Source organism: Monodon monoceros, unplaced genomic scaffold, assembly GCF_005190385.1.
Source record: "Monodon monoceros isolate NGI ecotype Baffin Bay Population unplaced genomic scaffold, NGI_Narwhal_1 Super_Scaffold_16, whole genome shotgun sequence".
Classification (NCBI taxonomy): Eukaryota; Metazoa; Chordata; class Mammalia; order Artiodactyla; family Monodontidae; genus Monodon; species Monodon monoceros.
In genome coordinates, this window is record NW_021703772.1 from 70165233 (window position 1) to 70453590 (window position 288358).

General features: G+C 38.1%; 1 protein-coding gene and 1 long non-coding RNA gene across 13 annotated transcripts; one reads left to right on the top strand and one right to left on the bottom strand.

Moving 5' to 3' along the window:
• The first annotated feature begins 35922 nt into the window (after nucleotides 1-35922).
• On the top strand, nucleotides 35923-63258 carry LOC114896450. The gene is made up of 3 exons (XR_003793810.1): nucleotides 35923-36149; nucleotides 38540-38601; nucleotides 62304-63258. It is a non-coding gene; the product is annotated as an uncharacterized LOC114896450 (long non-coding RNA).
• Nucleotides 50554-139328, bottom strand: TANK (TRAF family member associated NFKB activator). 12 transcript variants are annotated; one of them, XR_003793809.1, is made up of 9 exons: nucleotides 123717-124062; nucleotides 105830-105977; nucleotides 84657-84768; nucleotides 83426-83544; nucleotides 61784-61860; nucleotides 61023-61138; nucleotides 54922-55502; nucleotides 53539-53648; nucleotides 51250-51441 (listed from the first exon to the last, which is right to left on the bottom strand). XR_003793809.1 is itself a non-coding variant. In XM_029224439.1 (8 exons), the coding sequence occupies exons 2-8, from the start codon at nucleotides 105926-105928 to the stop codon at nucleotides 51265-51267; spliced, it is 1278 nt and encodes a 425-aa protein (XP_029080272.1). In that variant the 5' UTR covers nucleotides 105929-105977; nucleotides 139215-139322; the 3' UTR covers nucleotides 50554-51264. The 12 variants fall into 12 exon arrangements, 11 of the variants coding, with proteins under 11 accessions (XP_029080272.1, XP_029080273.1, XP_029080265.1 ...); XM_029224439.1 differs by lacking the exons at nucleotides 53539-53648; nucleotides 123717-124062 and adding an exon at nucleotides 139215-139322 and having other exon boundaries at nucleotides 50554-51441; nucleotides 84657-84765; XM_029224440.1 differs by lacking the exons at nucleotides 53539-53648; nucleotides 123717-124062 and adding an exon at nucleotides 124073-124195 and having other exon boundaries at nucleotides 50554-51441; nucleotides 84657-84765.
• Between the last annotated feature and the right edge of the window lie 149030 nt (nucleotides 139329-288358).

Sequence of the window (288358 nt, forward strand, 5' to 3'; positions counted from 1 at the left end):
AATCCAAATGTTTCCCAACTGATAAATGGGTACAGTGTGGTATGTCCTTACAATGAACTAACGCTCAGCAATAAATAGGAAATTACTTATATATGCAACAACATGGATGACTTTCAAAAACATCATGCTGGGGCTTCCCTGGTGGCACAGTGGTTGAGGGTCCGCCTGCCGATGCAGGGGACGCGGGTTCGTGCCCCGGTCCGGGAGGATCCCACGTGCCGCGGAGTGGCTGGGCCCGTGGGCCATGGCCGCTGAGCCTGCGCGTCCGGAGCCTGTGCTCCGCAACGGGAAAGCAGGTCAGTGATTATCTTGGGGGTTCAAAGTGGAGTTATGTGGGAGGATTGACTGCATGGGGTGGGAAAGAACTTTTTGGATTGTCAGAAATGTTCTATTTCTTTATTGTGATTTATCAAAATTCATCAAACTGTACACTTAAAACAGGTACATTTTATTGTATATAATTTATACTACCATGTAGTTGATTTAAAAGAAGAAAAAAATCCTCACATTTGTTAGTTTATTACTTTCCTTAGTCATATCAAAGTATGACTCCTGTCTGAAATGTACTTCCTTCCGTCTCCCATCCACACACCGTACCCCAGTGTTTTGGAGTGTTAATACTAGTCATGTTGCTTACCCTACAATCCTACTCTATCATCCCTGTTTTACTTGTCTGCCTTTGCATCTAAATGTTAAGCTTCTTGACAGCAGTGGATATGGCCTAGCCATAGTAGGTACTAAAAATTGTTGTTGAATATTGGAGTAATATTTGTTCAAGTACTTTGCTTACTAAGAATACTCAAAAGGATCAGAAACATTTAAAATGCAGATACAGTCCCTCTTGAAATAATCACTTCTTTAAAGTTAAACAAGCAACAAAATTTATAGAATTCAGGCCACATATCTGATATGAATATTACATCTAATATCTAAAACATTCATTGTTTGGGTTAGTCCCAATATGGCTTTGGAGAACACTATATGCACAGAATTGTGAATTGTTTGATATGTTTCCTAAAATCATAAGTCGCCAAAAAGTTCACCTTATTACATACATAATATACATGTGTCAGAGAGAAACTTTCCTGCTCATTTGGTATCTTCTGAACCTGACAGGTTCGTCAAATGAACGAATAACTCTGGCGATTAGCATTAATACACACCTGTTCAAAACGCATCAACCTTATTATAAAAATCCCTTCCTTTTTGTAAAGAGCAATCCATGCATATACATATAACTCCTTTCATACAATGTCTAACTATGTGTCTAACAAGAAATTATAACAGTAGGTTTTCAGATAGCCTAACTTTATAATTATGAATATTAGAAAACAGCTATTGCCATTTGAATTTTAAAGAAATGTTTGGAAAAAATTTAAGAAACACATTGTTTTCTGTTCAAAATCAGTTTTAATTGTTATACCTACTTATAGTTTTTGAATTATGCAGTTTTTGAATATTATAAATATAGATCTAGTACAAGAAAAAAGAAAAATAGGAAAATATTTACTTTTTAAAGTACAGTGATTTAATTTAATGTATAAAGCCAATAGAATAATCATTACTTCTGCCAGATGGTATTTTACATTTTGATAAAAAGATATATTCTTAATCATATATGTCAAGAAAAAGGGACCATATGTTGTTAAACACTTCCAATTTGTCATTTAATTTAAAAGGCACTACTGATATTGCCATAAATTTTTTTTGGTGATGTGGCCTAAGTATCCTTGGTGTCAATAAAATTTAATTTTCTCAAGTAATTTCCTTATTGCTCTTTGTTTGAGCAAATAATTCAACAAAGAATTTTTTTAGCATCTATAAAGAAAAGATGCCATAAAGAGGATAAATCAGGGACTTCCCTGGTTGTGGAGTGGTTAAGAATCTGCCTGCCAATGCAGGGGACACGGGTTCAATCCCTGGTCCAGGAAGATAAGCCCAGGCACCACAACTACTGAGCCCATGCATCACAACTACTGAAGCCTGCGCACCTAGAGCCCGTGCTCCACAAACAGAGTAGGCACCACAATGAGAAGCCTGCCCTCTGCAACAAAGAGCAGCCCCTACTCACTGCAACTAGAGAAAGCCTGTGCACAGCAATGAAGACCAAACGCAGCCAAAAAAAAAAAAAAAAAGAAATGGGAATGTTACCACATTATTAAAAAAAAAAAAAAAAAAAAAGAGAATACGGCTTCCCTGGTGGCGCAGTGGTTGAGAGTCCGCCTGCCGATGCAGGGGACGCGGGTTCGTGCCCCGGTTCGGGAAGATCCCACATGCCGCAGAGCGGCTGGGCCCGTGAGCCATGGCCGCTGAGCCTGCGCGTCCGGAGCCTGTGTTCCGCGGCGGGAGAGGCCACAACAGTGAGAGGCCCGCGTACCGCAAAAAAAAAAAAAAAAGAGGATAAATCAGAATCCAGAGTCTATATTCAAGTTACTCCTGGGTAAAAAAGCATAACCTCTGTTTCCAAGAGGCCTCTAAAATTTAATTTACTGTATTCTAGCAAAGTAAGTAAAATATACAGAGTAACTCAAATGATTCCAAACTGATGTGCCTTAAGTTCAGAAACCCAGTATATTCTAAAGATTTAAAAAAAGAGAGAGAGAATTCCCCGGCGGTCCAATGGTTAGAACTCCATGCTTCCACTGCAGGGGCCCCGGGTTCAATCCCTGGTGGGGAAACTAAGATTCCACAAGCTGTGCTGCTGGGCCAAAAAAAAAAAAAAAAAAAAATATATATATATATATATATATATGTTTTTTAAATGGGTAATTATTTATATTACAAAATAATTTTGCACAATAAAAAAAGTTTCTAATGAAAGAAACTATATGGAAGACACAGAAAATAGCATTCAATCTATAATGGGAAAAGGAAATTGGTATTAGATGAGAATTAAAACAAAGGTTTTATATGCCTTTGTTTCCTCTGCCTTTTGAAAAGAGAATTTGTTGATCCCTTTTCCTCTACCATTCTCCACCCATTTCTCTTTTCATTCTATAGGGCTTTATATATGATTTTATTCAGGCTGAAAATTTTAATTACCATGTACATTCTGAAGACTTGCAAATTTCTGTTGTCTGAACATATCTCTTCTCCAGGTTTTTCATTGTTGTATGACTATATCACTATTTATCCATTCTCCAGTTGATGGACATTTGGGTCGTTTCCAGTTTTTTGTTTTCAGTTTTTTGCTATTATGAACAACACTGCTACAAACACTCTATGTATTCCCTGGTCTATCTGACCAAGAGATTCTCAAGAGTATCTACCTAGAAGTAAAATTGATGGGTTCTAAGGCATGCATGTTGTCAATTTTACTTGATAATACCAAATTGTAATCCAATATAATGTTCAAACTTTCTTGTTGCTCTAAATCATCACTCTCATTTAATTTTGTTGCACTTCTTAATTTTTGTCAATCTAATGAGAATAAAATGATATATCACTTTGCTTTAATTTGCATGTTACTGATTACTAATAAGGTTGAACATCTTTCAAATGTTTGTTGTCCATTTATATTTACTCTTTTCTGAAGTGCCAATTCATGACTGTCACATTCTTTACTATGAAGTTCTTCTTCTTCTTATTGTTTTGCATACTTTCAAACTCTTCATTTTGCACTTCAGTAAAATGAAACCCAAAGAGGATACCCTGCATGGGAAAGGTCATGGAGCTAGTAAGTAGCAGAGTCAAATTCATAGTAACCAGTGATTTTTTTTTTTTTTTTTGGTGGAAAAGCAACTGATGTGCAACTAATGTGATTTCCTTCTATGTTATCATTTTATTTTTCTAAAGTAGAAACAAATATAAGATAAGATTTCTATGACACTTTAGACTGTATGTGACTACCTCCTTTCTAAGCCAGGCAGATATATGGGCTTAGCAGTCCGCTGAGATTGGAATGCTGCTCCAAGGAGGCTACACCCAACAGTGAAACTTGAAAAGTTATAGGTCTGTTCATTATAATTGCAAGTAACATAGGAAAGTGGTTAACAACTATCCTGGAAACTCAAATTTTGGGGATAGAATGAGGGAAGTGTGTAGTGTAATAAAGACCCTCAGATGAGGCTGATCTTTCTACTCATTGTGATCTACCTACTCATTGTTTAAAGTGACTGAGAGGTAGGGCTTCCCTGGTGGCGCAGTGGTTGAGAATCTGCCTGCTAATGCAGGGGACACGGGTTCAAGCCCTGGTCTGGGAAGATCCCTACATGCCGCGGAGCAACTAAGCCCGTGCGCCACAGCTACTGAGCCTGCGCATCTGGAGCCTGTGCTCTGCAACAAGGGAAGGCCGCGACTGTGAGAGGCCCGTGCACCGTGATGAAGAGTGGCCCCTGCTCGCCGCAACTAGAGAAAGCCCTCGCACAGAAATGAAGACCCAACACAGCCAAAAATAAATAAATTTATTTTAAAAAAAAAGTGACTGAGAGGTAAAATCAAAATACAGTGTATTTCTCATCGTTTATCATGAATACCACAGATGGTACCCAAGATGGTTTTGGACAGTCTGTGGACATTTTTTACATTAATACGTATGTACTTATTTTAATGTATACTAGAAAAATATATAAAGAGCATATCAGACCTTTAATTTAATGGCTATTATTGCTTAAGATAACACTCAGTTTCTTTTAAAAGCACCTCTTTAAGGAAAATATTAAGTAAACAATAACGCAAATAGTAAGTGGATGGGAAAAATTATGAAAAAGGCACATAAATGACCAAAATTTGGGAAACACTGGACAATGATTATGATCATAGACAAATCTGGGTTTATAAATTGACTCCATTACTTCCTATGAGTATGAACGTGGCAAGTTATTTACTTTCCTTGGCTGTATTGGTTAATATATTAGTTGCTTTAGCAAAGGCCAAAATAGTAATGGCTTAAACAGGTTATAACATTTCTTTCTATCTCACATGAAGATCAAGATGGTGAGGGGGGCAGAGTCGCACTGCTCCATGAGATTCTGAGAAGCCTGGGGTCCTTCTACCCAGCTGTGCCGCCATCCTCTCATATTACAGCACGTGGGAAGGGGAAAGAGGAATTAGGGGGGCAAGCAGCTTTTGGTTAAGAGCTTGAATGAGAACTTACACATATCACTTTTGTTTACACTTGGCTAAAGAGACTATCATCTCTAGTGGGAAGGAAGGAGACAATGGAACTTAAGACAATGGACATCAAGCAACAAAAGACAATGAACCCTGAGAGATGGAAAACAAGTGAAGGGAGCCCTCTAGTTCCCCCAGTTGTTCCAGCTTACTGTCCGGAGAAATTTTCCAAACCTCAGCACAGGAAGGGAGAACGTAGGCAGAACCTAGAGGCCCACCTGGGTTGAACAGACAGATGTGGGAGTCTGGAGAAACCAGGCTGTTAGAGTTCACAGGGCAGAGAACCAGAAAGGAGAGAGATGCACAGGGAGAACGCCAGAGATCTACAGAGAGACTGTCCTGAATATTCAGTTGATTGGAGATCAGTGCATGCGTGTGGCTGGGGAAAGAACCATGTGAAAGGATTAGAAGGAAGGGTGACCAGTTCGTAAGGGCCAATAATAATGCCTGTTCCCAAGACCTAGACTTGGAAAAAACCTCATAATTAAAGCAGCATCAGTAAGAGCAACAAGAATGGTATGCTTCAGTAATGGGGAATAATTAACCATACACTAAAAGTAGGTCCAAAGGATCAAAGTACTTTTAAGTAACTGACCAGATTTAATGCTGGGATATCAATTCTCCCCAAGCTGATTCTAAAATTCATATGGAGGTGCTTCCCTGGTGGCACAGTGGCTGAGAATCCGCCTGCCAATGCAGGGGACACGGGTTCGATCCTTGGACCGGGAGGATCCCACAAGAGGTGGAGCAACTAAGCCCGTGCACCACAACTACTGAACCTGCGCTCTAGAGCCCGTGAGCCACAACTACTGAGCCCGCGTGCTGCAACTACTGAAGCCCATGCACCTAGAGCCCGTGCTCCGCAGCAAGAGAAGCCACCGCAATGAGAAGCCCGCGCACCGCAACGAAGAGTAGCCCCCGCTTGCCGCAACTAGAGAAAGCCCACGCACAGCGACGAAGACCCAACACAGCCAAAAATAAATAAATAAAATAAATAAATTTATTAAAAAATTAAAATAAAAAAATAAAATTCATATGGAAATGCAAAGGACTTAAAATAACCAGAACAACTTTGAAAAAAAAAAAAAAAGGTAAAGGACTTAAACTACCTGACTCTAAGACTTAATATACAACTCCAATAATCCAGCCTGTGGTATTCGACAGTTCTAGAATCAAATCCTAGTTCCACCTCTTACTTACCTTGGGCAAGTCACCTAATCTCTGTAAGTTTCAGATCTCTTATCTGTAAAATCAAAATAGTAACAATCTGGTAGGATTATGTGACTAAATGAAATAGTGTATATGATGCACTTAGCACAGTACTGGGCCTGTATAAAGAATGTCAGCTTTTATTATCCACTCAGCCCCAAGCTCTATAAGACAGGGACTATATCCATTTTGATTATCACTGTATACTTAGGGCCTTAGAATGAAATTGAGCTTCAACTATCTCAAGCAAAGAGTTAACAAGTAAATAGTTAACCATGTAATTAAAAGAACTTTAGATATTATCAAAAGTTCAACACCATCACTTTTCAAATGATGAGCATGAAATTTAGAGAACCCAAGTTTCAAGCCCAGGTCATTCTTATCTAGTGATTCACACCTTCTCTCTTATTCTCAAATACTTTGGCTTTAGGATACCTTAACATTGGGACTTCCCTGGTGGTCCAGGGGTTAAGACTCTGTGCTCCCAATGCAGGGGGCCCGAGTTCGATCCCTAGTCAGGGAACTAGATCCTGCATGCCGCAACTAAAAGGTCCTGCGTGCCGCAACTAAAACGTCCTGCGTGCCGCAACTAAAAGGTCCCATGTGCTGCAACTAAGACCCAGCACAGCCAAATAAATAAATAATTAAAAAAATAATTTACTTCTAATAATCCCAAATTCACGTGATAGATAGTATTAATTATAAGAAAAAGCTCTAGTTTCAGAATAGCATATTTAGAATAGCCATGGTGGTCTATAAGCTGAATACACAAGTGTAAGCAAATGATCTATTTTAAAATTTAGCATGACATTGAGTTATTTTGCATAGAATTTAGTCTATAAGAATTTCAAATTTAAATATCTAGTGACCATTATTTCACAATATCTCTAGAGTCTACACCTTTCACTTTGTAGCAAGAAAAAATAAATAAATAAATTGAATCCTGCTTATCATACTTCAAATGCCCAACACAAATGCCCCCAAGAAAATCCTTAAAACCATTACCCAAACTACCTGACCCCCTTTTAATGGTTTTACATAGTCCTGGGTCAATTTTTTAAAATCTCTTCATCGTTTTTTACTTCAAAGTTTTCATGTCCTATCTTGTTTTGTGTTATTAACTTTGTATAAATATTCCCAAATTTTGACTTTTTTCAATGATGTTGAAACTGGCATGTAATGTAATTCTGCCAGTATACTCAGGAAAAATGACTATGGTAGTCCACAGTTAAAAGCTGATTCATAATGTATAATGGCTGATAAATAATAAATTTAATTTTAATCTTAAAAAATTTAATTTCCATTTTGGTGGATTAATCTTCATCATGTTTTCTCTCAGCTGCCCCTTTCCACACAATGTTCTACTTCTGGCCATTTTCATGGGCACATTCAGTGCTTAGGATGTATTTCTCGCTCCTTACATCTACCTACAGTTATGAAGCTCACCAAAATCTCCATCTTTTTCATTTATATACTTCTTAACCTCCCCTCCCCATTCTTGTTCAAATAAGCACATGCACAGAAGTAATTTCTTCCTATTTTTGGCATTGACTAGGCCCCTTTTAGAATCCTATATCTAGCTTTTATCACATTTTAAGAAAAAGAACAAACAACAATAATAATTGTTTTAATAATAGAAAAATGAGTGAATAAAGATGAGAGTAATTTGGGGTTTTTAGCCTAGAAAGTAAAACTAACGGATGAATTCAATTGAATGTTATTTTTAGAAAAATACTGAATGTTCTCTATTCCATATAAGACATAGAATGACAATTTTGAACAGCTTTATTAGCCATAATCAAAGAAGGCTTTATCATCTGTAAGGATAGCATCAAATATTTCAAGTTCTTGAGAGCTTTAAAATAAGATGCACAGGGAGGTACCCAATGTTTTGACTGATAATGTCCTATCTTCCATTTACTACTTGGGGAGCTTGTAAATGAAAGAAACTAAAGTTCCTCTCCTAAAATTGTTAGGGTACAGAGTGCCCAAAATAAAGTAGAAGAGTGAAGACCTTAATGGCTTAGTATCTCTAGATTATGACCTTTTTTTGACACTATATATGTGTATTCTCGCTTAAGGCAATTGGCTATATCAGATCACTACTAAAGACTCAACCGCTTTTCTATCCCAGGATTCAAGAAGCATAGTATTGTCATTTGTTATTTGTTTCAATGTGCAGAATATTGTTTGCATAAAATTCATTCTCTTCTTAAGAATTAGAAAAAAAATTTTTTCTTAATTTTATAAAATCCCGAAACTGACACTTAGCTCCCATTTTAAGAGTAAAAATATTAGTGAATTGTTGGTTAGGACTTACATAAAGCTCTGAACTTTTTATAAAATAAACTTGATCCACTTATAAATAGGATAATTAAATTAAAAATGTGTTAAATATCAGAAAATATTGCTCCATTTACACTTCAAAAGCTTTCTTAGCCTCTAATGAGGTAGCCTATACAAGATAATCTTTGTTGGATGATATTAATTGGTTCTATAAAGAGTCCTTTTATTAGAGTGTAACTATTTTCATAATGAACTTATTTGACTTGCAGATTAGTTCACTATAAATCCTATTAATCTTTATATTAGTTTTCTTAGCATTTTGTGATAGCTTTCTATAATTATTGTGTATTTAATAAATTAAGCAATAACCTTAATGCTTTAAAATGTTAGTGTAATAGATGAATTTCAAACAATTCGGGTGAAAATGAGCTCATTCATGAAAAGGATTTAATATTCATTCACAAATGACAAGAATTCTCTATAGATAGATGGTAACATTCTAAATAAACCTCAGCCATTGAGTGCAAGTTTCAAAAGTGGTAATTTTGAGAGTGCAAATAATTTGATTAAGAATTAAATAAAGGCAGATTATTTTTCCTTACTGAGAGATAACTTTTAATTTTATGCTTCAAAACATGATTGGACTACTAATACTTACAAGTGAACTATTAATCATTCTGACCAAAAAAATTTTGAAAATAATATTCACATGCAACACAACATCAAATCATATATATATACACATATATCAATATAAATTCTATTTTATATGTATTTATATGAAGTAACTTTATGAGACTAGCATGTAAAAAAAGCTTGCTGAAAAAAAAAAAAAAAGCTTGCTGGAGTTGTAATACTAACCATGGTATCTGTGCTGTGGGATTGCCTTGAAGGTGACACCTTTTTATAATAAGATACTTTGGACATTTGGCATTATGCCGATTTCATTAGGTTGTAAGTGTTTCTAATGAATTTTTTTGTAATGAAGTGCATTTGTTAGGAAGATAAACTCCAAATAATCACAGGTAGTTCTCTCGCGCACTTGACAACTGCACAGGAAAAAGATAACCTTAACAGAGTCCACAGGATTTTGCTTACACCATAAAAAGGGTTTTAAGGCAGTTCTAATGAATTTTTCATTGTTTGGAACAAGCACTTTATATATTTCTTTGAAAAGTCTATTCAATTTTTTCTAATCTGCATAATTTTTAGATTATTTAGTTACTTATTAGACAGTGCTAATAAGTAATTAAATAATCAATAATGGGACACATGCGAAAGATTCAAAACTAGTCAAAACTACTACGAACTAAACAAACTGAAAAAGTCAATAGGGGCTTCCCTGGTGGCACAGGGAATCCTCCTGCCAATGCAGGGGATACGTGTTCAAGCCCTGGTCCAGGAAGATCCCACATGCTGCGGAGCAACTAAGCCCATGAGCCACAACTACTGAAGCCTGCGCGCCTAGAGTCTGTGCTCCGCAACAAGAGAAGCCACCGCAATGAGAAGCTGGCACCGCAACAAAAAGTAGCCCCTGCTCCCCGCAACTAGAGAAAGGTTGCGTGCAGCAACGAAGACCCAACGCAGCCAAAAATAAATAAATAAATAAATTTATTTTTAAAGAAAGGAAAAAGTCAATAGGCTATTTAATTACTGCAAAAGAGAATTTATTTCCATGGCTATATAGTGTTTCGTTAATCTTAACAAAAGGATAGCAAAAAGAAGAAAACAAAACAAATAACAAAACAGCCCAAGTCTAGACCAGATTATGCTGCTAACTTTGTGACTTTAACTGCTCTGGGCCTCAGTGTGCACAACTAGAGACTGGTTTTCAGCTTCTTCCTCTTCCTCTTCTTTTTCTTATTCTAGCAATAGAACATTTTGTCAGATGGAACCTTACATGGAGCACCAATATATAAAACAGATAAATGCAGAACTGCTCTGTTGAGGTGGTGGGTGGGAAAACCTGGAGCCCTCTGCAGATTTACATTTTTCACTGTATAAAACTTTCAAGGAAAGTTTGCTGACTTTGCTTTTGCTTCTGGGCTGTGTATACTCAGAAAAGGATTTCACAGCATAAAAAATTTTAAACAATCATATCTTCCTTCTTCAGAGACTTTTACATTTAAATTGTTCATCTATCTGGATTTCATTTTTGTGTATGGAGTAAAGTAGGTCTCTAAATTCTCATTTCTCAGGATTACTACCTAATTGTTCCTCTGTTTATTAAGTAACTTGTCTTTATCCTACTGATTTGAAGTGCCACCTTCTCCTGTGATAAGTTCTCACATATCATCATATCTATTTCTATTATCCAGTACTTTAGTTTTAGGGATGCTTCTAGCTCTCTCCATCCTCCACCGATTGCCAAGAACAATTGGTTGCCTTTTTTTTTTTTAAACTATGAAGACTTACAGTTTCATATACCAATTGTTAGCATTTTGTATATCTTTTCATGTCACATTTACTATTCTTTATTGTCACCTGTGTAAAATATGTTGACATCTATTGCAATTGTAATCAAATAAAGACATATATAAAACATTAGCATTAGTGGTTGAGAGCATGAATTCTAGAGCCAGAATGGGGACAATTATGCTACTTGTTAAATAGGCTTGTTGTGAGGATTAAATGACTTAATATTTGTAACGCACTTGGTAAACGTGACGTGTTTGTTAATTATTATTATTATAGTTATTGCATATGACCTATAAATCAATTGACCTAGTTTGTACATGACATTTTATCTTTTTTTAGTTGCTACCCTTAATTTTAACATGACTATTTAACTTAATGTCTACATTTAGTCTTTTCCAACACAACTTCTCCAACTCTCTGATTCTCTGACACCATCTGGGTGTCCTATAATTCAATCCTATTCTGATACTAACTACCCAGAGTTAGTGTCAGACTTCACAGGTTTAAGGGCTCAGTCTCATAAGACTGCCCTCACTCAAACATCAGGCCCAATACCAGGTTCTCAGGTTACCTGTACTTCTGTCTAACTTGGCTACAAATTCCAGGGTTCCTATAACCTCTTCTTCCTCCAAAGTTTGATAATTTGCTAGAATGACTCACAGAACTCAAGAAAATGATATGCTTATTATTCCAGTTTATTATGAAGGATACAAAAGAACAGGCAGATGAAGTACATAGGGTAGGGAGGGCCCAGAGCTTCCATGCCCTCTCCAGGTATGCCACCCTCCCAGCACCTTAATCTGTTCATTGATCTGGAAGCTCCCTGAACCTCATTGTTCAGGAGTTTTAAAGAGCTCAATATCCAGCCCCTCTTCCCTCCCTGGGGGTCAGTGCCTGGGGGTGAAAGTTCCTACCCTCTAATCACTTGGCCTTTCTGGTGACCAGTCCCATCCTGAGGCTATCTAGGGACCTACTCTAAGTTATCTCATTGGCATAAACTCAAGTGTGACCAAAAGGGGCTTATGATGAATGACAAAGATCACTCCTAGCACTCAGAAAATTACATGGGTTTTAGGAATCTTGTGCCAGGAACCATGGACAAAGGCCAAATATATTGCTTATTATACCACAGTGGCAGGTATTCTATGTCCTTTTTCCTTCCTGAGCTCGCAGAAGACCATAGTTCCCAGCCCTGTAGGAGTTGGCCAGGACAATCTGATACTTCCGGTCAATAGACTAAGAGAAGAAGTGATGTGTTTTGCTTCTGGGCTGAGGCAGTAAAAAGCCACCATGCAATTTTCCAGTTCCCTTTTCTCCTGCAGCAGCAAATGTGGATGTCTTGTGGTAAGAAGTTGGAGCCAGAAAATCAAAGAAGATGAGATTGCTACGTGACACACGAATGACAGCTGCCCTGAAGAACTGTGTCAATGAGAGTGATCTATGAGTGACAGAGAAGTAATATTTTATGTGTGAAACCACTAAGGTTTTAGTTCTTGTTCGTTACCACAACATAAACCTAGCCTCTTCTGCCTAGTCTCTTCTGCTTAGTGTATATTCCTTTTTTATAATCTTCTTGCTGGGACTCTGACTAGAAGCCTTATACCAGTCAGAATCCCAGCAGGAAACAGAGACACATTCAAAAGATATCATTAAACGACAGTTTAATTAGAGACGTGGGCCAGTTTAAAGGGACTCGATTGAAGCACCTGCCAACATGAAGCCATTACTCTCCCTAAACTTGAGGGGAAGGGAGGGAGGTGGTAGTAACCAGAGCTGAGCTGAGAGCTTTAGCTGTGGGGAGGAGCCACCAGACAGGAGCTATGGCCTTAGGGGAATCCAGGCATTCTCAGACTAAGACGGGCTTCCAGATGATTCAGTCCTCAGGAGCCTGTCTCCCAGGGCAGAGAGCAGGGTGAAGAGGATGAAGAGCAGAAAATATCCAGCACAAGCCTCATCAAGTCATTGCATATCTTGCTGTAGGATACTGAATTAACAATGACATCTGGGGCTTCCCTGGTGGCGCAGTGGTTGAGAGTCCGCCTGCCGATGCAGGGGACACGGGTTCGTGCCCCGGTCCGGGAAGATCCCACGTGCCGCGGAGCGGCTGGGCCCGTGAGCCATGGCTGCTGAGCCTGCGCGTCCGGAGCCTGTGCTCCGCAAAGGGAGAGGCCACAACAGTGAGAGGCCCACGTACCGCAAAAAAAAACAAAAACAAAAAACAATGACATCTAAGGAGTACGCTCATGGTCAAACTGCATCTTGACAACCACCTTGAAAGTTATAAGGATCAGGAAAAATGCGCTGACGTTAGGGACCACCCTGGGATATTCAACCGAAAGAACTACACACACTTTCCCTGTGATTAGTGCATGAGAATCTAAAAATTAACACGAGAAATAAAAACATCAAATGGATATGTTTATGAATAAACTGAATAAAATTCAAAATAATTTTGGATACCCAGCAAACGTTTACTTTATTATGTGCTCTTTCAGTACAGAGACCTAATCTTATCAGTATTTATAACCCTAATATCCAGCACAGTTTCCCCTACTGCCTATCATATAAAGTAAGTCTTTAAGACAGAATTCCTTACATGACCCTAATGACATTCTTGTTTTATTTCTTTTTACTTTCTCCATTGACCTCTACATCTACATGCACCTCTACATCAATACATCATATTAACTTTCAGTTTTATGCTCCTAGTTTATATGCCTTTTTGCTCCCTCTTTGTCATTTTTTACCTATCACTCTGTTCTAGATCTTACTCAAAACTTCTTAAATCTTTCCTTGTCTAATCATACCCCATCTAAAACATTTCCTTTCAGTACTTGTTCAGTTTTTACTATCAACTAGCCTTGCCTATCTGTATTAAAGTGTCAAAGAATTAAAGGAACTGTATATCTACCATAGCCAGGAAATATTATATATGGTTTCACTTAATTGGCATTATTAATTCTTTATAGAAGAGAATATAGTATTTATGTTTGAACATACCAGTAGAAGAAATTATAGAAATATATGTCAGACCAAGTAATGAACACACACAATAAACTTTTAATAGAGATGTTCTCTCTTGGGCTGGCACAAAGCACCAGAATAAGCAGGTATGCCTTTTCTTGAACTTTGATTGTACAGTGGTTATACGTTTTAAATGCCTTTTAAAAATTAATTTCCCTACTAAATATTTGCTGTTGTAATTAATCTCTTGTCATTTCAGCTGTATTTTGTTAGATTATAAACAGAGACTATATATTTTTTCAATCTCATTAATTCCCCAGATCGTGTTTAGTTATGTAGAATACCTATTTAATAAATATTTGTTGGTTAATTATAATTAATCAGAAAATCCAGTTTTCCTCACAATGGGCTAATTTTGGAATGTATAATGATGCTGCTTGTAACCACTTTCATCAGAGAAAAGAGAATTCCACTCCATATTAATAATTTTTAAAAAGAGCTCAGAATGTAAGAAGACCATTCTTCATAAAATGTATATATATAATAAATAATATATCTATAATCAATATTCAATAAAGTTTTTTCTTAAACTCTATTTGTGATTTTCCATTTTATATTCCTGTATCTTTACTGTTTATGTTGACACGACTTTCATCATCTTCAACCTCTTCCTGACTCTGTGATTTCACTAGTCTGAATTCTTTTGAAATTAAAGAAATAATTTTCAGTTTAATCTCCACAATTTAAGACATTTTTTAAACCTTTAACAAAACCTCTATATGTAGCCAGTTCCATATTGTCCTAATCCAATGACAAAACAATTACCCTGAAACTACCGTCTTTTGCCACTAGATGGCGCCTATGTCTAAGTAACAATCGCTATTCTTTAAGTTTAACTATTTGGAAAAAACCTTGTCTTCCTTTGAGGTAAATCCCACTAGTGAATTTTCATGTTAGGTGAAATTTATCTAAGATTTAAAGAATTGTTAATTTTAAACAACCCAGATTAAAATCTTTCTAAAATGGGCTATACATTTCTCTCCTTTCTTAAACTAGAACATATAAAGCTGTTTCCTGATGATTGACAGTGATCATCATCAACATCAGTTACAGTACTACACAAGCATATACAGATTATTCTCGTTTTAACCCTATATTAAATGGTCTCAGATAACTATACTTTTTGAGATCATTTTTCACAGTATTTTTGTATAGTCTGGTATTTGGGGGGCTTAATTTTTAATAAGCCTTTTAGTCTTCTTTATTCCAGATACTACTTCTTAAAAGTAATTGCTAGCAGCAAATGTCTCCTTTCCTCAAACTTTGTTTTGAAATATAGCTAATGTTTTATGATCAAATAAACCAGATAGATAAAATTATTAGAATTGGGTCAAATATAAATGCTATTGATGAATTACATAGACCTTAGTATGTTTTACGGCATCTATTTTGAATAGTCTATGACATCTGTTTTGAGTACTGAGATGTTTTGATAGTTGAAGCAGCTTAATAAGTGATATATCTTAATATATTGATTATATTTATAACTAATAGTTGAGTTGTAGAGCATTCAAAAATTTGAATGCTATTTACTATAATAACACTTCCCTTGACTTTTCTCCTTTTAATTTTAGCACTAATAATATTATTGATCCCATTAAGGTGACTCCAGGTCTGAGAACTTATTTCATAAAAGTAATTTCAGGTCTATTTTTTACTATTTGGAAAAGTATTTTCATATGCCTATTGAAAAAATAATCTTGTTTATGAAAAGGAAATATTTGATGATAATAAATATTTACTAACAATGAAGTCATTCTTAAACTTTAGTATGCATCAGAATCAACTAGAGATTTTGCTACGATTGTACACATATTCCAAGTCCCCACTTCCAGAGATTGTATTTCAGTTGGTATGAGGTGGAGACCAGGACTCTGTATTTTAAATAAACATCCCAACTGATTCTTTTACCGCTCTGTGTTTTTCAGAGTTCTCAGCTGGCACTAAAGAAGAAATTCTCATTTGAATGGATGTAATCTTGAGTGTTTTATTTTGCATTCAAAATTAACGTGTGTTATACAATTGTAACTTACAGGAAGGAAATTAGTTTTCACATCAAAGCCTCTTCCAAAATAGGGCAATACTGGAATTTCCATTTAATACTTATTTTCTCAATAAATAGTGTTTGAAGACATGTCCAAGTCATAGTCCAAGTCACATTTGAAGATCTAAACTAAATCTAAGCTAAAATCTAAACTAAGATCTAAACTAAAATCACTTCAGATTATTATTAGTAAGACTTTCTAATATGCAGTTATGAAAAATTAATTAATATTAACGTAATGATCTCAGGGTATTTTAAACACTGATCTTTACTTTTTTAAAAAATGCTCTTTCTAAAAATCAACTTTTTCCCTTCTTACCTTGTAGTAACACTTTTCCATGTCTCTTAAGTGACCCTGTTTTGAGCAGTGTTAACACTTCAGAAAAATCTCCAGATATGTGTCATGTATCTTTTGGTCCTACTTTAATAACAAAACAAAGTGTCCTTGTTATCCTCACTTGCTCAACCAATGTACATTCTTGCCCCTGTGTTTATATAATACATTCATTAGTGGTTTTTACTCGTCTAGTGTTTTGGGCCATAAAACTAGAGTTTATTATCCTCCAGGTGATGAATCTTCTTATTTACAAATTAATTGCAGATCATGTGTGGGCAGCATGATTGCTGATCCTGCCTAACGAATACATTTAGTGTTAAATTTTTTTTTCTGTTGCTATTTTCTAATTTGAAGTGGGTAGACCAAAACCAATTAATTCTATTCCAGTTTTTCAGTACTTTGTTGCATGCTTCTTCTGTCACTACAGATGCTTATGACTCTTACTGTATGGCTTTAAATAACATCGATATTAGAGATGTGCTGATATTAAACTACATGCTCCTGATAACTGCATCTTTCAGGTAAACCAGAGCTGCTAATTACTTAAGAAATTTTAGGTTACATATTCATAATTTAAATTAATTTATCGTTAACAAACTGCTTATACTTAGATTGCTTTAATAATAATAATCATAATCATAGAACTAGAAAATTTTAGGAACATTTAAAAACATAGCAGGGGGGTGACGCAGTGGTTAGGAATCCACCTGCCAATGCAGGGGACACGGGTTCGAGCCCTGGTCCGGGAAGATCCCACATACCGCAGAGCAACTGAGCCCATGCGCCACAACTACTGAGCCTGCGCTCTAGAGCCTGCGTGCGAGCCATAACTACTGAGGCCCGCACGCCTGGAGCCTGTGCTCGGCAACATAAGAAGCCACCGCAATGAGAAGCCCGCGCACTGCAACGAAGAGTAGCCCCCGCTCACCACCACTAGAGAAAGCCCGCGCGCAGCAATGAAGACCCAACACAGCCAAAAAGTAAATAAATAAAATAAATAAAATTTTTTAAAAATAATAAAAACATAGCTCTAAGACGATAATAGGTAGTTGAATGCAATTTTACCAGAGGGCAGTTTTGTGGGTTTTTAAAGTATCTGAAAATAAAATTAAGAAACAGACATCTGAGATATTTTAGATGTAGAAGTTAGTAGGTTTTTGTACTCCTCAATATCTAGTCAGTCAAGACGTGAATGAAGCAAAAAAAACAACCTTGTATTTGTGAAGACAAGCATTATTGAGGCTATTATAAAATTTCTGGTGAACTTTAAATCTCATGATGAAATTTTAGCATTAGTGAGTGAGTGGTAAGGTAAATTAAGTGAACAGGTAAATATTTATATAAATATAACATGACACAGCCATTACCCTAACACAACAAGAATCTAGTGTATAGTAGAAGTATCTTTATTTTTCTCATGTTAAAAAAATTGTGACCTGGTTCTATATCATAATATTATTCTAATGACACTTCAGTGACCCTAACATAATAACAGACAACCAGGTACCACCCCCCCCAAATTATGTGACATTACCAAGCACTAGACACTTGAAACATAAAGAGTAGTGAGTGTGATATAAATAAATTTAAATATAACTATTTTTTAGTATGTATTATATTTCTAGCACTGTGCTAGGCCTGATCATATAGGTTATTTCATTTAATCCTCAATTGTATATATCTTCTACAGATGAAGAAATTGTAATTTATTCCTGACTTCTTAGTTTTCCTGCTCTCAATTATATATGCTCCAGTGGAAGTAAGCATTACCATCACTAGAATTGTTAATGCTAAGGCTGTGTAAGTACTTGAAGCGATTAAGGCATCAAATGGGTGCTTGAACTGGATGAATTTAAAATTCATCCAACCCTAAGATTCTATAAATTTATGTAACACTGCTCTGTTTTAGCCTTAAAAACCATACAGCAGGGCAAAAAAACAGCAGGATAGTACAAATATGAAGAATCAACCATGTTCTGATGTTCATAGATAGGCCATATTCATGGCAATCTGTCCAGGACAGTTTGGAGTTGATTATGCATGCAAAATTAATCGTTTGTCCTTAATCGTCCACATCATAGTAAAACAATCACCTAATACATAAAACATGAGAAAGAATTGGTTAGAAAGGACTCCCCCCACCCCAATTTTCTAAGCAGTCAGCTTTATACTCTCACCTACAGAATGAGCAGAGGTTAGAACATTCTAATTCTATTTCTCTGTAGGACACCAAAAATAGAAGCAGTTTGCATTGAAATAGTACTGTGACTAAGCCTAGCCTCACTGTTGCATGTTTCTAATTGCATGCACTTCAAGGTTTGAATTTTTTTAGAAATCTATTAAAAGTTAGGAAAGTAGGCCCTACAGTATGACTTATAGTTTACTTTTAAATATTTCAACTACTTAAAATTCATTAGTATTTAAGGCAGTGTTATTTTTCACTTCTTTTAACTTCATTCCTTTTCATTTTTATAAATAGTCATGCAGATAAGTTATATGCTTATGTGCATGGGCTTTAAAAAAATAACCTGGAGGGCTTCCCTGGTGGTGCAGCGGTTGAGAGTCCGCCTGCCGATGCAGGGGACACGGGTTCGTGCCCCGGTCCGGGAAGATCCCACATGCCGCAGAGCGGCTGGGCCCGTGAGCCATGGCCGCTGAGCCTGCGCGTCCGGAGCCTGTGCTCTGCAACGGGAGAGGCCACAACAGTGAGAGGCCCGTGTACCGCACACACAAAAAAAATAAATAAAATAAAATAACCTGGGAAAAAAAGACGGCCAGTTGTAAAAAATACAGAATAGGGACTAAAGAATATTTGATAAACTTTGTCTTACTTTAATATCAACTTTTGGCTATTTTACATGATAATTTGTGTTTGAATAAACTCCAATGGCAAAGAATTCTTAAGTGTTTGCTACAATGAATGGGAACGAAAAGTTTGGTTTCCTGCTTTCATATATCTTTTCTGCAGTAAAATTGCTTTTTTATTGGGCAAGTAGGTTCTTAGAGTCAGTCCCTAATTTCTCATTAGAGTCAATTTTAACCTCTACTTTTTTATTGTGGTAAAATACACAATATAAAATTCACCATTTTAGCCATTTTTAAGTGTAGAGTTCAGTAGCATTAAGTACATTCACGTTGTTGAACAGTCATGACCACCATCCATCTTCAACCGTCCATCCTGGTTTTTTTTTTAACCCTTATTGCTACAGATGCAGAATTGAACCATTGCTGCAGCTTTTCTGACCCCCATTTTCCCTTCCTTAGCTGGCTTCCACAAGACAAATTTGCCAAAGGCCTTCTAACCTAAAGGCTGCGTTTGTTTGTATTTACTATCAACAGATACTAGTAGCATGAGGTAGCTAAGGAAAGTGATCGCATTAGCAAGTAGATGGGCCAACACAAATTATGAGGAGTAATAAGAATGTTTACAGGCTCAAAGATGTTTTGAACTTTCTGTAAAATTACAATTGTATATTTGAAAAAAAGAATTAAAAAAAAACTATAAAACTAAAAGCTCAAGTTTAAAGCTATGAAATCCTGTAGCACAGACTTTTCCCTCCAGAATATGAAATACAGCTCACAAGATATGAAATTATATGATATTGGGGATAAAATCTGTGAAAATGTCAATGCTTTGTACATTAATTATTTGTATATCTGAACATATTACCATAGATATTGAACCTCCAAAATAGCTTCATACAGCTGTTCTCAAAACATATGTGTAAGATAAGGCCAAACTCACTCTTCCAGTATATCTATTCATTCCATAATTTAGTTTTCAGTTGAGCCTGAACATATATCAGGTGAAAATAAGATGATCCAGATTTGTCAGTATTGGTGTATATGTAGATGGTTCATTTGTTATAATTTGTGGAATGCTTGCAAGCGCTCTTGGTGAGCATTCTCACATGGAGAGAGATAAGAAAGATACAAGATGGCAAAGGTCAGTCAAGTTGTGCAGTTTCGTGAAGTGATCAAATACAATAAGTTTTAAACAAACAAGACAAATCGTTGGCTTATTCAAAGGCAAGGTGCTATAGTACAGTATTTGAGTGCAAATTATTTGATATCTTAAAAGCTATTTCTTATTATTTCTTTTCAGTCTAAAGTGACTGACAACACTTCTGAAATCACTTGCTTCCATTTGAGTGGCATTTCATTAAAAATCCCAAGCTAGGATCCCTCTTATTCCTTTATTAAGTATTGCAGTCTACATCAGAACTGTCTGCAACCATGAGTTGTTTGTGTTTATGTCTTTGCATTAACTGCCTTTCGATTATATTGAGAAAATCACTTTTGTTTTTCAATTACTTATTAGATTCCAAAAGAAACAGTTGTCAGAAATAAGTTTACAGTGGCGAATGGCTGCCTCAGTAGGTGTAAAATCAGATTTTGTAATGCTTATTTAAGAAAAGGGACCTGCCATACTATCCACTGTTCCTTTGCTTAGCGATTTTGGGTAGTGACGGTATACCTAATTCCAAAGAGAAAATTTTGTTTTTTAAAAAACAAGATAGTGTACTTTACCAAGCATAGCATGAGCTACCTTGACATTCTTCAGGAAATGAGTTTTTTTCAGCCTTCCTTCTTTATATGTCTTAATTTTCTCTCTGAAATGATACGATCATCTCTTCATCCCACAAGTAAATCTATTTCAGAATCAAAGTGCACAGCGGAGAGCCAATGATTGAACATATTTAGTGTAAAAATGGAGAAATGACAAAGACTGCAGAGAAAACTAAAGGTCCACCAATGCAAGTAGATGTTATGCTAAAATAAAGTTTATAATTTTGGGTTTTTTTTACCCTTTACATTTCTCTTAAGGTCAACTTCTGCACTTCAAAATCAATGACTAAAGTAGCATAAGCAAGAACAGTAGGTAGATATGTTGTCTGATAGGGTTATGTTGATGCCAATCCTCATTTGAGGTAAAAGAACCACTGCTGATTTGCACATATGAAAACAAGGCCACAGAAGACATTTAGGTTCTTGCTTAAACCCATCAAACCTTGCCATGAAATTGCCACGTGGAAGATTTTGATGCAAATAATGACTACAGAAGTATAGTGCTTGCAAATACTCAGAAGCTAATTTAAAATTACGAAAGGCAAAGAATGAACGGCCTGGCTTTGAAAACAAAACTGTTGCGTTGAAGTGTAGCCAACTAGGCAAAAACAAATGGTTGCTGGAGACCCCGTCAAGTGGATAAGTTATTTTGGGTGTACCTGAGGAGGGACAAAGATGAGAGAAGCCATTTCAGAGCAGTTCTGCTTTCTGCCTCTTTTGTTCTTGCCAGGGTGCCCATTTTTAAAGTATTCAAACAAAGAACCACAAACCGCCAGTCACACCATAATACCAGCTTGTGTTTACATTTTCAGCTCTCCGGATCGTGATCCTATTCAGTGCACACAGAGCGAGTGCTCGTGTACACGCGCCCGTCCGCCATCAGGAGGAATGAAACTGTAAACACAAGCTGGTATTTTGGTGTGATCACGCTAATATGGCGGCTTGCGAGGTCAAGGGGTGGAAGGTGAATTATGGATCCAGAATTTCCTTGCTTTTGTCAGTTTAAGTCAGGCTGCTTACGTAGTAGCTGCTTTTCCAACTTGAATAACTCGGCTCCTTTAAAGAAATGAAGACCTACCTTAAATAATTAGAGGGACTGCACTGGAGAACTGTCTTCCCAGGAAGGTAGTGGAAGTCCCATTCCTCAGAACCTATAAAATTAGACCATGAAAGGCGTATAACAGTCTAGTTCAGAACGTAACCGTGTGTTGGCCATGGCAAAAAGTGTTGGGTAAAATAATCCAATGCCTCCTAGAGAATGGCCTTGAGGACACAGGGAGGGGGAAGGGTAAGCTGGGACGAAGTGAGAGAGTAGCACTGACATACATATACTACCAAATGTAAAATAGGTAGCTAGTGGGAAGCAGCTGCATAGCGCAGGGAGATCAGCTCGGTGCTCTGTGACCACCTAGAGGGGTGGGATAGGGAGGGTGGGAGGGAGATGCAAGAGGGAGAGGATATGGGGATATATGTATACGTATAGCTGATTCACTTTGTTATACAGCAGAAAGTAACACAACATTGTGAAGCAATTATACTCCAATAAAGATGTTTAAAAAAATAATCCAATGCCTCTACAGGACTTCATATCTCAAAAGAAAACCATTTAGGTGGCTTGTTTTACTGTGAGAAGTTCACTTAACCAAGAAAATTAGGGGGAAAAAAGTTGTTTAATTGTTCAGTCAGTGTACCCTATAGAGAAATGGACCAAGTTTGAGATGTAACTCAGCATACTTTTCCCACCTTATTCTTGAACAAAAATTTACTTTTGCCATTCAGTTACAGGTAGATAATATATCCTTAACCAAAGTTATGCTAGATGGGATCTTCAAGATTATTTGGACTTTGAAGTACTACAGAAGTATCATCAGTACAAAAAATATCAGAAGGGTTTCCCAACTAACCCCAACAAGGACAAGAAAAAAGATCATTAAGACCAGATTTGTTGGAGCTCAATTCCTATAGAAACATATGCTAGCTAATAAATAAAATTATTTTTATAGTCTCATTAATTTCTTCATACAGGTACAGGGAAATATAATCCTTTCAGTCTGTTACTTTTTTTTAAAGTATAAAATTACTAAAATCATCAATGTTAGAAAGATGAATGGTGGTTTCAATACATGGGATGCATTTATCTTGCTCTTGGCTCTTTTGAGTGAAGGTTACATGAGGACTGGTTATATTTTTAGTAAAACAATTTAAAATTTCCATTCCAGCTGACAACAGACATTTCTTTCAATGTGTATTATTTAGATTTGTGTGAAAAATAGTCCTAAAGTAGAATTCAGTTATCAAACTGTGTTTGTCTGTTGTCTATGTCTGTTGTGCATGTTTGTTGTTCTGTGTACAGAAATGGAAAACAGAAAGAAAATTTTCTTCTTTATATGTGAAGTTATTTCCAGTTCATTAGAAACAAAACTTTGAAAAAAAGCTCAAAGAAGGGAGATTTTTCATCTTAAGGTGAACAGGCCAATAATAATAATTGTATATAATAATAATTTTCTATACATTCAATATATATTTTTTAGTTGTTCCATAAGGAACAATCATTCCTGTGACAACACTGCAATTTCTAGAAGTAAAAAGTTCAGGTAGTCCTTTGGTCCATTATAATCTTAGAGCTTTCCATAAGCATGAAATTATCAGCCAACCGTACGTTGAGATATGTGGAGTTCCCTTCTCTTAAAACCCATTTCTGATTAATGCATAACAATTGACCACTTCCTCCTTTCATGTGCATGTGTTCATATGTAATAGTATTTGTAATGGATGTATATAAATAGCTATATAAGAAGCAAACCTATAAAAATAACTAGAATAACTAAATAATCCATACTAGCTTATTTTAAGTAAATTCATTTTGGGCTTATCTTGTCTATCCTGTTACACCATCAACTGTTTCAAAATCTGAACTACATTTAAATGAAAGTTATAGTTCCCACAGTATCACTTATTCTGCTGGCCTTGGTCAGTAATGATTAAAAATGGAGGTGGAGGGAGGTTAGAAAATAGAATGTAAGGAGAGGCCAACGTCCTGAAGGACTGTAAAGACCTCAGTAGGATTTTCCATATTTTTAGAAATCACTAACATATCTCTTATTACCTGGTCTACAACAACGTCTTCAGTTTTCCATTGATTGTAGACAACTGGTTTTTTTTTTTTGGCCGTGCCTCACGGCAAGTGGGAACACCAGACAGAAAGTCCCGACATACAACTCTTTTAGGAGGAGAGGAGAGAGAAGTAGATTTAAAGAATAAAGAAAATAAGAGGCTTCCCTGGTGGCCAGCGGTTGAGAGTCCGTCTGCTGATGCTAGGGTACACGGGTTAGTACCCCGGTCCGGGAAGATCCCACATGCCGCGGAGTGGCTGGGCCCGTGAGCCATGGCCGCTGAGCCTGCGCGTCCGGAGCCTGCGCGTTTGGAGCCTGCGCGTCCGGAGCCTGCGCGTCCGAAGCCTGTGCTCCGCAACGGGAGAGGCCACAGCAGTGAGAGGCCCACATACCGCAAAAAAAAAAAAGAAAATAATATGAATGATGAAACACAAGCAAAAAGCCACACTATTTCTTGCTGTATTTTCCTGCTTTAAGGGTTTTACCTGCCTCTTTCTTCCTTGGAATGTTTTAATAGAAAAATGTATGAAAGTAGCTTATTTTCTACTTATTTAGTTAATTCTTATCTTCTTGATAAAGTGGGTGGCTATTTCTTAATCTGAATAGTTAGAGCAGAAGAGGGTAGCCATCATTAGATTTTGTATCATTTTACTACCTCAATGCCTTTTAATTTGAAAAACAGTGATAAGTTTTATGAAATGATTATTTGGCTAGTGGTTCTTCTACTGACTAGATCAGATTCTGTAGAAGCTAAGGGGACAGGTGATGCCTAAATTTGCTTCTTAATAATGTTAGAAGTCAGCTCAAAAGATCATTGAATGAGACAACCTCAGGCCTCAATCATGAAAAAATTTTCGTCTTTTCAAGAAAGAAATCTGTTCAGATTAAGTTAGGCTTCAGAGAAAATAATGAATGACTTGGTTTAGATATTAGAAGTTTTAAAAAGTGGAGATCAAAGCCTGTAGCTGAAATCTAAGTGAGAGTTTACATAGAGCAAGCATAAGTTTAAGCATTTATAACGTTTAAAAAGTTTACCTTCTTTCTAAGGCAATTTCTCATATGTGAGAATTTCTCTTCCTTATTCATTATTTAAAATATTTCTCATATGATAATATAGAAATAGGAAAATAATTTTATAACAAAACATTAGATTGTATACGAGTATATGTAAAAGTAGAGAATAAGAAATGACAAGAGATAAGTAATGCTTTTGTATTTGAATTACAAAGGCATGGACAAGACTTAGTCTCAGCAATAAATACCATGTGTGAGGCAAATAAATAGGAAGTAATATATCACAATGGAATATACATTAATAAATATTAATACCTAGTGGGATTAAAGCAAAGTAAGATAGACTTAAAGAAAAATATTAATCTACTCAGATATTAATCAATATAAGACAATCAGATAAAATCCTAACATGGGATGTATCTACTCATTCAAAGAACTAGTCTATCTTTAAGTCTTGGTAGAAATGACCAGCTGCATCTCCCTAGAAGTTTACCAGGAGAGACCAACACTCTAGGTTCACGGTAGTCTCAACGCCACATGTATGAATAGTATCCATTGGATTAAATAGAAATTTGTTACTTTGCCTCTAAACAAAGAGGGGAACATAATCTGTACAAGGCATTTTCTAGGCATATCTTGATTTATTTCCCTTTTTTATTTTTAAGAGATTGTTCTTTGTTTACTGTTTGTAGCCTTGTAATGGGTGGGATGTGTGAAGAGAGGAATGGCAGAAAAGACAGAGCTGTAGAGAATAATTATAAATACATCATACTTTAACCATTGTTTAAGAAGGAAAAGTTTCTTTGTATAAAAGAGTATTGTTTAAAAAAATCACAGGTTTTATTTAATTATTGAATATACAAGTGCATGCTCATTGTTAAAATTTAAAACAATATACCAATACATTAGAGTAAAAAGTGAAAGCACTTCTCAGCACCTTTAAAACTTACCATTTTATTATCACTATACCTCCCTATCCCAGAGGGAAATAAGATTAAAAGTGTGGTGTCTATCATTTCAGAACATATTCTTATGTATTTGCATCACATAAATTGTTTGGAGAGTTTTACTTGTTTGGTTTTTTAACTCTCAACAATACATCTTGTAGATTTTTCCATGTACTTATATATAGATATACCTCCTTCTTTTAAAACTGCTGCATAGTTTTCCAAAGTAAAGATGTACCCCAATTTATTTAACCCTGCCAGTGATGAACTTTCAGTTTCTTTCAAGTATTTTCTATTGAAAACAACGATTCAGTGAGTAGCCTTGTATACCTATCTTTGTGGGTATGCTTGAGTATTTTATAAGATAGATTCACAGAACTGGAAATGCTGGATCAAATGCATGTGTATTACATTTTGATAAACACTGCCAATTGTTGACCATAATGAATGAAAATGTCAGCTAAACACTTTTAAATGCTAGCTTTAAAAACAACAAAGTTGTGTAGACGTTCAAAGAACCAAAGGGCCAGTTTTGACTATTATATTACATCGTTAGTTCATCCAAGCAACAAATATGTATTGAGTGCTGCCATACCTCAGGTGCAGGCTAGTGGCGGGACAGTAAGTTACAAGGCAGAATAAACATTATCTTCACCCTTAAGATCACAGTCAGTTCTGACAGTGGAGTCCTATGACGCAATTTTCCCTTTGTCTTACAAAAAAGGAATGAATGTTTGAATAAAATAGAAAATAATATAAAACTAAATTGATTTTTAAAATTGAAGTAGGCATCCTACATTATTTCCAACTTATGCATATACATATGCATTGGCAATTCTATGACCAAGAGAGAAAGGCTATCACTTTTGAACATACTGTCCTCCAAATGGGTTGATCTGTCTATATCGAATGCAGAGAAAACTTTAAGGGATATTCAAAACTAACACAGACATCAACACACTTTGACAGCCTATTAGTTATGCAAATATGAAGTTATCAATAGTTGGAAAAATACAGTAAAAAAAACCATGAGACCCACTGAAAGGCTTTCAAGGCTGTTTAATCAGACAGAGATGAGTAAAGTGGTAAAACATGAAAGCAGGCCTTCACTTGGGCCAGAATAAAATCATGGCAAATAATATCAGTAGTTTGGAAAGAATATTTTTTAAAAATTGAGCAAGATTAACTGACCCATTTATAATATGCAAATACACTGCTTTCTTACACAAAGGTTGCACCACTGAGCTGAGACCTGGGAATAAACTAGTATGCTTTCCACGTACATATACACTTTTCTCAGAATCATTGGCATATGATTAAATGAAAACAAAACAACTTTAGGTCATTCTTGCTTTCTACCAAAACACATTTCTTATGATTGGATCTAAATTAATTGACAGGTTTGTGTTATATTTTTGAAAAATGACATTTATTCTTCCTTAAAAATTCTCAACTCATATATATATCACACACACACACAAGAAACAGTCAGTGCCTCGTAAGACTAAAAGCAAAGGATGTTTCATCTCCTCCCAATCGCCTTTTTACTGGGAATTTCTTCGGTTTTATATTACATACCCCTTTTTAAATGCTTTGAAGATGCCCCCTTTCAAACTTCAGTATTTCAGAACTAGCAAATAACATTTAAGAGGGCATTTTATTTTCAAAGCTTGGGTCTTCGGAGGACAACTTTGAATATATGGCTCTAAGCCTCAGAGTGATGCTTAAAAGTACATTTAAAACCCTGTATTTCTATGTTATAATCAAGAATGAATGGGTATAGTTTTATCAGCATTTTATTGGATGCTTGTGTATAATAGCCCAAAATGATCCACATAGCATAACTGATGTATTTCTAATATATTCATTGCTATTTATTAAGAGGAAATAAGAGTAAATTAGACAACTGTGCTATTTTGTTTTATGTTCAAAATGTACATAAATGTGTCAGTTTATTGCTATGATGAAACCATATAATAAATATTTGTGTTAATTCATTAATGAATAATACAGATTAAAGTGTTAGGCAACTTGGGACTTACCTGGTGGCCCAGTGGTTGAGACTCCGTGCTTCCAGTGCAGGGGGTACGGGTTCAATTCCTAGACAGGGAACTAAGATCCCACATGCCATGCAGTGTGGCCAAAAAAAAAAAACTGAAAACAACAACCTCTCAAATGACGTCTTGCTTTAAAAAAAAATCTTTCTCTTTAAAACAAAAAGAAGTGTTAGGCAACTTGAGATAAATTCATAGGCTCACACTGTCAGAAGAGTTCATTTGGTTTGTCACTGACCTTCAAATGACAGTTTTAACCAGACTGATAATTGCTTATTCTCTTACTTATAAAATAGAATACTTGTCTTTCCAGAAATAGAAATTTTTAAATCTTTCTTGGTATTTATCTGTCGTGTTTCCTTGACCTAATAAACAATACTTCCTTATAAAAGTCACATAAAACTGTCTGTTTTAATAAACATCTTTTTCTTATTTAGACATGAAGAACCCCTGCTCAGCATCTTTTCTCTGAAAATAAATCTTACAGTTGAATACCAAGCAAGTCACAGCTTAGCCTTTTAAGACTGACTAATGGCAATTCCTTAGCTTTCCTGAAGGACCTGAATTAGATCTTCAGCTATTTTTTTTGTTGTTATTCTTTCGACTCTCATAAATTTCCCCACATCCTTTAAAAATGTGATCGAGGGCTTCCCTGGTGGCGCAGTGGTTGAGAGTCGGCCTGCCAATGCAGGGGACACAGGTTCGTGCCCCGGTCTGGGAAGATCCCACATGCCGCGGAGCGGCTGGGTCCGTGAGCCATGGCCGCTGAGCCTGCGCGTCCGGAGCCTGTGCTCCGCAACGGGAGAGGCCACAACAGTGAGAGGCCCGCGTACCACACACACACATACAAAATGTGATCTAAAACAGGAAGTAATTTTCAAACAAAAGTATAACTAATACTTGACAATAGGAGAAACTGTCCCTTGCCTATTTAAGATTATTTAGGAAATCATAAAAATTACGTTTGCTTTATCCCACATTGTTGACTATTTGTACTTTGTCGATTAACATTAAAGTTTTTTCTTCTGTCCTTTTTGCCTAGACACTGTTGTAAATCATATACTGCACTGAACATTTATGGCCATTTGCTTCTTCTGAGCAACATTTGTTATACGATTATTATCCTAAATTCAATTTTATTTTTTCAGGATACTAACCACCACAATTAATTTAATATCATTTGAAAATTTGTGCAGTATAGTTTTGACTTTTTAGAATAAACAGAAAATATGTTGATTATTATGGGTCCCAAGAATAACCCCTCAGCCCTCTCTTGGTAAGGCCTTGAAACAACTTGCTCATCATTCTAAAAGTAGTATGATTGAGAAGATATTTTCCTCAGTTATTAATGGGATGAATATATGTGATGGAATCAAAAGTCTGTTTATTCATTTGGAAAAAAATGGTAGAGAATAGTCAAAAAAATCCTGTAAAAGAAAGAGTGATGAGATAGGAGCTATTATGCTTTTCCACATATTAAAGTATCTTGCAGAGCTATAGTAAGTATACTGTGAAGAAGCAGATATACATTTTTTGAATTAGCGATTGCCAGGTACAATGTGTTTGACATTTATCATCTATATCATTGAATCTTCACATTAACCACATTTTAACAGTGAGGAACCAGAGACTTAAAAAACGTAACTAGCCCAATCTGGTAGATAGTATCATTTGTTTACAAGTCATCAATTTCCCCCAAGTTCTTGAGCTGTGAAGGCAATATACTTTCCTTTTCTACTCACTTAGAGCTTGGCCAGGTGATTTTTCTCAGACCAATGGAGTGTGGATGGAAAAGAGAATGTGCTGAGTTGAGATTTAAGAAGTGTGGCTAAGTTTTCACCAGCCTTCTTGAACTCCTGCCACTTAATCATGAGAAGAAAATGTTCTAGCAAGCTGTTGTTACTTCAGCTCAAAAAAAGTGGCACGTGAATGTCATAAACCTGACCTGGAGCCAAGCAAAGTCCATTTGTGTCCAGCAGAACCCTGCAATGTCACAGTTGGCCCAGATACCCATGAGAGAGGAATAAATGTTTGTTGTAAGCCATAGAGATTTGGGGGCGTGTTTGTTACACAGCACTATTGCAGCAAAACCTGAACAATATTCTCAGAATCTCACTAATACAGATCATGCTAATACAGATGAATAAAACAGAAGATAAAATCTGGACCTAGATTACAATATATCCAAGAACTTAGTGGAGAAAATGTAGGTTGCTCAAAAATGGTGTGGAGGGCTTCCCTGGTGGCACAGTGGTTAAGAATCCGCCTGCCAATGCAGGGAACACAGGTTCGAGCCCTGGTCCAGGAAGATCCCACATGCCGCGGAGCAACTAAGCCTGTGCGTCACAACTACTGAGCCTGCGCTCTAGAGCCCATGAGCCACAACTACTGAAGCCTGTGTGCCACAACTACTGAAACCCGCACGCCTAGAGCCTGTGCTCTGCAACAGGAGAAGCCACCACAGTGAGAAGCCTGCGCCCCACAACAAAGAGTAGCCCCTGCTCACTGCAACTAGAGAAAGCCTGCGTGCAGCAGCAAAGACCCAATGCAGCCAAAAATTAAATAAATGAATAAATAAATAAATTTTAAAAAATGAGAGGTAAGAGAAATTATTTTAAAAATGGTGTGGAAATATTAACTAACCATTTGGGAAAAAATATGGTTAGATCTCTACTTACATCTTGGAGAAGAAAGTCTAGATAGGTTAAAGATACAAGTGCAAAATATGAAAACATAAATACAGTTAGAGTAAAACACAGGAGAATTTTTTCTTACTAATGTTGTCATAGGAAATGTCTTTGATACCAAAGACATTGAATTCAGTGACACCTTGTAAATTTGATTACTTAAAAAAACTTCGGCAAAAATGACACAAACAAGATAAAAAGACATACTGAAAGAAATACATAAAAGATTAATATTTTCAATCTTTAAGGAACTACTTACAAGTCAAAACAGTGAGATATGGGCTTCCCTGGTGGCGCAGTGGCTGAGAGTCTACCTGCCGATGCAGGGGACACGGGTTCGTGCCCCGGTCCGGGAAGATCTCACATGCGGTGGAGCGGCTGGGCCCGTGAGCCATGGCTGCTGAGCCTGAGTGTCCGTAGCCTGTGCTCCGTAACGGGAGAGGCCACAACAGTGAGGCCTGCGTACCGCAAACAAACAAACAAAAAAAAACAGTGAGATATATATACTCCAGAAGAAAAAGAGGAATCAGATAGGATAGTTAATTCACAAATATAGAAATAATAATAGGCCATAAAACATATGAAAACATGATAAAATAGACCATAAATATATGAGAAAATGATAAACCTCATTGCTAATCAAATTCTGGAAATTAAAAGAACAACGAAATACCATTCCCCAGCTATCAGATTATAAAAGATATGTTAAATAATATTAACACTCAGTATTGGGAAGGCTTGAGATAAAATCACTATGACTTTCTGGAGGAAACAGAGGCAGTATGAAATCAAAAGTCTTAAAATTATGCATGCTCGTTGATCTAGCATTTCTGTTTCTTAAGGAAATAATGTGTCAAATGTAAAAAGATGTTTTAGAATGTTCATTGTAAAATACTGAAAACTAAACGTTGCTCAATAGAGGATTGATCAAATAAATTATGGAACGTCATGAAATAAAATATACATTTCAATGGTAACCACTAAGAATTATGAAGATCTGCATTTATGGACATTAAAAGGCAGCAGTGATTATACATTAAAAGAAAAAAAGAGGCTATAATACAGTAGGTATAGTGTGGTCTCATTTATAAATATATGAAATATATATGAATAGAATTAAGTCTTGAAGAGTAGGCAAAATATATATTTTTTTAAATTAATTAATTAATTTTTGGCTGCATTGGGTCTTCGTTGATGCGTGCAGGCTTTCTGTAGTTGCGGAGAGTGGGGGCTACTCTTTGTTGGGGTGTGCGGGCTTCTTATTGCGGTGGCCTCTCTTGTTGTGGAGCACAGGCTCTAGAGCACAGCTTCAGTAGTTGTGGCACACAGGCCCAGTTGCTCCGAGGCATGTGGGATCTTCCCGGACCAGGGCTCGAACCCACGTCCCCTGCGTTGGCAGGTGGATTCTTAACCACTGCGCCACCAGGGAAGTCCCTAGGGAAAATATTGACAGTAGTTTTTTTCTGGATGATAGGGTTATGGCTGATCTTCAAAAAAAGAAAGTATTTTTTCTATGATATTTGAATGCTTTTTACAATGAGAATATTAAATATTTATAGTTAGTAATAACGAATAAAATACTGTACTTTTGAAAAGAAAAAATATGAAAAATAGCAGTATCTTCTACTACAAATATGGCAAAAAGTCTACAGGACTCAAAATATGTCATACCTATAGTTTCTTCCTTGTCTAGGTTCTCATAAATTATTCATAGAAATCCTATCTATACTCTAATAATCATTTTTGTTCATTACTTCTTTGCATTTCTTTTCAGAAAATGACAGGTATTATATTCTGCAGTCGTTTATATTTCAAGGGATTCTTCATAATTGGTATTTTCTCAAGCCATGTTTCTATGACTCAAAAAATCATATAAATGAAAACAATTATATTAAGTAAAATTAGAATATTTCTACCTAAACCAATAATTTTAGCCTGAACTTGAACTGACCAATTACTTTAGGATTATTTTTAAAGTCAAGAAAATTAAAAATCAACCATTTCTTTCATTTAAAGAAAAAACAATTAGAAAATAATCTTCCATGAGACAAATTAACTTTACAAATAATGGCAATTATGCAATATTATTTATGAAACATATCTTTATATTTCTATATATCAATCAATAGTTATAGATACATAATTTACATATAGTTATAGATATATAACTAATAAACTACAGGGCTAAACTAATAAACTACAGGGCTTGTGTAGTACCCATCTGAATAAAATTACAACTAAATAAACTACAGGGCTTGTGTAGTACCCATCTGAAGAAAATTACAAAACTTTTACTGAGGAACATAAAATTTTTTGAAAAGTGTTCTTATATGGGAAAATGACGATATTATAAGGATGTCCCACTTCATTTATAAATTTAATGTATTATAATTCTGTTTAGAATTTCAAGTAAATTTTTGAATACAAACTGCTTAACAAAGACTACTTTATAGTAAAAAACAAAAGTTCCACTTTCCCACAATGTCCATTACCATTCGTCAAAGGTAATCACTGTTAACAATTTTTTTGTCTATTCTTCCAGAAATTTTGTACATATCTATAAGGCATGTACTCACATACACATGAGCATGCAGACACACTTCTATGCTCTTTCTTACTTTTTTTTTAATTCTAGGAGGGATAATACTATATACACTGTTCTACAACTTGCTTTTTTCACTTAATATATCCTGAGCATTTTTCCATAGCAAAACATATGTTCTCAAGTGAATTTTTTAACGTAATAAAGTAATTATGAAGGATATAAAGAATAAATAGGCAAGGATGACAAAGAAAACTTTCAGGAAAAAAAAAAAAAAACTACGTAAGAGGGACCTGCAATTCCAGATGTAAAAATGTATAAAATATTATGGGAATTCCCTGGCGGTCCAGTGGTTAAGGATCTGCGCTTTCACTGTCAAAGGCGTGGGTTCCATCCCTGGTCGGGGAACTAAGATCCCACAAGCTGCGTGGCGTGGCTAAAATAAAGAAAGAAAGAAAGAAACATACTATTAAATACATCCACAGCACAATGTGGTCCCTCAGATAAAATAATCAAACAATACACACACACACACACACACACACACACAAACAGTATGGTAAATTAAAAAAAAAATAAATAAAATAAAATATTGTGATAAAAGTGGAAGATAATCAGTGGAGCAGAAATTAATCTAAGGATTGGACCCTGGAACATAAAAGTTTTCATCTTGATTCAAAAAGTCTTTTTAAATCAGTAGGAAAGAAATATTATTCAATAGATATCCAGAGACGATTGCTTAACAACTGGAAAAAATGATCAAATCCTAACTTCACATGATAAAATAAAATAAATTGCAGATTGATTAAAGTATTAAATGCATGAAATGAAAGCAAATAACAAAACATATATAAAACAAAGTAATCAAATGTATCAGAGAAAAATATAAGTGAATAATCTTTGTGAGGAATATTATTTAAAGGTAATAAGCAAGGATAGAAATTTTAATAAAAACATTTGAATGAGAATTTTAAAATAAAGTCAGTAACAAAATATGATATTAGCTTAGAAAACTACTTGTAAAATGTATGGAACAGGGTCAGTGTACCCTTATTATATGAAGAACTATCATAAATTAATTTAAAAATATAAACATCCCAAGAGAAAAAAAAAATGGGTGAGGTTTAGGAAAAAGTAAGCCGTAATGAAACAATATAAATGGCAAATAAACATATGAAATATATTAAATTTTTCAAGTAACCAAAGTAACAAAAACTAAAAGAACAAAATGTTTTTCAAACATCAAATTAAAGAAGATTAAAAACCTGGTAACATTTAGTGCTGGTGAAGGTATGGATAAGTAGACACTCTCATACATTTCCATTTTGAAGGACACTTTGAACGTAAGTATCAAAACTTGTAAAAAAAACAACAACAACAAACTTTTTGACACTGGAATTCTTCTTTAGGAAATTTATCTGTAGGAAATAATTATAGATGTATGCAAATATTGTCTACAGAGATGTTCATCATAGCATTGTTTATAATGCAGGAAAATTAGAAACCACCAAGTACAGTGTCTGAGAACTTAGATAAATTATGGTGCACTAGTTAGGCCTTCAAAATAACTCTGTTGACAAATATTTAATGACGTGGGAAAATATTTATGATATATTTTAAGTGAAAAGTGTAGCTCATGTATCCTAGTTATTTTAAACATATGTTAGTGCATAGGAAAATATGCTGTAAGGATATACTCTAAAAAGTTAACAGTGGTTCTCTCTCTAACTGGCTAAGTTATGGGTGATTTTATTTCATTATATTAATTTTCCATAATTGCCAAAATAAACACTTACTAGTTTTATAATCAGAAGTAATGTTACACAAATAAGATACATTAAACAATTATTGAATATGTAGACATTGAAATTTATGTTTTTCCTCAAGAGACTGGTGGTTTTGGGTTGCTTTGTGTTGTTTAGGCATGATCCGACGCCAGCTTCTAGGCATTTCATTGAAAAAAAAATCAAATAAATCATTATAATAAAATTATATGCTGATTTTGTAAAAAATAGGAATCTTTTTTTCAGAGGTAAAATAGATTTTCAAATTAGTATAATTAAAAGAATTCAATTAGCATTATATGGCTCTCCCTCAAATTATATTATGTAATTCAGCTTCATTTTTTAACTAGTGGGAACACAAATAAGTACAATTTTATAATTTGACAGTAGCAGATCATTTTTTAAATAAAAAATTTCTAAATATTTTTCCATTACTATTGCTAGAGAACAAGTCACACCATAAAATATGGCAAATAACTTCTAGGAAAAGTCTTCATTTGTTCTTTCTAGAAACTGCTGACAACTGATTTTGTGACAAGCATATGTACATATATTATACTGAAAATAAAATTAATGTAAACTTAATGAAATATTGAAATTATGAAGGGCAAAGCACTTGATAGGTAAAACTTCATAGTTAAAACGACCCATTCTTGCTCATATACCCTTTCATTTTCTATTTATGTTAATAAAACAAACTTTGCACAATCCTCAAATGACAAATTAATATAGACTCCCAAATAGCAAATACTGTGCATGATCTTTTAGGCTCTGATTTTTAGGTATGACTAATTTGGCTGGCAGTACGATAAGCAACAACCTGAATGACAGGTAAATAGGAGGGGGTAAATTCCAAGCACTGTCTGAATGAGAAGTGCAACTCATTTTCCATAACCCAGACGCCTTTTTAACACATCAATGCATCCTCCATCTGAAAACTGGTGTTGGTCCCAAAGGAGAAAACACTGCCCTCCAGTGGTCTTCACTGGAAAAATGGAAATAGTTTCAGGTACCATGACTGCAGCATGTATGTAAAACATTGTGAATATTTATCCAGTCTCATCTCTGGCTATATTTCTTAAGCTGAAGCCTATGTCTACAACCGAGCATAAGGACAAAACCTCCAAAGTAAATTCTAATATATAGGTAGTTACTCTAGTTAAATAGAAATATTAACTAGGATGAATGATTGTGGCATATGATCGCCAAAGCTGACCATTTATTTGACTATCACAATTGGATTATGTTAGCCGCCTATAGCTTCTCACTTCCCAGATAAGGGAGAAGAGATTTCATCTCTATGTTTCCCTTGTTGGCCAATTTTTTAGCTAAAAGACATTTAAAATTGTACAGCAGGCAGAACCCCAGGGGACCGAACAGTGTTCCAACATCCTTAAAGGCTTCCCATCACTTGAAAAACCAAATTCTTCCTCCTGTATCTTAAACTAACCAAAGTAGGCAAAAGCAATTTTAAAAAGTCTTTGTGTCTAGCATTGGAACTTTCTCGTATTTCACACCATTATATAAATGTCACTCTAACCTATATGTATCACAAATGCTACGCTAAATTAGGGCCAAATTTGCAACCTAGTTTAACTGGGTTTCCTCTTTTTGCAAATGCAGTTTTTGTGTCTGCATTTAGCAATGCATACAAAACTGTCCGTGTAGCTAACTGCTTCGAATTGCTAAATTTGAGGATGGATGTGTAGATCGCCTGAGTCTTTATGCATGTGCCAAAGCAATCCTGTTCCTAGTCATATAAAGACTTCCCAATCAGATGGACCTTGACTACACTGCTAAATTCTTGAACTACTTCATTGACTTTCTTTGATTTAGTAAAGGAAAAATGGAATTTTAAGAGGGGAGAGATGGTTTTCTACCCTCCACGCCTCTATCTTTCAGACATCAGAATGGAAGTGCCTTACATGATGAGAGTGCAGACTTGAGGGTTCCACGGCCATAGGGGCTCATCCACTACTAGCTATCTGATTTAAACTTAGCCTCATTTTCCTCATCAGTAAAATAATAATGCTTGTCTCATAAGGTGGTTATTATGATTGAATGAGGAAATGTATGTGAAGTACCTAGCACAGAGAACCAAGAAATTATTATTATCCTATCACCATAATTTCCTAGACTATTAATCCAATGGCCAAGTAGATTACCTAGAGGCATGATTTTCTAAAAATATTATTCTTTTAGCACGTTGAGTAAAGGCTCCTCGTTCAGTTTATTATATAGAGTCCTCCAGATAGATTCTTCAAAACAAATAACCTGTGCTAAGATAAAATATTTTAGCATCATAGTGTTCAAATATAGCACCTTTAAATATGAATCAAGTTTTTCTTCCTTTCACTCCCACAGAAGGTGGTGTCTATTATATATTCACCTGGATTCACAAAGTGCTTTAGAGTTAAAAAAAAAAGTCAAACATAAAACATAATTATTATGAAGGTGGTATAGGAATTAGAAATATCTGGGTGTATTGTAGTAAATTATAAAGTTTCTGGGCTTGAGAATATAGAATTCCACAACCACGCCCATTCTGGTTATTTAACTCAACTGAGAAAATATACACTTCAGAAAGAAATATTGCTTTCTTTCAGAGATTAATGCACTTTCCTTTAAGATGAAGAAAAACCTACAGACACATTTTAATAAGACTTCTCACTGGCTGTTGTAAAGAGTTTTTACTGAGCCGTGGTCCCACATCTCCATCTCCTCCCACTGTGCACACCTGAAGCATTAGAAAACAGGATTTCTATCTGGAGAAATTAATTGAGTGCTGTCTTCACTGTACATGACATCTCACCAATCATCTCATGATGCTCTGTCAACATAGAATTTTGATTAATAAATATAGCTCTTATAATGCAAATTGTTTATGATTTAAAATAGTAGGATATATTGAATGGAGAATACAGTGACTTAATAAGTATCTTATATTTATCAAACTCAGAAAATTTTGAGATGAAGTTTTGTTTAAAGATGAAGCAAAGTAAGTACAGCTAGATATTGCAATAGTGTATATGTGTTACACTGAAGCCCATATATAAGCTTGATCTGTATATCAATAAATGCAAAGAAAATAAACTTTGGTTAAAACAGTTATAGCTAATCTAAATTAATCTCAAAATTTGACAATGAAACATGAATTTGTGACAAACATCCTGAATTTTTAAAAATCCATCATATTTGTAACAGTATGAAAATAATCTAAAGTCAGAACACTTTTTCTGGGTATAATTATATAATTATTATAATTCTCTACCTTAACAGATGACAATTTTAGAAAACTCTAAGTACAGTTTCTAGTATATGTACTAAAATAAAATGTAACAGATAGACAACTCATCATAGTATAAGTAACACATTCAAATTTAGTAATTTATTTTCCAGGTGGAAACCAGGCTTCTTGGAAGACTTCAAACTATGCCAAATGGTCTGATTTTACCATAGAGGTACTCACTAAAGGACTAAATTTACTTCTGTGTAATTTTTGTTAACTACATTTTACATGCAAATGTCTATACAACCATGTTAATGAAATTATGGAGAAGGAAAGAAAGTTGGCATTCCCATTGTTCTGTTTTATTCAAAAGCAACTTGTCAATTGACTATATATCATTTTAAACTAGTTTTCATTTAGTCATAAGAAAACAGAAAAGTCTAAGAATGCATTCTAATTGGATCACAAGTCAAGAAAAATAATACTTATGAATAGAATTTAGACTTGATAATTTTTCTCCTATACCTTATAATCTTCAGAACACAGGATACTTTTATTGGAATCAGACCAAAAAAGTTCTGTTAATCATAAACATTTAGAAAAGTGCAATCTACCGACCCAGAGGAAAGGAGTTGTGTGCTTCTTATTAAGGGCTAAAAATTTTCTGTACCCGAAATGGGATTGGTTGTTTAATTGACTGTTATCCAAAAATTGTATCCAAGTAGTATAAACAAACATATTTAAATTCCACATGAGTGAAGTTCCTATTAAAAATTTGATATTCAAACTTCCAAGAGTTAATAATCCAAAACTTGCCTCAGATTATAAAAGAAGTGTTTCCAGGGTGTAAGAAAAAGAATGTTTTCAAGCTAAAGGCACACTTGATTGGCAGTAAAACTGAAAGTACTAATGCCAGAAGCATAGGTGATAGGAGACAAAGGCAGAAATGAGGGTCGCAATTCTGCATTTATGGTACATGTTACAGCTAGGACTGTATCTCCAACTGAGACATCTTGAAAATAAAGCAAAATAAAACCTACTTCACCCTTACACACTGAAGGGAATCAGGATCCTGACCCAAATTTCAAACTCCCAGAACTTGGAAATATCGGTAAAACCCCCAACACCAATATTTCTGAAACCTGCCACAACCCAGAAAGAGGCAGATCTTCAACCATGGAAATATGACTATTAAGAATTCACAGATTATCTGAAACATTTGCTAATCGCCCCACCCCCGTGCTAGAGAGAAAGGCTCAAAGCACTGGGAAAAGCCTGCTGTGAAAACGTCAGGCCCTTCTTGGGGTTTAGGTTGTCAACCTATTCCCAGCCACAGCTATTGTATGGCTGTATCAGGGGAAACAGAGTACTTGTGTGTGAGAATTGGGGTGCAGTGGGGGGACCAGAATGTTAAGAAATTTAACAAATTCATACGATTTTTTTTCTTTAAACATTTGAGAGTGTTGTGTTTATACATGCTGGGCAACATAAACCATAAATCTTGCTGGATTTCTGCAAACTGCTGCGTGAAGCCCACAAACGGCATTCCTGTCAATGGGAGGAAGAGACAGACAGAAATCAAGACACAGACAGGCAGCACCCCCAGGACGTGAAGCCTGCTCCTACTGCAAGCTGTAGTGGAAAGAGATGATGACATCCAGAACAAAATGTCTTTTCCACGAGGATGCTAAAGCTCTTGCTTTGTGTTCTCTGTGCAGAGAAAGAATGATCAGTGGAAAGGGCTTCATTTCCACCCTTTTCTGGAATCACAATATAAGGGGTTTTAGTTATTTTTAAACTTCTTCCTTTAGAGTCTATTGTTATGTTCCATAAAACAGACAAAACTCAGCAAGACAACAAAGACTTGATCTGTAGGAGAAAAAGTAATACAGAGCAAGTCCTCTCCAGAGGGTAATTAATCCTTAGTCATTCATCCTAGAAGTCCCAGTTACAGTTAAGGTTAATGTTCAGGTAGCTCCTTTCCATTTTCTTAAAAAAATTTTTTTAAACATTTTTTTTTTTTTTTGCAGAATGTTATACTATTAATTGCCAATTTGCATATGTGTGCAGCTGCTGTTTTGGCTCTGAACTCAATCCGATAAGCTTGCTGGAGGTATCGCAGAGCACTTGGCAGCTTTCCTATTTGAAAAGAAAGCCTCTCCCCACTACAGAACAGCTGATCGTCTATCAGCGATAGACCCTGATGGCGTGAATTACAATTACACTACTTTTCACACTAAATCTGGGTGATAGCTACTTGGAAAGAAGTTTCATCATTTTTTACCACAAACTGGAAAAAGAATTACATGGTCATGCTGTGCTTTTAAAGGCAGTTTGGTTCACTTTTGTCTATTTAACACCTAATTCCAAGAAGTCCATAGGCATCCAGATATCTGAATGGCGCGTAATGAATTCACTGTTTAGATGGAAGATTTAAAAAATCTACCTCAAATTACATTTATTAACAAGGCGACCAGGAAGTGTTAAAGTTGTTAGACGCTTCATTTATTAAATAATTTGTGGGTATTTTCAGTTGTCATATCTAGAGTCATGGGGTTTGCTTATTTTTTTTTAATTAGCAATCCAAAACAATGCTACTGCAATTTAACAATTCATCACATAATCTTGGGCTCTTCAGTTCTGCTGTTAATGTTAGATAATTCAGATGGTTATTTTGATCTGTTTATAAATGATTTGGGTTGCACTGTGCTGTGAGGGGGCTGCAGCAGCCCAGGCAAGTCTTTCTCATCCTCCTTGCATTGCTCAGGGTAGCTGAGGGGCCTTCTCAAAATGTGTTTGGGGAGTTTAGTGTCTAGCAGGGGGAAACCAGGGAGGGGGGCAGAGGACACTAAAATAACTGGATTTATTATCATTACTAAACTTCTTTATTAATTTACATTCCCTGTCTGCTTGGAAAACTGAGGAAAGACCTCTTTGCCAAAGTGCGTCTTATCAGATGCAAAGTGCATGTCTCTCGTTTCCTGGGAGGTTAGAAAGTCCCTTCTTCCCTCTTGCCAGAACAACCCAATCATCAGAAAATGTAAGAAGCCCCCAAACATCCCTCTTCTTCTCAGTCTCCCCTCAAATCTCTTCCCCTCCCATCTGACATTTAACTCCATTTGTTTAAAGCAAACGCCCGCCCGCCCCCCCAAAAATGGAGTTAAACCCACCTCAAGCAGCAGAAGTGGAACACATCCTGACGTAGTGAACCTAAGAGAAAAATAGATTTTGTTTTCCTTTTTTAGTCGCGAGCTTTATTAGATTTCTCACTCTCACAGATTATCCGAAGACTACCCATTGATTGATCGCCCGTAGAGCTGCATTTGGTGTAAAGAAAAAACTCACAGCTTTATTGGCTCCCAGGAGACAAAACAAACAGAACAAGATATTCATATTAATGCAAACAATGCAACAAATGAGGGGAAGAAACGCCCGGCTGAAGCGAGGCGTCGAGCGGCCGACCGGGCCGGGAAGCGCGGGGCTGGGGGGCCGAGGGTTCCGGGCGCCCCCAGCCGTCGGTGCCCGCGTCGCCCGCCGCCCACAGGGGCCACGGGGCCAGGCGCCCGGCTCCAGGCCTCGCGGGCCCGGGCAGGCCCCGGGCGGCGAGAGAAGGCCTCCAGGCCGGGCCTCCGGAAGGGCCTGCTCGGGCCCTCACCGCTTCCCGGGGCGGGCCTGGAAGAACCTAGCGCTCCTGGCTCCTCTCCCTTCCCTTCTTCCCGACGCTTCTAGGGGCCCAATCCCCGAGTCTCAGTTTCCCTTGGCACCTGGGTCAGAGGTTGAAGTGAAGAATTCCCGCTGCGCCTCCTCGCCCACCTGGGCAGCCTGGAAGGAGAGGTTAGCAAGACTCCAGAGAACCCAGGAGTTAGAGAGGAAGCCAAGCAATACGCGCCCTCTCTCCCTTTGAAAAGCTCACATTATGCTGGAGGAGACTAGATCAACACACACGTTTCGACACAACGCAAAACATTGTATAATCAAAAGCGAGGAGAGCAGTGTGTACAGCAAAGCCTGAGAGCTATTTAAGAGGCACCGAGACTCTCCTTGCGGAATGAGAAAGGAAGAAAGAAAATTCCGGGCACAATAGGGGTATTTGCTCTACCCCTAATTCCCTACCCCCCACCATGCACAGAAAAGCGAAAAAGTACGGGAAAATCTGTTAGGTAAGACTTGACTTCACATCTTTTTAGTCAACAAGATATTACAAATAGGGGTGCATAGGGCATACTTACGGTAAAAAAATTATTTGTTGTTTATCTAAAATTCAGATTTAACTGGGCATCCTGTATTTTTATTTGCTAAACCGGGCAATCTTAACTAAAAATACTTTACTGAGGAAAACTGTACGAGAAGCAAGGCTCTTTCTCCGATGTATATTAATCAGGATATTCGGGACATTTTTAATGGGACTTTGCCTTGGAGAGGAAATGAGTCATCTCCACAGCACACGTTCCCAAGCACATGGTGGGGTGGAAGAGGATGAAATGACTGAAACACTTGGAAACGTCCTTATTTTTGGAGGAAGTGGCAGAGTTTTTTTGACTCTTGTTGACTCTTATCTGGACAATGGACCAGTGTCCTTTCCCTGAGGCTGGCTCCTTTCCAGGCCAGTCCAGGGTACCAATAGCACCGCCTAGAAGTGGAGTGTCACTTACAATGTCACTCCCATATTGGGATCGTGTATTTTTTTCTAACTCTTACTAGAGAGCCACATTACTCCTTGGTATTAATTGTATTTCGAAAGAAACTAAGTTGGGACTTGACAACTTTAAAGATGGCAGGGTGGAGCAAAATCTGCTTTGAAATTTATCAAGCATTCTAACCTACAGGTAGATCTTATCCAGGCCTTGCCCCGTAGATGCTGAAGGAAAAGACTTTCAAAATGCCAGTGGTAAAACCTCAGGATACTGGAGTGAGTGTGTGTGTGTGAGAGAGAGAGAGAGAGAGAGAGAGAGAGAGAGAGAGAGAAAGTGTGTGTTTAAGTGTGTCACAAAGCTGCTTAGCAGAGGAAGCCTGCTGCTTGCATTTCTTCCTCAGTCCTGGTTGGAGAGAGCTTTTTCAAGGAAGCTGTATCACCCTTACTGATACTTCGGATTCCTAGTGAGCTTGCCTTCCTTTTAAGCCAGTTGCTTGAAGTTGTATGAATACACCCACACAAGATGCCCCTTTCTTGCTAGCAATTAGTGCTATTTAACAACTGCAAATGGAGAAACTATTTGTCTAATGAGAGCTGTTTTCAGTGTTGATTCACCAACACTCTAGGGAAGACAGTGTAAAGCTGAGACCTCCTGGTGAGTCTCGGGTCCATCAAGACAAGTGAAGGCCACCTCTTGAAGAAAATGAAGTCTCTGCTTTAGAGAATGTTTTAGTTCCAGATTAATAGTTTTAGAAAATATATAGGCTCGCTTCCAGTTCATACTGGTTTACTTTTTTTTTTCTTTCCCATACAAACTATAACCTTTGATTTAGAATTTGGATTATTAAATGGTTAGCATTGTGGTTTGGGTGTCACGGTGAGGTTTTAACCCCACGCTTTAGAGGTACAAATCCTTTTTACCTTCTCTCCTACCTCAGATTGTGTCTCACGCTGCAAAATACATTCCAACACTTGCTGTTTGTTCATTGGAGCAGGCAAGAGGTATCTCAACACTCAGTTCACTAAGATGCTTCTCCCAGCAGACACGTTCTGGGGCCCTGTGTTAGGGTGGTGATAAATTGATAATCCCCCTATAGTACACCCCATCCCATTGTCAGGGAACCTACTGTCTCTGTGGTTTAGCATAATGGGTAGTATCTTTGTGTACAAAAGATTCCAGATATAAGGTAATTTAAGCGTCCTATGAAGTCAAGCACAAAGCCAATGAAAAAGTATATCTTTTTTGAGGTAAAGGATTATTATGGGAAAAAGTGGATTGAAATGCAGGAGAGCTTGAGCTGGGTTCTAGCTTTCTGAGTGGGTTTGAAGGACTCATTCATTCTCTCTAGACACAGCTTTGTTTTGCTGTTTTCTGGGTTGGTTTTTTTTCTTTTGGTCCACACAAAAAGAAAGTTGGATTAGGCAATCTATAAGATTTTATTTCTAAAACAATTATTCCTTGAATTAATAAGCAATAACTCATCTTTTGTACACTGTTTCCAAAAGATATAAGCAAGATATTTTTAAAATTTATTCACGATATAGCCCTAAACAACAAAGAAAGCATGGGCAGACTCCAGGTTATCCGGGCATTCCAGATCCCAAGGGGATATTCAAATGAGGGAGACCAGTTCAACATCAAGGGCTTGCATAATCAGGTGCAAATACTCTGGAAAAGTGTGAGTGACTTAAAGACAAACAACCCTGTATAGACAGGACAAAGGGATAACATGTTTGAGAACTTATACTTCAGTCCTATTTGGGAACCTTGACCTCAGAAAGAAGAGAACTGCAATAAAGCAAAAGCTAAAGTTATTTAATAAATATACGCAGCATCCTCATTCCGAATATTCTAGTGCTCGCTGCTCTTTAAGTGTATGAATTCACTCTGAGACAGGAGGAAATTAGCAATCTAATTGTAACTGGTTCTAGAAATGACCTACAAGACTTGCTTCCTTATATATTATCAGTGTCATTAGGTGAAGTGTCTTTTAATTTGAGGCCCTCCTTGAACTGTAAGCTCCAACAAGCTTTCGCTAAACAGACTTCATTCACATTCTGAATCAGGTTTTTGTCTCACACATATTAACTTTTACAAAACAGAAAGAAACAATAGAGCTTATTAGGAAAAACTTGTTTTGAATAGTAAATTAAGCATAATGGAAATAGGCACATGTTTTAGCACGGTCCCCCCCCCCCCCCCCCCCCCGCTTTATACCAATTGAACATTTACATCTTTTTCAAAGTGCTGTGATTTTCCCCTTAAGTCTTAAGCTGGCACCACACACTTTCAATAAATGAAACTTAACATCACTTGTATTTACTGAGAGTAATCATTGTAATACTGTGGATTCCAAATGCACAGCCTTCCCTAAAAAGAGTTTTAAGTAGTCACCCCTAAACTGTATTAATCAAGTCATTGTGGCATTCTAAGAATACAAAGAACTACCTAATTTCAAAGACAGTGTAAAATCAACTGTCAGTTTTGACTAGATTCAAATGATGCCCTGTTCTTGAGACTGGACACCTGTACATTCAGAGGTACACCTGACTACATGGTTTGTTATTGAGAGATATGTCCCAGGTGGAAGCACTTTCAAAGCCAATATATTTTCTTTATAACTGGTGTCAAATTGATGTATATATTAAAAAATCTTGGAAAATGATCTCAAAAAGGAAGTAACAGCCCAATGAGCCATATGTTCAGGGAACCTAACAGGTTTCCATTGGGACCAAATTTCACTTCACCTTTTTGTCCTTATGTGCAAATAAAAACTTATCTGTAAATACACCATTAAAACAATCATGCAAATTTGTGAAGTCTATAGACTGAGAAGAAATTACACTAAATCCATAATAACCAAGTTGTTGGAAGGTAAAGGATTTGATTATATATTAGAAATACATAACACAACATGGAATTGAACTAAATTTATTTGAACTTTATAGGTTTACCACATCAGAGAGAGACACTTTGCTTACACAGAGTTGGTTAATGGAGAAAAGGCTGATGAATAGTTAATAAATTGCTTAATTTTGATGCTGGTGGAGCATCTGAATCTCCAAGTTTACATTAAGAAATGTAAAGTTAATTTTTTTTTCTGTTAGATAGGTTGATATTTTAACAGACTGAGATGCCAGGGAATTTTCCAAATGCCAGCTAATACTCTAGCACTAAAATGTCTGTGATGTACTAAGTGCAGAGAGGCCTACTTAGTGGTTTTCCCAAGAGTGGAAACCAAAAAGCATTAACATTTATTTACCCACAATTCTTTATACAACTCTTTTTAAGAATTTTCAGTTTTAAAACTTTTAAACATTCTGTATGATTTCAGTAGATCCTAACAATTTTGCATTCAGCTATTGTATTGGTATGCCTGGGCATATTCTAAAAGGAAAAATTATTCACTCTGTGTGTTTGTGTAGTTTTTCATAGGACTAGGTCAGGGATGAAGATAGAAAATACCAAAATTTACTCAGGTCATTTTATTTTTTGTGTTGTACTTTTGTTATGAAACATTTCAAACAGAGAAGGGTAGAGAGAGTAATATAAATGAAACCGTCATATATATATGACAGTTTTATCAGACTTTCACATTTTATATTGATTTTTTTTTTTTTTATATATTGATATTTTTAAAGAAACAACTGTGTGTGAAGTTATGCAATGGTAAAGGTCAGCAGAACAAAAATTATACTGCATGGATTACCTTTCAACTGCTTTCCTTTTCCATGTCTGGCTTGAGGGAAGGAAGTTTTATTATGTTAATTTAGGCACCTGGTTAACTAAATAGTACGGCACAAGTTAGAAGAAATTACATTCTCCTTCAGTCCAAATTCCTACCAGTTCTCTGTAGCTGTGTTTCACTTAACCTACGTAAGCCATAAGAACGTCAATGTTTCAATGATTTTTATTCTCTAAGGGTAGTTTATGTAAATCTGTAGTAGTAAAAACGTACGAACAAAAGTGTATTTTAAGCAAAAGCTCAACAATCAGCTTTTAAATTCAAAAAGTAGACAGAACCTCAGGTCCTGGGCCTGCCTCAACAGGTATAAAGAGACCTTTTCCAGCAGAGACTCAGGTTCTGGTGGATTATCTGTACAGGGGCAGTGCGGTTTTGACCAGCTTTCCCAAGGCAAGAACGCGGAGTGGAACATTCAGGCGGGGAGCTGGGCTGCCAGAGATGCCCCGGCCCGGTCCTGCCTCTGGTCACCGCGGTGGAGGGCGCGGGTGGCCGGTTTCTTAAAGGCTTTCTTTCCCCCGCAACGACTGAATGGTATGATCTCCGGGGGTCCGGAAGCCCCTTAGTCTAGTCTTAGGGTCAGGAGGTCAAGCCTTGGAAGCACAACGAACGCTCAGGCCCTGTATTTGTCTTCCTCTCGGTGCTTACTAAACCGTTTAAGTCCAGTTGGGGCCTGGCTGGCGAGGGGAGGTTGCTGGGGTCTGCGGGGCTCAACCCGGGAGACTCTGCCGGCGGTGACCTCGCCCGCGGCCGGCGACGCTGCTCGGGGCGGCGGCGGCGCTGGGGCTGAGTCGGGGGGCCTGCCGTCGGTCCGGGGGACCTTTTCCGCCTTCCTGGCTCCGACTCTCTTCCCACCCCTCGCCCTTCCTGACTTCGCCTGGCTTCCCACTCGCTGCCCACCGCGTTCAATTCACCAGCAGAAAGCGGTGGGCGCGAGAATGCAGGCTCCCCGGCCTCTCCTCCAAGACCCACTCTCAAGAGGCGCGCGGGGAGCGGGCCGGCCCTCGGAGCACCGCGCGGGGCAGCGCTCGCCAGCGGCTCGCGAGCGGCCTGAACCCCGGAGGGCGCCCGCGGGGGGCAGCGCAGGGGCTCCCGGGCCGTGGTGGACGCGGTGGCCCGGCCCAGGTTCCACTTGCCAGCGGCGGGAAGGACGCGCGGGAAAGAGAGGGAGCAGGAAGCGGGTGGCGGCGGCGGCGGCGGCGGGCCCGCTGGAAAGGAGGGAGCGCCGCAGGCGGGAGGGGGAGCGCGGAGGAGGGAGGCCGGGAGAAAGGAGGGAGCGCGGCAGGCAGGCGGAGGGAGGGCTGATTAGCATGCAGCAGCGCTCGCGCGCCCGGCTCCATTGTTTTAACACCTCCCCTCTCCTCCGCGCCAATCTGTCACCGTTCAGCAGGCGAACGCTGCTGCCTCAAATGCTGCTCTTCTCAAATGAGACGGATAATTAGTTGCCCCGCACGAATGCCGCACTCTTCTCACCCCTGATTGCTATCACCTTCTTGCTCCTGGCAGTTTTGACACCTCGTAATCAGCCTGCTGCTTTTCTCTTTTCTTCCCGACTTCTGCTTCCCTCCCCCCCTTTCCGTCCTAGTTTATTTATTTATTATTATTTTAAATGCAATCCTGGTTCCTATTTGGACGAGGCCTCTGCCGAGTTAACCTTCTGCGTATACATGTGTGCATATAGATGTATATATAAAATAGTGTGCGTGTGCGTGAGTCGGGGGCGGGCTTGCAGTTTTGCGGGAAACACTGCTTCCACGCGGAGAGAATTCTCTTCCCCTAAAGATATTTTTGGGAAGGGAGGAGTTGGGGAGAGGAGAGGGACGGGGGGGGGAGAGTTAGGGAGACCTCAATTAATGCTTTAAAGATCTCTTAGAAATTAACAAACTGGGGAGTCTCGGAATCTGCTGTCATAAGCGTGTTTCCCCCTCTCTCCTCTAACAAGCACTGACAGTCTAATTACTGTAGCTACAAGCAGCTGTCGAGGCAGCAGCCCGGGAGAGAAGGCGCCACCGGCTGAGCGCACCCGGCCTGCCCCTGCGCCCGGCGAAACCACCGAAACCCGGGCCGCCTCCGGGGAGGCTGGAGAGGAGGGCAAGGCCCCGCACCCGAGAGCCCCGCGAGCAGTAGGCGGGCCTGGGAGCCAGCGGACACGCTTATCGTTTCATATTTATAGTCTTTACTTTGAAGGTTAAAAGATGTGAAGAAAAAAGGAGGGGACGTGGGGGAGTGGGAAGAACATCTCCCGAGCTTCCATCCACCCCTTCTCTACCTCCTCGAGCTCTCCCTCCCCCCGTGTTGGTAAAATAACCACGCAACCCGGGGCTGAGGGGGCGGGGTGAGCCAGGCTGGAGAGTAAGAAAGCAGATGTCCCCGCTGGCAGCAGCCTCAGCCTCCGGGGAAAGCTGCACCGGGGGGGCCCTCCCGAGGACATTCACCTCCCACTTCTCAGGCATCCCGCTCACAACTGCCTCGCCTCGGCGGGGGTGGTTTTTTCAGACTCAGCGTTTCGCGTGTGAAGCTTTTTTACCTGGGAACTGTTCTTACCCGGCCACGCATAGCAGATGCCAAGATGCAGCCCCTACACGACTCGGAACTAAGAGCCAGAGGGGAGACCCAGCGGGTGCCCAACTCCACTTTTCAAGCTGCAGCCAGCACCACCTCTGCAGTGCGGGCCCGGAGCCTGTTCTCCAGGCTGCCTGTCCCTTGGCCCGAGAGGGCCTCTGTCCCTCGGAAGCCGGAGCTTGGGGTAGCACTGGAACCCAATAGAAAACAAGAGTTCCCCGCTTACTAAAAGTGGTGGAGGTGTCAAAAGGGTGGACTGGAGAAGAGGAGTCAGTGATCCACTTCGAGTCACTTTCTGGGCCACAATTTCCTTTGGTTGTCAGCAGGCTAGTAGATGTCAACTGTGTGAGAGGAACTCTTCCTCACCTAGAAAAGAGAAGGAAAAAGAATCCCCTTTCATGAGATAGGTACAGTGGTATATTCTGGCTGGAACACGCTGGGAAGTTTTTATGTTTAATTTTGCGTGTGTGTGGGAGGAGTGAGCGAGAGGGGAGGCTGGCTGGGCGGGAGGTAGGGGGGAAGGGAAGAGACTTGGATAATTGTCTAGGCATTTCCATTCAGCCCCAGCGGCAATGAAAGAAAGATGTACATGCCTCAGAACCCTTCACAGTGAATGCCTAATAATGGCTATGTCACCTTGGTGAGGAAGATGTCAGTGTGATGTGCTTGGCACCCTGAGAAGTCGAAGCACCACTCTCATTCTTCCACAAGTTAAGGCTCTTCACTGTGGCACAGGTGATACCTGAACAAATTGTTCCAATCCCTTACCTGAAACCCTCCAGCTTTCTACAACACTCGTTCCCAAGAAGGCTTAGATTTCTGTTTTGAGAGTTGCAAATCAGTGTTTACTTCATAAAATGGAAGCCATGCCTCGACCATTTTTAAAAATTAAGTGTGGGGTGGGGGAGGGAAGAGAAACCTAAAAGACAAGAATCATAGGGAAGAAAAATGAAAGGGAAGTCTCATTTTAAAATTCTGCAACCCTCTGAATTTGGTATCCTCTTTCTTAAATATCTTCCTCTAGTCATCAGGCAGGATGCTACCAATGAATTAACAAATTTCTCAAGAATGTGAACATTTCTAATATAAATTAATTAATATGGATAATCCTTACAGGGTTTTAGATTTGCTCCAATTAAAGACAAATGTGTTTCTTTAGTAAGTTTAGTTTGAAAAATAATTTTAAAATTCAAAGTGATCTACTAGTTATAATAAAATGTCACCAGATCTGGTATCACCCTTCTATCAGATTACTGGAAAGAAACATGAATTTTATGAATTTCCCCCAAATGTGATTTATTTATTTATTTAAGAAGAAAGAACACATTAATTATCACAATATAAGTAACTCTTTTAATATTTAATTTCATCATGTTGCTATACGTATAGTAAAAATTAAAACCATGTCTATTATTAAAAAAAAATAATAAAGTGTTTAAATAATCCTACCAGTGATCTTATCACTGAGCAACAAATGTCTTAGGTTTGGTATTTACTCAGATGTTTATCTTGTCTGCTATTCTCTATTATTGGTTTATTCAAAAAGAACACCCACAGCATAAATAATCTAAACTTTTAAATGAAAACAAGTGAAAAAAACCCTATAAACATTTGACATCACCAAATTCAATAGATCTAACTAGAAATCCAAGCAATAAGCTTAGACATTTGAAAAAAACATAAATTATTGTTATACAATTCCATAAGTCACATACATAATTTTGAATTATGGCAATAAACACTGTAAACATGAATACAATGAATTACAGTTTTGTACAGAATGATCTTTTAAAAGGTAATAAAAGAAAGTTACAATATAAGTTTAGAAAAAAATTCAAATAGCTGTGACACTGGATTTTTCAATAAATGATTTTGAGCTAAGTTTGCAATCAAGTACATAATATTACAAACCCAGAATCATCACATAGAACTTGATATGTCTGTTTTCAAATGCGTCTTAAGTCTCCCCATTAAAGTGTGAATTAAGATGCCGGAGGAAATCCCCCCTGGATGTAATGGATGGTGGGAAAACTGCTTGACAGAATTCACATACTCGAGGTATATGCAGTTCTGAGCCTGTGCCACTTAGTACCGATAAGTCACTGTCTTGATTAGGAAAGGGCTTCCAAACGGGCTGCAGGAAACAAATAAAAACATCTTCTGTTATTTGTATTTAAAATCAACTTGCACTGAATTTCAAATTCAAATTTTTTGAACGGGTTATGTGCGTATATATGAAATTCCCTAATATGAAAGCAAATTACCTTTCCTTTAGAATTGGCATGAGGACATGACTCAATTCTCTTTTTCATAAAGGGCATAATTTAACTTTAGGAATCACTTAAAATACACATTCATGCACTTTATCTTCACACATTAAAACATTTTTCAGCTTTAACACCAGCATGTTTTTTTTTTTTTTTTTTTTTTTTTTTTAGTACCAGCATGTTTTAATACCCGTTATCCCAACGGGTTTTGGAGTTTTGGAACAATAGTCAATAACTGAGACTTTAAAAAAATTAAATTCTATCTCTTCTATTTTATATTGGAACTTTAAGTTATAGGACCTTTATTAATACACAGCATACTAGAAATGATGTGTGTGTACGTGCATTTTGATCAAGAGCAATGTAATTTCGCTACTATTTATAAGCAAATACACAATGAATAAATCATATAGAAATAAGTGTTCTAATTTTTGAAAATAATTTTTTTAAAGTATGAAACAAATTCTATTGATCAGTTGTTTTTTGAAACCTCAAATATTTAATCGTTCAACAAAGTCCAACATTGGATGCATTCTTTTGACTTCTTATTTTGCTCCTGTTACAAGCACATACTTTGGCCTTCTTACCCTTTCTTGTGGCTAACTAAAGTGAAGCCTGTCAACAGTTGCCAGTTAAAGGATTATGGGAAGCATAATTCTACAGAGCTACCTCCATTACTATAAGCAACACCTACATACTCTTAACTGTACTTATTAAAAAATATCTAGAAGGGCCAGAAAAAGCATTTAGTTCAAGAGTAGGTGCTCAATATATGTTTGTTGACTGGAATATCTTATTTTCCTGAAATGTTGTAAACCAAATTATTTCTAAAATTTGCTTTCTTATCTTGACATATCTAAATTCTGGCACTTTCAGGAAAAATCACCTCGAAATGCCAACTTAAAGAGACCCCTTTGTATTCCTGTTACTAATATGCTTTTAAAATAACAACCTAGTTCAACTCCTGACATAGTGTTAGTTTACATTCCCTTAACCAATCTCTTTCATCCTAGTTAACCAATCATTACATAAACAGTATATTACTAATTGAAGCATTTGGGTTTCACTACATCACTGTCTTCTTATAAACATTTTAGTGGACAGCTGTGTACGGTTGATGTAAATATACAAAGTCTGTCTAAGCACCAAGATAACATTCAAATATCAGTACAGAGGGTGTATAATAACACTGACTCAAATACTTTTGTGAGAAGTGGCAATTTTATTACAAAAAACAGTAATATTAAAATACATATTTGAAATCTGGAGTAAAATAATTTCCTCTCTTCCATGATAAAAGAAAAGAAGTAATAATTGTGAGTATATAACAGAGTTAACTAGATTTAAATTTTAGTGTTGGCAGTTTAAACAAAAAGTACAATTGATTAATATGCACCACTCTAATGGGAAATTGATACGGATATAAATAAAAGATTGTTATGTTAAAGATACTTTAAATTAAGATCTATAAAATAGTAATAGACTCAGAAGCAATTTAGCTTCTAAATTGGATGAGCCAATCTTCTACTGCCAATTTATTTTCAAAGTCCATACTTATCCTTCTCTATTAGGAGCTATTAGTTCGGATTTGAGCTTTTCATAGAATTCAGTTGGGACCCCAATCACTGACTCAGCAAAAGTAGGAAGAAAAGAAAATCACATAGAGCAAAAATAAGCAGGTATATTTTAGACTTTATTATGATAGCTGAATGTATAAAAAAAGGTGTTAAGTAGTAATGATTGAGATAAAAGTAAAAATTTGAAATATGCAACCAAAATTTCACTTCCCTTTGTTATTATTGACAACTCAAGAATTTTGTATTTCTCATAGCTTTATTAAAATAAAACAACAAAATGTTTTAAAAAACCCATTTTAAGAAATATCCTTTGAATCCTAAACTGTAACATGGCCTTCAAAACAAACAAATTTCTTTGCCTTTCTGCCAAAATATCAATTATCTAACCTTATGCCCCACGTCTTGTGACAGCTCAACACCAATTCTCCTGCATTTTTTAAGCTGAATACTTTTCCATCAAGTTGTAATCACATACCAGCTGTTTCCCTTGCTGTAGCCTAGAAAGCAAATGCACAATGCAGGGTGCCATCTACTGAAACATGAATGCACAGACTAGTAAAAGAACAAGCAAGAGATGTAATGGAGAAAAAAATAACAAGCATTAGAACTGATGCACTTCACAGCTCCACAGGAATTCTACTTGAAATAAATAAAATTGTTTAATCTGTTTCATTATGTAGTAACTATAACTGTGACTATGATGTGAAATAAGGTACAATGTAGAACATAAGTGAGTTTACAATTAAAGCTTATTGTCAGAGATGCCTAGTTTTCTCCACTACTAAAATATACCACAGCTTGACTACTGCCTTCTTTGTATGCTGATTTAAAAGTCTATAACCTATAAAAGTACTTATAAAGCCAAAGGGTATTAATCAAGTTGTTGGTGTTTTTTGGTTTTTGGTAAATTAAGTATCTCAAGGCAAAGAGAAATCAAACAAATGTCTGCAAGTTATATTAGACACTTTTACCAATCTGCATTTTTTATGAGCTTCTGTTTATTGTAACAATTACATATTTTCATTTGCCTTTAGGCATTAAACACCTTTTTTTTTTTAAACTTAAAGAATCATTTTGTAATAGAACCTGAATAAAAGGGAGGGTAGGAGTGGATTGGGGTGGGGGGCTGTAAGTAGTCTGCAAGCTTTAGAAACATGAAAGTATTTGATTAGAATCATACATATGTAGAGACCGTTTAAAAAATGTATTAGGCTGCAGATTAGAAACCAAAACCAAAACCAAACCCTACAGATCTACGTACTGTATAACTGAGAATGTAATAGAAGTATTATTTGAAAGACAGTTCGCTTATTTTCAGAAATAGAAACATACAATGTGATTATTTACTTATAAAAAAATCATGCATTCTTGTAAAGATAAGTATGATACACACAAACTTTTTGATAAAAAAATGCCACCTGCTTCACAGAATGAAATTTAATAAAGAATCCTATTATAACAATGATACCGAGTTAAAAGCTTTGAATAAGGGACTAAGTAAGAAAATGACACACACTAGATATGGATAAGGTTTACATGTATTTTAAAATGTGCCGTAAATTTTAAGGTACTTTATAATAGAGCTTCACCATATTCATCTTTTAAATTTCATGTCATTTATTACAGGACTTGGATATTTTTATTGAAAGCTTAACTTCGGCTAGTCATTAGTTTAAAAAAGGTGTCTGATAATCTGAAAGCTGCATATCTGTGCATGCATGGCAAAATGTGTGTTCACACTTAATATATTTGTTAATGCAAAACAGTTACCTGCTGTGGTCCTCGGATAGCTTTTCCTGGGTAATCGAGTGAAGGAAAAGGTGCATCAGATGGGTCCTGAAGTGGGAATGTATTTACATATAATGCATTATGGTCTCCAGGTGGCAAACACGGAGCTCTATCCAGAGTTGTCCTGATACAAGTATTTACAAGATTTGAGGGTTTTGTTTTGTCAGTTGTTTTAAGGTTTTGTATAGCTGAAGCTATGGGGTCAATTCCCTGAATTTCAAATAAAGTTTCTTCTGTTTTGACAAAGTTTCCCGGGTTGTCTCTGGGCTCCATATTAAATTTATCCTGGCACATAGCCTCACATGAGGCAGGACCAAGGACACTGGGTCTTTCTGGACTGCTATGTAAGAAAGTAGAGTCACTGTCCGTAGGTGGAAACTTGACATTGAATTTAGAAAGTGATTCAAAAGAGGTGTCTTCCTCATCTTGGCCCAATCCTCTTGGTGCGACAGATGTGATGCATGGTGCACCTCTATTTATATCATCTTTTGCCTGAGGCTTAAATAGCACTTCTTGTTTATCTGTTTTATCCGTACACTGTATAGGCACAGAGCACTGTGTCTCTGCAGGGGAAAAAAAACAAAAGGAAAACAGTCGCATTTCAATCCTTCTTAAAAATCTGAACGTTCAATTAGCTTTGGATAGATGAGTATTATTTTTTCTACTGGCTTTTACAGCAACTGAAGACAACTGGGATTTTTTTACATTTGCTACCACCTTACACAGAAATATTAGCAGTCTCCAGTGGGTGAATTGGAATGTAGCTTATTAGTCACAGTTTAACTACTTTGTCTTTTCCTAGGTCCTTGTGCTGTAAGCCTTGCATCTTGTTCACAGTTATACTGCTCTATACTTAAAAAACATTTGCTTGTAGTATATACATCTAAACATTTTATCAGTAATGGAAGCTGCAACTGTGAGCTTGCTTAGACAAGTAAGTTATTAAAAGGAAAAACCCTTACCAGGCACATATACAGTATACAGGTTATGAATCTATATGAATTAGGTTATTTACTCCCCCTAATATCTCTGTGTGACAAAGTGTATCACCAATCAGCTTAGCCATTGTCTACTCTTAATACTATGTGAGGGCGTGGTAGTGGCGGGTGCTGGGAGAGAGAAGACTGGAGGCAAAAGAAGGATGAAATTTTAGGATGCATGTTCAGAAAGCTCTATGTGAATATATGATTTTCTCATCTTATTAGAAAAAGGCCTCTGTAGATAACAGGTAGATATCAGGTAGATACCAGGACCTCTGTAGCTCATTTGTCTAGAAGCCACTTATCCAACAAATTCAGCTCTCTAGGACATAGGCAAAAGTTAGAAAGTAAATAGTGCTTTTCAGGAGTCAGGCTAAGAGCCACAAGGCCCACAGATGAATTTTGCTCTTATTCTCATTTTAGATGTATTCTAACAAGCTTGATGATGTCTCCCTAGTTCATAGCTGGTAACAAGCAACAAACTACAAGGTATGGATATGAGTTGTTGAAAGCAGATATACATATCAGTAAGAGCTGAAAGCACGAGAGGAGACAAGAGAAACAAAAAAGCAGATATAAGAACTCAGAAAACACTACAGTCTAGTGTAGAGCGAACAAGGGCTACATTTTTCAATGCAAAAAAATCAATGATCAAAGCACTCTCCATGTTGATGATACCGAGACATTAGAAAAAGCTAGATTATATTCCACAATGTTACTTCAAGAAGACAGTGAGGGACTTCCCTGGTGTTGCAGTGGTTAAGAATCCGCCTGCCAATGCAGGGGACATGGGTTCGAGCCCTGGTCCAGGAAGATTCCACATCTGTGGAGCAACTAAGCCCGTGCACCACAACTACTAAGCCTGTGCTCTAGAGCCCTCGAGCCACATCTACTGAGCCCACGTGCCCTAGAGCCTGTGTGCTGCAACTACTGTAGCCCACGCACTCTAGGGCCCACGTGCCGCAACTACTGAGCCCGCGTGCCACAACTACTGAAGCCCACGTGCCTAGAGCCTGTGCTCTGCAACAAGAGAAGCCAATGCAATAAGAAGCCTGCGCACTGCAACAAAGGGTAGCCCCCTCTCACCGCAACTAGAGAAAGCCTGCAGGCAGCAATGAAGACCCAACACAGCCAAAAAAAAAGAAAAAAAAAAAAAGAAGACAGGTTGGAGGTTGGTAATGTGTATATTTTCATTAAATGGACAAAGGGTAAACATTTTATTTTAAACTAGCACTTTAAAAAAGTAGTCATCAGTGAAGTTATACATTAACCAACGATGCCTGTTTGAGCAGACGGGGTATACAGAGCACTGTGCACAGTGTCTGTCCAGATTCGTAGGCACTTAACAAATGTCAGTTCTTTTCCCTTCCTTTGGTCTTTGCAGACTTGTGACACTTTTCTCTCTTTTGCCACAGCACATTTCAACACAGATGTTTTCTGTTTGGACATGATTGTAGTACAATGCAAACAGCTTCTTTGGTTCACCCTGTCACATGCCTACTAACCTCTCTTTAGTATGTACCATCTTCTCTTACTGGATTACAGCAGCCTTTGAACCACTTCCTTGCCTCTAAATTTTTCTCATATCCACTCTACTGTTTACACTGCTTTCCCCAACCCTCTCTTAGTTTTTCTAAAATACAAATCTGGTCATGTTACCTTCTTAATAAAACCTTTTCATGGTCCTCCAAGACCTTCAGCCCTAAAACTCATATAAAGCTGTGCATGATTGGCCCTTTGTCACCTCTCCATGCTGTCATCTTTCACCACATCTGCTCTACTCCATACTCCAGCTATAATGAACTTTGGTACAGTTGTCCAAACAGCCATGCTCTCTTGTCTTTGGGCCTTTGCACATGCTGTGCAGACTGCCTGAACTTCCCCCTTCCATTACTCTTTGCCTGACTCTTATTTGTCCCTCATGTCTTGCTTTAGGCATTAATTTCTCTGGATGGTTCTCCCTGGTTTCCCAAGACTGGTTTAGTCATGACTCTTGGGTGCTCTGAGGACTATACACTGCATTGTATTTGCAAATATACCTCTTTTTCCCATTGAAGTAGGTTTCTTGAGGTCCTAAACCATGTTTTGTTTCCCACTTATCTCCAGTACCCTGCCCAGTGCCTGCACATAGTATGCCTTCAATAAATGCCTTCTGAATGAATCTGTGTTCTCTTTCCCACAGAGCCTAGCATAATAATGTACATTTACTAGATAATCTGTCTGTAACTAGGAGTGGTACAGTAATTGAGACCAAGCTCAATTGCTGTCATTTTTCCTGGTAGTAGACATAAGAGTGGCAGGAAATTCTAGGAAACAGTATTTTCTTTGTAGATTACAACACCTGAGAAGGAGGAAACACTTATCAAAATGTTCTTCAGTAGAACAGGAGAATAAAGAATCTGCTGCTGCTGATAATGACAACTATTAACATATACAGCACTTCTATGTGCCACACACTTATAACCATTGTTTGTGCATTAATTTAGGGGTTAATTCCAGGGCTACACAGCTAATGAATGAGTGACAGATCTGGAACTTCAACCCAGGCAGCCTAGAGCCTGTGCTCTGAACCATTATGATAAATTGAACATGCTGGTTTCTAAATTATAGAGAAGAGTCTCCAAAATGACAGAAATGTGCTTTGAATTTCTTTTCCAGTAGTAGATATCCCCTTTGTGAACAAAACATGGAAAACCCAAACAGGTGTAATAAAGCATATATTTTCTTTTAGTATAGCTAGCTGGCATACCTCAGCACATTAAAGTAATCTTTTGAATTAATCTATTCAAGCAATGAGCGTTACTATTTACATACACAAAATTTTTTTTTTAAACTTTAAGATTTCTAAGGTTACTAGAAATCCAAGCTTAGAAAACTTAAAAATCAAACAAGGTGCATGAAAGCACTTGTCATTCTGATACTATACTAAGAAACATGATCAGGTGAGCTAATTGTCTTTCTATTTAGTTTTGTTTTGTTTTGTCAAGACGTGTATTCCTGCAAGAAAAAAAAAGTAAAACGAGAAAATTTTTTAGGTTTCTAAATTTTAAGTATAGGCTGTCCATTTGGATGGCTTTTCAGTTTAATTACCTTGTATATTGACAAAAGAAAAAGATCTGAGGGTTATTTTAACCTCTAGTCCTATATCCTTGTCTCCTGATCGCCACTGAAATATGATCCTACTTCATGGACCAAACAGTACTTTTTTTTGAAGCCACAATTACTTAAACATACATTTTACCTTTGTCGTTTCTCAAGGCTACTGTCACGTGGATGAGAAGCAAAAAAATAAAAAGAAAATGTACAATTCTACTAACTCAGCAATTTATGAATTATATCTGTTTACTTAAAAGTAAAAATCAAATTTTAACAAAAAAATAACACAGGGGCCAATAATGTTAAATAAGCTCTTTCCAGCTGTATTATGCAAATCACATTTAAAATAGTTCCTTTCCATTTGTATTCAATGTAGTGTTCACTCTTAAAAAACCTGAATAGGCATCTTTTTCCAAAATATTTCTTTTTCTTTTTTTCCCCCTTTGATCTACTACTGTCAGAAGCATAATATTTGATATTGTGGTTTGTTTGGAGCCAGCAAAACTCCACTGGAGTCTGTAGCACAAAAGACCTAAAACATTTCAAGAATAATGTTGTATTTATTATTTGTGACACAGTTAATATAAAACATAAGAATAATGTTAGGAAGCAGTTTTAGTGGGAAGGAAATTGAAGTTAAACACTCAGTATTCTAGTTGACAAATACATACTCAGATTTAGACTTGTGCAATTTAAAAATGGTCAAAGTATTAAGCCATTGATAACGGGGTAGGTTCTTTGTGTAACAATGAATACGTCACCATTACAATGTTTTGATACTACGCTGATGTTCAAAAAAGAATGATTAATTGTAGGTACTACATCTCTATAGCCAGTAGATTTTAAATAAAGATAATTCTTTTATTGGTACTTCAGAAGTACCTAGTGTCTTCAGTCAGCACAAAAGATCAAATTCTCAAGAAAATGACAAAAATTAAGGTGGAAACATTAGAGTTCCTTTTGGGGAAGCAGAGGGAAGGGAGGAGAAGAAGTAAATTATGTTTGTCTACAAAGATTGTTTTGCTTCTCCAACAGCATACTGTGTACCTTTTCTGAAAATAAAACGGTAGTAGTAAGCAAAAAGTGAATTTACCCTATAAAATGATTTTTTAAATAGCCTAGCTATAAGAGCTGTAAGAAATGGAAAGTGATCTTTAATTAAAGGAGTGTTAGCACTGCTGCAACATCTTTCAGAGTAAAAACTGTAAATCACAGCTCTTGGGAATTGTAGGTAGAATATCTCAAATGACAAGGGTAAAGGAGAATTTATCATTATAAACCATCAGTTTACCTTCCTTTTGTTTACAGGGGTACATGGTAGCCAGATTCAATCCCTGGTATTTTGCTATTCATATCGAACTACTGAGGCAAATACCAGGAAGCCGGTCTGGGGTTTTAGGGAAGGGTGGAGCTTCTAAAAAACACACTGCAATATATCTGTAAAACAGATATTCCTTTTAAGTTATATTTTATACTTAATTTGTACTTTGTACGTCCAACAGAACTGGCCTCATGAAATGTGAAATGTTTATTTCTTCAATCAAATTACAAGAATCTATCCATGGTGTCCAATTAACTTTTAGGCAGAAGTTAAAAACAAACCTAATATTATAATTTCACTTAGCTCATATGTGATAGTGTAGCTTCAAGGTTGCTTACTAATGTATCAATTAATGTTTAATAAGACCCCCAGATAGCAACTGAAGACTTTGAGAGATATATTCTATATTTATTTTTCCAAGGTGGGACTTCTCATTAAGATGATTAGTAATTATGTCATTCAGTTCAATCTACATAGTGCCACATAAAATAGAGAGGGAAAAGGCCAATAATTATATAATGCAATACATTACAGAATTTAAACAGTACTTACCCATTATAAGTGGTGAGAAGCGCAAGTTATAGATCCTCAGCACTTAATAAGGATTTAGAAATATTTTCACAATCAAAAATAAATCAGTTTCAACCAATAAAATTAATATTACTGTACATTACATCAAACCTTACCAGTTACAGCGGCTGGTACATTAAGTTTGCTTAAGTGGTCTTTTTGTGCTTTGGCTAGCATGCATATTCTATGAAATTCTTCTTTCAGATCCCGGAAAGTCTTCTCTATATAACCTCTAAAAATAAATCAACATTTTAAAATGTAAGGCTATATCTTCAAATTTTAAAAATCATGATTGAATTTACATAGTACTTTTTAATGTACCACAAAATAATTACTGAAAGGTTAAAGTTAAAGAAAAATCATTTTAAATTCCTAGAAAATGTTTCCTAAAACAACTTTAATATTTGGAGAGCCAGGTACAAAGTAAGTGATAAATTAAAGTTCTAATACATAAATGTAGCAAAGACTAGCATACCTACTTATTCATATATCACACTTATGCTGGCTGTCTCATTCTTACATTAGAAATTTCAGTGTATTGACTTTTTGTCCTCTGTGAACATCTTAAATAGAAAAAATTAAATATTCCTCACTTTGATAAGGTTAACATTAAGAGCCATCCATATAAAACAATGTGGCCATATTACTTGTTCTATTGAAATAGGAGAACTTCAGAGAATTCAGTTTTTAGACCCATCTTTGCTATTAACTGTATGACTTCTTTAGGTCATTTTAACATGGAGGAGCCTTGAGTTGGTCTCTTCTAGTTTTGAAAGGCTGCTTTTTCTTACAATTGCTAAAAATTTAAAATATGTACATAAAAATATATTTCAATATTTATAATTTGTAGGATTGGCAAAAAAGGATATAGAACTACCTTTCATGGAATAAAGGAATGCCAAGACTCCTTGGTGAAGTTTCTTTTCTTGGAGAAGAAACCTCTTGTCTTCTTACCTTAAAGATATAAAATGATTACCACTTTAAATTGCTTCTAAACTCAAATGAGAATGGGTTACCAGAAAACACAATAGAAAATTTATCTTCCTCAATGAAAAATACGTTTTGTTAGCTTACAGATATATATATATATATATATATATATATATATATAGTACAATAGATTTTTTTTTTCCAACGAGAACATTCAGGGAAAAAGGAAAATGAAAGTAAAAAAATAAGATGAAGACATGAAGTATTTCTGGTAACTTCTTCAATTACTATTTCCAGTATTGCTAATTCAAGAAATTTCTTCAAATTCATATCTTGATGAAATTGCTACTCTGATCACCAAGCATCTGACATGACTAGAAACTTTAAGAAAAATATCCGTATGAGTTTACTTTTTTTTCCATTGTTGGCCTATACATTTAAATCAATGTCTCTGTATTTTGTTATAGATTCTTTGCTGAGAAATGCGGCTGTATTAGAGGAATAAAGAAAACCAAGCTACAGCTCCTTAGCATTTAACAAACATTTTAAAGATAGTGCAATTATGTATTTAAGCTCCTTTAACACAAGTTCCTGCCACCACCCTGTGGCTTCTACTGGTATTACATTCATCATGACACAAAAGTCAACATTCAGATTTTTAAAAAATCTTCAGTCATACCTAGAGAACTTTGTGTACCTTTTAAAACTACAAATTGATAAATCCAAATATTTGAAGAAGTCCTAATATTATTCAATCATTTATAATTCGTCCAAAACTGTGTAGGGTCTTATTTAAGTTCAAATTCAAACCAGTGTTTTTTATATTAGGTGACTTTTTAGATTTTATTCAGTTAAGGTCATTAAGCTCTTACTAAAATGGATGATTTTACTTCATTGTTTCTTATCATCTGAGTACATCTCCCTTATAATCTTGCTTTTTAAAAGGTTCTTTCAATTTCTTAAGAGTCTTATTTGTTCTTTAGGGAAAAAACCTGATTCTAGTTTGTTTCTCTTAAAATTAGTGTCTTCTCCAATTTCTTCAGTTTATTGCTCTACTTTTTCAGCTTTTTCTAAATACTAGTGTTTGCTTACCATTTCTAAAATAGTGTATTACTTTACAGTAATTAGTAAAATATAATCTTAGCAACCCAAACAATTATTTTTATATATTATGCCATTAGACTTAGGTAAAACAAAGATCATTTGCTGCTGCATACTTTTTGTCTGACAAATATTTAGGCCATGTCTTCTTCTGGATTAAAACAGCTTTACTGAGCTTTATAAAGCAGTCGTATCAAAAGACATTTTCACATTCACAGTTTGTTTTTAAAAGTGGTAGACAAGGCTTTTCTTTAGTGTTATGTGCAATTAGAACACTCAATGGATTTTAGTGTGGACTAGGAAAAAAGGCAACATTTTAAAGCTAACCAATCATTCAGGATGCTACAAGTATAAAAACAAACTCTTAAAAGGTTATATTATATTAAATCTATAGCAACAAAATCAGAGAAGAAGTAATATTAAGAGAACAGAAACATTTGACAATTTAAGATATTAAATAAATAATAAAACAAGTGATTAATAGAGTAATTAATCTTTTAAAATTTACTATTTGAAATTCTCAACATGAAATAAAAATATTCTATTAGGAGCTAGAAAGAACCAAAAAGAAGTGCTTCTGTAATTTTAGTCTGAAAATGAAGACAGTTACAGAAAACAGTAATGAAGACTACTCCGATTTTCAAAGTACTGATTTTGACATAAAGTAGGAATGATTGCTTCTGAAGTTAAAGAAGCCTAAAAACTAAGGGGTGGGGGTGGGGGTGGGAAAGAGGTGAAGGAAAAGGCAGGAGAAGAATGATAAATTTTAGCTGGCTCGCCAAATAACTGGTATTGACTTACTTCTGCGATGTTAAGATTTGATAACCGGTGTGGGTGAATTTATCTGGAAAAGATTTCTTGCTTGTGTTGGCAGGGGGTAAAAGGAGGACTGACTTATTGAGGAATTTCTACGAAGTATCTAAACTAAGGACTTCAAGCTTCTTTGGGGTTAGGAACAGTTCTGCTTACTATCATTTTTGTTATAATTATTGAAGAGACATATTACTGATTGTACTGAGCAATGCATTTGCACCTTCTATCATTTGCACCAAATAAGTCTATTGATATATTTCAAATGAAAGTTTTATGTCCCCACAACCTAAGAAAAAATTTCGAAAGAGACCATAACATGTTAGTTCAAGAAAAAGCAAAGCAGTTCTCTGACATTTTGAAGTAGGGTTTATCTAAAATGGGTATAGAATGTTAATATTATTTTCCACTGTAGCAATCGAACACAACTTTCTGAAAAAGATCATTTATTTTTTCAAAGGATTTAGGATTAGTATAGCTAACAGCAACTCCAACACTTTCCCCAGAAACTCAGACTTTCTTTTAAATGCTAAATGATCTTACCTAATGAAGACTACTCAGTTTGCTGAGCATCCCAGAGAGTAAGTAAACGTTAAAAGAGATAATTTGTATTTTTCTATTTTCAAATATTATCCAGGTGGACCCCGCACTGTAGGAAGTTGAAGTTATTACAACTTCAAATAAGAAAGCAAGAGAATTCTGAACATTATATTTTAGGAGATTTTAACATTAAATCATTCAACAAATGAATTTATTTTGAGGTACTAAAACTTAAAATACTTAACATTATAAACTGTTCCAAGTACTAGTTTGGAAATGGCGAACTTGTGGAATGAATACTGAAATAAGAGTTTTACACGTCGTACTTTTCATTTACACTTCCAGTATGGCACTGGATAAGTCATTCAACTAAATCATTAAGATAAACCCATTTAAAGCAGTTGGAAGACGTTGTGAAATGATTCCTTAAATTTCCTCTTATGTAAATTGGGAGAATTTGTTTTAGTGTAAATCAATTTAAGCTTCTCATAGATGTGTATTATATATAAAAAAGGTTCTGTTCAAGACTTAGTTGAATATGCAATGATATTTAAGAAGGAGAAAAAACAAAAAGTGGCTAATATTTAATTAGTCCAAAACCTTCTTATTCTTAATGCAGCAATAATGGGAAATGTTTTTGTGTTGGAATCCAAGATCTGTTAGATACCAACATTTCAAAGAAAGAAATGTATATTTTCCCCAATGCCTGCCTTTTTAATATTTGGTACTAAAAGTATTTTGTTTTTTTTATAAATCAATGTGAAAAATACAGAGATGATTCACAATAGCCAAGATATGAATTCAATCTAAGTGTCAGTTGATGATGGATGAGTAGATAAAGAAAATGTGGTATATATACAATAGAATATTGTGTGTGTATACACACACACACACACACACACACACACACACACACACACATTTTAAGGCCGAACACATCAGCTTTAAAAGAGAAGGAAATCCTGTCATTCGAGACAATATGGATGAACCTGAAGGACATTATGTTATGTAAAATAAGATAAGGCAGGCACAGAAAGACAAATATAGCATGATCTCACTTATATGTGGAACCTAAAGAAGTCAAACTCATAGAAGCAGAGTAGAACGGTGCTTGCCAGGGTTTGGGGGGTAGGGCAAGTGGGAAGATGTTAAGTACAAAGTTTCAGTCATGCAGATGGATAAATTCTGGAGATCTAGTGCATAGCATGGCAACTACAGTTAATACTACTGTATTGTATACTTGAAATTTGCTAAGAGTATAAATCTTAAATGTTTTTACCACAATAAAAAAGAAAAATAACCATGTGAAGTGATGGATATGTTAATTAGATTGACTGTGGTAATCATTTCATAATGTATACATATATCAAAACATCATGCTATACATTGTAAATATATAGTATTTTTATTTGTCAATTTATAGCTCCAAAAAGCTAGGGGAGAAGAAATGCAATAAAAATTTTTAATCAGAATCATGTTTTTTCTTAAAAATTTTAAGCAACTAAAGTCAGCAAAATTAAATTGAGTTATGGAACTTTTAAAGATAATTCGATTCAAACTCATTAATACCTCTCATATGGAAGGAATCTAAACTTTATTTATTTATTTATTTTGACATTGTACCAATTTATTTGATTGCCTGAAGCCATATACTTCAAAAGGAAATTAAAAACAGAAACGTTCTCTTCTTTATGGTATATAAGATAAAACAACCTCTTAGTTATTTTTTCCATTTTTTTTTCCCGGAATCTAAACTTTAAAAGGCTAATACTGAATAAAGGTGGTAAGTCTTCAATGATACATATTTAACCTATAGCAATGACTATCGCTTTATTCCAGGGTTCATATCAAAGATTCTCTCTAAAATTTAGTTGAGATCCTTTCAGGCAAAAGGAATATTTATTTTCAGGTGGCTCAGGCAACTGAGTGTAGCCAATATTTGATTTCATTTCTGAGATTACGCTTTTAAAACAGAAAAGAGCTACGTTCTTGCTTGGAACAATGTCAACCAGGAAGTTAGCCCAGGTGAGATGGCATGGATTAGTAAAGGGAATATAAACTGTGGAATAGTTATAAATACTAACTTAATAAAATTTACTACAGAAAAAGAAAAAATGAGTAGTGGAAAAAGAAAGTGAAAATAAGGTATCACTTAGATTTTTGAAACTAAGAATGAAATGTTAAAGGAGAAACTGAGGTTGAATTTACCAGTTTTAGATATATTGAAACAAAATGTTACAGTGAAGTCAAGCATTGAATATGGCTGAATTAGGGAGAGAGTGAAAAAAGGGCTGAGAAAGTGAAGAGCTTAAGGTAGAAAATAGGAACAGAAAAAAGTTACAAGAGATTTGATAAGAATATAAAAGCATATTAAAAAAGAAGTTTGCGGACAAAAGGTAATTTAAAAAAATACACAGAAATTGTATTTATAAGAACTTATGGCCATGTGAAATCTGTGGTTCTCTCACCCTCAATAATATTACTGAAAATCTAGAAAAGCAAGAGGAACACAAATCCTAGGAGCCTTGTCTGTTCCGCATGACACAGTGTGCTAGGCAAATCCACTGCCAGTGCGGGAACAATTCCAGGGCAAAATGGGATCCATCCCAGAGTTCTGAAGGAAGAGGCAAGAAAATAAACAATATAAAAATAAAATTAAATATCCCAATTACTTCCAAGTTCTTTACAAGGTTTTGGTTTAACGTAAATCCCCCAAAACTTCTATCAATTCAATGTTACAATAAAACATTAAAAAAAAAGTTATCTTTCTGATTTTCTTAATAGGAAGAAATATCAAATTGTGGGAATGCCTTTTCATGCAAAATAGAAAAATAACGTAAGTGACTATTTAAAAAGTAAGGTTTCCCATACTTCCTTCACCCCTTCTCTGAACACTACTTTAAAATGAAATGATTTGGGAAAATCCTTTTCATTAACTACTACTTTTTTGTCATACCACTACCATGGTGAACAGAAAACATCTTCATGAAAATAGTTGTTATTTAAGCAATTTGCACATATTAATTATTTAACTAAATCCACATAATCTTGTGAATTAAGTACTTTAATTTGATTTTAAAGTTCACTATAGTTACTAAGGGTCTGGAGAGATCAAATATTTGTCTACAGTCTAGTAGGTGGAGTAGCTGCAACTGGAACCCAAGCCTTACCGCCTCAGGCTCTTAACCTCTCAGTTTACAGGTCCCGACTGCTAGAGAAGTGAAGTAGTAGGGTTACCTAGCATGGTGAGGAAGATACAGAAGGGTAACATTTACACATTGCACCAATGCAAACTACTTTTAAGACTCTAAAACCTGTCTGTAATACAACAAATATATTTCTCAGTGAGGCATAGTTATAAGCCAAGTTTTGATGTTTAAATACTGCCTGGGGAATGGCCTTTAGTATGGCCCTTTTTGTGCTCAAGAATGTCCAAGAAGAAATTTACACCCCAAAATCACCCTAGATAGACTTACTCAAGTTCTGCCAAACCAGTTTACGTGTTAACAGAGGCAATTTGGCAATAGCTTCTTAACCAGAATTTCACAGTTTAAGTATTTCTCAGACTTGTCATTAAAAGTTAACCATTTGACAAAGCATGACAGTGGAGTACCTTACTGCTAATGCTATCCTCTCGAAACCTTAGTTCTCTTCCTGCCTTCCTAACTACCTCCTGATAGATGACTGGGCATAGTTATAGTAGCTGACTTAAAATCTTTGTCTGATAATCTCAATATCTGCATCATCTCAGGGTTGGTATCTGTTCCCTTGAAACTGGGTCATATTTTCTTGACTCGCCATATGTTGAATAATTTTGGACTGTACCCAGAACATTGTGAATATTATGTTGGGGAGATATTCGGTTATATGGTGCCAAAGAGTGTTGATGTTTTTGTTTTTGCAGGAAATTAAGTTGGTTAGACTCAGACTCCAAACTGTCACTCCTCCGAAGAGCAGCAGCTCAGATCTCAGTTCATTCCTTTATGCTTCAGCTGCAAACTGCTTTCAGTTTGCCCACACATCCTTGGTTTTAGGGAGAGCCAGAGACGGGCTGAGTTTAAACACAGAACTTCAGGTTTACATTCTCTGGCTCTCTCCTTTATGGGGCTCCTTCCTTCTCTGGTGACTGTGGTTCTTCTGGGTCCATTTTCCTTTCTGCTTCTTCCAGCCAGAATGGTGGTGGGCTTTCAATTGGAATTTTAGCCACTGGAATTGTGGCCACCCTCAGGACAAAACCACAGAAAACTCGGAATCTCCCATTAGTGACAGTACTTCACAGTAGTGAGCAGCTCCTCCTTCTTGATACCTTTTTGGCTACCAGTATAATATTTAGGTTTTCTTTTTGAGTTTTGGTGTTTTCATTGGTCCCTGTTCTTCTTAGACTAAAAATGTAGGCATTCTCTAAGGTTCACACATGGGTACACTGTTCTTCCCTCATTATACACCTTTCTCTTATTGTTCATTCTCGTGTTGTCTATTGAGTATTCATTTCCTAAAGTCTGTATCTTCAGGCCCACCCTCTCTCTTGATAGCCACTCTCAATTCTCTTTCAATCCAATATATTTTCACTTGTTCTGCTGTCTATTGTAGAGCACCACATTTTAAAATATAACATAATCAGGGGCTTCCCCGGTGGTCCAGTGGTAAAGAATCCGCCTTACAATGCAGGGGACGTGGGTTTGATCCCTGGTCAGGGAACTAAGATCCCACATGCCGTGGGGCAACTATCCTACGTACCACAACTACTAAGCTCATGCACCTCAACTAGAGGGCCTGCGTGACGAAAACTATGGAGCCCATGCGCCCTGGAGCCTGCGTGCCATAACTACAGGGCCCACGCACCCTGGAACCTGCGTACCACAACTAGACAGAAGCCCACGCGCCGCAACAAAGAGCCCGCGCCACAACAAAGACCCGATGCAGCCATAAATAAATAAATAAATAAAAATAAATATTAAAAAAAATTTTTTTTAAACCCAATCACCTTTTCCTCAAATCTGGTTCACACTTCTAATCTTCATTTTCCTTTGTTAATGCAAGGCCATTCTCCTTAAAATAAAAAAATCTTAGGGAAAGATAAAACCTTAAAGAAACTGAGATTAAGCATTCCTAGAATAGCAAAATTCAAAACAAAACTAGGGGTCTGATAAAGGGCTACCAACTTTTTACTTTGCCAAGAAAAAACTTAGTAAAAACAACTAACTATAAAGATCTATTATCTTCTTCATGTAAAAGAGAAATGGACATTTATCAAAAAAGTAGAAGGGAGAGTTTTTGGGTTTTTTTGGGTTTTTTTTTTTTGCGGTACGCGGGCCTCTCACTGCTGCGGCCTCTCCCATTGCGGAGCACAGGCTCCGGACGCGCAGGCTCAGCGGCCATGGCTCACAGGACCAGCCGCTCCGCGGCATGTGGGATATTCCCGGACTGGGGCACGAACCCGTGTCCCCTGCATCGGCAGGCGGACTCTCAACCACTGTGCCACCAGGGAAGTCCCGAAGGGAGAGTTTTAGATTCAGCTTTATTAAAAAGTTTTCACTCTGTCCTCAGGACAAGATGAGAAACAAGAGCCGGGGACAAGAACAGGGATTCTGTGGCTGCAGCATGGGGAAAGAGGAGGAAGAGAAAATGTTCAAATCAGCAGCAGCAAGAAGGAAAGCAACATTTACTGTGGCCACTGGCCATCCAGCAGGAATACATTCTAGGTGACACTTTCAGGGAATCTGGACAAGTCAGTGACCTCCTGCACATCATTATTTGGATGAAATGTAGAGGGAAACATGCTGCCTTAATGTTAAATAGTTAAGAGCAATTAGATGTAGTAATAACGGTGGGTAAACCCATCCAATAAGGAATATAAAAATCACACCACTATTGATAAGCGTAACAGGAGAGAGAAAACAAAAGATACCCATCTCGGAATTATTTGGTTTTCCAAAAGGAACTTATCAGAGAAGAAAAAAAAATCATAGTTTAATGACTTACAGAATGCCTGGAAACTACCTTACAATAGTTTTATCAGGATTCTAGGATCTATCTATTTATCTGAGAGCCGAGTATCAAGTGTATGGAAAGATGTCTAATTGGCAAAGAAAAAATATCTTTCAGGTAAAAAAGCTTTCATAACATGGCAAGAGTGCCTTAAGCAAGCAACAAAGACACTGAAAGAACACAGCATATTACGTGCAAATGATAAATTAGGTATGTCCTCCCCATCTCTCCCCCATCAAATTCTAGCAATATCTTAAAGGGGACTACAAATTCAATAAGAGTTGTTAAAATACAATATTGGGAAAAGTGCTAGCTAGAGATTCTATGGTAAAATGAAGCTAAGTAGTTGTTTTTTTTTTTTCTTTTTGGCCACGTTACGTAGCTTGTGGTATCTTAGTTCCCCAACCAGGATTGAACCTGGGCCCTCAGCAGTGAAAGTGTGGAGTCCTAACCACTGGACCACCAGGGAATTCCCGCTAAGTAGTTTTCTTACTGTTGATTTTGGATCCTATAATACATTCTTGTGCCTTTAAAAATTAACACGAAGAATACATACTATGCAACATTTCACAAGTCTAGGGTTCTGTGGAATAGCTCAAGAAATGCATCAGGCACCACACCATCTTTTAACAGCATAATGCAACCCTTTGCATGCGCAGGCATCCATTTGGGTCCACCCTGTGTCCCCCACGAGACCAATGCAAATATAATGCTCTAGCTGCTTGCTGTTCTATAAATAACAGAGACCTTTTTTACTCTGATGCAGGAGCCTCATGTCTTCTTCCAGCATCCATGAAGTTATAACTTATTAGCTTGTAGGTAGGGTAAAATCAAACCCCAGACCCTGAAACTCATGGGGTCAACAACTGTCACAATAGTATTAAATATTATTTGCCTTTTTTTTACTGTGTTGGCATTTATACTGATGATACAAAAGCAATGGTGAGTAAAACTGCTGGTGCCTGAGTATGACCAAGGCCATGTTACCAAACTGTACTCATTGTATTCTTCAATGCCGTATACTCGATCAAAAAGGAAGCCAGTTTCACCTAAGAATATCCTTGATGATGACACAGTAAAAACTATTAACTTTATTGAATTTTGATCCCAAGCTAACATTTTTTAGTATTCTGTGTGACAAAATGTGAAATATACACAAAGGACTTCTATTTCATACTGAAGTACAGGGGGAAAAACACTTGCGCAAGTGTTCGAGCTGCAAGTTGAACTAGTCACTTTTTTAATGGAATGCCATTTTCACTTGAAAGCATGATTATCATGCAAGCTATGGTTATTCAGACATATTCTCAAAAGCAAATGAAGCTAGCTTCCCACTTTAAGGAAAACAACTGAAAAGATTTGTTGTTTACGAAAAAATTTAAGTTTTCAAGTGTAAATTTTGGAAAACTTCTGTTATAATAATCTTGACAGCTGCCCAGTATAAAGACTTTTCTGATGAGATCAGTGATGATGTTAAATGTGAGTTAAAATATTATATCATGAAATAAGTCAATATTTGGAAGCTGTGCATAGCTCCCTGAACCGGTATTTTCCAAATGACCAATTCATGATGCTACAAAATCATACATAAGTAAAAGACGCATTCGAAGTACAAGACAGACCAATGGCTTTTAATGTACCAGAAGAGTTCACTGGTTTCAGCTTTCATACTGCAGCTAACAAAGAAATTACCACTTGCCAAGTTTTGGTATAGTATCAAAGGAAAATATCTACAATTTCTAAAAAGGTTATTAAAATACTCTTCCCTTTCCCAACTACGTATCTGTGTGAAGCTGGATTTTCTTCATGTAATTCAACCAAACAAACAAACAAAAAAAAAACCCCCACAACCCCCCCCTCCAAACCACCCACCACAACATATCACAACAGATCAAATGCAAAAAGCATTTATAACCAAAAAATAAATATCTTTTTTTTTTTGGCCACGCCATGCGGCATGTGGGATCTTAGTTTCCTGACCAGGGATCAAAACTTCACCCCCTGCATTGGAAGCGCAGAGTCTTAACCACTGGACCGCCAGGGAAGTATGAAGAAACAAATATCTTTAAAACAGATTTTGAGAACTTTTAGGATGACAGATCATAATATATTAATAAGAGAAACTATATTGATTTGGAGGGCTAGCCCCAACCTACTGAGGTTGAAAAAACAGCCTTTCAGGCCTTGGTCAAGATAAATCACGGAAGAACAGAATACAGTAACTCTGTTTAGTGGGCTCTGGAGAAGAGTAGAAAAAAGAAAAATGGGAAATGTGAGAAAGGGTACAGAAAGGGGAAATAAGGGGAGAAATACCATATTAGAGCTATTTAAATCTTCTTAGAAGCCAGGGAAGAGGATTTAAAAAGTGATATGCCACTTCTCATTTTCTTCTCCCCTCAAAAATTATTTCTAGTATAATAACAAAGCAAAAACTAAAATTATGTATTAAATTAAAAAACAGAGACTCACCAAGATTAACATACAGAAATCTGTTGCATTTCTTTACACTAACGATGAAGTATCAGAAATGGAAAGTAAAAGAATAATCCCTTTTAAAATCCCATCAAGGGGACTTGCCCGGTGGCGCAGTGGTTAAGAATCTGCCTGCCAATGCAGGGGACACGGGTTCGAGCCCTGGTCCAGGAAGATCCCACATGCCATGGAGCAACTAAGCCCGTGTGCCACAATTACTGAGCCTGCGCTCTAGAGCCCACGAGCCACAACTACTGAGCCCGCGTGTCACAACTACTGCAGCCCGTGTGCCTAGAGACTGTGCTCTGCAGCAAAGAGAAGCCACTGAAATAAGAAGCCCGCACACCGCAACAAAGAGTAGCCCCTGCTCGCCGCAACTAGAGAAACCCCGCGCACAGCAACGAAGACCCAACACAGCCAATAAATAAATAAATTTATTTTTAAAAAAATTGCATCCAAAAATAAATAAAATACTTAGAAATAAATGTGAGCAAGGAGGTGAAAAGACTTATAGCTGAGAACTACAAAACACCAATAAAGGACACTGTAGATGACTCAAGGAAATGGAAGGATATTCCATGCTCTTGGATTAGAAAAATTAATATTGTTAAAGTGGCCATACTACTCAAAGCAATCTACAGATTTAATGTGATCCCTATCAAATTACCCACAATATTTTTCACAGAACTAGAACAAGCAATCCTAAAATTTATATGGAAACATAAAAGACCCAAAATTGCCAACACTATCCTGAGGAAAAAGACCAAACCTGGAGGTATAACCCTCCCAGACTTCAGACAATACTACAAAGCTACAGTAATTAAAACAGCATGGTATTGGCACAAAAACAGACATATGGAAGGGAATAGAGAGCCCATAAATAAACCCACACACTACAGTCAATTAATCTTTGACAAAGGAGGCAAGAATATACAATGGAGAAAAGACAGTTTCTTCAGCAAGTGGTGCTGGGAAAGCTAGATAGAAATCAATGAAGTTAGAACACACCCTCACACCATACACAAAAATAAACTCAAAATGGCTTAAAGACTTAAATATAAGACATGACACCATAAAACTCCTAGAAGAGAACATAGGTAAAACATTCTCCAACATAAATCATACCAATGTTTTCTTAGGTCAGTCTCCCAAGGAAATAGAAATAAGAGCAAAAATAAACAAATGGGGCCTAATCAAACTTATAAGCTTTTGCAAAGCAAAGGAAAGCATAAAAAAAATGAAAAGACAACCTACAGACTGGGAGAAAATCTTTGCAAATGATGTGACCAACAAGGGCTTAATTTCCAAAATATACGAATAGCTCATACAACTCAGTAACAGAAAAAAAAAAAAAAAACCCAATCAAAATACGGGCAGAAGACCAAAATAGACATTTAACCAAAGAATAGGTAAGATGGCCACCAGGCACATGAAAAGATGCTCAACATTGCTAATTATTGGAGAAATGCAATTCAAAACTACAGTGAGGTACCACCTCAAACTGATGAGAATGGCCATCATTAAAAAGTCTACAAGTAACAAATGCTGGAGAGGGTGTGGAGAAAAGGGAACCCTTTTACACTGTTGGTGGGAATGTAAATTGCTGCAGCCACTATGGAAAACAGTATGGAGGTTACTTAAAAAGCTAAAAGAGAGAGAGATGCCATATGATCCAGCAATCCCACTCCTGGGCATATATCCAGAGAGAACCATAATTCAAAAAGATACATGCACCCCAATGTTCACTGTGGCACTATTTACAATAGCCAAGACATGGAAGCAACCTAAATGTCCATCAACAGATGAATGGATAAAGAAAATGTTGTATATATACACAATGGAATACTACTCAGCCATAAAAATGAATGAAATAATGTCATTTGCAGCAACATGGATGGACCTAGAGATTATCATACTAAGTGAAGTACGTCTGAAAGAGAAAGACAAATACCATATAACATTTCTATGTGGAATCGAAAATATGACACAAATGAACTTATTTATGAAACAGACTCACAGACATAGAAAACAAACTTATGGTTACCAAAGGGGAGAGGGGGTGGGGGAGGGATAAATTAGGTATTTGGGAATAACAGATACAAATTACTATATAAAAAATAGATAAATAACAAACTCCTACTGTATAGCACAGGGAACTATATTCAATATCCTGTAATAAACCATAATGGAAAAGAACATGAGAATGAATATGTATATATACCTGAATCACTTTGCTATGCACCAGAATCTAACACAACATTGTAAATCAACAATACTTCAATAAAAAAAACAAAAACAAAACCAGAGACTCAAAACAGGAAAGAGTATGAATTAATAATTCAGATTTGGAAACAATTTCTACAACAGAAGCTTCAATGTAAACATTAAAATGATTTGGATATCAATTTTCTTAGAGTTTGTGATATATTTATTATGACACCTTGGGGAAAACTATGAATTTTAATGAATAAACTTGTTGAATAACTTTTTTCCTTCTAATTATTATTCTACCAGAGAGTCTATAAACAAAGACTAATCTCCAGAGAAAAGTAATATAGAAGTGTTACATATAAAAAGAAGGTATATTTGATCCAATCTCTAAAAACAAAACCAGGGGGAATGGGACATTTGCTCTGACCAAGAAGGTAAGTTGCTACATACACACGTTTTCTCCAATCCTCTGTAATCCCCAGGCTAGGCTGTCATGTGCCATTGTACAATGGGCATTTCTATCTAATAAGAGATGATGAAAAGAAAGAATCGAGCCTTAAAGGAATATAGGGATACATTTTTTTTGTTGTTTTTTACAAAGGTGAGTAATACAAAGGTGAGAACATAAGCAGTCATATTTTTTTTAAAGTTCCTCTCTCAGGAAAGGTACTATGTGTTTTGGTAATGTAAACCATATTTTACTTTGCCAAGGAAATCACTTGATAGTTACATATCTTGACTAATAATATAATTTCTAACTTCTGTTCAAATAATAAAAACATATTTAAAAACAGGTGTTTTTATCATATACCTGTACACGATACTCTATTTTAAAGCATTTACAATGTATATAAAACCAGGTACCTGACAATAAACCTAACCTATAAATAAATATAGTTTAAGAGACTTGCAATAGAGAAAGTATCTAGATGTTGAAAGAAGCTATGGGGGCCTGAAACTCAGATGGAGATCCCTAAGTGGGTGGTGCTCCTGAAGTCCAGAGTATATGAGATAGGAACAGTTCAAGGATGGAGATGTCATCCAAGACCTAGATTTGTGAGGCTAGGATTTTATAAGCTACAGAAGGCCGACAGCAGAACAACTTAAAGTTCATACAGTGTCTGCCAAAACTGTCATATATAATAACTGGAGGAATACACCATGGGCAAATGCCTTTCACTGAAGAACCGTCTACAGAATAAAGAAACAAAAATAAAGAATAAGGAAACAAAAAGAAGCACTCTCTCCTCTGAAGTCATGATTATGTAATTTAAAAAAGTTATAGTAAATGAAATTGCTCTTTCAAAACCCTCAGTTTTATTCTTATTTTTTATTTTTTTGCGGTACACGGGCCTCTCACTGTTGTGGCCTCTGCTGTTGCGGAGCACAGGCTCCGGACGCGCAGGCTCAGCTGCCATGGCTCACGGGCCCAGCCGCTCCGTGGCATGTGGGATCTTCCCGGACCAGGGCACGAACCCGTGTCCCCTGCATTGGCAGGCAGACTCTCAACCACTGTGCCACCAGGGAAGCCCCCAAAACCCTCAGTTTATTTAATGTTCTCCAAAGTAGCCTGGAATAATATGGGTTCTTGCCTAGAGATTATTCTTTTTCTATTAAAATGCTGCAAAAAATTTAAGTTTACATATCTATGCACATACTACCACATAAGCAAGTTAAGAATTTGTCTTCTTTCCCCTACTTAAACTAAATGTTGAGTGCCTGATCAAGCCTACCTTCAGCTCACTGGGAATTTTTATTTTTAAATTAAGGTCCTATATGTTTTATCTGTACCATAAAATGATAATTAGGATTTCATTTTGTCATGTAATTAGGACTTCACATTGTCTTTTAATTTGCTTGCTAATTGCTTTGGGTCTCCAAATTTTGTTTCCCCAACCAGATTGTAGCTCCTTAAAGGGGAAAGATCTTACTCTTTTTTTAAATTTTTTTGTATTCCTATCAAGGACTAGCAAGACTGGGAAAATAGAAGGAGTTCAATAAATACTTCTTGCCCACTCAGCCATAAAAAGAAATGAAATTGAGTAATTTGTAATGAGGTGGATGGACCTAGAGTCTGTCATACAGAGTGAAGCCAGAAAAAGAAAAACAAATACCACATGCTAAAACATATATATGGAATCTAAAAAAACAAACAAACAAACAAAAAATGGTTCTGAAGAACCTAGGGGCAGGACAGGAAAAAAGACGCAGATGTAGAGAATGGACTTGAGGACACGGGGAGCGGGAAAGGTAAGCTGGGATGAAGTGAGAGAGTGGCATGGACTTATATATACTACCAAATGTAAAATAGATAGCTAGTGGGAAGCAGCCGCATAGCACAGGGAGATCAGTTCGGTGTTTTGTGACCACCTAGAGGGGTGGGACAGGGAGGGTGGGAGGGAGATGCAAGAGGGAGGGGATATGGGGATATATGTATATGCACAGCTGATTCACTTTGTTATAAAGCAGAAACTAACACACCATTGTAAAGCAATTATACTCCAATAAAGATGTTAAAAAAACCCCAAAAACTTGTCTAACTGACTGACAAGTGAATTTTTAGACATCAGCTTTCTTCAAACATATCAGAGCTTCTATGTTTACTTGCAATTGACAGGTACAGCACATCCTACTTCCTTAATGTTAGCACTGATGGCAGCTCCACAGCTCCATTACTGTTTTACTATTCTAAACCTATAAAATCTTTCCTGCTCCTCAAAGCTACCATGTATCTGCTGATCTAATCACAATGATAGCTACATTAGAAATTTGCCAACTGTCTAACTGGCATCTTTCAGTAACAACTGCATTCTTTGTATTTTTTTTTTTTTTTTTGCGGTACGCGGGCCTCTCACTGTTGTGGCCTCTCCCATTGCGGAGCACAGGCTCCGGATGTGCAGGCTCAGCAACCATGGCTCACGGGCTCAGCCGCTCCACGGCATGTGGGATCTTCCCGGACCGGGGCACGAACCTGTGTCCCCTGCATCGGCAGGTGGACTCTCAACCACTGTGCCACCAGGGAAGCCCCATTCTTTGTACTTTTAAACTTTTGTTTAAAGCATATAACTCAGATGAAAAAAGATGTATAAAGAATAAATTATATATAGAAAATCAGAAATAAAGCATAAAAACATCTCTATACACATGAACACATGGTCTCTAAATAATTAAAAGTTCAAATAAACTCATATAATATATACTTTGTATCTCGGATCCTAGAATCTGAAAAAACTTTATAACATTCAATAACGTCTATATTGGTTATTAAATCAGAGGGCAGTTTAGAGTTATTGAATGAATGAGTGAAGAAAATTTACCAACATCACTAAATTCTTTTATGTATTCTACATTTTTGCTCTCTATATTTTCTTGTGTCAAAACACTCTAGACTTTTGTATAACTTCCACACAAAAAAAGGGATAGAAAGATGACAAAATCTTTTGTCACACCCTACACACCTAGGGTAGCATTTAGTTTGCAACTGAAGTGGTTCCCAGAGCCGTATTATAAAAAAATCTCGTTTCCAAGATCATAAAAATGATCCAGGGGAACTCCCTGGTGGTCCAGTGGTTAGGAGTCTGCGCTTCCACTACAGGGGGGCCTGGGTTCGATCCCTTCTCAGAATTTGTATTTATATTAAAATATAAAATTTGCTAAATAATAACTGCTATCATGACATGTTACTATGTCTGACAATGGTGTCCTGCAAACAAGATAGTAGTCTTTGCCAAGAATAAGTGTATGCATTTTTGTGTTATTTGATTTATTACAATTTCTAACTTTTAAAGTAATAACATGCGACAGTTTCTTGGTGCTCTAAAGCACTGCTCAGCTAATCTCCTCTGGAAAGTCTATATTCATATTAGAATTTTTGAAATTATTCTCAAGATAATAAGCTATGATTATTTCTTTCCTCTGAGATGAATAACAATAGGATTCAGGTGAGTCAAATTCATTATTAAATTCTGCCAGGTTCCTTTAACTCTCATTAATATTTATCATATGGTAAATGATGTACTATGCTGCCCCCACGCACACCCTTGATCTTTTGGTACCCTCTTCTGTATACCACAATCAACAATCCCTGTGATGCTTTTATTTTTATTTTTAAAAATATTTATTTATTTAGGCTGTGCTGGGTCTTAGTTGTGGCATGCGGGCTCTTTTAGTTGTGGCATGTGGGATCTAGTTCCCTGATCAGGGATCAAACCCAGGCCCCCTGCATTGGGAGCACGGAGTCTTAACCACTGGACCACCAGGGAAGTCCCCCTGTGATGCTTTTAAATACAGTATGTCTACAAAATCTTTGATAATCTTTTTTTTTTCAAGAAGAACTTATTTTATCTCTGGAGCACTTAGTGACTTGTTTCTAATGAACAGAATAAAGTGGAAGCAAAGGTGTGATTTTAGAGACTAGCTTGTAGAAAGCACTGTGGCTTCCTCCTTGCTCTCTTGGATCTCTTTCTTTGTTACTCTGAGGAAGACAGCTGGCACACTGTGATGAGAGGCCCATGTGGTGAGGTATCTTGCCAACAGCCATCTTGGAGTGAGCCATCTTGGAAGTGTATCCTCTAACCACCGTTAAGCTTTCAGGTGACTGGAAGCCCTTGGCCACATTCTGACTTCAATCACATAAGATCCTGAATCAGAACTACCCAGCTAAGTCACTTCTGAATTTCTGACCCACAAAAAGTGATTAATAAATAGTTGTTGCTATATATTGGGGTAAATTTGGGGTACTTTGTTTTGTTTTTTTTGTTTTTGCGGTATGCGGGCCTCTCACTGTTGTGGCCTCTCCCGTTGCGGAGCACAGGCTCCGGACGCGCAGGCTCAGCAGCCATGGCTCACGGGCCTAGCCGCTCTGCGGTATGTGGGATCTTCCTGGACCGGGGCACGAACCCGTTTCCCCTGCATCGGCAGGCGGACTCTCAGCTACTGCACCACCAGGGAAGCCCGGTACTTTGTTATATGATAGATAATACAATGAATCCTATCTCGACAAGAAATACTGTACAAACTACAGTGGTGTACAAGAGGTGAAACTCAAGTTTTCCATTAAACTGAGTACTTCTCTAATGTCACTAAACTACAAGCAGAATACTAAGGGTCATCCAATGACACAGGTTCTGCGACCTTGACTTTTTTATGTCCTTTTAGAAATCAAAGGACTCTTGCATGCTCTTTGTGTAGGATTTCTATGAACAGACTAAACTATATGTTTCATGTTTCTCAAATACAATTTTCTAAAAGGTCCTCTTTTCCCTCAACATATTCCTTTTTCCTCCACTCTATGTGTCTCATTTTCCAAGGCAGCCATAGTTGCCATTTGCCATAATGTCTGGGGGTCTTTCCCTTTTCAAATAACGTATCCAAGTCCCAAACAAGGTAAACAGTTCTCAAACTACCCACCAAATAGGAGGAGGAAAGGACTGTGAGTGGTTAGCAGTAGCCTCCTTCTGTTGTTGGTTCAAAACGTTTCTATTAACTCACTAATTCATTACAGAGGCTAGGCCAACTGATTGGGAATGTAATTTCTAAAATCAGTTAAGTTTTTCATGACACAGAGAACTATATTCAGTATGATAAACCATAATGGAAAAGAATATATATATATGTATAACTGAGTCACTTTGCTGTACAGCAGAAATTAACATAATGTTGTAAATTAACTATATTTCAGTAAAAAAAATAAAATCAATTAGTTTTTGAGAAGGCTAATAAAATAAAAGCATATTGAAAACAGAAAATTGTGCCATTATCTTAGCCATTTCTGCATACTACCTTCTAGGTTTTGTCTTGTGTATACATGCATACTTTGACAAAATTGCAAGCAACCAATACGGAATTTTTTCATTTTGGAAAAACCTTAATGATATCCATGCCAATCAAACTCCTTCAGGAAAGGATTTCAATTGTATTACCTAAAAGTGTATTTAATTATAACTTAATTAGCTCGATCAACATATATGCCAATGGAAAAGATTTTAATTTCAATTGGCCAGTATTTTTCTAAATTAGGACTAATTTTTGTAACGCATATATAGCCAGCTCTTAAATACTCAATAAATCCAATTTATCCATTCTTTTAGAATATATTTCTTCTCTTTAATCCTTTATATGTTTAGTGCTCATTAGCACTTTGGCTCTAGATATATAAAGGAAGATTAGAAAACTGAAATATAAAACTGCTAATTTTTATTATAGTACAAAAAGATTGAGTTGATGAGCTATTCAAAGAGTTAAATACGTAGCTGTCAAATAAATCTTTCCCCTGTTAGTAAAGATAATTAAGAGAACTCACTGAATTTAGATTTATTTCCTACTTGGAGCTTTATATTTTTCCCTCTTATGGTCTGTCAACAAATAAGGTTATAATTGATGCAACATTATTAATTTTTTGGAAATAAGCTACCTTTGACATGATTTCTGTTACTTACACTTAATTTCAGCCCAGCTGTTCAGATATATATATATTTGAGACATAAAGATATCTTACAAAATTAAAACAAACATAATTTAAAAAAGAAATCTGTTTGAAGGTTCTCTTTGAACACTAATTGACAAACTCTAAAACTTTCATAATGACAAATTATCCAAATTCAAAATAAACTAAATTATTAATATATCTTAGAGCCTTTCACATTATCCCCTTTGTTCTAATCAAGACTGCTACTTTCAAAAATACTTTCTATGTACTTGAACTGCAGATATTTTATTATTTTCAGAGAAATGTTATAATTGGAATAAATATAAGAATTTTGACTAAAAATTGATGATAAATCATGACATTTAGAAGTCTCTGAAACAGGAAAATGGTCTGCAAATGTTATTTACTTAAGCACTAAATTTATGTCAGCATTTTATAGTAGTTCAATGATTTTAAAATGTACTATAATAGGCTCTATCACAAAATTGTATTCTAACACTCAGAATCACTGTTTCTGAATTTTGTCTTTTGCAAAATAAACCTGAACATGTTCCAGTGGCACAGTTTCTTGTGTTTACTAGCAGTTTTAGATAAACGGAAATTGCAGTGGGGGTGAAGAGAGCTGAATGATTCAAATAAAAATCCAATAATGATTCTAAATAAAGAAATATGAACTGGGAGATACTGTAGGGAATTTTTCATTCTAAAATTTTTATTTATAGGGAACTGTCAAACTGGATTTCTCAGATTTGATGTTAAATAAAAACAAGTTAAGATAGTCTTAGTTATGGGATAAGTAACTGAATAACCTTGACACACAAAGTTAAAATCTCCTACCTGATTTAGAAGGGAATAAATAAATAAATATAGCACTCTTGACTTAATTGTCTTGTGGTTGTTAAGTGTCCTCATTTGTTAGGAGATATTATTTCACTCAAGAGCTGTTTCATCTCACTAAAACACAACTCATCTCATTAAAAAAATTCATTTTTAAACATAAAATTCCAATGATTCAGAAAAGCATGGAGAATAATACAATATACATCTGTATTTCGACCACCCTGATTTAACGAGCATTAAGATTCTGCCATATTTTCTTCAGAACTTCTCTTTAAAAACAGAAAAGCTACAGATATACCTGAAGCCCTCTTTATTCCTTTCCCAGAATCAGTCTCTTTTCTCCCCACCTTCATTTTTCTAAAGAATACCCTTCCTGCATACGTTTTTATACTTCTACTACACGTTTATATTTTTATAAATGATGTCATAATGTTTTATATTTTTAAAAAATCTAAATAAATTATTCCCATTTTTTCATTTTGAAATTTCCATTTTTTACTCAACATTGTTTTTGAAATCTAGGTATATTAATATATAAATATTTAGTTTAATTTTTCTAAAATGTTTAATTGTAAGGATATACCATTCTGCTACTGACAGATGTTTAGGTTGTTTCTAACCAATGTACCATGAACATCTTTGTACACATCTCTCTGCAGATATGCAATATTCCTTTTTATATTGCTTCAATGAAGACTTTTGCTTAAGCTAGTTAGGCAGATTTTGTTTTTTAATTAAACACAGGCAAATGAAAAAACTAGAATGCTATTTTCTAGCCCAGAATCATCTGTGTCTTACTATCTTATTTCTTTCTATGTAAAATCTTTTATTTCATTGGTAAACACCTGTGAGATAGAAAAGAGAATACTAGGAAATAGGAAATTTAAGTCTTTATTTTACTTGGAAATAGTGCTTCAAATATATTTAGGAACATGTAAGTTACTTGTTTGTATATAGAGAACTTCTGTTTAGAATTCCAGTGGTGGATCCATTTCAGGAAAATAAAATGGGGAAGATGTGTTATGTACCACCATTTAAATTTTGATTCTTGCAACAGCAGTGTTAGGGTTGAAAAGAATCTTATCCACTTTCTCCACCGTTCCTGCCCATCCCAAATGTGACAGAATACTGACTAAATAATTCAAGAAGCCCGATTTCTCATTTATTTCCTTTAGGGAATAAACTGGCAGCGCAGTCTACCTTTGATTCTTTTTCTTTTGGTATTCGTGATTTTACGTTATCATGTGGCTGATCCAGAGTCAAATTATTCCTCCTTGCTTCACTGTCTTCAAGCAGGGGAACACAGCCATAACTGTTATCTGTAAGACAAAAACCTCTTAGACATAAGTGGGAAATCCTTGTTTTTGGTACCACCTGGAAAAGTAAAAAGAATACAAACCCAAATCCCTAATTTTAAAGAGTAGAGATTTTAAACTATGAATTTAAAAAATTCTTTAGATAATAGTTACTTTGACAATTTGCCCATTTAGATTTTGGCATATTTGATTCATATTTTTTTACTTTAATTCCCACTAAACGCACAAAACCCCTACTCTTCCAGTATCAGTAGTATATAAAATATGTAGAATTTAGAAAACTAGAAGTATGTTCTTTGTATCTTATCATCAGCAATGTAATTAAACTTTTATTTAAGTCATATTTTCAGGTATGCATTTCTTGTTTATGATAATTATTTGCATAATACTCTATGCTTATTATTAAAAAATGAGAAAATGCAGACATGCTGAAAAGAATAAAAAAATAAAAGCTACCCACAGTTTTTATTATCTGTGAATTATTCCTGTTAACATTTTGGTTTATATTTTATCAGAATTTTTCTTTTCCAATACATATAAATTCACAAAAGAATCTTTTTTTTTGCATAGATAAAATTACATTTATTTTTTATCTTGCTTTGCTCAGTTTGCCATATGTCATGAATATGTCTCATGTTTGTAACTGAACACCTATTATCACTTTTCTTGGCTACATAGCTGTTCACTACACAAATGACTGTAATTTAACTGTTGAACATTTATTTCTAGTTTTCCATTATTAGAAATTACACTGTGATGAGCATCCTTGCATATATACCTTGAGTACTTAAAGAAATATCTTCTTATGATATATTCTTAGGACTTAAATTTTTGGTTTAAAAGGCACAGACATTTTAAAAGCTTTTGCTATTTATTGACAAATTGTCTTCTAGGAAGTTTTATCAACTTAAGAGTTCCACCAGATAATATATGTGAATGTCCATTTTCCCATTTCCTGCAACTGTTCATTTCTTAAATAAACATAACTGTACCACAGTTATTAAAATATCAGAACTACTGTAAAACAATGGAGAAATAAAATAGAAAAACTTAACTTCCATCTTTCTTTTCTCCCAGAGGTTTAAGAAATAAATAAAAATTTAACATGAACATACCTTGACTGGAATTCACAAGAAGTAACTGTGATTTTAGCTTGTCAATAATAGTTTGTTGAAGTGACAGCTGTTCCTGTTGCTCACGTATTCTCTGCTCATAGTTCTCAGTCTGCTGACATAAAAACCAGTTAGCCTGATATTTACTGACAGACATGTACATACATTTACTGCCCCTTAATAATTACATATAGATATGAGTTACCCATATTGCCATTTCCCAGGTACTGGAGCATTTATTTATGAGCTAAAAATAGGATCCAATAATGCATTTATAATCATTACACATAAGTGATTTAAAACGCTTTAAACACTGTAAAATTTTAAAAATCTTCTTAAAGAAATTTCAGTTAAGAGTTCAATGTATAGTTCCTTGGATAAAAATTAAAATTTAGAATTTAATCCTTAATAATAAAAAAAAAGCATGAATGACAAAATGGATATTAAAGTTATTCTATAAAAATACCCACTAACTTTAAAAAGTGAAGATTTCATGTCTTTTAAATAAACACACTTTTGAATTTACTTTTAGAGTACAAAAACACAAAGGAAGTAGCTATAGCTAAAACACTAGGAAAATCAAAGGACATGTACAAATTATAAAATACATTGATCAGAAACTTCTAAGATTAAGTTTTAAGAAGTCAAGAGAACACATGGTTAATCTCTAGTGGATATCTTAAATACCACAATTTCCCTTATATTTTTAATCCATTCACCTTACTATTTCATTGCAGTGGCTGTGAGAATTAAACAATGAAAGAAGAACACGAGTTTGCATTAGAGGATACAAATGTTGCAAACCCGAAATTTGAAAACGTTCCATTACAATTATCAAATTAACACGAAGTCTGAAAAATGTATGACCAAAAAATAATAGAGAATTCTTTAACAATTTCTATCACTAGAAGAACATATAAATGACTAAATTGTAAATTCCTTGAAATATGAAATGGGGTTCTAATAATCTTGGACTGTCCTTCAATAATACTAAATATACTATTTTGAATTGATACTTAATCAAGGTTCAAAATTAATGAAGCTCTATTATTTTCAGAGATCTATAAACCTAAAGTTCTTTATATACACAGCTGTTCCCAGATTCCCAAAGTAAATCAGCTTAAGAAATGAAAGCAAAATACCACATTTTCCCAAATAAAAGGTGAAATTTTATAAGTATTACACTTCAAACATGAGTAACTGACAAAGCTGGTAAATAACCCAAGTGGTGTGTTGTCTTTGCATGTTGCCTGAGGGTAGTATCATATAACTTGATACTCCCATAGAACTCTGCAAAGTAACTTACACATAGGAGGAATTCAGTACATGCTTATTGAAAAAATAAAATAAAAGAAATAAAGAATCCAATTAAAAGAAAATCCAAGTAAATTTTATTATAATGAATAAAAGAATGAGTCTTTTGAATCTGTCTGAACCATATGTCCTATGACTAGGAGTCTGAGAACAGAACCTTGGATACCAAATTCCAGTCGAGGGCCAGGCTTCCCCAAATAAGACTTCTTATTCCTACATAAACTTACATCCAAGCCCCTAGAAAGAGTGGGTAGGCTGACTGCAAGAAGGGTTTAAACCTCTAATGCAAATTCTGTAATACTTGAAATTTACCTGGCTACACAGAGCCACCAGGGCTGAGGAATCAGCAAACACACTGATATTACAGTCTGTACTATCTACTTCTGTGTATTTAGAACTTTCTCTAAAGAACTCAAAGCTTTTCATAAATATCAACGAAAAATTACCCATTCTTTCACTATTCTTTGAGAGCTATATATATTCTACTATCCAGCATTAAGTAACCAGTACAAAAAAACTTAGTAAGTTAGAGACGGGCCCAGAATAAATGTATAAGTTATTCAAGCCTCAGTCCATTCTCCATGTACTATATATTTTCCCCCAACCTTAATGAAAAAACAAATGACTTGTATTTTCTTTTGGAACCAACTCAGAAAGCCTCTGCCAGGTAATTTTCATCTTCTAGTTTCTGGCTTAAAAATATACTTTAGCACATCTGCATATAACATATTACAATAAATGAATAATGCTGAAAATGTTTTCATTAGCTGGAAAAAAAACTATAGATCAACAATAATTTCAAGTTGAAGTTTTGAACTATTTCTTAAACAACTTAACAAAGTACTTTATAAACTTAAGCAAATTCTGTAATAATTTAAAAACCAATACTCTGGAAGTATAGCAGGGGAAATAGAACAGCAATGACCCATGTTCTTTTACTGTTCTTTCCACATACTTACATTATATCAATTACAGTAGTCTAGCCTAAATGTTTATATGTATGACTTCCCTTTAGACTATGACCTCCTCAAGGGCAGAGACTATTTTCTCCTGAGTACCCCATCTCCAGAGTACAGCAGAGTACCTAGCACACACTGAGATGCTCAATAAATATTAGTCGAATAAATAAACTAAGTTTTATAAGGAAATATAAGAGAAATAGATATGCCTTCAGAAGTAACCTGAAGGAATGGAGATAAGGTTTTGCTTACATTTCTATAAGGAAAATAGGAAAAATAGAGACAGTAGGTCAGTAGGTAAATAAGACAAAAGGAAATTAAGTTTCAGAAGATGGATGCAAAAAAAAAAGGCCATGTCTGAAGATTTTCTTTTTCTTTTTTTGGAAAAAAAGGGAAGCTTATACTATCAGAAAAAAAAGTACTAATTTGAGAAGAGAAAATACATATTTAGAAAATAGTATAAAGCTTCTGACCACAAGGCTATGAGAGGGGAAGTCCAGAAGGGGATACTGTATCAAACTGGGAAATAACCAGCAGAATTCAGTTTACTTGCTATGTTTGGAAACTAACAGGAACAAGAAGTTTGGTTTTTTTTTCTTTTTAGTAAATGCTTTTGTTCACTGAACAGATGTCAACAAACTTACTATCTGAAAAGTCTTTTTAAAAGGTCAGATAATTGTTGCACTGTCACAGTATTTTTTTTAAAAAAACCAGTACAATTAAAAAGCAAGTACATTCCAGCACTACCAAAGACCCAACAAAACAGAAAAATCACTAACAACCACATTGAAAATGTACAACAGCAATGTCTTGTCAACACTTCTGTACAGAGCACAGACATGACAGCTAAAACAGACAGAAGAGAAGATGCTTTTGACAGCCAGTGTGTGTGAATGATTCTTTGAGTCAGATGGCAGCAACAAGTTACCAACTAGGAGATCTGCATGACAACTAACCATCCATCTGTATCAAACACCATCTGGCCGAGATGACTCTGGCTTCTGTGTATTTGACACTCCTTCCAGTTCCAAAGACTAGCAAAACAAGTGGTCTATCAGCATCTAAAGAGGTAAACAGGTACTTAGGTACTTGGTGCCAGAATGTACTTTGTATTCTTTCTCAGTGTTCAAAAGCAAAACTTAAAACAATGGTGATTAAATACAGTACACATCTTGAATTTACTAAAAATGGTTGTCCATACATACTCTCGACTATCATAAATAAAGCAAAAAGCTTATCTTAAGAAATGTCCCTTTATCCAGGCAAAATTTCAATCCATCTTCAAAACTAAGGCAGCATATTCTCTATAATTTTGGACATACAGCTGCTCAAGTTTTCATGGGTTTCATAAATATTAATATAGAGTTCTATAAATTGAATTTTTTCCTACTGCTGATACTGAAAATTCTCATTTTTCATTTCCAAAGCACGTATTTCCTAAATGGGAAAAAAAGTTCAAGTGTCCTTAAGTCATCCATAATTCTCTAAATAGGTCAAACATTATCTCTTCTCATCCTCAAGAACTAATCCCAATATTCTGAGACATACCATTCTTTTCCTCTAAGTATAGAAAGAATAAAAATTTTAGTAAATATTGAATGGATTAAAAGAAAAAGCCTTGGTTTAAAAACCTTTCAAACTGTTCCAAGATTAACAAAGAGGACAAAAGCTTTATTGAAGGATTTGCTTGGCTACCACAAAAGCTCTCAATAGGGAGCTCCACAGTTCATGAAGGAAGATAATTAAATATTAATTATTCCAATACATAACACTTCAGACACAAACTAATTGTCTTATCTTGAAACTTTGGTAAACTAAAAACCAACTTCAATTTTAGGTTAAAAAAAAAAAGAGACGGTATAGGATTAAAAACTCAGAGATATAGTTTACACAGCTCATTGCTAAACCATTCTCTGCTATATTCTCCTATAACTAAGAAGTTATAAACCCTGCCCTCTCCCACCTTCCTGATACCAAGACTCACCTGGGAGATCTGCAATTTGACTGATCAGATTATCAATCTGATTATCTACTATTAAGTGACAGTGCTGTCACCAATTTCTCTGCATGCCAAATGGTAAACTATTTTTATTTTACAATATTGCATTGTGGTCCTGATTAATTTATTCAACTTCTTTGAGCCTTGGTTTCTTTCACTTTGAAATGAAAATAATATTTACTTACAGGATTGAAGGAGATTGCTTATTATGGTACATAATAAGCTCTTTGCAAACATTAGTTACTTTCCTGTAATAATGAACAACGTTTCCACATAATATCTGTTACTATAGCATGTAGTGCATATGTCCATTAACTAAAGCTCTGATTATCACTGTACATAGGCAATTTGTCACCAGACTTACCACACAACCACCCCATGCTCTAAGCCAGTTTCTCAGTCCTTCTAGTTCACTGTAATCTAGGACTCAGAAGCTTTTCTTCAAGAAATCAGTGTGGTATCTCCATTGAATCAAAAACATTCTGTCAAGCAAAAAAACAAACTCTGGTTGTTCAAAGTTTACAAAGAGACTAAATAGGCTCAGAAATGATTAAGAAACAAAATTGTCGTTAAAAACTACAAAAGTAGCACGTTTGTTGAAAACAATGCAAAAAACAACAAAATGTCCACCATTACCAACATAACAAAACCCCAGATATGTACAAAGTAAAAGTGACAGTCTCTTCCTTTACTTTGCTCTCCTTTCCTCCTCAGAGGTAATTACTACTGACACTTGGGCATTTGCCCTTTCAAAACTTCTGTGTACATGTGTATGTATCTTTTTTTAAAAATGTGAACTGTTTTGCAACCAAATTTTTCATCAACACATTATCATCATATGATCATTTCACTGACTACTATGCTCCGGAAATTAGAGAGCTTTATTTTCTCTATCTCACTTAATCCTTAAACTAACCTTCTGAGATTATTTCCCACATGTTACAGATGAGAAAACTGAGGCACAAAGAGTTACAAAATAACCTGCTCAAGGTTTCTCAGTAGGTAGTAGAGCTGGGATTTGAATACAGGTTTGCCTGACCACAATGCCCAAGACCCTAAATAAGCACCATGGCTAGACTCATGTGAGTCTATCTAGCTCTACCAAGGTCCTCTTTTTGCTATATATTCTCCCTTCAGGCAATCTCATTCCCAGTGGTTGGTTATTTCCCAGACTTTCAAATTCTCCTTCTAGCAGAACCCTCCTTTGAACTCTATATCTATGTGGTCAAGTGCTCCTGAAAAAGCATTTCAAATTTTACTTACTCAAATCCGATGATCTCCTCCCTCCAACTAACAAACCCCTCAAATCCCCTGCAACCCCACCAAATCGGTCCTTTTCTAGTATTCCTTCTCTCAGTACATGGCACCGCTATTTATCCAGAAAGCTACAACCATCCTTGACATTTACTTGTTCTATTGCCAATCCATCACCAAGTGTCAATTTTAATCTTAAATACTCTCAAATCTATCCACTTGTTCATTTCCAATGTAGACATAACAGTTCAAGCATCCAACATTAACGAACTACTGCAACAGCCTAACTGCTCTTCTTAAATCTATCAGCCAATCCACTCTCTACACTGTAGCCATAGTGTTCTTTGCAAAATGTAAATCTAATCATAAGACCCACTCTTTCCTCCTCCCACCCCTTCCCCCAAAAAACCTTAAATGGCTCCCTACTGATTATAGAATAAAAAACCAAAAATCTTCAATATGGCCTCTAAAACTCTACAAAGTCTTGCCCTTGACTCTTCTCATTGCATTATTTCCCTTATACTTTCAGTTCTTTAGGCCAATGGGGCTTGTACCTGGAAAGCCCCCCAACCTTGTCCTTCCACAATCACTTCATAAAAATTGTCTTCTCTAAATTAGGTCAAATCCCTAACAGACATTTTAAAAGCAGTTTACTTTTCTTCCTAGTACTTATCAGAGTTTGAAACTTTACATTTACAGGACTGTTTGACTAGTCTCTGCTTAACTAGTCTGTGCCACCATTTCATGAAGTAGGGAGCATTTCTGCTGCTCATTGTAGACCCAGTAACTTAGAGCAGTTCCTGATACAATACATTGAGCGGTGCTCAAAATAATCTTTGAATGGGTATCATAATTTAAATATTCCTAATTATTAATGAATCTTCTTGAATATATATCCTAGCATACCTGCCTAAAAGTTTTAACAGGACATATTTCTGAAAATTAAGGCCTGGAACAAAGGATACAAACATTTTAAATTCTAATAGGTGGAAAACAAGTTTATGGCAAAGTACTCACAATGTACAATAGAAGAAATAAGCCTTCGATCAGAAACAGCCAGAAGCACCTTTATTCTAATACCAGTAGCTTCAGTAGAAAAAAAAAGAGTGAACTACTTTATTCCTACCGACACTTTACACCAAGATAAATGTTTTGAGGAGCAAAGAAAGGTAAAAAGGAAGAGTAGTAAACAATAATGAGGCCATTCACATCTTAAGTGAAAGTAAAGGCATTTTAAAATAAAGTAGTACGTAAAATAAAGGCATGTTACGCCTTTATGCATTCCTTTAAAACATGTTTTACAAGCTTTTATAGGTAACATAAGCCTTGAGAGTTTACATTTCACATGGGTCAAGACTAGCTCTAGAATAAAGCAATCTGACAGCACAATCCTTATGGCTTTACATTTATTGTCAGAAAAACATTTAGAACTGTAATTTATGATAAAAAGACAGCATAAATTTAGTCTTATTTGAGGTTTTCACCTTATACCCACTGGTTAGTCAATAAGGCTCTTTGCTTAGCACACAGGATGATTTGAAATATTTTATATCCTTCAACTTACTTATCAGTACAAAGAAAAAGCAGTTTATAGCACAGCATCTGAACTATTTTAGAATTAAGAAAATTTCATCCTTTATATACAAGTTATTGTAGATATTTCTCTTTTAATCAAGAACTGGGCAAGAAGAGACAAATACTTCTTTTCTCAACAAGAAGATATTTTCTGATTACATAATACAAAGGCTCTGGGGACAAGCAGATCAAACGCAGGAAGTTTTCTGTAACTTAATCATTTATGAATATGGTAATCTGACTTTTAAATTGGCAATCAGTTTTTAAATTTTCAGATGTTTTTATTACTTTATTAAGATTCTTCTCTTGGTCAAAGAAACAACAGAGGGTACTTAAGTCTTTTAAAAATATATTTGGTTTCTCCCACAGGACAGTGGCAGGAATGAGTGACAAGCAACTTGGTATAATAAAACTGATTTAATATTTAATTCCACACTGTGGAATCTTGTGATATTTGAAACTCCCTAGGCAACTTAACTAGTCAGTCACAAGATATGGCAAAGACTGCTAATTATTACCACATACGCATTCTCATTCTTTCTTTTAGTAATACAGACTTTTTTGTGTGGCTTCTCCCGTTGCAGAGCACAGGCTACAGATGCACAGGCTCAGCAGCCATGGCTCATGGGCCCAGCCGCTCTGCGGCATGTGGGATCTTCCCAGACTGGGGCACGAACCTGTGTCCCCTGCATCGGCAGGCGGACTCTCAACCACTGTGCCACCAGGGAAGCCCAGTAATATAGACCTTTAAATGGGCACATGATCATCCAGCTAGAGAATATATTTACTGGCCTTCCCCACTACTAGGTGTGACCATGTAACTAAGTTCTGGCTAATAGGGTATGAACAGAAGTGACCTGTCCAAATTCTGGACTACATCATTAAAAGGAAGTTGTTTGCTCTTCCCCACTTCTCTCTCTTCTTACTGGCAGGGAAATGATAACAAGTAGAGCAGCCACTGTGACTCCAGAGAGGGAAACTGTAATTTAGGGGTGAATGAGCTGCCTGACTAGCCCTGGCTACTCACTTCTGGACTGTTACATGAGAGAGAAATAAACTTCTATCTTATTTAAGCATGGTATTTCCTGATCTCTTTGTAACAATAGCTTATTCTATCTGCACAAAATTCAGAGGCCAAGCCAACTCTACCACTGCCCTATATAATAATCTCTTCTCTTATCCTTCAAGCACATTAAAAGTTGTTTATGTCAGGGGCTACCATGATTAAAATATTCCTCTACTTTGCAACAGTCAGAAGACCTTTTAGTCTGGGTATACCTAAGTGCTTATACAAAGCAAGAAACAGAATAAGCCATATTAGACTGTGAATCCTTTAAAAGGTACATTTTATGTTTTATGTATCTTTGAATCCCTAGCATTTATTATGTTCCTGGAACATCATAAATTATTTGTAGGATGAATAAAAGAAATATGAATGGCAAACTTTATACTCTAGGCTCTCTTAGTAAGAGATGTATAAATCACAAAGTAAGGATTTATCCAAGGATAGGGAAGATTATATTTGGTTATTTATAGCAATGGGAAGAAAACGGTTTGAAAACCTGGAATGGGCTGTGATTTAACTAGGTTAGTATAATGAATATGGACTTTTGAGTCAGATAAACTGTTTCAGTATAGATTCTGCCACTTATGTTAAAAAATTAACTTATTTCTGAGAGTCTCAGTTTCTTCATTTGAAAACGGGGCTAACAATGCCAACTTTGTAGGGCTGGGAGTATTTACATATAAAGTATGTGACTCTTGTAAAATATACTCATTCATAAAAAGTTAATTCTCCTTTCTGCTTTCTGAAGTAATATGAATTTAAGGATTGAAGGAGGGAAAAGGATACAATTGGCTCAGTATTTCCTGGGATTACCTGCCATTTTAATATGGTCTAGAATAAAGGCTAAATTGTAAGGAAGAGCTAAAAATAGTCATGTTTTCTTACAGACTAGAGGTTCTAAGACAAACAATTTAACGTCATGGTGGTAGGAGTGCCTAGATGTAACAATGGAAAATTTGGTATAGAGAAGAACACCTCTTAGGGGCCAGGGAAAGTAAATATACTTGACGATCAATAGTAGGATATTAGTAGCAGTATGAAGGATCATCCTTTGAAATTTAACTGAGGTAACTTAGGATAAATAAAAGGCAGTATTATTCCACACGGTACCTTATAAAACTCATTACTCTATTAATATGGTATAGGCGGGAAAAAATAGTGGATATATAAGTTCAGGTCTGACATTCAGTTTAATGTGCCTTCCAAGTGACAATAAGATATATGAGTCTAGAGCTCAGAGGGTAAATCTGGAGTAGGGAGATAAATTTAAGAGTCACTGTCATAGATATTTGAAGCCATAGGAGAAGACGAAATAGCTCATACAAGAATATAAAGTAAGATGCAAAGAAGGCCTTGAATAAGTCTAATGTTTAGTGACCTGGTAGTAGAGAATAAACCTACAGAGAAGAATGAGGAAATGCAACCCAAAAAGGAATGAGAAAAATCAAATATGGTATCTGAAATGTTAAAGAAAAATAGTGCTTTAAGTAAGAGGTAGTACAAGAGATATGATCAGTTATTAGATGGAATGAGGTAGTTCTGTATGTGTGAACTTGAAAGACTGTGGATGATTTTAGGCAAAGAAGTCATAGACATGAAATCTGTGGTCAAGCAATTTTTTTTTTCAAATCATAGTTCTACTACTTATTAGTGATATGGTTGTGGGCAAGTTATTTCACCCTTTTTGTACTTCAGTTTCCTCATATGAAAGATAATTCTTCCTCATAAGAGCTGTAAAATGATTAAATCAGATGACTGTGAAGCACTTTGGCAAACGTAAGCCTCAATAAATCTTAGTGATGATGATGGTGAAGATAAAGATATTTAAAAAAATTTAAAACCTTTTTCAAATTAGCATAACTCCATTTTTGAAGAAACATGATTCACATATTCTGGAAGGATATACATATATTACTAACAATGATTACCTCTGGGAAGTGAGGGAGAGGACCATCACTTTATATTCTGTGTATGTTGGATTATTTGCATTTTTTTCAATAAGCATGTGCTGCTTTTGTAATTTTGGCCAATAGTATTTTAAAAAAATCACTTACCTGCCTTATTTGTCTTTGTCTCCTTTATTGATTTGGAATACTCAGATGTCTTTGCTTGACAGAATGTTCTTAAATGGATGTAGCACACTGACTTTTCAAAGAGGAGCTTCTGAGTCTTAAACTGCAGTGAACTAGAAGAAATGCTGTGAGAAGAACTGACTTGGAGTATGGACAGCTAAGTGGTAAAAGGCAGGCGAGTCTGTACAAACTGATGAATGACAGGTGAACAGCAATAAAACATAGATAGCAGGAGAATCTAGGCTACAATGATTTTTGTTTTTTGGTAATAGATTTTTGAAAGTCATGGTAAAATATATGTAACATAAAATTTGCCATTTTAACCATTTTTAAGTATACAGTTCTGTGGCATTAAGTACACTTACATTGTTGTGCAACCATCACCACCATCCACCTCCAGAACTTTTTCATCTTCCCCAACTGAAAATCTGTCCTTTGAAACACTAATTCCCCACTCCTTTCCCCCAGCCTCTAGGAACCACCCTACTACTTTCTGTCTCTCTGAATCCAACTAGTCTATCCACTGTATGTATATACCACATTTTGTTTATCTATTCATCCATTGAGGGGCACTTGGGTTGCTTCCACCTTTTGGCCACTAAATAAGGCTGCTATGAACATGGGCATACAAATATCTCTTTGAATCCCTGCTTTCAGTTCATTTGGGTATGTACCCAGAAGTGGAATTGCTCGATTATATGGTAATCCTATATTTTGTTTTGAAGAAACATCATTTATTTTCCACAGTGGATATACTATTTTACATTCCCATCTGCAATGTACAAGAGTTCTAATTTCCGCACATCCTCACCAACACTGATTTTGTTTATTTTTTTTAATTTAATTTTTTTTTTTTTTTTTGCGGTATGCGGGCCTCTCACTGTTGTGGCCTCTCCCGTTGCGGAGCACAGGCTCCGGACGCACAGGCCCAGCGGCCGTGGCTCATGGGCCCAGCCGCTCCGCAGCACGCGGGATCCTCCCAGACCGGGGCACAAACCCGTGTCCCCTGCATCGGCAGGCGGACTCTCAACCACTGCGCCACCAGGGAAGCCCCTTAATTTAATTTTCTGTAATAGCCATCCCAATGGGTACAAAGTGGTGTCTTACTGTGGTTTTAACTTGCATTTCCCTAATGATGTCGAGCATCTTTTCATGTGCTTATTGGTCATTTGTGTAACTTCTTTGGAGAATGTCTATTCAAGTCCTTTCCCTATTTTTTAATCAAGTTGTTTTCTGTTGTTAAGAGTAGGAGCTCTTTATATATTCTAAATATCAATCCTTTATCAGATAAATGATTTGCAATTATCTTCGCTCATTCCTTGGGTTGCCTTTCACTCTGTTGATAGTGTCCTTTGATGCACAAAAGTTTTAATTTTGATAAGTCCAACTTACCTAATTTTTCTTTTGTTGTCTGTGTTTTTGGTGTCATATCTAAGAAGTCATTGCCAAACCCAATGTCATGAAGCTCTCCCTCTATGATTTCTTCTAAGAGTTTTATAGTAGCTCTTGCATTTAGGTCTTTGATCAGGTTTAAGTTAATTTGTATATGGTGAAAGGTAAGGGTCCAACCCAAGAACACAGACTTTCCCCCATATGTTTCTTCTTTTAATTTTTTTTTCTTCTGGCTGCACTGTGCAGCTTGCAGGATCTCAGTTCCCCGACCAGGGATTGAACTGGGCCACGGCAGTGGAAGCCTGGAATCCTAACCACTAAGCCACCAGGGAACTCCCTATTCTTTTAATTTCTTTCAGCAACATTTTGTAGTTTTCAGTGTGTAAGTCTGTTGCCTACTTGGTTAAGTTTATTCTTAAGTACATTATTCATTTTGATACTATTATAAATTGAATTTTCTTAATTTCCTTTTTAGTTTGTTTAATGTTAATGATTTCTGAGTGTCGACTTTGTACCCTACAACTTTGCTGAATTTATTAGTTCTACTAGTTTATTTGATGGAATCTTTCGGGTTTTCTACACACAGGATCAAGTAATCTGCAAACAAATGGAAATAATTTTTCTTCTCCCTTTCCAATTTGGATATTGCTTTCCTTGCCTAATTACTTTGGGTAGGACTTACAGTCCTATGTTGAATAGAAGTAGTGAAAGTGGACATCCTTGTCTTGTTCCTGATCTCAGAGAAAAAGCTTTCAGTCTTTCGCCATGGAGTATTACGTTAGCTGTGGGTTTTTCGTATATGGCCTTTATTACGTTGCAATAGTTTCCTTCTAGTCCTAGTTTGTTGAGCGCTTTTATTAAAAAAAAAAGGTGTTATTTTATCAACTCTTCTGCATCAATTGAGATGATCCTGTGGTTTTTGCCCCCCTCTTCATTCTGTTAAAGTGGTGTATTACATTGACTGATTTTTTTTTTTTTGCGGCACACGGTCCTCTCACTGCTGTGGCCTCTCCCATTGTGGAGCACAGGCTCTGGATGTGCAGGCTCAGCAGCCATGGCTCACGGGCCCAGCCACTCCGCAGCACATGGGATCCTCCCGGACCGGGGCACAAACCCATGTCCCCTGCATCGGCAGGAGGACTCTCAACCACTGTGCCACCAGGGAAGCCCACACTGACTAATTTTGATTACACCGATTGACTTGACCATCCTTGCACTGCAGGAATAAATCGCACTTGGTCAAAGTGTATAATCCTTTTAAAATGCTGTTGAATTTTGTTTGCTAGTATTTTGTTGAGGATTTTTGTATTGATATTCATAAGACATATCAGCCTGTAGTTTTCTTGTAGTGCCTTTGTCTGGCTTTGGGATTAGGGTTGCTGGCTTCATAGAACTGAGTTAGGAAAGTGTTCCATCTTGATCAATATTTTGGAAGAGTGTGGGAAGGACTAGTGTTAATTCTTCTTTGAATGTTTGGTAGAAATCACCAGGGAAGACATTAAGTTCTGGGCTTTCTTTGTTGTAAACTTTTTGGTTACTGTTTCAACCTCTTTACTAGATATAGGTCTATTCAGATTTTCTATTTCTCCATGTTCCAGTCTTGGTAGGTTGTGTGTTTCTAGGAATTTGTCGATTTTATCTAGGTCATCCAATTTGTTGGTGTACAACTGTTCATAGTACTTTTGGAATTCTTTTTATTTCTGTAAAATTGGTAGTATTGTCCCCTCTTTCATTTCTGATTTTAGTTATTTGAGTCTTCTTTTTCTTAATCAATTTGGCTAAAGATTTGTCAATTTTGTTGATCTTTTAGAAGAACCAATTCTTGGTTTCATTGGCTTTATTAGTTTCTAGTCTCTATTTTGTTTACCATTGCTCTAATCTTTACTATTTCCTTCTTTCTGGTAGCTCTGGGTTTATTTTGTTCTTTTTTAAATTTCTTAAGGTGTAAAGTTAGGTTACTGATTTGTGATCTTTCTTCACCCTTTCAGCATGCTTTCACTGCATCCCATAAGTTTTGGTATGTTGTGCTTTCATTTTCATTTGTCTCCAAGATATTTTCTAATTTCCCTTATGATTTTTTTTCTGACCCATTGGTTATTTAAGAGTGTGTTATTTAATTTCCACATACTTGGGAATTTCTTAGTTTTCCTTCTGCCATTGATTTCTAGTTTCATTCCACTGTGATTAGAAAAGACACTTTGTATGATTTCAATCTTTTTAAATTTATGGTGCCTTTTTAATGGCTTAAAATATGGTCTTAGAGAATGTTTCATGTAAACTTGAAAAACGTGAATTCTGCTACTGCTGGGTGGAGTATTCTGTATATGTCTGCTATTTCCAATTGGTCCATGATGTTGTTCAAGTCTTCTATTTCCTTATTGATCATCTTTGTCTGGTTGTTCTATCCATTAATGGAAGTGTTGAAAGTGAGATATTGAAGCTGCCTACTGTTACTATAGAGTCATCTATTTCTTCCCTTAAATACTATAAATGTTTGCTTCGTATATTTTTGAGTTTTGATGTTCAGTGCATATATGTTTATAACTGTTATATCTTCTTGATACCGTCCTTTTATCACTATGTAATGTCCCTCCTTTTTTTTGTAACAATTTTTGACATAAAGTCTACTTTGTCTGATATTAGTATAGCCACACTTGCTCTCTTTTGGTTACTATTTGCACGGAGTCTTTTCCCATCCTTTCATTTTCAATCTATTCATGTTTTAAAATCTAAAGTGAGTCTTATAGACAGCACATAGTGGAATCCTGTTTTTTTATCCATTATGCTAATCTATGTCTTTTGAGTAGGGTGGGACCCATTTATACTTAAAGTAATTACCCATAGGGAAGTACTTACTTTTGTCATTTTGTTCTTTATTTTTTGTATGTCTTATAGCATTTTGTTCCTCATTTATTCTGCTACTGCCTTCCTCTGTATTTAGTTGTTTTTTTGTAGTGACACACTTTGATTCCCTTCTCCTTTCCTTTTGTGCATATTTTATATTTTCTTTGTGGTTATCACTGAGATTACATATAATATCCTGAAGTTATGACAATCTCTCAAATCGACAACAACTTAACTTCAGCTGCATACAAAAACCTTATGCCTTTATAGCTCTGCCCCCCACTTTGCTATTGATGTCACAAATTTCACCTTTATATACTGTGTACCCATTAATATAGACTTAAAATTATTTTTTATACATTTGTCTTTTAAATCCTGTAGAAAATAAAAATCAGAGTTACAAACCAAAATTATAATAATACTGATTTTTATATTTGTCTATGTATTTACCTTTTCCAGAGGACTATATTTTTACTTGGCTTCAAGTTACTCTCTAGCACTCTTTCACTTCAACTTGGACATTCCTTAGCAGTTCTTGTAAGTCAGGTCTAGGGGTAATGAACTCCTTCCACTTTTGTTTGTCTGGGAATATTTTAATTTCTCCCTCATTTCTGAAGGACAGTTTTGCCAGATATAAAATTCTTGGTTAACAGTTTTTTTTCTTCAATGCTTTAAATACATCATCCCATTGTCTTCTGGTCTGCAAGGTTTTTGCTGAGAAATCCACTGACAGCCTAATTGGGGCTCCTTGTACATGATGAGTCACTTTCCTCCTGCTGCTTTCCAGATTCTACCTTTGTCTTTCAACAGTTTGATTATAATTTGTCTTGATGTATGACTCTTGGATTTATCCTACATGAAGTGTGTTGAGCTTCCTGGATTTGTATATCCATGTTATTCCTCAAACTTGAGAAGTTTTATTACTTATTCAAATAATCTATTTCTTCAAAAGAATTTCTCTCTTCTCCTTCTCCCTTGATGCATATATTGCTGCACTTGATAGTGTCCTATAAGTCCCTTAGGTTCTGTTAACTTTTCTTTCATTTTTCTTTTTGTACCTCAGGCTCCATTTTTTCAAATGACCTGTCTTTTAGTTCACTGATCATTTACTCTGCCTGTTCAAGTGTATTCTTGAACCCCTCTAGTAAAATTTTTATTTTGTTCATATTATTGCTTTCCCGATTTCCTTTAGTTCTTTGAGTCTGGCTTCATTTAGCTCTTTGAGCATAGTTACAACAGTTATTTTAAAGTCTTTGTCTATTAAGTCTGATGCATGTGTTTCTTCAGGGGCTGTTTCTGGAAATTTATTTTGTTCTTTTGAAAGGGCCATGTTACTTCCCTGGTGGTCCAGTGGTTAAGAATGTGCATTTCAGCAAGCCTGGCATCTCATATTAAAATGGGAATAATTATGTTGTCTCTTGAGGATACAGATGCCTCTGTAACCCCCTCATATGAAGCTGTCTAGTGTCATATCAAACCACAGGGGTTGGGTGATGGAGTTAGATGTGGGCTAACAAAAAGATAAGTATGATCTTGCTTCATTATTGCCACTTCTGGGCCATTACTCATTTAAACTTAAGCAAAAGACCATTCACAAGGCATTCAATTATACCAGTCTCTCCTCAAAACAGTTATCTTCCAAGGTACTAGTCATTTCCTCACATTCAAGAATTTTTGCTCTTCCTTTCACAACAGTCTCTCTGAATGCTCCTAAAACTACCACCATTCTAGGAGAATTGCTCTAGTCTTAGAGTTTCTTGAATTCCTCAATCTCATTCCAGCTACCCACTTTTATGACTCATTATGAAGACAGAAGATCCTAAACATCAATATTTACTCATTGACAATAACCTATCCTTTGAACTCACATTCTTCTACTCCCTCTATATCTGTTCTCTCACTTCATGAACACTTCAGCCATAAACCCTCTTTTTGTTCTTAGTCTGTTAGATTCCTCCTAGATTAGCTTCTTTCTGATTTTAGCTTATATCGCAAAGCACATAATTTCAATTGCTTTAGTATGCACTTTCTGGCCACCTAACCAGAAATTCTTCTACTCTTAACTCTACAATCTTTTAATCCTGGATTTGGCTACCCACTTGTTCTACTTCTATATCAAGAAACTTGATGAAAAAATAACCGGCAAACATGGATTGACACCACCAAAAATTCATGGTAAAGGCTGGATGCAAAATTTTTCTTCTTTCTTTTCTTAACTGAAGCTTTCAAGTCTTTATTACCACTTTCAGAATATTCTAAAATCATTTCACTCAGTAGATGACCTTATCTTGTATTTCACAGGAAAAAAATGGACTCTCATATGATAACCCTACTATTTTTTGTTTATTTGATTTTTTTAAATTGAATGAATTTGACATGTAACATTTTGTAAGTTTAAGGTGTACAGTGTGTTACTTTGATACATTTATATATTGTAATAGGATTGTTGTAGTCATATTTATTACATTTAATAATTATAGTACAATATTATCTATATTTGTCATACCGTACATTGGATCTCTAGCTTTACTACTTGTTACAAATTTAAACACCGTCAGTCTTATCTGCCCCCCTCCAATTCCTTAGTAACCACCATTTTACTCTCTGTTTTTTACAGGTTTGACTTTTTTTGGATTCCAGATATAAGTGATTCATGATAACCCTTTTAACTTCCTGCCACCTCCACCTCTTATCTGCAAACTTATTTTCACTTGCAGCTATTTCTCTCTCTTGTTCCCTCCAATTCTTAGAGGAATGGGTGTTTCTCCTCTGTTCATAGTAAATTCCTTAACCTATTTCTGAATCTCCAGCAACCAACTGGTTTTCCTTATTTTCTTCCTCTTACCCTCCTGTCCTTCATATATTCCTTCACCCCATACATATAACTCAGAAATGTTATAAACATTCAAGGCTATGATGAAATCTGTTGTTCTATAACCTATATCTATAATCTCCAATTCAGAACTCTACCTAGGCTTTTAGGTCCATATTTGCAACCATCCATTGGACATTTTCACCTGCATGTCCCATAGGTAACCAAACCTAATAACTAAAATCTAATTATACATCTTATTTCCCAATCCCTTAAATCTGAACCTTCTTCTCCATTCTTGGTTTCAGTTCATCAGCACCACTATTAATCCAGTCTTGTCTTCCAGATACATGGGTATCATCTTAGAATCTATGCCATCACCCTCAGAAGTGGCCTACATTCATATGCCACCTGCTTTTCATTCTATCTCCTAAATAAATCTTAGATTTATTCCCAAATTTATTCCCAATGCTTAATTTAAGTCCTCATTTTGATCGCTTGAAATGATTGCATTCATTCTTTCTTTTGTAAATTGAAGCATGTGTACATATGTATTTAATATATGTATATTAATAGAAATATATATATACATATATATATTAAAATGCAACTTGATGGTTGCCACTTATTTTTATATTCCTGGATCTTAGACCATTGCTTAGCATCAATGTATGTTTGTTGAGTGAATTCCAAACTATTCTCTATCGTATTTATCCCCTATCCCACTGTCAGGAAGACCCTTCTAAAGCATATATTAAATCCTTCAATAAATTTTGAATGAATAAGAATACGTACAAATTACATAATCATAATCATAGAGATAGGGCTCTAATCTACCTTCACAGCTTCTTTTCCTATACTGCCCTATAGTTCCTTTTGGAGACATAGGATCACCTTATGGTACATAAAACATACCATACATTCCTCACTTCCAAGATTTTATTATATACTATTCTCTCTCTGCTTGCAGGATCCGTCTTCCCTAATTTACCCAACTCCTCCTAATCTTAGCTAAAGGGTTGGGCTTAGTAGTGGGCTTATGACCTGATCCTTCCAGACTGAGATAGATGCCTCTTCTCTGTGCTCACATATTATCCTGTACAGATCTCTACTGTAGCACTTAGTATGCTATGGTAATAACTTGATCTTCCTTTTTTACTTATTGAAAGTTCCTTAAGGACATAAACTATATTTTATTTCAGTATTCTTAGAACCTCATTAAGGACCCAGTACACAGCAGACACTCAATAATGTTTCTTAAATAAATCAAAATATTTAGAGTTTAACATATAAAAATATATAGTATATATTTTTTCTTCCCCTGTTCTTGAGAAATGTAAAAAAATATTTCCCTTTCCCCTCTTTAAGATAATTGCTGCTGTGAGTGAAGGTTTCTTCCATGGCAGATAAGAGATTAAATTACAAAAGTTTTCAATTGCTTACCACTGGCCAGTGCAGAAAGAGGAGGAGACAGAGAAATTCCTGTGTCTGCCTTAACCCAAGAATATCTCAATATTCCTTTTCCCTAATTCTGTGTTTCCTAACTTTCCTAGAGCAAGTACAGTATTGCTGAAGTTTCTTAATGAACCTAATGGGAAAATAAGAAGAATAAAAGCTGGGAGTTTTTGTTTTGTTTTTTAAAAGGTGATTATGCCTTATACATGAACTGGAAAGGAAAAGAAATCCAAACTTCATTTCAATAATTGAGAAAGGGCTTCCCTGGTGGCGCAGTGGTTGAGAGTCTGCCTGCTGATGAAGGCGACACGGGTTCTTGCCCCGGTCTGGGAAGATCCCACATGCCGCGGAGCGGCTGGGTCTGTGAGCCATGGCTGCTGAGCCAGCGCGTCCGGAGCCTGTGCTCCGCAACGGGAGAGGCCACAACAGTAAGAGGCCCGCATACCACACACACACACAAAAAAAAAAAAAAAAAAATTGAGAAAGTGCCTGTCATTATCCCATCCCTGTTTCTCTTGTGCACCCCTAATGAAGACATCTAGCCCATTAAGTTTACCTATACAACTGTGAGTATTCTTTAGTAAATCAAAAGGATAATCACAAAGAATAATGATAATTTCTGAGGAATGCAGTGAAGTATGTATAACAGCTAGTTTTATAGTAGATGTATCAAACGGAAAGGAGGAAGGGAATTGTGTAGTTCCTATATTTATGGAAGAAACTAAGAACCGCACGGCTAGCATATTTCTTAGACTTCAGAATTTCACAGGCTAGTAAATTTTTTTTTTTAATTGAGGGAACCAACATAAGATCCTCCACTTTCAACTGCCCGTGCAGGAATAATTTAACATAGCAGGCCTTAGGCTGTTTATCTTCAGAAAGGCCTATTTGCAAGGCTGGCCCTTGACAGCATCTGGGAACTTGATTTTTGAAAACGTTTAAGTGATAAGATTCTAAATGCTGTGCCAGCCTACTTAGACTGTACCATGAGATTTATGGTGAATAACTACTTTCCTTCTGAGAATCTGAAATTTTGGTTGACAGACGGTGCCTATGTAACCAGCCCTTAAAAAAAATGCAAGCTCTTGAGTCTCAAATGGAGTTCCCCATGCCAAAACACTGCAAGTGTGTTGAGTGAATTTCTGAGCTGGAGAGGGTGCACTCTGTGTGACCTCTCACAGGAGGGAAAGAGCGTAGGAAGCCTGCACACAGATTCCTCTAGACTCCACCTGATGTCTTTTTCCATTAGTGATCTGGCTGTGTATCTTTACAATGTCTCTGTAATAAATCTTAGCTCTGAGTATGACAGTATACTAAGTCCTGTGAGTCCTTCTAGAGAATCGCAGAATGTGTGGGTGGTATTGGGGACCCCCAAAACACTAAGTAATGATATTAAACAAGCAAACAAAAAACTCTATGATCATCATTCAATGAATATATATGTTAATAAAATTTTGCTCTTTATTCTGACAGTACAGAAACATGGAAACAATATCAGAATAAAGGACAGAATTTTAAATGGAATAAATTTAGCACTGTAAGAAGTTCATTACATTATTCTCATTTTTCTCATTTTGCTGTAGACCAGTGAAAACCTTATAATGGACCAATAACAGACATGTGCCTGGTAACTACTAGACCAAGTAATTTTTGCCTGGGTATACCTTTCTTCCAATTTACTTTCTTTTGAAACTGAAAGCACTAAACAGAAGTTTTATGTGTACAGGAGTAATTTTAAAAAGCTGAACATTCTGGTAAGTCACTAAAGATTTCACTGAAATAGTTGATTTTTAACTGTTACATTTAAAGAATGGAAGACTATTATAAATTAATAACAAATTTAGTTCCAGGATATTTTAAGATTTGTACAGTCCTCACACCAGCCAAATAACCATGTAAAAAAAAACACAGAAAGGGCTTCCCTGGTGGCGCAGTGGTTGAGAGTCGGCCTGCTGATGCAGGGGACACGGGTTCGTGCCCTGGTCCAGGAAGATCCCACATGCCGCGGAGCGGCTGGGCCCATGCGCCATGGCTGCTGAGCCTGCGCGTCCGGAGCCTGTGCTCCACAACGGGAGAGGCCACAACAGTGAGAGGCCCGCGTATCGAAAAAAACAAAAAACGAAAAAAACACACAAAAATAAAACTAGCTGAGATAATAATACTTCTGACTTTCAGTTTGTCATTTTATTTAAAAATTATTTATGGAAGATAACATTCTTATCTTTCCTCAATACAATCACCTTAAAATGAATTCTTCCCACAGGTCACAATGTTTTTAAAAAAGATAGCAAATAAAAATCTCAAATTTCATCCATTAATATATCACTGTGTTTTAGTTCTTCAAGGCACTTTCTAACAATATAATATTTTCCATTGCACAAGACTCAAATTCCATTTACCGGGGTAAATAACTTTCAAAACCAAAACCACATACCTTTTGCTGTAGCTCTTTTACTGCTGAATCTCTATCCATGCATGCCTGTCGAAAGGCTTCATAAGCTTTATTGAGTTGCTCGCCAATGTTTTTATCCATTCCTCTCTGTCCTGTAGCATCACTATAAATGATGGAGTAAATGACAGGTCTGGAAAATAATTGAAAAAATTAGATAGCTATTAAGTTATATAAATCTCACTTTAAAAATGTACCTCAGGGCTTCCCTGGTGGAGCAGTGGTTGAGAGTCCTCCTGCCGATGCAGGGGACACGGGTTTGTGCCCCGGTCCGGGAAGATCCCACATGCCGCAGAGCGGCTGGGCCCATGAGCCATGGCCGCTGAGCCTGCATGTTCAGAGCCTGTGCTCCGCAAAGGGAGAGGCCACAACAGTGAGAGGCCTGCGTACCGAAAAAAAAGAAAAATGTACCTCAAAGGCAGTTCTATATGGTTTATCATGAACATTATAGCACCAAGTACTATCAAGTTTTATAAAGGCAAAAAAGCCTCATTTAAAATCCTGACCAGAAATATTGTGAAACCTTAACTTCTACAATTTTTAAATATTTTTTACTAATGTTTAAGGAGCAATTAGGGTTCCAGTTCACAAAGATGCTACTTTGCACATGGTATTCTATAAATGCAAGCTAAAAATGGAAAAATATAAAAGGTCATTTGTTATTACTCTTTATTACAGAAATACACAACAGGATTAGCAATGTGAGAAGGGACTTCTTTTTACTAAATGGACAGTTATTCCCACTTACAAGGTAAATGCTTGCTACACTGAAATTAGAGCAAAATTAAGTAGATAAATGTTTGTGGATGGAGTTCACACTGTTGTTATCACAGAGCAATTAAAATGTGTGAAAATGCTCTTATTTTAGCACAAGATCTAGGGAGAGCTGCCGTTGGACTCTACATTAAAAAAGAAAAATCACATCCCATCAGTCCTACCCCTATGCTCTATTAGTTTGCCAACTTTTTTGCTATTTCTGAACTACAGGTGATTTACTCAGTGGAGGTAATTTATTTTTATCATCTCAACTTGCATAACATCTCTAACGACATTCCCTGACTCTGAGCAGAGGGTCATCTAATGACTGATTCTTCCTGTCAAGCTGTAAAAACCACACCACAGAGCCTTTCTCTTAATCCTCTGAAAGCCAGAGTAGACAAAGTTCTCTATCAGTCATAGGGGATTTTGGGGGTAGCAAATTATTTCACTCCCTTATGATTAGAAATCCTTCATAACCGTCTCTAACCTTTTATAACACCTTTATTTTATCGTCGGGTATACATGCTTTAAAAAACTTTCAGTATTTTACATTAAGATGTTCATATAACATAAATTCACCATTCTAAAGTATACACTTCTGTGGTTTTCAGTATATTCACAATGTTGTGTAACCATCACCAATATCTAATCACAAAACATTTTTATCACCTCAGAAAGAAACCCTGTACCTATTAGCAGTTAGTCCCAATTCACATCTCCCCTCTATCCCCTGACAACCACTAATCTACTTCCTGACTCTATGGATTTGCCTACTTTGGATGTTTGGAGTCATAAAATACATGGCCTTTGTGTCTGGCTTTTTTCATGTAGCATAAAATTTCCAACCTTTATCCATGTTGTCGCATGTAACAGTACTTCATTGCTTTTTATGTCTGAATAATATTTCATTTTATGAATATACTACATTTTGTTTATTCATTTCTCAGTTAATGGACATTTGGGTTGTTTCCACTTTTTGGTTATTTTGAATAAAGCTACAATTTGTGTATATATATCTGTGTGAACATATGTTTTTAATCTCTTAGATATATGCTTGGGAGCAGAATTCCTGAGTCAGATGACAATTATGTTTAACTTTTTGAGGAACTGCCACAGAAGTTCCAGACGTTTCCACAGAAGCTGTACCATTTTATATTTCCACTAGCAACGTACAAGAGTTCCAATTTCTCCACATCTTCACCAATAATTGTTGTCCATTTTAAAATTATATGCTAGGATCCTAGTGGGTATGAAGTGATACCTCATCACAGTTTTGATGTTGAGCATCTTTACAGTGCTTATTGGTCATTTGTATATCTTCTTTGGAGAAATGTCCAGTCAAGTCCTTTGCCCACTTTTCATATATACATACATATATATATATAATTTGTAATATTTTCTCCCATTCTATAGATTATCTTTTCATTTCTTTGATAGTGCCCTTTGACAAAGTTTTTAGTTTGATGAAGTCCAATTTATCTATTTTTTTTTGTTCTTGTGCTTTTCATATCATATCTAAGAAACCATTGCCTAACCCAAGATTACATGGATTTTCACCTGCATTTCCTTTTAGAAATTTTATAATTTTAGCTTTTACATTTAGACCTTTGATCCATATTGAGTTAATTTGTATAATATGGTATGAGGTAGGGCTCCAGATTCATTCCTCTGCATGTGGCTAGCCAGTTGTCCTGGTATCATTTGTTGAAAAGGCTTTTCTTTTCCCACTGAATGCCCTTGGCAGCCTTGTTGAAAATCAGTTTACCATAAATCACAATGCCCTTTTAAATACCTAGGTAATATTTCAATCCCATCAGCCAGTCTTTCATTTTAAGATATGAAATACACTCCTAAGTTATTTTCTAGGCTTGATAAAAACAATTTCAAGGATTTTATTATGGGGATTACAGTGTCTTTACCTTGTGAAGCAATGAAAGAATGATATACTTTTTAGGCATTCCACTTGAAATTTGTTTTTACTGCTACTTCTGATAGATGGAAAAGATGAAATACTGTTAGGATAATTAACATTGCCAGGATCTCTGACATACCATAGACACTATGGAAACATGAGTAATTAGCATGAACACAAAGCATCACTTGGAGTATTTATTTAGATATTATCATTCAAAAAATTGATTTAGGGTGGCTTAAAAAAAACACAAGATTAAAAATAAGTATATAAGCAGGAAAAGAAAAATAAGGGTAGGTAGCTAAAGGGACTATAGTATACTATAATATGCTCATGCAGAAATTAGATGATTTAAGTAGCTAAGTGGCTAGGTTGTCTATCACTGTCTTAATAAGCTGCAGATGTCATAACAAATTGTCAATGTAAACCACACCTATATTTATCTGGGACAAACAAGAAGCTTGAATTGGGAACCCATCTAGTTTCTTGTTTTGTTCTATCACTGGCTGACCCTGTGAGCTTAGTTCAGGGCCACTAAATCTTTTGGGACTCAAGTTTCTACCTCTTCAAAACAAAAAAGATGTCTGGATTCAATTTCTAAGAAACTTCTTTGTTCTACGGTTCTTGAGTCTGTGAATCTAAAAATGCATGTCTGTTCCATCAAGAAGGTGCATTCTTGCTTTTAAAAATGTAAATACAGTACTAAAAACAGCTGCATCATATGCAAGTAAATCATGTGCAGCCTTCATTTCAGTTCCTTGAATTAGATCACACAAATGTCACTAGGAAGAGTTACTGAGTAAATTCCACATGGATGCATCCTATTTCCTGAAATAAGAATGTATGCTGGGGAGATATGATTCAGGTCAATACAACTAAATAAATGATACATTTAATTCCTATCTCACAACAAAGAAGAAAATTGGGTGTTAGATCAGTGACACTGACCAGAGAAAAAGGAAACAGTCTCTGGGACCCAGTTAATTAAATTGGACAGATTTCAAATATTAACACTCTGAACTTTAAAGCCACTTGTTCCTCTATTTTTTAAAGCATTTGTTAAGTGTAAAATTAATTTCACAATTTAAGAGGCAGTCACAGTTCAATTACATTTTGGTATGCCTTCTGCAAAACTTGCCAGGCTCCAGGGAAATGGTTTTATTTACAATAAACATGCTCAAACTCAAATCAAATGGCCACTCTCATCCCCTAAACCCAGGAGGTCCAAGCTAGAGCCAGCTCTGCCTTGGAAACATTCTTCTAGTTATGGCTTCACTCTTTTAAATGTATTTTAAGGAAAGCCTTCCGTGGTAATTTCTTTATTTCTGGGTTTGGTTTACTAGTTTCCTCATACCACACAAGGAAAAACTTAACTCAATGATGCCCAAGACAGTATAGCTGGGTGGGCAGAATACAAAGCATCCCACCCCCAGGGTAATCCTGGCTTCAGGATAGTCCTGTCACACCTACCTCTATTCCTCTGACAGAAGTCCCTTTTTTCCTTTGGGTTGTTCCTGTAAGATGGAAAATGGAGGGTGGCAAGTTCCTATTCTGCCTCCCAGGTCCAGCATGTGCTTGCACAGGAAGAAGTACTAAGAAAATCCCTGGGCATCAGGCTGCTTCCTCTTTCATTGATCCTTGGTTCATAATGAAACTGTTCTAGGATAGGAGAATCAGCCTGCATGAGGGCAATAATTTTATTTTCCCTTGGTAAAATTTCCCAGCTCCAACAAAGCTGTGTCAACTACTAGGGCCAAACTTTGATTTCAATAAAATATATACCATTATGATTCAATTAAATTAGAAAAACTGAAGTAGTTGTTCGCTTAATACATGTAAGGCACTATGTGGGATGCAGCAAGCGGCTTTAGGGACAGTGCCACCTTAATGTTGTGTTCCTTTTACTAAGTTTTTCACCAGCTCTTCATTTCCTGTTACTCGTATTCCAATCTGACTGATAAGGCTCAGAGGAGTTAAATGACCTGCATACAGCTACAAAGCTATAAGCAAGTGACTGGGACTAAATCTTTGAAACTCTTAGTTCAAGGATTGTTTATTAAAGCCAGCTGCAAAGTATTCTCCTAAAATGCCATGATGGATACTTCATTCCATAAAACATTTACTGAGTGCCAATAAAAAACAAAGCCTGGGCTGGGCGCCACTGATGTAGTGAAAACAAAACAGACATGAAACCTACCCTGACGAAGGCACCATTAGCTGTAACTTAACGAATATGTATGAGTACCTGGAGATATTTAAAGGCTAGAGTTTGGAAAGGAGAGTGCTCACATCAATTTACAAGGTTTAGGACAGGCTTTGAGAGGTAGATGGCATTTGACTTGGGTTTTGAATTATGGGTAGGAATGACCTCACCCATTCCTTTTATTTGACTGTCAAATAGCAGTCATCCTTTCTAAAACAGGTTCCTGACAGTTATAAAGATTTTTTTTGTGTGTGCTAGATAATATCCATTCTTCACTAAAACAGCCCAGGATTACACACATTTCTTATGCATTGTTCAGTTTGAATTTCCAGATCAGGACAACTCTGCAAACCTGAGACAATTCTTAAGTATAACAATTATGGTTACTTATAGAAGTGATTAATTAGGCTAGTCCTTGTCCATGATGCTTGAAAAGAAGCAAGGGTAGTAATGGAATACAGGACAAGTCCTATACCTGCTCTGGACCTCGATTTTCCTTGCTTTTAAAATGAAGGGGTTACAAGACAATCTCCTTCAACTTTATGACTAGACAGCATTTCTAAACAAATACAGAGTATAGAAGCTTTTGCTTGGCAAATATAGTGATTTATTTTTCCTCATAAATGATATCATAGATTTAAAAGTTACAAGCCAGTTGATATGGTAATTCATTTAAAGATAATGAGAAGTATGGAATAAAGTTATATGGGATGTCCTAGAAGAGATATGATACTGTGAAAATATGTGATATGAAAATACATGATGTAACACTGTGAAAATTAATGACTTTCTTTATTTCATCACAATTATATAGTCCCTCCTAACACTTTACTAGGTAGAATGAAAAAAAAGTACAGGCTTTGAATTCAGATCTCAGATCTGCAGTTTTCTAGCCATTTACTTAGCTTCTCTGAGTATTAGTTTTCTTATACATAGTTTGTAGGTTTATTGTGAACATTGAGATCATATATGAAACAATTTCTGTTAACTGTTCCTCAATATCCATTCTCTCCTCTTCTAGTATTCCTGATTTTTAGCTGATGTGGTCATGTGACTGTGTTCTGGTCATCGGCAAGTAAGTGTAACTTCCAAGACAAGCTCTCTTCTTTTTCCCTTTCCCAGTTGGATGGAATATTGTGGTTAGTCACCCGAAACACTGTGGTGAGGGCAACACTTCCAGGATGGTGGAACAAGGAGATGTGGAACAACAAGAATGAAGATGCCCAGGTCCTTGACACTGTGGAACTGCCAGATCTGCTCTGGACATCTTATACTTTGAATTGTAATACGTGAGAGAAACAAAATATCTGTCTTATTTGTTTAAGCCAGTGTCTTTGGGGGTCTCTTAAGAGAGGAGCTGAGCTGTATCCTAACTGGTACAATATCCAAGACTGGTTCAGTGCTGAACACACAGTAGCTTCTCCTTTTTCCATGGGAAAGAGACAAACTCATAGACTTTGCCTTATAAGCTGTAATTAGAGCTTATAATTTAGTAAGGCAGAAACACATGGAAATGATTAACCATATTAATAGATCAATTATAAATGTGTAAAAATGTATAAGCGTATCTTGATAGGCATCTGGGAAACATAGGTAGAAGCATTTGTAGGAACTGACCCAAAGGCTCACTCAAGATTTGTACATTTCATTGTATTTAAGTTTTATCTCAAAGGAAGAAGAAAAGAAAGAACTGTTAAATAGAGTATAAGCAGGAAAAAGGCTCAATAGAAGGAACAATTAACATGAGAGGAACTGTGGAAGGCTTCACAGAGGATCTGATGCTTACACTGGGACCTGAAATATGAGAAGGATTTCAACAAGTAGAGAATGAGAGGGGAAAGAACATTCACTCTGAAGGAGCAGAGGCTCTGAGAAATCACTAGTATAGTGCATTTAGGGACTGGTGGTGAGTATTGTATTTATGAAAGTAAGGTGTATGTACAGACAGGATGGAGAGGTCAGGGTGCTAAGACAGGTGCATAGTCAGGGCCACCATGTGTGATTGTGCTGCACTGAAAGAACCCTATAGGTACCGTTCATGTAGACCATAATTGGAAAGAGTTACACCCTAGAGTTACAGAGTGCACTAACTACATAAACTATACTACACAGCAGATTAGATACGGCCAGACTGCAGTAGACCTTGAATGTCACTCTAAGAAATTTAGACTTTAACTTGCTAACATTAAGGAATAATGGAGGATTGTCAAGCAGGAGATGGATATGTTTTAGAAAGGTTAACTGGATACCAGCAGGGAATATAAACAAATGAGGGAGACAAAGTGAGGATATCCATAAGAAACTACTGTTGTGTATTCTGGGCGAAAGATGAGGGCTTAAACTAGAGTAGGGAAAACGAAAGATGAATGAATTCAAGAGACATTTTAAAGGTAGAATCAACAGGATTTGTTGGCCAACTGGATCTGTACAACAGACAAGAAGGAAGCGTTCAGGGCCCAGCAATTCTGAATCAGTTGGCCTGGGAAGGAGTCCTATAATCTATATTTTAATAAGTAATCAGGTTATTTTGTTAAAGATAGTTCACCAGCCATATTCTTCAAAAATTAGGCAAACAGTGATGCTAGTCAGCCACAGAGAAACAGGAAGAAATGCTGAGGGGGAGACGAGAGGATACTGAATTCAATTTTGAACAAAAGTGCTAACAGAGACATAATTAACAACAGTCAGGAAAAATGTACCAATTGAGTGATAATGAAATCTAAAGGAAGAAATGATGGCTAAGTATGCCTTCCCTCCTGCTTATATTCTTAAAGTTTTTAATGTCCTCTGATACTGGTTGACAGTCAACCAGGCCAAAATCTTTTTACCAAAAAAGAAACAAACAAACAAAACCCTTACATTTTTTAAAAGAAAACAGTGGAGGGAGAAAGAAGCAATACTTGTTATTGTACCACTTTGTGTCACAAGATGCACACTTTTTTTCTCCCAAATATAAACCAAAAAAGAGGATAGGCCCACTGGACAACGTCAGAAGGAAAACTAGGATATGCATAAAATAGTAAGGCATTTTAGTATAAGTCTGTTACCTTATATGAAGAGATTATTAGCCAAACAGGTATCTAACGTTCTGTTCTGTTAACATTTATACAGTGTTAAATAACAAGAAAAATAACTTTCTGGTAGAGTGAATGTGTTATTTTTCTTAAGTCTCTCTCTTCTACTCTACCAAATTTATGATAATGAAATAGTATTATTAATGATCTTTCACAAGAGTAGAACATTTGTACCTATCTTCTGGTTTTAATTTAAAAAGTGTGAAAAAATATTTTCAGTAATCTTAAAAAGGTCCCCCCAACCAGAAGAGATGACACAGGTTGCACCAGATTCATAAAGGACAAAGTTGTTTTTGAAAAAGAAGTAGTTAAAATCTCATGAGTTAACAGATTAGGGGCCCCTCCAGCATCTCTGAGTCATTTACTAAATCATAACCACTACGAAAGGAGAGAGCTCTTCTATGAAAAGAGAATGAAACTTCAGGAGACAGAGGACCTTTTCACAAAAAGGTCTATTTTCTCTTAAATCGCAGTTGAAATCGCTGAACAGTCATTTAGCTTACCAATGATAAATGGGAACAGGCAAAAGCCTACATAATTATAAGCTGTACTCTGTGCTCTTAATTACCAGCACAGAACTCTACGGCTCTTCATACTGCTGCTTTTAATTTCCCTGAGGACACCTAGAGGCTGCTGGGCAAATGTTTGCAAGTCACAACTTGTCTTATTAGAAGTAACTGAGAGAACTCCAGTGAGAAAATAAATAAGGTTTCAGAGATATCCAGATCTCCATTCCTAGTCATTCCCAAGATGTTTAGGTTGTGACTTTAAATGTATAATATGATAAAAGTTTAAAACCAGATACAGTATTTTTATATCATGCAACACACTTTCTTACTCCTACTGTTGAATACTCCTGAAGACAGGACCAAAAATCCCTGGGTAGCCTGACAAACCAACTTCTCAAACCTGCCTCTGTGCCAAAATTACCCAAATCTCTACTCTTTTCAAGGCCACTCCAGTTTTCCTCAAACGTGAATATTCAGGTCTAGTTAAGTCCCAGATCCCAAATGTGAATATTCAGATCTAGTTAAGTCTAGCTTGTTATGCTACCCTACTGTGGAGGAGCAAGAGTTTATTAAAAAATTTGATTCTGTTTCATTTCCTTTTGCATCTGGAAAAAATTAAAAAGATGCTATAAAATAAGATTCCAAATCTTATTTTTAACTGAGACCACATCTTGTGTAAAATGTGTTAATTTCTCTCTTAATACAAGTTAGAGAATCAAAATTAAAAAGCCTAGTCAACCAAAGATAGAATCAGAGTTGAAGTGCAGAAAACATGTCCAGTCTAGATATGCTTGTTGATGGGTGAGAGTGAATAAGCTGTAACCTTTCTGTGGACCTCGGTTCCCTCATCTGTCCCAGTTTAGAATGTCTGGGGTACAGCATGCTGTAGGACATGGGTTCCCAACCTGTCAGTACATTAGAATAATCCAGGGCAGTTTCAAAAAACAGATCAGCCACCCCTGTCCAAGACTTCTTGGATCATAAATTTTTTTGGTGGAGAGGGGGCGGTGAGGGGAGGAAGAGGGAGAAGCAAGTGTGAGAGATTTAGAATCATTGCCATAGGGGATCAAGTCATAACTGGGAAAGCACTGTACTCTGTAAAACACTACACAAATATGCACCAAGGCGGGGAAATAGGCTTTCATAAAGTGTCCTTTTGTTCCACAGTGATCTGCTTTATGAACTGTTCCAAAAGAAGTGTATAGAATTGAGAAACAAAAATAGCAGTTGCTAAGGTAGATGTTCTTAAAAAAAAAAAAAAGGTATTTTGATACTTTGGCAGATGGTCCAGAGCAACAGCACTCTTGTTGATCTTGGTTCCATGAAATTACCACAATTCATCAGTCTATGTGACAACTGTTTTCTCTATTAATGGAAGAGACACCATTAATGGCATTTGCACTGAAGTTCATGCTGAAAGAGAAATCTGAGTGTGACCAGAGTTCTCCCACCAAGCAGTCCTTATAACTTGATTCTACCCCTACCAATACTCTAAATCATCTCAATTCTAATTAAATTCTCTATCTACAGATAGTTTAGAAAGGGCATAGATCCCAGTGCCATGCCTTCAATCTGAAGATTCACAGCTATGAACCAGAAGGACAATCTTAGTCTTATAATTGAATGGGAAGCTTCCCAACAGTGGTAGTGGTTCCCTATTTCCTCCTGGGAAACCTTAGGGACAGGGGTAGAGACTGACACCTGCTGAGGTAAAAATTGCTTGCTACTTTACATAAACTACCTTATTTTAATGTTCCCTTTCCAGATAAGGAAACTGAGCTTCAAAAGGTTAAATACGTTGCCTGAGTTCAATGAATTAGAAAATGGAAGACCCAGATAAAGCCAGGTCTCTTTGATGTGAAAGTCCAACATCCTAGCTCTTTTCACCCTAATTTAGTTTTTATTTTATTTTTAATCAAAGCATAACACATCTACATTTTAATGAGTAAAATAACTTTATAAGGTTTAAGAAAAACAGTAGTACCTTACTCTCCTCCCTTCCCATTTCCTGCTTCACCTTGGCAACAATTTTCAGCTCTTTTGGTTGATTCCTCTTTTTTTTTTTAATAAATTTATTTTTATTTTATTTTTAATTTTTGGCTGTGTCAGCTCTTCGTTGCTGCACGCGGGCTTTCTCTAGTTGCAGCGAGCAGGGGCTACTCTTCGTTGTGGTGAACAGGCTTCTCATTGCAGTGGCTTCTCTTGTTGTGGAGCACGGGCTCTAGGAGTGTGGGCCTCGGTAGTTGTGGCACGTGGGCTCAGTAGTCGTGGCACGCGGGCTCTAGAGTGCAGGCTCAGTAGTTGTGGTGCACGGGCTTAGTTGCTCCACGGCATGTGGGATCTTCCCTGACCAGGGCTCGAACCCATGTCCCCTGCGTTGGGAGGCGGATTCTTAACCACTGTGCCACCAGTGAAGTCCCTTTTGGTTGATTCTTTTTGGTATTATCTCTGTATCTCTAAATAACATGCTAATATTGCCACTACTGATTTTTCAGTTTTACTTGTCTTCCCACTATGCAAAATAAGGATTCAGCTCTCTTTAAAATCTCCCCTCCCTTTATATCCTCTCCATTCTCCTCATATAGTTATATCCTATTTTTTGGTTAGATTTGCATTCCACTTTAACTTTCTTATGACTACGTAATGCTATTCACTGCTGAGCCATATAATATACTATGGCTCCTTTTCCTTTCCTGAAAAACATTTTTCCTGAAAAAACTTCATGTTTGTTTCATTTCTTATTATCATTACTACAACTCCTCAATCCATTGAGACACTTCAATTATTCTATCAATTTCATCTTCCTAGAAGAATCTCTCCTTGAGCTTTCTGACTTGCTCAAGTCTAGATTTGTTGATTTCTATACCTAGAGGAAAGCCTTCATCTTGAGACCTTCTTTCAACTTGAATTTGATGATTCCCTTTATTCACCTCTCTCTCTAGCTGAATCCCTCATTTTCAGTATCCCAAATCTTCATCCTTCTTGTTTTACTCCCCAATTTGGTGGAGTAAACCTTCTAGTAGCTTCCTGATAAAGTGCCTGGAAAGTAAATTTTTTGAGACCCTGCATAACAGAAAATATCTTTACCCTCAGATTTAAATGACAGTTTGCCAGGTTAAGAGTTCTAGGTTGGAAGTAATTTTTCCTCAGAATTTTGTAAGTTTTACTATGCTCCCTTTTGTTTTTGTTGAAGTCCAGAGCCATTTTGATTTCTGATCTTGTACTTAACCCATGTGGAAATTCACCCTTCAGTTCTTGCAAATTTTCTTGAATAACTTTTTGAGCAATTTCATTCCTTCTGTGTCCCTTTCTGTGACTCCTACTATCTGGATGTTAAATTTTCTGAAGTGGTACTCTAACTCCTCCCACCCTCCTTCTTCTTGTTTGTTTATTTATTTATTTTTAGCTGCATTGGGTCTTCATTGCTGCGCGCGGGCTTTCTCTAGCTGTGGTGAGCGGGGGCTACTCTTTGTTGAGGTGCACGGGCTTCTCATTGTGGTGGCTTCTCTTGTTGTGGAGCATGGGCTCTAGGTGCCCGGGCTTCAGTAGTTGTGGCATGTGGGCTCAGTAGTTGTGGCTAGTGAGCTCTAGAGCACAGGCTCAGTAGTTGTGGAGCATGGGCTTAGTTGCTCTGTGGCATGTGGGATTTTCCCGGACCAGGGCTCGAACCCATGTCCCCTGCATTGGCAGGCGGATTCTTAAGCACTGTGCCACCAGGGAAGTCCCCCTCCTTCTTTTTAAACAAACATTTCTTCCCTTATTTTATAGATAAAAATATCTTAAGCCTGTTGTCTTTGACAACCAGCATTATGATACCAAATGATATCTAACCAATCCTGAATAAAAAGTAATAATCAAAGAAAGTAGTGGTGCTTTTGGAGCTCCACTGAGGCTGTAGGTGTATGAGCCAAACAATGGTCTACCACCAATTGCCCAGTTCAACCAGAGCAGCTCAACTGTGATTAGTTATATACATTGGGATTTCAAGTTTGAAAAGAATCACAGGCCTAAAGGTAGATTTCCACCACCTCCACCCCTAAAATGATTTATAAATCTTTAACAAGTCTACTTTTGGTGGACAAGTAGAGACAAGTGTGGGTGATTTAGTAAGTAGAAAAAGGTCCTCTGCTGGGTTTCCCCCACTGCTGAGACTATTCTGCTTCTGGGTAAGTATTCTACCAGGGTTCACACTTGTGGTAAGACGCCAGTTTAAATCTACAGAAGCTTCAGGATGGGGGAAGGACCACATAGAGTAACTATGACGTCTTCCACTCTGCCCTAGAAAAGAAAGTCACCTGCTTTTCCCAACCCCTCAGGGTATGAATAATAATAAGAGTTCATATTCTATCTCAGAAAAGTTGCCATCTTAGCAAACGAAGAGGTGAATAAGTGAGATACATCCTATCTTAGCTCTATGTTTGCCTCCTCACTCACACAAAGCAACAGAAGCAAAAAGCAGAAAATAAGTCAACAATGTAGTATATACACATAAATAAAATAACATCCTCTGTCTTAGATGGTTAAGGTAAACCTTTAAAGACACTAAAAAGTATGTATGTTTTCCTTGCCTGAAGAGAGGAAATGGAAGAGAACTGTCACTCCTGACATTTACTTACGATCATTTCCCACTTTTAAGAAAGTTCCATAACACAAGCAGCCAATTCCCCAAAATGACAGCTTGCATTTCTGTTCTCACTTTCCAGGTTGTAAACTTCGGTTATGGATATACCCATAGCACACTGCACTACACTGTTACTATGTTCCAATCAGGCAGCTAAAATAATAGAAACTTAAATATCATAGATCCAGTAGTGTCAGAATTTGGATTTTTTTCATAAGCTGGATTGCTAAATGCATCAGGATAAACAAGGTAAGACAATCCCACTGATCAAACCAAAAGCTCCCCAGACCAGGTTCTCCACTTTGCTGGATGTTAAAACTTGGTGAAACTTTTTGTGCTATCTTCTAAGAGTTAAAAGAAGACTTTATAGCCAAAGACCACACCCATGAGTCTCAGCTTTGCCTCATTTCCTTTTTTATCTCCAGTAGGACCTCTCTCAAACTGTTTATCAAATTCTATGGGTTGAAGTGCAAAACTAAATAGTATTAACACCAAAAAGGAAATTAGGCATGTGATGTTCTACCCATCTGAGGTAAACATAAACACTGCATTGCTCAGTTGTGGTTGGTTGAATCCCTGGATGTGGAACTGCCAGTATGGTGGAACCACAGATACGGAGGAACCTTAGATACAGAAGGCTGACTGTAAAATATATGCAGATTTTCAACTGAGCAGAGGGTTGGCATGCCTAACCCCTGTGTTGTTCAAGGATCAACTGTAGTTAGAATAGTGAAGTTTTACATCAACAGGCTATCTATTTTTTACCATTTCCTTACAGATAATAGGTATGCTTTTAAAAAACATGCAAGTCTTCATTTATTTAGGGCATGCCCCCCAAATTATGCCAATAATTATCTGTTCTAGATTAATAGATGATAATTTAAGATACTCAAATATCCAAGCATTGACATAATGCCTGTATTCTTCTGTAAATAACACTTACGAGTGTCTTGAAGTCTCCTCCACAGTTCACAGATGTACACTGCTAAACTCCATTATCTAAGGTAAGAGTCTTGAAAGTAATCAAAAAATATTTAAAATAATCATTTATAAAAGTTAATAACTCTACCAAAGATTACATAATACAATACTATCCACATATTAACAGTAAACCGTTAGCTGAGTAAAACGGTGGGCTTTGGTTGGATGGTTTGTATTCCTTAGAAGCCAGCCCTGTTCTTACGTGTGTGCACAGGCCATGTACATACCTAGATTGTGCTACTGATTTTCACTTCATATTAAATAAGTAAAAGCATGCTGAGCTTGCATATGTTCTCAACCACTCCTTTTGAAACTCCCCTATGGGATTTGGCTAGAGGAGAATGTCAGCTTGGTTACTACCTCTAAAGCAAGAAATTTCCTGGCAAAATTGGGAAGCTGATGACAACAAAGTGGAACTGATGCTTTCTCAGTTGAGTATCCCTCCTGGTTTCTTTCAGGGCATAGAAGAGCTTGCCCATGTAGAAGCAACACTCTTTCCTTCATAAACTGGAGTAGAGAAGAGAAAAAACAGTAAAACACTTTATTATCAGCCTCAGTCTACCTACAGCATTTTCCCAGAACGGGGGGGAAAAAAAAGGTGGGGGACAAAAATAACCAGGATCAGTACAGCAGTTCTTCTTTCTTGACATTATTGGTGTTTCACAACCTTTCTTTTATAAGGATTTACTCTAAGGAGTTTTTGTTTGTTCGCCTTTTAAAGTTCTGGACCTTTTTGCTGAATATTATTGCTGTTTTTAAGAACAATGTACAATTGACCCTTGAACAACATGGGTTTTAACTGCATGGATACACTTACAGGTGAATTTTTTTCCCACTAAATATATACTACACTACTATACTCTCTGAAGTTGGTTGAATCTGAGGATGCAGAACCTCAGACACGGAGGGCTAACTATAAATTACATGCAGATTTTCAACTGCTGGTAGGCTTGGCACCCCTAACCCCCAAGTGTTATTCAAGGGTCCACTGTACTTTCAGATGGGTTCATGAGTGAATTCTTTCAGACCTTCAAATAGAGAGCTCTTAAGCTGTATTTACACCACCTCAGAGCAGAGAAAGAAGGAACTCTTCTCAATTCTTTTTAGAAAATCAGCATAGCCTTGCTATCAAACTCTGCCAAAGATAACAGTAAAAAGATAACTACAGATGAAACTCAATTACTGATTTTAAATAAAAATGTGACCGAAAAGAAACCTATATGCTTAACTATTACACAATGACCAAGTGTAAGGTTGGTTCAAAAACTAGAAATCAAGGGTAAAAATGAACTTATTTACAAAACAGAAGTAGAGCCACAGACACAGAAAACAAACTTATGGTTACCAAGGGGGAAAGCGGGGGAGGGATAAATTGGGAGATTGGGATTCACATATACACACTACTATATATAAAATAGATAACTAATAAGAACTTGCTGTATAGCACAGGGAACTCTACTCAATACTCTGTAATGGCCCATATGGGAAAAGAATCTAAAAAAAAAAGTGGATATATGTATATGTATAACTGATTCACTTTGCTGTACACCTGAAGCTAACATAACATTGTAAATCAACTATACTCCAATAAAAATTAAAAAACAAACAAACAAAACAACAACAACAAAACACCCAAAAATCTACTAAAACAATTTTCCATTCTAATAGGTCAAGGAAGAAAAGCACATGATAGGCCATGATAGATGCCAAAATGCCGTATGACAAAACTCAACTTCTACTCCTGATAAAAATGTTTAGTTAAGTAGTAATGAAAAGACATCATCCTGACAACAAGAAATATACAGACCAAATGAACATTCAACATCTGTTAGTTAAAACTGTTCTCCAAGTGCTAGCCAACGCAAACAGACCAAAAGAAAAAACAAAAAAACCCAACTTTAGGCACAATCCAAAATCCATTCCCTGCAAAAATCCCAGTAGCTAGAAATATTAAAGACACTTCCTTGATAAATAAAATTATTTGAAATTTACTCTAAAATTCATATTTAATGATGACACAGTAAAAACATCCCCAAACTAAGAAATATGATAAGGATGGCCTGAATCAATGTTATTATATACCACTGTTCTGGAGAAGCTAGAAATTTATTAAACCAAAGAAAGAAAGAAGTATAAAGAAGGAGATAAGATTATATTTAGATGACTGTTTCCCTAGAAAATTCAAGAGAAAAAATTTATTACAACTAATAAGTTTAGAAAGTTGGCCAGATATATAAATTATCTACATACCAGTCACAAAATATTACTGGATGGCTAAAACCCCCCCAAAAGTTATGTTTTAATGAAACATAAACAGTTTACTTTAAATTTTACCTGAGAAGAGAATGCAATCACCAAGGATATTTTGAAAAAGGCAAATGAAGAGGGACTTGCTTTATGAATTACTAAAAAGTGCCTAATCAAAGAGACTGGTATTTGTATAGGAAGAGGCAAATAGAACACAGCAACAGAAGAATCCCAAAAAAAAAGACTCATGTACAGGTGGAAATTTACTATATTAAGGTAGTATTTCTAGTCAGTTGGGAAAGAATTGATTTCAGCAAATGATTTCAGGGAAAATGGCTAAACCCTATCTTATACAATGTACAAAAATAATTTTCATATGTTTTAATGAGTAAAGCATACAAAACTATAAAAAGAATTAACAGACAATACAGGAAAATATTTTAATAATTTTTGAGTATGGACAGCATTCTTAAGCGATACAAAACCTGGGCATTTAAACCAAAGACTGATAGTTCTTGAAAATATTTGCCATATAATTCACAGAGGATTAATATATCTGTATCCTAATGAAATACAGATAATTTTGTAGAACAAGAGCAAAATATATAGACAGGCAATATCAAGAAATGGTTAACTACATATGGTACATCCAGGCAAAGGAATACCATACTGACATTAAGATAAAGTAGAGCTACATGTGGTAAGATTTCCACTATATATTTTTCATCTGAAAAACCAGATAATAGAACTTATGCATACATAATCTCATTTTCATAAGAAAGCGAAACAACATGTTTACATACACATGAGAGATGTGGAAGACGTTGGAGTACCTGTGGTTGGGGAGAGGGCTGTGAAGGAGTTACATTTTCTGCTTTATGCATGACTATCACTTTAGGGTTCTCCTCCCCTCCCTAATGAGAGGGGCAAAATAATTTTTCAGCAGAATACAGAGCTTGCTTCTCTGCTACCTCTCGTTTGAAATGTGTATTCCAACCGCGGTAGGGAAGCAGATCACGTTATTTTCCTTCACTTTCATGTCATTTCACTTCCTTTACTACCGTTTCTCTCTTAAGATATAACTTGTCAAATGAATCTGTGAGATAAATGACACTTGACATAGCAAAGGCTGCTCTACTTCTGCCTGTTACAGCATAATAAGAGACACAAAGACTCTTTGGTTTGAGTGTCTTCCCCCTTCTTTCTTCACTTCATGACAAGCACAGCTTGTGACACCCGTAACTCGTCGCTAGTCAGTTTACGCCGCGCTGGGGATTCCACCTAACGCCCGGTTCCCACTGGGGGCAGGGTTTGCTTCTGCTCTTTCCGCCTCAGCCATCTATTCTCTCCGTGACCCTCGGGGAAGTTACCCAACTTCTCATTGACAAGGCTATGATAACACCCCACAGGAAGGCTGAGAGCGAAACTGTGCAATAATCTTGGGGAAAAAACAACAGAAAGAACCGACGAAGTTTTCGGAAGAGTAACAACGATAGTACTAGCTTCTGCAAGGCAGCCCGCGTCCTCAAAGGAGGCTGGGACCTCCAGGCGGGGTTCACTGCTCACCCTGATATCGCAAGCCCTGCCTCCCCGGTGGCTAGCCAAGAAGTCAAGTCACCGAGAGCAGCCGACGCGGAGTCGGGCAGGATCCCTCGCCTGCTGCCGTCGCAGCGGGGTCCGTCGTTGCTGCGCTGACGTCGCGGGCCCGGAAAGCCCCTCCCTGGTCCGCTCGGGGATGGGAACCCAGGTGGTTTCTCTCGCACTAAGTCCCTCCCCACTCTGAGAACTGGTTGTCTCTGCAGCTCCTCGGCTTCTCTCCCTGCGGCGCCCATACGGCCAGCGTCGCTCACACACACAAGTTCTCTGTCGCCGTACCCGACGGCTTCGGACACACCAACTAGCTCACGAAGTTTCTTACTCACAGTTCTCGGCTTCCGCGCCGGTCTCTCACACCTCGGGTCGCCGGCGCCCGGCGGAGTGACTCCAACCGGAAGTTGTTTTCCGTTCCAGTTCAGAGGGCAGCGCCTGCGCGCGGAGCATTAACCCTTCACCCTCCACCTCTCCAGGCCTGGCCTCTCCGGCCCCGCCCCTCCCCGCCCCGCCCACTCTCGCCCCTCATCCAAGCCCCGCCCAGCGCAGCCCCGCCCCTCCTCGCAGGAAAAACCACAGCCACGGAAAGGCATACAATGTCAAGTTTAAAGGTCACCTGAGTGTGTTGGCTAGCTTTTTGCCAAACAACAAATAACAGGGTCTAGCATCACCCAGTGTGTGAGCTGAGAATCACCTGAGAATTACGCAAGAATCACCTGAGAGGCTTGTTAAAGATGTAGATTCACCCCTAGAGATTCCCAGAGTTCAGAGCAACTGGGGTGAAGCCCAGGAACCCGAATTTTCAACATATCCCTATATGAATGTGATTAAGGTGATTAAGCTCCACACTCTGAGAAAAATTACACACACACACACACAAACACACACACACACTTGTTTTTTTCCCCCAACTGGTAACACCTTTCATTAAAAGTTGGATGATTGCTACATGCAAGTAGACCGTTAACATTTCCCATGACTTATGATTCCCCATTATTCCATTTCCTAGCCATGCTTAAATATTCTCCAAGATAGAAAGTTTAGACAGATACCTCAAGAAAAGTTTTAGCTCGAATACCTACTACCTCAGGCAAGTTGCTTAACCTAATGGACATTGATACTCTAAAATCTGACAAATGACAATGATAACCTACATCACTGGATGGATGGTTGCAGAATCAATCCATAATGTAAGCAAAAGTCGTGGTAAAGGTCAGAATGCTCTGTAAATGAAAGGTGTTGTCTGGAGTCACTCATGTCATGCTGGCTCCTTCCCACCACCAAGGTCATCCCTAGGACTCCTTTCAGGAAAAGAGCAGTCAAATCCACAGCACATGTGGAAGCTTCCTGAGAGCACTGAAGGCTGGGACTCTCTACATGGACTGGAGCATAACTGTTCTGGGTGAATGCATGTAGCACTTTCAGAAGCTTCCATGGTGATGACCTACTATTTATTTAATTAAACATTTTTAAAACTCACTATTTTTGCATATATCTGACAATGGTTAATGGTGTTTAAAAAAGACTTTATCACCAAGCACAAGCATACTAAGGGTGCTGAAATAGTGATTTCATAGTAAAGATTAAAGTGACCATGAGTACTGTATATTGTTGTCAGGCAGAGCCTGCTCTAGAACATAGCTCTATATCCATAGACTTGATGAAATTTCCAAAGTTGAGAACACTCCTGTAACACTCCTGTCCTAGTGGTTTTGGCTAAGCCATACCTGGACAGGTCTTCAGTCCATCCAAGAATCTTTATTCATCCTGAAAGTTGCAAGCCTAGCCCTGGAATCTTGAGCTCCTTTTTTCTAGTCATGCTGTCCCATATAACTTAGAAGCTGCTATCTCCCAGGGGAGTCCAGGATCTTGCTCCTCCTAGGATAGTATCTTTTCTCTGTTAGAGCAGAAGGATGGGGTTCTGACTGCCTCAGTTTCTCCCTACATTTCTGAATCATGGATGTTTATACTTCTTTCCTTAGGCCAGTAAGTCCAAGAATTTAAAAATTTGCCAAATTGCTGTGTATTCTACTTGGTTAACTTGAATATTGGGCTTATTTTTTAAAGTCAAAGCCAAAACATAATTTTAAAAACTTTTTTAAAAAAAAACAGAAACTTCTTGTGTATAGCATTATGACCAGTTGAACAGTTTTCTTGTAATAAGTAATTGAGTTAAACATGACAGTACAGCACATTTTAAAAAAGAATTTTTAAGAGTAATTTTAAGTTCACAGTAAATGTGAGAGGAAGATACAGAGATTTACCACATACTCCCTACCCTGAAACATGCATAAGACTGTTTCATCATCAACACTTCCCATCAGGGTGATACGTTTGTCACAATTGATGAACCTACATTGACATACTATTATCATTCAAAGTCCATAGTTTCCATTAGGGTTCACTCTTGGTGTTGTACATTTGATGGGTGTGGACAGGAGCATAATGCCATGTATCTATCATTATAGTATTATACTACAGTATACTGGAGGATACTAGTATACTCTATACACTCTGACATGTATCCATCATTATAGTATCATACTATACAAGAATAATTTCATTGCCCTAAAAATCCTCTATGATCCACCTATTCATCTCTCCCTCTCCCTAATCTCTGACAACCACTGATCTTTTTACTGTCTCCATAGTTTTGCCTTTTCCAGATTGTCATATTGTTGGAATCATACAGTAGGTAGCCTTTTCAGATTGGCTTCTTTCACTTAGTAATATGCATTTGAGTTTCTTCCATGCCTTTTCATGGCTTGATAGATCATTTCTTTTTAGCACTGAATAATATTCCATTGTCTGGATGTACCACAGTTTATTTATCCATTTGCCTACTGAAGGACACCTTGGTTGCTTCAACTTTTGGCAATTTGAATAAAGCTGCTATAAACATTAGTGCACAGGTTTTTGTGTGCACATATTTTCAACTACTTTGGGTAAATACCAAGGAGCGTGATTGTTGGGCTGTAGAGCAAGAGTATATTTAGTTTTGTAACAAGCTGCCAAAGTGCCTTCCAAAGTGGCTGTACCATTTTGCATTCCCACCAGCAATGAATGGGAGTTCCTTTTGCTCCACATCCTCATCAGCATTTGGTGTTGTCAGTGTTCTGGCTTTTGACCATTCAAGTAGGAGTGTAGTGGTATATCATTGTGTTTTAATTTTCATTTCCCTGATGACATATAATGTGGAGCATCTATTCACATGGTTATTTGCAATCTGTATATCTTCTTTTGTGAACTATCTGTTAAGGTATTTGGCCTATTTTAAAATTGGGTTGTTTGTTTTCTTATTGTTGAATTTTAAGAGTTCTTTTTATGTTTTGTATAACAGTCCTTTATCAGATGTATCTTTTGAAAATATTTTCTCCCAGTCTGTGGCTTGTCTTTTCATTCTTTTTACAGTGTCTTTTGCAGAGCAGAAAAATTTAATTTTAACAAAGTCTAACTTATCCAGCACTGCTTTTGAGCAAATTGAAGGAGCTACTTTGACTATTTCTAATTTAAATAGTAGAATTTAATAATACACTCAGAATCTAAAACTGAATTCATGAGCATTTTGAAATATGAAAGTGCTAAACACTTTAAATAAGGAAAGAAAAAATTAAACACACATTTCTTAACTATATATTTTTATCTCTTTCCACTCCCATGATGTTGTAGTCATAAAGAGAAGTGGCTGCATACTGCTCCAATGTCTGAAACATGCATAAATGCTGGGGTAAGTGGATGAGTTTGTGCTAAAACAGTGTCAAACATTTTCCTTTTTTTATAATGATGATGAATTTTTTAGAAATGACATACAATATGTTTTATTAAGGTTAGGAATTGAGTTGGGATATTCATTTGAGGAATAATTCTTTAAAAATGACATAATTTCACTCTAATTTTCCTTATATTATTATATACCTCAGGTTAACAAGTAGTACTGGAGGGTAGGGTGGAATGAAAATGAGAACTGCAGCTTTATTAAAACTATTTCAGGACCTGTTTTCAAAACTGCTTAATATTTTATTGAGAGTTCTGAATATAAATCTAGAAACAAGGAAAGCTGCCAGTATAAACACTTACTACAACTAACTTGGAATGCCAGGTATGCATCAATGGTCTTAGTCAAATCTTTGATGTGAAATATCACTATTAATAGAATCTGGTTGACTTCTGATTTAGGATGACATCTGGACTAGCTGTTTTTGTCTCAGAGTCTCTGAATTAAATGCCTAATGGAAAATCAGAAAAATATGAGAACTCATAATAGCATCAAAAGGCAGGATTGATGACCAGACCCAGCGCATATGGCTGAGAGGCTGTGCCCTGTACAGGGCACTTGGCTGAAATAGGTGCTCACTCACTTGCCAAGCCTTGCTACCTTGGGCTTGAGTCTTCCAGAGTTGCTATAACCCTGCTGATAAGCATCCTACTGACAGAATTTGACAAGATTTTCCACCACTTGCAAGAACTGTAGGGCTGAAATGGACATGAACTTTGTGGTTTGAAGGTGAGCAAACCTGTGACCCTGAAGGATAGTAAGAAAGCTATCTGCCTCATGTCACCTACTAGTGAATTGGACAGTAACCCCACTACTATGTGCTACCTTCAAGTACTATTTTACAACTTGTTGCCCCATTGTCCCCCATTAGTACGTTTTTTTATTATCTATTGATATTTTTGAGCTCTGGTTTGGAGTATACCAACATGATCCCAATGGGAGTGGACAGATGTGATACTCTGTATCTAAGGATATGTGAAGCAAATAATGGAAGGGCCTGGGCAGACAAAGCTGTGTGTTTGACTCTCTGGGAGTTTAGTTTTTCATACATGGCTCCTATCAAGGAAAAGACCAATGATTTTTTCCTGATTAACCAGGAATTCTCTTCTTCATAGTAAAACAACTAGGCAATAAGGGTGAGGGATCTCTGCCTCAGGCCAGTATTCATAGTGACAAAGTTGGTAAATGTTAGCTTTAGATCCAAAAGTTAGCTGTGAACTATGCATGTCTTTATGTCTCCCAGCTCAAGATCTGTGCTGAGGAACTAGTAGAAATCAGGAAGATAATGAGAAGAACCAAATAAAATCCACACATCTGGTTAGTAAGAGCTACACAAACCTTGGAATGAGTTTAATACAAGATATAATATACTTGTATTAATGAGTATAATACAAGATAAAGCATCCCTTTGAAAAGACTGTGCTGCATAAAGGAAGAAGAGCAAAGTCCCCCCAAATCCTAAGAAAATGAGCACTCTAGAAAATGGTTTGCCAGAAGCATAAGTAAGTGGAAAGAATCCAATTTGTATTTTCTGTGATACAAGAGTTGAAATCTAAGACATGATATTGAGCTAAGATAAGAAGGGAGAAGTAAAAACAAAGTTGGGTAAGTTAAGGTTGTAAGGACACAGAACATGCAACATCAAAATTCAAATATTATTTGAACATAATAAAAAATGAAATCCATACTGCAGAATGTTAAATCAATGATTAGAGAAAAAGCTTGAAAAACTCTCTCAAAATGTGAATGGAAAGGAGAAATAGATATTAAATGTAATAGTGGAAAGATAGTGCTCCAACTTCTGAAAAAGAGATCCGAGTAAATGGAACAGAAGTAGCAACTAAAGATATATCAGAATATATCCGAAGTAATACTTTGATATAAGACAATCAGAGATGAAAAGAACTCAGTGAGTTTTGAAATGTATTAATGAAAAGAGCCCAACATTTTTACCTATCCTGATAAAAATTGTAATGTTAAATTATGTATCCATTCATTTATTCAGGAACTATTTTGTGAGTGCTTGCTATATGCTAAAAGTTAGGGCTACAAAGATTACCAAGTCACAGTTCTACCTTAAAAGAACTTAGCGTCTATTGTGGATGATATACATACAAGAAACAGGCAATTGCTATACAGTGTGGTATTACACCATAACAATAAGGGTAAGAATAGGGTACTCAAAAAACACATTGGAAAAAAAAAAAAAAACACATTGGAGAGGCCTTAGTCTAGTCATCAGGGGGTGAGAGAAAGCTTTCTGAATATAAAATATGGAAAAAATTCAATAAGAATACAGATTAAAAAATGAAACTATTTTCAAAGGAAGAAAAAAAATGAAAAATAGACTTAACTTCAACGTTAAACTTCAGAAGCTGAATAGAATAACACGTACAGCAGCCTGAGAAAGATTTGACTTACAAAGTCTATACCCACTCGAATTATCATTTTCATAGGAAAGGAAAACTAAGACATTCTTAGATACCTTATAGTTCAGAGATATTTCACCTATGTCCTGAAATAACTGGACATACACTTCAGTTAGTCAGAAGGGAATCAAAGTGCAAAAACTAAGAAAGGTGAAATTCTGATATAAAAGAAATATCTGTAAATATTTGAAATAATTTAAATATTGGATTAGGTAAAAACTTGTTGCAAATATAATGAGAATATTAAAAGTAATCTTTAAGATATAAGGTCCAAGTATAAATAAATAGTTTAGTAATAATTTGTTCTAAACTTCCAGATTATAGCAACAAAAACTCAAGTGGGTAGAAGAGAGGTAGCAGGAAGGAGAAAGTTCTAATTTACTCATTTTCTTATCTTCTATATGTGAAAACAAGGAAATGATAGGCTCTCATTCTAACAATGATATTATAATTGAACATATATTATTTTAGATTTTTTAAAAAATATAAAGGTAAATAACTACAAGTAGAATTAAAAGCAATTATACTCCAATAAAGCCATTAAAAATTATATGCTTATTGTTTATGTTTATGTTTTTGGCCGCACCTCATGGCTTGTGGGATCTTAGTTCCCCCACCAGGGACTGAACCCTGGCCCTTGGCAGTGAGAGCGAGAGTCCTAACCATTGGACCACCATAGAATTCCCCATTTTTTCATGCTCCCCAATAGAGGAGAAAGAAAGGAAAGCATTGCTCATGTAATGAAGATGTAAAACTCATCCAATAAGGTAACTCTTGTGAGCACTCCTCTGCAACATTGTTTTTGCATGCATTTACTCTGTCCTCATTGTCAACTCTGTCCTCACTGTCACACTCTGACTCTATTATAGACACCCCTTGTTCAGGCCATCATCAAATTCGTATTTACCACACAATCTCCTAACTATTCTCCTAACTTCTTCTCTTGTCAAATTCTAAATTTTATTATGTTCCTTTAGCACCCAAAGTCACTTTCTATTAACCTTAGAATAAAATCCAAACTCTAAACATAGTATGAGGTTTCTTCTTACTTCTCTAGATTCATATCCTGCCTCTTCTTCTGGCTTCTTTCAACACCTCAAATGCTCCGTGTTCTGTCTTTTTCAGGTGTTTGCTAGTGTGTTTTCCTCATACTAGAACATGTTTGCCTCACATTTTGCTTGGTCTATTAAGGCCTCAGCTGAATGGTCTGATCCAAAGCAGGGCCCCACTTGACTTCTCTTCCAGGTTAGAACTATGGGCTCCTATTTCACCCTGTCCTTTCCCCTTTATGACATGCCTCACACTTGAAATTCCAAGACACATATTTGGGTGTTTCTGAAGTTAGGATGGCTATTACAACTAATATTAAAGAAACTTGTAACACAGTCTGAGGCCTAGATGATCATTGCCCTCACAAAGGCAAACTCAAGCTGACATAGGCTAATGCAAGCAGGCTATAAATGAGAGTTCTCATTAAAATTGCCCCAGTCATATGTTGGTATTGCCATTTACTAACCATATGACCAACCTCGAGCTTCAGTTTCTTCTCATGTCAAGTATAGATTATAATAATACTGGTCTCAAAAGTTGTGTGTGGGGCTTCCCTGTTGGCGCAGTGGTTGAGAGCCCGCCTGCCGGTGCAGGGGACACGGGTTTGTGCCCCGGTCTGGGAGGGTCCCACATGCCGCAGAGCGGCTGGGCCTGTGAGCCATGGCCGGTGGGCCTGCGCGTCCGGGGCCTGTGCTTCGCAACGGGAGAGGCCACAACAGTGAGAGGCCCGTGTACCACAAAAGAAAAAAAAAAAAAAGTTGTGTGTGTATGTGTATGTGTACAGTGAGATAATATATGAACAGGACCTGGATTATAGGAGGAACTCAATAAATATTAGCTAATACAGTTGACATTTGAACAATGAGAGGGTTGGGGCACCAACCCCCGTATGCAGTTGAAAATCCACATATAATGTTACAGTCAGCCCTCCATATCCATGGTTCTGTAACTGCAGATTCAACCAACTGCAGATCGTGTAGTACATGTTTATTGAAAAGAATCCACGTATTAGTGGACCCATGCAGTTCAAACCCATGTTGTATAGATAATATCTGTAACTTAAGTAGGTCGTTCTACATGCAGTTGATTTTTAATTTAAGTAAGTAGTCAAAATTATCATTTAAAATGTCTTTAAAAGTTCACCCTAAGGAAGTGTAGAGATTGTACTTACTAGAAAAATCTCTTACTTTAAATCAATTGTCTTACATATGCCCAAAAAGCCAAAGGAAACTGTGGACCAAAAAACCAAAGGAAATCAGAAAATGATGTATGAACAAGACGACATTATCAATAAAGAGATAGAAATTGTAAAAAGGAACCAAATAGAAACTCTGGAGCTGAATAGTACAATAAGTGAAATGAAAAATTCACTAGAGGGGCAACAGATTTGAGCAGGCAGAAGACGTCAGTGAATGTGATGATAAGACAATTGAAACTATCTAGATAGAGGAACAGAAAGGGAAAAAGAATAAAGAAAAGTGCATAGAGCCTAAGGGGCCTATGAAACATCATCTTGTAAGCCAAAATATGCATTATGGAAGTTCTGAAGGAGAGGTGAGAGAAAAGGAGCAGAAAATATATTTAAAGAAATAATGGTTGAAAACTTCCCAATTTGATGAAAGACTGAATTTGTACATTCAAGAAGTTCAGTGAACTCAAGTAGGCTAAACTCAGATTCACACTGAGACACATTATAATCAAACTGTTGAAAGCCAAATACAATGAGAGAATCTTGAAAGCAGCGAGAGAGAAGCAACTCTTTATTTACAAGGGATTCTCTGTAAGATTAACAGCCAATTTCACTTTGGAATCATGGAGGCCAGAAGGCAGTGGGATGACATATTTAAAATGCTGGGAAAAAAAAAAGAAATAGGTGCCAACCAAGAATTCTATATCTGGCAAAACCATTCTTCAAAAATGAAGGAGAAATTAAGACATTCTGAATTTATGAAAAACCCACAGCTAACATCATACTCAATGGTGAAAGACTGAAAGATTTGTCCCTAAGATCAGGAACAAGACAAGGGTGCTTTTTTTCACTACTGCTATTCAACATTGTCATGGTAGTTCTAGCAAGAGCAATTAAACAAGAAAAAGAAAAGGCATCTAAATTAAAAAGGAAGAAGTAAAACTATATCTGCAAATGACATTATCCTACATGTAGAAAATCCCAAACAATCCACAGGAAAGCTACCAGAGCTAATAAATGAATTTAGCAAAGTTGCAGGATACAAGATCAACACTCAGAAATCAGTTGGTTTCAATATGTTATCAATGAACAATTCAAAAAGAAAATTAAGGAGACAACTTAATTTATAATAGCATCCAAAAGAATAAAATATCTAGGAATAAATTTAACCAAAGAGGCAAATGCCTTGTACACTGAAAACTACAAAATATTCCTGAAAAAAATGAAAGAAGACCTATATAAATGGGAAGACATTCTGTGTTCATGAATTGGAAGAGTTAAAATTGTTAAAATGGCAATACTCCCCAAATGATCTACAGATTTAATGTAATCTGTATCAAAATTCCAATGACTTTTTTCAGAAATGAAAAAGCCAATCTTCAGTTTCATGTAGAATTGCAAGGAGCCCTAAATAACCAAGGAATATTGAAAAAATTAAAAGAGTTGGAGGACTCACACTTCCCCATTTCAAAACTCATTACAAGGCTACAGTAATCAAAACAGTGTGCTAAGAGCATAAAGATAGACATATAGACCACAGGAATAGAACTGAGAGTCCAGAAATAAACCCTTACATCTATGGCCAATTGATTTTGAGCAGAGTACAAAGACCATTTAATGGAGAAAGAATAGTCTTTTCAACAAATGATGTTGGAGCAACTGATATCCATAATGAAAATAACAAAACTGGACCCCTATCTCACATTATATACAAAAACTAACTCAAAGTGAAAAAGTAATCTAAATACAAGAGCTAAAACTATACAACTTAGAAAAGACGTAAATCATTGTGACCTTGAATTTGGCAATGGATTCTTAGGTATGATACCAAAATCATAAACAAAAAAATACAATCAAGAAAAAAATAAATTGGACTCTAAAAATTTTTGAAAATAAACTTTTGTGCATTGAAAGACATTATCAAAAGGCAATCTGTAGAATGGGAGAAAATGTTTGCAAATTATGTATTTCATAAGAGTCATGTATCCAGAATATATAAAGAACTCTTTTATTATATTAGCCTAACAACAGAAGGACAACTCAATTAAAAAATGGGTAAAGGACTTGAAGACATTTTTCCAAGGAGACTATACAGATGGCCAAAAAGCACATGAAAGGATGTTTGACATCATTAGTCATTAGGGTAATGCAAATCAAAACCGCAATGAGGTATCATGTAACATCCATTAGGATGACTATAATAATAATAACTTAAAAAACAGAAAGGGGACTTACCTGGTTAAGAATCTGCCTGCCAATGCAGGGAACGTGGGTTTGATCCTTGGTCTGGGAAGATCCCACATGCTGTGGAGCAACTAAGCCTGTGCGCCACAACTACTGAGCTTGCGCTCTACAACCTGCGAGCCACAACTACTGAGCCCATGCATTGCAACTACTAAAGCCTGCATGCTCTAGGGCCCACCTGCCACAACTACTGAGCCTGTGTGCTGCAACTGCTGAGCCCGCATGCTGCAACTACTGAAGCCCACACGCCTAGAGCCTGTGCTCCGTAGCAATAGAAGCCACCACAATGAGAAGCCTGTGCACCGCAACGAAGAGTAGCCCCTGCTTGCCACAACTAGAGAAAAGCCTGCACATAGCAACGAAGACCCAACGTAGCCAAAAACAAAAAACAAAAAAAAAACAAAACAAAAAACCCAGAAAATTACAAGTGTTGGCAAGAATGTGGAGAAACTGGAACTTTCATGCATTGCTGGTGGGAATGTAAAATGGTTCAGTCATTGTGGAAAACAATTTGGCAGTTACTTAAAAAGTTAAACATAGGGCTTCCCTGGTGGCGCAGTGGTTGAGAGTCCGCCTGCCGATGCAGGGGACATGGGTTCGTGCCCCGGTCTGGGAAAATCCCACATGCTGTGGAGCAGCTGGGCCCGTGAGCCATGGCCGCTGAGCCTGCGCATCCGGAGCCTGTGCTCTGCAACGGAAGAGGCCACAACAGTGAGAGGCTCGCGTACCGCAAAAAAAAAAAAAAAAAAAAAAAAAAGTTAAACATAGAATTAGCCCACAATGTGACCCCACAATTCCACTGTGAGGTATATACTTAAAAGAATTGAAAATAAGTAATCATACAATGTAAATGCATGGTCATAGCAGCACTGTTTACAATAGCCAAAAAGTGAAAACAGCCCAACTATCCTGTCCATCAATAGATGAATGGATAAATAAATGGTGTATACACAGACAACAGAATATTACTTGGCCATAAAAGAAATGAAGTACTGACATATGCTACAACATGGATATATCTTGAAAATACTATGCTAAGTGAAAAAAAGCCAGACAGAAAAAGTCACAGGTTATATGATTTCACTTATGTGAAATATCCAGAATAGGTATATTCATATAGGCAGGACACAGATTGGTGGTTGCCAGGGATTGAGGAGAGCAGGAAATGCAGAGCAACTGCTTAATGGGTAAAGGGTTTCCTTTTGGGGTGGTAAAAATGTTTTGAAGCTAGATAGAAGTGGTGGTTGCACAACACTGTGAGTGGACTAAATACCACTAAATTGTTCACTTTATAATGTTTAACTTTGTTATGTGAATTTTACCTCAATTTTTGTAAAAGGAAAAAATAAGGAAATTTGAATAAACTATAAACTGAGTTAATAAAAATGTATCAGTATTGTTCCTCTATTGTCACAAATGTACCATACACTAATACGTTAATCACAGGGGAAACTATGTTGGGGAGCAGGGGTGCGGGGGAAGAGGCAGGGTGGTACATGGGAACTCTCTGTAGTGTTTACTCATTTTTTCTCTAAATCTAAAACTGTTCGAAAAAAATAAAGTCTGTTAGGTAAAAAAAATCCAAAAAACAAGAAAAACCTTTATTGTCCTAAATAACACTTGGATCAGAGAGGAAATAAAACTGCAGTTAGAAAAACATAAAATAATAATGAAATAATGTGAAAATGATATAAACGTGTAAGAACAGTTAAAATGGTACTCAGAAAATTCCTAGCCTTAAATACTTTCATTACAAAATAAGAAAGAAAAAAAATAAATGAACTAAGCAACCAAATCTAAAACTGAGGAAAGGAAAAGTAAAATAATCTAAAAGGAAGGAAAGGCAGTAAGAAAATAGTAATAAAGATAAAAGCAAAAACTAATTATTTAAAAAAGAGCTAACCATAAATGAGATACATCCAAGAGATTAACCCTTTGACATGTCCAATCAGGAAAAAAAGAGAGAGAAAACATAACGAAAAGGGTTATCCATATGGTTATGGAGACGGTAAAAATTACAATACCATGTATACTAATACATTTGAAAAATTTGATAAAATTTTATTTATAAACAACAAATAACCTAAACTGTGTGAAAAAATGGCATAAAACCTGAATAGGTCAATAACAATAGAAAACATTGAAAAGCTTTTAAAGAATTACTTCCAAAAGTGCGTGTCAAGGACAGAGTGCTAAGATATGCTCTTTAAACATTTCAAGGAGCCGATAAGTCCCACGAAATTTTTTTAGAACATGGAGAGTTTTGGTATTTTTATCAGAAAATAAAAATACAGATGAATTTCACTTATGAATAGGAATGCAAAAATTCTCATTAATTCTTTTTCAGTATGTATTTTCTTCTTTTTTTTTTTTTCAGTATGTATTTTCTTAATATAAATTGGTGTAAGATAAATCAATTTGGACACACATTTTGCACACCACTGTTGGTTGTAACTGAATTGTGGTCTGCAGCTAGCAGTGTTAAAATAGGGAGAAAGCTTTTTGCACAATGTGTAGGAACAGCTGCTTTGTCTGAGTATTCGTTGCTCTGCCTTGATAGGGTTTCTTGGCTATTCCACATTGTTTTCATTCTTTTCTGTTAATTTGAGTTGTGAACTGAATTGTGAAGCCAAAATAATAGGGGAGAGGCGTTTAAGCATGTGGATTGAAGAGAAAATGAGGAAATGTGTAGGTTTGGTTTGCTTTGATCAACAAATTTATTATCTTAACCAGGGCAATAACAAAATATACTTCATAATTATAAACCTACTTTTATTACCGAGGGATGATTTTTAACAACATGTAATTTTTAAAAAATACAATTACTCTATTGTGTAACAACAGGGCACTATATAGTTTAAAGTAGAAAAACCATACAGCTGTCTCTGATGATATCAAAAAGACAATGAATATAGTTTACCATGAAGTCTTGATACACTTTTAGCAAACTAGGGTTAGAAGCATATTTGGTAGTTATTTGGTCTTTATGATTAATGTGTTTATCTCAAACCAACAGCCTACGTCATTCTTAATGTTAACCACTAGGGAAATTCCCACTGAGATGAGAACATGATGAGGTTGGCTGCAATCTCCTCTGTTATTAAACACTGTTCTAGAAGTTCTGGCCAATGTCACCACCAGAAGAAAAAAAGAAGACAAAAGTAAATTCTTCCTATCTAGGCTTTGCATGTGAATTACCTAAAATAATTTAGAAATAAATAAAATATCAATATAATGACTGGACGCAAGATAAAATTATGATATCAAGAACTTTCCTAAATGTCAGCAGTAATTAGTTAGAAAATATAGTGGAAATAATACCCCTATCAAGATAGCATCCCTATGACACACACGAAGAAGATAAAATATATTGGAATACATTTTGTAATAAACAAACAACCTATGTTTCCTGAGGCCTTAACACATGGAGAGAAAGAATGTTTGCAGACAGTAAGGTTCTCTCCTGTAAGGATAATTATTTTCTTCAAATTAGTGCATAAGTTCCTCCCCAGCTCTTTTGGGGAGGAATTTAACATATTTATTTTAAATCTTCCAGTTGGCCATCTCTTTCATTGTCATAAGTGTTTAAGAGAAATAATTGGATGTTGCTCTAGTTGGCTGCTAGCAGGAACTTCAGTCAGGTTAGACCTGGTATACAGCCATAGGTCCCCCCTCCTGCATGGAGGCAGACTAATGTGTGCACCTGTGCCCAGGTGGAAGTGAGCCCTGGAGGGAGTGAGGAGATGGGGTGGGCAAGTGAGGACAAGGAAGACCTAGGAATGAATTCTAAGCTTCTGTGAATGACTTGGCTTCTCTGTGATCTTGGCCAAGTATTGTCCTTTTCCCCCCTCCGTTTGCAGTTTAGATAAGATAACTCAAAATACTTTTTCAGTATTGTAAGAAGGCAGGGCAGTGGTAACAGAGAGCCATGGAAAAAGAAATGATGTGGATTTATGGTTAAGCTCTGGCTCTACCACTTACTAGCTGGGAGATCCTGTGACCATTTCCCTGTAGCAGACACTCAATAATGGCAGCTATTAATATAACAATAGTAATGATCCTTGAGGTTTAATCTTTTTGAACTATCTACTTATTCTTGAGGATATACTATACTATCTTTAATATTCATTTTTTGTGAACATAAAGGCCAATTGATAATAGAATAAGACTGGATTGCTATTATTGTGTAAATTTAAATGTTCGAAGGTAGGAAATGCAAAGTTTTCTATAAGGTTAATACTTTACTGTAAAGAAATATTCATAAACATGTGTTTCTTAGAAGATAGAAAAATAGTAAATGTGAGTTAATGTTTGAATGAACACACTGGATCAGGCCAGAATTGACCTTTAAAAATTTAACCAAAAAAAGTATGAATATATACAGTATTTACTTTTCAACCTAGTAAGCAGTATACAACTTAACTTATGCTAAATATATATCTTTTAAGTCTTATGTTATAAAAACCAATCGCTGGAGAAAGCTATATTCCAGATATAAACTTTAAAAAAATCATTTCAAATAAAGACATAAATTCTACCTTAAAAGTTGAGAAGAATGCAAAAAGATCACAGTTTAAAAATTTTTCCTTTAGTCTTGGCTAGGGACCCCATTTTTAAAAGGCTGAATTTCCAACTGTGGCAATGAATAAAAGGCATTACTGAATCATGTCATAAATTACTCACTTAACAGAAGGAATTGTAGAGCAAATCTGCAACACTTCAGTTTAAGACATCCAGGCCACCTTGCTAGCTTGAGAATCGGTAGGAACTACTAAAGTTTTGATTACCTCTTCTCCAGGTTACAAGGCTTCCTTCATAGACTATTGCTTTTAAAGAAGTAGGCAGTTACAGGGTCTGGAAGTTTTACCTCGAGTCTCTAGCAGTGCCGCCCAAACTGTCCTGAGATCTCCCTTGAGTTAAACTGGGAACTTCCACTGAGAAATCCCCCGCCTTGAAGACTTCCTTTTTTGTAACTTTCAACAGCCAATCATGGCAAGATATTGAAACAAAGCAAAGACTACCAGAAAATGTTCTGTAAACCACCGTGGCTGTAACTTTGACTTCCTTTTGAAGCAAAGATACTTTACTTGAAGAGCTAGGACGTTTTAACAAAAATCCAGAAATTGTAAACCCCAAATTATATTTGGATTAAGCACATTTTCATGTAGCAAAATTTTAAAGTAAGCTTATTTGATAAATGGCTTTTTTTAGGTTTTAAGAAGTCACTTTTTGACCTGAGCAGTATATTTATAAACAGTAGGTGAAGACTAGATTTGAGTATAGTTGTCTTTGCTTCATGGCCTACAGAGGTCACTAGGATGAAGCCTAGTAATATTAAAGTTTATGCTGGATTCCAGAGCCTGACCTCATGTACTTAGAAGAGAGGTGAAACATAAAAGGCTCTTAAGAGCTTTTCTCCCTGGGACCTCAGATTCTCTCTTCATGTGGATAAGCATATATGCCAGCACACTGGGGAAATGCTTTACAAATACATATATTCTTCTCAGGCTACTTGGAGCAAAACATCAAGTTCTACATGCAAATGGAAGGCGGCATATGCACCCCAGACATTTTTCTTTGTTATAAAATTTCAGAGCTGGAAATGTCCTTAGACACCATCTGTTCCATTTCCTTTTTATTACAGATGAGGAAACAGGAGAGGGTAAATGCTCAAAGTCACCAAGAAAGTTAGAGGCAGCACTCAGATTAAAATCTGTCTTTTGAATGAGTGTATTTTTCTCAGTGTAGCAAGTTATTGAACAGGAAAAGGACTATAGCGATTGAGCAGTCTCCTTGTTCAACTCCTGCATTTTATAGATGAAGAGTTTGAGACCTTACCCAAAGGTTCACAGTTAGCAGAAGAACTACAATTTAGAACTTTGGATTCTGGGTCTAGTTTCTTTTCCACTTTAAAACACCACCTCTCTTAAATTAGATGTTAAATAAACCTGAGTTATTTCTATTCCTGAAGAAATTATTCTATAAAAAGGAAAAAATTCTGAATTAATCTAAAGTGATGAATAAGCTTATGATTAAAAACATTCCATTTACTCATCTAACATATCATGAAGTATTAATTTCCTTTAGCACCTTACATTTTATAATTAACTTACTGATACAAACATTAAACTTTTTTGTGTGTAACGGGAAAATAAAACCTATCTAATACTGTGAATACAGCAAATCAAAACAAAAAAGTGAGATAGCCATTGGTGGAAAGAAAAGTTTTTTGTCAAGAATTTACACTTTTGAATTGGATTTTAAAAACATAGGTTTTAAAAAAATTTTTTTTAATTTTTATTATTACTTTTTAAAGCAGCGTTGATGTCTTAACTGGGAAATGCCCCTTTGATCTCTTTATTCTGTGCCCCCTCCCTCTTCTATTTACTTTGGCATGTGAGCTTGGCATGAGCCCAAGCCCCAGCAGAACTGGCTAATCCACGGTAATTGGTCTCAACCTGGTGGGGCACTGTTTGCAAGAAGATCCTGAGGCCAAGACAGAGAAGCTATAGTTAGAAACGCTTGTGGAGGAAATTTTGGCTGCGTGCATGGAATTTAGAACCTCTGTCACGGACTGGTTCTGGCTCTGGGCAAAACATGTGAGGCGGATGGAAGTTTTTATCTTTGTTGTCTCTAGTGGTTCCTTTTCCTATTCCCTCCCCCTCCTTTTTTCCTCTCAGAGTCATAAACCATGTGACTGGAGCAGATAGAAATGCAGAGATTCCTGCAGGGGAGGAAGGAGCAAATTGGTACTGAGGGATTGGCAAGGATTAGGGTCCAATGATTAGAAGAAGCGGGGGGGATTCAGGGGGTGGGGAGCTCCCATCCCAAATTAGACAATGGGAGGCACAAGTCAGGTTCCCATTCAGGCAGAGGTGAATGGCCAAGGGTTTGCTAATCAAAGAATGAAGAAATCACCACCAAGGGACAACAAGGTTCTCTAGGCAGGTCTGGGTGAAAGACCTCCCGAAGAAGAATTCCTGGAAAGCAGTCTTCCCTGGGGATAGCGGAGGGCACAGAAGCCTGTGCTCTTCATTGCTGACTGGGATTCAGAGATAGACTTCCTCCTTCAGGACGGGACCCAGGTGCCTGTAACTCTGGCCAAGAAGTTAGTTAGGCAGCTGGGCTGCATGCGGTAGGTGTTTAATTGGAAAACTTCGTTCAGACAATTACAAGGACACCTGCAGTATAAATCCATGTTCCAGGCATGGTATTTGTGGGAGGAACAGACTTTTCTAGCCTCTACTTGCTAGTGAACTGATGCTACAGGATTTCATTGGCCCGTGGCCGCAGCAGGGCTGGGATCTGCAGGGATGATGGATACTCTCTTTTGCTACCACCTCAGTCTCTATAAAGTGCACTGTGGGGAGTAGTTGATATCACTACTTTGCAACTTAACATAAATTTATTCCAAAGTTTTGCTCCAGTGGGGATACTTACATTTTCTCTCTTAGAGACTTGTAGAATTAAAATGTCCTTATTTAACTGAATTTCTGGTCATAGTGAACAGGGGAAGGGGATTTGGTGGAAGTAGGGAGGAGGTAGGGAAGGGGAAATGTCCTTACTTCTTACAATTCTTCTACTTAAGCTGTAACCTAAATTAATGACGGACCTCGTATCAGTAGGTACATGCATTTAGCATGCTTACTCAATAAACATGTATTATCTATTATGTGTTAGGTTCCGTGCTGGGTGTAGGAATTATTAGAATGCTTTTTCTTGCCTTTGAGGAGCTCATGATCTTAAGAAAGAGACAGTCAGGCAAACAACATTTTCCTCTGCCCATTGCCAAAATGAGAGCAGAGATACGTACAAAGTGCCGTGTGGGCAGAGAGGCAGCTCTCAGAGCTAGAGCAACTCATAAGGAGATGCCTAGACATCCAGGAACTGAGCAAGCAGAAGATCAAGGGTTAAAAATCAATTTTGTACCTTTCTGCATATTCTCAGTAAATTCATTCTTTTAGGCTAACCTTGTGGCTTTTTGCTCATTTCCATAGCTTTATAAGTAAACATTTTCTAAAATAATAATTTTTTTTTTTTTTTTTTTTTTTTGCGGTACGCGGGCCTCTCACTGCCGTGGCCTCTCCCGTTGCGGAGCACAGGCTCCGGACGCGCAGGCTCAGCGGCCATGGCTCATGGGCCCGGCTGCTCCACGGCATGTGGGATCCTCCCGGACCGGGGCACGAACTCATGTCCCCTACATCGGTAGGTGGACTCTCAACCACTGCGCCACCAGGGAAGCCCTTAAATTGGTTTTTTACATTCTAGAGGATTATTTACAGTCTTGATGACAGGTAGATACCATTTTAGTGTTTTGGGTAATAACTCTCGTTACAACACAAAGCTGCGAAGTACACAGATAGCCTGAGCAGTTAAGAAGTATGTTAGGCCTGTTAGTTTTGAGACTAGGAATAAAAATACGACCCTGGTTTCCACAGTACTCTGTCATCCTCATTGTATGATGGCTACATACTTTTGACTATCAAAAGGAAGAGGACACTTTGTGATGTATGATGAAATGAAGGTTGATAAAACTAAAATCCAAAAATATCTTGACAAACTCATGCTATAGGCTGCTGCCACATGAAATATAACAGGAGTAATCACTACTCTCACTTACAGACTACATCACCCTACAACCATCCACCATCCTACAAACAAACAAAAAACACGAAAAAATTACATAAGGCCAGAAAGGGATGGTGAGATGCAATTTGTAGCAGTCATACAAAAATGACTTAAGAGTTTCATCTGAGGTGGTAATACAGGGATGCTAAAAAAATTCCAAAATGAATAGGACCTTTGAATTCCCTCTAGAATGGGGGAAGCACTAGTTCTGCTTTCAGACACATCTTTGCAGGTACCACGCTTTAAAAAGACCACAGACAAACTATTTATTAAATACTCATCCATATTACATGTGTATGATTGCAGGAATGGAGGATATTTAGCTTAAAGAAAATGAGAAGGAAATAACAGTATTTATACCTGAATTAAATTCTTCTATAGAGCTCCAAGGTGAGCCTCAGACCAGTAAGTAGGAGCTAAAAGGAAAACAAATTTTGGTTCACTGTAGAAAGATCAACATTACAATAGTAAGAACAATAGTAAGTTACCCTGGGAGATAATGAGTTCCATGTTCTGGGGAAAAATCAAGCATAGGATAAATGACCGCTGCTTGGGTATATTGAAAGGTTATTAAAATCTCAGATGAGATAATAATGAGTAATACCTATATAGCATTTCCTGTGGTCCTGGCACAATTCTAAGTGCTTTACACGTATCACCTCATTTAATCCTTAGAAGTATCCTATGAGGAAGGTGCTGTTTTATAGATACAAAAACTGAGGCATAAAGAAAGTTAACTAATTTATCCAAGTGCATGTAGCTATTAAGTGGAAACCCAGACATCTGTCTCCAAAGTCCATGCTCTTAACAAATTCACTATAGTGCAGCTGGGATGTCCATTATAATGCACTTTATTGAATACAAATTCCTTCATTTACTGAGGGCACAACATTTTAGAGGCAGTGAAAAGAAATTCAGGCGTTTTCTCTGTCACTTTTTATTCCTTCTTATGTCCAGTTTTGAAAGCTTCCAGCCTGCCAAGAAGTTAATGAACTGAGCATATGCCACCTCCAATCCCTGCCCAACATCTACCAGTTTGGCCTTAGGATGGGCATGTAAGAATGGTATAATTGGAGACAGCAAGGTGATGGGAAAGGAAAAGGAGGGTGGGGCAGAAGTTGGGCTCCTGTGGAGAAGTGGAGGATGTATTAGACTTGCTGCCTTTTCTCAAGTGTCAATTTAGAAAAAAAGGGCAACCTTGGAACAGATTCAATGCCATTAGTTAAGGAAGATGACAGTGCACATTTTGTTTCTGCAGATTTACTTAGCCTTCAATTTTTTTCCTTTCTCATCTGTTATGGATTGCTAAGTAAATCTCATAAAATAAAAATCCATGATACTTTCTACAGGATACAAGGTGAACTATCTAGGTCTCCATAAAAAAATCTCTATAAATTGACAGAATTTCATCAGGGAATGAATGTACCTCACCACGGAAATGTTTGTTTCAGGTATTATACATTCTACTTTCTCTTTTAGTGGCCAAGGTAGCAATAGTTTATTGCCAAATGGCCCTTTCATTTTGATCTATGTACTGGGATTTCTCTTGTCTGAGGTTAATGAGAATCACCAACCAAAAGAATGAGTCTCATAGGCACTTTCTTTCTAAGCTGAGAAACCCAGAAAATGATTTAGCTATTAGAATAGAGAAAATAGAAGTTACCTGGATCCTTCACAAAGGTCCAGAATTTATGAACGGTGCTTTTGCATTGCCTGAAACATATTTATTTTGGATTTATAAATTTATGAAATTGAAATTGCTGTGAGGTGCTTAAGGTCATCAATAATTTTCTATGCGAGCACACAGTACAGTAATTTCGTCCTGATATAGTTTCTAACATTAGCAGGATTAATAGTTCCAATTTGTAATTCTATATAAATAAGGAGATAAAAAACATGTTAGCCCATCTATAGCCTCTATGACAAAACGCAGTGAGAGAAGAGAAAAGAGGGAGAGACAGGAAGGATAATCCTTAAACTCTGGGTTTTTCTATGGCTTTAATAAAATTAGTCAGGCTTTCAAAGATCTGACCTTTGAAAACGATTAGCTTGACTCCGGGGGGATGTTGGGAGGATTAACCAGCTGAATCTTGCAGAGAGATTTCAAGATTTCTTGTGTGTTATTTATTCTTTGGTTTACCAGTTACGTTCCTTTTTAGTTTGATCATATTTGGAGGGACGCCAGAGGCATGATGAAAGATTTAATAAACGTGGGTTCCAAGTAAAATCACAAGCTATTGTTTGAGGGGGAAATATTGAGGTAGTGCTAGAAGTGTAGGAGTAATTGTGTGTGTGTGTGTGTGTGTGTGTGTGTACATGCTGTTCTTTAGATAACCTTGTTGTATTCCTTTACTTCACAGGGGAAGAATCTGAGACTCAGATTGATTTTCTCAATCGACGGTGTTGACAGCTTTCTAATCTTTGGAATTAGAGATCGTAGATCCAAGATCATCTCTGACTTTACAATTTGAGGATGCTCTTAGGGTTTGGAAGCTGAGTGGAATGTGACTGGAGAACTTCAGATTACTCTGTTGGTGAATGGCCTATGTGCTTTGTCTCTTGTCATTGGGTTTTAAAATATTGTTTGAATGGAAAAAAAAAATCTTTCTAGAACACCTCCTTCCCAAGTCATTCATTTACTCATTAGTCCTTCATTCATCAATTGCTCTGTGCTGATCACCCCTGGACAGAGGGCACCATAGAACCAAGCTCCACAACATTTCTGTAGCACACCAGAGGAATTAAGTATCACCGCTTTGTTGAGAGACAGTCTAACAGAAGGGTTAGGCACACAGTTTCTGGAGCCTTATTGTCTAAGTTTCAAATCCTGATTCCATTCTTGGATAGCTCCTTGCTTAAATCTTGTGATAGCTTTGAGGATTGAATGAATGAGTATATCTAAAGCATTTAAAACACTGAGCACACGATGAGACTATGTGAGATTGTTGTTGTTTATTCTTTGTTATATTTGTATTCACTATCTCTATAAGATCATAATGTGAATTTATACAAGCTTTATAGGAAAAATAGACAAGGGAAATTAAATTATTTAAGCAAGATCTTTTTATTTTTCTATGCAACATCCATATTGCTTTTTCCTTTTCCCCCTTATAGCCTATGTGCAGTTTGGGAAAACACCCCTGATTTCACAGGTAAGCTAGGATTGGCTTAAGCCAGTAAGCACATCACATTTCTCTGAACTTTGCTATTGGGGTGAGCATGTGACCCAAGCCAATCTAATCTGAGTGAATTTCAGGACTCTGCTTTGGAATACATAGCTCACTTTCCCTTCACCTCTTGACTTTCCTATTATGTAGTCCCCAAACCACTTTTTTGATTGTTTGAGTTAATTTGGGTTGGATTTTCTGTTACTAGCAACTGAAATCTTCTTGCTATAATACTCAATATAATAAAAAAGAAGTCATGAATAACAGCAATAACCACAAAAAATAGACTTTTGGAGAAGTTGCTATGCGGCAAGCACTGTCCTAGGTACTGATCTTTATAATAACTCCATGAGACAGGTATTACGATTCTCATTCTCTGTGAGTCAAAGAGTGAAACTATGAACACCATGTGCAAAGTATCATGACTGCAGACCTTATACTTCCAGCAGGTCCTCTTTGTGGCATATTTTTGTGCTAATATTTTCACAGAAAACAAATGTAAAAGTCTAATTATTCAGGCATCCTCGTCCTTGATCCCCCAGATAATTTTTTAAACTAAATATAGAAGATAATCATTTGGGCACAGCAATACTGAAACTTGACAATTAAGGCCCTTGTGTATTGAGGTTTGAATTTTTAATTTTGTTTGTTCATTTTGCTTTATTTTATTGCAGGTTTAATATGAAAATCCTTTTTTTCTAAAATTTGAATGTTCACTGCCTTTTTTTCTTTCTCATTTATTGTAATCAAGATATTGGGCTCACTTGCAATAGATTACTCTGGCAGAAAGTCAAACTATCTTTCTGGTTCTTTGCATTATTTGGGTTTTTAAACAAATGCTTTGAAGGTTTATTTCTCAGGAATGAAGATCTTTTCTCCCCTCTCTTATGTCAATGAGAAGCCAATCAGGAAACAGACACCTTAGAGTAATTTAAACAGGGAAAGTTTTATATCAAGAATAATTAACTGTAACAGATGGTGATCTATGAAGGGTAAAGATAACTCAAAAGAATACTCTAGGGCTCAGGAGGGTACCCAAGGAGGGAACAAATGTGGAAAAGATCTCTCTTCCCTAAGGCTGAGATTAAGGAAGGCCACATTGGAAAAGGTGTGGCATGGGCCCCTGGATTGCAGAGAATTTTGCAATCCAGTTGCCCAGACTAGGACTTGTCCATAGATACTGGACAAGCAGGAACCACTTCTCCAAAGTGCAGGTGGGCCAAGGCTGGGAAACTGGCTTCTGGGATACCTGTGAGACTCATTGGGAAGCTGTCAATCAAGACGCTACTGAAACTTGATGAGAAGCTGTCTGCACATGTGCCACAGAAATTTGATGAGGGTGAGTGCCACTGGAAGAAATGCAAGCATGAAGCTGGCAGCAGCCATGAGATAGGAACAAGAAGCAAATGGAAGATACCAGAACCAGTAGGAGAAGTCCTGTTCCTCTTGTAGTGTCTCTCCAGTTCTCTTACTGACAAAGTTTAACATCGTGCTCATTGCAAAGAAGAAATATTCCAACATTCCAGCTCCATTTTTTTACAGCAGACAACAAAGGTGGCTTTGGAACTAGGAAGCAATACAGTTTTAGCTGGAACACTTTTGAAGGTAGGGGATTCGTTTTCATTTTACCCTGTTATGTCAATATTCAATGGTAGCTTTTATTTAAGTATATCATCTATATTACTTGAAGGTAGGTAAAACAGGTCTCTTATAAAATGTCTCTTCAGGTTCTCACCAAAGTCTTGAGGCTCCCCAAATCCTCCTTGACTAAGGTCCAAAATAGGTTGACTTTTATTTGTAATATAAGACTTTGACCCCAATTAAAATGTAACTACCTCATGAAAGAAAACTGTTATACTGTTATGGGCCGTTAAACCTTAGGGTGACTGAAGACTCTAATGACAACCATTGATAAGGGAAATGAGAAATTTTTGAGGAACTAGGATGGGGTGGTCACTGAAGGGGAACATGGGCTAAGAATGAAGAGGCTAGGAGTACAAAAGACAATTTTGTCCATTTCCCAGTTTTGTCTAAACCGATCACATAGAGAAAAGGCAGGGAATAAGACCCTTAAGGATAAGGGAGATTTAGCAGTAAATACAGTTACTGGGAACTTTGTGTATGATAGGATGGCTTAGATATTTTTGAAGTGAAATAATGAATAACTAAACAGTAGTAGAAGATAGAAGTCCTCAACTGCATACAGTGGATGAAGGGGAGGGTAGTCTATGATGTCTAAGATGCCATCTGGCTCCAACACGTCAATAATTTGTCATTCTATTCCTTGGCATGATCGAATTTCTAACACAGAGCTTGTTTATGAGGGGACAGGACACAGGAGGAAATTGAGAAGAAAAGAAGGTGGAGTGGAGGTAAAGGTGGGGAGTGAAAGTGTGTGCCAGGATGGTTGCAGGCAGGTGGGCTGCAGAGATGACTTGCCTAGTGTGCAAGGCTGAAGGTGGGGTTCTTGAGAAGAAAAATGAAACTATCCAACTTGGAACAAATATAGTGAATTTAGTATTTGATGGTACATTCATTGTGGACATTCTGTTCTTGAATTAGAAGTTTTGTTTTGTTTTGTTTCCCTAAGCTGAAACTTTCCCCTATCATTAGGGAAACTTTCCTGTCTCTTCTGAACTTTTCTAAGCAACGAGATTCTGAAACACACAGTTTAGCTATATCTTACATATTCCTTCATTGTTCTAGAATTATTCCACGTATTTTGAAAGCAGAGGCCATGACTTGCACATAATTTATACTCTCACGGCACCTAGAAGTGCTATGAGGTTAATGATATATTTGAGTTTTGATATATTATGAGTTAATGATATAATCAAAGGAAGAATTTCCTATTTGGCATTACATGTTAAGAAAAGCTTCCTATAGCAACAAGACTCTTATTCACAGAAACAAAAGGCTAAAGGCTTTGGGCATTCACTCTTTTCTTGAATTGAGTCCCACCCAGAAACTTAAGGAAACCACCCAATTGAATACATTGGTCCTGCCCATTTATAAGAATTATGGTCCAAATAAAACAAAGAAACTTTATGACAATGCGCAGTACGAGCTAAAGTCATGACTGGCAGGACTCCAAGCTTTTTTCCAAGATTCTCAAAATAATTCAAGGCATAAGACAAGAGAGCCAAAAATAAATATTAATAAAAAAGATAAAGAAACATATTTATTAAGTAACTTCATTGTGCCAGGTGCCATAGTATCTTAATGACTCATCTCAACCACACTATTAAGTAGATTTTGTTCTCACTCTGCAGATGAGAAAACAGAGATGGCAGGGTCACACAGTCACTGATGTGGAACCAGGAGTTGGACTGAGGCCTAACTCTGGAGCCCAGGCTCTTTCTACATGACATAGTCTCTCTTGAGAAGAGAATCTATAATCATCAGAATGAGTGGCAAATTCACTTACTTAGATTAGGTGCATGACCTGGGTCTCCTCTAAAAGCAGAGAACATTTCCTTGAGGATTGGGTTTGTAGCTTTGAATGAAATTGGCTAGAATGAAGTGGGGCTTGTCAGAAGTGGCCTAGACAAGAACCACAGTTTTAATCCAATTGGTGGCCCAGCAGGGCAGGGGTGTGATGGGGAAGATTTTTTTCCAGCTGCCGAAATGAGGGGGCATGATCTGGAAACAGGTAGTACCACAGATGGGATAGCTTTGGAGCCTTGTAAATTTTTGAAGCTAAAAGTACCTGAAATATTTATTTGTTGGGATTTCCCATTACACTTTTAAAATTTCTGTCATCTAGAGGAGACAGCTTTTGTGTACACACATTCTCTTTCTGAGGAAAGGGTTATTTAATAGCTGAAAGCTCTGAGTAGAATAAATTACTTGTACTAATATATGGGATACAGAGAGGTATAAAACATTATAATCTAATCTAATGAAGAGAAGAGAGATTAGAGGCGGGGAGATCAGTTAGGAATGATTATTAGGCTGTACAATTGGCAGAATATGGGGACTGATTAAATGTGGGAAACCAAGGAAAGGCAGTTGTTGAGGATGCTACCAGGTTTCTAAGGCAGTTGTTGAGGATGCTACCAGGTTTCTAAGTGGATGACTGGAAAGTTGGTAATGCCGGTACCTGAGCGCTGAATGCTGTGCCAGACACCATTCTAGATGCTGCATGCAAATATCTCATTTCATTGAATCTTCGTAATCACGCTAGAACCGAGATGAAGGATGTAGGGAGAACAGGACCATGGTGGTGGAGAAGATTTGTTCACTTTTATGGAAACTGATATTCAGGAGGCAATCGAGCATTCATGTGGAGATATCTTAGCCAGGATTTATATTCACTCATAAAGTATTAAGGTGGTAAATCCTACCAAGAGTCTGAGGAGACTGGAATTGAAGTTCTGTATCTCAATCATTATTCCCCCTTTCCCCACAATTTTACTGAGAAATAATTGATATATACCACTGTTTAAGTTTAAGGTGTATGGCATGATGGTTTGATTTACAAATATTGTGAAACAATTACCATACTAGGTTTAATTAACATCCATCATTTCTTAAAGATAAAACAAAAATAAAAGGAAAAAAAAAACTCCTTGTGATGAGAACTCTTAGGATCTACTCTCTTAACTGTCCTGTCTATCATGTAGCAGTGTTAACTATAGTCATCATGTTGTACATTATATCCCTCTTACTTATTTATAACTGGAAGTTTGTGTCTTTTGACCACCTTCCTTCAATTCCTCCTTCCCCTCCCCCTCTGCCTCTGGTAACCATAAATCTGATCTCTTTTTCAACGAGTTTGGTGTATTTATTTGTTTGTGTGGATTTTTATTAGATTCTACCTATAAGTAAGATCTTATTCCTTCTTTGTCTTACTTATTTCAGTTAGCATAATTCCTTCAAGGTCCATCCATGCTGTCACAAACAGTAGGATTTCCTCGTGTTTTTGTATGGGTGAATAATATAATATGTATATATCTCACAACTTCTTTACCCATTCATCCACTGATGGACACTTAGGTTGCTTTCATGTCTTGGCTATTGTAAATAATGCTGCTATGAACATGGGGAGGCAGATATCTTTTTGAGTTAGTGTTTTTCATTTCCTTTAGATATATTTCCAGAAGTGGAATTGCTGGATCATACAGTAGTTCTATTTTTGATTTTTTGAGGAAGCTCCATACTGTTTTCCATGGTGGCTGTACCAATTTACAGTCTCACTAACAGTGCACAAGTGTTCCCTTTTCTCTACATCCACGCCAGCATTTATCTTTTGTCTTTTTGTTACCATTCCCTTTTGAAACTTCTTGACAAGTAATTACTCTCTCTGAACAATTCCTGTCCCCAAACCCCCAACCCAAACTCCACCCCCTGGGCCAGCTATAATCTTGTCAGGATGCATCACCTTGCCTCTTCTTATTTTTGGGGTTGAGTTTCTGGGTTAGCTTCTTTGGTGACCCCTGAGCAGATGTACAGATAATGTGGGCTCTTAACACTGTTCTTGCTCTTGGGCTTCAAAGAGGGTGTGGAGAAAATGGAACCCTCCTACACTGTTGGTGGGAATGTAAACTGGTGCAGCCACTATGTAGAACAGTATGGAGGTTTCTTAAGAAACTAAAAATAGAGCTACCATATGATCCAGCAATTCCACTCCTGGGCATATGCCCAGAGAAGAACATGGTTTGAAAGGATACATGTACCCCAATGTTCATTGCAGTGCTGTTTACAATAGCCAAGGCATGGAAGCAAGCTAAAAGTCCATCAACAGATGAACGGATAAAGAAGATTTGGTACATATATGCAATGCAATGGAATATTACTCAGCCAATAAAAAGAATAAAATAATGCCATTTGCAGCAACATGGATGGACATGGAGATTATCATACTAAATGAAGGAAGTCAGACAAAGACAAGTATCATATGCTATTGCTTATATGCAGAACCTAAAAAAAATGATACAAGTGAACTTATTTACAAAACAGAAACAGACTCACAGACTTTGGGAACGAAATTTCGGGTACCAGGTTTGGGAGTGGGGGAGGGATAGATTGGGAGTTTAGGATTGACATGTAAAATCCACACTGCTATATTTAAAATAGATATTCAACAAGGACCTACTGTATAGCACAGGGAATACTGCTCAGTATTCTGTAATAACCTAAATGGGAAAAGAATTTGAAAAAGAATAGATACATGTATATGTATAACTGAATCACATTCTTGTACACTTGAAACGAACACAACATTGTTAATCGACGATGGCTCCAATATAAAATAAAAATTTTTTAAAAACATGAAAAAAAAAGAAAATCAGAGGCAACAGGAACAAGTCTACTTATACTGCTACACACATCAGTAATTTTACTATTGAGACAATTTAAACACAAAGTGTAGATTTGGGCTATATCTTTCAACAAGACAATGGCTTAATTTATAGACTTATTTGAAGTACTGCTTCAGTCAATATGGTTGAACCCAGTTTGGTGCGTAGAATTAGCCTCAGAGACTTTCATCACTCTTTCAGGGTGTTTCCCACAGACAGGCAATGAATAGACTGGGCAAATGAGAGTTATTTTGTTAGGCTAGAGCCAACAGAGGAGCAGATTTCCAAAACGTCTATTTAAGGTCTTTTAGGCCTTCTTTCCCAGAAAGCCTGAATCAAGGGGCTTCACTTAGTATCCATCTACCTCTGGTCTTTTACATTCCTGATCCTCAAATTATGATGCAATTCTGATCTATTGTGTTCCTAATTTCGGCATGATCAACAGACTCAAACAGCCTGTGGCCTGTGCTACTTCTAAACTTTACTCTTGATTTCAATAATCATATTTCCAATCTTGAAATTACAATCTTGGCCTGATTCCTGCTTCTCCCTTGCTAGAGTTCTGGTTTCAGCGGCCTTGAATTTGCTTGAGTATGAATCATCCCATTGTTGTGACTCATCAGGAAAGATCCTGCCACTGCTTTCACAGCTTGCCTGCTAGTAAAGATTTAAGAAGTTAACATATCTCAAATCCCCCAAATCTTTTCTTTGATTTCATATTTACTGTCATTGAGGTCAGTTTAAGACTGGGAGAAAACATAATTGCCTTGCCTTCTCTTCAAAGCCAACATAACTTCTTAAAAGTAATGACAGAATTAAAACCTGACAGAGACTTTGAGACCTGTTCCTCTTCTAAGTACTTACACTGTGTGGGCTGCCTCATAAATGGGCTCATAAATGCAGCCCACACAGTGTAAAACAGTCTGTGGCAACTTGATAGAAATCAGAGATTCACATTCTGGAATAAATGAAGACTGGAAAAGATTGTTTTGTCTATAACCTGGCGTTTCCTCAGTAGATAGGAGAGAGGATTGCCATACTTAGACATGATAGAACCTATCAATATGGACAAGCAGGTGAGGGAAAGAAGCTGAGATGGGAAAGATGGATACAGAACTGCCCTTCCAGGGACAGCTGGGTGTCCTCCACGCAGAGCACAACAAGCATGATTTGTACAGGGCTGGTTTTGGCAGGTACTGATTTTCTAGCCTGGTTCAAAAAGAGCCAATTCATTCCCTGAGCAAAGGAAGACCCTAGTCCTTGCTGTTGATGAGGAAAACATTACCTGCTGCCCAGAGTTCAGTTACTTAAGCCTGTAGTACCCAAAGGACAGTATATGGACTGTTGTCTATTATCAGACCACGTGAAATGAGGAGGATAATGTAGTGGTTTTTCCTCTAAAGCTAAATTTAGTCACTTTAAAGAATTGCTTTTTAGTCTGTGATTTGTTCCCTCCTACTTTATTTTTTTTGGTATTAATATGTGCTTTTAAAAAATAAAACAACAGTGTTAGTGGATGGTGATTATTGGTTTTTATATCTTTGCTTAGCAAATTAGAGATGAACAACCTTATATTAGTCTCCAAAATATTTTTTGAAAATATTACTAGTTCATAAAATCCAAACATTTTGGAAGTTCTGATCTAAGCCACACACTCTCCAGCTATATACCAACTGACAAGGAAACAGGAAACCTAATCAGGGAGAGACCATGTTTTTTGCATGGTAGCAAACGGAGTGTGGAACAAAAGTGGCATCGAATTCCAGACCCAATTCTCTAAGTCAGCAGTAGCAGCTGCTGACCATCCTAAATGTCATCTATGGGTTTTCTAGCAAAGCTATTTTTTTTTTTTTTTTTGTGGTACGCGGGCCTCTCACTGTTGTGGCCTCTCCCGTTGCGGAGCACAGGCTCCGGACGCACAGGCTCAGTGGCCATGGCTCACGGGCCCAGCCGCCCCGTGGCATGTGGGATCTTCCCGGACCGGGGCACAAACCCGTGTCCCCTGCATCGGCAGGCGGACTCTCAACCACTGCGCCACCAGGGAAGCCCTATCAAAGCTATTTTTGAGTACCATTTGAAATTATTGTTGTTATTTGGTTATTATTGATAGTAAATCAGGAAGATGAAAATCAAGGATTTCATGAGAAGTATTGATAAAGCACAAACTATAATTACATAGTTACAGATAAACTGAATATGTAATGTTATCTTAAGTGTGTGACCATTTAAACATACTAGTTTATTATTCACTGTCAGGTTGGTGTCACAAAGAGATGCTGTTAAATTGTCTGGCCAGGCTGAATCAAAATCCACTCCCTTTGGGAAATGCTCCTCTTGGAACTGATTGTTTCTTTGTCTAAACTCTCATCATATCCATGTCAGGGATGCAAATGCTGGACATTGGGTTAGGTTGCTGTGTTGGGAAGGATTCTAAGGCTAAATATGTGCTCAAAGAGAAAGAATGTTATCAGTGGTCATTGATATCTTCCAAAGGCTCCAGAGGCAAGGTAGTGGGACATATGTGTGGTGGCTGTGTATTTATCAACTTGGATTGATACCCTCACTTGATATGTAGCATATACTGCTCTAAATTGTAGCTATCAGTTAATTTATACAGAGACACTCTTTCTTGTCACCATGGTGCTTCCTGTGAACTGAATATAAAAGTGGGTTTTCATAAAATGGATTGTGCTTTTCCATAGGAGCAACGCTTTAATTGTGGGATATATTTCTACCCACAGACTCAACATCAAATATACCAGAAATAGCAAACAAAGAATGTCCCACAAAAGAAAAAAGGCCTTGAAACAAGAGCATTGCTTTCTTCCTTAGAATTTAGAGATAAAAAAGACCATCCATGTCCTTGCTACCTACGTGTGGTTGACAGATCGGCAGCATCAGCACCATTAGACTATTAGAAATGCAAAATTTTAGGGCCTCGCCTCTGCCTTTTGACAAGATCCCCAGGTGATTCTTGCTCTGTCAAGGAAACCAGGGCCTGGCAGATTAGCGAACCGAACAAAGTCTATCATGACCACAGGATGAGGGCATTCTTAGCACAAGTTTAAAAGAGGAGCCCAGGGCAGCGGGGACACAGGACCAGGCCAAGTCATCAGGAGGGCTGAAAGGAAGAGCTGCGTCATAGGAAATGCTGCTGGGCTGTGCCTGGAAAGTCAGTGCAAACTCACCGGGCTCCTCCCTGGGAAGAGATGATGTGGCTCTTCTAAAAATCTCAACGAGTGCCTTGGCTGGAGTTGGGACTCAGAGATTAATCAGTGGGGAGAGGTATAATAAACAAAAGGGGAGAGAACTAGTCATGTCTTTTCCATCCTACTTCCCTCAGGCGGCTCATTAAAATCATCTGGGGAACCTTAGAAACCCTCTAGTGCCTGGGTACCACCCCAAGAGATTCTGACTTAATTGGTCTCAGGTCTGTCCCAAGTGCCAGTATTTTAAAAATTTCCCCAATTGATTGTTTTGTGCGAACAGCATTGCAAAGTCTGTGATATTTTATTTCTTTAAAGACCTTTAAAATAAAGACCTTCAGGGGAAAAAATAATAAATGTTTACACTCCGTAAAAAAGCAGCTCTCCTATAGCGTAAATACATGCTCACATAAATTAATAAAAAATTAGATAAGCATTTAATTAGAAATATCTTTTTATTGTGTTAGAACCTAGAAGGATGGGGGTAGGGGCATGAATTTGAAGAGCTAAATATTTTTCCAAAACTACAAATAAAGTCTGTACTTTAAATTTCCTGTCGCAAACAGATACTCAGAAGTTTAAATTGGGATTAAGAATCGGGAGGCCTGGATCTGATATGTGACCTCCTGCTGGTGATTAACCATGTTGACACTGATGAAAGCGTGGGTGAAGGTGAAGAGTGGCTGTTAATTAGACTGCCTTGAAGTGGAGCAGCTCCACAAAAGGCTAATCCTGGAAATGCAGAGATTCTTTTTATTACCTTAACACCTAGTTGGAAAATTCCTATGAAGGAAAGGAGCAAGAAGCTAGTGTTTATTGGGAGCCTATTCTGTGCTGGGCTAGGCTTTGTCATTGCATTTTCACAACTACCTTGTGAATTAGATATTTTTCAGAGGATGAAGTAGGCTCCCAGAGACTAAGTAACTTGGACATAGTAAATGGCAGGTCAGGATTTGAATTCAAGTATGTCTGTCTCTAGGGCCTGTGGTCTTTGTATGGCACCCATGCTGTGTTCCCCAGAGGGCAGAAGGGCCTGTTAGATCGTGTTTCTTTGATATCCGTAAAGATATTTCCCACACATGATAGACGGCTGACAAGTATTTCTTTTAAGAGTCCACAGTCAAGTGGCATGTGAAACGCATATTAAGTAGATGTGTCCAGCTGTGTTTTACATTGTGGTAATGGACTGTGATCTGGCTCCTCTCACTTCCCATCACCTCCCATCATTCTTTCTGGTAAATCTTCAACTATTCCCATCCTATGGTACACTCCTTCTCTCCCTGTGGAGCTGCAGAGCCGAATGCTGGATTAACTCCCAGACTCTCTATAAATCCTATAACTGATGATTCTGGCCTGACAGTCTTTGCCAGTTTAGGTGGAGGGTCAGATTGGACCAAGCCTGGAGACACCCAAGAGAATTCAGCGAGTTGCATGGTGCTTGAGCCTTGATTTGACTTCGATCCAGGCGGAATTGGGATAGAATCATAACTTCAAATACTCTAATTCAGAGATTTGTTCAGGCTTAACACTCAATAGTTAACATTATGGTTTCCTAAGACTATATTTCTGAATTACAGATGGAACTGAATAAAACTATTGTCAAAGGTAATTCTGGAGCTGGCTCTTCTGTATAATTTGATGTACATAAGACTGCTTGAATCACTAGGGTGAGCTCATGGGAAAAGTTTTTTGATAGCAGCTCCGCAAAATGGACACTAAATATTAAACACCTAAAATGAAAGCTGTAGTTTTCATTAGATTTGAATGAGAGAAAGTGTTAAAAATAAGCAATTCTATAAAAAAAAGTACCGGTGGTTAAAGAATTGATAACAGTTGTAAGATTGGTTTGGCAGCAGAAGCAGTCTTGTGGTGGTTTGGGACAGCTGTAAGGGCACATGACTGTCACAAGTTATGGTTTCAATCCTAAGCATGGTGTGAACATTCATTAATCTGGGTAAGAGTTAGCTAAGTGGAAAATACAGTTTTGGGACTAGTCTGAAACTTACCCAGTGCATTACTTTGGGATCTCCCCACCTCCAACTTAGTGTTTGACTGATTTCCTCTTTACTCAAAGTTTAGATGAGAGAGACGACAATGATGAGAATATTTGTGATTCACTAGGTACACGATGGTTCTAGGTTTTGTGTTAGGCACTTGTATGCACACATTAGCTCTGAAGTTAAAGCTCATAAATAGAAAGGACTTATTTCTTTATTTAAAAAGTTTTCTTCCAGTTCTATTCAGATATAATTGACATACAGCACTGTATAAGTTTAAGGTATACAGCGTGATGATTTAATTTACATACATCATGAAGTGATTACCATAATAAATTTAGTGAACGTTCACCATCTCACATAGGTACAAAATTAAAGAGATACAAAAAAACATTTTTTTTTCTTGTGATGAGAACTCAGGATTTACTCTTAAAAACGTTCATATATAACATACAGCAGTGTTAATTACATCTGTCATGTTGTACATTACATCCCAAGTACTTGTTTATCTTATAACTGGAAGTTTGTATCTTTTGATAGAAAGCCAGCTTCCGTCTTGTTCTCCATATTCGGAAGGAGCTATAGCATCTTCAAGGACACTAGCAACATTATTATTGAGCTCTCCTGGAACTGTGCTTGGGTGGGACAGGTGCTAGAGTTAAGTCAGGGAAACAGAATTCATGCTCTGTTCAGGAGTCTGTATTCCCTGAAGAAACTGAATATCAGGAGTAGTCTTGGCAGGGTCTGATCCAGTTCCTTTGTTTCCCAGTATAGTTAAAAGTACAGGGGAAAAAAAGCATGAAAAAAGGGAACAAGTCTGTATTCACAGGTTGTCTGCTATATTGAAGACTTTCTTGGGCAGGCTTTTTTTTTTTTTTTTTTGCGATTCGTGGGCCTCTCACTGCTGTGGCCTCTCCCGTTGCGGAGCACAGGCTCCGGACGCGCAAGCTTAGTGGCCATGGCTCACGGGCCTAGCCGCTCCACGGCATGTGGGATCTTCCCGGACCGGGGCACGAACCCGTGTCCCCTGCATCAGCAGGCGGACTTTCAACCACTGTGCCACCAGGGAAGCCCCTGGGCAGGCATTTTTGATGCAGTGAAAATCATGCAATCAAGGAGCTTTAAAAATAGACAAACATAGCAGACTTCTCCCAGTGGAGAATGTACACTCCCTTCCAGGTGTTACATCAACAAAAGAACAGACGTAGTGAGCAGAGTTCTGACTCGATGTTGGCCGCCACTTAATGTCTTGCCTGAGCTCTTGTGTAGTGTACCTCCTGAATAACCATTCATGGCATCCCTGACACAGATTTTATTTTATTTATATTAGTATACTGCTTATAAGATAAGGGGATGGTTGAAGAAAAGTATTTCATCTTCAGAGTCTCATTATCATATGTTTTCAACTTGTATGTAGTGGGAAAAATTTCTCCCCTCCTAAGTTGAAACTCTAAGAAGAACAAAACAACAAAAAACCCAAATATGTCCAATTTTTATAGGTCAGTCAGTGGCTTTTGTACTGCAGAGCAAAATTTATTGTGGATTCTACTGTGGGTTTCCAGAAAGGGGAAATGTAGGTACTTTCTGGAGGGTGGATCTTGGTGCCAACCCTTGAGAGACAGTGAACAGATGTAGGAACTTGAAGCCATTCAGGGAGGGAGGAGAAGGAGAATATTGGGTTTCTAGTTTGAGAAGTGAGTTAAAAGTCCTGATGATAAGCGTTTGGTTATTAGTGGGAAGATTTTGGGAATGAAAAGACCCCATAATATGTTCATGTGAAATCTAGGCCCCATCAGAAATCAAGGTTAACAGAATTAGTCACTTTCACTTATTCTCGTGTCATAATACTTACAAAATAACATTGTTAATCTACTTGATAGAATTGTCAGAGGCTGCAATTTGGATTCCCAAACTCTATCACAATCTTCTTTAGCTTAAATTGTAGAAAAAATACATTAAATATATTTTTGAAAAAAAATGGAGTTGTGTGTTCATCCGTAATCTTATAACTATGAACTTTTCTCTCTTTGACTTTCCTGAACACATACATATATTTAGTTGTACTAATTATGTACATGCAGTTTTGTGCTCTACATTTTGATGTATTTTCTCATAGATATTTTTATATTGCTTAATAGTTTTCATAATGATCATTTGTAACAACTGCAAAATATTCCATTGAGTGGATGTACTATAGTTAACTCTTTTCCTATTGTTGGATATTTAATCCTTTTAGACTCTTTGCTTTTTAATAAAGGTAATCAGGCTATTTACACATACTATATATATATATATATATATATATATATATACACACATAAAATTGAGATATACTTGGTCTTTAGAAATCATTCTATTTAATTAAAAAACATTGCTTGTCTCTTGCTTGACCTATGCTCCTGTCTTGTATTCTGTAATTTAGAAGATGAATGTAATTACTAAAATTCTATTGGTGATTATTTTAAAGGATTGGTTCTCAAACTTTAGTGACTGTCAGAATCACTTGTGGGACTTATTAAAAAGCACATTTCTGGCTCTATCCTTAGATGTATTGATTAACTAGATCTAGAGTGTGGACCTAGACTTCCTTGTGTAGGGGTTATAGAGCACATTTGATAAGTAAACACTGTTTTCAGGAAAATTTAGGACATCTTTTAACACAATTGCTGTTAGAATTAACCATGGAATGCTTAGGTTCTATATTTGAGCTTAAGTAAACTTTTAAATATAGTCTGTATAACCTAGTGATTCTTATACCTATAAGCATAAAATCTAGTTTTGACTTTATGCCATCACTCACCAGGCAGTAGAGAGGAAGTGAGACTGAGGGAATGAGGAGGAGATCGGTTACCCCTGAGCTGGAAGACAGACAGGAAGGCAGTTCTGCCCACTGTGCATGTGACATGATGTGGGGTGTGGGGAAGATGTTGTAAGGAGGACCCAGGGATCCCTGAACTACAAAGTGATGTGATAAAGAGACAGCACACCTATTGGATTTCTTAAGAAATCTAAACAGTGCTTGAAATAAAAACAGAATATTTAAATACATGTAATCAGCTTTACAGTTTGATGAGATTAATGGCTTAAATTCATGTTCAGCATTAAAAAATTAATATCTCCATGTTCTCAGAATGAAATATCTATATGTTTATCATACTTCCTTCAAAGGCATCAGAGAATAAAACTGTGATTAGAACCCAGTATGTTTTTATATGGTGTTCTTCTATTTTAGTGTGTCCATCATGAAACTCAACACATTTGTCAGACTATTCTTTTTCCTTTATTTCTCAAAATAAGCAGTGAGTGGGCAGATATCTTTCCTACTTTATAATCACAGGAAGAGAAACACTGGAAAATGAAATTTTTTGCTTCAAATCCCATACCAGCTAATTGACCTCTTTTCCTGGATTATCTGAGGGTTGAGGCCTTTATAAATGCTACAGTAGACTTAGCACTGTTTTCTGTGTGTCTCTCACATTTCTGCATGAGCAGAGACACAGACTGCCCTTTGCTATGGAAAGTCTTTTCAAGAAGGTTTATATAGCAAATAGCCTTTGAAGACAGAGAGAGTGTTTCCCACCAGAACAAAGGGCAGGCATGCTTGCTGTCCAGTATAAAAGATCTAAGTTTCCTAAGTTCAAAGATCCTTTTCTGAAATGCAACCCACTGCATGTGCCGGCATCCATCCATCTGGACCCATCTGCGTTGTCTCCCTGGGATTTGAAGACAAGGAAGAACTGACAGAAATATGCTATCCATGCTGCTTGCTGCTGTGCCGTGAGTAATAAGTCCTACATCTCTGACCCAAGAATCTCATGTCATCAGCCAACATTCATGAAACTATGGCAGGCTAACTTGTTATCTAATCAATAGGATACAATCTCACAGCCTTCACAATTCTTGACAACCACAAAATGGCATTCAGTTAAAGACTGTGGAATAGAATCAAGGCCCAGATAATAGACTCTGGGTCTTCTGATTATAAACTCATAGTCCATGGAGAAGTTGGCACTGCCCCACAAAGTATGGCCAAAGAAGAAATAACAGCAACCACACATCCCCTGGGAGAAAAAGACACCTAAGTAGAATGCACTGCTAACAAATATGCTTAATCTATCTCATTTGTACTTGAAACTGTTGAATTTGGAATCACAAATATGTATGACCAAGAAATGTTGTGTTACTTTATTTTCTGCAAGTTACTAAGCAGGTAAAAAAAAAAAAATTGTCATCATTGTGCTCCTTTTCCTTCCTTCCAGAGGTTTAACTTTTGCCCAGAAAATAGAGGCAGAACCAGTATGGTCACCACTGAAATGCACTTTGTCTAAACCAGTGAGGTTCCCCTTGAATCAGCAGCCGACCCTGCTGCTTCTGTGACACCTGGCTCTCAACATCATCTCCCCTGAAGCTCTACGTTGGGAGGAAAGTGCAGGTCACAGGCTCCTCCAATCTCTTTCCAGATGAGAGGAAACCTCCTCTCTCTGTCAGGCCAACTTCTTTCTCATCATCCTCATAACATAATACCATAATGTTTACCTTCAAGGAGCTCTCAAGTATTGGAAAACAAAGTCAGGAAGGAAACATTGGGACTTCCCTGGTGGCACAGCGGTTAAGAATCTGCCTGCCAATGCAGGGGACATGGGTTTGAGCCCTGGTCTGGGAAGATCCCACATGCCGCAGAGCAACTAAGCCTGTGTGTCACAACTACTGAGCCTGCGCTCTAGAGCCCGTGAGCCACAACTACTGAGCCCGTGCGCCTAGAGCCTGTGCTCCGCAACAAGAGAAGCCACCGCAGTGAGAAGCCCGCGCACCGCAACTAAGAGTAGCCCCCGCTCGCCGCAACTAGAGAAAGCCCGGGCACAGCAACGAAGACCCAACGCAGCCAAAAATAAATAAATAAATAAATAAATAAATTTATTAAAAAAAAAAAAAAGAAAGGAATCATTGGGCTCCTGGAGCAAAGGAATCCAAAGGGCATGGCTTTTTTCTGGAAAAGGGCTTAAGAGGGAAGTGTAATTTGAGAATACAGCATGATGTAATATCTTGGTAAATTATCCTGCCACACTATGTTTTATATTTTTTCTTTCTTTACATTCTCCTTGGATCCTTTCCTTTAATGAAAGTGGATGACTAGGTGGTAGTGATGGGATGAATTGGGAGATTGGGATTGACATATATATACTCATATGTATAAAATAGATAGGTAATAAGAACCTGCTGTATAAAAATGTAAATAAATAAAATGAAAAATAAAACTGGATCACAACTTTCTGTAGAAACATAGGTTAAAAAAAAAAAGTGGATGACAAGTTTTAAAGTGTTGCATGGACCGTTTTAAGGGTGTAAGTTCCAGAACAGTAGCCTGGGGGTGGGAGCGGGGTTTAACGAAAGAGGCAGCACCTACAGAGAACAAGCAAAATGAATAGGAAACCTGTGGGTTGGTGCCTTTGGCTCTAGTCCTCTTTGTTCTCTTCAACTAGTAACCCTTCCTCCCTCTATCAGGCTGTCAAGGTAAAACCGACTAGCAGGATGCCTGCTTAGCCAACCCTTCTACATCTGAAGACTATGTAAATGACAATAAAACACTGGCAGTATGTGCAGATTCTCTTGCATACTAGATTCAGAAAGGAAAATATGGTCTGTCTTGACTCTCACTGCTGTCAAGTGTTTAAATTGTCCTTCCAGCATATATTTAAAACACATTGTCATTGCAATGTTACCAAACAGTGAACAAGTCAATGTATCTGAGACCACGCAGTGATTGACACTCTCTAAGTCAAACAGAGCGACATGGAACCTCAGCCTGGGACTGCCGTTTCCAGCTCTGAGGATGGCTGACGCTGTTTCTGACAGTGTGGAGAGATGTGTTGTGTTGGTTCACAACCACAAGCTGTAGAGTCAGAAGGTAGCTTCCACTCCTTGGTCGCTTGGCACACTTGCTACCCTGAGTGGGAAAGAACCGAGGCAAATTGCAGTGATGTCACAAACACATTTTCAAGCAGTTGTTCTTTTTAATGTGAATCTTTGGGGGATGGTTTCTTCTTTTGTTGATTTTGGTCTTTTATTGTATTTGGTTTGGAGAAGAGGAGCATATCTGGGTTACATGCTCATGTAGGATCACTTATAGGATCATGGAGCAAGGCTTCTGGGTTGCATGGTCGCACGTGGGTGAGCAAGGTCCTCGTCCTCAATTTAAATCATTTGCTAAGTTGCTCACTAATCATCACAAGAACTCATCTAAGCTTCAACTTTAAAAAATGGAATTGGGTTTCCCTGGTGGTGCAGTGGTTGAGAGTCCGCCTGCCGATTCAGGGGACACGGGTTCGTGCCCCGGTCTGGGAAGATCCCACATGCCGCAGAGCAGCTGGGCCCATGAGCCATGGCCGCTGAGCCTGCGCATCCGGAGCCTGTGCTCCACAACGGGAGAGGCCACAACAGTGAGAGGCCCACGTACAAAAAAAAAAAAAAGGACTTTGCACCTGGAATGAAAGGTCCAACTAACCTTCTCAGTTAGAATGAAGTTCTAAGCAGCTGCCCACACCACCCTTTCAACAGAGTTAGGATGAAACATTTTTTCACTCCTAGATTATGTGCCATTGTGGAAGGCAGAAAATGCATTTTTCATCCTTGTATTCTGAATTGTGTCTCAGTGCCTGGCACAAAATACATGTTTGATAAATTTTTGTCAAATGAGTAAAGGAATGAATGCCGACAATTAAGTAACCATGCAAATAAAAAAAGAGCCTTGGACTTCCCTGGTGGCACAGTGGTCAAGAATCCTCCTGCCAATGCAGGGGACACGGGTTCGAGCCCTGGTCCAGGAATATCTCACATGCTGCGGAACGACTAAGCCTGTGCATCACAACTACTGAGCCTGTGAGCCACAACTACTGAGCCCGTGTGCCACAACTACTGAAGCCCATGTGCCTAAAGCCCATGCTCTGCAACAGGAGAAGCCACCGTAATGAGAAGCACACCACAAGGAAGAGTAGCCCCCGCTCGCCGCAACTAGAGAAAGCCCATGCGCAGCAACAAAGACCCAATGCAGCTATAAATAAATAAATAAATAAATATTTAAAAAAAAGAGCATTTCGGGTTTCCTGGGTCTTGTTTTCAGAGGTTACTCTTTTTAGGCCATTTTTTTTCAGCTCTGATGACTACATCTCCTTTTATTACATCTTTCATTTTTTTCTAATTAAGCTTACCATGGTTCATAAACCCTGAGAAAGTAGCAAGGTTATCCACTAAAGAGTGTTTTTTGACCTACATTCTCTTAGTAAGCATCCCTGGCAATGTTTTTGACTTCCCCAAAGAGTTGTTACATAGATTTTATATTATTTAGATGGAGAAAGAAGAGAACAACATGATCAATGAAATTAAGGCTTTTGCATAATTAGGGAAAAAAACACCCTTTGCCTGGCACAATTTCAATCTTTTTCACCAGCTGCTAAGTCATTTTCATATCCCTAGCTGCTTCCTCCAAGTGCAAACACACCTGTTCTCCCAGCTTAGTACCCATTTTATGCTGGCTCCTTGTGAGCAGGAGATATGAGTATGTTGACTTGCATCAGAGAGCAGAATAATCATCTCTTTATTCTAGGATGACAATAGCTGTCTTTGGCAGAGGTAGGCAGCTGTGTAGTGGTCAAACTCAGAGTCATCCTCCTGAGACTCTGAGTAGGACAGTTCACTTAGTAAACCGTTTTAGGTAAAGCTACAAGCTTGGATTTTTCTCTCTGGTCAACTTGTTGCGCTAGCAATCTGTGAAAGCCCATCTGACCTGGCTGTGCTTTATGCAATGCCCAGCGCTTCATGTCTGGTGGCCAGTCCAGAGACAACCAATCCTGTGCTTCCTTGTTTACTGCAGATGAAGTCCCCAACAGACTGGGTGACTGGCAGCCTAATTGGCTCCTCTTTCTTTGGCACTCGAGGAAGGAACTTGAACTAAAGCATAAAGCCTGCATAGTTTATGTGTGAATGGGAACAAAGCAAAAGCAAGTGTCAGAGATAAGATTAAGTGAGGTCAAAGGCAGAGCAATTAGTGTGCTGACTGGCAGTGATATTTGACAAAAGTAGGGGCTGTTCCCACCTTCTGCTGTTCCTATTATACTCCCATCAGGTACAGATGAATTATATGGAAGTCAGTTTCAGTTCTCAGTATCCTTAATGCTTTTTAGCTCAGAATCTTCAAGAGTAACTGGCTCATTTTTTATTGGGAATTGCTTATAGGTCCCCAACCCCCATCTGATTTATAATAGTTTCCAAAATAATGGTGTCATTCTGAGGATTTCTTTCCATTGTTCCACTCTGTATTCCTTCCATCTGGTTATACAGCACTCATCTTAATTAGTGAAATGCCATCCTGTCCGTTTCTCCTTTGCCAGCAAGTCATTCAGTTCCCAAATCACTTCTTCACCTCTATCCCATAGTTTAGTATTTTGCAGCAGAAAAACTGTAACATACCACATTCTTCTCCCTGTTAGGGAAAAGTGAAATCCGCTACAGTAGTGTTAATTAAGCCGAGTTTAACATTAGCTTTAATTTAAAGCAGCCCTCCCAAGACTTCCTAGCATACACTCAGGGTGTCATAAAATACGAAGCCACACTCCCTCTCCATTAGCGTCCATTTATTTGGGATCAACACCAAGCAGCAATAAACAGGCACAACATGTTCCTTTCTCTCCTATGCTGTCGGGCAGCAGCCTGCTCACTGGAGACTTGCTTTAGCAGCAGTAGCAGCAGCAGAAGCAGCATCCTTTAGGTGCCTGGGTTAAAGCAAATTGGGGCCAAATAAAGTATCTTGCTAGGCATCTCTCTCTCTCTAATCTTAGGTGTGTTTTATAGTTTAAAGTGCATCATGGCAGTGAGTTAACTGTTGAAATAACTTGTATTAAAAGGAAGACTCGATCACACTCAAAATGGAATTGGTTTAGCCAGAGGTGATTTTCGGCAGAAAGCAAACAGGCAGTGGAGGCTGCCGGGCATGATACTGTGATTATGATAGGTCTATGAATCAAGCTGCTTTTTAAAAACCTTTTGTATACCTGTTGTCACACCTCCACCAGCCAGATTTAACCCTCCACCCCCTTCTCCTGTCTCCTGGCAGCCAGTGCCCTCATTACCGGGTTTTCCTGATCCCCTTCCTTCATGGAACTGTAAATGCTCAGTATATCTCTGGCCAGTAGTTAATGCTACTCTATTAGTTTAGTCTAAAGTGTTTATGTTAGACCTTCCAGATAAGCATTTTTAGTACAAGTAGGGTTTAACAATTTTTTTCAATTTTTATTTTGTAAACATCAAACACCTAAAAAGGAGGTTTTAAAAGAAGAGAAAGAAATCCTAGCACATCAGTAACTTCTCAATCCAGTTGTATCAGTTGTTCCTGCTGGTAAGACCTCAATGCATTTAAAAATGCAGAGGAGTAACACATTTTAACCTGTCTGGGTAAGGCGATCTTCACAAATTCAGCCCGAACACAGAAGCCTTCTGTTTTCTTCTTGTCATGTAGATCAGAGCTAGAATTTTAATAAATAATAAATAAGAGAGGTTGGAAGAAGAAAAATCCAAGGGAAATATCAATAATATCAAACATCTTCTAAGTCCCATCTGTTGCATCATCCATTAGCTGAGAAATTGCAGAGAGCCCTAATAATGGTACTTGTGATTTAAATAGCACCTTTCAAACAAAGAGCTTTGCTATCTCTAATCTCATCTTTTACCACTTCCTTATAGGAGCACCTGGGACAGGAATTATTTTCTATGTCTTACAAATAGAAACACCATGGCACAGGGGTTAGTGATTTAAACAAGGTCATGCTGTTTGCCGGGGCAGAGAGAGGATGTGGACCATATGGCGTGACTATGGTACATCTCTGTAGCAGCTACATTGTTTAGATCTATGCAGACCCAGACCCAGATGTAATATAATGACCTGAACAGCATTGTGCCTAAGCTAATTGTGGGCAAAGATCAGATCCTCTGCTTAAGGGGATGATGGTTGCATGCATAGTAATATTTGTTCTTTGTAAATGCATAATAAATGTCCTTTGCCCTGGGTGAAAACACTTAAAGGACTGTCTCTTAACTGCCTTTCTCTAGCACAAATTTATTGTTTTGACGGTAATGTATGTTTATCATAGCCTGAGTTCAGTTCTTTCTGTGTGTGTGTTTAGGTATGGAATTTTTGATATGCTGGTCAAATCTGAGCTACTGCTATTATAACAAATTTAGACAAAAAGTAACAGTAAATCTGATAAGAGATAAATATGTAATAAAGTTCTGTCAGTCTTAGATGCACTCCAGCAGATTTCCCTGGGATATGCAGTTGTGAGTCATCTTCCACTGATGGAAAATATTCCTAGTTGGAGGTCCACGTCTCTTTGGCTGTGGGCAAGACCACGATGCTTCACAAGAAATACTATAGGGAGAACAGTAGCTCCTTTTATTTAAGAAACATTGGCCCACCCCTTCGTTGTAGTGAGACAAACCTTCTGGGGTCTGGCTGCGATCCCTGGCTTAGCAGTGGCTCTGCTACGGTCTGTTCACCCACAATATTACTGAACTGCCCATGAGCTGGACAGCCAACACCCTGAACAATCTTCTGTGACCACCCAGTCATGTGCTGGCCCCGGGGAAGAAAGTCCTCTCCCAGGCCCTTCTGGTCGGGCGCCTCGTTTTAGTCACTCCTGTTATTGCTCAGGGTCCATGTGACTGTGGGGTTTCTCTGAGAGGCTTATAGCTGGTCCAGGAGAAATATATCTCTCTATACGTGTATATGATAGATATATATATATGGTATTAGTATAGGGATACATAACATTTTGAGGAAGTTTCCTGATCCTAAAAATCAACAGTGAAAATTAATAAAATTTGAAGAGTAAAATAAAATGAACTATGTGGTTCATACCTGTAAAAAATTTACAATCTGCTAACAATTTTATAGCAGAGTTCTAGTAAAACGTCCTAAATAACAAGGAATTATGTAGGAAGAAGGAGTCATTCCATATTTAATTTCATTCCCATATATTTTAATAGAGTGGGTGCCACTGTTTTCACTGTCAATTTTTCCTTGTCTCAATCTAATGATCCAGGGACCTAATTACTTAGGGCATTAAGATCTTGATATTTAAGAGACATTCTTCCTCATTTTACCATGACTTAACTTTGCATGCTGCCCCAAATATGGTGGAATAAAATAATGCATTATGTACATGTTTTCAAAGTTATTTGTTTACCGAGTTGAGTATCTGTCTTGGACATTTTTTTTATATAAAAATTTATTTAATCTATTTATTTTGGCTGCTTTTGTTCCTTGTTGTGGTGCACGGGCTTCTCATTGCAGCGACTTCTCTTGTTGCGGAGCACGGGCTGTAGGCACGCGGGCTTCAGTAGTTGTGGCTCGCGGGGTTCGTTGCCCCGTGGCATGTGGGATCTTTCCAGAGCAGGGCTCGAACCCGTGTCCCCTGCATTGGCAGGCAGATTCTTAACCACTGCGCCACCAGGGAAGCCCCCTATCTTGGACTTTACTTCCACCTCCCATCATGGTTGACCATCAGCATTGTAGTGGCTGAGGTTCATAGAGCCCTTTCAGCTGCACTTCACATGTTCTTTCCCCAAATGCTACTGTGTCTCAATATTCTTCAGCCAGTATTTACGTAGCAGGGAAATATGTCTCATCTCTTCTCTGTGACTGTCTAAAGGGCTGCACATCTATAAAGCGGCCTCATTCTTCTGTTCTCTGCCCTACATCTGTGCCTTTGACAGCTGGCTCCTTAAGGGCCTGGGAATTGGTTGCATATGGTTATGCCACCAGCAGCACCTTAGGGTTCAGGTTTGAAAACTGACATGTAACCTAAGCAGTCAGAGATAGATGCTAACATATTTTTTCTTTACTGCATTTTTTCCCTGTTCAGTTTCGTGTTTTCCATAATCATGATTAGGTTTATGTTGGTTGTTTTTTTGTTTCTTTTTTTTTTTTTAGCTTCCTTTTGTAATCTAAGAACCTGAAGTTCCCCAGAACTTGACCATGTCCTCAGAGGTGGGGAATCTGGGACTTGTGCAGGCTCTAATCCTAATTGAGTAAATGTGGGTAAATCATTTGACAGAAGTCTCTGTTCCTTCATCTACCATATGGATTTAAGGATTTCTTTAAAGTTTTGAAGAGATTATTTGTGAGCATGTGCTTTGAAAGGTATAAAGTGCTGTACAGTTTGACTTGATATTATAATATTATATATATATATTTTAAGTATCTATTTATTTATATATTATTTATTTTGGCTGTGCCGTGTCTTAGTTGGGGCACGTGGGATCTTTGTTGCAGCACGTGGGATCTTTTCATTGAAGCATGCGGACTTCTTAGTTGTGGCATGCATGTGGGATCTAGTTCCCCGACCTGGGATGGAACCTGGGCCCCCTGCATTGGGAGGGTGGAGTCTTACCCACTGGACCACCAGAGAAGTCCCCTATAACAATGTATTTTTGACATACGTCTATCAAATTTCTGTAGGAAATCACATGGATGAATTTTTGTTGTATTATAATAGCCAGCTATTTCACCTAATTCAGCCAAACATCTGGTCAAATCCATTGTAATGTTATTTTGACTGAATTGATTAATAGGCATGAGAAGAATCTCCCCAACCCCTGTAGAGAAAGTCCAAAATAGCCTGGAAATTTAACTTTGCTATTTAATAAAGAAGTTTCCTGTTTATCTCATTAACGGCACCTATATGACTCACTTCGGAGCCAGATGTTGTACTTCACCATTTCATAACGTGTCATTTCTGCACACCGGATTTCTTTTCATAGTTTCTGAAGCAAAATCTATTTCATCCCATCACCAGGATATTGTTGGTGACAGCTGCAACACCTGAATAGGTAGCTTCAGCTTTCATATGGACATAGAGGTGGAACACGTTCTCAGAACGGAGCCAGCAGGGGATGAAACATATGGCAGGAAGTGGAAGAAGTGAAGACTAGTTTCTGTAACAAACTCCTGTGAGTTTTGACAAGGCTCTCTGATATACTGTCAAACCACCCCAGGCTGAGAGGCAGGTAAAGCTTCTCTATCTCTAGTCTGAACACTAAGATTTGCCTGAGGAAAGAACTTGCTTACATTGTTATCCAAAAAACTGTTGGGAGGCAGTGAGTTCTTCATTACTGGGTATAGTAAAGAAATGGTTTGTAACCTTCACAGCTCATCAGATTCACCTGTGTAGATGTTTCGACCATCTCCACCCACCAACCCCCATCCCACCTCTACCCTTAGATATTTAATTCAGTAGATCAGGGATGGCGTTCAGGCACCTATACTTGTAAGAAGTCCTTCTGATGTTTCTGATGTGCCAAAAGCTAGGCAGAAATGTATTAGATAATCTAATTACTTAATGGATGATTGTTCTCCGAGATGGACTTTAAGGCTGGTGCTAATGCTGTGTTTACGTGAAAGTATGAAGATAAATCTTCATTTGAAGGGGTCAAAATCTGAAATGTATACAGGGACTAATAGATAAAATGGATTGTGAAGCGCTTCTGTGAAATATAATGTGTAGCGGTGGGGTTGTGGCATATTGAAGAGTGATGCTCTGTGGAAAGGCACTCCAGTTATCAAAACACATCTGTGGACAGATTTGGCCCCCTTCGGCCTCCACTTTGACCTGAGTATAAAGTCTTCTGGGGGTTGAGGTGTTGGGGAGATCCTTCTCATGCCTGGAGTTTTCTTCAGCTTTTCCAGTGTGGAATAGTCAGTACTATTTTCTTTTTCAGGTTTTTAAAACAATGTTAAAACATTAAACGTAAGAGGTATATCTTGTAGATTGTCTTTTATAAAGATGGAGGATAAGACTATGATTAAAATGGATCCATTTCCTTCTCTCGTTTTATCCCCCGGCTTATCCCATCTGATGACATGTTTGAAGCTCGTTTGACTTAGATCTGGATAAGCAGAGTATGGGGAGCTTGATCTTCAGTTTACCTAGATTTCTTTTGCTCCTGCATCCAGTCCCTAATTCTGTAGGACACTGGTAAGAAAACATTAATAAACTAAGAGAAATATAAATGAATAGCAAGCACTTCAAGAAGATTTAAAGAACTATTTTAAAGTTAGAAGTATTTTAGGGGCATCTGCTGAAAATGTTGCCTAACTGTGGTATTCATTTTTTTCACTTTGGGGCAATGAAATTTTATGAGTCACTAAATACGTATTTTGACATCTGGCTTCACTGCTTTTTTTTTTTCTTGAATGCTATAAATTCTCATCATAAGAGTTTCCTTCTTGTCAGTCTTTTGATACTACACTTTCAATCATTTTCTGGGTGATTTACAGATGGTTGTACCTAATTGCTTTAGGTCTTAGTCTCTTGTGAATTCTCTAGGCTAGGGTAAGGTGTTAGGGCAAGGAATGGATATGTTCAATTTTATGTGAGGACAAGCTAAGTTTTGGCCTTCCTTAACTGTGTCATTTTTATCCTTGTGCCTGTTTCATTTGCTAATGTAAATTATTATATCTAGCATTATTTAGGCATTTCTTTCAGATTTTAAGATTCTCTTGCCTTAAAATTGCTTTCTGACACCTCTAGTCTTAATTACAGCTACCAGTTTTGGAACTCTGATCCATGTGAGATTCTCAGATATTTTAATTTTGAATTTGTCTGCTGATTTTGTTTTGTAGAGAAATTAATTTTACATTGTTATAGTGTGATGAAGGCTTTTTTTATGAGTAAATTAAAAAAATTCTAAATAGGATGTTTATGACCAGAAGAGAGTTTTAACGTCTATAACTGAGGAAGTATGTCTATGCTGTTTGATATATGGAGTCCTGGTTCTGCATCTGTGGATTCATGCTTTGATGTATGAACTTTTATATCAAGAGCTAGATGATAAGTTGAAAACGACTATTGACAATACTACATCAAAACTGGTTGCCTAGAAAAAGTGTATTTTTTTTCCTCTTATCTCCCAGTTCTCAAATTTTATAGATTCCTCTAGTAGTGTTTGTAAAAGTTTCATTTAAACCTGATCATCCTCATGGGGAGAAGTACCTGTGAAGAGTAAGCAATCATATTCTCCATTAGACAATTTTGTGAGGAAGCACACCAGGAAGGTGCTGGGGTGAGTTTGCAATCACATGTGCTGGGACATTTAAGATAAAGTGAAGTCCAGACTCTCTAATAACCACCTTGATTAGTGAATCTGTGAAAATGTGAGGGAAACCCTGCTTATGTGTGTATACTTTTAGGAAATTAGCTCAGAATCCCTCAGGAAACCTTAGCGTCTGAGATATCAACATCAAGCCCTGCTGATCACATTAATTCCTTAACTGGTATTGCCTCATCTTAGACATTGCTGCCAGCATGTGAAAGAACGTGTTTCGAGTGGGCTGCTCTTTGCAGTTGCCAGCAATACTCTTTGGGGTATCTAGAGGCGCAGAGTTAACTGCTGAAGCAAACTACAGGAACTCTGAGCGTTCTTCGGACTGCAGTGAGAAGCTTGGAATGGGGCATCACCCTGAATTGCTAACATTTCCCAGTAACTCTGATTTCTAGTTGAGAACAACTTGGCATTTATTTTACAATCAGTGGAATGGCTTTCACTTTCTGTCTTGTTTTGGCTTACTTTCACTTTTTTTTTTTTTTTTTTAGCCGCACTGCAAGGCTTGCCAGGATCTTACTTCCCCCAACCAGGGCTCCAACCTGGGCCCTCAGCGGCGAAAGCACGGAGGCCGAACCAGTGGACTTCTGGTGAGTTCCCATGGTTTGCTTTCACTTTTGACCATGGAATTAGTGAGGAAGGTTTTGCCAGCCTAGTGGCCCGGACCTCCTTGTTAGCTCCTTTTGGGCAGTGGACATTCAGCCCATTTGCCTGAGGGTAAATAACCAGTTCTGTTTTCCTGTTTTTCTGAAGGAGAACTGCTTCATTATGTAGCCTAACCTTGGCTGGAGCTAGAAGTTAATAAAATTGAGACCCACCTCTGAGGGGCAATACTTGAGCTGCTCGAAGTCAGTTATATTTTTTGTTTCAACAGCTGCCTACACGCCACTCATTGGTTTTTACTCTCACTCACATCACGTATATTCAGCCCATAAAATTTGATTAAAATATTAGAATACATTTTTATTTTATTGCTTTTTGCATCTGAGCATAGCTTACCCAGACAGCTACATCACAATGTGCACATTATTGATTATTCATGAAGACACTCTAGGCATTGTAAGTATTAGTTTTTCTTCAAATGGAGTAGGCCTAGTCATATAACTGAAAAGATTAATACGAGCTGGAGCAGCAAATGAGGAAACCAGGAAGGCCAGCTTGCAAATCTGATTAAAATGTCTAGTATATTGAAATTGAGGAGAAGATGTAAAATTAAGAAAGTTACAAGCAGGAAATGGCAAACACCAGCTGAGGCGATAGGGAATGCCATATGTTATATGTTCTTCATGGTTTTTTTTTTCTCTTGCTTTTTTCAAAAAAGACTATATATAAAATACATTTTATATTTATATATATATATATATATATATATACATGCATATATTTCCTTGGCACATGTATCATTAAGGATCTCCTCAGGAAGTCAAGTTGATATATTTATTATTTTTGAATAACAAAAATCCAAAGTTATTTTCTGCAGCATCAGGTTTGCATTGATAACAGTAATACCATGACTCTAGTCATTGTTAAAAGATTTAAAATTCTAGTCAGTTTTCTTTTGGTTTTCCTGTTGGATTTTATCTGTCCAAGTTCTGAGCTCTGCTGTCTCTCTGTGTTTCTGTTGATGAGCATCCAAGGAATGGTTTTGGAGCCTGTTCCCAACTATTCTTCCCACAATATTTGTTTAACACGGGATAAACAACTGATCACAAAGGATAAACAGCGATAGAATATTCTTAATCTTATTGTATTAGGGACATGCAAATCTAGTCAGCATTTATTACACAGAGGCCAATGTGAATTTTATTTTATTTCATAATGTGTAATTAGTTTTGAATGTCAAAATGAATTATCCCATGTCTGTTTCCTGTGCAGATTTGTTTTAAAAATTTGACATTTTCCCCTTGAATTCACTGTTCAGAACCCATCTGCATATTTATATTCTTTCATCATATTCTGCTATAAACAATAATCAATAAAGCATCCAATAAAAAGTCTAGAATTTCTAGTTGTCTAGAAGATCAACAGCTCTCGTAAAAGGAGCAGCTATTCATCCTGTCGCCTCATCTACATTTCTCCAGGCCTTAGATGTCTTTGACCTTCCTAGTTTGCCTTCCAGATGGCAATAGCAACTAAATTTCCTCTACATGTTCTGTATTCATAATTTCATGGAGCTTATCTTAATAAAAACCTCTTAGCCCTGATTAATAATTTATTATCAGTTTACAGATTTGCAAAATTTATATCAAGAATTTGCTCCCTCCTTATTACAAAAAAAGAAAAAATAGCAATGATGCTTTCCATTTTAGAAAGGAGGCTACCACTTAAATGACTTAGCCATATTCTATGTCTTAGCTCTCTGTTTTTCTGCTTCTCCAAACCTGTGGGGACTGTTCTCCTTTTGGGGAGACAATGGAAGTGAGCTGTAGTAAAATAAAGAAATGTGTTTCTTTGTTTTTTGTTTTATGTTTCTTTGTTTTATCTTTTCTGAATAGCATATCTAGAAATATTCATTCTGGGTATGCTATTCTCTTCTGGAAGACCCATTTGCTAGAAAGAAAGGATTCCTAGTTCAGTCAAAAATTGGCAGTGACCTGGTATATCAGCTTATGCTAAAAATAGACTGCAAAAAAGGCTCTTGTTAAAATGTTTTCTAGACAATGATGACTTTAGCTAGCACAGTTACTAGGACCAACTTTTTAAAGGGAATTTACTGGTAGGGATGCAAACATTACAATTCCTAATTCAGAAGTCCAAAAACTCTAAGACCTAGAGAGTGTAAAGGGTTAGGGATAATAAAAAGCTGTGTCTACAGAGATAGCAATAAGCTTTAGATTATTCTACAAAATCTTGAGTTACTGGATGTTTCAAATAAGGCTCCCCTCTTCCTCTTCTTCATCTTTCTTTTTTAAAAATAAGTAAATTATCTATCTATGTCTTATTCGTCTATTGTATATCATAGATGATAGTCTAGGTGAGGAAAATGGAACCTGGAAGTAGGGAAAAAAATAAAGCCTTACTCTTTTTATATTATTAATGAAATAGTAGTTATAAATACAAAATCCCAGGATAATTTGGCTGACAAATGTATCAGACCTAGCTAACTCTTTTTCTCAATCTTTACAAAGAGAGATGCAGAGCAGCAGTCAGGAATCAATGTAATTTATGTTTCTCAGGAGAGAAAGAAGAAAAACTGAAGGAAATAAGGACTATGTCAGAGCAAATGATTAAGAAATTACACTACTGTGAAGTTTAAAAAAACTGTAGTATCAGGAGAACAATTGAATGAGAAAATAAATGAGCTAGAGTACAGCAGTCAGTAAGTTTTGGAAGTGGGAGATGGGAAAGAAAGAAGACACTTTGGAACCTTAACGTAAGATAAGTGAAATAGAACTGTATTCCTGTCTGTCATTGTCTCTCCTCGCTTCCTTCCTCCTCACCCAATCATCACGTGGAAGGTCAGTGAAACCTGTCAGTTGGGACTGGATTCTCATGAAGGTGTACACCAGTCATCCAGGAGGTGATATCGCTTATGCAGAGTGATTTTTTGTTTGTTTGTTTGTTTGTTTTCTGCGGTACGCGGGCCTCTCACTGCTGTGGCCTCTCCCGTTGCGGAGCACAGGCTCCGGACGCGCAGGCTCAGCGGCCATGGCTCACGGGCCCAGCCGCTCCGCGGCACGTGGGATCTTCCTGGACCGGGGCACGAACCCGCGTCCCCTGCATCGGCAGGCGGACTCTCAACCAGTGCGTCACCAGGGAAGCCCTATGCAGAGTGATTTTTGATAAATGTGCTTAAATAAATACATATTCCCATTTCAACTAAATCATTTGGTGGGAATCACAGGGTAAAATGCCACATTATGAACCGTATCAGTTGTCCCCTAAAAAAGTGAAGGTAGAGTTTTTGTTCTTGTAAATACTGATAGATGATGTTTCTATTAGTACTTGTTTTTTACAATGATATTTGCATTCTGTGTGATGTTCAGGTATGGAATATTGCAGGGATAGGAAAATAAGCAAGAAGGGGAAAATACAGAAGTATTTTGCAATTTTGTAACATTTCCAGCACACTGACTTCTCCTTTTTTTTTTTTAAATTTACTTTAATTGATTTTTCTCTGTTGTACACATTCCTAAACAGAGCTGTCTTTGAGTAAAGTGTTACTTTTCTTATATGATTTAATTGTTACTGGGAGAATCCTATTTCTTCCCAAATATTTTAGTTTCTTACTCTTTCAGTCTCTATGGTTTGACTATTCAGAATTGACTTCATCAGGTCTTCAAAAATGTCCCATTGAAATTTCTTTATACTGTGTAAGATAACATCTTGAGCTTCTGACAGTGGAAACCAGGGTGGGTGGGTGAGGGTGGACTTAATTCAGTGAGATAAACCTGCTTGAATGTAATATAGGCTAAGTGTGAGGATGGAAGGGACAGCAATGTTCCAACAGGGAAGCTGAGCAGGGAGGTAAGAAGTTGTTATGTAGATGGGAGAGTTGTAAGTTACTTTGAAGAAAACTAGTTAGCAGTTAAATATAGCTTCCATTCTAGAATTGAACAGATGAGTTACTTAAAATGGTTGCTTTGGGGGGCAGGTTGAAGAATTTCATGTCATTCATCATTTTACTGAGACTGATATACAAACAGGCTTACTTTCTATTTTAAAACAAAGAAAACAGAGGGCTCTGACAGAAGCACACTGTAATTGTGACCATGTGTGAAACTCATATATAGGCCATAACACTATTTCTACCTGCCCCTGCAGGAACTAAGACATTTGGTGAACTACTTTCTAAGACTCCAAATAGATTATAAAAAATTTAGAAAATATAAAGAAAAAATTACATGTAGCATCACCTTCCAAAGACAACTTCTGATAATATTTTAGAATATTTATTTCTTGTCTTTTTTTCTTTTAAATTAATAATGTTTCTCATCATCTTATGAAGGAAATAGATAGCCATTGTAGGAAGTTTACAAAATTCAGAAAGTAGAAAGAGAAAAATTACCCCAAGCCCTACTATAGATGGCCACTGTGAACTTTTGGGTGTATTTCCTTCTTGCATTTTTTTTTTTTTTTTTTTTGGTGTGTATAATGTGATGTGGTAGACTAGTGGTTGACCTCAAAATTCATTCTGCTTTTCTTCCTGGATACATGGCCATCCAACTAAAATCTACATTTCCCAGGTTCCCTTGAGGCTAGGTGTGGCCACGTGACAAACTTCTTATCAATGAGACATGCGCAGAAGTCATATGTGGAATTTCTGGTCATTTTCTGTAAGGTGACTGCTGGAGCCCTGTTCCTCCATTTTATTCCCATTCACAGGGCTTGATTGCTATGATGGAGCAGGAGTTCCAGGCTAAGAGGGAAATGGCACATGCATCCACCCCAGCCTGGGTTCTGCACACAGTCTTCATCTTGGAGAACCCATGTGCCCTTTGGGGACTTTCTAAGGGGTATTCAGCAGAAGGAAGCCTGAGGGTTTGTAACTTGGTTGTTAAGAGCTAATGATCCCCAAAGGGAACTATATTCAATATCTTGTGTATATATATATATATATATACATATATATATATCTGAATCACTTTGCTGTATGCCTGACACTAACACAATATTGTAAATCAACTGTACTTCAATTTTAAAAAAGATAAAAAAATATTTAAGGTGTAAACAATCTGTTAAACCAAATAAAGGATATTAAAAAACAAAAAGAGCTAATGATCCCTTGGATTTAGTGACCTTTCCTACAAATAAGCTGATGGGACCTAGGGGAAATTTGGATTTATATATTAATATTTTTATGAATACTCTATACATTTATATATAATACATTAGTTTTGGCACATATCTCTCTGTATCATTAATTATTCTTTGAAAATATACCCTTTAACAGTTGTGTAATAATTAACCATATAGATAAACAGTTATTTATTGGACATTTTAGTTGTTTTCCATTTTTATTATTAGAAATAATTTTTGATATATATAATTTTTGTTTTCTTTAACTTACTAATTTTGTATTTTGGATAAAATGCTAGAATTGGAATTACTGGGTTAAAGGGCATATGCATCTTAAAGACTCTTAACATATTTGGGGGGTTAATAAACTGTGACCACAACTGTGAGGTACTAGGGATGGATCTGTAAGTCTCTTCTAAAAGGTAAATTATACATATGGCAGCAAGGGAAGAGGTCATGTGATGTTTGTACAAGGATCACAAAAAGCCCCTTGTTATCAAGAAATTATGCTTGTTTACTCTCTAAAGTTTCTATTAAAGAACAGAGTGGGACTTGCTTTACAGTGCCTTGAACAAATCAAGAAATTTGAGATTGATATTACCATAGATCTTGGCTTAAATGACATAAGACCCCTGTAACCTCTCAATTTCTGCTTCAGTAGAGGTAATAAAAGAGGAAATAATCTTTTTCCCATTGGAAGCAATTGCACACCTGCCACCTTGGAGCTTGGCTGTAGTCTGAGGTCAAATGCTTCCCTGGCAGTCATTCCTAACACCAAGAGTAGCAGTCCAGAGGGGGTCTTAGATGCAAAGTATCCCCCCTTCAACAGATGCCTAGGAGTTGTGAGGTATTATTTGAATATTGTTTAGTGCTGTATGTGTTAGGGAATAAGGGGAGAACAAAAGCCTTTGGCTTAAAACTTCCATTTCACTGTGATGAGAAAACCTAAGTAAAACTTTGCTCAGTATGGAGGAAGCAGCCCTAGTTCTGGTAGTTCATAACAATGTTAGTGACATTGGAGGCTTCAGTTTCACGGATGAAATCTATAGCCTGGGGAAGGCATTACTGCTTCCATCGCCCAGATGTGCCATTTGCTCTTACTCCTTATATTTTTTCCTATTTTAGATTACGATTTGCAGAATCACCTTTGAGGCGGATTTCACAATGAGATTTTCCAACCACACTTCACAAACAACCCAAATTTTATTTTTTCTAAGTAAAAGATTTGGTTAGTAAAACTGTATGATTCCAATGACTGTAAGTGTTCCTCATAGCAGGAAAGGAGATAACTTCCTAGGAAATGTACACCAGACCTACTTAGGAGTATGTAAGACAAATTCTCCACTCCCTCCACTCCAAGTTGGTTTAAACCATTCTGAATTCATAGGATAGCCCATCTATTTGCCCTTTAATGTAGGAAGCAAGGAAATGACTTTGGTTCTTTGCCTTGGAGATAAGAACAGGAATGTAGTTTCTCTTAGCCCTATGTTTTCTCAATTGCAAATGTAATCTTCATTGCCTGTTCCCTCTCACATCCACTTGTGTTGCCCACCAGGGTTGCAGTGGCAGGAACAATATATCTGGATTTCCCTGCTGCCCGTAGTCTAGCTAAGAGCTGGTTTCATATGGCCATCTTGCTTGCCAACAATTGGAGGAGTAATTATATCACATGCTTAGACTGGCTGGTGAATAATTGGCCAGGTTCAATTGTGAGTCCTAGCCCTCCTGTTCTACAGAAGTTATAAAAATGAAGGAAGCTAATTAGAGTCTGTGGGTCAAGGTCTATAGTCTATATGATATCTCATTAGCAGGAACTAGCCTCTCATTTTCCAATTCTTTCTGCATTCCTGAGGTGAGGCATCATTCAAAATGCTACTAAAGTTTAGGGGTTGGGTTAGGGAAAGAACCAGGCAAATTATGAGACAAAAGAGTAATAAGGTGGGGACAGGGCTAGGAGTGGAGAACAGCCCCACCAAAAAAAATAAATAAGATTGTAACAATTTTAAAACTTTGAAACTAGACAGACCAAAGGAATAGAAATGAGAGTCCAGAAATGGACCCAAATGTGTAAGGAATTTAGTATGTTGGAATTTCAAATTAGAGGAACAGATATCCATTATTCAGCAAAAATGTCGGAGTTCTAGCTAGCTATCTGAAAAATATAAAATTGTATCACTAACTTACTCCATAGCTGAAATAAGTTGCAGACCAATCAAATATTGAGTGTGAAAAATAAAACTGTAAGAAACGCTGGACAAAAACATGAGTAAGAAAAAAAGTTGGAGCAGGGAACACTTTCTTTTCTAGCATGACATAAAATCTAGAAATCATAAAGGAAAAGGCGGACTAGGGAAAATTTAAGACTTCTGAAAAGAAAAAAAAGCACTATTAAAAAAGTTAAGAGATAAGTACTGGGAAAAAATAACTTCAGCAAAGGTGGAAATAAGGAACAAATTCCTTTAATATGCAAAGAATGCTTATAAATCAATAAGAAAAAGACGAATAACCCAACAGAGAACTAGGCAATGGACACGAGCAGCTGAGATTCACTTGGGTTGGTAGAAATGGAAGAAAAGTGGGTGGAAAAGGACTTTGAAAGATGCTGGTGAGATCCAAGGTGAGGGGACTGGACTTGTGGGAATCATATGGAGAGCAGCAGTCACCATTGTGGACAGCTGAGTACTGCCAGTCTCGGGCAGCGGGGACCCCCCGAGGGAGTCTGCCAGTGCAGACAATCTGTCGCCATCCAGAGGACACCGCCCATAGCCTGTGCTGAGAGACCGTGTTGGGCTGTTTCCATATTCTAGCTCTTGTGAGGGTCTTGTGTGGAAAGTTACCTGCATGTGGCATGTGGATTGTTCAACAGTTGTGACCTCTTAGCTGTGATGTGATATTTTGTCCAGGCTCATCTGATTTCCCCGTATGGTTTCCTCCCTCCTAGAAATATAATACAAAGTCTTTGATTTCCAGGACACTGGGAGTCAGGAAGGGAAAGCCCAACATATGTACTTGGGCAGGCCTGGCCAGTGACAGAGTGCAGGCTTCTTGTGTTGCAAATACACTTTCTGGAAGGATACACAGAGAAGGAACTGAAGTAGAGTTTTATAACATTTATTTTTTAATGATAAATAGACATTATTTTATAATAAAAATTGTTGAAATAAAGTTACAAGTAACTTATCCCCTGCTTCCCCACAAACCCATTTTAATCAAGTTTAGGAACAGTCATGGCAATGTATATTACTTGTCATCAGATATTTTAATTATTTAGGTGTCTTGAAGCCTTGGAGATGCTTCAAAGTCGCAAGGTTGGAGCCACCATGCATACTTCATAAGACTGAAGCCACTATATGCTTTTCATAAAGCTGAAGCCACCACACGTTATTCAAGATCAGCTACCTAGTAAATAGAAGCTGGTTTGAGAGCCTCGGTCATACCTAAATGATTCTGAGATTTAACCTTTTTATTGCCTCTGTTCCCACATAAAACCAAGTCTTGCTCTACCACAGTTATCTACTTTGGTGTTTTACTTCCTACTGTGTCACTGAGCCTCCTGAAAATTTCCATGCAGGAGACCCTGTACGCTGTTGTTGAATTTGAACATGAAGACTATATTTGTTCCACCCAACACTCACCTTCTTGTTGGAGAGAGAGAGCGTGGTGGGTGGAATATCCTCCCTCTGGGCAGAGGCAAGCAAGTAAGTGGTGAGAAACCATCCCCCAAACCCTCATGATGCTGCTGCAAAATTATCATCTCCAGTTTGAAGATGAGGAAACTGAGGCTGAGACTTATCTGTGCTACGCAATGTATAGGACTTGAATTCTGGTCTATATGGTTCCAAAGTTAAACACCTTCCTGACTCCTTGGTGGATAAAATATTGAGAACTAAGGCGATGGGGATCTTTCCGTGTCCTGGGAAACAGCATGGCTAAATGTTACGTGTTCACCCCTTTGGAATTCTTGTAATATTAGGCTAAACTGACCAGAAGTGGAGTCAGCCCCCCGAAGTTTTTGCCTCATTAAGGGGTCATTTGCTAAAAGCTTGCCTGTATTTTTCTTATTTTACTTCTGCCAGCAAAACAGACCAAACCTAATTGCCTATTTTACAAAATTGCTGAGGGCTAGCCTTTGTTCTAGACTGCCAGTACAGATCCTAGCCTTTGGAAATACCAAGTTAGAAGTGGTTATTAGACACACTGCCTCAGTTTTCTTCTGGAGGAAATTCCGTGTGGACGCTTGTGTTCCAAGAGTCTTGGGTAGTGTGTACGGCATGGAGGAAGGTGCCTTGGTATGAAAACTCTGCTTTGAGGCATAGCTCACTGTGCCAGAATGTCCTGCCCATGTGTTCTCTGGATGGAAAAGCTGTATCGTTTCCTTCTTTCTTCTTTTTCTTTTTTTCCCCTTAAACAAAGCTTTATCTATAATCACAAACCAGCTGGAGGAAAGAAAAACCCTGAAGAGTTGAATTCAAGCACCAGCAGTTATTTTGGAGACAAATGATTGACTGAACTTAACATTCCCTTCCAGCAACAAGTTCTAGGGTGAAGACACGAAGTTGGAGAAGGGCAACAAGTTCAAGAAGCACAAAGTAAAGAAGAATCTGCTTTTATTTGGTCAGTTGTAATTACTCAATTCAGGTTACTTGTCCACAGATTTTGATTCTGTATCTTATTTTATCTTTAACCTTATCAGGACCAAAACAAGGAATGTGAGACAGTTCGGACTTAAAATATGAAATATGTCAATCTACATATATACTACATAACTGCTAGAAAGTGGTTTTTTCTTGTTCTTTATCCTATTCAGTGTAGATTCAGCTGAACAAGAAAGCATGAGGGGTGGCTTTACCACATTCATTCCCATTGCACAGAAAGTATCTTGCTTGTTTACGTAGTAGGTCTGCAACAATTCTGTATTTTTCTTATCAGATTTCTTCCTTGGTAATTAGCATATTTTTTTTCTTAGAGAAGCATATGGCATTCTTACTTGTAAACAAACCCTGCAAGCCTCTTTTCCTGTTGTTGAGATTTGAACTGAGCTGTATTTTATTGAGTCATAATCATGGAAGCACAGTGCAGTCCCAGAGATAATGAAATTTAACACACAGGCAAAATAGGTACATTGGCAGGAACTGGACTAACTGGGTCTTATATTACCAGATGATTCAGAGTACATACGATGTATAGACCTATAGGATGAAGTGAGAAGACCTAATTGCAGCAACCTCAGGCTGCAAACAAAGCTAGGAAAAATGAAAGTCCCGATAGAAGTAGGGAGCTGCTGTGTTTGAACCACAAACTTGGGTTCAGTGACTCTCTGAGGAAACTGAAGTTGCTCTTTTTTTTTTTTTTACATCTTTATTGGAGTATAATTTCTTTACAGTGGTGTGTTATTTTCTGCTTTATAACAAAGTGAATCAGTTATACATATACATACGTTCCCATATCTCTTCCCTCTTCTGTCTCCCTCCCTCCCACCCTCCCTATCCCACCCCTCTAGGTGGTCACAAAGCACCGAGCTGATCTCCCTGTGCTATGCGGCTGCTTCCCACTAGCTATCTATTTTACGTTTGGTAGTGTATATATGTCCATGCCACTCTCTAGCTTTGTCAAAGCTTACCCTTCCCCCTCCCCATATCCTCAAGTCCATTCTCTAGTAGGTCTGTGCCTTTATTCCTGTCTTACCCCTAGGTTCTTCATGACATTTTTTTCCCTTAAATTCCATATATATGTGTTAGCATACGGTATTTGTCTTTCTCTTCCTGACTTACTTCACTCTGTATGACAGACTCTAGGTCCGTCCACCTCATTACAAATAGCCCAGTTTCATTTCTTTTTATGGCTGAGAAATATTCCATTGTATATATGTGCCACATGTACCAAAATGTTCATTGCAGCTCTATTTTCAATAGCCAGGAGATGGAAACAACCTAAGTGTCCATCATCGGATGAAGTTGTTCTTTAAGCAAAACTTTTTTTTTTTTTTTTTTTTTTTGCGGTACGCGGGCCTCTCACCGTTGTGGCCTCTCCCGCTGCAGAGCACAGGCTCCGGACGGCTATGGCTCACGGGCCCAGCCACTCCGTGGCATGTGGGATCTTCCTGGACCAGGGCACGAACCCGTGTCCCCCGCATCGGCAGGCGGACTCTCAACCACTGTGCCACCAGGGAAGCCTCTAAGCAAAACATATTTTTGCTAAGAAGATTCTTATATTTAGTCTGAGACAGGACTAAGCATGATTTTTAACTACGTGATTTGTCATAACTCAGTAGGAAAGGGGTGGTTATATATGGTCACATTTTGGAGAGTGTTGTCTAAAATTGCACATGGAAATTTTGCTTGACAATCATTGTATTCAATATGCTTATCACAATTGTAGCACACAAACAGCATTTATCTACTTCCTAAATGTGTAGGTGTAAATGTAGTCAATCTAAGTTTTAAAAAACCACCCCACAACATTTAAAAATTCTGGCCTCGAGTTTGGAAGACCGACTGTGCAGAAATCATACTGAATATTTATAAATTGGTTATGAGTAAAAATCCTAACAGGATAATTCAAATATACCATTTTTTTGATAGTGGGATACCTATGTACACCCAAGCATAGAGCACAGGTGACTAAGGAGAGGGGTTGAGTGGGTGCTTGTCCTTTTTTTTTTTTTTTTTTTGCGGTACGCGGGCCTCTCACTGTTGTGGCCTCCCCCGTTGCGGAGCACAGGCTCCGGACGCGCAGGCTCAGCGGCCATGGCTCACGGGCCCAGCCGCTCCGCGGCATGTGGGATCTTGCCGGACCGGGGCACGAACCCGTGTCCCCTGCATCGGCAGGCGGACTGTCAACCACTGCGCCACCAGGGAAGCCCCAGGATTGGGGAGTGTTAAACATTCTCCAGGTGATTCTAATGGACAGCCAAAGTTGAAAAGCACCTTCATTAATCTATTTAGGTAAAAAAGTTGAAATTCATTTTCTCTAAGAAGGTAAAACAAATTTGATTTAATCAAAGTTAATTGGCACTAGTATTTTGGGGTTCAATAGCTACCGAGGTTTAAGAGTTCAGTCACACACGTTTGAAATGTAGTAACAAACCAGGGTCAGGTTCCTTTGGGATCCAGTCTGGGTAGCCTTGACGTGAAGATGCTTGCCTGCCTCTCACCTCAAACCCTTGCTGTAATCCTATGTTCTCTCACTGGAGTCACCAGACACTTGGCGATTGCGTATCCGTTTGCTTATGATGAGAAAATAGTGGGCAAAGCAAGTGTCCTTAGGAACCAAAGGTAGCTACGGTACCCTGTTATCTGTAAGATAATTTGGTACTTCACTGAATCATTTGAAGTTTTTTGTGTTGTTAATGCTTTGCCTTTCCTTGTCCAGAAAAATAACGTTTTGTTCAAAATCTGTCAACCAAACATATCTGAAATATTGTGCTCAACACATATATTGCCTCTTAGGATTTAAATATGGATGAGCTAAAAGCTTCAAAAATCTGGCAAGAAGAAAAATGGCTAGAAAATACTTTCGATTGCCCTTGGGTGATAGAGGAAAAAAGTAGAAGAAATGGAATCTAGTGACTTTTAGTTGTGCTATCAGATCCTCTTGAATGTTTATAGACATTATCTTGTGGTGATTTCTAAGGGACTTTAGTGTTCTTTTTTATTTATTTATTTTTGGCCTGCTGCGCCGCATGTGTGATCTTAGCTCCTCGACAAGGGATCGAACCCACGCCCCCAGCAGTGGAACGGCAGAGTCTTAACCACTGGACTGCCAAGGAAATCCCTGGTGGTGTTTTTTATATCAATGGCTCTCACTACCAGCTAGTTTAAATGGACCTGGGGTTCCTACTCCCAGTAGAGGCCTAGCCTCTTGAAGGCCATGGTTATGAATTTCTTCCTAGGATTATTTTCACTAAATATATGAGGATTAAGCTATAAAGGTAAAATAAATGGACCGAGTTGGAGATTATGGGATCTCTCCCTAGCACATCACCTGAGTGGCTGACCACCCCACTAGTTTTAAGTTCAGCCCTGCCCAAGCCTCAGAATCTGCTTCCAGAGGAAGGAGGCTAGCTTGTCAAAGAAAGGAAAATTTACTTGGAGAAGACCATCATGGCATGTTCTTAGATCAGATTCTACATTATTTACTGAGACCATTGGTGTATTTGCCAAATTCTCGCTCTACTTGTAAACATTTTGTTGCTATTGTTATTGTTCTACTTAGTGAATGAGACTGTAGAGACCTTTTGTACCATCTTGTCATTTGGGCAGAGAAAACCAAGACCTAAGGAAGTTAAGTTGCCAAAATCAAACCGTGAGTTTGTAAAAAAGCTGAGACTAGAACCTGGTTCTCTAGCCCCAGATCCACGGCTCTTTCCTTCTCCCAGGGGGCTGTAGTTTCAGAATCAATTGAAGAACCTCACTAGTCAATCTCACAGCTTAAGAAAGCTGATTAGCAAGTATGAAAATATTAAAAAGACTTGTCCTTTTGGAATTTAGTAGAGAGGGAAAAGCACAGGCCATTTACTCTGAACTAGATGGTATAATAAACCAGTGGTGAGAGCGCAGATTTGTCTAGGCTTCCTGGAAATAAACATTTGGCAATATGCACCAAAAGCTTTAAAAGTGTTCACAGCTTTTGACCCAGTAAGTCAACTTTTGGAAATTTTCCTAATAATCAGAGAACGTCACAAAGACATGGTTATGGATGTTCACCCAGCATTTATTTATATTATAAAAAATTGGAAATTGTCTAAATGTCCACAGAAGCTGGGACTGCTGGGTAATATACTGTTTCCATCATATAATATGATGGAATATAATCCGGTCATTTAAAAAAATCATGTTCTTGGAGCATACTTAAAGATATTGAAAGAACATCATGATAAATGGTAAACAAAAAAAAAATCAGATCTACAGAATATTATGTATGATATAATCCCAATTTGTAAGAAAACTATATACAGACATAGAAAGAAGATTATAAAGATAGAGAAATGTTAAACATTGTTATTTCTGGGTAGTACCATTATGATCCAATTTTACTTTCTTTACACTTGGCTGTATTTTCCAAATTTCTACCATGAACTTGTATAACAGAAATATGCAAAACAAAAATTTTATTGAAAATATAGTTTGGATGGACCTTTAAAAGGATTTATAGCCACATTCTTTGACAGAGGAACATTTGTCTCAAACAGGGAAAAATACCTAGACTTTCTGTCCTCCAGAGGGACTTGAAAAGAGGGACAAAGCACCTTGGACAGACCTGATGGAAATGCCCTTACTCAATATAAGTGAGGCTCTTAGGTCACAACACAGAAGAGTAAACATCTTAAAAGTTCATAGGGGTGGGAACATCTGAGCCCAAGACAGAAAACCAAGTTGGAAAAGCATTAAGTTTAGATGCTAAGCATTATTTCTAAACTACTAGCCTTGGTGTCTAAGGCTACACATTTCTGAAGTTTATAGAGAGCCTTTAAATGTCAGCATCATTTTTAGCCCAGAGCTCTTTTCTTACACAACATCTAAAAATATCTATTAGTTTAAATTGTCAGCATGTAAAACATTTGCTATGACTTTTTCTCATCATATCACTCAAATCATGTCAGAGCTAGAAAGAAAAATAAAAGCCTGGTATAATCTGGTAGTTACTAATATTACTCGATGAGGTTTTCATGGGAATATTTAATAGTGAATTAATAATACTATTTATAATCGTTAGCAGCCTAAGCAAACAGCACTATCTACTGCACATTTCCCCTTAGATGTCCCATAAGCACTTCAAAATTACAATGTCCCAAACTAAAGTCATAATCTTCCCCATTATCGTTTGTACCCTCTGAACTCTCCGTCTCTCTACCAGTATCTATTTAGTTACCTAAACCATGAATGTATCCTCTAATTTCTAGGTTTCTGGCCTGGATTACTCTAAAAGTATCTAAATGGTCTCTCTAAATCTAGGCTTGACCACCTCTGATGCATTCTCCATTCTGCAGATGAAGCGAATGCTCTGAAAAGGAAATCAGATTATGTTATTTCTTGTTTATAAGCCTTTTTTGGAGTCCCATTGTCTTCAGGTCCAGATGTAAGCTTGGCCTTCAAGACTCTACCTGATCTCTATTCTGCTTACATCTTTAGCCTCAATGCTTTCTAGTTCCTCAGACATGCCATGCTCTCAATTGCCACAGGACTGGCTCCTTCTCAACTTTTAGGACCCAGCTCGATGTTGCCTTTTTTGGGACTCAAGGCTGGTTGGGTGCCCCATCCAAGGAGCTTCCCTGGCACCATGATGTAACACTCTATGTTGTAATTGCCTGTTTACTTGTGTTTCTTCTCTCTTAAAACTGTAAGTTCCTGGAGAAGAGAGGTTAGGTCCTGTCCACTATTATATCCTCAGCATCGATCACAGTGTCTGTCACCATCTTCAATTACAAAAGAATCCTCCCTCTTTTCATGTCATTAACAACGTGGGAATTGGAGCAGAGAAGATTGCCTACCCAACATTCATGCCACACACCCCAATCTTACCCCCATCCCTGCCCTGTCTCCACTCCTAATCTCCTTTTTTCACAGCAGAACCCAGATTGTGTCCACATAGCCATCCTCCAAGTGTTTCAGGGGAAGCAACTCCATGCCTGATTTGTCTCTGATAATTACGTTAATCTCCTTCTCCTTGCCATTGATTTAAGAATGGCCACATGACGCAGTTCTGGTCAAGGAGGTTTGAGGAGTAGTCTGATGAGAGCTTCTGTGAAAGTTTCCTTGGTTCTTAGAAAGAGACCAGTAAGAGATGGTTCATTTTATTCTTCTTGATATTTTTATGACTAAAACCGCTGTAGCCCTCGTGTTCCCATGCAAGGAACCAGCCTGGGAACAAAGCTGACACATTAGCAATGCCTGCATGAGAAGTAGAAGGATTTGAGCTTCTTTTGGCATAACTGAGCCATTGATCATACTACTTGGAGCCCCCCAAGCTCCAGACTTCTTACGTGGGGCAACAAATTTCCTCATGTTCAAATAAATTTGAGTTGGGGATCCCTGTTATTTGTAGCCAAGTATACAAGAAATGATTCAAAGATGAATTATAAATAGGCCTCTTCCCACTAAGAATTATTATCCTGGTATAAAAAAGTAAGCTTTGCTCTATTCAGAAGTATAACACTGGACTTAATATAATTGTACAATTGTCAGATCTGGAATGGCAAATTATTATTAAAGGGAAATTATTATTGTTGTTGTTGATAAATTGGCATATATCTTATTTACATGCTCTCATCAGGTTGATTGGTGGTTTATGTAGTACCCAAAGGAAAACATGACATTTGAGTTTGGGGAATTTGAAGTGACAGAGAAACCAGACTTTGAATTTTAAGTTGCTGAAGTCAGTCTTAACAGAGTTGGATAAGTCATAACCTGACTATAAAAATTAAATTTAATTTAATTTAAAAAGCAACTTTTAAAATATTTTAGTATCTCATTCCTTTATTGAGGTAGAGGTAGCCATAAAGTCTGCTAGATGCCAACAATTGTAGGAAAATTGGAAAATACTAACAAATGTAAAAGAGAAAGTAAAAAGTAGCATATAAATTTATTATACAGAGCTAACTAATTTTATTCTTTGATGTATTCTTCAAATCTTTTAAAAATCAAGTATGTAAATATAAATGAATATATATTTATTCTTTACATATACTCATATATGAAAACATATATGAGCATATACGTAGAGTTGAACCATGAACATTAATATTTCACTTAATATTTTTATGAACATTTTTTTCATGCAATTATTTACTTGTCAAAATTATGTTTTTAAATGGTTATATAATACTCTCTCACCTAGACAGACATGCCATCATTTGTTGGCATCACTCTCTTTGGTTGGCTATTTCAAGGGTTTCTTAAGATTTTTAAGAAAATGTGAAAGCCAATAATTTGGGTACAAATCTTAGACTATGTCTTTAGGGTAAATTTTAATTTATACTGGTCTGTCTTTGGGCCATCTATTCTGTTTCATTGATTTTCTGCATACTCTTACATTAGTCAGGATCACTTTTAAAAAATTATTTTATTTTATAATGTATGTCAGTTTCTAATAGAGCAAGTTACCCCACAGAAATCTTCTAAGTATATTTCTTATTCCCATGCTTTTTCTTCTAGATAATTTTTAAAAAATTGGCCAAAATTCCAAAAAATCTTATTGGACTTTTGATTAAATTGTATTAAACCTATATATTGACTTGGTGATAATTAACAGCTCCACAATATTGAATCTTCTTATCTCATTTCCTCATACATCTCTCTATTTATTGAGGCTTCTTTTTATGTCTCTCAAAAATATCTGCAGTTTCCCCTGCTTATTACTCTTTTAAGTATTTTTCTTCAAATGATTTTCTTTAAAAATTTTTTTTTTTGCAATTGTAGATCTGTGGACAAAATCCTTAAAAGTATCTTACTGAAAGCTCTGCCATTTTATTGTCAGGCTATTTTTCTTTCTTTTTTCTTTTGGCCACACTGCACAATTTGTTGGATCTTAGTTCCCCGACCAGGGGTTGAACCCAGGCCCTTGACAGTGAAAGCGCAGAGTCCTAACCACTGGGATGCCAGGGAATTCCACAGGCTATTTTTCTTGAGATGTTCACTTTGGTATTTTCTGGTAACAAAATGTAACTTCCACTATGTATGAGACAGGAATCAGAGCATGCTCTGAGTCCCAGTTCTACCACTAATGGTAACAATATATGCCATTTCTTATCTCATTTTATAATTCTGAGTTTATAAATATATAATATGCCTGTGGAACATATGCCATTTAAAATTTTAATTATTCCTTTAAAAAAATTAAAACTACACTCTAAAAAAGGTAAGTTATAAAGCAACAGAATTTTTTTCTTTTCTTCTTTCTATATAAAGCAATATAAGACCAGTTACATTTGCTTTTAGAGACTTGATGGCTCACATAATTATGCAGAACTAATTAATTCAAAATCTGTTTATCAACAGTAGTCTACAGCATTTTCTCCCAGAGGCATTAACAAAGGCTTATCACCTGCTCTCTTGTTGCGGTTTGTCTCAAAGGCAAATCAATACGAAAAATACAAAAATGCTACTCCCAGAACTAACACTTCCAACAACTTACAGGAACTTTTAGTATCTGATACCAATTAGTTTTCTTAGCTTAAGTTAAAAGTTTTATTTAGCAATGAAATGTGTCAAAATAATAAGAATTTTAAGGTATAATAAAGTTTTCCCCAAGAATTTTTTAAAAATTTAGGTTATATATAATTATTACATTTTTTCAGGATAAATAATTGTAACAGATGGTTGAAAAGCTATTATATGCTTTATAGATTAAACAATATAGTGTTCCTTGCCCATACCCACATATACATGCATACAGAAATAAAAGTATCTATATCATGGGCAATATCTTCCTTGATATAAGATTAGCACAACAGCAGAAATGAGTTATCAATGAGTGTATGTGTCTGGTTTTTCATAGGTTTTTCTGATCAATTAGATTCCCTCAAACTGTATTCCAATTACAATGTTTCTGGATGTTCATTTGATAGGGAGAACGCTAGTTAGAATAAAATGTGTCTTGGGTTAGAGAGCCAGTATTTATTTATTTAAAAAAAGGAAAATGAATTTCAGGAATTGAAATTCTCCTCTCCCTCTGTTTTTTAAGGAGGTGTGTTTGTCTTTTGAAAAATGAAAAGTGCTTCCTGTAAAGTAAGTTAACTTTCGGATAACGGGAACTTGTTTTTATAGTTGGCTTTGCAGGCTTGGGGAAAGGGTTCACATAAAGTTCTTGCTCACTAACTTCAGGATGCCTGTGGTTTGGACCCTTGGTCTTATCCTTCTTGCAACACGACTCAAGAAACTGTTAGGAGTTTCCGTCTGCCAGGTCCCAAATATACGAGAATCCTGTTACATACCAAACCGGGCACCTGCACCTCGTGGTTGAGATTGTTCAAGTAGCGAGTATCCTGTATTGATGAGATGCAGTTGTACCAGGCAATGGGCATGAGTTCCGACCCCCTTGAGAGGGCTGCATTGTTAGCTAGGCATAAACGCTGAAGCCACCTCAGAACTGATGGCTTCCTTGAGCTGAGAGGGTCAGTGTCCACTCAACTTCATCTGTCACTGTGACCATGCCTGTCCCAAGTATCTAGGGACGGGGACATTGGGAGCTGTCCCCAGGAGTCATGAGACCTCTACTACATGTTATTTGTATACTGTGCTGTTACTTGTTCTGATGCTTTCTTAAAACAAAGTAAATTTGGAAATGGGTGAAGTCTTCTGTCTCTCATGAGTTTTTTAAGTTGAACCCAAGTCAAACAGAGTGAGTGTTGAAAAGGCAAATTACCAGAGCAAGAAATTATCCTCTGTATTCTGCCTGAATCCTTTCATCCCCAATCCCTAAAGTCCCAAGTGTCTACAGAGAGGAAAAACCTACTTAATTAATGGGTAGGTGGATTCTCATTATAATTTAACAGAAATGTCCCTCCCCGCCTTAGCTTAGCATCTTCAAATACTGAATTGCCAGTGACTCAATGATTTTTGGAGATTGTAGAAAGTTTAATAAAGAAAGAGTTTAAAAAAGGGGGTATAAACTCTATGACAAAATGGCGTGCAAATATCAGTCCCAGATTCAGTTTCTCTCAATCTCACGCTAAAATGTCTATGAAACATCGACGAAAAGACAATACCTCACATTACCTCATGCAAAAAAACTAAAACTGACAGATAATCTATTGCTAAAACGTGTGAAGAATTTACCCATTATCACAAGCCACATAAATTGAAAAAAACAATCTGTGACCAAACTAATCTTTGCCTCCTGCAATAGAATAGTACAGCTAAGCTGAAAGAAGGTAAAAAGCAATGTATTTCTCCACTGACCTCAGGTGAATTGATCTGGGGTTTAGAACAACTGGGAAAAAATGGACAGTATAAGTGCTTTTTTTTTTTGCGGTACGTGGGCCTCTCAGTGTTGTGGCCTCTCCCGCTGTGGAGCACAGGCTCCGGATGCACAGGCTCAGCGGCCATGGCTCACAGGCCCAGCCGCTCCGCGGCACGTGAGATCCTCCCGGACCGGGGCACGAACCTGCGTGCCCTACATCGGCAGGCGGACTCCCAACCACTGCACCACCAGGGAAGCCCAGTATAAGTGCTTTTTGAGGCATACATTTTTCCTTCATTCCCACTTGCTACATCAGTTCATAAACATCCTGGAAGGAAATGGGATTGGTGGTATGTCATTGCATCTAGGGAGGTCCGGCCCTCACACATAAAGCATGGTAGTTGTGTAAGGTACTTAAGGGCAAGACAGACTTGCCACTTACCAGCTGGGTGACTTTGGGCAGGTTATTTAACCTGTCTTTACTCAGTTTCCTCATTTGGGGTTGCTATATGTATTAAATGAGATAATGAATGTAGAGCTCAAAGCACAGGGCCTGGTATGATGCTTTGTTCAATAGAAGGTAGATATTATTTTTATTATGACAAAGAAGGGCAGAAAATGGGAAAGTTTGAACAGTTCTAGCAAGTGTGTATGTGTGTGTGTTGTAGGTTTGGCTTTGTTTTATGCCCTCTCTATGTTCAGTGTGTCAAAGAGTCTAGCCGTGGGACGAGCATGGTTCTCCCTCAGTCTAGCACCGTCACACAAGTTGAATATCTGTCAGACATCGGCCATGGTCAGGCACTGTTCACAACAGCCACATCTCTAGCTACATAGTCAATGAGGGGATCATACCAATGCCCAAGTGGATAGGATTGTGCAAGCCACACAGCTTGTCTTTTGGCAAAAGACAAGCATGAACACTACAACAAAAAAATTAACATGGGTTTTGGGTCTATGAAAAAAATACTGCAAGAAGAATTGGAAGCCTAAATAATACATAAGAAGACATGGCATCTATGAAACAGCAGAACTGACTAGCCAATCCCTTAATCACTAAAGAGTTTAGTACCTCGTTCACCCTCTTCATCTCTACCTTGCAGTGTACCAACATTTTGAGTGCCTTCAGCCTTTTGTGGGTGACCCACCTGTTATGGGCTGAATTGTGTCCTCCCAAAATTCATATGTTGAAGTCCAAACTTCTGGTATGTCAGAATATGATTGTATTTGACGATGGGGTCTTTAAAGAGTAATTAAGGTAAATACAGATCATTGAGATGGGCCCTAATCCAGTATGACTGGTGTCCTTACAAGAAGAGGAGATTAGGACATAGACACGCACAGAAGAAAGATGATATGAGAGGACTGGGAGAAAAACAGCCACATAAAAGTTGAGGAGAGAGGCCTCAGGAGAAACCAACCCTACTGACACCTTGTTCTTGGATTTCTAGCCTCTGCAGCTATGAGGAAACAAATTTCTGCTATTTAAGCCATCCAGTCTTCGTGCTTTGTAATGGCAGCCTTAGTAAACAAATACATCATCCAGTTGCCTGGACTCTTGGTTTTTTTTGCAGTACGCGGGCCTCTCACTGCTGTGGCCTCTCCCGTTGCGGAGCACAGGCTCCAGACGCGCAGACCCAGCGGCCATGGCTCACGGGCCCAGCCGCTCCGTGGCATGTGGGATCTTCCTGGACCGGGGCACGAACCTGTGTCCCCGGCATTGGCAGGTGGACTCTCAACCACTGCGCCACCAGGGAAGCCCTGGACTCTTGGTTTTTAAAACTTTTTCATCTCCAGGAAACTTCACTTTTGCTCCTCATCAACACTCCCTCCCAACCCCCCAGGTCAGCACCCTGATGTTGTCATCATCCAGAACTGCTAACTTCTGAAATACTATATTCAAGCCTGTACTGTACTGTTTACCAATCCCTGACTGTAATTACATGGCCTTGCAACTTCATGCTAGGCTATTCCCACCTAATCCGTTCTTTAATCACACTGAAATTCCCAGATAAACCCCACTTCCTTCCCTCCAATTCCCTTCCTTCTTCCTCCTTCTCCACTTAATCTAGATGGTTTATCACTTCATCTTATGTCTTGTCAATATCTTCAAACTTCTATTTTCCTTCCATTGCAACAGCCTTGCAAAATCCCCACCCAGCTGTCCTGGCCGTGCCCATACAGCATTTCTGAGCACGGCTGAAGGAAACCACACAACCCCACCGTGTCTGCTGAGCCACAGTAAAGTCATATAGGCCCTCAGTACTGACCATCATCTCTCTCCTTCCCCACAGCCACTATTTCAAACTTCCTCTCTTCTCTTCTTCAAAACCCAGACTTCCCCACTTCCACCCTCGCTACTGGCAGATGACTTCACTTCCTATTTTGTAGGGGAAATTGAGGTCACGGGAGAGAAATTTCCCCACATTCCATCAGCAAACCTGCAAACTTCCCAATATTCTCAGCACTTTCTTACCTCATTTTACAGAGGAAGATGTGCTCCTCTTTGCTAAAGTTAACGCCTTAACAGCTGCTAGGAATTTCATTCCTCACAGTTCCTCCAAGCCTCACTCTTTTCATCCTTCTTTATCTCTCTTTCGTGTCTAATTCTCTCTCCCCTCTCTCCCCTATTTGTTCTTTCTGCTCACCATCTACATAGTCTCAAATATATCAATAGACCCTGCTGCTACTCCTGGGCGTGTGCCTCATGCCTCAGTATGCTGGGGCAAAACAAAAGCAAAACATTGAGGTGAGCCCCACTTGTTTGTAAAAATTTTGAAGCATTCAAAGCAGTAACCCAACTGTTCATACTGAGCTGAATTTTTATTCAAGAGTGAAAGAAATAAAAGGATTTTCCTCATGTGTTGGGAGGCTCAGAAAATACACCACAGGTAATAAGAATAAGAATAATAAATAATGGGGATGATATAATAGCAAACAGAATTTACTTGGTGTCAGGCATCGTACTAAATGCCTTCCATATTTCAACTCATCTAATGCTCAGTAAACCTCTGAGGAAGGTACTATCTTTCTCCTATTGGAGAGCTCAGAAAATAAACCGCACCTAACAACAATACCAACAAAAGCAAATATTTACATGGCACTTACTATTATAAGTGCTTTACATGAATAATCCATTTATTCCTTATCCTAACACTGTAAGAGCTGTACTGTGACTCTCTCTGCTTTACAGAGTGAGCTTTCCAAGGTCATGCGGTTGGTAAGTGGTAGAGCTAGGATTTGAACCCAAGCACTTTCGACATTCTCTACATGCTCCTCAAATTTACTTTAAAAAATTATTTTATAAGTGATCAAAAAGCAAATCAAAATTGAGAACTGAAGGAGGAGAACATCATAAAATAAAAAGATCATGACTAATTTATGTCCTGTGAGTGAAAGCTCTAGTACTTTCTCGTTTTAAGTACTGGCTCCACCCTATCAGCTCTGTGACCTGAAGCAAGTTGCTTAACCTTCGTGTGTCTCGATTTTCTTTTTTATTGAAGGATAGTTGATTTACAATGTTGTGTTAATTTCTGCTGTACAGCAAAGTGATTCAGTTATACATATATATGCATTTTTTTTTTTTTTTTTCGCTGTACGCGGGCCTCTCACTGTTGTGGCCTCCCCCGTTGTGGAGCGCAGGCTCCGGACGCGCAGACCCAGCGGCCATGGCTCACGGGCCCAGCCGCTCCGCGGCATGTGGGATCCTCCCGAACCGGGGCACGAACCCGTGACCCCTGCATCGGCAGGTGGACTCCCAACCACTGCGCCACCAGGGAAGTCCCATGTGAATTCTTAAAGTCAATCCTTCATTGACCAAGAAGGCTGGGTGGCTGGCTTGGTGCGATTATCTTTCTTCATTCATCCTCCTCAAACTGTCTGCCTAAAGCCTGACATTTCTTCATCAGAATCTACTTCTTAGGCTAATTCCAAATAATTTTATCTTCTCTTTTCAAATGTAAAGAAACATTAAGTATACTATAATTTTAGCGTGTTCATCTGATGGTTTTGGAGAGCTGGTTGTTGCAGGGCTCTTGAGGGTGGAAAAGTTGTTTTTGAAAGACTACAACCCCTTTCTATGAAGGGAAGAAAGATGGCTGAAGGTAAGTCATCTACTTCAATATATTGCCCAGAGCGGGTCCTGACTATGGGTATGGGGATTTACAGGGCTCTGCACCACGTATGGCTTTGCAGTTGCAAGCCTTGGAGAAGTCACAGGATCCATTCCTGTCCATTTTAGGAAACAGGCCCCAGGAGTCCCTGGTTTGGGATGCTTCCAGCACAAAACGACAAGGTGCGTGCTGAACTATGCTGCCCAGTACAAACAGAATTCTGCTTTTCTCTTCTGCTAGATGTCCAGGACCTAAAACATCTCTTCTCTTGAACATTTAAAAGTGCTTCCCATTATCTTTAAAAACATCTTAGAAAAATATATTCTAGGTTGTTTTCTAATTATGCAACAAAATCACTCCCAGTTCTGGTATGTTGGTTAAAAGTCAAAACAGCTTGTATTTGAATACAGCTACACACATTCAACATTCAAAAGCTGTTTTCGTCATGATAATTAGACATTAAATTGTGATTTATATTGTTAACTACTGATTTGGAGTTAACTACGTAACGGTCTGGAAATTTAGAAGTATTGATACTTTAGGGTATTATGTTATAGTAAAGTATGCCTGTGATATATCACATTTTTTATCCAAATTTAACAGATTATTTAAATCTTTATCTTAAGATATTTTGAATAGGTAAGATGTATATGTAATACAAATAGCTAAAGTTACAAAAGGATTTTTTCGTGAAAAGTGTTCCTCCCATCCTTGTTCCCTAATCCTTGAATTCCTCCCCCCAGAGATAACAACCTTTGTCAGTTTATTGTGTTTTCTTCCAAAGATATTCCATACTGCTATGAATTTTCAAATGTGTTTTTGTGAGTTTGCTTTTACACTTTGTTTTTCACTTAACAGTATATCTTGGAGATTGTTTCAGATCATTATATACAGATCTGCTTTATTCACTAACCAACTACATAGTATTCTATTGTATTGATCTATCATAATTTATTTACCTGGTTCTCTATCAATGGGTATTCATGTTGTTTCAAATCTTTTGTTTTATGGAGAGTCCTGGAAATAATATTCTTGTATTTAAGTCTTTCTATATATGTGTGATTTTACTGTAGGACGTAATTCTAGAAGTGGCATTGCCAGATCAAAGGCAGATTTTCTTAATGGAAATGTAATTAACATGAATTAAGTTCTAAACTGTGACAGCATAAAATGGAAAAAGTTTTCTATCAAGGTGAAATATTTGTCCACTCTATTGTGCAACTCTGGGCTAGCAGTCAAATGAGACACGGTTCTGGACCTCAAGGGACTTAAATACTTTAGATGAAATGGCAGCCATTTGGAAATTATGTATCTTGAAAACCATTCTTACATTATCCTTATAAGATTTGTTTATAAATGATAAAAGTGAATCTAAAAGAGATATTTAAATGTTCCTATGCACATGTCTGGACTATGAAAATTCCTTAACTGTGGAAAATTATTATAATATTTCTCCTTCAAAATGAAATGCATTTTCAAATAATGTTCTAGTAAAACTCTCACCAGGAATAATAATATTAAAACCTGCCTTGGAATTTTACAAAGTCAAAACAGTGATATGCTTTTTTAGGGGATCTCACTGAGAACTTCTTTTAACTAGAAAATTCCCTGTTCCACTGTTCCATACATCCAAGAAGATACTGGACTCTTTAGAAAACCTTGTACGATTAGGGATGATTTAAAAAGTTTCATGGGCAAACCATCGCAATCCATTTCCTAGAGAAGAAAGGGTAGGGTTTCCCAGAGAAGCACCGGAAGGGTTAAACTATCACTCTTTCCTGATTATTTCATATCATTTGTGTAAGATTGCTAATGTCAAAAAGTGTTTTTTTTTGTTTTTTTTTTGCTAACAGTATAAAACTGAACATACTGTGAGACATAAGGTAGCAGGTGTCTTGGCTCTAAACTATCAAGTCTGTGGGCATTCTGTTGTAACAGGTGCTCTAAAAAATTTGAACAGATTTTAACAAGAGCTGTATGGGCTTTTTAATTAGCCTGGTTATTCGGCATGTGTAACAAGCATTAGGTATATGCTTAAAACATCATAGGGTCTAAAAAACAAATGCTTTACATAGTCACTCTCTCTTTCTGGCTTCTCTTTGCTTTCTGCTATTACATTTGACATATGTGCTTCTTTTATCACAAAATTTCCCCCACCTGAAGGAGGAGTGTGACAAAAAATGACCATTAGTAATAGTAATAGAATAGGAGATCCAGAAAACCATCTGAATGTTACACTGATGCTCTGTGCAATTTTAGTAGAAATCAAGTTCCATACATATTAAGAAGCAGCCTAACCCTCCCTGGAATAGCCTGTTTTAATTCATATGTCTCATAACTTAAGGACTTTTCACTAATTTCTGCAATTTGAAAAGATGAGCTCTTACTTGGGCTTCATGTTTAGGATTTTAGGGATAAATAATGACAAAACCAAACTCAATTCTATCTATATTTTAGTTCCTTTTCTAGGTCATCATTTTAACATAGATATTAATTCGATTAATTTCCTTTTGTTTTTATGTGCTACTGTTACATTTTGATCTTTGGGATCCAACTTTGTAGCATTAGTTCATTTATTGAACAAGTACTGAAAATCTATTATGTTGAGTGTGTGTGTGAGTGTGTGTGTAACATAGAGGAATAAAACAGAGTTCCCATGCTTAAGATACTTAAAATCTATATAAACTACAAAGCAGAATGTTTTCAACACCTTAATTGTGCTGTGAACAGAGTACACTATAGGAATTGAAAGAATGGGGAGATTTATATTTGGTAAAACTGGGGAAAGTTTCATTGAAGCAGGTGACATTTGATGTTGGTCTTGAAAGTCAGAGAGAATTTTGAAGTCGTGATAAGGCTAGCATTTGGGGTAAGGCTACATTCCTGGCACATGCGAAAGCATGTTATAGGTTTTTGACTCATTGATTACAAGTATTGCACGTGTTACTTTGATCAGTGTTTCATCTTTTAGATATACAGATGTCCTGTTTAGATTTGCTTTAATTAAACAAATGAAAACGTGCCAATGATTGGTTGCTTCCAGTGTGCCAGGTCCAGTGCTAGGGGTTTTACCCACTTTGCTGTAGCCAGTGAGATACCCCATGAGACATATCATTACAGTTGTTTAACAAGTGAGGATAAGTTACATAACTTATGTAAGGTCATGCGATAAGATGCGGTAGAGTCAAGATCTGGTGCCTAGGTACACACATTTCCCCACTGCACTGGACCACTTCCTCAGTTTTACAATTAGAAGGAATCTCAAGGGTCCTTCTTGTGGATATAATTCATGCATTTTCAATCTGGGCAAAATTTGGTTCTTAGGGGTTGTATTAGTCAGGTTGCTCCAGGGAAACAGAACAAATGGATAGATAGAAAGACAGGTAGATAGATAGATAAGTAGATAGATAATTATAAAGGGAGATTTATTACAAGAGTTGCTTTACGTGATTATGAAGGTCAAGAAGTCCCACCATCTACTGTCTGAAAGCTGGAGAAACAGGAAAGCTAGTGATGTAACTTAGTCTTATTTTGAAGGCCTGGGAATTAGGAGCGTAAACATATGAGGCAGGAGAAGATGACGTCCCAGCTCAAGTAAAAAGAACACATTCATCCTTCCTCTGCCTTTTTTGTTCTATTCGGACCCTCAGCAAGTTGGAGGACGCCCACCTGCATTGGTGAGGAGACCTTCCTTACTCAGCCTAAGGATTCAAGTACTAACCTTTTGCAGAAACACCCTCACAGATACACCCCCAAATAATGTTTCACCAGCTATCTGGGCATCCTTAGCCCAGTCAAGTTCCCACATTAAAACTAATCATCATAGGGGGCAAAAAGGGACTTTTTACGTATAAAGCACAGATATACATACGGTACATACACTATATGCTGTATACGTGTGGTATCAACATTTTATGGTGGAAGGTGATTGGAGAAAAAAAGAGTCTAAAGAGGCTTCTTGCGGGGCGGGGGCTGTAGGGAGGTGATAATGAAAACAGGTTGAGAAACGCTGCTCTAACTCAAGCTCCCTCATTTTTCAGAGGACAGATAAGGAAAGTCAGAGGGTGAAAACAGCTGCCCAGTCACACAGCTAGTCGGTGATGTATGTGCATGTGTTTAGTTTTAAAAATCCACCATTCTTAGGAACAAAAAGGTCTAAGAACCATTCATCACACTGCCAAGCTCAACGATCCCCTTACGATGTCTTTCCCTTTGACTTGATTCCTTTCTGGGTTTGTAGGTGGGCTTATTTATGCCATCTCACCCTGAAGCAATAAATAACTAAATTTCAACTTCTTGGTGGTCAACAAGGAGTGAGCTGGCCCCGGGGGTAGGTCTGGACCCTAGAATGTACATCGTTCAAGCTACTGTGTTTTGCGGGTACTCATGGACTGTCTATTCCGACACCCCCAGAATAGCACCTAGTAGTGGGTGCTCATAATTATGAATGAATGTGTGAATATTGGCAGCAAAGGAAGAAAAAGGCTCAGAAAGACTGAGTACTGTGTGTCTTTTAAATTATTTAAGTATTAGTTAAACTCATTTCACACGGAAAGAAGCAACACCGACTCATTAGCCTGCTGTTGGACATCGGCTCATGCTAAACATGGCTCGAGGTCTTGAAGAAAAGCAAAGCACTCAGCAGAGCTCTTATCTTGGGGTCAGGGCCTCTACTTCATCTCAAATTCTGTTATCGTCAGTGTGTGGGAAAGCAACACCCTTAGCTTGTTGGGCTCAGACAAGGGGGTTGGCAGTAAGGAATCAGTATTAATGCAGCTTTTAAACAGTTTAACTTACAGTCTTCCAACACATCAACACACAATTCATTACATTTGTTGAAGATGAAAGAAGGGATTCTTTTTGAACCTACTGCATAAATGATTTATTACATTTAATGTTTGTATATGTGAGGCTTTCATATATTCCTCCTTTCCCCATAAAAGCGCAGTGAAATGTTTTCTTCCCACCATCTGCCTTTTTCATTAACCAATGTTATTACTTTTTTGGGTATCCTTCTAGAGTTTATTTCTGTTTATAAAGCAAAAAACAAATTCTGTAACTATAAAGTGGCATTTTATGCACATTTTTTTACCTTGTTTTCGATTTTTTCAAGTAATTTATCTTGGAGATGGCTCTACATGGAGAGCTTTCTATTTTTTTCTTAGCTGCATAATATTCCATTATATGGAGGTACTTTTATTTAACTGTATTCTTTTTTTTAAGAGTTTTTAAAAATTGAGGTATAACTGACATATAATATTATATTAGTTTCAGGTACACACATAATAATTTGATATTTGTATATACAGGCATACCCTGGAGATATTGTGGGTTTGATTCCAGACCACAACAATAAAGTGAATATTGCAATAAAGGGAGTCACAAATTTTTTGGTTTCCCAGCGCACATAAAAGTTATGTTTATGCTATACTGTAGTCTATTAAGTGTGACATAGCATTATGTCTAAAAAAACAATGTATATACCTTAATTTAAAAATACTTTATGGCAAAAATGATGCTAACCAACATTTTTGCCTTCAGAGAATCATAATCTTTTTGCAATAGGAACATCAAAGTTCACTGATCACAGATCACCATAACAAATATGATAATAATGAAAATGCTTGAAATTTGCAAGAATTACCAAAATGACACAGAGACATGAAGTGAGCAAATGCTGCTGGAAAAATGGCACGGATAGACTTGCTCGATGCAGGGTTGGCGCAAGCCTTCAATTTGTAGAAAAGAAAAAACAAAAGAAAACCCCACAGTACCTGCAAAGCACAATGAAGTGAAGCTCAATAAAATGAGGTACGTCTCTATTTGTCTTTCTCTGACTTATTTCACTTAACATAATGCCCTCAAGGTCTATTCATGTTGTCACAAATGGCAAGATTTCATTTTTTATGGCTGAATAATATTCCATTGCATATATTTATACCACATTTTCTTTATCCGTTCATTTGTCACAGAAGTAGAATTGCTGGATCAGTTCTATTTTGCTGGTAGTTTTAAATCTATTTTGCTGATTAATTCTAAATTGCTGGTAGTTCTGTTTTTCATCTTTTGAGGAAGCTTCAGACTGTTTCCACAATGGCTTCACCAATTTACATTGTCACCAACAGTACACAAGTGTTCCCTTTTCACATCCTCACCAACACTTGTTATTTCTTGTCTTTTTGATAATAGCCATCCTAATAGATGTGAGATATCGCAATGTGGTTTTGATTTGCATTCCCCTGATGATTAGTGATGTAACTGTATTCTTCTTGACTTTATGTTGTTTGAAATTTTGTGCTATTATATGTAATCTGCAAATAATCTCATTTTTATACATATCATATTATATTTGTACAAGCCTATCTGTAGACTATATCTACCAGACATGAAAGTTGTCAGGGCCTGGAGTGTATATACATATATTTATGGTGTTGATAGTTTTTGCTAACTTGACTTTTCTAGGAAGTGTACCCCAAATTATACTTATACCAGAAATGTTATGAGTGCCTGTTTCTTCATAACTTTGCCAAGAGTGTGTCAACAAAGTTTTTAATTTTTGCCATTCTGAGAAGCGGAAATGATATCTCAATGTAGGTTTAATTTTCATTGCTCTAAGTTTGAGAAACGTTGAGCTTTTTTTCATGCGTTATAGCCATTTTTAAAAAAACACGTGAATTGTCTGATCATTTTCTTTGCCATACTGAGTTTCTGGTCTTTTTTTCTCATTGATTTCTAGAAGCTCTTTATTTATTGTAAAGACTGTCTGATATGAGGTTACAGATGTTCCACTGACAACAGTGATTTTGAATATTGAATAAACATAAAATTTTATTTTAAGATTTTGTTAGCATGATAAAAAAGATTGCTTAACATAATTCATCACACACTATTTAATTTCTCATATTAAAAAGCCTAAATAAATCAGACACTCACAAAAATAATGACATCTATGAGAAAGATGTGGCACTCCATTTAGCATTACCGTATTTGCTCTGCCTCAGGTAAAGAAGCCTGTTCAGGATACCAGCTGCTCGTGCTGGGGTAGAGGTAATTTTGTCATTTATTTGGCAAATGCTCCTTAACAAATAAATGACAGATCTAGGGGCGCCTGCTTTTTATAATCACTGCCAAATGACCAAGAAACGTGAGAAGGTTATGTTCAGAGCTTGGCAAAATATCTAGCATTCAGGGCTTGAAAAGTATTTATTTATTGTGTTTAAAAATTCTCACTGTAGTTACTAGAATAGAAAGGATTTCCATTCTTGGCTGGTATTCATAGGGCTCAGTTAAAACCACAGCTGGCAGAAGTTTCCCTGTCTGGCTTATCTTTATGTATTACATTGAGCTGTATGAAATTGCCATTTTATAGAATAAAAAAGGTTGACTATCGGCAATTTCACGTGGTTCAAAATATATCTGAAAGCCTGATGCAGTTAGAGAAGATTTAGCTCTCACAGCAAGATGTCACAACTTTCTGCGCTCTCGGCTGACTAGAGTTCCTAGTATCCTCCCCGGTCTATGTGCAGGAAGTTGTCTGATATTTGACGCGCTCCTGCTGGAAGCTAGAGCTGCAGTATTCAGCAGCCACCACAAGAGGGGGCATTTCTCTCGGAAATGTGAAGATTCTGACTGGCTTTCAGAATAAGTAATAGTAGAGGCAGGCTGGGGGTGTGCCAACAGGGCAGCAATAAACATTGCGTGGGAGAGGGAACAGGGGTGGGCAGTGACTACACGTTAGGTCACTGTCTAGCTCAGAGGAAACCCCAGCAATTTTCTCTCTGGCAACCTAGAGAATAATGAGAACAGGCAAGCCAAAAAGAGTCGGGGACCACAGCAATAGCAGGTCCTCCTTAGGTGGCCTAATTGCTAATCTGGTAACCAGAATCAAAACATCAAAAATGACAAGCAGAGGGGCTTCCCTGGTGGCGCAGTGGTTGGGAGTCCGCCTGCCAATGCAGGGGACACGGGTTCGTGCCCCAGTCCGGAAGGATCCCACTGGCCGCGGAGAGGCTGGGCCCGTGAGCCATGACCGCTGAGCCTGCGCGTCCGGAGCCTGTGCTCCGCAACGGGAGAGGCCACAACAGTGAGAGGCCCGCGTACCGCAAACAAACAAACAAACAAACAACAACAAAAATTACAAGCAGAAAGGGTTGAAGGCTTATCTCTCACACATTAGAAATAGCCGCTGCTTGGAAAAACCTCAGGATGACGTAAGAGATATACTGCGCTGGCCTGTTGCACAGCCTGTCCTGTCTGAGATTCTCATTGCCTTGCTGAAAGTACAGGACACGCTGGAAACAGGCCCCTTTGCACGGATGTCACATAGGCCGTTACACTAGGCATATGATGCAAAAAGTATTTTCTTTTTTATCAGCACAGCTGTTCAGATTGTGGAGCCCTTGATTAACAAGAGGCTTGTCCTTTGTTTGGCTCAGGAAGTTTGCTCTAAATGGGAGAGATACAGGCTGCTCATTTCCTTGGGAAATAACACATGGCAAGTGGGTACCGACCAAGGGGAGTCCTGTCTACCAGGACTGGTTGGCTTTTACAATCACATCCCCAGTAGACAAACATCGCAACAGCCAAGCCCCCTAAATGAGAACATCAAGTGACCCTAAAGAAGCTGCTCAACTAGACTCATTCTTATTAGAAAAACTAAGAAACAGGAAAAAGAGAGAGAATTAATGCAAGTTATGGCATCTTCTTCTGACATCCTGACTGATGGCAATCCTGGCCAGCCTTCACTGCCCAGCATCTGAGGTCAATTAGAATTCAGGGTTCTTGCATACAGCTAGTGAATTGGTAGAATTTGACCGAGAGATAATAAACAGGTGACGATTTCTTTTCTGTACTTCCCTTTCCCCCATCCACACAAATATCCAAGTTAACTGGAGTCATTTGCTGGGATTCTTTTGTGGTTTGTTGGGAGTCTGTCTCCTCCAGCTCCCAGATAAGCCGTTGTGCTTTTCAATTGTTACTCTGAGACAGAAATATGGTTGTTCTGTTAGAACATTCGAGCTCCCGCTTGTTACTGTGGAGAGGCATGAAAATGGCTGTTTGATCCATCACAGCAAGTGCGAGCTGCCCTATCTCACGCTAAAAGGAAGCAATTTACCGGGAATGCTGGTGCCAGATTAAGATTCTCAGCGCATTGCAAGTGAATTACCATGTCTATAATTTTCAAAAAGAAAAGAAAACAGCAAAAACACAAAGCCAAGAAATGTAAGAAGGGGGATACTGGGCCAAGCTTTGGCAAGAGACACATAATTCACTTCTGAGCTAATCGCTGGCTAGACTGTCCTGTTTCATTTCTAAAACAAAATGATTTTGCAGGTGAGCTGTGTGTAAGAAATTGTCAATCACCCTTGGGGCTATTTTGAGTTCTTAGAGCCCAGAGATGAGTAATATTCAGAGAACAGGTTTTGCAGATTTTGTGTGTATGTTCTAGAAAAATACACGTGGAGGGAAACATTTTAATACACTGATGTGGAATAATAAATCTCTGTAAATATGTATTTAAAACAATGAATTCAAGGGGATAGTTCTTAGGGAGCTCTACTACCTAGAGCTTATGAAGTGCATCACAGATATTAATTGCAATAAATACGGAGATGTAGAGGAAAGAGACAATTTCTGTTGGGGGAAAGTGGGTGGGACGCAGCTGGTGTCTTCTTCCAGCTCAGACCCCTTGGAATATGAGCTGTGGCTTCCCTCTCCCTACAAGTCCCACTGTAATTCCTAGAGCAAAGCAAGGGAAAGGAGATGAGGATTGAAAGAAGTGGCAAGGAGCGTTTATTAGGGTACAGAGACGGTGGGGTGACAGCAAGACACCCTTGGAATAGTCCGGAGGCTTTCATTTTAATCCTTTTTTGGGAGATCACTCTGACCACAGCTGTTCATGATGCTATCCTATTAGCAAAGGGGAAGAGGCAGTGCTTCTGGGATAAAGACCCAGCTGGGGCCAGAGGGCTAGCGAGTTAGAGTACAGGTGGTTTGGATCAACAGGTGCTTTCTGTTATTGTGATTCAGCCCTCGCCTGCAGTCAGGTCCAGCCAGACCTGCTGTAAGTGCTGTAAGCATTCATCGCTGAGAGGGAAATAGAACATCTGGACTGCTCTTTGTTTTTCTTACCTTGCTCTTACATTTCAAAGTGACCTTTTGTTCTAGTTCCTTTCAAATGGAAACAAGTTTTAGTTCAGGGCATTTCTCTGCTGTTATTTGTATTTCACAGGAATGTGGGCTTTCTTACAAGGAACTCAAGAGTATTCGAAATTCTAGGTCTTCTTGATGAGGGTAAGCCAGCTGTGACGTTATATGCATTTTCCCAAGAGGACTTATAGAAAAGGGGAAATGGTTGTGTTCTTCACGCTCATACAACTCGTGGTGGGATCCCCATAAGCCTCAGATTCTTATTAATTTTCTAGACGGGAGGCAGCTTAGACCTTAGCATCTTGTTCATTCTCTCTCTGAGGAGGTGATGATCCTCTTGGATGCTTATGAAGAATGCGCGGAGGCACAGGATAGAAACAGAACAGAGGCCCTAGATGACTGCAAGTGTATCTTTGCATCTCTAAGTTAATTCCAAGGCCTAAAAGTGAGTCCTATTCTGGAAGAGAGCTACCTAATGGAACTCTTATGAGAACCCCAGGCTTCATCCTCAAGGGTCAGGCCAGTGGAATTTCTCCCCATGGATCTGTATCACCGAGACTGTGCTTGTCTTTGAGGGCCAGATCCTAAAATCAGGACATGCCATTGTGCCATTACAGCATCACAGCCACACATGCATGTTGATGGCTGCTCTGTAGAGAGACCTTGTGTATATTCAAGGGGGCTTCACTTCCTGTATCTTTCCCAACATTCCCCATATTAATCCTGGCAATTGCTTTGCATTGATAAGGCAGTTTTTTAGCATCCTTCCACCACCTATTTTCTAAATATTTTGAAATTCTAGCCTGATGTTAAGCTTCTGCCCCAGGAAGAGGAAAGACTGGAAAATTTGAGTTCTCACAAAATTTCTAAGGATGATGAGAATATATTTCCATGAAGATAGAATTCTTCTTTGGGGGCTTTTGTCAGGCTAGAAGATTGTTCTTCCTCCTGGGGGGAACCAGAGATTCATGGGGGCATGGGTATGCTTTCCAACATCATACGTACAAAGATGGTGGTTCCTTTAAGACCTAGAGAGTTCCAGGAGGAATCTGAGCTAATGAATCTTCCAGGTCACCTTCTCTATCAAAAACCTAGAACAAGAACAGAGCCTGGAGCTTTCCCTGCTTGGTGGCCAGAGTCTGAGCTCCGGCTTCTGTGTGTTCTGAGGTGAGGCCACTGCAGCCCATGTCCTACCTGGCTGGACTAATTCCAGGGCAACTACTCGTCTCAAACTATGTCCAACCTCCTTTGACTTATGCCAGACCCCTGTGCCACCCTTAACCAGCTTCAATTCCTGTCTAACCCCATTGCCTACCTCAAGCTGTTTGCTAGCAGTTTGCTTCCCTTAAACATGCTCCTATTTATTTTGCTATGGTACATACACATCTTGTTCAATGTCAGGAAAGATGACACTTGAAAATCAAAACCTAAAATCTGATGGCCTAGGCGGGGCTCCTTGTTCTAGGCGGGAGGAATAAGCTTAGCTGAGCAGCTGAGAATCCAAGGTGTGAACCAGGTTGGGATGGCAGGTGGGGTCAGAGTGGGTCACAGCTCAACGCTAACATTAGCCACCTTGAGCAAGTGTCCTAATAGCCTCAGGGGAAGTTCCTAGGAGTTAGGGCTTTTCTGGAGCCTGAGGCAGAAGGAGCCTTTTATTCCCAGTCTCTGGCTTATCCTGAAGGCCTCAAAGAACCTCCAGGACAAGTGTGGTTCCTGGGAGAAGGAATCCTAGAGTTCTTAGTTTCTGTGTCTAAATGGGAGTCAAGTCAGCTCTTCGCTGTGTCATGCTTCTGTGGAGTCTGATCCCTCTCAGGAGAATGCACGCCCTGACCCCTTCCTGAAGGGGCAACTAGCATTTATTAAGCCCGTACTAGGATGCAGGCACACTTAGGTATTTTGTATAGGCTGCTTCATCGAATTCAATTCTACAACATTGCGTGAATATGTATCATCATCACCATTTGACTGCTAAGGAAATTGAAGCTCAGTGAGGTAAAATAACTCACCCAAGATCACACAGGCAATAAGAAGTGGAGCTTGGTTTGAATCCAGGTCTGCTGGCCTCCAAAGCCTGTAACTGCTCTACGGAACAGGAGGAGAATTTCCTGTAATGAGACCTTGATTTGGTAGCAGTATTTATACCAGAAGGAGGGATTTTTTGTTTTGTTGTTGTTGTTGTTTTAATGTACATACACATTAAACACACAGAATTCCCCTAAACAGTGAAATCTATTAGTGAATTTCAAACATTTCATTTTGAAATGATCAAGGTATGCCACTCTACAGGAAATTGCCTTATTGCACAAAGCAAATGACAACTTGCAACTTTTGCATGTCTGTCTTCTTGACAATGCTCAAGAATGGTCTGTCTTTATTTAATTACTTCCAGTCCTTTTGAGTTGCTTTATCCTTCATTTCCCCACACGACCATCTTAATTAAGCTTTTCCTATGTGATCATACCTTTTCATAAATTCTTTGGAATCCACTGTTTTCACCACTATGCTATTTTATTCTAGAAACAGAGAGAACACAAGCAATCTTGGATTCCAGAAGAGGCTTTGAAAATACTGGAAAGTAAAAGCAGCAGCTCAAAAAGAGCTCCATCACAAACGGCCCCGCCCCCTTCTTCCACTTCACAGCAGCCTCCTGTGCTGGTGACCTTGCTGGCAGGAGCCGGTGCTGGTCCCCCTTCTACCGTGGACCCTAATCGCATTTAGTCCATTAATGATCCGTTCGTTTCTTCTCCTCCTGCTTCCACAAAAGGAAATGCATTATTCATTGATAACCTTTCTCCTCTCTGCTTTTGTGTTTTATCAATACTGCAGACTACTGGAGTTTTATGTTGTCTCACAGAGTATGATACTGGCTCTTTTAGTGGCTCTGATGTGAAATGACTCCATTGTCATCAGATATTAACGGGGCTCAAGACTACATTTGGCAGCAGGTCTCGGTTTCTTTTTGAGCTCCAGTCGACCTTCTAAATGGCTCTCAACTGACACACTTCAGCAGAAAGCTGGCTGAACCTCTGCTCTGTTCACCTGGGGATATGCCACTTGCCTCTTGTTTATCTAACAAATATCCTACCAGATACCGAAACCTCCTTTGGAATTACAGGGGCCATGAGCACATCTTCTCTCCGTACTATCTTAGCTCATCAGCACCAACGAAATAAGGCTGAGTCCTAAGAGTTACAACCGTATCGTTACTTGGTTGGGTCTGTTCTACACTATTTGAGGACTAGGGTCCTTGGAGTATGGACTTCAGTGTCTTTTTTCATACCCATAAAACCCTGTTTAAAATGGTTGCTCCTTCTTCTGCAGGGCCACACGTGGCTTTTTAATTGAAATGAGTAAAAATTAAAATTTCAGTTACCCTAGCCACATTTCCAGAGCTCAGTGGCCACGTGTGGCTAGTGGCTACCGTGTGGGAGGGCACAGTGGACATTTCCACCGCTTCAGAAAGTTCTAGTAAATAGCACCGGTCTAATATTAATAAGAATTAACATTTTTGAGTATGTGTTATGTGCCAGACACTGTTCTCAGTACCTTAGAGGTATTCATTTTTTTACACCTCATCACAAACCTATGAGTTAAGTACTATTATTTGTCCTGTTTCTAGATGAGTTAAGTACTATTATTTGTCTTGTTTCTAGATGTCTCTTCTAGAGACAGAGAGAATATTGATATCATAAAGCCTTGCGCATCTGCTGCTAATATGAGGAACAGACAAGACAACCCAGGTACTCTGGCTTCAGACCCCAGGCTCTCCACCTTCTGGCTGAATTGTTTCTCACCCTACATGCACTAGGAAGAGACTGAGCCCCGCACCACCTTTGATTTAAAAAAATGCTTTTATTTAAAAAGAATGAAAGACTATTAATCCAGTAATCATCACTTCTCTGCCCTCCCCAGACCCCACCCTGTTCTCAGCAGATGGTTGACCTTCCATTGTTCAAAGAGGAACGAGGCAGAATCCCTGGCTCCCCTGCCTCTTTCCTTACTGCTTGAATGTCACCCCATTTCTTCATCAATTTCTGTCTCCTTCCCTGTCGTCTTTTCCCAGGAAAGGCAAATTCCTTTACTGGCCTGCTTGATCTCATCCTTTCCCATCTCAGAACTCAACTGCCTTTATTTACTCTCTTTCTCATCAGCTTCTGCTCTTCTTTCCTGTTAAGGTTCTTTGTCTTTGTAGAAAACATATGAAGTATTCTCTTTCCCACTCTTTTATTCAAACAGGCCAGTCTATCTCCTTCCTAGTCCTTCAAGACTCACGTGGCAGCCCCTGTCCAGGGGCTCCTTTGGCACCATCTCCTCCCTTGTCCCAGACCAGGCTAAGCCCCTCCCCGGTGCTCCCACAGCTTTCCACCTACCTTGATCGCTGTCCTTACCCCACTGTGTTGAGCAACGTATGTAAATTTCTAGTTTATCCACTAAATTGTTTACTGCTTGAGCATAGGATCAAGTTCAAATCATCTGTGGATTTCGCCCATGAGCACAAGGGCGCAAGGTAGGCACTAGAGACTAAACACTGATTGGAGTATAGCCATTTGTTCTAAAAAGAAAAAAAAAAGCAACAAACACCTAAACACATCAACGTTCTTTTGACTCTATTCCTCCTCGGATATTGGCTTCTGGTGTTTTACCCTTAAACTTGAATCATTTATCTACAATCCTTATTCATTACCAATTAGTCTTTATCTCCTTGCAATTTGGTCCCTGTGTCCATTGAAAAAAAAACGACCTCCTAAACACAGATGCAATCTGTGCCTTGATAATACATTTTTTGAAATCTGCAATATTTGATATTGATGACCCTTCCATGAAATCTCCTTCTGCCTTGAGTTCTGTTCTTTTCAGCATTTGGACCCTTCTTACTTCTTTGGTGAAATCACTTCTTGGTCCCAGTCTCCTTGGCTAGCTTCTACCCTTCCACCATTCATTAATTATGGATGTTCCTTAAGCTTTAGGATATTCTCTCTCTCCCTTTGTGATGTCATAAATCTCTATGATTTCAGTAATTTTCTCCATGGAATGTTTCTTGCATTTATGTTCCAATCATGTCTTTTCTTGGCACCTTTATTTTATGTCCTGCTGGTTCTTGAAATTTAACACCTGCAAACTAAGTTAATCATTTTTGCTGTTAAACTTGTTCCTCCTCCTGACTTTCCAAATTCTTCCACTAGCATCACTGGATCACGTTATCGTATCTTAAACTCATCTCTGACTCCTCCTATATCTCCAGTCCCCTATACCCAATAAGTCATTATATCCTATTGAGTTTTCCTTTGAAATTTCTCTCACTTCTTCTGTTCCTTTCACACGCCTTTCACATGGCTGTCTTCCTAATCAAGACCCCTATTATCTCTTGGCTGTACTATTGCAGTGATCTTTGAGCATCTAGCCTCCCCCGCCTTCTTTCACACCCCTTCCGGAGTAATCTTCCCAAACAACTCTGATTATGTCTGATTATGTCTTTTCTTTATTCAAAATATCTTTAACAACAGCTCCATGTCGATTTAATAAATTCCTTATCATTTCCTTCATAGTCAAGGACCACATATCACAATTTTCCTTTTCATTTTCCACTGTTCCCTTGCATATACCCTGAATCTCTTGTTGTTTCCCAATACAATTCATAGTCTTTCCCTTCCACACTTTTGTATATATTCTCCTTTCTGCTTACGTTACCTTTGCCCACGTTCCCCCTCTTCTCCACCTCCAGCTCTACTTAGTAAAGAACTTTCGTTTCAGTGCCCCGTTCAAATGCCATCTGCTCCATAAATTCTTTCCTGATGCCTTTAGCCAGGAATGCTTTCTCTTGCTCTAACTCCCCACAGCATCTCTGGGCCATTAAAGACACACTGTCTTGAATTTGTCACCTGATTGCATTATCTACGAGATGCTAGCTCCCTGAGTATGAATGCATGTCTAATTCATCTTCATATTCCTCAAAATGTTTTGCAAAGGACAGATGCTGAGGCAATATTTGTTGATTATGGGCAGCACCCAGCTTTTCTTACTTTGTTCCTTTTGTCCAGTGTGTGGCGTTAACATCTGCGCTAGAGAACTTCAGCAGGAGTGAAAGAAGAAATGAAAAACTGTTACTTAAATAATGGGAAGAAGCTCTGTGGTGTGTCTGTCATTTAATCTCTCAAATTCATTTTGGAAGATAACGAAGTATAGATAATAAAGAATAGCCAGGACATGGAAACAACCTAAGTGTTCGTCGACAGATGAATGGATAAAGAAGATGTGGGACATATATACAATGAATATTACTCAGCCATAAAAAGAAACTAAATTGAGTTATTTGTAGTGAGGTGGATGGACCTAGTGTCTGTCATACAGAGTGAAGTAAGAAAGAGAAAAACATATAGCGTATGCTAACACATATATATACGGAATCTAAAAAAATAAAAAAGATTCTGAAGAACCTAGGGGCAGGACAGGAATAAAGACACAGATGTAGAGAATGGACTTAAGGACATGGGGAGGGGGAAGGGTAAGCTGGGACAAAGTGAGAGAGTAATATTGACATATATACACTACCAAATGTAAAATAGATAGCTAGTGGGAAGCAGCCGCATAGCACAGGGAGATCAGCTTGGTGCTTTGTGACCACCTAGAGGGGTGGAATACGGAGGGTGGGAGGGAGAAGCAAGACTGAGGGGATATGGGGATATATGTATACACATAGCTGATTCACTTTGTTATACAGCAGAAACTAACACACCATTGTAAAGCAATTATACTCTAATAAAGATGGTATAAAAAAAAGGATAGAGGAGAGGAGAGTTAAATTTTGATTGCAACCTCATCACTAGTGTTTCTGTAACATGCACATGTTCCTTCCATTCCTTAGTTTCTTCAATGGGATCAGCATCTCTGTGCTACCTCAAAGGGGCCATTACCAAAACAAAAGGGTTCATACGCATGATAGCAAATTACCTTGACACTTTGAAGTGTTAAGGCTCTGTGGCCATCACTCCAACCCTTTGTCCCCCTTCCTCTGAATTTCCATGACTCTTCTTGGATCTTCTTGGATACCCCACTAACCAGCACCTGTTGTACTTTTGAAAACAGGTCCACATCCTCATACCTGGAACCTGTGAATATTACACTATATGGTAAAAGAGTAAATGTTATCTTATAAGGTAAAGAATGTGATTAAATTAAGGATCTTGAGAGAGACGTTTACCTTGAGTTAGCCTGGTGGATACTAAATTCGATCACATATATCCTTGTAAGACAGACACACAGAGAAGAAGACATTCGGAGGTGAAGTCAATGTGTTGATGGAGGAAGAGATTGGGGTGATGCAGTTAAAAGCTAAGGAACACTTAGGATTGCCAGCAGCTATCAGAAGCTAGGAGAGAGACAGGCAAAGAATTCTACTCTAGAGGCCCTGCAGTGAGTGTGGGCTGCACCTTGATTCTGGACTTCTGGTTACCAGAACCAGAAGAAAATAAACTTCTGTTTCAAGATACCACATTTGTGGTAATTTTTATGGCAGATATAGGAAGCTAATATACTTATCCCATCCTGTCATACATCTTATACCAATGTTTAATATTTGCATCCATGTTTTGGTTTTCTTATGAGCTACTTGAGGAGTTGTTAACAACCACTGTATTTGAAACTTTTTCATTCAACAGTTATTTATTGAGACTATTGGGTGTCTGCTACTGTTTTTAATCCCAAGGCTATGAAAACAATTCAGATCTCATTCCTGTCCTCAAGAAAGTCATAGATTTTAAGGAGGTAAGGAAGTCTAAGTGGAGAGAGGGGTAAAAAAGTCTTCTTGGAGGAAGTGACATTTAAACTGAGTTCTGAAAGTTGAATTGGGGTTAACTAGGCTGGAGGGTTAAGAGGTAAAAACAACTTTAGGCAAAGAAGACCGTTAGAGCTGGGTCACAGACGCCATACTTCATGTTATGTGTTCACGTGTGAGAAACTACAGAGCTGCTGGAAACAGTGGGGTCAGAGGTAGGTGGGAACCAAAGCTGGAAAGTTTGGGAGAAGCTAGATGAAAGAGGGCTTCATATGCTAAGATGAAGGGGAGAAACCAACAGTTTTAATCTTAGTTAAATCATACAGAGTGGATAGGAGGTTTTAACCATATAGGTGGTACATAGGAGCTGTTCCCTGAATGACTTTATATTAAAATGGACACAATTTATAATGAAAGCTATTAGCATTACTATGAAAAGTATACTTTTTTTTTTTTTTTTTTTACTGAATGGTTGTCTGAAACTGTTGGTTATCATGTGTGAGAATGTGGTGAGGATAAATGTGAGGTAACTAAAATGTACAGATACATGTGTTTAAACATAGGACAGAACAATGAATATTTTACAGCTTGCTACCTTCAGATCGCTGTTATGAGGTCCATAGAGCAAGTTTGTTCACTGTATGTGTACTGATTCAAAACCTCTTAGTAACAAGACAAAAACTTCAAATTCTCTCTATATGAGCACTTATTCTTGAGAGAAAGCAGGTGTCATTGTTTATCTGGTCTATTTACTGCAATGAAAGATGGAGACGTTGTTTAGGCAATGAGACGCAATACTGCTTAACTAAGGTAGATGAGCTGTCCCCACATGGTATGATTATGACTTACATGCTGTTAGTACCAAATTCCATGGAATCAGGATGGAGTGGAAAAGTAGGCATCAGGTGAGCTTGCTGTGCTGGCAAGATAGAAATAAATGAAATTATGTGCTTACTATTACTGGATCAAATCTGCATATCTGATCTCTGATACTAGCTGAAATCAACTATGTCACACACACAAAAATTTGCTAATCCTGTCACATGAGTAGATTAGAAATATTCTACATGGAAAACATCTCCAAGTGGTCATTTTAAAGTGAAGTGAGTACGTTCCTGGGAATCGTTCACTATGTATGCATTGTTTTCTGCTTTGCCAGACACAAAGACAACATGATTTCAGCTTGTGAAGGGCTCAGAGTTTTGTTGGGAAAGAAAATGATAAGTTATTTGACAAAAATACATAATTATATGAAGCACAGTGTGACATGTGGAAGTCCCTAAGTGGAAAACCCTGTTGGACAACCAGATTAAAAGGTGAAAGAGGTGGGACCTGGGTCTGACTCGGCCTTGGAGGACCGGCTTTGAGTTGGTATGGCAAGAGAAATCTTGAGTGGAGAGACAGTATCGGGTTAATGACAAATGGGCATGTTATGGACTGAAGGTAGACAGGTTGGCGAGAGCAGTGGATACAATGTTCAGAGCAATGGGATGTTTGGGGTATATAAGTTGAATCCAGTTTGCTAAAGGTCTTGAATTATTTTTCTATTGCTGTCATAACAAACTGTCACAAATTTAGCAGTTTTGTGTGACACAAAGTTATTATCTTGTGGTTTTGTAGGTCAGAAGTCCAGTGGGCTTGACTGGTTTCTCCCTTTTGAGCTCATATGGCCAAGGTTAAGGTCTGGTGTAGCTGGACTCTGGGGGAGAGCCCACTTCCAGGCTCACTCAGGTTGTTATCAGAGTTAACCTCCTGTGGTTCTAGGACTGAGGTATCGCTCTCCTTGCTGGCTGTTGGAGGGAAGCTGTCCTCAGCTTCTAGAGGTCACCTACATTCTTTGTTTGTGGTCCCTTTCCTCCATCTTCAAAGCCGACAGTGGCAGTCTGAGTCTCTTTCACACCTTGAATCGCCCCTATGCCTCCCTCTTCTGCTATGTCTCTCTGATTCTTCTGCTTTCGTATTCCTCTTTTAAAGGCCCATATGATTGATTACATTGGGCCTAATCAGATAATCTCCTAAACTCCCTATTTTACGGTCTGTAATCTTAATTCCATATGCAAAGTCCCTTGTGCCATGTAAAGAAATACAGTCGGGTTCCAGGAATTGAGTGCCAAAGCTGAGGAGTTTGAATGGGATCCAAAAGGTAACTGAAAAGCACTGTAGGTCCTTAAACAGAGGAGAGGTATGTGGGTACACAGGGCAGGCGGATGACATGGCTCTCCTTCAAACCAGTATTATTTAACTCTTCATGCAACATTAATTTAGAGGAGAGGCTGAGCAGAACATAGGGAAGGGAGGGGAAGAAGAACCACTAGTGGCTGTTTTTGGTCTCTCTTAGTTAGACCCAGGCAATTCTGCTCTGACCCAAACTTGTGAACTCCACTCCGTAAAAGAAAAGCCTTTAGAGCTAATTGTACTCACCCTCCTTAGAGGGTAGTTTATCTAACGCTTCCGTTGGGGGAGGCTCATTCTCTCCCAGCCTCATGTGGTTAATCCAATTCTTCATTTGATATATGTATATGTGTAACTGAATCACTTTGCTGTACACCTGCAACTAACACAACATTGTAAATCAACTATACTTCAATTAAAGAAATGTGGAAGGAAAAAAATTTACAAGATTTTTCTTGAGAGCTCTAAGGTAAATACTCTCCATCTCGTTACTTTTCCAGGGATGTCTGTGCCACCTGTTATCGGTTGACGCTTGAGGCAGCCACCCCTGTTGTACCCCTAGCCCTAAACTGGCTCTGGTGCCATCCATTCATTTATTCCCTCCCCAGCACTTACCTTGTGTGAGTACCATTCCAGGTGCTGAGGTTACAGCAGTGAACAAAGTCCCTTGTGCCCACAGCTTATCTTCGAGTAGGAGAAGAGAGTCAAGAATCAAATGAATATGTATCAGAAAATATGCAGAAAGTAACTAGTAGGTTAGGAGGAGAGAGAATGCTGGAGGAAGATGTAAGGTGGCATTTGAGCAGACACTTGAAAGAAGTGAGGGCTTAACGTGGCTACCTGGCGCAGGAAGGTCTCAAGCAGAGGAAAGGGCAAGGGCAGTGACCCTGCGGCCAAGCAGAGGGAGCATATTTGGGCCACTTGCGGGAAGGAGGTGCGTCCGCATGGCTGCAGCAGCGAGAGTGAGTAGAGGAGGGTGTTGAGAAAGGAGGTCAGAGAGGTGTGAGCGCTGCCGTGGTAAAGTCATCTGTCACCCGTCTGCACTAAGCACCATTCTAAACCGGGCCTGTACGCTCTTATATGCTGTTTACTCCAAGATTTCAGTATGATTACTGTGCAGAAGGATTTATTTGTCTCAAGAAATTTGGACCAAAGAACAAAATAGCATATTTCAAGTTCTGGGTACGGATTGCTGTGAAAAATTAACTTGTTATGTGCATTTATTGACTATTGTTTATGACATAAACAAAGCTGCTCTTCTTTCTATAATAAGAAGAGTTGGTAAAATTGTACCTTTCTTATTTTCCACCCTCAGCATTATTATACAATAAAGAGCTGAATATATAATATAGTGCCGCGAGGGTGATGAACAGGATTCAATCACACATTTAAATGAATTAAAAAAAAATCTGAACCGTGTCCAAGTTCTCCCATCTAAGCATCACTTAAGAATCTGTTTGTTCAGTTGAGCTTCATCTCTGCAGCTGCCAAGCCACTTCAGTTCTGCCAGCTCGACTCTGATTGCAAAATAAAGGGTGGTCACTTAACCGTGGATGTGAAGAACACAAGTGTTCTGTGAAAAGAACGCCGTGATGAGAAAACCTGATCATAGAAAACTGGAGGCTTCCCTCATAGGCACCCCCTTAGCCCAAGGGCAGTTGATTTTGAGGGGGTATTCTCACCTTCCCCACATCTAAGCAGTCTTTGGCGGGGTGTGTGTGCTTTTGGAAGATGGATGCACTTTGCTGCAGCTTACATTCATAAATATTTTTGTAGTATAATAGATTGTCAAAACAAATCTGTGTTTTCCATTTGTGTGTGCGTGAGTGTGTCACTACGCCTCTTAATCTTTTTGTCCATCTAGAGGTAGAGCACAAATAAGTTGCTTTCCTTATTGTGAATTTTCCCGTATGGTATAGATCTGTGCCAAAGGGCGTCATGAAGAACAGGTAAATAGATAGATGGCCATACGATCCGGGGAAACAGCTCCTCTGTCTTTCTTTTCTTTTCTTTTTTTTTTTTTAACATCTTTATTGGAGTATAATTGCTTTACAATGGTGTGTTCCTCTCTCTTTACTTTAGCGGTTCTCTGTCTGCACTGAAAACCCATTGTTGCTTTTAAACATTTTCAGTGGAAAATCCCCCCTGAAGCTTGGCATTAACTACATCATTGAACTGGTTGTTGTGCCTGTGAGAATAGAGTGTGTGTTCTGAGCACGGGCACTATTGCATGGCTTTTGAGTCAGGGAAGAGATAGACCTGGGTTGATGGCCATCCAGTCATATTAGCCGTGTGACCTTAGGTGAGTTCCTTAACATCACCGAGTCTCCATTCCTTAGTGTATAAAATGAGGGAAATGATGCCTCCATCCTAGGGTGGTTGTGAGAATGTAAATAAATTTCTCAGTGTAGTGCTTGCATCTGCTAAGGGCTCTATAAATGGTAGTCATTTTTATTATCATCATTTTTCTTTAGCTTATTTCATTTTGATGGCACAACAGGTAGACTTGGCATAAAGCTTCCTGGTGCAGTCTTCCTGGTGCATGGAAACGTAGGCCCCTGGAGGATAGCACATCAGACCCTGAAAGCCAACATACACCTTCCTTTGCATTTTTCACAATATTTTTCTCTCTTCAAGTAAACCTGGAGAAAACATTTTGCTGCTTGCTGCCTGAATTGGCCAGGAATTCTAGTTTCCAAGGAGATGGTAAATGGCTGTATCTGTGTATGCTGATTTGCCTCAACTTTAGAAGAATTCCTCAGGGAATTCTTCAAAGGAAACAGAACATAATGGAAATGCTTTTTCTTTTTTTATAAGCCATAGAAAATTGTGTGTGTGTGTGTGTGTGTCTGTGTGTGTGTGTGTCCTTAGTGATCTAAAAGTTACTTGGAAGCAGTCAGGCAAAATGGAAAGATTTGCTAATGAAAGCCTTATCTCCCTATGATTGCAATTTTATATGTCCTTTCAAATTAATTTATCTGGGGTTTTGGCTATTTAGAAAAGCATTTAGTGCAATTCGGAATTGTAATTAGGATATGCTATACCATCTTCAGGGCTTGATGTAATTCTCTAGCTTCACTATGGTTACATCACAAAGGAGGCTGGAGCTGAAGTCTGTTTTTCTACTCTAGAAAACCCAAAAGCACCTGCAAAGTGTCTGTCTTAGATAGGGATTCAATACTGGTTAATTGATAATAAAGGTCTCCTCCTGGTGCACAGTTTCCATTAGTGTTTGGGGTGAATAATTGTACATTAGTATTTGAAAAATTATGGGTGGCTGAGCAGAGGATGCAGCTTGCAAAAGCTCTTGGTTCTAATTCTAGATTGACAACAATGGCCCGTGTGACATTGACCCAGGCCTCTCATCTCTAAGTCTCTCTGTTTCCATTCAGTCAATTGTCAGATGGGATAATAAAACTGATATGCCTTCTAGCCTTATAGGGAGAATTGTTGCTGTGCAGTTTTTTACGTATTTAAATGCTGACAATTTAAATTAGAACCCAATGTTGTTCTTTTCACAGAACACTCATGCTGTTCCACATCCATGGTTAAGTGACCACCGTTTATTCTGCAATCAGAGAGTCGAGCTGGCAGAACTGAAGTGCCTTGGATCCAGGACTGACTGATCCATTCACCATTCAGCATGCATTTGTTCAGCACTGTGTGGCATAATGTGGTGTAAAGAATACGTGTTTTAGAGTTAAGAAAACTGGAGTTTGCATCCAGGCTCTCTCACTAGCTCTGTGATTTCAGTAAAATTACTTCACCTTTATGACATCTATGGCATGATGACATCTATGGACATAGGTTGTTGTGATGGATACCCAAGAATATGTAAGTGAAATGCTTGCACAGTGTATTGCTCTACAAACATAGCTTACTTTCCACCTACTACGTACACCATGCATCCCATGGCAGGAGATTAACGTAGTCCTTGTTCTCAAAAGAGTTTACAAAATCTAGATGGGGGATACATAAAGAGGAATAATTATAACATTAAGAATTGTCCTGGCTTATCATAAAATTGGTCTGTGGGGCTTCCCTGGTGGCGCAGTGGTTGAGAGTCCGCCTGCCGATGCAGGGGACACGGGTTCGTACCCCGGTCCAGGAAGATCCCACATGCCGCGGAGCGGCTGGGCCCGTGAGCCATGGCCGCTGAGCCTGCGCATCCAGAGCCTGTGCTCCGCAACGGGAGAGGCCACAACAGTGAGAGGCCCGCATACCAAAAACCAAAACAAAAACAACAACAACAACAACAAAAATGGGTCTGTGGCTAGTTGGGGTTGAAAGAGCAGGGGGTAACCAGGGTTCAACAAGAAAGTCTAAAGGAAACATGGTTGGCAGCCAAACTCAACTTCCTGGGCTGGAGCTACTCCTTTGCCAATGCCTTCTCCACCAATGGCTAAGTTGTAGTGAGACCAGAGAAGCTAAATCTTCATAGCTGTTTGCTATCAAGGAGATTATGTTTAGCTATATGTTAGCTGTGTTGGATTAAGTATTAGTAAAGAGTTTGTTTTCTCACCTACCCCTAAATAGATTAAATGACACATTAATGTGCTTCTAATTCCATTATCGTTCATATTTTTAATTCAGAATGTATGCAGTGGGCTGCGACTGCTGGGGGTGGTGTACCAGCCCCCACGAGCAGATTTGTTACCGCAGCATCTGCCACCCCAAATGCTAACTCCCAGGAACACCACTGCTTTGCAGTATGTTATATTTTACAAGACTTTGAGGAAAGAGAAACACAGAAAGATAGCGACAATCACTGTGGGGCTAGAGAGACAGAGAGCATAAGGTTAGAGCTAAAACTTCTAAAAAGCAACTGGAGTGTTGGAGAAAAGGAACAGAGGGAAGAATTGAATATATTTACCAAGGAATTAATGAACAGGCTAAAGGTATTTATGTAGGCAGAGAGCATATGGAAAAGGGGGAAATGAATCATGGAAGAAGGCAGCCAGTATTGCCGTACAATTTATTTCATCTTGAGACTTGTGTGTGTGTGTACATACACACATACGTGCACACACACAAGTTAACTTTTTTCACATATATGTGATTAGAGGAAGAAAAAGTTTCTAAGTCCAGTCCATACTATTGAGGGAGGAAAAATGTGTCTACCATGAGGTTGTGATGATGGTTAATGTTCTCTGTGGCACTATATCTAACCTATATCTTGTAGGGGAATTCTTCAGTAAATATGAAGAGAAAGCCATATAGCAAGGGGAGGGGTTGAAGAGAGCTGAGATCTGTATGAATATGGTAATCTCCTTCACTTCCTGGCACTTCTATTGCCCCCCACCCCCGCTTCCTGGATTCAGGACTTGCTGTCATGCCAAGTGATTGGTGGTGCCAAAGCCCAAATAGCTTCTGGTATCAGTGTCTCTTGCAAGGATTCCTGTAGAGGGAAATGATGAGCTTTGAGAGATTGTAGGTTTTAGAGCGTATGGCATGACAGGTTTGTAAGCTTCTGCAGCTTGGGGCTAGAGAGGTCAGGAGGGGAAAACAAATGTGTCCCTAAGTATTTCTGATAAAGACTATCTTGTTTCGTTAAATGAAAGTATAATGTTAAGGACAGAGTTAAGGGGAATACTTGGAAAAAGGGAGGGTGGGAAGAGGTAAAGCATACAGGAGGAGCCTGAGAATGAAACCAAAGAGAAAAATGCCAGGTCAGGCTCAGAGCAGTTGAATGAATAAGTGGCTGAACTGGAAGACATAAGAAAAGGGTCCAAGAAGGTAGGTCTGCACGCGGCCAGAGGGTGGAACTGTCCTGCCAGTCTGCCAATGGGAACCAGCTGAAGCTAGAGCTGGGCAGCCAGCACAAGGCCAGGAGTCAGAATAGCAACACCTGTGTTCTCGCTAGAGTGTGTTGCACCTGCAGGAACAAGGTCTGGAACCATACCTCCTGGCAGGGTGTCCTTTCCACAGCTACCTGAGCAAGCTTGTGTATCCATGCTATGCCCTGCTCAAACTTTGTATGTGGAAATGGTAATCCAGCAGAGAGTCTTGAAAAAATCTCCTGACCGTAATGAGTCCATAGCTAACACCCTCCAGATATAAAGGGAAAACATAATAAAAGAAAGAATTTACACCCGAGGAAGTAAAGAAGTAGCAAAAACTGTAAATATATTTAATAACCTTGAGGAGATAAAGGAGTGAAAGCATGTATAAAACAAGAACAAGAGCTTATGAAGTAAGAATAAGATTCTTATGAATCCAGAAAAGAATATTATGGCAAAGAACCAATTTAATGAAAAATAAGGTCGTTGAAAGAACAAAACTAAACATAATGGACTGGACATAACTGAAGAGTGAATTAGTGAACCATAAAATTGAGCTGAAGAAAAACTAATGTTATCTAATATATATTGAGTGCTTACTATGTGCCAGGTATTATTCAAGCATTTACCATGTATTATCTCATTTAATTCTTACAAGAATTATATGTCCCCACTTTACTGATTAGGAAACCAAGACAAAGAGAAGATAAGTAATTTACCCAAAGTCATACAACTAGTCTTGAATTCAGGGAGAGCCCTTGTATTTAATCACTGCACTATAATACCAACTCTCAAAATTTCTCAAAATACAGCACAAAGAGATAAAGAGATGGAAAAAAAAAGTTAAGAGACAAGGAATAAATCCTAGCCCTCGTGAATAAAAATCTGCATTTTAACAAATCCCCGGTGATTCATGGGCACTTGAAAGATCTATAAGACTGCTTAAGGGATTTCCCTGGTGGCTCAGTGGTTAAGAATCCACCTGCCAATGCCAGGGATACGGTTCGATCCCTTGTCAGGGAAGATCCCACATGCCACGGAGCAACTAAGCCTGTGCGCCACAACTACTGAGCCTGCGCTCTAGAGCCCGTGAGCCACAACTACTGTGCCTAGGGCCCGTGCTCCGCAAGAAGAGAAGCCACCGCAGTGAGAAGCCCACGCACCGCAACGAAGAGTAGCCCTCACTAGCCACAACTGGAGAAAGCCGGCGTGCAGCAACAAAGACCCAACACAGCCAAAAAAAAAAAAAAAAGACTGCTTAGGTAATTAGTCCCAGCTGGCAATGCTGAAACCAAAATACTTAGGCTGAGAAAAAAAATGTTCTTATTGAAGTTTCAAGAAGTCTGGGAGAAAAATCTGGAAACTTGAAAATCAAGTGGAACTCTTTACCAGATCATGTGTTAATTAATCAGAGGAGCACACATTCCCTAGCTTCTGTATATTTCAGTCTGTCCAAGTAGCTTTCTGATGCAAGAATAATAGTTCTTGTGAAACAAGAAAGAGGGATGAGTTTCCTCAGGCAGTTAGGTGTGAATGTATGGAAGTGGTGGTGGTGGTGGTGGTGGTGGTGTGTGTGTGTGTGTGTGTGTGTGTGTAAGTAGATAAGGGTTGTGCCTCCTTTTGGCCTTGCTGATTGAGGTGTAGCTATCAGAGAACACATCAGGATTTACTTGTTTCTATCTCTTTCTAGACTGTGAGCACCTTAATAAGAAAAATGTTTTACTCTTCTTTGTATCTGTAAAGAATAGTACAGTGCCTAGAACATAGAAGCAGACATTTTGTTGTTGTTAAATGCTTGAGTAAATTATTTTCAAGTCTTTTTTTTTTTAAGGTAGTAATTAACAAAACTCTTCTTTCATCTCCTATTGGATGTTTCTCTGAACAATGGTTCAGATTCCGGGAAGATGGGCACACAAAAACATTTGACAAGGGGTTTTGAAACACTGTTGAGAAGTGCCTAGGGCAATTTAGCAAAATAGATTTCCTTTTGAGTGCCAACTCCAAATGATTGGTAGTGGTTGCCTGGAGCTGTGCTGAGAAGGATTCTGAGGCTGCATTTGGCCTCAGCAGGAAACAGCACTATAATCAATTAGTGGTGGGTGCCAGGGGCAAGGGGGTGGGAGGTAGGATCCTGTGACCCGCATTTGCCCTGGGGAGAATCCTATCTACCAGCCATCTCTGGAGCCAATCAAGGATGGAGTTGGAGGGGGATGGGCAGTCAATGAGGAACAGTCCTTTCACAGAGATCTTAAATACTGGGTTACCAAACTTTCAAAAGAGTACCTTTGTTTTGAGATGACAATGAGAAAGTCCTATTTGTACCAACGTGGACTTGGGGGCTTCTTAAACTGAACCACACCTCTTTATTCCAAATCCTAGAACTCAAGAGAGCCATAGCAGGACCAGCTGATCAGAAGACTCTCTGCTCCAGGGTATGTGAACTGGATTTCTGACCTCCCAAGATCTCTGTTGACAAGACAGGATTTCTCGAATCAATTTGTCACCATTTATTATGGGTGTAGAACTGAGGACAATTACCAATTGATCAGGGCTTTCGACATCTTGCTCAGTTCCTCATTTCTTCCTCATTTTTATGAAACAGACCCGGCATCTGGGGCTGAGACAGTTTTCAGGAAGTTGCTCCCTGCCCCCCGCCATGTCCTGTCACCCTTGTCAGGCCATAGGGTGTTATTACACCATGGATTTTACATGGACAGTTATTTTACTTTATTTTTGCTTTTTTTTTTTAAGTGTTTCTATTTCCCAAGATATTTTAGAATCTCTGATATTTTTCATCAAGGCAAAGTCTTTCTACAGGCAAATACTGGCTTACTGACAAAGAATTAAAGGGTCTGATGGTGCTAGACAAGGGGCTTAAAGAATGGAATTGTGGAATCAGAGGGCTATAATGAAATGATAACATGGCCCTCTTTGGATGAATTGCTGTACTGGAAAAATCATGAACTTTGATATCTGACAGCTTTAGGTAGAACTTTGACTTTCTGTTTTAAAATGTATGAATTTGAGAAAGTTACTGTTTCTTCACCTGTAAAATGTAGGTACCTTAATACCTCCCTCACAGTGCAGAGGGTATAAGTGACATGAGCCATTAGTAATATCTAAGCAAGAAATGTGAGTTTCTCTTCCTTCTATTATCTAGTTTCATTGCACATGACGGGATGTTAGCAACCTTAATCTGAAAGGAGTCCAGAGGAACATCCCATTAATGTTTTAGCGTTCAAACTCCCAACTAGGAAATTCTTCCTTACGCTAACTTGTTATCTAATCCAAATATTTCCTGTTTTAATTTATTCTGTAAAATGTGAAAAAGAACCTGATTCTTATGCTGATCAGGCTGCCCCCCCCCAAGGCTTAGATGTGGGGGCTGAAAACATAAAGCTCATGCAGGGTGGAGCCTAGTTGGTGCACTTTCTTTTGGTAGCAAGATCAACTAAGTTTGTTTGCCGGGCTGGCGGAGGGAGGTGAAGTGCTTGATCCGGTCAGTAGCAGAGGAGACTTGCCTGTGATGCCCAGTTAAGGAAATCCTCCATGAAAAGACATGCCATGCAGACTTCAGCGCATGGTAGAGGTTATTACAGAGTCATCGTCACAAAGTTTGTAATAGTTAAGGATTTGGGAGCTGACAGGTGGGGTAATTGGAGCAGGTTATAATGTACCAAGAATCATTTTGGTTTTGGTGGCAGCAAAAATGCTAGTGAGACCAAACCAGTCACAACTAACTCCAGAGGGTCCATTATTTGCAGGAAATAAGTTCCCACAAGAAAGCCTCAGTGCCAGTAGGGTGACAATCACGAGCATTTCTATGTCTACTTCATTCCATGAACATCCAGAGACTCCAGCCTGTGGTCAAGATACTTGCTCGTAGCTGGTTCATGGTCCTGACAATAAAGGGAAGAAAATATCTGAAAATCAAGAGGGGTATCCCCTAGATTAGTTAATGAGGCCTCCTTTGGGGACCAAAACCAAACAGTAAACAAAACAAAACGAGAACAGAAGCGCGAAACCCAGAAAATAGAGAAAAAGAAAAATTAGCACGGGTGTATCAAGGCTATATGAAACTCTGGAGCTTCATGGAAAGGAAATGATGTGAAATATTACCAGCAAATTACTAGGTGGAATCATTTTTTTTCTTATTGGAGTATAATTGGTTTACAATGGTCTGTTAGTTTCTGCTTTATAACAAAGTGAATCAGTTATACATATACATATGTTCCCATATCTCTTCCTTCTTGTGTCTCCCTCCCTCCCACCCTCCCTATCCCACCCCTCCAGGCGGTCACAAAGCACGGAGCTGATATCCCTGTGCTATGCGGCTGCTCCCCACTAGCTATCTACCTTACGATTGGTAGTGTATATATGTCCATGCCTCTCTCTCGCTTTGTCACAGCTCACCCTTCCCCCTCTCCATATCCTCAAGTCTGTTCTCCAGTACGTCTGTGTCTTTATTCCTGTCTTACCCTTAGGTTCTTCATGACATTTTTTCCCCTTAAATTCCATATACATGTGTTAGCATACGGTATTTGTCTTTCTCTTTCTGACTTACTTCACTCTGTATGACAGACTCTAGGTCTATCCACCTCACTACAAATAGCTCAATTTCGTTTCTTTTTATGGAGGAGTAATATTCCATTGTATATATGTGCCACATCTTCTTTATCCATTCATCCGATGATGGACACTTGGGTTGTTTCCATCTCCTGGCTATTGTAAATAGAGCTGCAATGAACATTTTGGTACATGACTCTTTTTGAATTTTGGTTTTCTCAGGGTATATGCCCAGTAGTGGGATTGCTGGGTCGTATGGTAGTTCTATTTGTAGTTTTTTAAGGAACCTCCATACTGTTCTCCACAGTGGCTGTATCAATTTACATTCCCACCAACAGTGCAAGAGGGTTCCCTTTTCTCCACACCCTCTCCAGCATTTATTGTTTCTAGATTTTTTATGATGGCCATTCTAACTGGTGTGAGATGATATCTCATTGTAGTTTTGATTTGCATTTCTCTAATGATTAATGATGTTGAGCATTCTTTCATGTGTTTGTTGGCAGTCTGCATATCTTCTTTGGAGAAATGTCTATTTAGGTCTTCTGCCCATTTTTGGATTGGGTTGTTTGTATTTTTGTTATTGAGCTGCACGAGCTGCTTATAAATATTGGAGATTAATCCTTCGTCAGCTGCTGCATTTGCAAATATTTTCTCCCATTCTGAGGGTTGTCTTTTGTTTATGGTTTCCTTTGCTGTGCAAAAGCTTTTAAGTTTCATTAGGTCCCATTTGTTTATTTTTGTTTTTATTTCCATTTCTCTAGGGGGTAGGTCAAAAAGGATCTTGCTGTGATTTATGTCATAGAGTGTTCTGCCTATGTTTTCCTCTAAGAGTTTGATAGTTTCTGGCCTTACATTTAGGTCTTTAATCCATTTTGAGCTTATTTTTGTGTATGGTGTTAGGGAGTGATCTAATCTCATACTTTTACATGTAGCTGTCCAGTTTTCCCAGCACCACTTATTGAAGAGGCTGTCCTTTCTCCACTGTACATTCCTGCCTCCTTTATCAAAGATAAGGTGACCATATGTGCGTGGATTTATCTCTGCGCTTTCTATCCTGTTCCATTGATCTATCTTTCTGTTTTTGTGCCATTACCATACTATCTTGATTACTGTAGCTTTGTAGTATAGTCTGAAGTCAGGGAGCCTGATTCCTCCAGCTCTGTTTTTCGTTCTCAAGATTGCTTTGGCTATTCGGGGTCTTTTGTGTTTCTATACAAATTGTGAAACTTTTTGTTCTAGTTCTGTGAAAAATGCCAGTGGTACTTTGATAGCTATTGCATTGAATCTGTAGATTGCTTTGGGTAGTAGAGTCAGTTTCACAATGTTGATTCTTCCAATCCAAGAACATGGTATATCTCTCCATCTATTTGTATCATCTATAATTTCTTTCATCAGTGTCTTATAATTTTCTGCATATTGGCCTTTTGTCTCCTTAGGTAGGTTTATTCCTAGATATTTTATTCTTTTTGTTGCAGTGGTAAATGGGAGTGTTTTCTTGATTTCACTTTCAGATTTTTCATCATTAGTGTATAGAAATGCCAGAGATTTCTGTGCATTAATTTTGTATCCTGCTACTTTACCAAATTCATTGATTAGCTCTAGTTGTTTTCTGGTAGCATCTTTAGGATTCTCTATGTATAGTATCATTTCATCTGCAAACTGTGACAGCTTTACTTCTTCTTTTCCAATTTGGATTCCTTTTATTTCCTTTTCTTCTCTGATTGCTGTGGCTAAAACTTCGAAAACTATGTTGAATAAGAGTGGTGAGAGTGGGCAACCTTGTCTTGTTCCTGATCTTAGTGGAAATGCTTTCAGTTTTTCACCATTGAGGACGATGTTAGCTGTGGGTTTGTCATATATGGCCTTTATTATGTTGAGGAAAGTTCCCTCTATGCCTACTTTCTGCAGGGTTTTTATCATAAATGGGTGTTGAATTTTGTCAAAGCTTTCTCTACATCTATTGAGATGATCATATGGTTTTTCTCCTTCAATTTGTTAATATGGTGTATCACGTTGATTGATTTGCGTATATTGAAGAATCATTGCATTCCTGGAATAAACCCCACTTGGTCATGGTGTATGATCCGTTTAATGTGCTGTTGGATTCTGTTTGCTAGTATTTTGTTGAGGATTTTTGCATCTATGTTCATCAGTGATATCGGCCTGTAGTTTTCTTGCTTTGTGACATCTTTGTCTGGTTTTGGTATTAGGGTGATGGTGGCCTCATAGAATGAGTTTGGGAGTGTTCCTCCCTCTGCTGTATTTTGGAAGAGCTTGAGAAGGATAGGTGTTAGCTCTCCTCTAAATGTTTGATAGAATTCGCCTGTGAAGCCATCTGGTCCTGGGCTTTTGTTTGTTGGAAGATTTTAATCACAGTTTCAATTTCAGTGCTTGTGATTGGTCTGTTCATATTTTCTATTTCTTCCTGATTCAGTCTTGGCAGGTTGTGCATTTCTAAGAATTTGTCCATTTCTTCCAGGTTGTCCATTTTATTGGCATAGAGTTGCCTCTAGTAATCTCCCATGACCTTTTGTATTTCTGCAGTATCAGTTGTTACTTCTCCTTTTTCATTTCTAATTCTATTGATTTGAGTCTTCTCCCTTTTTTTCTTGATGAGTCTGGCTAATGGTTTATCAATTTTGTTTATCTTCTCAAAGAACCAGCTTTTAGTTTTATTGATCTTCGCTATCGTTTCCTTCATTTCTTTTTCATTTATTTCTGATCTGATTTTTTTTTTTTTTTGCGGTACGCAGGCCTCTCGCTGTTGTGGCCTCTCCCGTTGCAGAGCACAGGCTCCAGACGCGCAGGCTCAGCAGCCATGGCTCACGGGCCCAGCCGCTCCGCGGCATGTGGGATCTTCCCAGACCGGGGCACGATCCCATATCCCCTGCATCGGCAGGCAGACTCTCAACCACTGCGCCACCAGGGAAGCCCTTCTGATTTGATTTTTATGATTTCTTTCCTTCTGCTAACTTTGTGGGGTTTTTTGTTCTTCTTTCTCTAATTGCTTTAGGTGTAAGGTTAGGTTGTTTATTCGAGATGTTTCCTATTTCTTAAGGTAGGATTGTATTTCTATAAACTTCCCTCTTAGAACTGCTTTTGCTGCATCCCATAGATTTTGGGTCGTTGTGTCTCCATTGTCATTTGTTTCTAGGTATTTTTTATTTCCTCTTTGATTTCTTTAGTGATCACTTCGTTATTAAGTAGTGTATTGTTTAGCCTCCATGTGTTTGTATTTTTTACAGATCTTTTCCTGTAATTGATATCTAGTCTCATAGCGTTCTGGTCAGAAAAGATACTTGATACAATTTCAATTTTCTTAAATTTACCAAGGCTTTATTTGTGACCCAAGATATGATCTATCCTGGAGAATGTTCCATGAGCACTTGAGAAAAATGTGTATTCTGTTGTTTTTGGATGGAATGTCCTATAAATATCAATTAAGTCCATCTTGTTTAATGTATTATTTAAAGCTTGTGTTTCCTTATTTATTTTCATTTTGGATGATCTGTCCATTGGGGAAAGTGGGGTGTTAAAGTCCCCTACTATGAATGTGTTACTGTCGATTTCCCCTTTTATGGCTGTTAGTATTTGCCTTATGTATTGAGGTGCTCCTATGTTGGGTGCATAAATATTTACAATTGTTATATCTTCTTCTTGGATCGATCCCTTGGTCATTAGGTAGTGTCCTTCTTTATCTCTTGTAATAGTCTTTATTTTAAAGTCTATTTTGTCTGGTATGGGAATTGCTACTCCAGCTTTCTTTTGATTTCCATTTGCATGGAATATGTTTTTCCATCCACTCTCTTTCAGTCTGTATGTGTCCCTAATTCTGAAGTGGATCTCTTGTAGATAGCATGTATATGGGTCTTGTTTTTGTATCCATTCAGCCAGTCTATGTCTTTTGGTTGGAGCATTTAATCCATTTACATTTAAGGTAATTATCGATACGTATGTTCCTATTCCCATTTTCTTAATGGTTTTGGGTTCGTTATTGTAGGTCTTTTCCTTCTCTTGTGTTTCTTGCCTAGAGAAGTTCCTTTAGCAGTTGTTGTAAAGCTGGTTTGGTGGTGCTGAACTCTCTCAGCTTTTGCTTGTCTGTAAAGGTTTTAATTTCTCCATCAAATCTGAATGAGATCCTTGCTGGGTAGAGTAATCTTGGTTGCAGGTTTTTCTCCTTCATCACTTTAAATATGTCCTGCCAGTCCTTTCTGGCTTGCAGAGTTTCTGCTGAAAGATCAGCTGTTAACCTTATGGGGATTCCCTTGTGTGTTATTTATTGTTTTTCCCTTGCTGCTTTTAATATGTTTTCTTTGTATTTAATTTTTGACAGTTTGATTAATATGTGTCTTGGCGTATTTCTCCTTGGATTTATCCTGTATGGGACTCTCTGTGTTTCCTGGACTTGATTAACTATCTCCTTTCCCATATTAGGGAAGTTTTCAAGTATAATCTCTTCAAATATCTCCTCAGTCCCTTTCTTTCTCTCTTCTTCTCCTGGAACCCCTATAATTCGAATGTTGGTGCGTTTAATATTGTCCCAGAGGTCTCTGAGACTGTCCTCAGTCCTTTTCGTTATTTTTTCTTTATTCTGCTCTGCAGTAGTTATTTCCACTATTTTATATTCCAGGTCACTTATCCATTCTCTGTCTCAGTTATTCTGCTATTGATCCCATCTAGAGTATTTTTCATTTCATTTATTGTGTTGTTCATCACTGTTTGTTTCATCTTTAGTTCTTCTAGGTCCTTGTAAATGTTTCTTGCATTTTGTCTATTCTATTTCCAAGATTTTGGATCATCTTTACTATCATTATTCTGAATTCTTTTTCAGGTAGACTGCCTATTTCCTCTTCATTTGTTAGGTCTGGTGGGTTTTTATCTTGCTCCTTCATCTGCTGTGTGCTTTTCTGTCTTCTCATTTTGCTTATCTTACTGTGTTTGGGGTCTCCTTTTTTGAAGGCTGCAGGTTCGTAGTTCCCCTTGGTTTTGGTGTCTGTTCCCAGTGGTTAAGGTTGGTTCAGTGGGTTGTGTAGGCTTCCCGGTGGAGGGGAGTAGTGCCTGTGTTCTGGTGGATGAGGCTGGATCTTGTCTTTCTGGTGGGCAGGTCCACGTCTGCTGCTGTGTTTTGGGGTGTCTGTGGACTTATGATTTTAGGCAGCCTCTCTGCTAACAGGTGGGGTTGTGTTCCTGTGTTGCTAGTTGTTTGGCATAGGATGTCCAGCACTGTAGCTTGCTGGTCGTTGAGTGAAGCTGGGTGCTGGTGTTGAGATGGAGATCTCTGGGAGATTTTCGCTGTTTGATATTATGTGGAGCTGGGAGGTCTCTTGTGGATCAGTGTCCTGAAGTTGGGTCTCCCACCTCAGAGGCACAGCACTGACTCCTGGCTGCAGCACCAAGAGCCTTTCATCCACACGGCTCAGAATAAAAGGGAGAAAAAGTAGAAAGAAAGAATTAGTAGAAGTAGAAAGAAAGAAAGGAGGGAGGGAGGGAGGGAGGAAGGAAGGAAGGAAGGAGGGAAGGAAGGAAAAAAAGAAAGAAGGTAAGGTAAAATAAAATAAAGATAAAATATAATAAAGTTATTAAAATAAAAAATAATTATTAAGAAAAAAACAAAAAACCCCCCAAAAAACCAAAAAAAAAAACAAAACCAAAAAAAAAAAAAACGGACGGATAGAACCCTAGGACAAATGGTGGGAGCAAAGGTATACAGACAAAATCTCACACAGAAGCATACACATACACACTCACAAAAAGAGGAAAAGGGGAAAAAATCATAAATCTTGCTCTCAAAGTCCACCTCCTCAATTTGGGATGATTCGTTGTCTATTCATGTATTCCACAGATGCAGGGTACATCAAGTTGTTTGTGGAGCTTTAATCCGCTGCTTCTGAGGCTGCTGGGAGAGATTTCCCTTTCTCTTCTTTGTTCTCACAGCTCCCAGGGTCCAGCTTTGGATTTGGCCCCGCTTCTGCGTGTAGGTCGCCGGAAGGCGTCTGTTCGTCGCTCAGACAGGACGGGGTTAATGGAGCCGCTGATACAGGGGCTCTGGCTCACTCAGGCCGGGGGGAGGGAGGGGCACGGAGCGCGGGGCGGGCCTGCGGCGGCAGAGGCCTGCGTGACGTTGCACCAGCCTGAGGCGCGCCGTGCGTTCTCCCGGGGAAGTTGTCCCTGGATCCCGGAACCTTGGCAGTGGCGGGCTGCACAGGCTTCCCGGAAGAGGGGTGTGGAGAGTGACCTGTGCTCACACACAGACTTCTTGGTGGCGGCAGCAGCAGCCTTAACGTCTCATGCCCGTCTCTGGGGTCCGCGCTTTTAGCCGCGACTCTCGCCTGTCTCTGGAACTCCTTTAAGCAGCGCTCTTAATCTCCTCTCCTCGCGCACCAGGAAACAAAGAGGTAAGAAAAAGTCTCTTGCCTCTTCGGTAGGTCCAGACTTTTCCCCGGACTCCCTCCCGGCTAGCTGTGGCGCACTAACCCCCTGCAGGCTGTGTTCACGCCGCCAACCCCAGTCCTCTCCCTGCCTCTGACCGAAGCCCGAGCCTCAGCTCCCAGCCCCGCCCGCCCCGGCGGGTGAGCAGACAAGCCTCTCGGGCTGCTGAGTGCCGGTCGGCCCTGATCCTCTGTGCGGGAATCTATCCGCTTTGCCCTCCGCACCCCTGTTGCTGTGCTTTCCTCCGCGGCTCCGAAGCTTTCCCCTCCGCCACCCGCAGTCTCCGCCCGCGAAGGGGCTTCCTACCTTTCCTCCTTCACAGCTCCCACCCACTGGTGCAGGTCCCGTCCTTATTCTTTTGTCTCTGTTTATTCTTTTTTTCTTTTGCCCTACCCAGGTACGTGGGGGGTTTCTTGCCTTTTGGGAGGTCTGAGGTCTTCTGCCCGCGTTCAGTAGGTGTTCTGTAGGAGTTGTTCCATGTGTAGATGTATTTCTGGTGTATCTGTGGGGAGGAAGGTGATATCCGCGTCTTACTCTTCCGCCATCTTCCTAGGTGGAATCTTTAGCCAGAGTTGGGGAGGGGACAGAACCAAGGAGGAATGAACTTCCTCTATGTTAAGCGAGCATTTCATAGCTTAATTAGGCCCCCTTGGCTCTGATTTCTTGGCTGTGGACAAGTTGTGTGGTGTTCACATTCTTTTCCCTGCTGCTGCCGAGCGTGCCCTGCACTGTGCCCTGCACTGTGTCCTTAGGTGTCACCTGATGACATCCTGAACCTGAGACATCTGAGTTCACACTTGTTCAGACAGGACTACAGCCAAACCGGCTCAATCTAGACTGAATTTTCAATTGTCCCTTCAGAGCCTCAGTCCCCTGGATCAGATACTGGCAATCTCTGTGCCTCTCCCAGTTGTCTCAGGAGGCTATGTGCTGAAGGGCTTTTATAGAACGGTGGGTCTATCAGCGCCTCGGCTAAGCTAAGTAGGCGTCTCTGCTGGGCCCCTGTGATAACCCTCCTCCCCAGACATGTGTACCTCAGTGACACACCACCAAGGGACAAGATCAAATGGCCTCTCTCAATGTTTAGGGTATAAGGGCATAGTGGTGTTCAGGGCACAAGAATGGATAGGAAAATTTTCTTTTCATAAACCTCTCATGACTATAGAGGAATCAAATGGGTTTCGGAGTCAGGAAACTTGGGTTCTAATTTGGACTCTGCTTCTCACCTCCTTGAGAGCCTCATTTTCTTTAAGCACAAAAAGAAGAGATTGTTCTAGATGACCTGCAGGGTCTGTTGTAGCCTTAACTATATTTAATAATCTGTGAAAATGACTTGCAGTCATGAAGGAGGCTTTATTTTTATTTATTTTTTTGTTGTACGCGGGCCTCTCATTGTTGTGGTCTCTCCCGTTACAAAGCACAGGCTCCAGACGCGCAGGCTCAGCGGCCATGGCTCACGGGCCCAGCCGCTCCGCGGCATGTGGGATCTTCCCGGACTGGAGCACGAACCCGTGTCCCCTGCATTGGCAAGCGGACTCTCAACCACTGCGCCACCAGGGAAGCCCATGAAGGAAGCTTTAGACGTTGCATTTACTCTTTCCTGCCCTTTGCCTTTTTTGAGTTCCCTGCTGTCTCCCTCCGCGGAATCCTCATGCACTTGACACAGCCCTCAGGACATTTATCACGTTCTACCTTACAGCAATTTGAATTCTTGTTGTCTAGTTTCCTATAGATTATAAACTTGGCAGTATCAGAGATGGCATTTTTTTTCACCTTGATTTTTCATCAAAGTACAAAGCACAGTGCCTGGCACGTAAATTCTTGGTGGGTTCTCAGTGTCCAGCGTAGGGGTCACGAAAAGCCAACACTGTCCCCATCAAGGCAAGTGCCTGGTGCCTGGGAATGATTCTCAGCTCTCTGTTAAGGTCACATGTCTCAGTCAGTATTGCAGCCTTGGGTGGTCTGATGAGTAATAGATGAAATCTTTCATTTCAGGTTGTGCGGGGTCAACTTGTATGTTTTGTGTTCTTCAGCTTTTCTTTGGATTACGGTCCTGGGATTTTTTTTTTTTATCAACATTTTCCTCGTACTTTTTTTGCCCAGCACTATGGTACTAAAGTGCCATACACTGACTGCTATAAACTCAGCAGTCTTGAAATTAGGGGGATTTGGTAGGAAAGATTTGAGGTTTAACTGAACAATGACTATTAAGGTGTCAGGTGTTTTCCTGGGAAGCCATCACTTGATTAATGGATACAGAGACACATTTTCTCTTCTATTGTTTCCTACTCTGCTTTAAAGTCAAGAGACCAAAGCAATTTATAGTAGGTACAGTCTTCTTTTGTTCTAAGTTTATCAGTGAATTTGTTGCCTACTTTGAACCCCTGTATGGCTAAGGAGACCTTAAGCGGAAGGAGCTCTGGAATGCTAACATTCACATTCTCATTCTGCCAACTGTCTGAAGTCCTGCTGTTTAAATTTGTCCCCATGGCATCACTTTGATCATGGGTGACATCAGTGGGGAGACCTCAGGGTTCAATGCTGCTCAGCTTTGAGAAGGATACTAAAGAAATGCAAGCTGTGGCTGTAGTAGACATTTGTCATGATTTTTGACTGCCCAGTACCTGGACACTGTGCCTATGTTTGGGGGAATTTTCATCCTATTAGGTAAAGTCTCTATTACCAAAGAAGGTGAAAATGCCAACTATTTGCTTTCCTGGCCTTCCTTACAGCAGAGCATGGGCAAGTGACATGGTGCTTTGGACTGAATATATCTCCTGCAAAAACGTATGTTGAAGCCCTGACTCCCAATGTGATGGTATTTGGAGTTGGGGTCTTTGGGAAGTAATTAGGTTTAGATGAGGTCCTGAGGGTGAGGTTCTCATGATGGGATCTTATAAGCACACTTATAAGAAGAGACCAGAGAACTTGTTCTCTCTCCCTCTCCACCTTGTGAGGTCACAGCAAGAAGGCAGCTGTTTGTAAGCCAGGAAGGAAGCCCTCAACAGAGACCAGATCTGCCAGCACTTTGGTTTTGAATTCTCTAACTTCCAAACGGTAAAAAATAAATGTTGATCTTTAAGCTACCCTGTCCATGGTATTTTCTTATAGCAGCCTAAGCAGACATAGCTACCTACCAGCTGGGTGCACTCACCCCTTTCTGAGAAACTGAGGAAACAAAGAAACTCAGGAATACTCCCGTTTTATCCTAAGGGGGATGGTGGTCACAACAACAGGTATGCAGGGGTCTCTGCAGTGGTTCTGGCAACAGTTCTATTTGCAGTGTTTAGTGTCCAGCTGTGGGGCTGTTGGAGGTGTAAGTTGGGAGGTCTAGGTTCAGTGATGCTGTTAGTTTGTCTTCACAGGACCAACCAGTTCTGTGGTGTGAACAGGGCCTTGATCTTGCCTGCAAAGCCTCTGAGCCTAGTTTTCCAGCCCTCCTGGAGATTCTGTGAGCCACATAATACATTCGAATAAATTATTTTTCTGCTTTCATTAGCCAGAGTTGGTTTCTATGCTTGCATCTGAAAACTACCATCGATTCATTGGCCCATGCCCTCAGGAATTCATAGTCATTGTTGGGTCGGAGGTGACTAACACACGTGAAACATCTGGAATATATAAGATAAGGCCTCAGATTATGTCCACTACCTTGTGCTTTATACTTAAAATACTATAGGAATAGAGAATAGGAAGGCAAAGTCTAATGTAATGATTTAGGCTCCAGATTAGATTCGGAAAGTCCCAATTCAGATGACTTTAAGGGCCATGCCAGTAAAGTAAACGAATGCCGCAGGTGGGAGTTTGGAGAAAATTATATGAGATGATGTTTATAGAGCACAGTGTATTGTTTATAGTAAATGTACAGAAGTGGTATCATAGTAATAACAACAAGGAGGGCTACAGCAATAAAAATAACTAGTGCTTTCTGTGAGTCAGACTATATTCTGGTGCTTTATTCTTAGGGTGACTATATGGCCAGTTGGCCCAGAAGAGCGCTGGGGTATCCTGTTCATTTAGCCTTGATCTTCAAGTTTTCTTTTTTTTTAGCAGAATTTTATTCATAGTTGCATTAAAATAAGTTGGAATAAGTTTCTCTTATTGCTTTGCCCACCCTACAATAGAATCAACCATGATAACCCATTTCTGTTTTGCAATCCCTTCAAGATACGATGTAAGTAACACTTAGTTTTCATGATCTTCATTCAGAATGCTGTTAGAAAGAAGTGCCCCTGTGCAGGAGCAACTAGGGACAGCCAACTCCTTCCAGGCTGGGTGGAGTTAGGAAGAGGAGTCCATTTGCTGTCCCTGCTGGCTGCGTGATGACCAGCCAGATGTGCCAAGGCCTGTGAGACCCAGCCTGCAAGACAGCCTTTGGAGACAAATACGGGTAAGAAACTGATAAATGTATGTGAATAGATACCAAGAATGATTATTATGCTTATATAGTTTTTTTCAAATGTTTGGGAAACCAATATAAAAAGTTTCAAAAAATTTTTTGGCTTTAATGTATACTGAATTGTATTATTTTATTTTTGTGAAAAAAATGATTTCTGAAATAGGTTTTGAATAGAACTATTTTATAGATCCACCAATAAATTAAAAAATATGTTGGTCAGTGAATATTTCAAAAATAATATCTATTTTACTTAGTTTTAGGGCTCCTTTTCACTTTCAGAAATATATTTTTTTGACAAATTATAAGGTTACCTTCTTTATTTGTATTTACTATTTAATCTTCACAATAACACTCTGAAGTAGATTAAAAAATTTTTTTCTGTTTTTACAGTTGAGAAAACTGTTACATACAGTAACATGTTGTTTAAAGCACTTAGCTAATCAGTAGCAAGCCAAGGTTTCAAACTTGGGAATCTGGCTCCAGAGTTTTTGCTCACAACCATTACTCAAAAGTAGGTTTCATGGAAGACAGAGGATTCTAAACCAAAGATCTGCCCCCCTCTCCAAGCTACTTAACTGGCATGTAACCTTGGGCAACTCACTTTCCCTCTCTGAGCCTCTGATTCTTTATATATAAAATGGAGGTGCTACTGCCTATCTCATAGAGTTGCTGGAAGTATTCAATGAATTAACACATGAGAAAGGGCTTTTGTAAGCTGAAGATGCGGTACATAATTAAGACCATCATCTGTGGGCTTTTTCCATAAATCTAAGGCGGCATTGCGTGGGCTGATGCCCTAAATAGGAAGTTGGTGGGCATAGTGTGGGACAGGCAACAACTTTCAGTTATTCCGATTTCTATCTCCAGTTGAATAAATTGGAAGCTCACACTTCCAACACTGTGTGTAGAGAAACACAGCGTGGTCTTATATATCAAGGATCCTCACACTGGTAACATGAAGCATAAGTGCGTGTGGTTGAATTGTCCCGGATACACATAGAGTCATAGTGTCAAGGGATCCACAGGACTTAAGATCTGTTCTATTCCTTTGGAAGTGACTGCCAGCAAAGGAGAACCATTTCTGATTTGTGTCACTGATTTCTTAGACTCCTGCTGACTAAAACGTAGGTGGAAAGTGGAAAAAACCCCACGTCATTGTGTCTGGCTGATGGGCTACTTAATGATCCCACGAAGGGAAGAAGATGATTTCCTGTGCTCAGGGCCATTGCTCATGTCTAACCACCATCCTCTGGACGACTACAGGAGTTCTAATTGCCTCGAGTTTGCACTCCTCTAACCCATTTCCTTTACAGCCGTTATATAGATTTTTCTGAAATGAAAATCTGATTATTACACAGCCCTACTTAACAATCCTTCAGTGACCTCCCTTGTCCTTAGGATAAAGTTTAAAGCCCTCTGCGTGGTGGGGTAGACATCTACTATTTTTTCCTGCCCCACTCTCATTCCACATAACTTGGGTGGACTTGACTAAATTACACAAAGTAAGAGCGGGTACATGACCCAGGCCTGGCTTATTCTACAGAATAACTACTTCTATAAGATATTCTACAGATAACTACTTCTATCAGAAGTTGTAGAGACTGGTTTAGGGATGGACATAGGATCCAAGCCAAGCAGAGCTGAAGAAATTCCTTCATTGATGACAGGATGAGGACATCAGCTAAGACCTATAACTAGCCATGCTGGAAAACTCAATTGCCTTTTGAACTTCCTAGTAACTGGAGCCATTCTATTCCAAATTTCGTTATTTAAGCTTTTTGAATTGTTTTTCTATGACTTAAGAAGATTCTTGACTAACACACTAACATACGAAGTGCTTTATGGTCTGGGCGGTACTCTCTACCTAGAATGACTTTCACTGTCCTACTCTTCTTCATCCTCTTATCTCATTCTATTCATCATTCAAAATACCACTGGAGAATGATACCTTCTCAGAAGTCTCTTCTGAAATCCCAGTCTGATTTAGTTGCTCCTTCCCCGTGTTTGCTCTCTAAGAACACATCACTCCACGCTGTAACCACTGGTCTATTTTTGTCTTCCTTTTTCAGTTCAAGGTTTCTTAGGGAAAGGGACTATATCTTATTTTACTGTGCATCCCTACTTCTTAGGAGATTCAATAAATGCTTGTTGAATAAATAGATACAGCTGGGCTTCCCTGGTGGCGCAGTAGTTGAGAGTCCGCCTGCCGATGCAGGGGACACGGGTTCGTGCCCCGGTCTGTGAAGATCCCACATGCCACGGAGCGGCTGGGCCCGTGAGCCATGGCTGCTAAGCCTGCGCTTCCGGAGCCTGTGCTCCGCAACGGGAGAGGCCACAAAAATGAGAGGCCCGCGTACTGAAAAAAAAAAAAAAAAATACAGCTCATACTTGGCTGAAATTTTCTCTAGTCCAGATACTATTTAGAGCAAATGCCCCTTCAAATATCCAGATGCCTTAATACTCTATTATATTAAAATTACTTCCTCCCCAGGACATAGTTGTCTGCCCGGTAAGTCTGGGTGTGGGAGTCCGCATTACCCTCCAGACGGGTTTAAGCTAGGACGGACTCAGAGTGAGTTGCTGGCAGGAAATCTCAGAGTGGACCTTGACCAGTTGGCTTGGGAGTGGTTGGATTTGATGAGCTCAGGAAGATAATGCTATGATGAACACAGTACTTCTAGAGAGGTATTCACCTCCCACTCATTTTCAATCCACTCCCACTGGCCCCTTCCACCTCCACACAAACAGCTGTTGCTGAATTCATCAATACATGATTGCCACAAATCCATAGACATATTTTGGTCCTTGTTTGACTTGCATTCTCATCAGTGTTTGCAATGCTGACTACTGCTGCCTATCGCAAACAATCTTGTCTTCTGTGACTCCCAGCTTTACACTTACTTTTCCAGGTGCTTTGTTTCAGACTCTTTTTCAGGTTCATATCCCTTTACACAGACAACTGGACACTCAAGCCTCAGTCCTGGCCTTCCTCTGTTGATATTTTCCATTTTCTACCTACACGATCTCATCCACATCCAAGGCTTCATTTTTTCCCACCAAGTACGTGTCTTGTGAATTTGTGTCGCTAACCTAACTTTTCACTTAAGCATCAGACTTGTATGTATAATTGTTACCTAATAGCTCTACTCAGATGACACTTCAAACTCAACATGACTAAAACCAAACTCTAGTTCTTCTGTCTCAAACTTAGTCCTCAATCTGTGTTCCCAGTCTCCATGAGGAGTGCCATAGTACATCCATTTATTCAAGCTAGAAACCCAGGTGTCATCTTTGATATCTTGTTCTCCCTGATATTCAATCCAGTTGAATTTATAGGAATAGTGTTTGAATCTTCTCATCTAGCCATATTTACTTTTTCCCCTACTAAAAGAGTCTCCTAAATAATTTCCCAGCTTACACTCCTTTCCCCCTCCAATCTTTTTTCCACCCTGTAATGATAGTGATCTTTTCAAAACATAAATTTGTTTTGTGTAAGAACTCTGTTTAAAAGCCTTTAATGACATCCCATTGCTCTTGGACAATGGTTAAGATTCTTTAACTTAACCCAAAGACCTTACATGGTCTGGCCTCTACCTGTATTTCCTACCTTATCTGTACCTGCATCTTTTGGTTTCTCTAGGTTTCTCTTTTTTAGGTCATACTGGCCCTCATTCAACCTTTCCTTTTGCTATGCTTCCTCCCAGTATAGGCATTTTTATGCACTCCTTTCACTCCCTCCTTGATATTGTTAAGTTCCACTCATTTTTTAGATCTTATTCTAGTGGCCATTTCTTCAGGGGAGCCTTCTATGACATTCCATCCTAGGTCTCCTGTGTGCTCTCATAGTGCTAAGGACCCCTCCTTTACAGCACTAACTGCAGTGCTAACTTTACCTTTATTTGTACAATTATTGGATTATAGTCTGTCACTTCTACTAGACTGTTTGCCCCATGAGGGCAGGGCAATCTGACTTTGCTTACTTTTTTTTTTTCTGTTCATCAATTAAGTAATGCTATATAATAAACCACTCCAACATTTAATCACTGCATGAAAAAATGCTCAACATCACTAGCCATTTGGGAGATGAAAATCAAGATCACAATGAGATACCACTTTACACACCTTAACGTTGACTATAATTTAAAAAATGGAAAATAGGTGTTGGCAAGCAGTAGAAACCCAGGCGTCAACTTCTAGTAGAGAAGTTGGAACCTTTGTACATTGATTGTGGAAATGTAAAATGGTTCAACCACTGTGGAAAACAGTTTGATGTTTTCTCCAAAAGTTAAGCATATAATATATATAACCCTACAATTCCACACCTAGGAACATACACAAAAGAGCTGTACAAGCACATGTACACACATGTTCACAGCATTCACAGCCGTCAAAAGGTGGAAACCGCTCAAATGTCCATCAACAGATAAATGGGTAAACACACTGTGGTATATACGTACAATGGAATAATACTCAGCCACAAAGAGGAATGAAGTACTGATGAATACTACTGATTAAGGATGAACTTGAAAACATCAGGCTGAGTGAAAGAAGCCAGACACAAAAATGGCACTTATTATATGAGTCCATTTATGTGAAATATCTAGAATAGGTAAATCCATAGAGACAGAATGCAGATTGGTGGTTGCCAGGGGCTGCAGGAAGGGGGAAATTGGAGTAGAAATTCCTTAATGGGTACAGAGTTTCCTTTTGGGGTGACAAAAATGTTTTAGAACTAGATAGAAGTGGTGGTTGCACGGCATTGTGAATATTCTAAATACAACTAAATTGTTCACTTTGAAATGGTTACTTTTATGTTATGTGAATTTCACCTCAAAAAATTATTTAAAGAAACAACATTAATCATTTATTATTTCACAAGACTCTGCATTGTCAGTTCTAAACTCAGTTCTATTTATCTGGGTGAGGCTCACTGATTTCAGATGGGCTCATGGGTGTGTCTTCAGTTAGTTGGGGGGTCGATTGGGGATTGGATGATCTCGTGACTTTGGCTTGGATGACTTGGCTGTGCTCCATGTGGTCTCTCATTCTTCATCAGGTTACCCTGGGCTTATTGTCAAGGCAGAGACAGAGGTGAGGGGAGCAAGACCTCTTGAGATCTAAGCTTAGAATCAGCACATTCATTTCCTCTGCATTTAGTTGGTCAAAGGAAATTTCAAGGCCAGCTCAGACTCAAGGGGTGGGGAAATGAACTATCGCTTTATGGAGACTGAAAAGCCAAAGTACAAGGAGTATGGATATAGAGGGAGTGGAGAATTTGGGCTATTTTGTAACTGATCTACCATAGATTTTATCCTTATGCCTGGCATTTGGTGAGCATTCAACAAGTATTTGTTCAATTAGTGAATAAGTCATTGAATTTAGACTGGAAGAGGAGCTGGGGTCCCAGTTTAACATCTGAGATTATGAGATTTCATGGACTGGAAGGAAAAGGAAAACAGAATTCGTTGAGGTATTTGAGAACTTCTCAGATGATTCTAACTTCTCTAATTATAAATCAGAAGACAACCACAACCTTGTAAGGAAGATGGAAAACCCCTTCATCATCCCCTTTGGCTAAGCTTCCTTCTTCCACTCCCTGTTTTGGTCAGGAATTAGAGGACTTTCTGTGTTAGAATTCTGAGCTAATACAAGTTTAGTAGCTATGCCAGCAGTGTGCTGGTAAACTGGTTCTCTTAAAAAAGGGGAAAAAAGCCTGATTTGTGGTGCTTGCTGATTTCCCTTCCACCATGGCCAATTTCAAGCTACCAGCTTAAAGTCACTGAATGAGGAGTTGGGAAAAAATACACACATCTGAGGCTTGAGAGTTGGAGGGAGCCAACTCCAGGATGCCACTGCTGTGCCTCCTTTGTTCAGAGCTCATCTGCACCTTGCCTGCCTTAGCTTCTACTCTCCCAGAACCATCGGAGTCAATGGTCTGCTAGAGTTTGTTTTGCCCCATCATTTAAATTGTTCCTTTCATTCATTCACTCAACAGACAATTATAGAGAAACTCTTATAAACTATTGTGTTAGTCTCTGGGGTTAAAATGATGAACAATGCGATCATGGTGTCCACCTTCCTCGAGCTCCCACTCTCCCTAACTGAAGTAGTACTTCCAGAACCTCTCAAGGGAGTTCTCTATTTCTGATGTTTTGCCCAGTGATACCCTGAGAGGGTGTTAGAGTGGTAGCACCTCAGCCTAGACGAATAAGACCCCCAGTTTCTCTTCTCTCATGCACAACTCTCATTTACCACAGTCTTTCTGGACTACTTCTTTCTGGGTTGGAACCAAATATTCAATTAGAGCTCAACTATATAATTCAATTTTGATAACATTGCTTCATCACAATCTGAAAAATGAGAGGTTATTTTAAAACCATACAGAACAGGAGAAATCAGAATGCATTTAATGGTTACTGTATCACATAATACTTAACATAATGTAATCAATACATAGCACTGTGTATAAATGAACCATTTAGGTTCTCACACATCTGAAGGAGAAAGAGGGCACCATTCCCAGAAGTGCTTTCTTTCCTTTGTTAAACCATAGTTCACACTTTTGGGGAATCAAATATTCATTTAAAGCCAAATACTAAGGCTTGTGTTCTCTTTTTTATTTCTTTTCTTTACAGATGTACATAGTTTTCTTTTGGTATACTATTAACCGTGGACATATGTTTTTCATTTTACTACATTGCTGACACTCAGGGTTTTATTTTTCTTCCACGGGAGGGGAGGGCTGGATTGGTGGGGACAATCAATATATAAAATATAACAGCTGTTGCAAAATATATATGTGTTTTTAGATGACTGACTGAAGTTCCTAACACAAACTATGCCTGAGTGAACAAAAGAAAAATTTATGATTTATTTATTGTGTCTAGGACCCAAACATAAAGCTTAGTACAATCAGTCATCTATAGCGCTCATGGCTTTAATATTAATTGCACTTGGAAAAGCAGCAGAATAGTAACCTTTGGGTGGAACAGAGCAGCTGGGAGGCGTATTTTCAGAACACAAAGCCACTGGTTACCCTTGTTGTGTGTGGAGAGATGGATCTGAGAAACAACTTATCCCAGGAAAATAATACACTCCACTCACCAGCCAAGGTCACAAAGCCAGGAGTCCTCCTGGAAAAGAGACTACTGCTGGGGCAATTTGGTTTAACAAACTGTTATTTCCTCATGCAAAATACACGTCCTTGCTGCCAAATCTCATGAGCATGTAAAGAAAAATAACCACTTGCCCAGTAACTCTTGGCACCAATGTCATTGTGGGCTGTGAGTGATGGGTGGCAGTGAAGTCCTGTGGAGCGCCCCACCACCACCACCCTGGGACACAGAGTGGAAAGATCTGTGTTCTGCTAGATTCCATCAAAACTGGTGTGTGTCTTCCAACCAACTCAGTGGCTGACCTCCCCTCTGGGAGGAGACTTAAGGAGAAGTGATAAAATGTTTCTACTTGACCTCCAACTGAGGGTTGGAGGTCTTGACATTAACTCTTAGCATCAGAATTAATTCCTCTTTGCTCCACGTTCCTGTAACACATTATTCTACTTTTAGTGGAACGTGCTCTCCATCCAGCCTGAACTGAGAGTCCCTGGGGGGGGGTGGAGACCATCCTGTTTCATCTTAATATTCTCTCTGCTCTTCATAGGTGCAGAGTGAACATCTGTTCAGTTGAAATGAGAGGGAATTAAGTTATTTCATAGAGTTTATAGTCCCACAGCTGATCACACATTTTCTCTTTAATTAATGAGACCTTTGATGGATTCCTACCTTGGCTACCTCTAGTACCCTTGTGTGTCCTGGGTGTTGGTCTCTCTTTCTGTAGGGAATAATCACACCTTCTCTATTTAACAGGCTTTTTTTTAACATCAAATATGAGAACATGTAGAATTCTGAAGATTTGGGAAAGGATTGAGCAATTGTATGTAGTCCTAAGTTTCCCGCAAGCTGAAAGCCCCTTACATCATCTCTGCCCGGTAGTAATTTGGCTTCTCCTGAGGGGCTGCTAGTGATCCCAGTGGCCAAGATGTTTCAGAGCCATAAAGTTAGGTCTGCAAACAATGTAAGTTTCTTTTTTGTTTGTTTCTCAATGATTGAACAGGAGGGTATTTCAAGTCCCCATTCTACCTAGTGACAGAAAAGTTAACCTAGCTAATTGGGTCTTAGTCATTTCAGGTTTTAAACTCAGCATTTCAGTCAAATTCATCTCTCTGGTGACAGGCTTTAATGCCATAATATCAAGACATCTGAGAAGCGTCTGGTTCTGGAGAATGTACTGTGTTGGCACCCATTGCAATATACAATCCTGCCTGCTTCTTGGGCGGAACCTCTTTTCACGTTGGTACCCACTACAATATCCAAGTCCCCATTTATCTCAGGTCATCAACCTGGACCAGTGGTTCTCAAACTTTTTGGTCTCAGAAGCCATTTATATTCTTAAAAATTATTGAAACCCCAAATAATTTTCTTCTTGTGGGTTATGTCTATCAATATTTATACTGGTAATTAAAACAGAAAATTTGGAAGTATTTATTTCTTCATTCAAAAACTAGAAGTCATTCCATATTAACCTAAATGACATACTGTTTATGAAAATAACCACATTTTGCAAAATAAAAAAATAGAAGAGTAGCTTTTAAAAACATTTCTGCAAATGTCTTTAATATCTGGCTTCACAGAAGAGAGCTGGATTTTCATCTCTTACTGCATTCAATCTATTGTGATATGCTATTTTGGTTGAACCATATAAAGACAATCTGGCCTTATTCAGATATATGTAGTTGATAAAGAGAGGAGTATCTAACAGCTTTTTCAGATAACCATCCATATTGTTTTTAGTACTATACCAAAACTCAACAAGTGGTAGTTTCTCAAAGGTTGGTTACAATGTGGAATCTGAAACCATAGCAATGAGCTTTTCATATTCTTCCACATTAAAATCCATTGCTCTGTTTGCACTCTGAATGGACCTTCTACCTCTGTATGATTTCATAACATCATGCATTGGTCATTTGGAAAACTGATCAACTGAGTTAATCAGATCTTCTAAATGTTGATATATTTTAATATACAACATCAAAAACTCAGATTCAATGATATCATGACTTATTTAATAAGAAAACTCGAATTCCTGGAAAACCGTCAAGCTCACAGTGGTAGATACAAGTTTTCCAAAATTCTCATTTTTTCTTGAATTGTATGATGGGCAACACATTCTGTTAATTTTTCTTTTTCAAGTACCAGGCTCACTTGGTTCATTTCCAAGAAAATACTCAAGTCTGTTAAATGCTCAAGTCTGAATAATCGTAATTTATCTTTCAGTCTTTCAAGGAAATAGAAACGATGTTCCATGAAAAAGGCAGCTAGCTAGCTGGCAACTCAGTTGCGCCTATGCTGTTCCTGACACAACCATTGCGCTTTGAAATGCAGCAGAGGGGCTTTAGGCATAATTTCCATTTTACTACATGGGATATTAAAAATACTTATACTCAAGGGACTAGATTTGATAAAATTAACAACTTGAGCTGTCTCATCAAGGACATTCTTCAGTGAAATTGGCATTAAAAAATACAAGTGTGCGGTGATGAAGACTACAAAGACAGCTAGTACCATTTGATGCCACTGCCACGACTCATGCTAAGGCACCAGGAATATAACTCAGTATATAGCTTTTGCATCATTACTGCTAATGTCAACACAATTAAAAAGGCAAACAATATCTTAGAATTATTATGAAAATAGTCTTAACCTCACGAATGTCCTGAAAGGGTCTCAGTGACCTCCGGCAATCTGTGGACTACACTTTGATAGATACTGGCCTAGACACAGAGTTCTCTTCATTCTTACAGAGGCTCCCATAGGTTTTTCAGCCTCCTGAGCTGTGTTCAAATGCTCGGCCTCAGGGGAAGGTGTTGGTTTGTACCCCATGTTTTGATGGGGACACTAGGAATCAGGCTCCTCCCGGTACAATCTCTGTTCCTTTGTTGCTGTTGTAGTGCAGGAACGCTGTGTAGATAGGTCATCAAAAGGCAGTCTTATCAACTCTCAGATCCCCAGCTTTGTGTATGAGTGCATTTTTTGGTTTGTTTGTTTTTTTTTATCAATTTCAGTACTTGGTGGGCATCCTATACCCTCTCAGGGACACTCATCAATATTCTAATACTGAACCCAAATCTACTTCTCACTATATTCACACGTTGGTATCAATCCCATCTTTCAGATTTAAAAAGAACAATCCCATTTTCTTTTCTACATAAACGTCCTTTATGTAGAAGGACTTTTCTACATAAAAGTCTTTTTCAAAAGGTGTATCAAAACCTCTCTGTCACTTCTGTTTTCCAAAAACATGATATGATAGGAATGAGACAGACTTGGGTGTAAGTGTTTGCATTGTGACCTTGTGCAAGTCACTTCATTTCTTTGATTTCAGGTTAATCATCTGTAAAATAAGGATAATAATGCTTTTTTTAAAATTAATTTTTATAGGAGTATAGTTGATTTGCAATGTTCTGTTAGTTTCTGCTGTATAGCAAAGTGAGTCAGTTATACATATACATCTATCTACTCTTTTTTAGATTCTATTCCCATATAGGTCATTACGGAGTATTAAGTAGAGTTCCCTGTGCTATACAGTATGTTCTTATTAGTTATCTATTTTATATATAATAGTGTGTATATATCAATCTCAATCTCCCAGTTTATTCCTCCCCCCCTTTCCCCCTTGGTAACCATAGTTTGTTTTCTACATCTGTGACTCTATTTCTGTTTTGTAAATAGGTTCATTTGTACCATTTTTAAAAATTCCACATATGAGCGATATCATACGATATTTGTCTTTCTCTGCCTGACTTGCTTCACTCAGTATGACAATCTCTACGTCCATCCATGTTGCTGCAAATGGCATTATTTCATTCTTTTTTATGGCTGAGTAATATAAGGATAATAATTCTTACCTCATAAGGTGTTTGGGGAATCTAATGACATATGTGTTTAAAGAATCAAATTAAGCACATAGTAGGCATACAATAAATGTTATTTCTCTTCCTTTTTTGGAAAATGTCATAATTGCTCATAACTTCTCTCAGGATATAAATGTGTTCTGAAAATGTGACAATAATAAGGTATTATTAGTCATAACAGCACCACAACATTAATAATTTTAAGAATCATTGCTGGACTTCCACCTTGGTTTTTAAAGTCTGTAAATTTGACCTAAGAAGTACCAGTTGTAGCTGCAGAACCCTGAACTGTTGTGGTATCTATAACAATAACTGTCAGTTTGGGGCTCCTTTTTTTTCTTGAAAGAGAGAATAAGGGGTTGTAGAAATAAATGTTCAGGAACCTGAGATGGAAAACTTGATAACTACTCATACAGTGGTACTTTCTATAAGCGAAGGCAAAATGGATGCCTCATATTTCACAGAAGGAATTAAAGTTAAGGGGCAGATATAGAAAAAATCCCTTACTGAATCGCTAAAGAGAATAAAATGGATCCGATGGTTTCTGTTTTTCTAACAAGCAGTGGACCAGTGACATGAAAGCTCGGATTCAAGAATATAGAACAATGATCTAATTACTAAGCTCTCGTAAACTTCAAGTTCATAAAACAAAATAGAGATGAGGAAATGTATCTCTAAAGGATATCATGGAGTCTTAGGAGATGTAAAGATCATTCATCTCTTCCAAGGCCAGTCTTGCCAGTAATAGGGTGGTGATTGGCAAAGCCCTCTTATAGGTTTATAAATTCCAGGACACCCCATTTATCTGGAATTATGTTTCACAGGAATAAGCTGTTTCACAGAAATAAAAAATTTCAGATGATTAAATTATACCCCACCTGGATGTAAGACTATTTTTTATTTTAAAATAGTGTTTTATAACCCAGGGTTCATGAATCAGTTCTAGGGAGTTTTTGAACTGCCTGAAATTATATAGAAGATTTTGTGGGTTTTTTTCTCACATGCATTTTTCTGAAGACAGAATCCATAATTTTTACAAGTTCTTCAAAACTGATAAGAAAGAAACACCCCCCTCCCCAGCTTTTGTATACAGCAACTATTTGAAGATAATCTTTTCACAAAGTTTTCTTTTAGCAAAGTCTTTTTGCAGCTAGGAAAATGGAAGTGTGATATTCTGAGTGTAATGTTTTGTTGTAATACTGGTTTGCTAATAAAATAGTGAAATAAAAACAAACAAACAACAACAAAAAAACCCCCAAAATGGACTGTAATCCAAAAAACCCTAGGAACTACTGTTTTAAGCAATTCTTGAAGTAAAAATTTTCAAATTGATCTAACTTTCCTATTTTATTTGCTACCTATTGGGAAAATGACACATTTAGGGATATTGTTCTTCTATTAATTTATCCTTGCTTTTTAATGGTATTTCTGTCTCCTTATTCCCTGATGCATCAGTTACCTTTTTCTTGTTACCAGAAAGTTGGCTTCCAAGAATTTCTCCCTGCCTACTGCAAAGTGCTGGGAAATTAGACAACAGAGTTTGTTAGAATAATACTAAATAGGCTTTTAGTGAAAGTTCCTCCTATGAATAAAGTGTGCAGGTGTTAGTGCACAGACTATGGGGCATCTCTTTTTTTAAGTCAGGGACCAGCTTTGCATTTTTCCCATTCTTTACTTGTGGTCTAGATGACCAAGTCGACCGGTTAATGATTACCTGACACTTGAGAGGTAGGTAAATATATTGTTTATACAATATAGAGTTCAGTAGGATGTTATTAGGCTTTGTATTAGTCAACTATTGCTACAATAATACCACATAACAAACCATCCCGCAGCTAAGTGACACACAATAGGCATTTGTTTTTCTTTGTTTGCAGGTCAGCTGGAGCTTTGTTAATCCAGGTGGGTTTAGTTGGGCTTGGTTCAAAATTCTGGATTGGATACAGGACTGCCCTAATATTTCTTCTTGGTCCAGGAGCTATTTGAACCCAAAGATAAGAGGACAAGAGGGATGAACATAGACGCAGGATGCCTCTTATGGCTTAGGCGTGGCCCTGCCATATTCTTACTTCCACCCACCCTCCATTGGCCACAGCAAACCACATGGTCAAGGTCAACAACAATGGGGAAGGGTAATAAATATATATATCCTCCCAAAGAAAGCAAGTGAATATTTGCTTAACAATTACTTAATTGACCCCAAGCTGCCCCTTCTTATAAGTGAATTCATATTTTTTAAAAAAGAAAAATAACCACAGATCACTTTGCTATCATTTTAAAAAAGGCAGATTAAGCATCCTAGTAAGATTCCAAAACCTCCAGAAGGAAGAATTCTTTGATGTTGTTCATCCTAAGAGTATAGATAATGGACCAAAAAAGACCCCCAAAACCCCAAACCAAACCGAAACAAAGAAAAAAAAAACCCAAAACAAAAAAAAATAAAAAGGAAAAAAAACAAACAGTTTAATAAGTAAAGGAAAAAATATTGCCAATATTCCCTCAGCCATGAAATTTCAAATCCAATTCTGAATCACAGTTTATGGATATTGTTGTCAAACAGCTTTCTTGAGCTCTCATGGTGCGGTAATCCCACAAGGGGCAGTTTGTTTGTCATTCCAGATCATACCATCTGCTCTTAGCAATGTCTATCTAAAGTCCCCTTCTTTCCCATTATGGCAGCATCTTTGTGTAAGTAGAGAAATTTCACCTTCATAACTTATTCATGGCTGGGATAAGGATCCAACCTTGGTGAGAATCACTGCAAAGCAGCATTATCAGTCCTTCTCACTTCCTTAGGGACAGCTCTCGTTCATTCTTCCCAAGGATCAATGAGAGTAGCTTTCCTTAATTTAGAACATCTGAATAGATTTAGTGGAGAAATGCTGACGTTTGTATGTACTTCCTGGCTTTTGATTATTTCTTGACGTAATTTTCTCTCTTAAAATGGGGACAACATGGCCCGTGTCTTTAAGATTTAATAAAACAACAAGCCAAGGGCAGGATGTGGAACAACCTTGATGAGAAAGAGCACAGGGCTTGGCCTAAGTTGGCTAAGGTTTGAATTTGGAGGCCAATAACAAGCTGTGTATCCTTGGAAAAGTGACACAACTTCTCTGAGCCAAATCTCTAATGAGAATATACTACTACCTCTCTCACAGCGTTGTCGTTAGTTGCACACAGATTAGTTCTCAGCTACCTGCAAAATGGAGAGTATTCATTGGTTTTCACGAGTAGGAGAAACGAAAAGAACTTTGATTCTAGAGAATTTGAAATCCGTGGATGAATCACCAGAATAAAATGAAGAGCACTCTTTCATTCTAATCTCGGATGACATCTCTACAAAATGAGAAGAGCAGAGAGAAGTGAGTTTCCAAACACCCAGATGTTATAACAATTGTTCCCAGTCATTGAATTTTCACCTTTAAGTCTTACAAGTTTCGAAAAGGTTAATTCAGACAACATACTATTCCTTCTAGTGATAGATGGATGGGAGGGGTGGGAGATGGAGAAATAAAATAGCAAAGAAGCACAAATTTGCCACTATTTTCAAGTTTCTAAATACCAGCTTTTAATGGAGAGACTGTTTATCTTTGTCAAAGTAACTATTTCACTTCTGTACGGCAATGGAGAGAAAACTTGTAGACAAAATGCTAACTGTATTCCTGTTTAACGTTCAAAATAATTTTTGTCTAAAATGGATAATTCTGTAATAATAGTAGTAATGAACTACTTTTAAGGCTTATCATGTAAGGCACTATTCAAAAGGCTTCATCTGAATTATCTCTTAGATCTGCATGAGAATAAATATTAGACATTAATTTAAAATCGAGGCATTCAACACTAAAAAGTATTTAGAATACTCATACACTCACCTTCTAGAACCAAAAATTGTTTACTTTGGGTAGTAATCCTAGATAGGAAAATATACCAAAATATAGTCAAATAAAATAAGTGGAAGTGGAAATATATATACAACTCAGTGTCAAAACAACAAGGAATGGACTCTGGTCATCAGCATCTTACCTTTAGTTCCCTGAAAATATTTTTATTGGCTTAGAAAAGAATATATCTTGTGTGTATATTTAAAAATCAGAGGCATCTTGAATTATCAAAGAAAACTTTACAGAACACTGAAACATACCAAAAATAGGCTGGGGGGAAGTTGAAAGGAAAGAAACATCTGATTGATGGTTAAATAACACAATGCTGTCACTTCCTTGGCAACTGAAGGACGTTTCTCCTTTGTGTCAAGAAACCTTTGCAGTATTTTCAACAATAAATTTGTCGGTTGAAGGTGTAGCTGAAATTTTTCACTAGGGGGCAGCCTCTCACTGAAATGCAAGAGGATACTTTCTGCATCGTCTGATTTCAGTAAGGAACTGGACCAGGGAGGCACACATTCTGGGTTCAGCCTCTAAAGGGAAATTTATGCGTCTATAAAATGTTGAATCAGCACAGTCACTCAGTGGCAAGTAAAGGAAGGGAAAAAGTCTTGCATAACATTAAAAGCCCAGCATCAATGGATGCGTAGCTGTATGGACAGTGTGTGCTTTGAACACAAAACCTTTGCTGTGTGTGTGCTGAGCATTGGCAGCTGTCAGGAGTTTTAAGAGGGTCATGGTTTAGCCTCTTTTACAGATACACACACACTGAATTAAAAGCCACTGTGCAAGTAAACATTTTACAGTTGGGAAGGAATTGAAACAAGGTTTGATTATTCCTTCACCTCTTAAAACCTAGGTTTAAACTGAGCGAAACACTGCGGCCAGGCTGCTGCTCCACCACTTCGTGACTTTTATATGACCCTTTCTACCCACCTATTGTTTTTCCTCTTTGCCACTCTTTCTCTTGCGTTTTATATTCCTCAAGTGATCTCACCTAACAAAATCAACAGCCCAGGTCCCGAGGAGAGTCGTGACTGTGTTTTTTTAACCGGGTTCTGAATGGTCTCAGCATTACGCAGAGGCGATATTTGAAAGGTGATACTGCCCAGTTCCTCTGCAGCCAGCAGAGCTGCGGTTCCTATTGTGTCTGTGATTGTAAAGGCATCTGAGAGCCCTGACACCCCTGAGCAACTGGTGTGACCTTGTGTGGTCTGGGAACCAGGACAGAGCTAGGGTGGCCAGGCACATTGTCACCCAGGACCCTCAGGCAACATAAGCTGGCCGTAGGGGTGCTTGTGGAAACTTGGGGACCACTCCCAGAAGCCTGCGTTGGAAATGGAGCTTTAAAACGAGAAAAGAAAAGGAATTCATTAGATTAGAGGTGGGCATCCACAGAAACTAAGGCCCACAGAATCGGTAATTTTGCAGTAAGCTGGAGGCTAGAACTTGTGGCAGTTAGAAAGCATGATGGGTGTGGGCTCTCTAGCCAGACCAGAGTTTGAATCCCAACTCTGTCTACTACTGGCTGGATGACTTTGGGAAAGTTACTTAACTTCTTTGCGCCTCAGGTTCTTTTTGTATAAAATGAGTGCTTAGAATAGTGCCCGGAATGTAATGAGTTTCAATGAAAGTTAGCTATTATTATTATTGATGTTATATTATTGTTATTAGGATGCAGAGATGAGGGAAGAGGACTTCATGAAAAGTGTCAGTTTCCCCAGCTGTAAAATGGGGGTAACAGTAGAACCCACTTTATAGAGGTGTTGTAAGATTTAAATAAGCTACTATATGTGAAGTGCTTAGAATAGTACTTGGCAAATAGTAAGGGCTCAATAAAGTATTGTCACTGTTACTAGTAACCTGGATGGAGATGACGCTACTTTCCACCCTAAAGAGCTATACAGACATAGAGAGTGGACTTGAGGACACGGGGAGGGGGAAGGGTAAGCTGGGACGACGTGAGAGAGTGGCATGGACGTATATACACTAACAAATGTAAAATAGATAGCTAGTGGGAAGCAGCCGCATAGCACAGGGAGATCAGCTCGGTGCCTTGTGTCCACCTAGAAGGGTGGGATAGGGAGGGTGGGAGGGAGGTGCAAGAGGGAGGGGATATGGGGATATATGTGTACGTATAGCTGATTCACTTTGTTATAAAGCAGAAACTAACACAACATTGTAAAGCAATTTTACTCCAATAAAGATGTTAAAAAAGAAACAAGAGCTATAGAGTTGTGTGAGGAATGCATATGTATTTACTGCATCATCATCCCCCAGGATGCTCAATAAATGCCTATTCATTTTATTACTTAGCTTGATAATCCTGATACATGCTTAGTATCCATGCGTGTCAGAGGGAAAACTAATTTCAGTAATGGGGACCTAGAGTTTACATATAGTCATTCCTATAAAGCAGTGGGTCAATCATTTTATGTTCTGGAGCCCCTTTGATAATCTGAAGATATCTATGGATTCTTACCCCAGAAAAAAAGCATATACCTGCCCACCATATTGCCTACACATTCAGAGGCTTTTAAGCCTGTCTTAAAGCCCATCTAGGGATTCCATAGAAATGCATGAGCCCTGGGTGGGGGTGGGAGGGCAGGGGGCTAAGAATTCCTGCAATATGCAGAAGACTATAACTGGAAGGGATGATTCTTCGTACAGATTTCATCAGTAAGAATAGGGTTAGGAAGATGCCAAAAAAATCAGTACATGCCCTTAACCCATGGTTCTCAAACTGTTGTTGGTGGAGGGAGAATAATAACCTGGATGCTTATTAAAATTAAGATTCTTGGCCTGTCCCACCAGGTATTTTAGTTGTCTTAGGCTTACTAAGCCCAGAAAACTGAATTTTAACAGGCACCCAGTTGATTTTGATGTAGGAGGCCCTTAAAGCACACTTTGAAAACTATTTCCTGACTTTCGGATGAACTTGTATCAGGTCTGAAAGACACTGGGTCCGGACTAAAGTAGAATTATTAAAAAAGAAAAAAAAGAAATTGTTTCTATCTTAAACCTCAATACACTATTTATCTAAACTAAGCATTCCAGTTGGTTTAGAAGAGGAATGAAAGAGAGGAATAAAACTGCAGCTCTCTGGAAGGGTCTGGTAGGAGGTTTTGCTTGAGAGACACAAGTCATATCACCAAAAGATTAGATGACAGGCATTTTGGTGACCTCAATCCCATTCTCGTTACTAACACGGCTGCCTATCTTGGCTCCAATAAAGTTGACATGTCCTGTGTTATCTTGTATTTTGGGACATGAACTTATTTATTTCCTCCAACCATATTATCTGGTTATGATTGCTTTTCTCAGCCAGGTGGCAAACTTGAGGTAAGGAACCATACTTGATTATTTATCTCTATTCCTCCACCTAGATACCTGGTAGAGTGCTCAGTTGATACGTTTTATAAGCTCACTAACTGCTAAATTAACTTACGATATAATACGGTTTAAAGGCAATAACATGGATTTCATGACTGTAATTAACATGCTTCTAGGCATGGCCATGGAGAAGGGCTTCGTGGTAGAGTGAACTCAAAATCATTTTGATTACACTCCTCTCCTAGACACAATACAGAGGATGAAAACAAACTTGTTTAGGCTGCATCGCTGGCCGTTCTAATAGTGTTGGGAAACATTCTCTTTATATGGACCTGGTTTTTGTGGGCTCACTTTGTCTGGATTTTTCCTGACTTCTTGGATGTCCCCAAGGGCAGGGGTGGTGCCTCTTCCTTCCCTCTTGTTACACTGTCGACAATGTTAATGACGAGCTCAAGACAGAGCAAGGGCTGAGTAAATGTTGTCTTCTGACCCCCTGAGGCAGGTGGGGGACAATGACCTCCCTGGTTAGTGCAGAAACCCAAAGAGTATCTGCTGACTCAAAGCCATCAGCCTCCAAAAATCAGGTTTTCAGGGCCCAGAGATGAGACCAGATATTCACCTCAATAACACCAGTGTTTGTGGCTCTGGGTGCAACTGATATTATAGAGATTATTTATATCTCAAACTGTTTTTATTTTTTAGAGTCACTGTCAAATGAGCCCCTTTTTTTTGTCACCCATATTCCTCTCTACCCAGTGTCCTCCTGTGGTAGAGGCCTCTTTGTAGGAATATTCTTGAACTACACGGAGCACCCACCACCAAGGCCCACACTTGGGCAGATGTCTTCCAGGCCAGCACAATGATGGGTGCTGGAGCTACAGGCTCCTCTGCTCTTTTTTTTTTTCATTCAATTTATTTAAACTAAAAAACTAAAACCCAAAACAGTTCACCCATTTCTCTTCAAACTGCTATTTTAATACAATGAGAAGGACTTTAGGGACATTTATACAAAAAATTTCTCAAGCATTTAGTACTGGGCCGTGTTTGAAATTCCCATAAACCTCATTACTTCTGAACCTCAAATGAAATTCTTTGCTCCTACCTGAATGCAATTGCCTGAGGATTTAAAAAAAATTGTTTTAGATCCTTCTTTTGTTGGTGGCTATTTTTAAAATGGGCTTTAAAAAGTCTGGAGTCCTAGGAATTCTGCACAGAAATGTAGCCAAACAGAAAGGCAAAGTAACATACGGCAGTGTTTTAGGCAAATATATGATAACATAAGGACAGCTTAAAAAATGAACATTGGTGCTACCTGGCAGTGCACATCATGTGTTTTATTAAACCCTGAACATCTGAAAAACAATTTTTAGCATTCATTACCTTTAACTCCCAGAAGAATCTGCCTTTCTAGAGAAAGGCACTTAGAACTGTCACTTAGAAGTGACAGACGACATCATCCTCAGGCCTGTGGGATCTGCTAGGAGCATTCAGCAACTGGAAAGGGAAGGATGAGGTGTTGCAAGTAATCAGGAAACTCAAACCATTTTGAAAAATGTGCAAAGATCAGCTGAGCTACTTTTACTGCCAAGAATTAAAGAATCTTTTTGAAAATGCGGTTCTGCATCACTTATCATCTCAAGGGAATCCAGAGGGTTTTTAAACAAAAGAACACAAGCATAAACCTTACACAGATAACACATAGCACATGGCCATACAAGCCCCCCTAGAAATTCACTTTTTTAAAAAAAAATGACACCAATGAACCATTGAAGATGCTTGAAACAGGTTTATTGAATTGAATGGAAGTGAGCCATGGCTGCACAGCTCTTTTCCAAGGAGGTCATTTGTAGGTGTAAGGAGAGGGGCAGCTTCAGACATTTGTTCCTGGTGAAGTCTAATTGTCAGTGTGCAAAACAATCCCCGGGAGGAAGCATCTATTGTTCCACGGAAGCTTGTGATCTTTCTGAAATGGGTGAAAATCAATGAGATTGTAACTGAAATTTTAGCATTGCCCTTCTCAAACCTTACACCCTTCCCTCACTATTACAAGTCCTGGTAGAGGAATTGCTCAGTGGAACACACACAAGAGCAAGAAATGGAGACAGTCAAGCAGCATTTCTTTTATTCACATATTTTTTTTCAGTTGTGGGCGGATGACTATTGTGTCAGTCAGGCTCCTCCCAGGAAACAGAAGGCACCCTCAGCCGGGAACAGGATTATGAGTCTGGGGAGAGCTGTAGGCATGGAAGAGGGGCTGCCACGAATGAAGCCACTGAGTGGGGAGAGGGGCAGGGGAATAGACATCAGTCTCTATCCCTGCCCTCTGAGCCCAGCCGGTGACTCCTAAGGGTCAGAACCCCCTGGAAGCCAGTGGGCCAGCTGATTGTGCAGTCAATCCAAGTCAGCTTCCCAGGGCAGAGGGCAAGGCAGAGAATAGGGTAGAACAGGCATGAGGAAAAACTAAAAATCTAACTGTTGTTCTCACACTTTGAAACAACGAACCATGACAGCAGAGTACGGTGTATATGTGCTATTTTTTTAAAAAGCAACTTAAATCAGATATTTATTCCCTTTCTTCACTATAAATCCTCATAATACATCTTCACTGACAACCCTGCCGAAGAATCCTAAAGCATGCAGGGTAGAACTTATCTCTTCCAGCTGCTTTACCTTTCTTCTACCACACGTGAGCAGAGCATGACACGCATGGCCACGTTTTCAGACCTCCCTGTCTACCTGTTGGTCTTCTTTGATATGAATTCACTGCGAACAAAGACTGCAAAGCTGCACATTCCGGTCTTTGCTAGGCAGTAAGCATGTACTCTGTAGTCATTGTTCACGATGCTAAGATCTTGCAACCAAAACTTATTCATTGGTCCTTTATGTTAGTATCTCAGAGAGGATTATAATCTTGGACTTTGTGTAGGGAATAGCAACTGGGATTTCAAGGCTGCTGTGGAGGTAAATAGCTGGCTGGCTGGAAGAGGAATGAGAGAGTCACTAACTGTTCAACAAACATTCATGAAGCCCTGCTCAATGCTGGACAGTTTGCTAAGTCCAAGGAACACAAAAATACAAGACAAGGGAAACAGACAAGTCCTCCAAGGAATTGCAACTTAATGCGATTAGCGCTTTAATAGAGAACTGAATAATGCCCTGTGATATTAGGAAATGGAGCACCTGGGGAATCAAAGAAGGATTCACAGAAGAGATGATAAATGAACTGGATCATGGAAAAAGAGTAGGGATTTGCTAAGGGAAGGGCCTGGGTAAAGTCATGTTTTGGGCTAGTGTGGCTGTGACTGGTTGGGGTGGGGTGCTAGGAGAGAAGGCCAGAGACCAAGCGATTGGGACTAGTTGGAAAAGGCTTCCTTATCTGCTATAATTTTGGAGTATCTTGAACAGTTAATTTAAACATAATACATAATGCATTCTTAATGTTAACCTCCAATCTCTCCTCATTTAGGAAATAAACATCTTTCATCTTCTTTGGTCATACTAGTCCATCATTCTTCTGTGCTCCATGCCAGTTTGCATAAGAATTTAGTGTTAATTTTGCAGAGAGTCAGTAACTGCTCAATGTTTAGGCTTGGATCTAAGATTGGACTTAGTTAAGCCTTCATGAATCATCTTTCCCTTGCTCAAGCTATTGCTGTCCCCAATTTACTATTGCACAGACTCAAGCAAGGCTGGAACTTAAGCAGGTTTGCTTTTTTGCAGAATTGTCCAGGAAAGGTTTGTCTCTAGGTCGCTTTTTTTTTTTTAAATAAATTTATTTATTTTATTTATTTATTTTTGTCTGTGTTGGGTCTTCGTTGCTGCACGTGGGCTTTCTCTAGTTGCGGCGAGCGGGAGCTACTCTTCGTTGCAGTGCGTATGCTTCTCACTGCGGTGGCTTCTCGTTGCAGAGCTTGAGCTCTAGGCGTGCGGGCTTCAGTAGTTGGGGTGCGCGGGCTTAGTTGCTCCGCAGCACGTGGGATCTTCCTGGACCAGGACTCGAACCTGTGTTCTCTGCATTGGCAGGCAGATTCTTAACCACTGCGCCACCAGGGAAGCCCTCTAGGTCGCTTTTACTTTTTTCTCTCTGGTTATGCTTTGATTTGTCTATAGGGACAGGCTGAGCAAAGAGGGAAGCTATATAAGCAGCTCATAATTTTGATGAAAAATAGAACAACTTTCAGATTGTTTAGTACCTGAAAGTAGAAGGCAATATTTCTTCTATATTTTAGCCTTTTCACTTTATTAGGCTTTTGTGAATCACATGGGCTATAACTTTTTCTTAAACCATTTCATGCTCTATGATAGGTATGATAAGAATAACTTTATTTAAACTGGATTCAATTTTATTTCATAGCAAGCAAATACAAAAGGATCCTAAAGTACTTAATTATTGCCCTTATTTATACATTTTACTATAGTTATTGGCTAGCCATGAATAGGGAGGAAAAAAATTACCAACAATGGCTGGGAAAGGTGATAAATTCTAGCTGACTCTTAAGTTTCTGTGATGAAGGGACAGGTTAAAGTGACCCTTGAATCATTACTAGTGGGAGTTACAAAATGGGGTCATAAAGTATTGCAGTGCAAGAATAACATTTAGGGGGCTTCCCTGGTGGCGCAGTGGTTGAGAGTCCGCCTGCCGATGCAGGGGACACGGGTTTGTGCCCCGGTCCGGGAAGATCCCACATGCCGTGGAGCGGCTAGGCCCGTGAGCCCTGGCCGCTGAGCCTGCGCGTCCGGAGCCTGTGCTCCGCAACGGGAGAGGCCACAACAGTGAGAGGCCCGCGTACCGTAAAAAAACAAAACAAAACAAAAAAACAAAATCTATGTGAATACATTGTTTGATTTCATTTTAATCCTCAAAAGGTTTTGTAATAAATCCTGGCAGTTATGTTTATCCCCATTTTATAGATGAGGAAAATGAATCCCATAGGGAATAAGTGACTTGGCTAAGGTTGCACAAGTGAATAGTGTGGTAGGAACTTGAACATTGTTCTTTTGACTCTAAGGCCCTTATGTTCTTCCCCTTGTATGTCATTGAATAAAGATGGAATTTCTGATCCACCAGAAAAAGGGTGTGAATGCTGAGCTGTTGCTCCAGAGGTTATGTATTTGTCAGAACACTGTTGCACAGTCTCCTGGGGCTCCTGGTAACCAATGGTCCACAAGGGTGAGGGCACTGACTATATTAGACCGTGGTCTGAAGTAAAGAAACAGAGGAAGATTGGTGCCCAAACAAGGAAGCACATGAGCAAAAAACATGCTGGAGAAAGTTGTGATCCAGTTTAACAATTCAACACTTTTGAGCATGTGCTGTGTGCCAGGACCACTGCCAGGAGCTATTTCTGGCACAGTTTCTGCTCTTGAGAATCCCACAGTTCGGAAGGGGAGATAATTAGAAGACAGTGTGACAAATGCAGTATGCAAAGGATGTTATGGGAGCCCACGGTTAGAAATCCATACTCCAGCTGGAGCTAAGGAGCAAGACTGGGGGAGGGAATTAGGAAATGCTTCCCAAAGAAGGTTAAGTCTTGAGCAGAATCTTGAAGTAGAAGTAGGAGTTAATCAAGCAAAAGAAAGGGGAAGAAAGGACATTTCACCTAAAAAGACAAGGAGGTGAGTGAGGGCGTGGGAGATTCAGGTAATTGGTACATCCCTGGTGAGCTTGGGATGTGGAAGGAGATGAGGCTGGAGAGAGACAGGACCAGATAATGAAAAGTAGTGAATACCAGGTTGACTAAGGAGTTTGTACTTTATTCTGCAGACCAGACAAGGGAAAGCTATTTCAGGTTTTGTTTTTAATTGAGACAAAATTCACATAACATAAAACTAACCATTTTAAAGTGTACGTACAATTCAGTGGCATTTAGCGCATTTCTGGTGTTGTGCACCGGCACCTCTATTTGGTTCCAAAACATATCATCATCCAGAAAAGAAACCCTGTACCCATTAAGCAGTCACTCTCTATTCGCCTTTCCCCCAGCCCCTGGCAACCACTAATCTATTTTCTGTCTCTAAGGGTTTCACCTATTCTGGATATTTCATTTAAATGCAATCATTTATTATGGGATCTTATGTGTCCAGCTTCTTCCACTTAGTATAATGTTTTTGAGGCTCATCCATGTTGTAGTAAGTATCAGTACTTCATTCTTTTTATGGATGAATAATATTCCATTGTACAGATATATCACAACATATTTATTCATTCATGACTTCATGGAAGTTTGGGTTATTTCCTCCTTTGGGCTATTGTGAATAGTGCTACAATGAACATTTATGTACAAGTTTTTGTTGGAATACCTGTTTTCAGTTCTTTGAGTATATAATTAAGAGTGGAAGCCCTGGGTCATACAGTAATTCTATGCTTAATTTTTGAGGAATTGCCAAACTGTTTTCCACAACGATTGCACTATTTGACATTCCACCAGCAATGTGAGTAGGTTCCAGTTTTTTCCACAGCCACTCCAACACTTGTTATTTTCCATTAAAAAAAAATTATAACCATCCTACTGGGTGTGAAGTGGTGTCTTATTACAGTTTTGATTTGTATTTCCCTAGTGGTCAGTGATGTTGAGCATCTTTTCATGTGCTTGTTGACCATTTGTATATCTTCTTTGGAGGATTGTCTATTCAAGTCCTTTACCTATATTTTAATTGGATTGCCTTCCTGTTGTTGAGTTGTTGGAGTTCTGTATATATTCTGGATGTTAGACTTTTTTTTTTTTTAACATCTTTATTGGAGTATAATTGCTTTACAATGGTGTGTTAGTTTCTGCTTTATAACAATGTGAATCAGCTATACATACACATATATCCCTATATCTCCTCCCTCTTGTGTCTCCCTCCCACTCTCCCTATCCACCCCTCTAGGTGGTCACAAAGCACCAAGCTGATCTCCCTGTGCTATGCGGCTGCTTCCCACTAGCTATCTGTTTTACATTTGGTAGTGTGTATATGTCCGTGCCACTCTCTCACTTCGTCCCAGCTAACCCTTCCCCCTTCCCGTGTCCTCAAGTCCATTCTCTATATCTGCATCTTTATTCCTGCCCTGCCCCTAGGTTCTTCAGAAACTTTTTTTTTTTTTAGATTCCATATATAAACTGTGTTAACATACCGTATATGTTTTTAACTTTCTGACTTACTTCACTCTGTATGACAGACTCTACGTCCATCCACCTCACTACAAATAACTCAATTTCGTTTCTTTTATGGCTGAGTAATATTCCATCGTATATATGTGCCACATTTTCTTTATCCATTCATCTGTCGATGGAACTTATGTTGCTTCCATGTCCTGGCTATTGTAAATAGTGCTGCAGTGACCATTGTGGTACGTGACTCTTTTTCAATTATGATTTTCTCAGGGTATATGCCCAGTAGTGGGATGGCTGGGTTGTATGGCAGTTCTATTTTTAGTTTTTTAAGGAACCTCCATACTGTTCTCCATAGTGGCTGTATCGATTTACATTCCCCCGAACAGTGCAAGAGGGTTCTCTTTTCTCCACACCCTCTCCAGCATTTAGTGTTGTAGATTTTTTGATGATGGCCATTCTGATCTGTGTGAGATGATACCTGATTGTAATTTTGATTTGCATTTCTCTAACAATTAGTGATGTTGAACATCCTTTCATGAGTTTGTTGGCAATCTGTATATCTTCTTTGGAGAAATGTTTATTTAGGTCTTCTGCCCATTTTTGGATTCGGTTGTTTGTTTTTTTGATATTGAGCTGCATGAGCTGCTTGTAAATTTTGGAGATTAATCCTTTCTAAGTTGCTTCATTTGCAAACATTTTCTCCCATTCTGAGGGTTGTCTTTTGGTCTTGTTTATGGTTCCCTTTGCTGTGAAAAAGCTTTTAAGTTTCATTAGGTCCCGTTTATTTTTGTTCTTATTTCCATTTCTCTAGGAAGTGGGTCAAAAAGGATCTTGCTGTGATTTATGTCATAGAGTATTCTGCGTATGTTTTCCTCTAAGAGTTTTATAGTGTCTGGCCTTACATTTAGGTCTTTAATCTATTTTGACTTTATTTTTGTGTATGGTGTTAGGGAGTGTTCTAATTTCATTCTTTTACATGTAGCTGTCCAGTTTTCCCAGCACCACTTATTGAAGAGACTGACTTTTCTCCATTATATATTCTTGCCTCCTTCATCAAAAATAAGGTGACCATATGTGCGTGGGTTTATCTCTGGGCTTTCTATCCTGTTCCATTGATCTATATTTCTCTTTTTGTGCCGTTACCATATTGTCTTGATTACTATAGCTTTGTGATATAGTCTGAAGTCTGTGAGCATGATTCCTTCAGCTCCATTTTCCTTTCTCAAAATTGCTTTGGCTATTCTGGGTCTTTTGTGTTTCCATGCAAATTGTGAAATATTTTGTTCTAGTTCTGTGAAAAATGCCATTGGTAGTTTGAGAGGGATTCCATTGAATCTGTAGGTTGCTTTGGGTAGTATAGTCATTTTCACAATATTGATTATTCGAATCCAAGAACATGGTATATCTCTCCATCTGTTTGTATCATCTTTAATTTCTTTCATCAGTGTCTTATAGTTTTCTGAATACAGGTCTTTTGCCTTCTTAGGAAGGTTTATTCCTAGGTATTTTATTCTTTTTGTTGCAGTGGTAAATTGGAGTGCTTTCTTAATTTCTCTTTCACATTTTTCATCATTAGTGTATAGGAATGCAAGCGATTTCTGTGCATTAATTTTGTATCCTGCTACTTTACCAAATTCATTGATTAGCTCTAGTAGTTTTCTGGTAGCATCTTTAGGATTCTCTATGTATAGTATCATGTCATCTGCAAACAGTGACAGCTTTACTTCTTCTTTTCTGATTTGGATTCCTTTATTTCTTTTTTTTCTCTGATTGCTGTGGCTAAAACTTCCAAAACCATGTTGAATAATAGTGGTGAGAGTGGAAAACCTTGTCTTGTTCCTGATCTTAGAGGAAATGGTTTCAGTTTTTCACCATTGAGAATGATGTTGGCTGTGGGTCTTTCATATATGGCCTTTATTATGTTGAGGTAAGTTCCCACTATTCCTACTTTCTGGAGGGTTTTTATCATAAATGGGTTCTGAATTTTGATGAAAGCTTTTTCTGCATCTATTGAGATGATCATATGATTTTTACCCTTCAAATTGTTAATATGGTGTATCACATTGATTGATTTGCATATATTGACAAATCCTTGCATACCTGGGATAAACCCCGCTTGATCATGGTGTATGATCCTTTTAATATGCTGTTGGAGTCTGTTTGCTGGTATTTTGTTGAGGATTTTTGCATGTGTGTTCATCAGTGATATTGGCCTATAGTTTTCTTTCTTTGTGACATGTTTGTCTGGTTTTGGTATCAGGGTGATGGTGGCCTCGTAGAATGGGTTTGGGAGTGTTCCTCCCTCTGCTATATTTTGGAAGAGTTTGAGAAGGATAGATGTTAGCTCATCTCTAAATGTTTGATAGAAGTCGACTGTGAAGCCTTCCGGTCCTGGGCTTTTGTTTGTTGGAAGATTTTTAATCACAGTTTCAATTTCAGTGCTTGTGATTGGTCTGTTTATATTTTCTATTTCTTCCTAGTTCAGTCTCGGAAGGTTATGCTTTTCTAAGAATTTGTCCATTTCTTCCAGGTTGTCCCTTTTTTTGGCATATTGTTGCTTATAGTAATCTCTCCTGATCCTTTGTATTTCTGCAGTGTCAGTTGTTACTTCTCCTTTTTCATTTCTAATTCTATTGATTTGAGTCTTCTCTCTTTTTTTCTTGATGAGTCTGGCTAATGGTTTATCAGTTTTGCTTATCTTCTCAAAGAACCAGGTCTTAGTTTTATTGTCCTTTGCTATTGTTTCCTTCATTTCTTTTTCATTTATTTCTGATCTGATCTTTATGATTTCTTTACTTCTGCTAACTTTGGGTAATTTTTGCTCTTCTTTCTCTAATTGCTTTAGGTGTAAAGTTAGGTTGTTTATTTGAGATGTTTCTTGTTTCTTGAGGTAGGTTTGTATTGCTATAGACGTCCCTCTTAAAACTGCTTTTGCTGCATCCCATAGGTCTTGGATTGTCGTGTTTTCATTGTCATTTGTTTTTAGGTATTTTTTGATTTCCTCTTTGATTTCTTCAGTGATCTCTTGGTTTTTTAGTAGTGTATTGTTTAGCCTCCATGTGTTTGTATTTTTTAAAGATTTTCCCCTGTAATTGATATCTATTCTCATAGTGTTGTGGTTGGAAAAGATACTTGATACAATTTCAAATTTCTTAAATTTACCAAGGCTTGATTTGTGACCCAAGATATGATCTATCCTGGAGAATGTTCCATGAGCACTTGAGAAGAAAGTGTATTTTGTTGTTTTTGGATGGAATATCCTATAAATATAAATTTAGTCCATCTTTTTTAATGTATCATTTAAAGCTTGTGTTTCCGTATTTATTTTCATTTTGGATGATCTGTCCATTGGTGAAAGTGGGGTGTTAAAGTCTCCTACTACGATTGTGTTACTGTCGATTTCCATTTTATGGCTGTTAGCATTTGCCTTATGTATTGAGGTGCTCCTATGTTGGGTGCATAAATATTTACTATTGTTATATCTTCTTGGATTGATCCCTTGATCATTATGTAGTGTCCTTCTTTATCTCTTGTAATAGTCTTTATTTTAAAGTCTATTTTGTCTGGTATGGGAATTGCTACTCCAGCTTTCTTTTGATTTCCATTTGCATGGAATATGTTTTTCCATCCACTCTCTTTCAGTCTGTATGTGTCCCTAATTCTGAAGTGGATCTCTTGTAGATAGCATGTATATGGGTCTTGTTTTTGTATCCATTCAGCCAGTCTATGTCTTTTGGTTGGAGCATTTAATCCATTTACATTTAAGGTTGTTATCGTTATGTATGTTCCTATTACCATTTTCTTAATTGTTTTGGTTTTGTTATTGTAGGTCTTTTCCTTCTCTTGTGTTTCCTGCCTGGAGAAGTTCCTTTAGCATTTGTTGTAAAGCTGGTTTGGCGGTGCTGAATTCTCTTCGCTTTTGCTTATCTGTAAAGATTTTAATTTCTCCATCAAATCTGAATGAGATCCTTGCTGTGTAGAATAATCTTGTTTGTAGGTTTTTCCCTTTCATCAGTTTAAGTATGTCCTGCCTTTCCTTTCTGGCTTGCAGAGTTTCTGCTGAAAGATCAGCTGTTAACCTTATGGGGATTCCCTTGTATGTTATTTGTTGTTTTTCCCTTGCTTCTTTTAATATTTTTCTTTGTATTTAATTTTTGATAGTTTGATTACTATGTGTCTTGGCATGTTTCTCCTTGCGTTTATCCTATATGGGACTCTCTGCATTTCTTGGACTTGGCTGACTATTTCCTTTTCCATATTTGGGAAGTTTTCAACTATAATCTCTTCAAATATTTTCTCAGTTGCTTTCTTTTTCTCTTTTTCTTCTGGGACCCCTATTATTCGAATGTTGGTGCATATAATGTTGTCCCAGAGGTCTGTGAGACTGTCCTCAATTCTTTTCATTCTTTTCTCTTTATTCTGCTCTACTGTAGTTATTTCCACTATTTTATCTTCCAGGTCACTTATCCGTTCTTCTGCCTCAGTTATTCTGCTAGAGAATTTTCAATTTCATTTATTGTGTTGTTCATCATTGTTAGTTAGCTCTTTAGTTCTTGTAAGTCCTTGTTAAACGTTTCTTGTATTTTCTGCAGTTTATTTCCAAGATTTTGGATCATCTTTACTATCATTACTCTAAATTCTTTTTCAGGTCGACTGCCTAGTTCCTCTTCATTTGTTTGGTCTGGTGAGTTTTTATCTTGCTCCTTCATCTGCTGTGTGTTTCTCTGTCTTCTCATTTTGCTTAACTTACTGTGTTTGTGGTCTCCTTTTTGTAGGCTGCAGGTTCATAGTTCCCATTGTTTTTGGTGTCTGCCCCCATGGGTAAGGTTGGTTCAGTGGGTTGTGTAGGCTTCCTGGTGGAGGGGACTGGTGCCTCTTTTCTGGTGGATGAGGCTGGATCTTGTCTTTGTGTTGGGCAGGACTTCATCTGGTGCTGTGTTTTGGGGTGTCTGTGACCTTATTATGATTTTAGGCAGCTTCTCTGCTAATGGGTGTGGTTGTGTTCCTGTCTTGATAGTTGTTTGGCGTAGGGTATCCAGCATTGCAGCTTGCTGGTCGTTAAGTGGAGCTTGATCTCAGTGTTGAGATGGAGATCTCTGAGAGAGCTTTCGCCTTTTGACATTACATGGAGCTGGGAGGTCTCTGGTGGACCAATGTCATGAACTCAGCTCTCCCAGCTCAGAGACACAGGCCTGACACCTGGCCAGAGCACCAAGACTCTGTCAGCTGCACAGCTCAGAAGAAAAGGGAGAAAAAATGAAAAAATTTAAAAAATAAATAAAACAAAGTTATTAAAATAAAAAATTATTAAGAATAAAAAATTAAAAAGTAAGAAAAAAGAAAGAAAGAAGTGAGCAACCAAACCAAGAAATAAATCCAATAATGATAACAAGTGCTAAAAACTATACTAAAAAAATAATATAAAATAAAAGGACAGGCAGAACCCTAGGACAAATGGTAAAAGCAAAGCTATACAGACAAAATCACACAAAGAAGCATTCACATACACACTTACAAAAAGAGAAAAAGGAAAAAAAACTATATTAAACAAAAAAAAGGAAGAGAGCAACCAAATCAATAAACAAATCAACCAATGATAATAGACTCTAAATACTAAACTAAGATAAACATAAAACCAGAAACAAATTAGATTCACAAAGCAAACCCCAAGTCTACAGTTGCTCCCAGCGTCCACCGCCTCAATTTTGGGATGATTTGTTGTCTATTCAGGTATTCCAGAGATGCAGCGTACATCAAATTGACTGTGGAGATTGAATCCACTGCTCCTGTTGCTGCTGGGAGAAATTTCCCTTTCTCTTCTTTGTTCACACAGCTCCTGGGGTTCAGCTTTGTATTTGGACCTGCCTCTGCTTGTAGGTCGCCTGAGGGCGTCTGTTCTTCACTCAGACAGGACGGGGTTAAAGGAGCAGCTGATTTGGGGGCTCTGGGTCATTCAGGCCATGGGGAGGGAGGGGTATGGAATGTGGGGTGAGCCTGCGGTGGCTGAGGCCAGCGTGACGTTGCAATAGCCTGAGGTGCGCCGTGTGTTCTCCGGGGGAAGTTGTCCCTGGATCATGGGACCCTGGCAGTGGTGGGTTGCACAGGCTCCTGGGAGGGGAGGTGTGGATAGTGACCTGTGTTTGCACACAGGCTTCTTGGTGGCTGCAGTAGCAGCTTTAGCATTTCATGCCTGTCTCTGGTGTCCGCGCTGATAGCCATGGCTCGCACCCGTCTTTGGAGCTCGTTTAGGCGGTGCCCCTCTCCTGTGCACCCCGAAACAATGGTCTATTGCCTCTTAGGCGGGTCCAGACTTTTTCCTGGACTCCCTTCCAGCTAGCTGTGGCGCACTAGTTCCCTTCAGGCTGTGTTCATGCAGCCAACCCCAATCCTCTCCCTGGGATCTGAACTCTGAAGCCTGAGCCTCAGCTCCTAGCCCTCACCCGTCCCGGTGGGTGAGCAGACAAGCCTCTCGGGCTGGTGAGTGCTGGTGGGCACCGATCCTCTGTGCGGGAATCTCTCTGCTTTGCCCTCTCCACCCCTGTTGCTGTGCTCTCCTCCATGGCTCTGAAGCTTCCCCCTCCATCCCCCTGTCTCCTGCAGTGAAGGGGCTTCCTAGTGTGTGGAAACTTTTCCTCCTTCAAAGCTCCCTCCCAGAAGTGCAGGTCTTGTCCCTATTCTTTTGTCTCTGTTTTTTCTTTTGCCCTACCTACCCAGGTACGTGGGGAGTTTCTTGCCTTTTGGGAAGACTGAGGTCGTCTGCCAGCATTCACTAGGTGTTCTGTAGGAGTTATTCCACATGTAGATGTATTTCTGATGTATTTGTGGGGAGGAAGGTGATCTCCATGTCTTACTCCTCTGCCATCTTGAATGTCTCTCCTAGATTCTTATTAGAGATAAGATTTGCAAATATTTTTTCCCATTCTGTGTGTTATCTTTTCACTGTCTTGATCTCTTCACCATCTCTTGATAGTGTCTTTTGATGTACAAACACTTTAAATTTGTAGAAAGTCCAATTAATTTTGTTATTGTTTTTGTTCTTTGGGCTTTTTGTGCCATATCTAAGATCTATTGCCAAATCCAAGGTCATTAAGAATTTTTCCTATGGTTTCTTCTAAGAATTTTATAGTTTCAGCTCTTACATTTAGGTCTTTGATCCATTTTACTTTTTGTATATGGTGTGAAGTGTATGTCCAACATCACTGTTTTACATGTGGATTTCCAGCTCTATCAGTATCATATTTTGAAGAGACTCTTTTTTTCCCATTGGTCTTTCCACCCTTGTCAGAAATCAATTCACCATATATATTTATGTGTTTTTCTTCACTCTCAATTCTAGTCCATTGATCATATGACTATCCTTACATCAATACCACACTGTTTTGATTATTGCTGCCTTTGTGGTAGTTTTGAAAGTGGGAAATATGAGTCCTTCAATTTTACTTTCTTTTTTGCAGATGCTTTTAGCTATTGCAATTCCATATACATTTTAAGGTCAGCTTTTTCATGTCTGCAAAAAATGCTGTTGGGATTTTGATAAGGATTGCATTGAAACTGTTCATCAATTTTGTGACACATTTTTCTCCAGGTTTCCTTTAATTAATTCTTTGTTCATGATGTCCTTAATCTCTTTCAGTATATTTAAGATAGTAGATTGAAAGCACAATGTTTGTGCTTCCTTGGAGACAGTGTCTCTTAATTTTTCTCTTATTTCCTCCCAGTGAATGGCCATACTTTCTGCCTCATACTTTTTTGTTGAAAACTGGACATTTTAAGTATTATAATGTGGCAACTCTGAAAGTCATACTCTCTCCCCTCTCTGGGCTTTGTTGATGCTGCTTGTTTTGGGTTATTGTTGTTTGCTTATTTAGTGGATTTCTAAACTATTTTTATAAAGTTTGTATTCTTTGTCATGTGTAGCTACTGAAATCTGTGTTCTATCAGCTTGGTGGTCACCCAGTGTTTTCCTTAAATGCTTGGAGGCAAAAAAGAAAGAAACAAACAAACAAAAAACTCTTCCTGTCTTTGCAGGTTGGCTCTGGTTGGGGGGTACTTAAAGAGTTAGCCATGCTATTTACAACTCTGTCTTTTCCTGTTTGTTCTGAGTTTGAAGGTCAGTCAGAGGTGAAAGCTTAGGGTCTTCTCAGGACTTTTCTGAGCATTCATTCAGCTCTGGGAATGTGTGTGGTCTTTTCAATTCCCCGGTATATGTAGGAGCCTCTAAATTCCCTATCCTCCCCTGTATCTCCTTTCCTTATCTCTTCTTTCCCCAGGCTTTTCAGTTTGTCTGTTGTTTGTCCTGACTGTTATCCCTTGCCTCAGGCTCCTGTGGTCAATGCTTTTGCTTTTAAATGCTTTTGCTTTTAAATGCTTTTGGCAAATGCCACCTGGGGAAGTCACTCCAACATTTGGAATGCTCTGAGTAGAGCAAAACAAAGGCATGCCCTTGCATTGGTCCTTTAAGGAGCCACCAAAGAAGCTGAAACACACAACCACAATTCTTCCAGATTAATGTCTATATTGCTTCCTCTGCCACAAACAGCTTATATCAGAAGTGCATGCTACCATCTTCATGGCTGCTCTGGGGAATGAGGGATGGTAGGTGGGCAATACAAAATGTCACAGTGCTCTTACCATGGTGCAGCAGCTTCTTTTATCATTGTTTTTCCTAGTTGTTGTGAACATTTGACTAGATTCCAGTGTTTTGCAAAACTTGATTCTTACAGTTTGTGCCAGCTTCTTAGTTGCTTCTTTTTCTCTCATGTATTACAAATTTTTTTTTCATTTTGGTAAAACATATATAAATAAAGCTTGCTATTTAAACAAGTTTTTAGTGCACAATTCAGTGTCATTGAGTACATTCACAGTGTTGTGCAACCAGCAGTATCTATTAGTTGCTTTTATGAAGGGGTGGAGCTCTGGAATTTTCCACTCTGCCATTTTCAGTGATGTTATTTTCTACTTCAGGTTTTTGAGGAGGGAAATAGTGTGGCATGATGTGTGTTCGAAAAGTGAGAGGGTTAGTGACTAAAATTTTATTGATGATAAAAATATTTGTTAAGATATAGGGTACACTGGACCTCTTGGTACTACTTTTTTCTACTTCCAGTGAATCTACAATTATTTCAAAGTAAAAAGTTAAAAAAATATAATAAATAATGTATTTCAGGATCTTATATATATTTTAATTCATATATTTGAAGGGTAAAAGCTTAAATTCAAAATAGCAGATCAAACCAGAGGCAAAGAAGTACAAAGAGAAACAGTATACATAGTTTCCAAGAAAATCCTGGGATCATGCTTGCCATTGCACAAAAGAGCAGTCAGGATAGAATCACATTGAGAACTGAACAAGTCTGAAAGAACATTTGGCTTGATTTGAAGGGAAAAAAAGATTGGGTTGGAATGAGTGTTAAAACAAGCTCTCACAGGACCAGGTTTGGCATCATGCAAACAAAATATAACTGAACAACAACAAAAACAAATTAGCAAGAACAAAGGAAGAAGAAACTAGACCTCAAAAATAAATATATGCTAGAGGAAAGGGATCAAAACCTACTCTAGGTATCATAGTATAAGAAAAAACTTTTTCCTTCTTATGTTCAGGAACTGAGCTCCTGCAAATTAAACTGACAAAAGACAGATTAACAGGAGAAAAGTCATACAAATTTTATTTGATGTTAATATTTTAATTTTTAGGTGTATATGGGGTTCTCACAGAAAAGGAAGTGAAAACCCAAAGACAAGGTTAGGCTTGAGAGCTTATATACCGTTTTAACAAAAAGTGATGCATTTGCGGACAAGTGACAAGATGAAGGAAAAGTATTTGGGCTTCTAGGAGTGATAAATTGTGGGAAAATGAATATGTGGCAGGGGGAGAACTAATGGAAGATAAGGGTTATTTCAGTAAGCTTTATTTATGCAGGTTCAAGTCAGTGCTGTCCCCAGTGATGAGCTGCCTCCTCTTCCAGGTATTGGAGAGGAGAGAGGGGACACTTTCACAAAGGGAGATTTATACCCTGTCTTTAAGGCATAAAGGGGGGAGAGTAGAGAGTTTTTTCTGCATCTGTTATTTCCCAATTTCCTTCAGCTCAAAATAATCCTTACACATATTTTGTAGCATATTTTGGGGTGGAATATTCTGATCCCCTTCAGTACTTTAAGGAAAATGGAATTTAATACAGAGAATTAGATGCTCACAAAACCATTAGCAGAACAGAAGAGCAGGCTCTAGAGGGGGACAAGTAATGACTTCCGGAACACAAAGGATAGGACCCTTATGGGGTGCTGCACTCTCAATCACAAAGTATAAAATAGGGGTTAAGAAAGCCAGGATTAGGAAGACACAAATATTGCTATCAAAAGTGCTTCTTGGGCTTCCCTGGTGGCGCAGTGGTTGAGAGTCCTCCTGCTGATGCAGGGGACACGGGTTCGTGCCCCGGTCCGGGAGGATCCCACGTGCCGTGGAGCGGCTGGGCCCGTGAGCCATGGCCGCTGAGCCTGTGCGTCCGGAGCCTGTGCTCCGCAACGGGAGAGGCCGCAACAGTGAGAGGCCCGCGTACTGCAAAAAAAAAAAAAAATTGCTTCTTGACAGCCCCCAATAAAGTGTAGTGATCGGGCCTGGAACAGGGAGTTTGACACCCACCACCCTTACAGCTCCTCCTGCCCCATGAAGCTGGAGACTGGACACTGGCATTTCCATGAGTTTCCTAACAGCAACAAAAGGCACCGAGGTATATAGTTCGTGCTTCATTTCCACCTTCAAAATCTCATGCAAGTGCATCTAGTTGTGGAAATTTATTCACATCCAGGACCCTAGCTGCAAAACCGGGGAATGTACTTTTCGGCTTTGCAGCCTCTGCAGTAAAGAAACACACACAGGAAGGAAGTGGGAAGAATGTGAAGTGCTAATTGAGTACATTCAGCCCTGGTAGTTGAGATATTCCCTCTATTTTTATCTGTTCCTTTGACTGGCAGTTCTATTACACCAAAATCAGAATAAGAAAGAAAAAAAAAACCCTTAGAGATTATTTTATTCTAACTTTATAATTTTGCAGATGAGGAAACGGAGACCCAGAAAATTTAAATGACATGTTCCAGGTCTCACAGCTAATTAATGGCAAATCTTAATTCCTGGTCTAGGATCCTTTCCAGACATTTAATTTATTTATGTATACCCTCTTTTGTTCCAAAGAGAATTTTAAATGCCTTACTGATATAAAAAATATAGTAGAATAAAATTCTTAAAAAATAAGTATTAAATACGAGACACACAGGGAGTGGAGGGGAGTCACTCCAAGGATCTGGGACTGCAGCAGGCAGGAGTAGATAATTTAGAGCTCTGAAGAGTAAGCAAAGACTCAGCTTGTGATTTGATCTAATTTTAAGGTGTTTGATTAATGAATTTGACCTCAAGTTTGGTATGTTTAAAAGGGTTTCTTTAATGTAAATTGGTGCAGCCACTATGGGAAGAAGTATGAAGAGTCCTTAAAAAACTAAAAATAGAACTACCATATGATCTAACAACCCCACTCCTGGGCATATATTTGGAGAAAACTCTAATTTGAAAAGATAAATGCACCCCAATGTTCATAACAGCGCTATTTACAATAGCTAAGACATGGAAGTAACCTAAGTGTCCATCATCAGATGAGTGGATAAAGAAGATGTCATACATATATATAATGAAATATTACTCAGCCATAAAAAAGAATGAAATAATGCCATTTCCAGCAATGTGGTTGGACCTAGAGATTTATCATACTAAGTGAAGTAAGTCAGACAGAGAAAGACAAATATCACATGGTATCACATATATGGAATCTCAAATATGATACAAATGAACTTATTTACAAAACGGAAACAGACTCACAGACACAGAAACAAACTTATGGTTACCAAAGGGGAAAGGTGGTGGGGGAGAGATAAATTAGGAGTTTGGGATTGGCAGATGCAAGCTACTATGTATAAAATAGATAAACAACAAGGTCCTACTCTATAGCACAGGGAACTACATTCAGTAGTATATTTTACCAAACACACAAAAAGTTCCTCAGTCAAAGGGCCGTAAAAAGAATAGTGATTTCTTAAAAGCTATTTCTTCAAAATACAGGAAGCCCCAAAACTGAAGGGACCCCACGGGAAGTTTAGTTGGTTAAGACAGCACTGATTTGCTCTGCGGAAGGGGTAACCCAAGCCCTAAAGGGATGGAGAAAAGATGTGTCTCATTAACATAGGTCAGCATTTCAGTCGGGGCTATCTGCGCATGTCAGAACTGTCAGCCAGTGGACGCAAAGATGATTTAGGGAGTGAGCGGATATGCAGTGCTGCAATTTGATTTCGTGATTAATTTAGAAAGTGGTAAATAAAATTGCCTGTCAAGAGCCAAATAGCAAAAATAGAATGAACACCAAGTATAACTTATTAGCTTTGTGCTTCTGTAAAATGTATTTTGGAAATTAATAACTTTTTTTTCTTCTTACCGTCTAGCTCCTTTCCTCCGCAGTAAAAAAAAAAAAAAAAATTTTTTTTCCCAGAGCACAATTTGATGTTCTCTCCAACCTGTTCCTCTAATTGCAGTTAAACCCTGGGGGAGTAATCTTTCCAAATGCCAGAAAATAAGTTAGTGCCCAAGGGAATGGCAAAGCTGGAAATGTGAGTAATCACCAGACCAGCTTTTTCTGCTCCAGTACAAAAGAAGTGTTGGGAAGATGGGATCAACCATGATTCCCAAACACAAACCCTGGGTGTTCATTTCCCTAAGAAAATAATTGTTCTACATTCTTTGGATCATTTGACAAACTGCTTCCTGATCTGTTGATTTACTGCCACACTGAAAGTAATAAGTCAATAATCAGCTTTGTTGAGAAAGCAGGGAAAAGTAGTGTTAGCTTAAGGAACCACATAAGACTTTAAAAAGGGAATTAAGTTTTTGAAAGGAAAAAACAATGCATTTGGGAGGGTCTTTTGGGACCAAAGAGACCACATAATAAAATTAGAAACTTACATCTGATTAGTTCCATGCTGGTCTCATTTGGCATAGGTTAATATTGCAGGCATGAAGCTAAGAGTTCACTGCGATACTGGAGCAGTGGTCCATGAGCCAGACAAGATGATCAGACATGGATGTCTGAGTGGGAGTGTTAGATTCACAGAAGAAACGGTGACATAAAGAAAGAAGTTGCTTTGGCATCAGAGAGACCTGACTCTGAATCCCAGTGGTCACTTACTAGCTGAGCTTGCCTGGGCAAGTTACTTAAACTCCTGACCCTGTTTCCTCCTTTGTGAAACTGGAATGACAATGTTTTCTTCACAGTGCTCTTATGAGGATAAGATATAATGTCTCAAAAGTGGTTGGTACCTTGTAGATAATAAATAGTAGCTATTATTGTTAACTAGGGGACTTTTGGATCCATGGGGCATAAATTAGGAAGGAAGAATATCAGGAAGCTGGTTTAAAAAAATTATAAGGTGATAGAGTAGTTTCTAAATTACAGAGAAACCAACAAGTTAAGAAAAGCGCACGATAAGTAGTTAGAGTCACTGGAGGGAAGTCAATGATTTATTTGAGGAAAATGGTGTCCAGTTTATCAGTAGAAAGTTATTTGACATTTGTGGGAAATGGGAAAAAAGTCAGGTCAAGATATAAAAATGCGGAAACCATTAAGTGAATGAAATGGAATGTTTGGTGGTATGTGAGGGAGGGTCGGTGTGAAATAAGTGGTCTTGATATAATTGGAGAAAGATGGGTAACAAATGGTATATCTAGGCTAGAGTTCAGGGAGTTGTATCATTCTTTGTGAAATTACCATTGAAAAATACCATTAGAAATGACATCAGAATTTTTTCTAAGCAAGTATTCTCTCTGAACTCTCTGCTGGCATGAATTTCATAATTATAAAAAAAATTAAAAACAATAAAAATAGAAAAAAAGTGCTTGACCAGTGCTGAAAATCAGTTTCCCAATGAAATTGGGGAAGCTGGAAAGTTAGGTCAGGTAAGAAATTAAAAACTTCTATTATCTACCCATCAGTTGTCAGGCTTCCTAATTCAGGCTGAAATGCAGAGATGAGATTTTAGGATGAGACAAATGACTAATTCTAACAAAGTCAAATAACCCTGCACAACATAGAGTGTTTGCATAATGAACAGGAACTGGTTTAGTCAGGTCGTTATGAGTGATCCTTTATGCAATGATAGCAGAATCAATTCAACATTTTAGCAGGTAGGGTAAAGCCAAAATCACCCTTTTACATAAAATTCAAACACTAATTAGAAAACTTGGTAAATAGATTTTAAAGCAACATTAAAAAAACCCTAAAGGCTGACTAAAAACATGATTATAAACACATGAAAATTATTTGCCAAAGATAAAATGTCCAGGTATTAAGGGTGAACTAGAAATTAAGTGACTAAATAATTCTAGAAGCACATGGCAAACTTTTCTGAAATTAGTAATACCAAGATTGTTTTTAGATACATCAAATCAGCAAGCTACATAACTATGAAAAAGTTATGTGTATGTATGGAAAAGAAAAAATGTAATCCAATTAATTCATTTATTCTTTTCTTTTTCTTGACTAGAAATGTGAACAGCACCTAAAAAGAAAAAAGAATTAATTCAGAAAAGACAGATTTTCTCCCTTTGCTCTTTATTACCTGAAAAAATTAGAAACACTCCAAAATTTTAATGAAACCCAATTTTAAGGAAAACTGTTTGAAAAAGTTTCATAGCCTTTTTTATTTTTCCCCCAAAGGAAGATGTTATGGAAAGATGTTAAGGCTGCATCCCACTTCCAAGTTAACTTTGGAAGCAGACAGTAGTGAGCTACTAAGAAAAAAGTCAGGATGAAGTTAAGATCACTGGGAGTGGCTGATTCCCACCCGAGATCTTTGAATGGACTTTAGGTATATTCAGTATATATTCCCAGCTGTTAACTGAGCCACTGTGCCAGTAGTTGGAGGGTTGCCCATGTGACTCTAAATGCTCTGCAGCCATAGTTGAACCTCCTGGTAAGTCTGTGGAATCTGTCATGAAAGACAGGAAGAACCATACCCTTCTTGGGGAGAAAGGCAACAATGTTAACATAAAGAAAACTGTCTGGGACGAATCTGCTAGATGTTTCTAGAAATAGTTTTATGGGATTTTTTTTTCAATCATGAAATTAATATACTCTCATTGAAAAAAAACTGGTAAAAGCAGAAAAGTATAAAGAAGAAAATAGAAATCAACTATCATCCCCCTACACAGCAATAACCATAGTAAAATTTTAAAGTATATTCTTACAGATTTTCCCCCATATATATGTTCTCGGTCTTTCTGTACATTTTGTATAAAAATGAGATAGTACTATCTTGTAGTCTGTAGTTTTCACTTAGAAACATGAAATGCAAATCTATCCATGTCAATAAATATAGATACGTATCATTTTTAATGTTTGGATATTAGGTAGTTTAACTGATCTACCTTTTTGATAATTAGATTATGTTAGGTCACATAATTTAAATAAATATTTAATTTACTTTTAAAATCCAGTTCAACATTTGGCTCTCAGCATGTTCTTTTGTGTATTAATCGACACAGACTTCTGAATCATAGTATACTCTCAGCCTATAATATTATGCTCTGTGCAGCATCTAGCACACCAGAGATGATAGAGTATCTTTTTTCAGTTTTTTTGAGAAACATACACCACTGTATAAGTTTAAGGCATGCAGCATGATGGTTTGATTTACATATATTGTGAAATGATTACCACAATATGTTCAGCTAACATCTACCTTCTCATATAGATATAATTTTAAAAAAAAAAGAAGAGAAAAGGAAAAAAAATTTTTCCTTGTGATGAGAACTCTTAGGATTTACTTAACTTTCCTATATATCATATAGTGGTGTTAGCTATAGTCATCATATTATACATTACATACCTAGTAATTATAACTGGAAATTTGTATCTTTTGATTACCTTCCTTCAATTCCTCCTGCCCCTCCCCTTCACAAGTCTAGTAATCACAAGTCTGATCTGTTTCTTTATGTGATTTTTTTTTTAAATTTTAGATTCCACATATAAGCAAGATCATACACTACTTGTCTTTGAATTATTTCAGTCAGCATAATGCCTTCAAGGTCCATCTATGCTGTTGCAAATGGCTGGATTTCCTCATTTTTTATGGCTGAATAATATCCCAGTGTATATATACCACAACTTTATCCATTCATCCATCAATGGACACTTAGGTTGTTTCCATTATAATTCCATTATTCCATAATTCCATTATTGTAAATAATGCTGCTATGAACATGGGGGTACAGATCTCTTTTCAGTTTAGTGTTTTTGTTTCCTTTGAATATATTCTCAGAAGTGGAATTGCTGGATCATTAGGTAGTTCTAGTTTTAATTTTTTGAAGAACCTCCATACTGTTTTCCGCAGTGGCTGCCCCAATTTATATACAGTTCCGCCAGCAGTGAATGATAGAGTATTTAAATCTATTAGCTGGAAGGGGTTTTAGAACTTTGGCATTCAATATTTTACCATTAAAACAATGCTAAGCAGAATATCCTTGCTTGGTTATCTCTTAGGGTGAATTCCTAGAAGTTAAATTTCAACCCCACAGGGGATGCACATTTTATGCCTTTTGATACAGACTGCTAAATAGACCTCTTGAAAGGTGAATCAGTTTACCCCCATGCCCCATTTCCCCACACCTTCCTCAATGTAGGAGAGCATTATTCTATTTAACGTTTACAAAGCTAATATGTTAAAAAATGGCATCCTACCCTAACTTGCAGTTCTTAAATTACTAATAAAGTTGAATATCTTCTTATAGCTATATGTCTTTTTTTCTTTTCAAGAAATTGTTGGTATACTTTCTGTGAAATTTCTGAGGGGGTATTACATGGTGAAAACAATGGGAGAATCAACTGACAGTTTATTTTTAGAGATACTATGTTTCTTGGAGGGCAAGGACTTGTTGGTTATGAATTGGTCTTCTGGACTCACTGCTGACTTATGTTAAGGATTGGGCTGTAATTTGTAGGGAACGGCTTTTTGACATGAATTATCTGAAAAGGAAAGGGTACTAGAGACTTAAAATGATAAGTTGTTGGACCTTGAGTACAGGAATATCTTTCAAGGCTGTGTGAAGAGATAGAAGAGTGGCAGCTCACTGTAAGTCTCACAGTGGTGGCTGGGGAATATTTACCTTATTAATTAGACTTTCAAAAACTTTTCACTTTTACTCAAAGTTTTGTTTTTTTTTTAATTGCAGTATAGTAGATTTACAACATTGTGTTGGTTTCAGGTGTAGAGCAGAGTGATTCAGTTGTTTTTCTTATTATATTCCATTATAGGTTATTATAAGACATTGAATATAGTTCCCTGTGCTGTATAGTAAATCCTTGTTCCTTATCTATTTTACATGTAGTAGTTTTTATCTGCTAATCTCATACTCCTAATTTGTCCCTCCCCACATCCCTCTCCCCTTTGGTAACCGTAAGTTTGTTTTCTATGTCTGTGAGTCTTTCTGTTTTGCATGTAGATTCATTTGTATTATTTTTAAGATTCTACATGTGATATCATGTAGTATTTGTCTGTTTGACTTACTTCATTAAGTATAATATTCTTTAGGTCCATCCACGTTGTTGCAAATGGCAATATTTCATTCCTTTTTATGGCTGAGTAATATTCCATTATATTTATTATTATATTATATATTATATATAATGGTATTATATATATATATACATATATATGTGTATATATATGTGTGTATATATATATATATATATATGCATATATAAAACATCTTCTTAAACCAGTCATCTGTTGCTGGGCACTTGGGTTATTTCCATGTCTTGGCTATTGCAAATAGTGCTGTTATGAACATTGGACTGCATGTATCTTTTCAAATTATAGTTTTTGTTTTTTTCAGATATGTACCCAGGAGTGGGATTGCTGGATCATTTGGCAGCTTTATTTTTTTGTTTTTCAAGGAGCCTCCATACTGTTTTCCATAGTGGCTGCACACTTTTGCTCAAAATTTAAAAAGAAAAAAACTAATGATTTTTGGATTAGTTAAAAATTAATTTAGCATACAGTAAAATTGACATTTTTGGCCATGTATTAACATGAATTTTAACACATGGGTAGATTTGTGTAACTACCACCACAATCAGGATGGGGAACAGTTACATTTCCCAGGAAACTCCCTTGTGCTAACGCTTTGTACTCACCTCTCCTCCCACCTCTAACCCCTGGCCACCACTGATCTGTTTTCTGTCACTTTAGTTTTGCTTTTTTGAGAGTGTCATATAAATGCAATCATTCAGTATGAAAATTTTGAAACTGGCTTCTTTCACCCTGCATAATGCCTTTCAGATTCATCCAAGTTGTATGTATCAATGGTTTGCTCCGTTTGCTCCTTTTTATTTCGGAGTAGTATTCCATTGTATGGGTGTACCACAGTTTGTTTATCTACTCACTTATTGAAAAACATTTGGTTCATTTCTAGTTTTCAGTGGTTATGAGTAGAATTGCTGTAAACACTTTTGTACCGGTTATTGTGCGAATGTAAGTTTTTATTTCTCTAGGGTAGATTATGTAAAAGTGGGATTTCTGGATCATGTGGTAAATTTATGTTTAACTTCATAAGAAACTGCCAAAAATCTTTTCCAGAGTGTCTGTATTATTTTTATATTTATACCAGCAATATATATGTGATCCAGTTTCTTCACATCCTTGTCAGCATTTGCTATTGTCAATATTTTTTATTTTAGCCATTTTAATAGGTGTATGGTGCTATCTCATCACGGGTTTAATTTGAATTTCCCTAGTGGCTAATAATGTTGGACATCTTTTCATTTGCTTATTTGCCATCCATATCTCCTCCCTCGCCAAGTATCTATTCAAGTCTTTTGCCCGTTTAAAGAATTGAGTTGTTTTCTTGCTTTTGAGTTTTGAGAATCCTTTGTATATTCTGGATACAAGTCCTTTGTCGAATATGTGATTTGTGAATACTTTCTCCCAGTTTGTAGATTGTCTTTTCATTCTCTTAACAGTGTCTTTCATAGAGCAAAAGTTTTTAAATCTGATGAAGTCTCAGGATCAGTATTGAATACTCCATAAGGAAGCTGGTTCATACTCAATCTCCCAGTCTCCCCCTCATCTCATCCCCATATATTTGGTCTCCACATCCAATTCCCAGTACTCTCCTCTCACATCACTTGCTCAAAAAGTTAGTTCAAACTATTTACTATGTAATATAAATATATACTTCAGTTGCTTTTAAAATCAATTCAACATTTGGCATGTTCATTATGCACTTTCATTCATACATATTTCTGAGTCATTCTACCTGGAAGGTAGACATGTGGTCTTTTTCATCTTGCCCTGAGCCACACCTTCTGTATCAGAAGATGAGATTATAATCACTGGAAGGGATTTTAGAGCCCTGGTAGTAAACATGTAGTAAACATGTAGTCTGTGGATCAGCAGCATCAGCATTACCTGGGAGCCTGTAAAAAATTCAGACTCTCAGACCCTACCCTGGGCCTATGAGTTAGAATCTGCATTTTAATGAGATCCCCAGGTGCACATTAGCGTTTTCAAGCACAGCTGTACAGCTCATCTGGTTCTCATTCTTACTTTCCAAACAAAGAAACTGAGGTCTGGAGAGATCAAGGATGGCCCCGAGGCCAGCGGCAGCTGGTGCTAGAGCCAGGATGAGAACCTAGCCCTCTGACTTCAAAGCCAGTGTGTTCTGCACTGCCCCACCTGCCTCTGGCATTTTGGATGAAATCGACCGCCTAAACTTCTCCTATCTCATCCCCAGCCACGCATGGAGCATCAGCATTTGTCTTGATATGGTCTTTCTCCAAAAAGTCTCCCTTTACTCCTTATTCCCCATATCCCCTAGATATATCTCACTTTCAGATTGCAGACTTTAAAATTTTTCTAATGAAATGAACTAAACACTCTTTTGGGGGAATAAAGTGATTTTTTCCCCTTGCATTTGTTTACTTCTCTGTAAGCTCCTGAGATGGCTAACATTGCTAGTTGTTAACCACACCATCTGTTCAAACAGCACTTCGAAATCATTTGATTCATACTTTTCTTTTTAAGGAATTTTTTTTCCAGAACAATATGTTTGTGTTACTCCCATCGTTTGGCAATACAGTATGAGCTATTTAAACTTTCCTATTTATTGTAAATGGCTTTTCGATCAGCAAATATTTTTTTAAATGTGCATACACCACAAAAAAAAGCTGTGTCTACTGACTTTTCAAACATTGGAAACAGTAGAAAAATCTGTTCTAGTCTGTCTGCTGTCAAATTTTTAACCATCTGATTATATTTAAATGAAGTGTTTAGGAGGATGATTTATCTGACCGACCCTGAGAAATTTTCCTCAGTAGCCCTGAAGATGGCAGTGCTGTGCAATTTAGTACAACCCTTCACTTCCCCACCCCTCAAAAGGAATTTCTGGAATGGTACAAACCAGGGGAGGATTCGCTAAATCTGAACCTCCTAACAATTAGCGTAAACCTCTTCTGAACCCTGGGACAATTTGGTTTAGTTTTTGGTCCTTTTGTTTTTGTGTAAAGTTGTACCCCATGCGTTTCCTGTTTCTAGCTGGGATCAGAAATGGAAATAGTTTAAATGTTATTCTCATATCACGGATAACCAGGAAGTGCCTATACAGTTTACTGAGAAGCTGGTTTTCACTGTTTTTTTTTTTGTTTTTTTTTTTAATCCTAACAAAGGCTCAACCCAAGATAAGTGGGAGCTGAGAATATGGGAGGTTTTGAATTCCTACTGGGACCACAACTCTGGGAGCTTGCCTCTCCTGGTTTCCTCTCCTCAACAACAGAGGCCTGCCTTCTGGCATTCTTTAAATTTCATTAGCAGGGTCTGGAACATGGATTTGGAGGGACACATGCTCAAGCCCCAGGCAATATAAATTTCTGGGTCCTGTCATCGTTAAGGTGTGGGCACAAAAACAGAGGAGGATGGAAGTGTATAGATAATATCCAACTTACTTTTGAGACTTTCAAAATTTGGTGATAATTCAACTAACCAGAAAACATTTATTGAAAGCTTAATTATGTGAAAGACATTATATTAACTGCTGTTTTCAAGAATAGCCAGCAATATTTGTGCGCCATGAGCCAGCCCCTTGCCAAATGCTTTAGCACCTTTTCATTGAATCTTCACCAGAACTGTATGAGGCAGGTACTATACGCATTTTTTTTGTTTTTTTTAACATAAGGAAACTGAGGGACAGAGAGGTTAGGAAATGTGGCTCAGTTCACGCAACTTGTAAGTAGAATTGCTGAGATTCAAGTCAAGTCTCCTAACCCCAGAGCCTGTGCAGTCAGTTGCTGCCTTGTATTTTGATTCAGAGATGACGACATAGCATAGACATCAAGCTTTCAAGTTAGAATCAGACATATTTGGTACCCATTTAAGAATGCCAGAGAAAGGGAGACCTAGATCCCAGTAGCATTTTCCTTCTGCTTAAATGTGACACAGTTGTAAAGAAGCCAGGCCTCAGTGAATATGTCTGTCATTTGGGTGGGGAAGTGGCATGTGGAAATCCTTCCCCAAGGTGCAACAGCACACTGAAATGACCCAAGGTATCTTTTCCCATTGTGATCTATTCAAAGAATTTCTGGGGCAAAGATTTGCTAGTAAAACTAGGGAGACCAAGGATACCTGGTTGGGACTGTAGTTTTAGATCCACAATGATAAAACACACCATCATTTTCAAACTGTTTTTTCCCAGTATTTTGTACCATCTCACAAGCCCAGAGGACAACTCAAACTGGTTCTGTTTAATCCCCTCCCAGTTCAAATGTAGGGACTTCTCTTTCATCTTTGTCATTAAAATCTAGATGTATAGCTACAGGCTTTTTGGTGGGGCTAATGACGGACTCTGAGAGGGCTCATGCCAAGCAGTACTTCCCAGAACTTCTGCTGCCAGTGTCCTTGTCCCTGTGGTGAGCCACAGCCACCCCCCACCTCTGCAGGAGACCCTCCAACACCAGCAGCAATAAAATATTTTATCAGCAGAAGCAAGAATAACTACAATCCTGTGGAACGAAAACCACATTCACAGAAAGATAGACAAAATGAAAAGGCAGAGGACTATGTACCAGATGAAGGAACAAGATAAAACCCTAGAAAAACAACTAAATGAAGTGGAGATAGGCAACCTTCCAGAAAAAGAATTCAGAATAACGATAGTGTGGATGATCCAGGACCTCTGAAAAAGAATGGAGGCAAAGATCGAGCAGATGCAAGAAATGTTTAACAAAGACCTAGAAGATTTAAAGAACAAATACCTAGAAGAATCAAAGAACAAACAAACAGAGATGAACAGTACAATAACTGAAATAAAAAATACACTAGAAGGAATCAATAGCAGAATAACTGAGGCAGAAGAATAGATAAGTGACCTGGAAGACAGAATGGTGGAATTCACTGCCATGGAACAGAATAAAGAAAAAAGAATGAAAAGAAATGAAGACAGCCTAAGAGACTTCTGGGACAACATTAAATGCACCAACATTCACATTATAGAGGTCCCAGAAGGAGAAGAGAGAGAGAAAGGACCTGAGAAAATATTTGAAGAGATTATTGTTGAAAACTTCCCTAACATGGGAAGGGAAATAGCCACCCAAGTCCAATAAGCACAGAGAATCCCAGGCAGGATAAACCCAAGGAGAAACATGCCGAGACATAGTAATCAAATTGACAAAAATTAAAGACAAAGAAAAATTATTAAAAGCAACAAGGGAAAAATAACAAATGATATACAAGGGAACTCCCATAAGGTTAACAGCTGATTTCTCAGCAGAAACTCTACAAGCCAGAAGGGAGTGGCACGATATATTTAAAGTGATGAAAGGGAAGAACGAAAAACCAAGATTACTCTATCTAGCAAGGATCTCACTCAGATTCGACAGAGAAATCAAAAGCTTCACAGGGGCTTCCCTGGTGGCCCAGTGGTTAAGAATCTGCCTGCCAATGTAGGGGACACGGGTTTGATCCCTGGTCCTGGAAGATCCTCCATACCGCGGAGCAACTAAGCCCATGCGTCACAACTACTAAGGCTGCGCTCTAGAGCCCGCGAGCCAGAAATACTGAAGCCCGCACGCCTAGAGCCCATACTCCACAGCAAGAGAAGCCACTGCAATGAGAAACCTGCGTACCACAGCAAAGACCCCACACGGCCAAAAATAAATAAATAAAATAAAAATATTTAAAAGCTTTAAAGGCAAGCAAAAGCTAAGAGAATTCAGCACCACCAGACCAACCAGCTCTACAACAAATGCTAAAGGAACTTCTCTAAGTGGGAAACACAAGACAAGAAAAGGACCTACAAAAACAAACCCAAAACAATTAAGAAAATGGTAATAGGAACATACATATTGATAATTACCTTAAATGTGAATGGATTAAATGCTCCAACTAAAAGACACAGGCTCAGTGAATAGATACAAAAGCAAGACCCATATATATGCTGTCTACAAGAAACCCACTTCATACCTAGGGACACATACAGACACAAAGTGAGGGGATGTAAAAAGATATTCCATGCAAATGGAAATCAAAAGAAAGCTGCAGTAGCAGTACTCATATCAGATAAAATAGACTTTAAAATAAAGAATTTACAAGAGACAAGGAAGGGCACTACACACTGGTCAAGGGATCAATCCAAGAAGAAGATATAACAATTATAAATATATATGCACCCAACATAGGAGCACCTCAATGCATAAGGCAACTGCTAACAGCTATAAAAGAAGAAATCGACAATAACACAATAATAGTGGGGGACTTTAACACCTCACTTACACCAATGGACAGATCATCCAAACAGAAAATTAATAAGGAAACACAAGCTTTAAATGACACAATAGACCAGATAGATTTAATTGATATTTATAGGACATTCCATCCAAAAACAGCAGATTACACTTTCTTCTCAAGTGCGCACGGAACATTCTCCAGGATAGATCACATCTTGGGTCACAAATCAAGCCTCAGTAAATTTAAGAAAATTGAAATCATCTCAAGCATCTTTTCTGACCACAACTCTATGAGATTAGAAATGAATTACAGGGAAAAAAACGTAAAAAACACAAACACTTTGAGGCTAAACGATATGTTACTAAATAACCAAGAGATCGC

Bases quoted from the DNA above. Each gene is read 5' to 3' on its own strand.
- TANK (XM_029224431.1), bottom strand. From the start codon at position 123,982: ATGGGCGCCGCAGGGAGAGAAGCCGAGGAGCTGCAGAGACAACCAGTT. The intron at 83,545-84,656 runs GTATGTTCATGT...TTTGTCTTACAG, and splicing joins TCTTGTGAATTCCAGTCAAG to ATAACAGTTATGGCTGTGTT. The intron at 55,503-61,022 runs GTAAGGTTTGAT...TTTCCCCTGCAG, and splicing joins TGTACCAGCCGCTGTAACTG to AGACACAGTGCTCTGTGCCT.